This window comes from Prionailurus bengalensis, chromosome B1, assembly GCF_016509475.1.
Source record: "Prionailurus bengalensis isolate Pbe53 chromosome B1, Fcat_Pben_1.1_paternal_pri, whole genome shotgun sequence".
Lineage (NCBI taxonomy): Eukaryota > Metazoa > Chordata > Mammalia > Carnivora > Felidae > Prionailurus > Prionailurus bengalensis.
In genome coordinates this window covers 154,527,126-154,815,483 of record NC_057344.1, presented here as the reverse complement: position 1 = coordinate 154,815,483, position 288,358 = coordinate 154,527,126, and the positions used below count along the sequence as shown (strand labels likewise).

General features: G+C 34.5%; 1 pseudogene; it reads right to left on the bottom strand.

Annotated features, from left to right (window-relative positions):
- Nucleotides 1–211,702: 211,702 nt before the first annotated feature.
- LOC122468294 lies at nt 211,703–212,141 on the bottom strand (annotated as a pseudogene).
- Nucleotides 212,142–288,358: the final 76,217 nt, after the last annotated feature.

Sequence of the window (288,358 nt, the reverse complement as noted above, 5' to 3'; positions counted from 1 at the left end):
TCTATTTCCACAAATGCACCTTTAGGGAAAGGCCCAAATAATTGGATCTTGCATTTTAAAGCAAATTGGTAAATTTATATAAATTTAGTAAGACCTCCCTTTCTCTTGCCATCTTTGAGAAATAGTGTGGGAGTTTAGGAGTATGTGTTTCCTGAATAAAATAACTTTATTTATTTCTGTTAAAAAATCATTTAGTATTGGTCACTTGGGTGGCTCAGTCGATTGGGCGTCTGACTTCGGCTCAGGTCATGATCTCATTCATGGTTCGTGAGTTCAAGCCCTGCGTCGGATCTGTACTTACAGCTCGGAACCTGGAGCCTGCTTCAGATTCTGTGTCTCCTTCTCTCTCTGCCCTTCCGCTGCTCGTGCTTTGTCTCTCTCTCTCTCTTAGAAATAAATAAATATTTAAAAAAGCCAATTAGTACTAATAGATTGAAATGTATCTTGTGATTTCAGTGGAATGTAATTAGCGCACCTGTAATAATGATGGTCCGAGCTAATGAAATAGCACAGGAACTACATGGTGATAGCTGCATGGTGACGAATGTCATGACACTTGGATCTAGGAAATGGGGTCCTACACTGGGCCACATACTTTGGAGGGTTTTACATATATTAGTATGAAACAAAAATATAAATATAAATTTACATAGTCTATAAAATATAAATAATATATTTAATTATTTTTCTTTTCCTTCTCTTAAAGCTTGTTGAAAACTTATGACTAATCAAGTAGATAAAATATGCTAGGGCAGGCCCTTTAGGAGAACTTTGTGGGCCAGGCCAGAAGATGAAGCAAACCAGATCCAGTGAACATGTGAGCAGATGAAAGGGAAGAAAGACCTGAAGTTGCCCAGAGAGTGTGTCTAAACCACCCAGTTTCCCAGATAAATAGTGCTTGGCCTAGTGGTGCTTTGGGAAATGCTAAGTCAGTTGCCCCATGGAGGAGTGGTACTGGCGTATACTGGTTTCTGGGGAGTTTGACCTTGTCAACTCTTTAATAGGGATCTAGTCCTGTCCTAGGAGTCTGGGTCCCAAGACAGCTTTCATGCTGCCGGGCCGCAACACATCTTTACAACCACTCTGGCTGGCCCACAGACAGCAGGTGTGGTCAGGGAAAGAAGAAAAGAAGGTCCTATGAAGAAAATCCCTGGGGACGGGCCAGATGGGTCCCATTACAGGGAAGCAGCTCAGGCCAGGAGTAAAACTGTGTTTATAACTTTTAAGTACTTAGATTTATATATATCAATTCCATTTTTATTCTTGCTCTGGAACCACAAATGTACTGGCTGAATTTCTCTATATTAATGCAGTTGTGGAGAAGCTGGTGAGAAGACCCAGATTCACAGACCCTTCAACAGAGATAACTGATTGATTATATATAACGTGTGAGTTAAGGAGAGTCATCAAGGATGGCCATTTACCAAAATGGAGAATACTGAGAGCTTAGCATGATTTGAGGAAAATGAGATTTTTTTTTCTTATGACATGTTAATTTTGAGGATTTCAGAGGAGAGTCAGATTAAAGATGATATTAAAATCTGCGTAGCTGCCTATGATGACCTAGTACCTGAATATAGATAGCAAAGTCCTAGAGAATGTTAACATTTAGAAATTAATGAGAAACAAATAAAATTTTTTAAAAAGTAGCCAGTGAGAAAAGAGAAAAATAAAAGTTTTTTTTTTTTCAAGGATGAAGATGGATAAATAATGTTTTAAGTACTGCCAAATGGTGAAACAAAGTGAGGACTGAGAAATGACCTTTGAGTTGGTAATAAAGAGGTTATCAATGACAACAACCAAATGATTTTAATGCAGTTGTGGGGATTAACTCATGATCATAAGTGGTTTAGGAGAAAATCGGTGGTTAGGAAAGGTAATTTAATTATCAGAACTTTAATTTATAACATTGAAAGCTGGGAGGCAAACATCTCATTCAAATAAGACCAGCAGCGAATAGGCATGACTCAATATGGGTACTTTTCTCACATTAATCTTAATGGGGATATTTGTCTCCTCTCTCATGCTAATTTCTCTCCTAAAACTGTGCATTTATGGAGAGGACTTGCACTAATGCTAGCTTTGAAGATAATGGATGTATAGGTGAGAACCCGGCTCTGTCTCTCAATTCTAAACCACTATTTTTAAAAAAATGCACTGCTCCATCTGTAATTTTTTGGAAATCTTTAATATGGTTTTAGTTCTAAAAGTGCTATATGAAGCAACTCTACTGAATCTTTTGCTATCAGTCATTAACTTTTTTTTTCTATCCAAATCTATATTCCAGATTATAATAATTTCAGTAGGACATGAGGGATAATATACGTTGCTCAACATGAGTTTTAAAAAGAACAGATGTGACTTGATTAGAAACAGGCATAGACCGAGTCACAATTTCAAAGATTGATTAGTGGGTGTGCACAAATAAAAGACAGAAAACTGGTAGAACAAAAACTGAAACAGAAGTAGTACCTAATAAACGTTATTTATAAACTTATAAACATTTTGTGACAGTCTCTGGAACCTGAGGATAATATTTTGAACTTGATACAGTAGGATCATTCAGGGACACTTAATAAAGTCCCACTGCTAGAAATATTTAAAAGTGACTTGAATAAACAGAAAACAGGGATGGATCGAAAACATAGATTCTACGAATACAAGATTGGGATATTTTAAAATTTGTTCAGCGGTGCAAAAAGAAACATAAAGAGTAAAATGAAATGATAAGGAACTTTGAAGAGGGTTTAATTAATTAATTAGTTAATTAATTTTACAATGGTGTGAAATAAGAAAAAGAGGAAAAAATTATAAAGACTTGTATTTGGGCTTTTCATACTCATTTGATTATAAATCCTTTGCATGATTAGGAAATAAAAGGATATGTGAATGTAAGATACTGACCCTATGATACCCAGGCATTAATCTTAGGGGAAAATGATAGGTACCCTCTGGATGGTGGAGATATTAAAAGCCACTGGCAGGGTTTTGGTCACCCAACACATGAAATATTTGAGCAAAACAAAATGTTAGTCAACAATATTAATAGACACATGGCAATTTGAAATTTTGTCCTTAACCACCCCCACCCATTTTTGGGTCCAGCCAAGAAAATAAACCAGAGCCTTTGGATAAAGTTGTGGTCGTTATTTGTTAAAAACTTGGGAGAGATTATGGAATATCTGTAGTTATTGGTCCATTTTTTAAAAAAATTTGTCTAAATTTGTCCAGAATTTTTAAAATACATGCAGCAAGTGGTACCCTTTACAGCACATACACCTCCTTCCTTGGCCAATAAGGAACCTAAAGCTAAATGGTTATCCCAAACTCTCTGTGCTAAAGAATCATGTAGCTGTTGCGTTAAGGCTAGGCCTTGACATAACAGCCCAATGTGTTCAGCCAAGGTGGCTGACAGGTTCGTATTTGCTTTAATAATTCATTGTTGCATGCCCAGTTAGTGACACCTAGCCTAGTCCCTGTGAGAAATAGCAGTAGACCTACCCCCAATATAATGGGGATGAATACCACACACTTCTGATGTGAGGGGCAGATGGAGAGATACATTGGGGGTCTTCTTCAGTGATTTGTAAAGGTGGTTTTAGGGAGACTAAAGAGCATGGGTATGAACAGACAGTACTTGCTGGGAGTTGGCACAGAGACAAATACATTGGAGGCTGAGGGAAGGAGAAGTGTACATATAGAGAACCATGTGTGATGGCCCCAGGGAATTGGACCTACAGAGGACACCAGCTTGATAAGGGAAGCCAAAATAAGCTGGCGATCCTCCCACACCCCCACCCCAGACAGCTGGGCCTCAAGGCCCAAGACCATGGGAATTGTGCTTCTTGTGGCGAGGTATAGGTCAAATATTCATCCCTGTGGTGTTGATGCCTGGAAAGATATGGAGGCTTAGGAAGGAATGTGAGGGCTCCTGCCACATACCATCTTGCAATACCATTCTGCATCAGAGCAGTCGTGTATCATAGAGAGCAGCTGGACAAGCTGCATGTAGGGTGTTCTCTGTTGAGCATACAGACCAGGGTCAGTAAGTCAGTCAGGTAGGCTACTAACTTGGGAAACAGTCTTTGTTGAGCCTGGCAACATACCCAGCAATTATAGTGGCCCAAAAAAATGAGCTCTGATTTCTGCCAATTGTGTAAAAATACTAAGACTATTGGAAGGCTTGAGTGGGAGGATTATGGAGCCCTGAGTGGTGATCATAGGGGAGGGTCTCACTGGGGTGGTATAAGGAGGTGACCTGGTAATTGTTGTCCTGGAGGGTGTCCTGGTGGATGCAGTGGTGGTGGCTACACCTGCACCTGGGAAGGGGGTCTTCTCAACAGAAATAAATTCACTAATTCCCAGTAGGCCACATAATGTGGATCAACCTAATGGGTGTGGTGAAGGCAAGCAAATAGGCGGAATGTTTACTGGGGTTCCCACAGGGTTGTGAGACTTAATACATACGTTGGCCTTACAAAGCTCAAAGGAGCAACAGAGAGCAGCTTAGCAGTCACAGCACTGCCTGGCACTCGAGCAGCAAATACTTTATAAGCAATATTGCTCTGGGGTAAACACACAGTTAACTCTGCAAAATGCCACTCAGATAGGAAATTTAGATAAACAAGTATTCAGTTCAGCATCCAAGCCCGGGGGAGTGCTTTACCATCACCAGCTACCATGTCTTCCTTGGTGTCACCTCTGCTATACTAGAAGGTTATAGAGGCATCATTCAGGATGAGGGTCATGTCCAGCGACATTGTGGACTGGGGTGTCATCGTCTACAGCATTATTGCAGGTGGAGGGAACCATTCAAAAGGGGTGCCTCTCCCAGGTAGCCACCCGGGATGGGGACTAATGGACCAAGGGGTCTATCAGAGTTGCATAAATTTTTGTTGCTCTGATTAAGGTTAGACTGCACCTTAATTAGCTTTGGGAGTGTTTCCTGGTATCACACAGTCTCATTAAATTTTGTGGGTACTCAGGGGCACTCTGGGCAAATAGTTGGGTGATATTTTCTTCTGAGGCATAGAAAGTCTCCATCCATAAGTAGTAAAGGTTGGAGACAGATGTGTAGCCTTGGTTTAAGTAAAATTTGGTTATATGCTCTTGACAATTTAATATTTCACACTGTACTACCAGAGATGGGTCTGAACTGCATAAGCCTATCGGCCAATTAGGGTTGATATGAAGGCAATGTGATGATTGGTGCCCAGACATCAGGATGACATTGACTGCTTGGGCAGGGCTGCTGGCCTTTAAGCATTTGTGCCATTGGTTCCATTTAACTTAAGGATTGAATTGTCTGACTAGTATCCACACTTGGTGGTGTTTCAGGTGAACCCCCTCTAGGGCTGACTTCTAGCACTTAACCATCACACCCTCTATCCTGGGATGCACTTATGAGTGCTGTGTAGTCCAAGATACTTTCTAGTATTATCTCTCTGGGGTTGAAGAATAAGCCCCATGACTCAGATGGCACAAAAGGCACAGAGTAAGGTCAGCAGCAGTGGGCATCTGCATTTTGTAGTTTTGTGATTGCCTTTATGGGGCCATTCATTGGGTCAGCAGCTTGTTGGTGGCCTCCTACAAAGTGAGGTAAGGACAACTGTTTTAATTGTATTGCCCTGCTGTCATCTTCTAATGTTGCTGGTGTCAACCAACCTGAGTGACTCTTTTCTCCTTTTGGAGATAGACAGTTTCTTAACCCTGATGGATTCCAAGTGCAATTGTTTCCACTTCCTGTGAGGAAGTATGGTTAGGAGAAATGAGCCATCCACTAATACCACTTTACACTGGAATTAGAGCTGGAATTTGCATGTCAAGTGGGTCAGACCAGTAAGACTATTTTTCTAATGGGCCAGGACTATCTATGATGAGGAGGTCAGAGCTAACCACCCGTCCCTGACTGGGGTGCTAAGGAATATTGCAAGGCAAGACAACTGACATTTTAAATCTGTAAGTGGACTCAAAATTGTAATTATAATTATAGTATGGCTCTCCCAGACATGGAATCTTAAACCAGTCAATCAGTGATCACCTGATAAGCATGCTTAGGTAATCTGATAGACTCCTGCCATCCCCTAAAAGAAAGTAACCTTGAAATAACTAGTTCATTTTGTGCCTGGTAGAACTTCTTGCTCCTTCTCCCTTCTACCTATCAGCCTTTCATTTTGTATAGCTCCTCAGAGCCCCTTTCTATTTGCTTGATTGGATACTTCTTGATTCATGAATTGTTGAATAAAGCCTAATAAGATATTTAAAGTTTACTCAGTTGAATTTTGTTTTTTTTTTTAACACTAAACACAAAAACTAACAGTTTATTTGGAAAGAATACAAACAGCATTTTTAAAGCTCCAACAAATATTAATTTTATCATTAGGTATTTTATATTCTACTTTATTTTCCCAACTTATCCATGTGCTAAATATTGTCAGCGTATTTTTTTTTTTAAAGGAACAGGGTTAGACAATTTGACATCACAGAGTCAAATGTGATTTGACATCACAACAATTTGTGCTATCACAGAGATACTAAGTGTAAGAACAGATTTTGGAACCCAGGTCTGAAAGGATTCAAAGGCTTTTTATACTTAAAAAAATGCTATCTGTTTCTTAATTATGATGTTCAGATTTTGGATGTGGGTTGAATCTTGGACATTAACTAACTAGAGGTAGACTCCACAAAGAAACTCAGTTTTCCTTCCTTATTTATCTTCAACTTCCTGATTTTTGTGAGAACCAAAAAGTTAACAATATTTACTGATAATACAGTGCCTGGCACAGAACTGTGCTTGTGTTTAATTAATATTTCTGTGCTACTTTATTAATTGGATGTTCAATGAGTGAAGCTATTTTAGAAAATATTTCATTAACAATTTTTTCTTGGTTTCTGAGGAAATTTATTCTGAATACTTTATCAGGCTGCAAGTCTTTATTCGTTGGCAATGTGTTTGAGTTTTGAAAAAAAATGAAAAGCCATTTAAGCTTCATCTGTTTAATAGATTGGACAGTAAAACTTGCATGCTGAATTTTGGTATTAAAAATAAGATTATGGGGGTGCCAGGGTGACTCAGTCGGTTAAGCATCCAACTCTTGGTTTTAGCTGGAGTTATATATGATCTCACAGTTCATGAATTCAAGCCCCACATTGGTATCTGCGTTGGGCTCTGTACTGACAGGGAGGAGCCTGTTTGGATTTTCACTCCCTCTCTCTCCTTGTGCCCCTCCACTGCTTGTGTTAGCACATGTGTGCAGGCTCTCTCTCTCTCTCTCTCTGAAAATAAATAAATAATAAATAAATAAATAAATAAATAAATAAATAAATAATGTAGACAAATAATATTACAAAAAGATGACATATTCACTTTCACGTTTTGTAATCTTGCTCTGGAGACAATTCTAAAATGAAAGCTCCAAATATTTCAAGAAATCAAAGCATCATTTGAATATATTTATATGTATATTGTAACATGCACACATAAAACATGGAAGAACCACACCATTTCTATGGTATATTATCTGTTACTTTTTTGATAATCTAATCAAGTCTAAAGTCACTATGTTTGTGTTTGGGTGTAACTATCCCTTAATCATATTCTGATAGCCACAAGAATTAGTCTATACCATCACAATTTATCACCCCATTGGGCTTAACAAATAGCATTTTGGCATGCTATTATTTCTTTTTTTTATAAATTTTTTTTTTTTTCCACGTTTATTTTTGGGACAGAGAGAGAGAGCATGAACGGGGGAGGGGCAGAGAGAGAGGGAGACACAGAATCGGAAACAGGCTCCAGGCTCCGAACCATCAGCCCAGAGCCTGACGCGGGGCTCGAACTCACGGACCGCAAGATCGTGACCTGGCTGAAGTCGGACGCTTAACCGACTGCGCCACCCAGGCGCCCCAACATGCTATTATTTCTTAATGAGGACAGTGCCCTATATAATTAAGTCAGCACATTAGGTGATAGACACTAGAGCTAGCAGGGTAACAGTCCTTACCTTAGTTAAGCATTGATAGAAACTGTGCTGAACTTTTTCTTGCTTCAGTTAAGCTTACTAAATTTCAGTTTCCTCTCTGTCCAAATATAACGTGAGACAGGTGGTGGTTATGTCTAGAGTCATATGCAAATGGAATGCTAGCTGATGTGTGTTCCCAAACAATCCTGTTAATGAACCACATCCAGAGCTGACTATATCTCTGTGTAGTAGTAGTACACACTGCCCTACCCCAAAACACTTGGAGAAGGCACATTTGGGATTTTTCAGCTATTTAGAAAGTTTAAATGTACACATGTGAGATATTAGGCAACAGACTCATCATAGTCTTGGGCAGTATCTCATGATTAACCAATATTTCTACAGAAGAAAACATAAAATTGTTCACAGTAATGAATAAAGGTATAAATAGCTGCATGTCAGACTAGGTCAGATTCATTTCCAAATAAACTATGAAACATCTTATATTTTCTTTTTTTCTTTCTCTTTTTTTAATATGAAATTTATTGTCAAATTGGTTTCCATACAACACCCACTGCTCATCCCAACAGGTACCCTCCTCAATGCCCATCACCCACCCTCTCCTCCCTCCTACTCCCCATCAACCCTCAGTTTATTCTCAGTTTTTAAGAGTCTCTTATGGTTTGTCTCTCTCCCTCTCTAACTTTTTTTTTTCACTTCCCCTCCCCCATGATCTTCTGTTAAGTTTCTCAGGATCCACATATATTTTCAAACTTCTTGGATTTTGAAATTATAAAAAATGTACTCTAAATTTACAGAGTTCATTTGCTCACACATTTAAAAAACTTTTTTAATCTTTATTTATTTATTTATTTTGGAGAGTGAGAGAGAGAGAGAGAGAAAGAGAGAGAGAGAGAGAATGAGCAGGGGATGAGCAGGGAGAGAGGGAGGCAGAGAATCCCAAGCAGGCTTCATGACATCAGCACAGAGCCCGATGTAGGGTTTGAACCCATGAACCGTGAGAGCATGAGCTGAGCCAAAATCAAGAGTTGGACGTTCAACTGATTAAGCCACCTAGGCACCCCTTACAAAACTATCCTAACACATACATTTTATTTACTCATAAGAACACACATCTAATGACAGTCTACCTAACTCTGTGACTATGTAATCAATAGCAGGGACTTGTTCTTATTTGCTTATTATAAAATCTTTATTTCCATAATGGTTGTGCATGATTAAAGCTATATAGCTACTACTCTTTCCCTGTTTCTCCATGGCATGCTACCAACTGTATGGAGGTAAGAATAAGAGAAGTCTCCAGAAATCCCAATTTTATCCTATTTATTTATTTATTTATGTATGTATGTATGTATGTATGTAATTATTTATTTATTTATAAATAGAATTTATTGTTAAATTGACTAATATACAGTGTGTAGAGTGTGCTCTTGGTTTTTGGGGTAGATTCCCTTGGTTCATCGCTTCCATACAACACCCAGTGCTCATCTCAACAAGTGCCCTTCTCAATGCCCATCACCCATTTTCTTCTCTCCCCACCCTCTCATCAACCCGCAGTTTGTTCTCTGTGTTTAAGAGTCTCTTATGGTTTGCTGAGAGGCTAAGAGAAAAGTTACCAGGTGTACTCACAACTGCAAAGAAAAATCTTTCCCTTCCCCCACCGTTCCCGAAACCAGCCAGGGCGTGCCCGGTCTGAATGGTTTGAAATAAAGGCGGGGACCAATCAAGTTCTGCTGAGCGTTCAAATTTAAATGTCAGCCTATAACAACTCTGTAACCTCAAAAAAATCCCTAACTTGTTTGTGCCTGTCTATAAAAGAAGCTGTAAGATCCTTGCTCGCGGCCTGTTGCGTCACCGGCGACGAGTGCGCGGAGGACTGGGTTCGAACCTGCAATAAACAACCCTTGCCGCTTGGCTTTGACTCTGGACTCTGGTGGTTTGTTTTCGGGGGGTCTCTCCAATCGGGGCATATCATTGCCTCCCTCCCTCTTTGTTTGTAACTATTTTTTTCCCCTTGCCTTCCCCCATGATCTTCTGTTAAGTTTCTCAGGATCCACATATGAGTGAAAACATATGATATCTGTCTTTCTCTGACTGACTTATTTCACTCAACATAACACCTTCCAGTTCAATCCACGTTGCTGCAAATAGCATGATTTCATCCTTTCTCATTGCTAAGTAGTATTCCATTGTATATATAAACCACATCTTCTTAAATTTTTTTTTCAACGTTTTTTTAATTTATTTTTGGGACAGAGAGAGAGAGAGCATGAACGGGGGAGGGGCAGAGAGAGAGGGAGACACAGAATCGGAAACAGGCTCCAGGCTCTGAGCCATCAGCCCAGAGCCTGACGCAGGGCTCGAACTCATGGACCGCAAGATCGTGACATGGCTGAAGTCGGACACTTAACCAACTGAGCCACCCAGGCGCCCCTAAATCACATCTTCTTTAACCATTCATCAGTTGATGAACATTTAGGCTCTTTCCATAATTTGGCTATTGTTGAAAGTGCTACTATAAACATTGGGGTACAAGTGCCCCTATGCATCAGCAGTCCTGTATCCCTTGGATAAATTCCTAGCAGTGCTATTGCTGGGTCTTAGGGTAGGTCTATTTTTAGTTTTTTGAGGAACTTCCACACTGTTTTCCAGAGCAGCTGCACCAGTTTGCATTCCAACCAACAGTGCAAGAGGATTCTGTTTCTCCCCAATTTTAAATGGCCTCATAGTTCAGGAAGTAGTCTGAGGTTTCTGGTGATGTAATTTTATTGTTTTAACTTCAGTTTAATACAAAAACATTTTGTTATCTTCCCTACAATACCTTTTCAATCGATTTCCCATTCATTCTTTTTCCCCATTGTATTTGTCAAAGTTCAGGCTTTGTTCTTTATATGTAGTATTTTACCAATAGCCTATCCTAGTTCACTTCAGCACATGCTCTCATTAGCTTACAATAGTCCTCATCTCTTTCAGTTGATTTTAAGGAAGCATGACCCTGTTTCTATTAGCAGAGCACTTGCTTCATGATTTTTACCTGGATTCAAATCCAAACCAAACCATGACACTTACTATTGGGTGACCTAAAGTAAATTAAATATCACTGTGCCTCATAGTTCTTATCTGTGAAATAAGGATAATGCTAATGCCTATGCTATGTGATTGGGAAAAGATTAATTTAAACCACTTAAAAAAGTAACACACTTATAAACAGTGCATGGCATAAACTAGGCCCTATGTTAGATGTTAAATCATATCATTTTATTATTTTATCTTTAATTATTGTCAAAAATATCACCGTCAGTATCTTTCATTTATCCTCAAACTGATCTCTTTCTTCTATAAATCTCCCATATGCCACCTTGATTATCTTTACAAAATCATCCCTGGTCATTATCCTCTGATTTCCTAGAGGGTAAACTTTACAGTTTTGGATCAGATGTCTTTTTCCTATTTCAGCCTTCTCTATTTTAACTGAAGAGTATTAGATGTGACTGATGTGGTGTGATTTATATTTAGTGAAAAGCAACAGGACAAAGAAAAGTACATAAAAGTTGGGGACCAATGTCAACCTTCAGGGAATTCTGTATGGAAATAGTATACATTCCCTAACTAGGTGGAGTAAACCATGATGTCAATATTAACATATAATTGGAAGGAAAAGAAACTCAAAAATTTTGAAAATGAAACATGACATAAATGTAACTGAGAATGTCCCCACACTATGCCATTAGGATTCATATAAAGCCCTCAGATGGTAGTTCAGAAGACAAAACAAGTCTAGATTCCTTCTCTCTCTGAGACAGTAATAGAGCTAAGCAAAGTTTCCCTTGTAATAGCAAAGTGAGAAAAAAATCTTGGTAAAATTAATATAACAGAACTATCAAACTAATGGAACAAAAACAATCAATATTCTACTAGAAGACAAATATTTAGCACCAAGAAACAATTTTTCCCAACTGAGAGATCATCCTATATTCCAAGAAAGTCTGATTCAGAGAACTTTAAGTGGAAAAAAAAAAAAAAGGACGTTTATAGTAAGAATAGAAAGATTATTACCAGGGAGTATCTGAATAACATTTAGAGCCAGAGGACAATAACTTTTTTTGTAGCCAAAAATTAGTTAGTATTATATATAACTGAAATTTGTTTTGAAAAACAAACCACAATGACCACAAACTAAATTCTTTTCATTTAGCATGACAAAGATGTCTTAGTTCACTATTTTTGCTTTGGTGAAGGGACATTTTTTGAAGTATAGCAGCTGATTCTTTGATTGTTTTCTGTTGATTTCAATTTATATTCTATTTGATAACATGCACAAGATTGTCCAGTTCTTTATAAAAGTATTTTTAAGCATCAACCTACTCCTCTGTATTTATAAAATAAGCAGATAAAAATATCTGGAAAATAATGTTGTTAAAAAATAATTTATTTTTCATGATAGATACTGGGGTTTGGGATTTTTCACACTTATTTTTATATTTCCTGATGCTCCAGTTCATTATAACAGGTATCCATAATTTTTATAAGCATAAAAGCATGGATTTCTGTAAAATAGATTAAAGTCTCTGCTCATCAGAAAGCTTCCCATAATTATAAAATTATTTCTTTATGTGTCTCTCATTTACAACTGAATAGAATTAATTTGTAACATAATGAACAAAATTTTATCTTTCATGTTCTCTCATGCTTCTTGAACCATGTACACTTTTAAGTCATACTTTGTAATGAAAATAAGACTTTAAAAAATCAAGAACTTAGAGGTATACATTGTGAGTTACAATGAAATAAAGAGTAAGGAATATAGGTAATTATTAAATCATGTGGGGACCTGGGAAGCAAGGTACTCAACATGTTCCCTGATTTTTTCATTTGACAAAGAGAAATTGATAATTGTGATTCTTAGAGAAAAAAAAGGTGCTATGTAATGAGAAAATATAGCAAGTGAAAGCCATTTGAAGTTTTACTCCATAAATAAAGTATGAAAAATTAAAGTATTTGATTTATCTGTTGCATTTAATATTACACCATGACAGTGATATTCATTGTATCTCCTACCAAGATTATAATGACACTCATAAAAAATAATTTTTTGAAAACAAAGAGTTTTTGTTACAACTAATAGAAAATAGGCACAAAACTTAAATACATATGAGCACCAAGACAGATGTTAATTGCTTTTTTGTCATCCAACCATTAAGTATTTGTTATAAGCCTGCCACCACATATGTCAATTAGAAATGAAGGCTGTGGAGAAAATAAAATAGGGTAAGGATAGAGAAAGTGCCAGAAGGAAATGGGTTTACTTTATTTATTTATTTTTAAGGTTAGTCAGGGATGATTGACTAATGAGAAATCTGATTTGACACTGGGAAGAAATGAGAGCAGATGATGCAGGTGTCTGGATGAGAAGGACTATTTACAGGGTAAGAAGAGAGTAAATGCCAAGACCTTGAGATAGGGTGATATTTGGAGCATTCAAGGAATATCAAAGTGGCCAATTTGTCTAGAAAAAAGTAAATGAGTGACAGAGTGAATGAAGGTAACACCAGAGACACACCAGTAGGCTAGATCATAGGTCCTATTGGGGCAAGGAAAGTACTTTGGATTTTACTCTGACTAGAATGAGAAGACACTCTCCTAATTGGAGAATACCAGTTAGGAATTTCTTAACTTACATTTTAAATGGATCATGCTAGCTTCTGTGTTGGGTGAACACTGATGTGCTGAGGTACAAAGAGGGAGATTGGAAGATCAGTGAGAAGAATACACTAGTAATTCAGGTGATAGAATTTGAGAACTTGGACTAGGTAGAGATAGTGAGAGGTGGTCAATTTCAGTATATAATTTAAAGATAGATCCAGCGGGGATTACTGGTGAGTAGCATATGGAGAGTGAAAGAAATAGAAGAGTTGGGGATGATTTCAACAAACTTTTTCAATGAGAAATTAGAGCAAAGAAGTTAATGTTTGGTTATTTGAAGAGGAGTGTGGGAGAAGCAATTCAGGTGTTAAAATACAAAGTTGAAAGTTAGGTACAAAATTAAGCTTGAGATGCTTGTTACACATTCAAGTGGACATGACACTGAAATACTAAAGCCTAGATTTCCAAGGAAAGGTCTGGATTGGAGTTACAGCGTAAGAAGAATTGTATTTAAGAAGAAAAGGATCAAATTAGCTATATGTTGCTAAAGCGACCAAATCAGAAGACAACTGAGATTAACTGTCAGAGTAAATGGCATTGACAATGTTTGTCAGACTCATTTCTTGCTCTTCCTTTCTCCCTCCCAATTAATAAGTCTATATTTAGGAAAGAACACTTATTTCTACAATATTTCTACTTGATGATAATGTATTTAAAAATATTTCTAGATAAACCTTATGGTATATTGTTTGTATTTTGTATTTGCAGTATTCTCTGGGTAAATCTTGAGGTAAAGAATGTCCAAAGGAAATGTAGTCTTGCAATATAAATGCATATTGAAATTGTGTGCTAGATGCAATGTCTACCTGAGAAATTAAGGTTGATAGAGCATCATTGATTTTTTTTACTGAATGTAATTAACATATAACATTATATGAGTGCCAGTTGTGTAGCATAATTATTTGATATTTGTACATATGTGAGATGGTCACTAGAATAAATCTTATTAACATTTATCACCATACATGGTTACAGAATTTTTTTCTTGTGATGAGAACTTTTTTTAATTTTCTTAGCAACTTGCAAATGTGCAATACAGTATCCTTTACTATAGTAGCCATGCTGCATATTGTAGAACTGGAAGTCTGTACCTTTTGATCCTTTCACCCTTTTCACCCACCCTCCAACCCTCATGTCTGGCAATCAGCATTATGTTCTCTGTATCTTATGAGCTTGTTTTTTTCTTGTTTGTTTGCTAGATTCTGAATATAAATGAGATAATGTGGTATTTGTCTTTCTCTGTTTGACTTATTTCATTTAACATAATGCCCTCAAGACCTAACCATCAATTGTTTTGTTAAAAAAGTTATATATATATTATATATATATGTGTGTGTGTGTATATATATATATATATATATATATATATACAGTAGGGCACCTGGAGAGCTGGGTGCTCAGTTGGTTAAGCTTTTGACTTTGGCTCAGGTCATGATCTCACAGTTCATGAGTTTAAGCCCCACATTGGGCTCTGTTCTGACAGTACAGAGCCTGTTTGGGATTCAATCTCTCTCTGTGTCCTTCTCCTACTCACAGTATCTCTCTACCTCAAAATAAATAAAACTTAAAAAAATAATAAAAAATCTTATAAAAGCAAAGAAATGACATAAAACTAAATGTTTCAAACCATGTACAACTATACTGGAACAAAATGAATATTATCTGAGCCATCTTAATTTGTGTGTTTTTCAATGTTTATTTTTAAGAGAAAGTGGGAGAGAGTGTAAGTGGGGAGGCAGAGAGAGAGGGGGACAGAGGATCTGAAGCCTGCTCTGTGCTGACAGCAGTGAGCCTGATGTGGGGCTCAAACACACAAACTGGGAGATCATGACCTGAGCTGAAGTCTGACGCTAAACCAACTGAGCCACCCAGGTCCCCCTATGTTGTGTTTTGAAAAGGAACATTTCAGGGTGCCTGGGTGGCGCAGTTGGTTAAGCATCTGACTTCAACCAGGTCACGATCTTGCGGTCCGTGAGTTCAAGCCCCGCGTCAGGCTCTGGGTTGATGGCTCAGAGCCTGGAGCCTGTTTCCGATTCTGTGTCTGCCCCTCCCCCGTTCATGCTTTGTCTCTCTCTGTCCCAAAAATAAATAAAAACGTTGAAAAAAAAATTAAAAAAAAAAAAAAAGGAACATTTCAAAATGTTTTGTACACAAAATATTTAGGAAGCATTTATTAAACCCTGGCTAGAACCAGAAGTGGTGCTACTTTTGAAGCTTCGGTTCACATTCATAAGACTTCCTCGTTTCAATAAAATGCATAAATATTACAGTACGCATTATCATTTTTATTTTTATGATATATGCCTTTGGGTTAATGTGATATTTGCATTTTCTCAGGAACTCCTTTATCTCTTTAAAGGAATGCATTTTATTCCTTTATTGTATTCCTTTTGTAGTATTAGACGTTAGACCCTTTAGGGAAGACATTACTTATGAATATAGAAATGAGATGAATTGTAATATTCTCAACATCCATCTAAGATTAGAAAATATTTAAGGGAGATGTTTATGAGTTATTGAACTTAAATTCTGTAATATCTGAAATTGTCTTTGTCTCTCATTCCACTTGCATTATTATTGCCCTTGAAAAGAATGAAAACAAATCAAAACAAATTCTCTGCCACTTTATCTCTTAAATCTATTAATTAGTGTTTTTACTATTCTCTTAATGTTTTTCCTAAATATAGAAATATTCAAAATGATTCTTGTATTTATATTGTAATGTATCAAGAATAAGTGCTTTATTAGAAATTAGTATTTAAATTTAATCACATTGGTTGCATACCTCAGTATTTCTAAGCATGAAACTGAAGTTCTTATTCTGGAAAATATATCACAGGATTGTTTTGAATATTTAGGGAATAGTTTCAGTTCAGAACCATATTTAGTATGTACAATACAAAAGAAAACCTGGATATTTCTCTTTTCTTATTATGCAGTCACCATCTTTAATGGTCATGGTGCACTGTGGAGAGGGTTCAGGAGATTATAGACCATATTCATTAAGGATACATTGAGGAGTTCTTCAGAGAGACCCAGCGTCTACCTCATTCATATTCATCTTAGATTTGGGGAAGAGTCTGTGAATCTTCATGACAATAACTCCAGTTAAATTTCTGTCCATCGGGGTTAACTTTTTATTTTTATATGTTAAAAAGATCTTCAACATATGCTCCATTTTGGTTGTTTTGGCTTAATTCTTAGGGACCCTGAAATCAGTTCATACCACTCCAAATGTATCCTGTCCCTACAGCTTATTGTTGTGACTCTATTCTCATTTTCTCTAGCTGTTTCATGCCACCACTCCAGGATCTCATTTCATCCACTCACCCTCATCTCCATCTGTGGTTATTCAAGGACAAGGTGCCCTCACCAAGGCAGTTTTAATGTCTTGGAGAAGATGTCCTCCAACTCTGATGAGGGTATAGTTAAGGTATAGCTGAGCAGGCTAGACATTTTAGAGCTATTTTAACAGTCACAATTTTTTATTCTTACCCCCTTATACACTAGCAAAATTCTGGCATTTCAACCTATGTACCATAAGACATGATGAAGCATAGGCTTCAGTTAGTAAAATTAGTAGACTATAAAACATCACTCCCAGGTGATCAGTGAGAACCACTGAATCCTTAAAACCTTGTCGGTAACATCTGAAAGAGAAACTGAAGGATTGAGAGTTTTTTACTTGGTCTTGGCAACCATGGCTTCCCACCTCCTCTTGCAAAATGACCTTAATCTTGAACTGTCCCTCCTCAACCCCTCCTGGTAAGTCCAACTTGACAAACCACAACTTCTGCCTCTTCTTTCTGAGAAACACTTTTGCTCAACTCTTTCTGAAATGAACTGAAAACGAAGCCTTTTACTAAGATTTTGTAAACTCACTCTCCCTCTTTCAATCTCTCTCAAATTAGAAAAGTTTCTAATGTCTGGCTTTTTTTTAATATGTAAAAACTCCCACAGTTTTTAATCATGTGCAGCATCTTCTTCTGATCACTGTAAGACCACTTCCATGAGGATAAGACATACTCAAAATCTTTTGATATCTGTCCTCAGAATTCCAGTGACTATAAAGCTAAGTCCTGCTTCTGACAAGTGCCATTTCTTATGCTTTGAAGTGCCCCCAGGTTTTTCTTTTCTTTTTTTTTGTTTTGTCCCCTTAATACTGGCTTTTTGATTTGCTTTCAATTACTCACATATCTGACATATAAGGTGGGATAGGACCAAGAACCTCAGTTCCTGATTATTTTCATGGTGTTTGTTTTCTTCATTTGAATATTGTGAATTACTAGACTTTTAATAAATCTCAGGTTATGGTTCCAATAGTCTTACATATTCCAAGTTTTGATAAGATTTTACCAAGAAAAATTTAGAACTTCAGTGTCCACTCTGCAGAATTTAAGATAAACCTATCTGTGTGCATTACAATCAAATATTTTAAAGATTTTAAATATTCAGTGGTCAACATTTTTAGATTGGCATAAAGGGACCACTGAAGGATAGGACACTTCTAAAATTATTTATCCTAGGAGTCATGAATAAAAACAAATGAAAATGTGGAATATCTAATACCCAAACTTAACCACTACTGACTCTATTCTGATCCAACTTTGGACTGGCATCCTATTTTCCATACCTCAATTTCCTCCCCTCTTTACATTTTCTCTTTCTCTTTCATTTTCACCAGATTCTTTTCTCTTTCATGCACTGGCCTTTCCTAAACATACGCCTGACATTGAACATTATCATAATATCTCATACGGTAGCTGGAAATAATGACTTATTCTCATTTTCATTTGAAATCTTGCTTGAGATCATATTAGATCATAACCTTATTGAGGTAAGGAAAGACAAAAGTTCACTGAAGAATTCAGTATTGCTCTATGAACTTTTATTTCAGGATTCTCTGATCTCTATCACTTTATCTCTGTGGATTCTGGACATGTGAAAATTTGATTAGAAAAGTAGGAAGGATTGATATGAAAATGTGACTACGGATGGGTATAAAATGAGTACAAGACTAGGACAAGTATTTCTAGTAGTTATATCTGAGGTCTTTGTTTTTCCAAATCTGATTGATGAAAAATTCAGTCTGCTAAATGGAGGAAAGAAGTATCCACTGAAAAGTCCACTTAGATACCACTTTTGGGAACACACTGCTAAAGATAGGATTGAAGGTATCACTGGTATTGCTGGGTTCTTGAAATATACTTTAACTCAGAAAAAAGAAAAAATCCATACCAATTAATCCAAATGAACCCTTCAAGTAAGTAGCCACTCTTGTCTGACCACAATTTCCCTTAATACGAAAGGAATGTAATAACTAAAATCAATTCTTGGAGGTATCAATGATACTATCTATCATAAGCCCTCCCTTCTTTCATCATTCTTTCCTCAAGATAACAAATAACTCAGTGGTAGGAATCTCAAAAAAATTTTCGATTTGGGCTTATTTGAGCCACTTCCTGTGTCTGTAGTCTCTCATGAGTTAAAACAATTTTTTTGTTTGTTTTGTTTAGTACTTTTGGTGAATCTGTTAGAAAGATGATTTGTAATTGTGGTGCCATTTTAAATTGTGGACCAGTCTCTTTCTAGAAATCCTAGAAGGTGAAAAATCACTGATTTATAATTTGATTATGGGCCACATTGGTTACTCTATTAGTTTCCCATTGCTACTATAGCAAATTTATACAATCTTAGTGTCTTAAAACTAAGATTTTAATAATAAATAATAATAATAAATAATTATATAAATTATAAACAAATAATAAATATAATATATAAATAAATAAAATAAAAATAATATAAATAAATAATAATAAATAAATAATAAAAATAATAAACTTATTATTTTATAGTCCTTTCTGGTTTTATAGTCACACATTTTTTTTTAACTTTTATCCTCTTGACTACCTTCTATAAAACCTTGTGATTACATTGTGTCCAATTAGATAATCCGAGATAATCTATGTATCTCAAGATCATTGATGTAATCACATTTTCAAAGTCTCTTTTGCTATGTAAGCTAAAATATATATTGTAGTTTAAGATGTAGGCTTCTTCAGTGGGTTATTACTCAGCCACAGTTAGCATCTGTAATCATCTTAGAGCTTGAATCTGTTCCTGGTTATCCTTGCCCCAAAGACAGTTCAGATATGGGAAACATAACCCTAAAAGTTATTGACTGATCTGCTTATGGACTTAACAAAGTGTCCTATGGGTGAGGGGTGGAGGTTTGGGAGAATGAGGCCCACTGCAATTGCACACTTCCAGAAAGGACTCATTAATCATTTTATTGGCCATGCAATATCTTTGTTTTTTAATTTAAAAAAAAATTAATGTTTACTTATTTTGAAGGACAGAGAGAGGAACAGACCCTGAGCAGGGGAGGAACAGAGAGAGAAGGAGACACAGAATACAAAGCAGGTTCCAAGATCTGAGCTGTCAACACAGAGCCTGACCCAGGGCTCGAACTCATAGGCTATGAGACTATGACCTGAGCTGAAGTCGGATGCTTAACCAACTGAGCCATCCAGGTACCCTGAAATCTTTGTGTTTTTTTTTTTCTAATCAAAAAGATGAGATTACGATTTTGAGTAAGATATAATAATGGAAAATATTTGACAAGGTTAGATGTTGAAAGGACTCAGAAGAACCCACAGAAAAGTTTTCATTTAAAGTTTTCATTTAAAGGCAAACATAGTGTAGCCAAAGATAGACAGTAGAGGCAATACTGGGGTCTGAGACACTTCCAGGCATAAGCTTTCCACATGCTTATGGACACATGTCCTTACATGCATATGGACACATTCTGTCTCCACTGTAAATTCTTTCCTGTGGGATGAATCTTAACTTTGGGAGAGCCCAAAGCAGAGGTGCCTAACCAGATTTTTGGTTATGTAATTGAGTTAGGCTGTCTAATTGGTTAAGCCTTTGGAAAACCATCAGTGAAGAGATTGACCCTAGAGGATGCCAAGTAAATTTTCTACCTTAAATAGCATCTCATACATTTCACTGTCCTTATCTTGGCCAAGAGTCAAAAACATCCATCTTGGTAATCCCAGAGGTAAGGTAGAGTTTATCAGTTCAGCTATAAATGAATTCTGTCTTATGAAGTCAACCACCTGACACTAGAACAAGTCATTTTAATTATGAATTACTATAATCATTTTTCCATGTATATTTTGCAATATTTATAGAACAAAAAAAAGCAAAAGGACAACTGTCAAATTTTGCAACATCAGATGAGATGTAGGTGAATCAGTGAAATTATTCTTATCAATTACCCCAGTACTATACTAAATACCAGTTATATTATTAAACTATATTTATTACAAAAGAAGTCATTTGGAATTACAATAGAATTTTTTTAGGGATTTCTAACAAAAGCAGTCCTTGTATGTATAATCAATGCTGTCATGGATTGTGATATGACTCAAGAGCCAAATTTTTGTTAATTCTGGATCCCAAATCTCTTGTGGGGGCCATATGACCTATGCCATACTACAAGATTGTACTAACCAGGTTTCATGATGAGCTTTACATTTAAGTAATGCACCCCTCCCACATATACACATATGCTCATACACACACACACAAGTAAATTCTTGATTAAATTGAATAGGTTTCCAATTTCAACTGTTCTATTAGGCACATCTGGTTTGTGTTTCTATGTGGGGCCTTGGCAATTGAAGTCACCTACACAATTACATTCTCCATTTATGAATTCCCACAGACCAAGGGGAGGGATATAATATCCCATAAATCCATTGTTTTTACTTCTTTTGCCCAGTTTCAGGCCATTGTCCTTGAGTTGCCTCTGTTTAATCTGAAGAAGCATACTTAACAGTCCCCCTTGGTTCAGTGTCCGTGCTTTTTCCCCATATTTATTCCTATCATGCTGTTTAACTATTTTTTGAGGTTATTTTATCCATTTTTAAAGTACTATAATCTGTCCAACTGCTTGCATCTTTTCTTTTCTCCTTTCTCCTGAAATAAATTCTCTTTTAAGTGGTCAATAAAGGCCAATAAGACATTTTTCTCAGTATGTCTATCTTTGGAAATATATGTTCAGTTTTCCCAAGGACTCCTAGACTTGTGACAGTTTTCTCCTAGACCTCTTTCAGGTAGGATATTTTGGTCAATGTCAGTTTATCTACCAAATATTTTGTTGCCTTAGATTGCTTGTTTTGTAATTACAAATTGAGTATATATTTTGGACTTGAAAATGTTGAATTCCTTGAGACAATATCATATGGATTGCAGTCACCCAAACTACATTTCAGTTTGAGTATGTTAAAGAGCCTCTTATAGGTGTCCTTGACAACATCTGGCACTATTAGAAGCAAGAATATGTGCCACCATGTCAACCCTATACGAATATTGGTTTTTGTTCTCTCAGTAGTCTCTACCTTAGCAATTTCCCCTCCACCCTCTAAACAAAAACAAAAACAAAAACAAAACCCTGCTCTATATACAGTAAGACACATAATATCTGTTAAATCAGGAATGGAAGGGGTGTTTTGACACAATGGGTATCTTGAATCTTAAGATAATTTTGTATCCCTCCATAGTAGAAGCAATTGCAACAAAAGCCCTGATAACAAGCTAACAATTTCCTTTTAAATAGTATATACTTTGAAATTGCAACAGTAAATTTATCCAAAATCCCAGTGGTCTCTGCTGGGTGGCAGTAATAGGCTTTTGCCTGACTGTCCAGTCATTATGGCCATAAATTTCATACACTTCCAAAATCTTTGAAGCATGGGGTCTGCACATGTTGGGTAAAACCATGTGATGTTTAAAGCCCCTAGAAAACCTGATCTTCAGGAAAAATCACATTTAACCATTTTCCTGGTAACTTTGTGAATAGGTGCTAATAATATCCCCATATATGACATGAGATATCTTCAAAAAACTAAACAACCCAATAAATCAGTATGCCTTTTGATTGATTTTGGAGCTGACAGAGATAATAATTTATTTTTGATTATCTGGGGCAGTTCAAGTGATATCAAGGAATTTTATCATTTGTTCTGAGCTTTACACTTTTATTTGGGTTAATTAGCCACAGTCTGGTGGTCATATGATTAATAAGTGTTTTTAATTCTGTCTTGGCTAAGTCTTCTGATTGGCATACCAACATTCTATGATATACATAATGAATAATAGTACTTTCCAACTAAATCCAATCTATCTCTCTTCTTACCAGGTCATGGCAATCAGCAGGGGAAATTAAATATTCCTGTAGTTACACAGTAAATGTATATTGGAGCCCACTCCAGATGAATGCAAATCAGCTTCAACTTTCTTCTAAATAGAGATGCAAAAGAAGGCAAAAACCAAACCAAACTGTGTCCCTTAGTTTGTGGCAAATCTTGAATTGTTGGTATCATATTAGATATAGCTGGTACTTTTAAAGCCACCACTTTATCCTGTTATCTATGATCTATAGTTAACTTTCACATTCATGAACTTATTACAGGTCATGCTGGACTATTAAACAAGGAGTTTCGGAATACTAATAAACTTGCGTCTAATTGTTCCTTTATTAAACCAAAATACCTCCAACCCTCTAGTATACTGTATGTTTTAAATTTAGCACTCGAGTACAGATTATTCTATAATGTTCCCATGTAGACTACCCAGTTAAACCAGCTTAAAGAGCAGATTTGCATAATATTTCCTTTTTCTATGTTTTGGATAAGAGAGAATTCTCCCATTTAGACATAACATATATTCCAATAATACAGCTTGGCAATGGTGAGCCAATACCCTTACGTACCTTTTGTTCATAAATTCCTACTTTAAGCCATAGTTTTACCTGAAAAAGTATTTTGCATCACCACATCCTGCTAATTTTTATTTTCTTATCACTTTTCATTAAAAGACTTATAAAGAGCAATACGCTGAATACCAGTGTCCAGCAATCCTGATGAATTTTCTTCACCAGCCCCAGGCCATTTGACCTATCTCAAAGCAAATGACCTCGGGTTCCCTCCTGGGGATTGTGCCAAGAGATCCTGGCCCTCCTGTCACTCAGATTCTTTATCCTCACTGTTTTAATTGGCATGGACTCTGAAAAGATTATAGACCCTAATTTTTCATCATCAGATTTTTTATTTTAGTTTATCATGGCAAAGATAAAGTAAGTAAATTTGTCACAGTCCTTTTACAACCTTAGTGGTTGGTGGGGCTGGATGACCTAATCTCTTATAGTGTGATTCATTAAAATTTTAGTAGCTACTCCATCTATTTCCTCCTTTTTTATGTCATTTTTAATTGAGCCTCTGAAGAATTCCACATAGTTTAATTATCTCGAGGTTTTCTCTTACTGTTTTTTTTCTCTTATTGCTCTTTCTTTTGCATAATTCTGAAAAATTTCCCATTATTTAGCTCCATTTGGGGCTCTAAATGCGTAACAGTTTCCCACACAACGACTTTTCTCCTCAACAATAAAGTCACATATAGGGTCCAAACAATTCCTTTTATCACAGCATCAATCATCACTGGTAAACAGTAGAGAGGGAGTGGAAATCTTAAAATCATACAGGAAGTTCAGGTCATAATTTTGCAGTGCTAGCAGCCGTTAGCTACTTACTCTTACCTTCAATTTTACTAGGACATATCAAAAAAAAAAAAAAAGACACCACATTGTTGGCTGATTGAACTGTTTTTTTTTCTTGTTATTGTGTTTTTGTTTTCACTTTATTTTGTAATGCATTTACTATCCACTAGCCCTGGGTCCATGCACTTCAATTTCCTTTATAATTTTCCTCATGTCAGTGGGTGTGGGGCTTGTGAAGCCTAAACCCAGGCATGACAAGGAAGTCCATCTGTCAACAATGATTCCTCCCTCTCAGCTTTATTTCTCCCAAACCGAATCTTAGCCCTTATTACTTAAGTTGTATTGTCAGAGATGGTTTCAGATATCTCATTCTCACTGCCAGCTGGAAAGATTCCATAAATTCAGAATTTAAAAGGCCTTACAAATTGTGCAGAGCACCCTCACGTAAGGCTTTTTTAGAGCCAAAAGGAAAGAATACAGGAAAGCGATGGGGATCCAAGAGGCATCCAGGTGCAAGCTCTCAGGATTTGTTTAGGGACAATTTAAAGGATACTATAGTTGACCTTTGCACAGCATGGGTCTGAACTGTGTGGGTTGAAAGGAGAGTACTATAAATGTGTTTTCTCTTCCTTATGATTTTCTTAATATACTAGAACAATTGTAATTAAACTCTTTGATTGATATTTGTGAGCAAACTATATATTTGCCATAGTTAAACATACCCTACCTATTATTATTCAAATTATAGTTGACCCTTGAACAATGTCGAGGTTAGGGACAATGAACCCCTGTGCAGTTGCCTATACACGTATATCTTTTGACTCACGCAAAACTTAATAGGCTGCTGTTACTAGAAGCCTTACAATAACGTCAACAGTTGATTAACATGTATTTTGTATGTTATATGTATTATACCCTGTATTTGTATAATATAGAATCTAGAGAAGAAAATGTTATGAAGAAAAAATTAACTTTAAACTGTGCCTTATGCAAAAACTTCTGATTTGCCACTGGCCACGTACATGTAAGTCTCTGTTTCATTATATATAGTGTAATTTGTACATGTATATTTATTTGTTTATCATATATATGTATATATTGGTTTTCTTAATGAATGGAATGATAAATTCTTTCATATTATTATATCCACTTATAGTGTGCTTTCCTGATATATTTCAAATAATTACTATTTGCTTTAAAAAAAAAAGCTTTCTTGGGGCGCCTGGGTGGCGCAGTCGGTTAAGCGTCCGACTTCAGCCAGGTCACGATCTCGTGGTCCCTGAGTTCGAGCCCCACGTCAAGCTCTGGGCTGATGGCTCAGAGCCTGGAGCCTGTTTCCGATTCTGTGTCTCCCTCTCTCTCTGCCCCTGCCCCGTTCATGCTCTGTCTCTCTCTGTCCCAAAAGTAAATAAACGTTGAAATAAAAAATTAAAAAAAAAAAAGCTTTCTTTAATGCCAAATATCCAAACTAAATAAATTTGTACCACAACAAAGTTTTCTCAATGGCTCAGTCTATTAGTATGGTAAGATCACAAATACCACTTAAGCACATATTTTATAATATAAAGATATCATCATAAAACTATAGACTTGAAGTCCATCTGTGGAAATATAAGGTTAAAATTAAGGATGTCAGTAGAGAAGATGGGGAAAAAATGCCTTGTGAAAACACAAGTGAAAAAAAGAATTACCCATGTTGTTTCTTGAATATTTGCATGTGAAAATGAAACCACAGACTTCTCCCCCCCATGAATCTCCTGTCACCTCGAAGTTAAATGAAAGTGAAATATACTTTGTGCCTGTGTATATGTATTTGTGATTCAAATTAGATCAATATTATTTTTTGTCAGTTGTGTTTTGTGTCTGTCTGAATGGCTATTGGTGACATCTGCTGAGGGACCAATGAGAATAGGGACCTGGTGAGTCAAGCCTTTTGACTTTCGTTGTGCTGAATGTGTGTGCTTATGATCTGTCATTCCACAAAAAGATGAGTTTCTTTTAAGCAGAACAGACTCTGCCGGGGGAGTTTTGCTGTCTTAGCATATTATTTTTAAAGTCATTTGAGGAAACAATCTGGAGAAAAAAAATAGATACCATGTTGAGTAAAATGAGTGGTTCTTAATGTAACTCTGTTTTGGGTCAGTCTTGAACAAAATAAATTTCTGCAACCTAAAATATTTTCAATATAAAATGAGAGACATCTCTCTCTCTGACTACACAATGGATGTATTATAAAAATTAAATAAGATTTGGAGCACTCTTACTACTATCCCTTGTTAAGCTGTGTTGCTTCTTAAATGTCAAAGCAACAGAAAGAGGAAATTATCTAAAAGAAAACGCTGGGATGAGAAACAATCCATAAATTAAGGAATTGCTCATATATTTAACAAAAGAGCTTAAGGAATCCATTAACTGAATATTCTATTCTTTTTAAAAAAAAATTAAACGTTTATTTATTATTGGGAGACAGAGAGAGACAGAGCATGAGCATGGGAGGAGCAGAGAGAGGGGAAGACACAGAATCTGAAGCAGGCTCCAGGCTCTGAGCTGTCAGCACAGAGCCCAAGGCGGGGCTCAAACTCAAGAACTGTGAGATCATGACCTGAGCCAAAGTCAGTCGCTTAACCGACTCAGCCACCCAGGCACCCCCTGAATTTCTATTCTTTCTTTTGTCCTGTAGTCTGGCAGATTCTGGTACTCTTTCCTTCTGCTCTGTGTCTCCAGATCCAGAGGCACACCCCTGAGTTGTTTGGTCACCAGGTTGTGCTAGTTACAGCTTCATTAGGTAAACTTTCACTTTTAATTTATTCTTGTGTGGATTTACCTGTGCCAGTTCCACACCTCACACTGCCTCCAGAGTTATCTAAACCCTCTAAATTCCTGATCCTGTACAGACTTCTTCAGAATGAACTCTCTTGATTCACAAGATGTCTCATGTGGCCAACATTTAGGGTTCCTCCTGTTCTACTCTTCTAGGAGAGTATAGATTCTTCCTTCCAATTTCACCCTTCACAACTGTTGATATCTCCCATCACCTATTGTCTCTTTCATTCTCTTCATCCTTTAAAGTGAAATTCAAGAGGAAGGGGAAATACAAGTATGTGTTAATTTTCCATGTTTAATAGGAAATCCGTGAATGTTACCAGCACGCAGTAGCCTAAATTAAACACACACAGTACACAATATATGGAAACTTTTAGAGCATGTAAGATAATAAAACATAACAAATTTTAGCCTTTCTATGTTGATGGAAAAAAATATAAGTGAATAAAGAATGAAGATTCTAGCAGTCTTCATTTCTTTAAACACTTAGTTGTCCTACCGAATAGCAATATGAGATCTTCGTTGGCTGAAATTCTGACAGACTGATATTTGCTGGAACTAAAGGCTCTGTAATAGACTTCTCATTTGTAATGGAGAATACAGTGTTTATTTCTCTATTTCCCTTTTATTATAATGAACTCTAAGGCATTCAGTAATATGTTACTGCCTAGGAAAAAATGCTATATTTGGGTCTTAGGTTGAATAAGATTGACATATTTAACCCAGACATTTTAGAACCAATAACATTCATATAGTTCATTTTTTAAGTACATGAAACCTTCCTGATTGCCCTATATTCAAGCACAAAATTATTTATTTCAATTACCTTAAAAGAAATACACTTATGAGTACATATATTCAATACACTTATGGTTATTTATATTCATTTTTATTGAATATACCATTACGACTAACTATACACATTTAAATTATGAATTCAGACGAGTTAAACATCACAATATCTACTAAAATGAACTCCTAAAACTAATCATGTGGGAAGTATTTTAGTTTGCATTTTTCTGAAGATAAACTAATACTACTTCACAGGTAAGGTTTGTCAAAAACCTTTTACTCATTAATTACTGTGATACTCCGTTCCTTAATATAATTGCTCTATTCTGGTACCAAATATCACACACAAAAAAAGAAATTTCTTGTTTGTAATCTGATCACTGATTTGTCATGCAAAATCTGTGAAAACGATAATATCTTAATAAGTGACTGAAGTAATATATTCCCTATTATTCTAAGCATTTTTCCCACCTCTATACAGAATATATGCTGGTGGTGAATGGTTAGCCTTTTCATTGAATACACACACACACACACACACACACACACAGTAGTGATATATATATACACACAGTAGTGAGATATATATACACACACACAGTAGTGATACAATATTGAGAGGAACTAACGTTAATGTAATACACTGAACTTAAATTCAAAAGGTTTGATTTTTATTGAGAGTTTGACTTTCTATAGTGAGGAGATAATGGGAAGATAAAGTAATAATATAGGTGAAATTATTTGTAAATTGTACAACATATTGTACTCTAAATAAAATTCTAGTAATTTTTAAAGAGTTTTAGATTCTTCTCAGACAGCTTGGATTTAAGAAGAGCTCACAAGTACCTAGAATTTAGCTGTGTGAAATTACCATTTAAAGCGTGTCCCTTAGGGACTGAACACATGTTTAAAAGCATTTAATAATGTGCACAAAGTTTTAAACAGTGTATTAAGAATTTGTATTACAAATGTTTACAAATTATATCCTACCAAATGACTATTTTTTTTCATTAAAGATCTTTATTCAAAGTGTGAATGATGCAATGTAATTTGAAAACAGGTTGACTTGAACTTTATTTTCCTGGAATTAGTATAATGTGTCATAAAACTTACATATCTCTCTCTCTCACACACACACCCACACCCCCCCCACACACACATACCTCCTTAGGGCAGGTAAAATGAACACCTCTTATCTCCAGGGCATTGAATAATTTTATTTTTAAAGTTTATTTATTTTTATTTTGAGAGAGAGAAAGAGGAAGGGAGAGGGAGAGAGAAGGGGAGAGAGAGTTTGAGCAAGGTAGAAATAGACAGAGAGGGAGAGAGAGAATTCCAAGCAGACTCTGTATTGTCAGTGCAGAGCCCGATTTGGGGCTTGAACCCACAATGTGGCAAGATCATGACCTGAGCCAAAACCAAGAGCCTGATGCTTAACCGACTGAGCTACCCAGGTGTCCCTGAATATTTTTTTTTAGTTTATTTATTTTTGAGAGAGAGAGAAAGCATGAGTGGGGTAGAGGCAAAGAGAGAGAGAGAGAGAGAGAGAGAGAGAGAGAGAGAGAGAGAATCCCAAGCAGGCTCCATGCTATCAGCACAGAGCCCTACATGGTGCTTGTTCCCATGAACCACAAGATCATGACCTGAGCTGAAATCAAGAGTTAGATGCTCAACCCACTGAGCCACCCAGGCATAGGGCACTCTAAACTGGTGTTACTTTGCTTTGCATTTACTGCAACTGAAGTCAAAGAACAGTGCCTCAAACTGACAAATATTGTGTGAACCACATGTGAAATAATGAGCAAGATTGAACAGATAAGCCAGTTAGTATACTATAAACTTCCAGCCAAGTTATAACCCGTGTCACTGGCAGAAAAACATTTTATTTATTTATTTATTTATTTATTTATTTATTTATTTATTTATGAAATTTATTGACAAATTGGTTTCCATACAACACCCAGTGCTCATCCCAAAAGGTGCCCTCCTCAATACCCATCAGAAAAACATTTTTTTAAGCATCTTATGTCAATGCCCTGTATAAACTCTTACATTTGATTCCCATTCCAAAAGATAAGTGAAATCCAAACTCCTTAAGATGGAAGGAAGAATCCTGTACAGTTTGGCTGTCTGCCATCGCCAACCATTTCAGCCTCATTTGCTATACTATTTCCTCTCCTTTGTATGCTCCAGGCACAAAACTGCTACTTAGTTCATGAAATATACCAAGCACTTCCTAACTGAAAATTTTGACTCTTCCTGTTTTCTCAGTCTAGAACACTTCTTCAATCTCTTCAAACACTTCTTCACTAACTCCTACTTATACTTTGGGATTCCATAGTACTTCAGAGAAGGCTTACTTCTTGCTTCCCCACAAAATCAGTTCTTATTTGTTCTCCACTATATCTGTTCTCAATATTACACTGTTTTTTTCATTCTTTCATAGTACTCTCCAGAGTCTATAATGATATAATTATTAGTGTGATTATTTATGGTTATTTCTACCATTGGAGTGTAAGTTTTCAGAAGGAAGTGATTTTTAGTCATCACTACCTCTCTAGTGAGCTCCTTAGAGTCTGGCACTCAATAAACATTTACTTACATGTGAAATAATAGCAATGATAGTAGTAATAATAATAATAATAATAATAATAACACAAACATATAAATATAACATAGCTGGGATGATAATATTACTGAGTGGTTATTTGTGGGCCAAGCTCATGTGCTAGATTCTGAAGGAACAGGTAAATAATGGAGAGCTGCTCTTCTGCTAAAACTTATAGTCTGATAAAATCAAACAAATAGGACACATTTGTTGTATACAGAATGAAATATTGAGGCTAGTCTTTCTGGTGGTACTATAGCATTTATTAACACATGACCTCCCTCTGAAACAATGGTTCAGTATTTATTAATTACAAATGGATGATGTTGGAAAGAGTATATAACCAGCATTGTCAGAAGCTCCATTAAAAAAGGAGCAAAGGAAATGTGTGCAGTTGAATTTTATCTTATAATTCATAGGAACACACAAAAAATTAAAGCAGAAACTTCATGAGTTTGTGTGTGTGTTAGATACTTCTTTTTTTCAAATTTTTTAATGTTAATTCATTATTGAGAGACAGAGAGAGACAGAGCATGAGCAGGGGAGGGGCAGAGGGAGAGAGAGGGAGACACAGAATCCAGAGCAGGCTCCAGGCTCTGAGCTGTTAGCACAGAGCCCAACGCGGGGCTGGAACTCACAAAACCGCGAGATCATGACCTGAGCCAAAGTCAGACGCTTAACCAACTGAGCCATGCAGGCGCCCCTAGATACTTCTAAGGATAGAATAAAGTCTTCATAAATAGAGGTTGCGACTCATACCAACAACATGAACATCTTCTGGGAGTTCGACAAAATGGAGAATCTCAGACCTTAGCAGAATTATTGAATTGGAATTTGTATTTTAGGAAGATCGCTGGTGATTTTTGTACACTTCTAAAGTTTGAGAAGCAATGCTATTAAGGATGGGCTTGAGGGAAGGAAAGATTGGAATTGAGAACAAATGGATAAGGGGTTATTTCAGAGGTGCAGAAGTTTAATGGTTATTTCAGAGGTGCAGAAGTTTAACCAGAAACAAAACAGGAGCATTTAGTTTTCAAAAGGAGGTCTAAGTTTAAGTTTATGTGAAATGTAATATTTCTAAATTGAAGTCCATGTCTGAGTAGCCCACATTATTCACTGTGGGAGATTAGAATATTCAGCAAGCTTTATACCCTCTTCTCATCTGCCACCCCCATGGAAGGAGGTGCTGATGCCATTAAAAGATATACCTTATCAATCTCAATCCATGCTTATGGTTGCTTAGTTCCCTTCTGGCATTTCCAAGAGAAGAACTGGGGGAGCAGCTGGAATGGAAGAAATGAGAGACACATGGAGGCAACCCAAACTGAATAATTATTTTCAAGTACAGAGTGGGTACTCTTAGACATTTTTATTTGATATACATTTTGGCAGATCCTTTGCCTTGAAAACTGTAACAGCAATGACAAAAACCTGCTGGAATCCTGGATGAATAGCATTAATTTTATTAATTTGGGAATATTGGAATTTTGGGGGGGATAATAGAATTTTTGTATTAAGTTTTCTCATCTAAGAATATCTAATTTTATGTCATTTAAATATTTTATATTTTTGAACATATGCCACATAACATTTTAATACAGGTTATTACACATATTTTATAACATTAATGATAATTTAAATGAAATATTTTGCCCTCCTAGGTAATTTTCAATACAGATAGAAAAAAGCATTTGATATTTAAAGTTTTTCTGTATTCTCCTTGCTAAATTGGTTATGTTTCTCCATAGAACCATGAGTAATACAAAGGGGAAGGGATTGTCTTCCTAAAAATTTTATTCCTCTAGGGGCGCCTGGGTGGCGCAGTCGGTTAAGCGTCCGACTTCAGCCAGGTCACGATCTCGCGGTCCGTGAGTTCGAGTCCCGCGTCAGGCTCTGGGCTGATGGCTCGAGTCCCGCGTCAGGCTCTGGGCTGATGGCTCGGAACCTGGAGCCTGTTTCCGATTCTGTGTCTCCCTCTCTCTCTGGCCCTCCCCCGTTCATGCTCTGTCTCTCTCTGGCCCAAAAATAAAATAAAAAACGTTGAAAAAAAATTAAAAAAAAAATTTTTATTCCTCTAAATATAAAGCATTTCATTTTTATTATCTCTTGTGAGTTCTGTGGTGCATATTTCATATTTATTCATTTATTCATTTTCATATTTATTATTCTGTGGTGCAGGAATTTTGAACATGCTTCCCTCAACCATTCTCCCTCAGGCAGGAGCTGAATAGCAGGTGTCTACCATAGATGGGGGCTGGCCCTGGCTGGTTGTCTCCAAATCGTCATGTAGTTCAGTGATTTTCCATGTTCCACTTGGGGTGCTTACCGAGTACTCAGACTGTGTATATGAAAACTCAGGACACCAGGACAAGTCTGGATCGACAGGGACAGGCAGAAGTTGCCCAGCCATTTGGGACATAGATCTGGAAGGCAGTCGCATCACTTCCACTACACACTATGGTTAATAACCACTCAAGTTAGCAAACTTGCTACTGGTCTAAAGGGATCAATATAATTTATAGATATATAAAGTAATCACTGAGGCTTTGGATTTGTTGGAGAAAGGGCGATCATGTGTTTGTTTGTACACAAAAGTTAAAGCTCATTATGCACATGCATGGTTTCATTATAGTTTAGAAGTCAGAGAGAGGCAGAAGGGAGTTTAGAGACACCAGTAGTGGTGATGGTTTTGCAACTGTTGAACTCTTTTTACACCCTCTCCTGTAGAGCAAGGGAGAAGCTTGAAAATCACGTTCTATAAGATATTTTGCAAGCAGAATTAAAACTGTGATTCAGCCAGTGAAGAGATATTTGTAGATTTTGAAGACAGGGTAGAAGTTGAAAGTATTCTTAAATCAGAGCTGAGGACAATTGCATTGGAACTTGGCAGAGTACTGTTGGCAGTGGCTTCTGGGCAAATATCCCCTAATCAGTTCTGTGTTGCAGTCTGGGAAGAGTCTGCTCTTCTTTCAGATTTCCTAAGCAGTATTTTAGGACCCGAATCCTACCAATAATTGCAAAGGCCTCTAGTGCCCTATAGTCAGTTCCTAATTACCGGAAAAACCAAAAATTTTCAATTTTTCTGATAGAATCTTGCCTGATCAAACACAGAAACAACATACTTCAGAAAATTGTAGCATTTACCACTTATGAGGATCTCCGTGATATTTTCCATTATGATTTCTCAGGCCTGCTTCAAAAGTTTTAGGGAACACACAATTTACACATAACAAAACAACCATACAAAAAAATAAATATAAAAAAATGAACTCATCTTGGGACACCTGAAACATCCAATTCTTGGTTTCAGCTCATGTCATGATCTCATGGTTCCTGAGTTCAAGCCTCATATCAGGCTTTGCGCTGACAGTGTGGGGCCTGCTTGGGATTCCCTGTCTGTCCTTCTCTCTCTGCCCCTCCCCTGATCATGTATGCATGCTCTCTCTCTTTCTCTGTCTCAAAATAAATAAATAAAACTTAAAAAAAAGAATTCTTATGAACCTTTCAACAATTCTCTCCCATCTATCTACCCAATCGATACCACTTTTCTTACCTATATCCCTTTTTTACTACTTTTCCCAAATGCCCTTTTCTTTAAATCTATATGAATATAGGTGTGGATTAATTCCTATTTAAGTAAATTTTAATCCAGTTTTATAGTATTAAGGCATATCCATCCCTATTTATTAGTCTTGAAATATCTACATTTAGGGTTTCCAGAATATGGAAGACATATGAACCTTTTTTTCTGTGAGAACAATCTATGTACCTTTTATAGACACAAAATGTGTAATGGATTATTAAAGGTTCTGAGAGTCTTTTTTGTCAAATATGTCATGATTTTGTTCCAGCAGATGTCCCTGAACTATTTTTGATAAAGAACTCCTGCTAAGCTCTTCATCTTCAAAAAGGCTGACATAGAATATTTGATCAGAGCTGTCAAGTATTCTAAATAATTAACAGAAAAAATTAATTTATTTTCAGTTTTTTTAACTACTTACACTATGTCAACACTACCCAAAGTCATCACATAATCACTGTGCTGTGAGAATACAGTCAAAGGCATTATTAAATGTGTTGATCAGTAAACCTTAGTGTGAAAGGAGAGAAGTCTTATAGGGAAAAAGACCAGCTGCTTGCTCAGAAAGAAACGGAAAAAGCGAGAGCAGGAGAGTAAGCCAGAGAGCAAGAGAGAAAACCAGGTCTGCTTATTGAACACATGGCATTCCCAGGAGGAAACTAAAAACATATCCTAATATGTAAATATTTTAATATGCATAAGTATCCTAATGAAATTAGCATTTACATAGTGCATAAAAATATTAATTTTATTTCAAAGATGATTCCTGAGAACCCAATGAAGTCATTAAAGTATAGAATTTCATAATCATCTTCAGAGCCTCGCATTGTTATAGACCTGCTTCTTAAGTTAACTACCCAAGATTCATTAGCTTACAAGTCTGCTACTCATTTTCATCAATGTTTGAATTCTTGATTGAGAGATGGTATTTCACTCCTGCTACTATATCAATCTGGAATCTTTTCAGAAATAAATTAAATTAAAATTACAAAGCCTTATTGAATAAAATAATTTATGACATATTAATTAGTTTCAAATTAACATTAAACTATTTTTGTTCTTTGAAGATATTAATTATAATTGAAGCTTCTTTGCCCAGGAATTTAAAAATCAAAATTATTCCTGTACTTCAACACCAGAACAGGAAGGAAGAATGTTAACAAGGTGTTACTGTGTGGAATAAAATCTTATCTATGGGAGAAAAATGATGTCAGTGTCCTTTGCTAATCTGACATACCTAACATTAAAATAATTTATTGTGTTTAAATCCAGTGTTTTATCCCATGAAATTATATTCTATATTGATGTCCAAAACTTTTCTCAAATGCTAATCTTACTTGGATACTTTGTCTGACAGAGAAAAAATATTGTGTATTCACCAAGCCATTTCCTTTCCCCTCTGGCTATACAGAAAAACTCCATTGTCTAATTCAGAACTGTCAGTCAGGTCCTTGTGACTGAATTCTGGACATTTGAAAATGGATATGAATTGTATATACCAATTCTGTACCCTAAAATTTCCATGCAATATTCCATGCTTCTTTCAGACAGATGATACCAGAATAGCCTTGAAGTCACGTGCCAATAATGACAGACTAGAGCATTGAAGACACCTCGTTTCCTGATCTAACGCCTGAAGCAGGGTCATCTTTTCCTTTTCTCCACCAAATACAAGGGCTGTGTGGTGAGGGAGTAACATGTTCAGTCTGCAAACAACCTTGAAATGTCTGGTATTATCAGATACAGAAGCTTTCATTAAATACCCTAGTATGATTCCTAATAGATCACATGTAGACAGCGATTTGCTATTACTCTAAATGATAATAGTATAATCAATTGGCAATACTTAAAAAAATAGTAACAGGTTTGTATACAACATTTAATCTTGCTTGAATCTATCAGAAGTTTCCAAACAAACAGGACACGTATTGATTTAATCAATAAGATGAATTTCAGAAAAGATAAAAATTGTCTCAAGGTCACATTTTGCAATATAGCAAAAATGCTACTAGAACATATATAGGGAGCGCATGGGTGGCTCAGTCAGTTAAGTGTCTGACTTCGACTCAGGTCATGATCTCACCATTCGTGAGTTCGAGCCCCGCATCGGGCTCTGTGCTGACAGCTCAGAACCTGGAGCCTGCTTCGGATTCTGTGTCTCCCTCTCTCTCTGCCCCACCCCCTGCTTGCACTCTGTCTCTCTGTCTCTCAAAAATGAATAAATGTTAAAAAAATTTTTTCAAAAAGAATATATAGAAAATATATAGAGAGAGGGAATATATACACACATATGTATACACAGTTTAATGTAGTTTTCCTAAACAAATTATGTTATTTTCAGTTCTTCAGACTTTCAAGGTTTTTGCCTATTTTGTCTCTTCTATCTGCATTCAGTTCCTTGTCAACTTGGTCTGCCAATATTCTAAAAATCATTCAAAGTAAAGATCAATTGTCATTTCTTTCCTGTGAAATTTTCTGTTACTTCTAGTCAAAGGAGACTTGTCCCTTCATGGTTCTGTAGATTTTTTTCTTTATTAAACATCAGATACATATTCCATTGTTTTATAATGATTTCCATATTTAACTCTCTCTTTATAAATGGTGCAAGAAAGAGCTAAAGTATCTTGACATTTCTATTCACTATTTTGGTATTGACCTTTGATACTTTTATTACCAACTGATAACCTTGTGATGTATTGATAAAAGGGAAAATAAATAGATATATTAAGAGGCTAAAACTAAGCATAGGATGACTCAGTTCCTGTTAAAATATAAATGTAAAGTAGAAAAGGTGAAAAATTATTTGGAAACTCATTTACCATTTATTAAAAACAATTTAGGATATGAAGTATTATTTCTCAATCCACGTTATTTAGTGTTATTGTCCTTACAATTTTCCACATTTCATTATTGTAATATTAAATTTAACCCATTACCCTTGACGTTACATTGTTATTATTATTTTCAACTTCGTGGCATCGCTCTATCAAAATGTTTCTGTGATATTAAATGAGCATATACTTATATACTGAATTTCAGTGAAATAGATGTTTATTTTTCCTACTCTAACATTAAATTGAGTTATAGTTCCCTATATATTCCATAAATGTTATTACTATGTTGCCTAAAATGATAGATATAAAATTTATCAGTAGGAGATGAATAGTTTCAGGTATAAAGATATATTAAAATTAACTCCCATTTTCTACTATCCCTAATTTTAATTTTAGTAAACCAAATGAATGAACAAAATAACTCTTCCAAAAGTAAATCTACATTAAAAGGAATTTTGAATAGTTTTTCAAACTTTCTAGGATCAAGAATCAGGAAACTTTTTTTAAGTTTTCTTCTAAACCAACATTGTTATAATATAAAAATAAAGTACTAGAAAATGAAATTAAAAAATAAATTTATATGAGATAAAAACCAAAAGTTTTCATTACTTATCTGCAGACATAAAATTCTATTTCAACAAATATGCATTAAAATACAGAAACATTTAAAATTTTATATTTTTTGAATGTATATTAATTAACAAAGGAAATTATTAATAGGTTCCTAAATGTTGTTCCATAATTGTAACTAAACACGTTTTTAAAAGTTTTTTTTTTTTTTTATTTTGAGAGAGACAGCCTGAACTGGGGAGGGGCAGAGAGAGAGGGAGAGAATCCCAGGCAGGCCCCGCACTGTGTAACACAGAGCCTGACTCAGGGCTCCATCTCATGAACCGTGAAATCACGACCTGAGCCCAAAGAGACGCTTATCCGACGTGAACCACCCAGGCGCCTCAGTAAAGAAGTTTTTTGAGTAAAACAGAGCATGGCACAATAAATTTCTGCATACACTGTACACAGTTTGAATGAAAACATTTTAAGGGTCAAAAATACACTTGATTCTTGCCTGTTGGATTGACGCAAATGCTATTAGAAGGATACTTTATCTATAACCTTTGTTTATTTTTAAACTATTTTAATTGTGTTACAAATTACATGTGTTGGAATTCACCTATTTTAAGATTACAATTCAATGATTTTTAATAAATTTAAGATTTGTGCAACCATCACCACAACCCAGTTTTTGAACAGTTCCATCCTTGGCAAAAAGATTTATTTTGCTCATTTACAATTGATCTATCTTCTTACACTTAGCCTCAGGTAAACACTAATCTATATTCTGTTTCTATATATTTGCCTTTTCTGTGTATTTCCTGTAAATTAATTTCATATCGTGTGGGTTTTCTTTTGTTATTATTGTATTTTTTTAAAAACCCTAAACATCAGATTTTCTAATGTCCTGACTTAAATCAGAATGTTGAGACTTCTTTTTGACCCACCAGTTATTTAGATTTGTAAATAATTGAATTTGAAAATATTTAAGGATATTCTAGATACCAATCTCCTTTTATTCTGTTATAGCATGAGAACATATTTTTGTTAACTGTTAAGTTTTGTTTTATGGATCAAAATATGTTCTATCTTGTTGAAAGTTTTATGTGCATTTGAGAAGAATGTGTATTCGGCTGTTAATTGAGTGTTCTATACACAAATTTAGTGCTATTTAGATCACCTGAATCCTTACCAGTTTTCTGTCTACAGTTGTTTGTTTATTTGTTTGTTTTTTTCCAACTATTGGGTAAGGAGCATTGAAATAAAAAAAATATGTAATTGCAGTTTTATTATTTCTCCTTTGAGATCTATTTTCACTGAGCATGGAATTGATGTTGCTAGTTTTCATGTTTTTCAATACTTTAAAGATGTCACTGCACTGTCTTTTTGTTAGCGTGAGTTCTGATAAGTCTGCTGTAATTCTTATCCTTGTTTGCTCTGGATCTGTTCACGTTTGTCACTAAATTTCTTCAAAATTTCTTCTGCTGCATTCTCTCTCCTTTTTTGTGAGATTCTGACTACGAATACACTAAACTTCTTAGTATTGTTTCGGACCTTTTGGATGATTGGTCTATTTCATTCTCTTTTTCCTTTTGTGTTTCAATTTGAGTAATTCTATGGACTCATCTTCACAGTCACTGATTTCTAAGCCATGTCAAGTCTGTTGCTGAATCTATTGAAAGCATTTGTCATCTTTTTTATTTTGTATAGTTTCCATCTCTCTGCTAAATTGTACACCTGATCTCACATGTAAAATATCTTTCTATCAGAACTTATACTCACCATGGTTATTTTAAATTCCTTGTCTTATTGTTATAGCTTGTGTAACATAGTCTAATTCTGATGATTGCTTTGTTTCTTCTGATCACATTTTTGGGTTCTTTGGAATTTGTTATTATTGTTGTTAAAAGCTGGACATGTATAGCACACTAGATACTGAGTCAAATATTTGGTGTAGCTGGAGATGAGCACACCTTTATTCCTGCTGGGTCTGTTAGTCTGGTAAGGGATTGGTCTGAGTTTGGAACTTGTGTGTGCTATGGTTGGTTGGCCTCCATGTACCTCTCCTCAGAAAGAATCTGTCTCCTGAAGCTCTTCCTATTATATTCTAGTATTATTTTTATTTGATTCTTGTTATTTTGTTGCAGGGTAAGAGAGTTTAGGTGTTCTATGATATTCTGTCTAACCCTCTTTTTTAGGTAGACACTGCAAACCTAAGTCCATTGGTATTAAATGTGCTTACTTATGCCACTGGATTAAAATATATCATGTTGCCAACTGATTTCTATTTATTCTGTCAGTTCTTTTCCTTCCCCCATTTCTTTCTTTTGTCTGGTTAACTTAATTTTTAAAAAAATTAAGTTTTATTTCCACTTTGGGACTATTTAAATTTTAAGGGTTGCCCTATGATTTACATATGAACCTTTAATTAAAAATAAGTCTACCCTGGGGTGCCTGGGTGGCTCAGTCAGTTAAGCATCTGACTTCACGATCTCATGGTTCATGGGTTTGAGTCCTACATTGAAGTCTGTGCTGACAGCTCAGAGCCTAGAGCCTGCTTCAGATTCTGTGTCTTCCTCTCTCTCTGTCCCTCCCCCACTTATATTCTGTCCCAATCTCTCAAACACAAATAAACATTAACAAAATTTATATAAAAAAATAAATAAGTCTATCGTCAGATAACATTTCACCATTTCATGTGTAGTACAAAGACTTTAATCTATTTCCACTTCCTGTCTCCTACCTTTTTTATTATTTTTGTTAATACTATTATTTTTATATCTCTCTTTTTTAAAGTTTATTTATTTTTAAAGAGAGAGAGTGTGCATGCACACACACACACATTAGTGGGGGTGGGCAGAGAGAGAGAGGGAGAGAGAGAGAATCCAAGCAGGCTCCTCCCTGTCAGTGCAGAGCCCCAAGTGGGGCACGAACTCACCAACCGTGAGGTCATGATCTGAACTGAAGTGGGATACTCAACCAACTGAGCCACTTAGGCACCCCTATTTTTATATCTCTTATACACATAATACACTGCTACTATTTTAGCTTTATACAGCAAACTACCAGAGCAATTAAAAATAAGAAACTAGTTTAATTTTTCCCTTCCTAATACTCTTGTCTTTTTAAAAATTTAAGTTTCTGTCTGGTATGATATTTCCCTGCTTGAAAACTTTCTTTAAGATTTCTTAGAAAATAGAACATATGACAATAAACCTTTAATTTTTTTTGTTTGAGAAAGTCTTTATTTCCCCTTCAATTTTGAAATATTCCTTGTAGATCACACTCCACTGTTTTTTGGTTTGCATGGTTTATCATTACTAGCTTTATTTCAATATATTTAAAATGACCACCTTCAAGTTTTTGTCTTTGTTTTCAGAAGATTGAACATTATGTGCCAATACCTTTTTTATTGTTGTTACTTTGTTTGGTTTGGTATTTATCCTGCTTCTTCTCTGAGCTTCTTGGCTTTGTGGATTGGTATCTGTCATTAATTGTGAAAATTTCTCAACAGTGTTTCTTCAACTATATTTTTTTGACTAATTTCATCTCTCTCTTTTCCTCTGGGTTTCCATGATTTGATTTAATGAACTAATGTGTTATTGTTTCTCGTATTTTAGATGCTCTTTTTGTTTCTGTATCTTTTTCTGTCATTCTCCTCTTTGTGTTTCACTTTAGTGATTTCTGTTGGTCTACATTTAAATTTTTTAATGTTTATTTATTTTTGTGAGAGAGAGAAAGAGAGGCAGAGTGTAAGTGAGGGAGGGACAGAGAGAAAGGGAGACAGATTCTGAGCTGTCAGCACAGAGACTGACGCAGGGCTTGAATCCATGAAACATGAGATCATGTCCTGAGCTGAGATCATGATCTGAAGCAAAGTCAGATGCTCAACGGACTGAGCCACTCAGGTGCCCCTTTGTTGATCTATATTTAAATTCACAGATTGTATGGGGCACCTGGGTGGCTCAGTCGGTTGGGCGTCAGACTTCCCCTCAGGTCATTATCTTGTGGTTCTTGAGTTCGAGCCTCTCATCGGGCTCTGCTGACAGCTCAGAGCCTGGATCCTGCTTTGGATTCTGTGTCTCCCTCTCTCCCTGCCCTTCTCCTGCTCACACTGTCTCTCTCTCTCTCTCAAAAATGAATAAATGTAATTTTTTTTTTAATTCGCGGATTATGACTTTAGTTTTGTCAACTTTATTCATTAGCCCATTGAGTATGTTATTGATATATACTATATGTTTGTCATTTCTAGAATTTCCACTTGATTCTTTTTCATTGATTCTGTGTCTCCTCTGCAGTTACCCATCTGAACTTGCATGTTGTCCTACTTTTCTATTAAAGACTTTTTCTTGACTCTCAAGCATGTAATACTGGTATAATTTCCATTTATTTTCTCCAAGTACATCCAATCACTCTTGTAAAACACTATGATTTATGCACGACTATAGTCATGTCACCCGCAAACTGAAATATCTAAATAAATTACTTTCTTATTAATACATTATAAAGACCAGAATAATTAGTTTAGATTTAAGTCATTGTATATATTTCTATCTCCTGATTCAATCTCCTGATATATTTCTATCAAATACAATTCTATGTAAATCTTATAATGCATAAATCTTGTACTTTTATTAAATGGTCTAATAGTTATTCCTCATATGATACATATTGTGTATCTATATGCTTTAATTCCCATAAGATACTCTTCTTGGATTATTTTATTTTCTTCTTTAGGTAATATTTAATATCCATCTATCTTTTTTTTTTAATTTTTTTTCAACGTTTATTTATTTTTGGGACAGAGAGAGACAGAGCATGAACGGGGGAGGGGCAGAGAGAGAGGGAGACACAGAATCGGAAACAGGCTCCAGGCTCTGAGCCATCAGCCCAGAGCCTGACGTGGGGCTCAAACTCACGGGCCGCGAGATCGTGACCTGGCTGAAGTCAGACGCTTAACCGACTGCGCCACCCAGGCGCCCCTATCCATCTATCTTTTACTCCTCTGTGAATTCAATCCCTTTCAACACTCTGGACTGTGCTAAACTTTAAACTTCAGAAGAAATAATTTTCTCTCCAAAGTATGTCATTGAGTCACTTATATCTTGCCTTCATATGCCTTAGAATTCCAGTATCTTTAGTAATTGGGATAATAAGTGCATTTGATGATGAAACTTTTAATGGTACTGATGCAAATGTTTATAGTGGTGGTGTCATGTACCAGTCTGGTGAGACTTGTTCATTCTTATTTATTTTCTTGAAACAGTTGATAAATTTAATGTCACCCAGGCTGTGATGAGTCTTAATTTCACTTAAATTTAGAAATCAGTTTTATTGTTAACACTAAAGACACAAAAGAAAAGAAGAATGCTTAGCATTTCTAGCTTTGCTAGTAGGAAAATAATCTGTGTCCTGACATTTAATTTTAATCTTGTATGATATATACCCACGTCTTCTGTGAAATACTTTGACCTATGTGATTACATTTGTTTCAAATGCCAGTGAAGGTTCCGGTCAATTAAACTGTATATTTGGGGTGTAGAGATCTGTATATTGATTGTTACTGAAAATTATAAAGTTATATGGGCTGAACTAAGAAGTTTCAAGGGCCAATTAAGTAAAATTTTTGAATGCTTTTATGATTGCTGAAGTTTTTTCAAGAAAAAGGAGAAAATGTCAACTTTGTAGGAAATATCCAGAAAGAATTCTAATACCACATAATAAAATTGGAAATAGTATTAGCAACTTCCATTTTCATTACACTAAAAATCATATAAAGCATTTTGCTGTGTATTATTGCATTGAACTTGATTCTTTCAACAACCATTAGATTAAAATTAATATTATTCTTTTTTTTTTTTTACGTTTATTTATTTTTGAGACAGAGAGAGACAGAGCATGAACCGGGGAGGGTCAGAGAGAGAGGGAGACACAGAATCTGAACAGGCTCCGGGCTCTGAGCGGTCAGCACAGAGCCCGACGCGGGGCTCGAACTCACGGACCGCGAGATCATGACCTGAGCCGAAGTCGGCCGCTTAACCGACTGAGCCACCCAGGCGCCCCTAATATTATTCTTTATTGAGCCCATGTGTGTTGATTACTGAGTTTATTACATATATTGTCTCTTGAATACTTCTAAATATATAAGATAGGTACTGTCTTGTCCTTCTTAATTGGTGAGATATGTAGATATTATTAGTGCACTTTTACAGCTGAAAAGCAGATTCAGAAATGCCAACATTTGTCAAAATTTGACAGCAAGCCACTAATTAAGCAAAATTTTGAATCCTTGTCTTTTAAAATAATTCAGTATTCTATTAGTAATTCTTCTAATTTATAAAATTTATACTTTCAATAAAGATTCTTGTGGAAAATAAAGTCAATACTAATTTCAATAATATTGAATTATTTTAAAAGAGCAATTGATAAGTCTAACTTCATTTTATTCTTTTAACACAAACTTAAAAAATACTTGAAAGACTGTGGTGAGGACACATCCTCCCACTGGGCGGATATTTTAACACACGATTTGGTTGCATTGTCAGGGGACTGGAAGGAATGGAGCAATATTTCAAGACCAGACACAGGGAGGTTGGAGGGAGAGGTTATGGAAGGGTATATAGGGGTGGGCATGGAGTTTGAAGATATTTGAATCCCCAATCCCGAACAAGGAGACTCAAACCAACTATTTGATAAGATGGCTCATTGAGTAGTGATTTACCAGCTTCTCTCCTCAGCTTTATCACGTGGTTCCATGAACCAGCAAACCATGAAGGCAGATAGAGGCTGTGCAAAGTCCCAGTAAAGCTGACTTATCTAGTCAATAACAATGGTTAATATTTATTCTACCAGAAGAGGAAAAATTACTGCACCCTCAGTAGGATAGTGTCTCTCAGGGGGACAACTGATCTCTTGGAGGCAAGTTATTTATATCAAACCTATTATCTCTCTGAAGAAGCAGTTATTTTTCCTTAACCAAATGGATACACTTTATCCATAAGGACTGACCTTCCCTGCCAACTCTGCTTTTGACAACATCTGCACCCAGATACTCACAACTATATGGCAATATAGGCCTGACACAACAGCATATAAGATTAAGAAACTGAATTTTGGCAGGGAAGGGAGAAAAATGAGCACATGATCAAGGAACTGACTGATTCATGAATAGCACAACATAGAACATTTTCAAGTGATATAAAATTGAAACATTGGGATCAACTTGGGAATAATAACCTGTAACAGTAAGATAATGCTCTTTAATACACATTATACATATGAAACTGTCATTTTATGGTGCTCTGAGTCCAAGAGCTAGGATCCATCATTCCAAGAATCAAGGGTGGGGGTTTTTCATCATGATTACAGAAACGTACCTGGTGATTAGGGGGGCTTCTCATCCCGGCAATTTTATTCTCAGTGTGGTTCAGTGTTCCAGTCCACAGGCCCATAGTAAAAGTCCTTGTGAGTTACTTATCAAATGAAGGAATTGCTATTCTAGCTATGATCCTCAGTTGTGATTAGAGTTAACACTTGACCAACACAGGTTTGAAATGAACAGGTCCTCTTGTATGTGGGTTGTTTTTGATAAATACAGTACTGTACTCTAAGTATATTTTCCTTATGATTTTCTTAATAACATTTTCTTTTTTCTATCTAATTTTAAGAATACAGTATATATAACTATAACATACAAAATATGTGTTAGTTGACTGTTTATGTTATCTGCAAGACTTTGGTCAACAGAAGACTATTTGTAGTTACGTTTTGGGGGTGTCAAAAGTTATACATGGATTTTTGTCTGAACTGGGATTTGGTGCCCCTAACCCCTGCATTATTCAAGGGTTAACTTTATTTAAAAACCCAGGATAACTGATAACTCATAGGAGCTGTATGGATTATGGTTAGAACTCTATCTATTAGATAATCTCTTGCTGCTTCCACAACTGTTTAACAGTAGTAAATGAACAATAAGAGGCAACTGCACCTTGATGTGGTAAAAATGGGTCAGAGTTTTTGATAACTCAGGGATAAAGTTCTGGGTCACCTCCCTAAGCAAGCCACATATAGTAACAGAATTACTAACCCAAGATAAGAGAAATTTAGAAGGGGTAGGAGAAAGGGTGGCAGTGAATTTTATTTATGACCTCAAGACCAACTATAATAGCAAGCATTATATTTTGTGCTATCAACTATCTTTCAGGAAGTTTTTCATTTTTTTCCCTTGTTTCTTTTAAGGATTGTATCCAACTATCAATTCTAAGACTTAATGACAGTTCAGAAGAGACTTAATCTGGGACACAAGTAGACCTCAATAATATAAGGTGTATTATAATATGCAGTGTTCATATCTCACCCATATCTCTTTGGCCTAACTGGGAGGCCTACAGAGAGTTCTCATATATACTGACACTCTGAAGAATTTTCAGGAAATGAGGGCAAGAGACCAAATATTATAACAAAAGATGTTCCTATTGCTCTTGTCACTCAGAAAATTCCAAAGAGATTTAGGAGCTGGGAGCCAGGAACTGGCTAGATGAAGACCAACTATATATGAGAAATATATTTTGGTCATCTGAATGATCAAAAATATATATTTTTAATAAATCACAATATCATAATGTGTTTGCATTTGTGCATGCATGTGATTAAACCAGGAAAATATGAGACTCTTTGTAGCAAATTCTAGATTTATATTTTACAAACAGTGTGAAGAAGTTAGCTAAACTAATCCATGGTATTGTTGTTTCCACATCCATTCATTTGTCCAAGTGGCCTGTGGGGTTCTTGAATGGACACTAGCCCCCTCTCCTACCCCCACTCCCCATCTCCTCATGTAAGCTCATGCCCTAGACAACAGCCTGCAGAGTAACAAGCAAGGCAAGTCCGGATATGACTTTCAACAATTTTCCCTTCACCTCCCAAGGCATTCCCCTTGGCACTCCTTTTATAAGAACCCTGTGGAGCTTACCAAAATGCCACTCTTCTTAGTTTGATTTGATCAATCTGCCTCCTCTGGGAACTCTAAAGCACTCCACCCATGAACCCTAATAAAGGCATGTGTTCTAGGTTCTAACTACCACTCTCTTTGCACTTTATCTTGACTTCCCTATGTGGCCTCTCAAGAGGTCCCATATACCTCTTCTGGGACCTGTGAGTAATAAACTTTTCTATTTCAATTTCTCTTGTGGTCTGTTGTTGAACCATGCATGGCTTATCATCTAGCACTCTGTGCCAAATAAATGTTAATTTAACAAAGACATAATAGACAGAATTAATTTTGTATCTCATTATACTGCCTCAACCAATAATAGGCAAAAAAATATGCAAAATGATAGTAACTTTAAGGAATATTAATTAATATTTTTGCCTTGAGATTTACCTTTACTAATTTATCTTATTATTACATATGCTGTGATATTTTTCTTGTGCTTTATTGATTATGTATACATTGCCACAACTATTTTGGGAAGTAGGAAAACCTAAATAAATAAATGAATAAAAAACCTTTTTGCCCTCTAAATATGTAATACTTCTTATTTACTCTTCCTGGAATAACTATAGCATAAAGGTAAGACTGAAAATTTAAATGGGCCATTTATGCCAGAATATTATCAATATCTATGGGCTTTTCCCATATGACTACTGCAGAATTAATTTATTGAAATATGATATGAATGCACCTTATAAAATTCATAAATTTATTCAAAACATCATCTTTATTTTAAAACTGAGCTGACTATAAAATTAGTCATTGCAGTTAGCATTCTGTCACAGATAAAATAATATTTTCATTGAAGCTTTTGTTATATTCACTCAAACCATCTTAGAAGTAAATTTAATTCCTGCCAATAGAAAACACAGTGAAATCTGTTAACCATGATTCACAAAGGCTGGAAAAGAGTTTTTGGAAGACATATTTTGCTGATCTCAATTCATTTCATTTTTATCTTCCTCTGAGTCTCTATACCTGTTTGACTTTCCTAAAAAATTTCCAGTATTATACTTTTAATTTTTGTAAAGGAGAAGGAGCAGAAATTCTACATATGTATAGGCAAATTAAGACACAGGCTGATGGGAAATAGAAGATACAGAAAAAAGAGAAGAAAATCAAATAAAGTATCATTTTGCTTTTTAACAAAAGCCACTTCTTTAAGAAGTAGATCTGGTAGGCAACTATAACACTGAAACTTTTTAAATGCAGAAAGCAACCTTATTCTTACTATATCTTCCCCATATCCTTTAATACTTTAAATTCTGAAGACAGAGAATTCCTCTGTGAAAGATAGAGGTTAAAATGAAAAGTCCATTGGGATAAAAATAGAACAACTTTAGGTGTTCTTATGTTCCCTAAAATGGGATTAAAGTTAGTTCCACCACAATTATTTAATATTTATTAAAAAAATAATTTTCTTAAACTTTAAGAGTATTTTATATCCATTCTTTATTTGTCTAGATTTCCTTCCACTTCAAAAGTTGTGAGTTGCAAAACTCTGGCTCCTTCTCTATGCAACCTCTTAATTTTGGAAAACTTCAGGCCTCGGTCCCAAATCTTTTACTCTTCTCTCTTCTCTTTCACTCCCAAGAGTTTAAAACAGTACACACCGCTTTAAAACACACTGCCAAAGATTTCCAAGTTTATATTTCTGGCCCTGGTTTGTAAACTGAACTTCATATCGATATAACCAACAACATACTGGAAATCTCAGCCTGATTTTCTTACTACTGTATCAGACTTAATGTGGAAAAAAAGACAACTTTTTACTTCTCAGTTTCTGTCCAAAGACTTCCTAACATGGATTTCCCTCATCCTAGTAAAGAGCTACATCATTCATGCAACTGTTGAAGCCAAAAACTTATGAGGCATCAATTCTTCACTTTCTTACATGCCTAAAATGGAAGCATTAGTAAGCCCTAATACCTTCACCTAAAATACACCCCAAAGAAATCCTCACAATCTGCATATTTCTATTTCTTTCCACACGTTCTGTGCTGTCATCTTTCACTTCATGTAACTGCAATGGTCTCTTAAATGGTTTTATTATATCAAATTGTGCCTCTCTTCAATCCACTACATTTTTGTTTTTAAAAGCTAATGGCTTTAACACTTTCTTGAAATAAATTCCAAGCTTCTGGCTAGAGCCGGAAAGCTATGCCCATCACCATCTCTACTGCTGCATCTCAGACCATAACACATCTTTGTTCATTCATATCCAGCCACGTTGGTCTTTTTGTTCCCCTTGCCTGCCAAACATGTCGTTGCCTTTGAATCATCTTTCTTTACTGTTACCTCAGTGCAGAAGGACATTTTTTTTTTCTTTTTGGTTTTAATTAAGTGTAAATGTCCAGTATGTAACTGGATTCCTTGCATGGATCTTGTATATGGTTTTATTTTCTGGACTTTCATGATAAAATAACTGGTGAATCCCTCTGGTTGTAGTAAGTGGGAATTCTTCATTTCTTTGAGCTTAATCTCAGAACAAATAGCAAGGCAAAGAGATACCATCTCTTTAGTTTTCAATAGGCTTGTTCACTGCAGGGGGACAGCTACCCAGGGGAAATAACAAGGAGTAAATTTTTAAGATTTCTGTGACATAATTGTCAAAAAATTTTCCTGGGTTTTCTAAAATTCGATACCTCCAAAAAAACCTGATTTTACAGTAGGCCCATGATTAGGTTAGAGTAGATTAGATTAGTAGTACCAAAGGTTGAATGGAATTGGGCATGGCTCCAAATTTTCTGGCAGTTAAAGAAAAAAAGGAAAAAAAAACTCGTTAGAATTGAGCAGACAGCTGACCAGTGGTATTTTCCAAGCTAGAAAGGCAAAACGACCAAATACTGTGAATGGGTGGGGAGTATTGGCTGGGCAGAATAACTTTCTGCAAGGATAAACATGAGAAACACAGTAACAACAGAGGTCCAGAAGTTTGTAACTATTATCCTTACCACAGTTCCCGGAAGGAATTCCTTCTTGCCCTCTAGCAGCATCCCTGTTGATGCCTGTTATTCTCTAATTTTTTTTAATGTTTATTTATTTTTGAGAGAGACAGAGACAGAATGCGAGTGGGTTAGGGGCAGAGAGAGAGGGAGACACAGAATCCGAAGCAGGCTCCGGGCTCTGAGCTGTCACCACAGAGTCCTATGAGGGGCTCGAACTCACGAGCTGTGAGATCACAACCTGAGCCAAAATCAGACGCTCAACTGACTGAGCCACCCAGGCACCCCGATGCCTGTCATTCTCTAAAGCAGGGGTTAACATTTGTTTTCTTCCTGTCAGATAGTAAATATATTAAGCTTTGTGGGCCATTTGGTGTGTCACATACAAGGTAAAATATTTAATGGTTACCTCTTCCTGTAATTCAGACTTTCCTTGATATTTGGTTAAAGGTAGCATTTTTTTTCTTTGCTAATGTATAACCCAGTATAGTTTTCCTTATAGCATTCAGTTGGTATTAGAAAGACTTCTGTTTGTCTGTAAGTTATCAATCTCAATTTCAGTAAGGATTAATCCACTGTCCCTCTCTATAATTGCAGCAGCTGCAAGAGTTTCTGACAGACAGCAAGCACTATAAAATATTTCATGAGTAAAGGAATAAATGAATGAATACCATTTTATCTATTTTTAGTGGCTTATATTCACATGACAAAGTGTTAATTATTAACTGACATATTTTATGTAAAAATTATGCAAATATTTTGTAATATCACAAGATGTGTGATGAGAATCTGAGTCAATCATTCAAGGAGAGAAATGAAGAAAAAATATTTCGCAGATCTTCATTGTACATGTGTAACTTTATTAAAAATTGTGGAAGTAGACAATATGTCTAAAATATTAGGGAATTTAACATCTTAGGTTATTTCAAAGAAATATATCCCATGTTCCATTCATTTAGCTAATCTTGGCTAAGAAATCCAACCTCACCCTCAAGCTATTAAGTTAAAGTAGCTATTCTGTTTCTGAAAAAAAAAAAGTGATTCATAGGATATTTTCTTAGGATGTATTTCAGCATTTCTCACAGAAAGTATTCCCTGGTTAAAATAATGTGGGAAATTTTTTGCTATGCCAAATAGCAAGGTTTTTTGCTATATGCATTCCAATAGCCTTTATAATACTAGACCCACTGTAAGTCTCCAAGGGAAAATGTACCTTCAATGTTTTCCCATGGTACTTTAACCAGGAATTGTTTCTTGCCATGGCACATATCACAATTGGGGGAATTAAGAACATGGTCTCATTTACCCCCAGAATTTAAAATTATACTTCAAATAATATTTTGTCCTCAGTATCTATGAAACACCAGTCCTACAGGGCATATAGGTCTGCTGGGTGTGGTGAACAAATACCAACACGAATTAAAACAAAAACACAAAAACCCATTCTGACACAGGTGACCAAAGTTGTCTAAATGCCATTTCTAAATTACTTCCTAAAACTTTTTCCAAAAAACACTTAAGTGTAGGGTTTGTATTAATATAACAGGATCAAGGTACAGGCAGCATCCCGCTAGGGTCAACCACACTTGGGGACTGAAGGGTGGTGACCCAGGGCTGCTTGTCAACCATGTAAAGTCAGGGAACTGAGGCCCTGGGCCCAGAAGAACAAGTCTGAAGCAGAAGCTGCTGCTGTGCTAAACCTGGCCAGGAAATCTCTTTCCATCGAATTCTAACAAGGTGTGAGCTAGAGACCTGCACTGCTGTGCTCACTGGGGTGGGCACGTTTGCCGAATGTTAGTTAAGCAGAGGTTGTGGGCAGGCATGCATGCACAGACATCTGCTTGTGCAGGTGCAGATGTGGGTGGGGCACATGACACCCTCCAGTGTTTCTAGTCCCGGCGTGCCTGTCCCTCCTACCATTGCCAGTCCCAGTGCAACTTTGAAGGGAAACGGTTGATTTCAGCTTGTTTGTAAGAGGAGTAGGGAGATGGCGGAGACGGATGAGGTGAGTGGGACACGGTGTGTTGTCACCAGGTGCTAAATGACCTGCCTTTCCAGACATCACCTGCCTTTCCACGACACAACTCGTCATCTGTCTGTTTGAACTCGTGGTGTCTGGCATTTCACAGTGATGCCCGCTCTTAAATTTAGTGTTCAAACTCCAGTTTAAATGGTTATTTTTGTATAAACTTGTGGCATGTTAAATTTTTCAAATAAAGTGGACTTGATTTAGAGAAAAAAAAAAAGCTTCCCCCCATCCCACTCTTAAGACTTTTACACATGGGTGAACCTTCACAAATGTCCAAATGAAGTCAAACATGCAAAATTCTAATTATAAAATCAATAAAATTCTGGAGGCTTAATGTACTGCCTGGTGACTATAATTAATAATGCTGAATTATCTATTTGAAAGTTGTGAAGAGAGTAGGTAGATCTTAAAAGATCTCATCCCAAGAAAAAAAAATTTGTTCTGTACTTTACATTTTTTAAACTTAAATTCAAGTTAGTTAACATATAAAAAAAGAAAAAAAACCTTTGTAACTATGTATGGTGGCAGATGTTAACTAGACTTATTTTGGTGGTCATTCAAAATATATACAAATACTGAATCATTATGTTCTATACCTGAAACCAATATAATGTTAATATAGTGCTATATGTCAATTCTATCTAATAAAAAAAGAACTCCACACATCTATTTAATTTCTGCATGCCATTCAATTATTGACATTAACATTATTCTAACCACATAATGAAAATAATGCTCCTCAAAAGAGAAAGGTGAATGTTGATTACCCATAGGACAAAGCTATCTTTCTTTCTTTTTTCTTCATCTTCCTAAGAACATCTTTGGGATCAATAGGCTCTGTCTCTTGTTTTACTCTTTTGGAGCTTGTGCTCCTGGGCCTGGGGAGATGGTGGAGGATCTAGAAGTGTGAATCTCCCTCTTCCAATTACTCCCCAACTTCAGAGAGCACCAAAAGACACAATGAATTGACCAATAACTTCCCAGTTGTGGAAATAAAAAGAGCAGTTGTGAGAAGCAGGCGAGAAGGGCATTAATGTCCCTTTTCCTGTTCTTAAAGTCCTTGTCCTGATGATCCCCCCAGCTGGTCCCTCTCCCTCTGGGAAGTACAACTGCCACATGTGACAGAGTAGAAAACCAGATTCTAGGCAGCTGTGTTCTTTTCACTGCTCTCCACCCATCTCCCAACCACCAACACCATCAATTTGATGATTCCTTCCAATGAACCAGGACCAGAACGCCCAGTCGGTTGTACCTCCTGTTCTTTCATTTAGGTCTCTTCCCACTTAAAGTCTCAACTCCTACTTGATTCTCTACAGAGTTCTGATGACATCCGGCTCACCTCTGAAAGGAACCTTATGATTGGATATCCTTGCAAACATCCAGTGAGTGAGGATTTACTTCCATGATGAATGAGAGGCTGTGGAAGCATCTGTAAGGGCCACGGTGGGTCATGCTCCCTAAAGCATTTTCTTGAAGAACTGCTGGTGCCATCTCGCTGGAATCCTCTGGTGTCAGTGTCACAATCTTCATAGGCTTGGCTATGAAAGTCAGCCAGCAGAAGCCTCCATAAAATTTTGCTTTCCTCTGATCTGCGCAATAAATACTGACTACTGCTGTTGGCATTCCAATTGCTGAATACAATCCTCCTTCATGTCATGGCAATTCTACTTAACTGTCTTCTGTTTTTCCACATTCTCTGCCCCACTCCCAACTTCAAAGTCCTGCAATCTATGGATGCTCCCAGCCCTGCAACATATGTCATATTAAGACTAGCTTTCAAGGGGCGCCTGGGTGGCGCAGTCAGTTAAGCGTCCGACTTCAGCCAGGTCACGATCTCGCGGTCCGTGAGTTCGAGCCCCGCGTTGGGCTCTGGGCTGGTGGCTCAGAGCCTGAAGCCTGTTTCTGATTCTGTGTCTCCCTCTCTCTCTGCCCCTCCCCCGTTCATGCTCTGTCTCTCTCTGTCCCAAAAATAAATAAACGTTGAAAAAAAAGAAAAAAAAAGACTAGCTTTCAATACATTTATAAACCAATGTCCTTTGATATACAGATTCGATTTATTCAAACACTCAGCAATGTCCTTTAAGATTACTGTGAATTCAGAGGCTTATGTCCCTTGGGCTACTAACAGCTCTGATTTCTGTTAATTCTCATTCTCCACTTGGTGCATTGCAGCTGCACTCCAGCACAGCAGCAGCTTATATGTAGGACCAACTCCCTACCTTTTAAACTCCTACCTCTCAATATCAAAAGGCAAATACAGTAGAGTTTTACTGCTGATTCAGGGGGAATAGGAAAATTGGCTTCCATCATGGTGGGATTCAGCAGATAATGGGGTAATGGGTTTACATAATGGTGGGATTCAGCAGATAAATATCAGGCTTCTCTTTCCTTGACTCTCTCCATCATTTCTGCCCAAGGGTGTTCTAGCCTCGCACTTTTCTGCAGAAATATCTGCTTCCTGAGTTGTTCCTTGTCCTCAAATTCTCAACAAAGAATTCTCAAGTTCTGTTGTAGTTTTGTTTTTTCCTTCTGAGCCCCAAATTATCCCTGGGTAAATTAGGGAGGCTCATTCTTAGGACAGATTTTGGTTCCTCAAGAGACACTTTGCCAACAATTTGGCAACAAGTAGGAAATTAATTTTTTCTTCTGTTAGACAAGTGGTTCCTAAAGAATTATCTACTGTAACCAGAGCCTAGTCAAGCGGCCAAGGATGGAAAGAAACAAATGTCATCATTCAGAATTCCTCCTTGATAGTGTCCCTTTTAAGCAGCTTTATTGAGATATATTTCACATGCCATATAATTCGTGTATTTAAAGCACACAATTCAATGGCTTTTAGTATAGTCACAGAGTTGGGCATCCATTAATACAAATTATTTTAGAATATTTTCATCAACTTTGAAAAGAAACTCTGCAAACCTTTAGTTTTTACCCCCAAACCCCATGCCCCTGAAAACATAAGAAAGCACTAATGTATTTTCTGTCTTTATAGATTTTCCTAGTCTGGACTCATATACATGGTATCATGCAATATATGGTTTTGGAGTGGTTTCTTCCACTCGGCATAATGTTTTTGAAGTTTATGCATGTTGTGGCATATATCAACATTTCATTCCTTTTTATGGTTTAACATCATTTCATTTGTATGGTTTACCACATTTTGTTTACCCATATTTCAGTTGATGGACATTTGGATTATTTCAACTTTTTGGGTATTATGAGTAATGGTGCTGTGAACATTTGTGTATTACTTTTTGTGTGAATGTATGTCTTCAATTCTCTGGAGTGAATACTTAGGAATTGAACTGCTGGACATATAGTAACCCTTTCTATGACTTCTTAAGGAATTGCCAAACTGTTTCCCATAGCAGCTATACCATTATACATCCCCAGCAGCAATGTGTAAATGGTTTCCAATTTATCTACATTGGTATTTTCTGTTTTTGTGTTTGGTTGGTTGGTTGGTTTCATTTTTTAATTTTAGCCATCCTAGTGGGGTAAAGTGGTACCTTGTTGTGGTTTTGATTTTCATTTCCTTAATGACTAATGATGTTGAGAGTCTTTTCATGTGCTTATTGGCTACTTGTATATCTTCTTTGGAGAAATGTCTACTATTCAATTTTTTGCCCATTTTTTTTTCCTTTGTCGATTTTTTTAATTGGGTTGCTTATAACTTTGTTGTTGAATTTTTTCATAGATTCTAGATACTAGATCCTTAAACAATATATAATTTCAGGTATTTTCTCCCATACATTGGGTTATCTTTCACTTTATTGATAGTATCCTTTGATGCACAAACATTTTTAATTTTGATGAAAATCAATTTATCATATTTTTTCTTTTGTTGCTTATGATTTTAGTATTATTTTAAGAAACCACTGCCTAATCCATGGCTGTGAAGACTTATACCTATGTTTTCTTCTATGAGTTTTTTAGTTTTAGCTTTACATTTAGATCTTTGATTGATTTTGAGTTAATTTTTGTATATGATTTAAAGGTCCAGCTTCATGCTTTGGCATGTGGATATCCAGTTGTCCCAGCACCATTTGTTGAAAGCCCATTTTTTCCCTCCATATGATGGTTTTAGCATCCTCATTGAAAATTAATTTCTTGTCAAAGTCTGGCATTATTCTGGACTCTCAATTCTATTCCATTGATCTGTGTGTTTAACTTTATGCAGTACCATGTGTTTTGATGACCATAGCTTAGTAATAAGGCTTGAAATTGGTAAGTGTGAGTCCTCTTACTTTGTTCTTTTTCAAAATCGATTGGCTATTTGGGGTTCCCTGAAATTCCATATGAATAAACTTGTGACTTAAGGATCCTCAGTATTTTTAGGAGAGAAGGAAGTTCACCTCAGGGGTATGGAAGGATGGAAGACATAAGCACCTTATGGAGATATAAGACCTTATGTATGCCACTCAGTACATAGGCAGACATAAAGACCCATACACGTTCACACCAAAAACACGGAGAACATCAGTAAGTGATAAAATCACTTCTTCCTAGTTCAGCCAAATTAGGACCCATATTCATTCTTAACATATCATTCTAATTTGAAGATAAAATTCATGTATTAGTTATATAATTTAAACATCTAAAAAAATCATTATTCTGTAGGACTCTTATCAAAAACCCCAAAACAGAGATCACAGTAATCCCCTGTCCAAGTTGTTTAATCCCACTTTCAGTAAATGCTCACTGAGCATATTGCGAGAAAGGCAGTATCTGATAGACATAAGAATTTAAAAATTGCAGGGGGCGCCTGGGTGGCTCAGTCAGTTAGGCGTCCGATTTCAGCTCAGGTTGTGATCTCAAGGTTCACGAATCGGAGCCCTGCATCGGGTTCTGTGCTGACAGCTCAGAGCCTGGAGTTGGCTTTGGATTCTGTGTCTCCCTCTCTCTCTACCCCTCCCCCGTTCATGATCTGTCTCTGTCTCAAAAATAAATAAAAGCATTAAAAAAAATTAAAAATTCCATTCATAAGAAAAGGAATAGAATGGGAAGAATAAAAAACAAAGCTCCTCATAAACACAAGATCAAAAGTCTGTTAAATGGACATACAGAATTCCCGGAAACTTGCAAACATATACGTTGAAACCCTCTGGGGATGTTCCTTGGGACAGTAAAATGGTTGCTCTTCTTCAAGTTGGGCACCAAAAATAATGTATCCATGCTTCTGAATCTTAACCACTCCCACTTAAAAAACTTAATTTTCTTTTCACCCACTCTCCTGCTCCTATCAGATTGTTCACAATGTCTTCAGAACAGCAGGCATTGTTCTGGCAGTTTGGTCTTGATCTCCTCAGGTAAGAGGGACTCTAGCACCAGCAGCTGCAGGATCTGCTCCTTTCCAGTGTCTTAGATGAAAGTCATTTGTAACAGGTCATCCAGAATTGGCATAGAGCATTCCATAGCCCACAGACCTCCAGAGAGATGAACCACCTATGACAACGGTAGGAAGTCTCAAATCTGGGGAAGAGCATCTAATTCTAGATTCTTTCCCTTAATTTTACTATTAGAACACCTATCTGCACTAGGTGAGTCTGTCCCATGCTCTGAGAATAAGCTTTCTCAACACTAACGTGTGTCTCCTGTACGTGGGAAGAAAGAGAGAGCAATCAAGGTGGCAATGCTACCCAACTCAAATTTGGTTGCCTGTTGCTCGAAAAACCATTATTCAAGAGATGAGTTTTTGATTGGAAAGGAATTTGAATTCAAGAAGCCAGCAATCTGAGGAGAAGGCAGACTTTTGTCCACAAGCCAACTCTGAGGTTTCTGACTAGCCCGGGAGTTTTAAGGAGGATTAGAGTAGTAAATCAGAAAAGGGAGTGCAGTGGCCTGCAAAATTTCTTGATCACGTGCAGATTTGATGGTGCCAGCCACGAATATTATCTCAGTGCTCAGGCCTTGTGCAAGGTGGTCTGGTGCTTGTTTCATTATGTGAAGGAGTACCCGGCTCTTTCTGCAGATACACAAAGGGAGGTCAGTAAAATCATTTGTGTGATCTCCAAAAAAAAGAAAAGCATTTTGCTAAAAATTGCTAGGTAAATCAGAAGGCTGAGGTGGCTTCATACTTGATGACTTCTGTGGCTTGGGAAAGTTCTGATCCTTCAATTCTCAAGGACAAAGAAAGTCTGAGAATCTCAAAGAAAGGAAATTCGTTCTCTGACAGATCAAAGGAATTAGGTCAGCAAGTAAAGAGTATGTTAACTTGAAGCAAATTGACCCTTAAACTCTCCCTGTTCAGTTTGCCTCCTAGAATGTTGGTTCTCTAGTTCGCCAACACTTCCAACACTAGGAAAGTTGGTGGGCTTCCCAGGGGCAGTAGAAAATCACACTTTTCTAGGAATTCAAGTAGACCTTAGGGTTGGAGGACCAGGAGGAAGGCTGAATGTAAAACGGGGAACTTCAGGGGAAGCAGGCTTAATGGGCCAGTTGCACAGATCCCCCTAGTCCTCCTGGCCCTCCAGGCCCTAGGGCTGCAGCATGCTCAGAATACCCTCCTTGGCTGCAGTGTACCCAGGACACCAGAGCTTACATGGCCCTGAGGGGCTATCAATTACTGATAGACCTCACCTCTCCAACTTGAAGGACACACCAAGCTTTTTAGTGGCTCCAAGCTTTGCTTCACCAGCTACTATTACAGCAGTGTGGTTGCTGCCCTCCTGTGCCCTTGTGAAACCTGATGGGTCCTCTGGTCCTTTCTAGGCTTCCCCATGACAAAGCTATCTTTAAAAGATAGAGATGTGGGACATAATTTCACACTTTGGTTTATCAGTATATGAGAACACAGTTTATCTATGTATACCTATCTGCACATGGTAGATTTTGGATGAGGAGGTTCAGGAATGTCTCCAGCCATTTTCTTAATCTTTACTCAGTTACTCCTCCCTTGTTGGCCCAGCCATTTACTACAGTGGTGCCTTCACTTTAAATACAGTGCACCAACTGTGGCAAGTCAAGCCCCGTTTATGGATTTCATTCCAGGCATTCTTTTAAATCTCTTACTGCACCACACATGGCCTTGAGTATAGCATGAGCATCACAAGGATCCCACTTGAATGTGGTATCTTCTAAAAAGATGTAAATGTCTATAAGATCTTGGACAACAAAAAGACTCTTGTAAGCAGCCTGGGCCACCTGGAATATATTATTGCCACACACACTTGACAATTTGACTTCGGTAGTCTCATTTTTACTTGTGCTATTTCATTACAAGTACAAGCTGAAAACCAATGGGAGAATTCCCAGCTTTCATAATAAGAACCTTGCAATCTGTTGAAACATATCATAAAATGAAATAAAAAGATTATATAAATTGTTAATATTAATTCTTTAAAGATTACTTTCAACTTCTCTATAAATAAGAAATTACTGGGCTGGGGTGTTGAGTTTTATCTACCAGCTAAACAAAATTATGGAGTACTTGGAGATTCCTTATTTAGCACTGAGTCAAAATAGATCAAATCGATTTTTGTATTTTTTTTGTCAAGTGGGTACAGAATTGATATATGTTGCAAAATGGTGTCAAAATAATTAAAGTCAGTTTACTGGCTTTAAACAAGCTATAAATTGTAAAGGAATGTTCTGAACGTTTATCAGAATTAATATATTTTTTTCTTACCAGTAAACTATTTTTTAACTATGACATTATGAATGTTTATATTAATGTATTAATAACGTGTCAATAATTGTCTAACCAATAGTTTAAAAGGAAAAAAATAATTTTCCTAAACGTAACACTATAAAACACCTAAAGAAATATTTAAATGTTATCAAATTTCTTCATTTGGGATTTCCTTGGGCTATTGTGAATTTAACAATTCGTGTGTTGTTGTTTTTTTTTTCCCTATTTTGTTGGGGATGATCTACTTTACTCGAACGCTATGGAGACTCCTGTTTTATGACATAATACTATGAACTTAGTTTGGGATAGTTCCAATGTCTCTGGTATGTGGTAGATAGAATTATTTTGCAACATTAAGAATAATACCCAAGAGAGAAGAGGGTCCAAGATGGCAGAGAAGCATGGAAGATTTTTTGCCTCTCTCATCCCTGAAATGGAGCTAGATCAACACCAAAACACCTTGTACACCTAGAAAACTGATTTGAGGATTAACACAACAATCTGAAAAAGTTGAACCACAGAACTTGACAGTTACACAGTGTGGAGAGGCAAACTGGGGAAGAGTAGCCGTGGAGGGTAGGGAGCTGTTTTTGCTTGTGCAGAGAGGAGGGAAACAGTGGGGAGAGTACAGGAAAAGCCCACCCCCCCAAAAAAGCAGCTGGAGAAAAATAGAAAGAGTGGAAACACCCACAATGGAATGAACAAGGGATAAAGAAGAAAGGATAAAGGAGAGAATTTAAATACTACTAAGACTAAAACTGTATAAACAAAGGAGTGCAGAGTCTGAAACTCCACAGCTCACTACCTGGTGGATCTCTAGTGGGAGGGGCAAATCCACAGGACCAGACAGTGAGGTCTAAGGGGTCCTTGGGCCACACAGGGAGAGGCAGTTCCTTTGTTGGGAGACCATTTAGTAGAGGTTATGTGGCCTCCCACAGGCAAAGGTACTAGCAGACCCTGAAGAACAGCTATGTTCACTGGTGTTGGAACAAGGACATTAAGGGTGAAGGCTGGCACCAGATGTGTGTTGTGATTTACCATAATCCCTGAAACGCTGCTGCTACATGATTGCACAAACTTTTTCTGGGGTGGACTGGCACCCAGCCACAGTCTTTGGGCATCTGCTGCAGTGTGATCACTCAAATGTTCCTGGGGGTGAGCTGGCACCTGGTCATTGCTAGGAGAGACCTTCCCTCAGAAGGTGTGAGTGGATCAAAGCAACAAGGCCCTCACAAATGAGGGGTTTGGAAACACAGCCCCATCTGCGTTAAAACTTGGGAGGGAGGTACCACCTGGCAGGCTGGCAGGTTGATGGTGGGCAGTATAGAAGTGGGGAGTGGAAGGAAGCTGGAGACAAAGGAAAGGTGATTGATTGCTGGCTGACAAGAACACAGCATTCTGATACTAAAAACTGGGTAGCTGGGCGATGCCATTTTCACCCCTCTTGTGCATGTGCATGTGCTTACATTTGCCACAAGGATCCACCCAGTACACTGAGCAGTGCCATTTAGTGGAGAACAGAGCCATTACACCAAGTCCCATCCAACTAGGCCAACTATGCTCTAAAGAAACACCAAAAGTCTCTCTGCCTGCTTAGTTTACAGACTATAAAGTGTTATATAGTTTGATTTCTATGGGAAATCGGATGTAATTTCAATTTTATTTGATTCTGTTTTCTGACCCATCCATTGACTTTTTTTCCCTTTTCTTTTCTTATTCTTGAATACAGAAAGAGAACAAATTATTTTTATTTTCCATTTTAATAAAAAAGATTTTTCTTTAATTTTTTCTGTTTTTTACTTTTCTTGTAAATTTTTAAAAATTCTGTTTTACTTCCTCATTTCATTTTATTCTATTTTATTGTATTCATTTTTTAAATTTTAAAACATTTTCCTTTTTTTTCTTTTCATTCCCTTTTTTCTCTATTTTATCAAGCTTCTTTCAGCAACCAGACCAAAACACACCTAATATCTAGCATCCTTTATTTGATTTTTTTTGTGTTGTTATTAACTTTTACGTATTTTAAAAATTTTATTAATTCCTATACTTTCTTCAAAATGATAAAATGAAGGAATTCACCCCAAAAGAAAAACCAGGAGGAAATTACAGCCAGGGACTTAACACAGATACAAGCAAGATATCTGAACCAGAATTTAGAATTATGATAATAAGAATACTAGCTGGGGTTGAAAAAAAAAACATAAAATCCCTTTCTGTGGAGATAAAATATGTAAAATATAGTCAGGACAAAATTGAAAATGCTATAACTGAGAAGCAATCTCGAATGAATGGCATAACAGCAAGAGTGGATGACTCAGAGCATCGAATCAGTGATATAGAGGACAAACTTATGGACAAAAATGAAGCAGAAAAAAAGAGGGAAACAAGGCAACAGAGCACAATATAAGAAATAGAGAAGTTAGTGACTCACTAAAAAGGAATAACATCAGAATCATAGAGGTCCCAGAAGATGAAAAGAGAGATAAAGGGGTAGAAGTTTTGTGTGAGCAAACCATAACAGAAAACTTTTATAACCTGGGAAAAGACACAGACATCAAACTCCAGGAAGCACAGAGAACTCCCATTAGATTCAATAAAAATCAACCATCAACAAGGTGTATCATAGTCAAATTCACAAAATATTCAGGCAAGGAAAGAATCATGAAAGCAGCAAGGGAAAAAAAGTCCTTAACCTACAAGGGAAGACAGATCAGGTTCACAGCAGACCTATCCACAGAAACTTGTCAAGCTAGAAAGGAAAGGAGCGGCGGGATATTTTCAATGTGCTAAATCCGAAAAATATGGAGCCAAGAATTTTTTATCCACCAAGGCTGTCATTCAAAATAGAAGGAGAGATAAAAAGCTTTGAAGAAAAAACAAACATTAAAGGAGTTTGTGGGCACTAAACCAGCCCTGCAAGACATGTTAAGGGGAAATCTGAGCAGAGAAAAGATGAAAAAAAAAAAAGGACCAAAAAACAACAAAGACTGGAAAGGATCCAGAGAACACCACTAGAAACTCCAACTATAGAGACAACACACAACACAATGGCAATAAATTCATATCCTTCAGTACTCACTCAAAATGTCAATGGACTAGATGCTCCAATCAAAAAACATAGGGTAGCAGACTGGATAAGAAAACAAGATCCTTCTATATGCTATTTACAAGAGACACATTTTAGACCTAAAGCCACCTTCAGATTGAAAGTAAGGGGTTGGAGAACCATCTATCATGCTAATGGCTTCCAAAAGAAAGCTGGAGTAGCCATACTTATATCAGACAATCTATATTATAAAATAAAGACTGTAACAAGAGATGCAGAAGGGCATTATATCATAATTAAGGGGTCTATCCACCAGGAAGATCTAACAATTGTAAACATTTATGCTCCAAATGTGGAAACACCCAAATATATAAATCAATTAATCACAAACATACAAGAACTCATTGATAATAATACCATAATAGTAGGGGACTTCAACTGCACTTACTACAATGGACAGATTATCTAAAAAGAAAATCAACAAGGAAATAATGGCTATGAATGAAACCCTGGACTAGATGGACTTAACAGATATATTCAGAACATCTCATCCTACAGCAGCAGAATACACATCTTCTCAAGTGCACATGGAGCATCTCCAGATGGATCACATACTAAGACATAAATTAGCCCTCAACAAGTACAAAAAGATTGAGATTGCATCGTGCATATTTTCAGACCACAACACTATGAAACTCGAAATCAACCACAAGAAAATATTTGGAAGGACAACAAATACTTGAAGACTAAAGAACATCCTATTAAAGAATGAATAGTCTAAGCAAGAAGTTAAAGAGGAAATTTAAAAGTATGGAAGTGAATGAAAATGGTAATAACACAGCTCAAAACCTCTAGGATGCAGCAAAGGTGATCATGACAGGGAGGTATATAGCAATCCAGGCCTTCCTAAAGGAAGAAGGAAGGTCTCAGATGCACAACATAACCTTACACCTTAGAATAGCAAATAATACCCCAAAACAGCAGAAGATGGGAAATAAGAAAAATTAGAGCAGAAATCAATGATATCAAAACAAACAAACAAACAAAAGACCAGTAGGACAGATCAATAAAACCAGAAGCTGGTTCTTTGAAAGAATTACAAAATTGGTAAACCACTAGCCAGTTTGATCAAAAGAAAGAAGAAGGAACCCAACTAAATAAAATCAAGAATGAAAGAGGAGAGATCACAACCAATATTGTAGTAATACAAACAATAATAAGAGAATATTATGAGCAATTATTCACCAATAAATTGGACAATCTGGAAGAAATGGACAAATTCCTAGAAACATATAAACTACCAAAACTGAAACAGGAAGAAATAGAAATTTGAACAGGCCCATAACCAGTAAAGAAATTGAATTGGTAATCAAGAATCTTCCAACAAGCAAGTCCAGGGCCATATGACTTTCCAGGGGAATTCGGCCAAACATTTAAAGAAGATTTGACACCTATTCTTTTGAAGCTTCTCCAAATAATAGAAATGTAAGGACAACTTCCAAACTCATTCTATGAAGCCAGCATTACCTTGATTCCAAAACCAGACGAGGAACCCACTATGAAGGAGTACTACAGACCAATTTCCCTGATAAACATGGATGCAAAAATCCTCAACAAGTTAATAGCCAACCCAATCCAACAATACATTAAAATAATTATTCACCACGACCAAGTGGGATTTATACCTGGGATGCAGGGCTGGTTCAATACCCGCAAAACAACCAATGATTTACATCACACCAATAAAAGAAAGGACAAAAACCATATGATCCTCTCAATAGATGCAGAGAAAGCATTTGACAAAATACAGCATTCTTTCTTGATAGAAACCCTCAAGAAAGTAGGGATAGAAGGACCATACCTCAAGATTATAAAAGCCATATATGAAAGATTCATGGCTAATATCATCCTAAATGGGGAAAAACTGAGAGCTTTCCCCCTAAGGTCAGGAACATGACAGGGATTTCTGCTTTCACCACTGTTACTCAATATAGTATTGGAAGTCTTAGCCTCAGTAATCAGACAACACAAAGGAATAAAAGGCATCCAAATCGGCTAGAAGGAGGTCAAACTTTCACTCTTCTCAGATGACATGATTCTTTATATGGAAAACCCAAAAGATTCCACCAAAAAACTGCTAGAACTATTCCATGAATTCAGAAAAGTCACAGGATATAAAATCAATGCACAGAAACTGGTTGCATTCCTATACACCAACAATGAAGCAACAGAAAGAGAAATCAAGGAATCTATCCTATTTACAATTGCACCAAAAACCATAAATTACCTGGGAATAAACACAACCAAAGAGATGAAGAATCTATACACTGAAAACTATGGAAAGCTTATGAAAGAAATTGAAGAAGATACAAAAAAAATAAAAAAAAGAAAAATATTCCACACTCATGGATTGAAAGAACAAATATTGTTAAAATGTCACTATTACCCAAAGCAATCTACATATTCAAGGCAATCCCTATCAAAATAATACCAGCATTCTTCACAGAGCTAGAACAAATAATCCTAAAACTTGTGTGGAACCAGAAAAGACCTGAACAGCCAAAGCAAGCCTGAAAAAGAAAAATGAAGCTGGAGGCATCACAATCCTGGACATCAAGATGTATTACAAAGCTGTAATCATCAAGACAGTATGGGACTGGCACAAAAACAGACACTCAGATCAACGGAACAGAATAGAGAACCCAGAAATGGACCCACAAATGTATGGCTAACTAATCTTTGACAAAGCAGGAAAGAATATCCAATGGAATAAAGACAGTCTCTTCAGCAAATGGTGCTGGGAAAACTGGACTGCACCATGCAGCAAAATGCACTTGGACCACTTTTTTACACTACATGCAAAATAAACTAAAAATGGATGAAAGATCTAAATGTAAGACAGGAAGCCATCAAAATCCTAAGGAGAAAGTAGGCAACCTCTTTGATCGTGGCCGCAGCAACTTCTTACTCAACACGTCACTGGAGGCAATGGAAACCAAAGCAAAAGTGAACCACTGGGCCTCATCAAAATAAAAATCTGCTGCACACAAAGGAAACAATCAGCAAAACTAAAAGGAAACCGATGGAATGGGAGAAGATATTTTCAAATGACATATCAGATAAAGGGTTAGTATCCAAAATCTATAAAGCATTTATCAAACTCAACATCCAAAAATCAAATAATCCAGTGAGGAAATGGACAAAATATAGATACTTCTTCAAATAAGACATTCAGATGACTAACAGACACATGAAAAAATGCTTAACATCACTCATCATGAGAGACATACAAAGACACACAATGAGATACCACCTCACACTTGTCAGAATGGCTAACATTAACAGCTCAGGCAACAACAGATGTTGGTGAGGATGCAGAGAAAGAGGCTCTCTTTTGCACTGCTGGTGGAATGCAAACTGGTGCGGCCACTGTGGAAAACAGTATGGAGGTTCCTCAAAAACTTAAAAATAGAAATACCCTACAACCTAGCAATTGCACTACTAGATATTTATCCAAGGGATATAGGTGTGCTGTTTCAAAGGGGCTCATGCACCCCAATGTTTATTGCAATGCTATCAAACATAGCCAAAGTATGGAAAGAGCCAAAATATTCATTAATGGGTGAATGGATAAAGAAGATGTGGTATATATATACAATGGAGTATTACTCAGTAGTCAAAAAGAATGAAATCTTGCCATTTGCAAGTACATGGATAACACTAGAGGGTATTATGTAAGTGAAGTTAGTAAGTCAGAGAAAGACAAATATCATATGACTTCACTCATATGAATAATTTAAGATACAAAACAGATGAACATAAAGTAAAGGAAGCAAAAATAATATAAAAATAAGGATGGGGACAAAACAGACTCTTAAATACAGAGAACAAACTGAGGGTTGCTTGAGGGACTATGGGTGGGGGGATGGGCTAAATGGGTAAGGGGAATTAAGGAAGACACTTGTTGGGATGAGCACTGGGTGTTATACATAGGGGATGAATCACTGGAATATACTCCTGAAATCAGTGTTGCACTATATGCTAATTTGTATATATATTAAAAAATAAGTAAGTAAATAAATAAAAATTTAAAAATAGTATTAATACCCAAGAGACATTCCAGGTAATTAAATTATTTGGAATATATTTATAATAGTTTAATTTTAGCATTTCATAACAGATACAGAAGTCAAAAAATATTATTTGTCCATTATGTACACTTTGGTCTCAAAATTTTAAGTAAAAGATGCAGGGAATTAATTACCATGATAATCAATTTTGTAACAATTCTCCCATTCCAGTAGAGACAATAATAGTAATAATAAATAAACAGAGATTGAAATTAAAAAATTGAAATTTTTTCATTAAGAGTAAGTAATAATAAAATAATGAAAATATACCTTAATGTGACAAGTGCTAAACATCATCTAGGAAGATTAATTCTAGAGATAAATTGTATATTCTAAATTATGATCAAGAATCTGCTAACTGACTTAGAAATAAATACCAGGAAGTTTCTAAAGAAATAGAAAATATATTTTTAAAAATTGGCATGCCTGGGTGACTCAGTTGGTTAAGCAACTGACTCTTGATTTCGGCTCAGGTCATGTTCTCATGGTTTGTGGGATTGAGCCCTGAATCAGGGTAAACACTGACAATGCAGAGCCTGCTTAGGATTCTCTCTCCCACTTTCTCTGCTTCTTCCCTGTTCGTGATCTCTGTCTTTTTCTCAAAATAAATAAGTAAACATTAAAAAAAAAACCTACCATTGCAACTCATATCTTTTAAATGTATTAAGGAAAACTAGTAAAATTGGAAAAACATGCTGTATGTATAAAATTAAATATTCTAATCTAATTCAGTGTGCTCTGGTAAAGTTACAAATGTTAAATATTTCATTAAGAACTTGAAATCACACTTACTGATACTGTCCAAATCTAAAAAACTTAACTCCCACAAAAGTAGCAGTATATGTCATTTGAAACATTTTATTTTTATTTTTATTTTTTTTATTTATTTTTTCAACGTTTATTTATTTTTGGGACAGAGAGAGACAGAGCATGAACGGGGGAGGGGCAGAGAGAGAGGGAGACACAGAATTGGAAGCAGGCTCCAGGCTCTGAGCCATCAGCCCAGAGCCTGACGCGGGGCTCGAACTCACGGACCGCGAGATCGTGACCTGGCTGAAGTCGGACGCTTAACCGACTGCGCCACCCAGGCGCCCCCTGAAACATTTTAAAAAACATCTTTCCAGTATTCCTAAGTACAGAGTTGATAAGGAAATAAAGCCCAATTAAATAAATCAATTAAATACAATAAATTTGATTTGATGGAATTTAAGTTTAAATTTCAAAGTGAATGCCAAATTTCCTTTGGCATTATATCCCAAAATTTCAGACATTAAAATTGCTATTGAATAAAATTAGCACAACTATACTCAATTCTGATTTCTCTCTAGCTAGGTATCCTAATCAAAAAAATATTTGTACTGTATCAGATTTTAATTTTTATAAAGTTTGGAAACCATATGATCACTAGACATTTGATGAGGGAATATTAACCATTAAATTATTTATTCTCTAAATAAATAAAATTAATATATTATTTTGTCATTATTTGTTTCATTATAAATTCAAAAGACAGCTAAAATATACAACACAGAGGAAAGGAGATAAGAGTATTATGCAAATAATTATAAACCATTTGATTAAGGCATATTATTATAAATTTCATGAATGCATAGTCATTTAGACCCAATAGAAATGGTAAAAGTCATTTTAAATTAAGTGATATCGCATAATAGCCATTAAATGATACTAGGAAATAGTGTTACTGTAATAAAAAGGATCATAAAACAAACTGTGTATGAAGAAATTCAACTTGAGCAAATTATATAAAAAATGCTAGAATGGTAACTCTTTTATTACCATTTTATAGGAAAAATATGAATTGTTAGCGTTATTGATATGTTTGGGAGAATATCAATCTTCCTAGGGCAAAGAAACATGATATGACTCAAAGGACCCTGGAAAATTATATTCTTGAAAGTTAAATTTTGTTTAATAATAAAATACTTTGAATATCATGTATTTGTAAGGCAATAAGGAAACAAAGAATCACGTCAAAGGTGACTCAAAATAATCCATTAAAAACTTGAAAAAATAAATTCTGCATATGGGTGATTCATACATTGAAGCAGTAAGGAAAATGGGCAGATATGTTTTTTAAAAGAATAGAACTTGGGGTGCCTGGGTGGTTTTGTCAGTTAAGTGTCCAACCCTGGTTTCAACTCAGGTCATGATCTTATGGTTTCATGAGGTCGAGCCCCACGTTGGGCTCTGGTCTGGCAGTGCAAAGCCTGCTTGGGATTCTCTCTCTCTCTTTCTCTCTCTCTGCCCCTCCCCCACTTCCACTGTCTCTATATATGTCAAAATAAATAAATAAACTTTAAAAAGTAAAAGAATAAGGCAGTAATGTCAATCTGATGTGGGTGAGGTTAATAAATTCAGGATAATAAAAGCCTACTGGTAAACAGTGCCTGCATTTCTGCCACCAAGTGCCATTTATTAATTCATCAAATACTTAAGTATCTAACTTTGTTCCAGGAAAAGAAGAGAAATAATATTCTGATGGCCATTATGTTGACAATGGGATATGTTTTGGTAAAATACCTATGTATTAGTATTATACTTGAATTGCTTTCTTGTGTAATGATGGTAACTAATAGGAATAAAACACAGAATTTTTGATGATTCACAGGAACCATTTGCAATGTAGGCTTTTCCTAGAAATGTAAATAACTTGGAAACTCTAGTTACTATATCTCCTATAATAGTGATATATTTGTACATCCTAAAAAAATTGCTAACTCTCCAATGGTGCAGGAGTGAGAAGATACGTCAAAAAAAAAGAACAATAACAATAATAATAACTCGATCTATTAAAGTTTATATTAATAGTTAAATCTAAAAAAATATTAATTCACTTAAAATAATAATAAGCCCATTGCATAAATAACATAGTTTATTAAAATGTTTATACTTTCCAAAACAAAAAAAATAGTGAAAAGAATGACATTGTTTTACATTTCAGCAAATCTTTCTTTTTTTTCCCTATTTTTTTAAATGTTTATTTATTCTTGAAACAGGAAGAGAGAGAAACAGAGCATGAATGGAGGAGGGGCAGAGCCGGAGAGGAACACAGAATCTGAAGCAGGCTCCAGGTTCTGAGCTGTTTTGGGGCTTAAACTCACGAACTGCGAGATTATGACCTGAGCCTAAGTCGGACTTTTAACCGACTGAGCCACCCAGGTGCCCCACATTTCAGGAAATTTCTTAATTATTTTTCCTAAATTTCCATCAGGCTTAAAAAGGAAACTGAATTTGTATATCTCTATGCTAATATCACTCATCCCTTAGCCTTTTGAAAAATCCACAGTTCACACATTAGGAAATGTGAGTGAAAAAGAACTTAGATGACGATAGTTTTGATCTCTGTAGTCCCTGAAAGGTTCTCTGGAGTTCGTTTTGAAAGTCATGAGTATATAATATACTATAATAATACTTTGAAAGGGAACATTGACTCTTAGTAGATTGGTTAACTGTTTTGTAGCCTTGATAGAGACAGAAATGATGACTGTATTTAGAACTAGTCAATTATCAGTTGATATCTTTGACTACTTAATGCTATTTGTCACTATAGTCCCAGAATTCCATGCTTAATGTTGACAAATATTTACTTTATTGTCTGAAGTGAGAGCATTATTCATTACCTCTTCCAGGAATCTTCTTTAGGAACCTTCTCTACATTAATGGACATGGTTACATATAATTTTGATCACCATACTACAGACTATTTTCTTATAGAGGTAATTAAAGTTGTAATGACAAGATTTGAGTTTTAGCAAAATGACTAGCTGAACTATAAATCTTCCCCAAATTTCTTCCAGCTCTGAGTTATAGAGTAAGTAAAAATTTTGCAGAAAGTATTCTCTGAGGTATACTCTCCAAAAAACAATTTTGCAGTACAACCCTCACAGGACCATTTTTTAATTAATTAAAGATTAAATTAATCATTCTTAAAGCTTGTGACCCTCATTTTCATGGAATTATTCATAAAAAATTATGCAGCCATATTGGTATGTAATATAGTTACCTATCATTTAGTTATTTTTCAACGATGCTAATTAATTAGCTTTCTTAATAAATTTTGAGTGGATATTATTTCAGCATTATTTGTTTTTATTTTTATATTTATTTTATATGCCTACTAGTTCTACCAGTATAAATTAGCTTTATTAAGTATATCAATTAACTAGGAAAAGATCTATGTGTTGACCAAGACTAAAAGCTCAAGAATAAAGCAAGATTTGGTACTGTACCAATTGTAATAAATTAAAACATTTAGCTGACCAAGTACAATTACTGCATACATTTCGATAAAAGTATTTTGTAATCATATGAATCAGAAGGATATTTGACATCTCTGAACTGGTAGAGGTTGAATATTTGAAACAAATTATTGTTAGAAACAATAATATGAATAAAAACTTCTTAACAATATATGGGGACAATTAAGCCTATTTTAAATAATTTAATAATATAAAATGATTTCTGTTCATTCCTTCCCTACTACATCATTAAATATTATTGAGTTAGGTCCTGACATTTTATTCAGAATTATGTTTCTGGCATTTAAGTATTCAGCTCTAAATGTTAAGGGTGTCAATTATATAAACATCCATCTTTTTCACTATGGTCTCCCATCAAACATTAATAGTAGAAGCTGTTAATTCATTTCAAGTAGTCTCAAATATCTGCCCTGAAGAAGGTTGATACTCTACAAGTGCTCTGACAACCTCTAGTAAGTAATTACTCTTAAAAATATTTCAGTAAATTCAACTCACTCCTAGAGGCATTTTAAATTATATGTCGTTAAAATGTAATGCTTTCTCAAATGACAAGGTCATGCCAAAAAGCAAAGCTACACTCTATTTTTATGAAACATACCCACTCCAATAAAAATGTTACAACTTTTTACTTCAAATCAGGAAAGATAAGCCATGCTACATTGAAAAACATGTAGTAATCAAGGTAAATTGTTATATATACCAACAACAAATCAATACTGTGGTATCACTCTATGTGAGAACATGGTCCATTTGTCTGAAGAATAGGATACTGCACATTTTTATATAATTTGGAACTAAAACGTATTCACAAAACAGGATGTTAATCTGTGGCTACCTAACATTCCCTCCTGACATCTTGACTATTTCCTTCTTTTGGGGTGGATATTTTCAAAGTATGAAAACTGGAAATACATGAAATTTCACATCATGTTTAAATGAGCATAAATACAAAGAATTGCCTTACAAGGCACACTCATAACCTGTTATATACTTTTACCTCTCATGGCAAAAGAATAATAATATAATGATCTGGAAAAAATGTAAATATAAAATCCAAAAGTAGTTAGGAGAAAAATAACCTAATTTATTCTTACCTTATAGGATAGAAACATTTTTCTTAATAAAACTATTTTGGCAATCTGAGAATAATTATATATGAAATATGTTTTCTACATTGTGATAGAGTATTGACAAAATAGAATCTATTTTATCATATCTTTCAATTCAGTCCACTAAGAAAACTAAATGTAATCACATCTATGGAAGATACAACTTATAATAATGATTGAAACACACTAGGCTGAATGATTTACTTCTATAAGAGTATGATTTTGGATTTAAAACATATATATTTATGTATGTATGATACTGAGTTTCTGGTAAAGATATACACAAAATTATTTTTTAATACAGATGACTATTTATTTACTTTTTTATTTTAGACAGAGAGACAGAGAGAGTGCATGAACTAGGGAGAAGGGCAAAAGGAGAGAGACAAGAGAGAGAGAGAATCCCAAGGAGGCTACATACTCAGTGCAGAGCCCAGAACCTGAGGAGGGGCTTGATTCCATGACCCTGGGATCACAACCTGAGCCTAAATCAAGAGCCGAATGCTCAACTGACTGAGCCACATAGGCATCCCAATACAGGTAATTTCTTTTTTAAGTTTATTTACTGTGGGGAATAAGTTTAGGAATTCTTTGAGCTTGCACCAATGGGTTAACAAGGCATAAAGAATTAGGAAGGATGAACACACCCAAGTTTGGGTAAACAAGATTAGGTAAACAGGACAAAGGCCCCCAATATAGGACAAAGGTAGAGGAACAGGAAATCTCAGGATGAAAACATCCAAAATTGGGTAAACAAGATTAGGTATTCAGGGCAGAAGCACCCTCCAATTTAGTACAATAGCAGAATGCTGCTTTCACAGGAAGGAAGGACAAAAACAGGTAAACAGGACTATAGATAACAGCAGGGCAAAGTTGCCTAGATCTGAGCTAATTAGCAAAAGAAAGTTGCCTTTTTAACACTAAGGTAGCATGGTCTGTCTTTCTTGTCCCCTAGGCCAGTTTAAGTAAACAGAGGTGGCACCTCATGTCTGCTGTAAACAACCTTCCACCCAGCACTAGAATTTTGTCTTGTATTGATCCAAACCCCTAACACCGAGTATCTTCAAAACCCCCTTATCTCCATGCCCATGAGTTAATGTTCACAGTTTCATTGTCTCTTTGTGCACTCCCATCATGCTTGTAAGCCTTCTTGTGGTCCTAATAAAAATGGAGCAATGACCCTTACTCTGGGCTTTTGTCTCCTCCCAGACATTAACCTCTCTCCCATTTTAATCTTGTGTCTACTCTCTTTCTGGACAAGAGAGAACACCAGACTCAGAGTCTATGACAATTTATTTATTTTGAGAGAGAGTGCCAGGGGGAGAGGGACTGAGAGAGAGAGAGAGAGAGAGAGAGAGAGAGAGAGAGAGAATCCCCAACATTGTGAAATCATGACCTGAGCTGAAATCAAGAGTCTGACACTCAACCGACTAAGCCACCCAGGTGCCCCAAGATGAGTTTTTAAAACTGTTTATATAAGATCAAGTGTTGCTTGAGTAAACCACTTCTAATATATCTTCTGCAATTAAACATTCTTAATAAATATGAAATAAAGTAACAAACATTTCATGCCAACTCCTCCAGGGGAAAAAAAAATAAAAGGAAAATTTCTGAAGATATTTGAGCAAATGATCTTGATACCAAAGCATAAAAGGGACATCAAAAGAAAGGAAAATTATAGAATAATTTTGTTCATGAACCTAGATAAAAAATTTTAAAAAAAATATTATGAATCAGGGGTGCCTGGGTAGCTCAGTAGGGTAAGTGACCAACTTCTGCTCAGGTCATGATCTCATGGCTCGTGGGCTTGAGCCCCACATCAGGCTCTGTGCTGACAACTCAGAACCTGAATCCTGCTTTGGATTCTGTGTCTCCCTCTCTATCTTCCCTTCTCCCCATTTGCACTCTGTCTCTCTCTCCCTCAAAATAAACATTAAACAGTTTTTACAAAATATTAAAAAAATATGAATCAAATAGAGCAAAATGCAGAACATCAATCACATGGAGAATATTTTAGGAGTTGAAGTTTTATTTTTTCCCTAACATTCAAATTAATCTGTTTTATTACATAATAAGAAATGAAAAAAAAAAGATCATTTTAAGCATACTAGAAAACATTTTATAAAACAATATACCAAGTCGTAATAGCAAAGTATTAAAAAGTAGGCTAGAAACAACATTTCTTATCTTGGAATATTAATAAAAAGCCTAGTTTAGACATCTTACCCATAATGAATTAGTGAAATATTTCTACCTGAAATCAGAACAAGATAAGAAAGGCTACTATAACCACTTCTACCAGGCATTGTATTGGAGACAATAAAAAATAGATAGTGAGAAAATTATAAGAAATAGCTGACATTAGTATTCATAAACAAGAAATCAAGGCATTACAGTCACTGGTAACATGATTGTGAATGTAAAAAATGTAAAATTATCCAGAAAAAAACAGTAACAATCAATAAGTGAATCCAGCAAGATCACAGATATCGAATCAATATAAATATATCTATTTAATTATACATACTGGCAATGAACAATCGAAAAATGAATAAAATATTCTTTACAGGAATTAAAAAAAAACACATCAAATTCCTAAGAATACATATGACAAAAGACCTGCAAAACTTTAATAATGAAAAACACAAAATGTTGCTTAGGAAAATGAAAAATGTTCTAAACAAATATATAAATATAAGATTGGATTTGAAAACCAAATATTGTAAAGAGAGATTTCTGAACCTTAGCTCCATTGATATTTTGGTTCAAATATTTTATGTTTTTGGAAGGTGCCATGTTGTACACTGTAGGATACTGAAGAGTATTCTTGACTTCAATCTTACTGGATGCAGTAGCATCTCCTGGTGGTGATATCTAGATGTCTCTAGACCAAAGATGTCTGTAAACATTGACAAATATCACTTTGCGGTCAATATCCTTCATTGGGGAACTAGGGTGGTTAAGATTTCAATTCTCTTACATTGACTAATAGATTCAATGCAACTTCAATCAAGATCATGTATGTATTTTTGTGTATTTGTAAATTCATAATCCAATTCTAAATTTTGTAAGAAAAGGACAACACTAAAACATGCATTACCAGATATCAATGTGTATTATAAAATTCTAGCAATGAAGGGAGTATAATTTTGTCTAAGGGAAGTAGGTCAACCAAAGGAATAGCATTTGGTGTCCGGGCAGATATCCACATGTGCATGGTCATCTGACTTGTGACAAAGGTGACATAATCTCTGAAGATAAAAAAAGGATGCTGTTTCTTAAAAAATGATTCTGGATAATGCAATATTCATAAGAAAAAAACTGAATGGTAGTATTACAAAAATCACTTTCAGATATTCTATAGATGTAAGTATGAAAGGTATATCAATAAAAACCCCAGGAAAAAATATAAGAGATTATTTTTATGTCCTTAGTTAGGCAAATATTTCTTAAGAAGGACTACAGATGGAAAATAATAAATGTGGCTATACCAAAATTAAGAAATGTGTTTATCAAAAAACATTATGAAAAGGCCAAACTCAAAGCTGGCAAATAGATTTTCAATATGTACATCCAACAAAAATTTATATCTAGAATACAAAAAAGCAAAAGAGGCAATTCAACAAGGAAAAAATAGGCACCTCACCTCACAGAAGTTTAATCAATTGTCCAATAAACGTATGAAAAAGTACTCAGTATAATTGCTCATCAGGAAAATGTAAGTTATAATAAAAATGTAATATTATTATATACTGTGAGAATGACTAATTTTTTTTTTTAAAGACAAAAAGATTCCAGGGTTGTTTAAAATATGGAGCAAAGAAATTCTCATGGCACCTTTGGTGAAAGTGTAATTTTCATAACTAATTTTAAAAACTTCTTGGTAGTATCTATTTAGCTTAACATAAATATGGATATTATGTAACCAACATTTGTATCCCTTGCTACCATACAGAAGTTTTTAAGTCTTTCTTTGCTATGATATATGAATAAAAAAATTATGAATAGCAATTCTCATTGTAGGAAGCACAAACAGGAAATAATTCAACTGTTTATCAAAAGTAGAATGATCAAATACAATATTTATACGATAAACCTTGATTTGATAATGAGAATGAATAAACTGTATACACATGTAACACTATGGATGAAATCCAACATATAATATGAAAAAAAAAATGGGAACTAGATACATAAAATAAGAGCTACACGCTTTTTTTAAATTAAAGTTCGAAAGACAGGTAAAATAAAATTTTGTGTAGGGGCGCCTGGGTGGCGCAGTCGGTTAAGCGTCCGACTTCAGCCAGGTCACGATCTCGCGGTCTGTGAGTTCGAGCCCGGCGTCAGGCTCTGGGCTGATGGCTGATGGCTCACAGCCTGGAGCCTGTTTCTGATTCTGTGTCTCCCTCTCTCTCTGCCCCTCCCCCGTTCATGCTCTGTCTCTCTGTGTCCCAAAAATAAATAAACATTGAAAAAAAAAATCTTTAAAAAAAAATAAAATTTTGTGTTGTCAGTATAGTGACTGCCATTTTGGAATAAGTGGTGACTGGAAGGGGTACCCGGGATGGTGTTATGGTTCTTGATTTGGGTGCTAGTTATACAAAATTATACAGGGATGTACAATTAATTTGTGTTCTTGTGATTTGTCCACTTTTTTATGAAGTCTCTCTAAGCAAGATAATAAAATATGAAATATATATAGTCTGGGAAAGAAAAAAAATTGATAAGTTAATGTACACTCTTTAAATTGGGAAAAGTGATAAAAATGGATCCAGTCAGAAATGAATTTATCTTGTTTGGCAAGTGTTTGAAGGTAGAATTGAACAGCTGTCCAGCAAGAACTATAAAACTGTTCTTCTAGATTGTGTGTAAACAGTGTATTTTATTATTCTTAATTTTAATGTTAGTAAGATTTTTCTAGAGACTAGTAGAGAATCTTGAGAAATGATATTTAGACAGAGGCATGGATCGCCTGGGTGGCTCAGTTGGTTAAGGTGATGATCTCATGGTTGTTGAGTTTGAGCCCCATGTTGAGCTCTGTGCTGACAGCTCACTCTGGAGCCTGCTTCTGATTCTGTGTCTCGCTCTCTCTCTGCCTCTCTCCTCATCACACACTCCCTCTCTCTTTCTCTCTCAAAATTTAATAAAGCATTAAAAAATAAAAAAGAATTTAAAGAGAGGCATGATGACAGATGAATCTGGATGAGAAATTATTATTTATTTACTTTGTCTATCATCTGAGCCAATGCAGAGTGTAAAATGTCTCAAAATAAATTCTAAACTATGCATGCATTTTGCCTCCGAAACAATTATTGCAAATGTGCTGTTGGATGTGATATTACATTGAGCTAATATCTCATACCTAGGAAATCTAACATGTGAGACCCACCAGGAACATTTTGTTTAAGATTATGTTTATTGACTAATTCTCATATTAAGAAATAGAGATGTGTATGTTAATAAGCAGTGTTCATAAAGAACATGATAAGAAATTGTTTCAAAACAATAGGAAAATTGTTGTACAGAACTAGATTAAAGTGTTACAGGTAAGACTCTTGCGTTATTTATTACTAAATATATAGATAATCTTTGTAAAGGTAATGTTAATTGCTATTTTTATTCTTTACCAGTTAATGTTATTATCCTGAAGCTATTGAAAATTATGCCATTATTAGTTTTTATTTTTTATTGCAGTAAAATAAACATAACACCAACTTTGTCATTTTAAGAAGTGAAAGCAAGGACTTAGATATTTGCATGTGTTCAGCAGCATTATTCACAGCAGCCAAAAGATGGAAGCAATCTAAGTAGCCAATGATGACTGAATGAACAGCAAAAATAAAAATAAAAAATAAAAGAGTAGAATATGCATACAATGGAATATGATTCAGTTTCCTTTCAAAGGAAGTTTCCTTTAAAAAGGAAGGAAATCTTGACACTACAACATAGATTAACCTTGAAGACATTATACTATTTTCTGAGACTACAAACAAACTACTTCACAAAAGCACAATCATTGTATGATTCCACTTATATGAGGTTCCTAGAGTAGTCAGATTCATAGAGATAGAAATTAGAATGGTGGTTTCCATGAACTATTTTAAAATTATTTTCAGCTATTTAAAAACTTCTTTTAACTTAAAATAGTAAAAATCGTAAATTTTATAATATGTATGTTTTATTTCAATAAAGAAGAAAAAAATAACTTCAAATCATTTTTAATTGTTCAATTCTGTGACATTAAGTACATTTACTTCGTTGCACAACTACAATCACCACTAATCTGCAAGACTTTTTCATCTTCCAAAGATCAGTCTCTGCAACTATTAAAGAATAACTCCCCTTTCCCCCATCCCCCATATCTATCTATCTATCTATCTATCTATCTATCTATCTATCTATCTATCATCTATCTATATCTATCTATCTATCTATCTATCTATCTATCTATCTATCTACTTACTTATGTATCTATCAACTTCTATCATCTATCTCTCTATCATGTATTTCTATCTACCCAACATCTATTTATCTGTTCAAACCACAAAACATTGTTTATATTTAAACTGTCAATATTTAAATATTTTCTTTCCTTCTCATTCCTTACTTTCTTACTGCATCTTTTCCATTTAAATAATTTTCCTTTGGTCACCAGAAAACCCCTTAGTACACCCTTTGGTGCCGGTGGGCTGGTATCAAATACTCTCCATTTAAATTTTCATTATTCTTTTTACTGGACATATTATTTCGCCTTCATTCCCCAAATATATTTTGTTGGCTATTAAATTTCGTGTAGGTTGTCATTTAATTTTAGCATTATGAAATTGCATTGGCTTCCATTGTTTGTGTTAAAAAGTTAACTGTTAGTGTAGTTAAGAATCCTCAGAGGATAATATATATCTCACTGTTACTTAGATATTTTACTATGATATGTCTAGATGAGAAATTTATTTTTTAAATTTTTTGTCCTTTGTTATATATTTTAATATTCTTGATTTTGCCTGATGTATTCTATTTCTTTAAGCCATTAGTTTCTCAAAGTTCATTCCTCCCCATTCTCTTTATCTTTCTGGAACTCCAGTTGCATATGTAGACCTTCTCCATTCTCTTCACTATTTCCATCTTATATCTTTTCATGTTTTAATACATGTAGTTTCTTCTGGGCTATTTTCTTTTTCATGAATTCACTTTTCAGCTATGTCTTATCTATTAAAACTATATGTTAAGTTATTTAATCAATTATTGTATTTTTCATGTTTATATTTGTTTTGTAACTGACAAATATTTTTATATAGAGTCCTTTGCTAATGATATTAACATGTATTTAATATTCTTAAACACAGTAAACCTACTTACAAAATCTATGTCTGCTAATACCAATATTTGAAGGTCTTATGGATCCATTGTCTTTCTTGTTGGTGGTTATTTTTATATATCTCGCATCCTAACATACCTATTTTTTTTCATACATGAAATATGTTCTATTGTTTGACTGGAAGCTAAGGATAATGCTATCTTCCTTTGTCAAGTTTGGTAAATGTGAAGTCTGGAATCCTGTTAATCCTTTTTCTGGTACTAAGTTGATTCAAAGCTGTACTGAAGTCTCTAGTCAGGGTTCTTTACTTTCATATAACCCTTGTTCCTAGAGTACATCTCTTCAAGATCCCAATCCAAACTCTAAGTCATTGGCCACCTCACATCCTCAACCTCTGGTGTTTCCAAGATTCCAATGTTATGCCCGTTTTCAGCCTCTTTGCTGCCTCATCCACAAATAGCAAATGCTCCCTGAGAAAAGCAGCCTCAGAACAGAATCTCATCTCTGGATGTAATCTCTGGATTCTGCCTTCTCTTGAATCTGGACTCAGTGATTATTTAACAGGCAGTTAAATAATGTCTATATAGTTATCTAATATCTTTAGTGTGTGTGTATGTGTGTATGTGTATGCAGTGTGACAAACACACAGCATCATGTAACATTTTATAACTCTTCCATCAAACTTACATATGATAAATTGGCAAAGATTATTTTATTTTCTTTATTTTATTTTTTAAATGTTTATTTGTGAGAGAGAGAGAGAGCAAAAGCAAGGGAGGGGAAGAGAGAGAGAGAAGGAGATACAGAATCTGAAGTAGGCTCCAGGTCTGAGCTGTCAGCACAGAACCCAATGTGGGGCTCAAAGCCACTAACCGTGAGGTCATGACCTGAGCCAAAATCAGACGCTCAACTGACTGAGCCACCCAGGTGTCCCGACAAAGATTATTTTAAAGAGAAATGTAACAAATATGCCAACATATAACATACAAATGGTAAGTGATCCTATGTGAAAGAATGAAAAAAAATTTCCTTAAGGTAAAAATCAAACTAGAATTCAGGTAAAATATCATTATGACATGAATTATAACAATTTATTGACTAATAAGCCAAATATGCTTTCATGTGTATTTATTCTTGAGAAAGAGAGAAAGTGGCAGAGTGCAAGCAGGTGATGGGCAGAGAGAGAGAGGGAGAACAGAATCTGAAGCAGACTGCAGACTCTGAGCTCTCTGGACAGAGTCTGACGTGGGGCTGGAACTCACGAGTCATGAGATTATGACCTGAGCCGAAATCAGATGCTTAACTGAGTGAGCCACCCAGGTGTCTGAAGCCAACTATGCTTTAAAAGAGGGAAATTCATTTTTTCATGTGTGTCAGATCTGTAACTTAAATAACAGGAATTATACAATGTTGTCCTTTTCAAACATAGAAGTAGAGAAAGTTGAATAAAGAATTCTATTTACTTTAAAATGACTAATTAATGTATAAATAACTTTTGAAAGTATTAATTTTTAACTTATTTATTCACATAATTTTGATAATCACCTTCATAATGAAATTCAAACAGCAATGTCCATATTTATGTCTTATTTTATAATAACCTTTTAAACCAATTTCCTTAGCATGGTTGATCAGATACATACACACATACACACACACACACACACACACACACACACACACACACGTACACATAACTTTACGTATATGTTAATTTTAATTGACTTCATCAATTGGAGCAAGGGCTCATGAAACTAAAATTATGTCAAATCCAAACTCTAATAACTTTTATTCCATACAAATTTAAAAATACTTAGTGTCATTATTGGCAAAAGAATGCAAATAAAACACACTTGCTTATAAGAATCAGTTGCAAATATATATATATATATATATATATATATATATATATACACATGTATATACAAGCGTATATGTACATATATATATATATATACACACACACACTAATATGAGTAAATGCATACATAAAAATATGTATATATTTGCAAATTTGTACCACACATTAAAACAGTATGTGTGTAGGGGCACCTAGGTGGCTCAGTTGGTTGAGTGTCCAACTCTTGATTTTGGCTCAGGTCATGATCCGAGGGTCGTGAGATCGAGCCCCATGTGAGGCTCCACACTGAGAGTGGATCCTGCTTAAGATTTTCTCTACCTCCATGTGCCCCTTTCCCTGGCTTGCATGTGCTCTCTCTTTCTCCCTCTAAAAATTAAAAAAAAATAGTATGTGTGTATAGACTTTTTTAGTGTTTTAAATTTTGACTGGTTTTGTACTTTTGAGATTTTGCCAAAAGAAATATAAACAAGAAAAACAGAATGATCAATAAATCAAGATATAGACCACAAAAAAGTCAATATTGAAAGTATTATCAGAATATTTTACAGAATATATACTGCATTAAAATTCCTACACTTTGTTTTTTGTCTTGAAAAACTAAACATGGATATTCTGCCACAGAAGTCAATAAATTCTTACACATATGTTTTCAGGATTTCCTTTTATATATAAAGCAATTACTTTAAAGTCTGTAGTTAAAATGTGACTGAAGCAGAGACAAATAATTGTCCTAAACTCATTTTTGCTGCCATTTAATCCTCAGGATTAAATAATTGATGAAAGTATGCTTACTGAAGAAGCACTAAGTAGTACTTTGTACAGGCATTTAAATTCCTCTGACTTCTCATTCATCCACATTTCGAAGCAAGATGATTTATGCAGAATGTTTTGAATTATAATAATGCAGACCTAAGAAATCAAGGTAATAGTATATCCTCTAATTACAACACCACTTCAACTATCCAATGCAAATTCTTCCTTCTTTCATTGGGCATGGGTTTACACAATTAGAAATTATCTTTATAACATTAATATAACATCTAAATTATAGCATGTCATGAAATGATAGTGCTAGGAATGAGGCTCTCCAGGAATTAATTTTGGCCTAAAAAAATTACACACAGAATGATAATACATGGATTGAATTTTTGTCATATCTAATTTTAAAAACAATATTTTAGAAAAATAATATAACATATTTTAAAATCTGTGCCAAAATCTTTAAAGGAATACCAATAAATTAAAATGTGTAGTGACTTCAGAGGAAAATTCTTACAATTTCAAACAATTATTATTGTTTAACCCTTAATAACATTTTAACTTGTCTACCCCATAACCATTCATAATTTAATTTTAATTTTAATATTTCTAAAAATAGTCCCTGAAAACCAACAATGATTTATGTTATAGAATTTAACAACATATTAAGCACCTGTTCTTTGTGATGTAGATTTTGAAACCAGAAAGACTTGGTATCAAATGCCGTCTTATAAATGGTGTGCTTAACAGTTTCAGTGTGGTGATTTCATTTCTTTAAGCTTCATGTTCTTCGACTTAAAATGAAAATAATAAATTCCAAATAACATGGCTGCTAAATGAATTTGTTGAGAAATATCTTGATGGTTGGCAGAGAAACAGCATTTGAAAAAAATGATTTATGACCATTATTACAGATGATTATTAGATATGTACTCAGATTATTCTGGAGAGAATACATTTTTAGTAAAATTGTATATTAGTCTAATGATTTGGCTGGACTTTCAGAAAATATACTCAAAGATTTATATTATATAGCTCTGAGCAATCTTTTATCATTCATTTGTTTTCAAAATGATTTAATATTGTGTTAGCTACTAAATATTAGCAATTTTAAGCAGAGCCACATGGCATAACTCATTTCTTCTTTTGTAAGCTAAATAATATTATATTTTCTTGTTATGGAAATAGTGTTAAAATCTGTTAAAACATCTTTAAAAATATGAAGAAAGACATTTTATCTATATCCAAAACACTAATTATTGCCATCCTGTTGTGTGTGTGTGTGTGTGTCTTTTCCTTTCTTTACACATATTCGTTTACAGATCTTTATTTATGCAAAGACACTAGATATGTATATTGTGAAATATTCGAAATAAAGATTGGAGATGAATAAAATCCTCTAAGCCAGATAGAACAAGGTAATGACAAAAAAAGATTGGACATTAGGTGTTCTTGTGGTATCAGACATGTAGCAAATAAGCAGTTCATAACTAGGAAGAATTATTTTGGTTAGTCACGTCATACTCAGTACATTTAACAAAAAATAGACAAAGAAGGGGGCCAGTAATATAGAAATGCAAGCGTCTAGGAAATGGCAACGGTGACCTAAAATCAAAAGCATACTGTGGTAAGGTCCCCTCCCTGAAGAATGAAAACAAAAACAAAACAAAACAAAGCAAAGCACCTCAAGTCAACATGAGACCACTTAATCAGACTACATGTTTGTGTGTTACCATATATGGGAGACAAAGAAGTAGAAAATGTATAAAAAAAAAAAAACACCACCTGTCCTTCTGTGCTCAGTTCTTCAGTAGGAACCCAACTGAGCAGTGAGGACACAAAGTTGCTAAGGGGAAAAAAAAGCCTTTCGTCATGACCCTCTGTGAGAATCCTGTTAACAATACTGTGAGAAAAGAAGTTGTCGCTGGATAAAAACCAAACAAATCAAAAGAAAATAATTTCAAGTGCTCAATTCTACGTGACCAAAAACAATAAAAGATATGAGAAGATATACAGAAAGCTTAATTGAGTCATATGCTATTTATGCTGAAATAGCATAAGGCTAAGTTACAAGGAAGATGATGGGATACTTGGTAGAAAATTAATGTATTTTGGGCAGTATTAAGAATAAATTGGAGGGGCGCCTGGGTGGCGCAGTCGGTTAAGCGTCCGACTTCAGCCAGGTCACGATCTTGCGGTCTGCGAGTTCGAGCCCCGCGTCAGGCTCTGGGCTGATGGCTCAGAGCCTGGAGCCTGTTTCCGATTCTGTGTCTCCCTCTCTCTGCCCCTCTCCCATTCATGCTCTGTCTCTCTCTGTCCCAAAAATAAATAAACGTTGAAAAAAAAATTAAAAAAAAAAAAGAATAAATTGGAGAAGTATAATTTTTTAAATATATAGTGATAATTAGTCTATTACAAAATGAAATTATTAAACCTTCCCTTTCATTACCTATCTCAAAGGTAAATACATAGGTATGCATTTATCACATTAAATAGTTTTACAAATCCAGATTATTAGTTTTTTAATTTTTGATTGCCTTCTAAATGTTATTTTTAAAGAAGTCATGATATCTGAGAACATTCTTGAAAATCACAGGTAGACATAAATCAATATTACGTTTTTCTTTATATTTGTACTAAAAAAAATCTTCCTTATATTCCATGGTCTACCTTTCAATATGTGAAGGAATAAATTTTTTTTAGAAAGGAATTTCATGCAGGTATACCATCATCAATTTACAGAAGACTCCTATTACATCATGAATATTATTTTGAATAGATATTTCAGAAATGTGACAAGAGATCCAAGCTAGAATGATGTCAACTACAAGAAATAATATGTTCAATGTCTACCCCTTGCTTAGCCTAACTGCCCCTCCATTTCTACCTCCATAAACAATGTAGCTTGGCCAGAATTTGAGAGCTTTTCCCTGAGTGAAGTTTGAAAGGGATAAAAATATCATAATGAATGTCTTATAGTTTTACTCTATCATCTATGCTGTTAGTTACTGGTTTGTTGGTTTTGTATTTTACCTGTTATAGACCCCATCTTTACTGGTATGTTTTCATTGAAAAAATACCACCTCCATCTTGATAATAACAAATACAAAGAGAGTCCAATAAGTGAAACCCATGCGTACTCTCATCTTACCAAAAAATCAAAACAAACAGCCACAATAACAAAAATAGTGAACCATACTGAGAAATATAAATCAAGTACAACTTAAATGTTCCATATTTAAAAAAAAATTAACTTTTATTTATTTTTGAGAAGAGAGAGACAGAGCATGAGTGGGGGAGGAGAGAGAAACAGGGAGACACAGAATCTGAAACAGGCTCCAGGCTCTGATCTGTCAGCACAGAGCCCTACGCGGAGCTTGAACTCACAGACCTCGAGATCATGACCTGAGCCGAAGTTGGATGCTTAACCAATTGAGCTACCCTTAATGTTCCATATTTTTAAATGTTCCATATTTTTTTTTTAATTTTTTTTCAACGTTTATTTATTTTTGGGACAGAGAGAGACAGAGCATGAACGGGGGAGGGGCAGAGAGAGAGGGAGACACAGAATCGGAAACAGGCTCCAGGCTCTGAGCCATCAGCCCAGAGCCTGACGCGGGGCTCGAACTCACGGACCGCGAGATCATGACCTGGCTGAAGTCGGACGCTTAACCGACTGCGCCACCCAGGCGCCCCTAAATGTTCCATATTTTTAAAGTTACCTGGACTCAAGGAAATATAGAAGGGACAGACAAGGGCACTGTAATTAACAGGGTGTGGGGAACTATGTTTCTCCAGGCCAGAGAAATAATCTAGATCCATGTCCATAAATGTCATCAACATGTCACCTGCTATAGGACATTTGAAAATTATGTAATCTCTTTGGCTCTTGTTTGTGTCCTGTACATAATTAAAGTAATAATGAAAACTAAAGAATGTTCCAGGGAAGGATTCAATAAGATAATCTAGACAAACCATTTGCACATTATAATAATGAGAAATTTTGTAAGATTTCTGTGTATTGCTTTATATGATGTTTAGTCTGGTAATGGTGTGTAATAGTCCATTATTTATCATTTATTTATTCACCCACTTGTTCATGTCCTACATTTGGATATAATCTTCATGAAGCATGTACCAATCTTGTTCTCTCTTTGATTTCTAGAATCTGGGAACGTGTTTTGCATTAATGAAGTTCAAAGATTGACCGAAGGATAGGAAGATGGTTATTAGATTAAAACAGAAAAATGATGGGAACTGGATGACAGTTGCAGAACTGAAAATGAAAATGGGTTGAAAGACATTATTAACGTTTTGAGATAAGATGATTAAAGCAAAAAAAAAAGTGTGGCCACTGATTTGATATTAATGCTAAACTAGAAGAATGAGACCAAATAATAAAAGCTTCAGTGATGTGAAAAATATTTGAAACATTGACATAAAAAAGGAAGATTAAAGGGAAGCAAATTAGAATGATATGAAATAGAGTGTTAGCTTCGCATTAATTTAGGACACAGTTAAAGAAAAGTTATGTAAAAGTTACTAGAAAATTGAGCTTATGTCAAGATTAAGAACCGAGAGAAGGAAAATGTAGGTGCCAAAAGATAATAAAATGGAAGAATGGTAGGTATGTCTGTAAAGGTAAGCAAAGAACTGACCATTTAAAATCCTGTGGGGTAGTTTAAGCATTTCAGAGTATCTTCTAAGAGCAACATGGATTCCCTGTAGTATTTTAAGTGAAGAAATTTAAGACATGTTTTATATTTTTTGAAAATTAGTCTCGTACAATGATAAAGATAAGTGAGAATTGATATGGGTAGACTGGTAAGAGAATATTTCTTTGGCACAGGCAAAGAAAGATGCAGTCTTGATATGCTGTTAATAGTTAGCAGTAAAAAAAAAAGTGGATGATTCAGGAGGAATTTAGGAGGAAGACTAAATGCGATTATATGTAAAGTGTATGGAAAACAAAGTCATATAGAAGCAATCCTTAGATTTCTGACCAAAAATATTGTACAGTTATGACATTGATTTCTACTGCAAACATTACGAAAACAATGTTAGCACAGGCACTCTTTGGGGCACATTTGCTTGAGGTGTTTATAACACATTCAATTGGAGAATTCAGTTATGAAGTAATTATATAAATTTGAAGTTCAAAAGTGTGGTTTGGCTTGGAAATAATTGCGTGAAGTTTTCAGTATTAGATGGTAATTGAAGAGATCAAAAAGGTGGAAGATTTTGTGTAAAATTTTACCTTTATGCTTATATGGTTAGACAACCTAACAATTTCATATTTTATTTTTTAAAGGTAACTTCAGGTGGCTCAGTCGGTTGAGCCTCCGACTTCGGTTCAGGTCATTATCTCGCTGTCTGTGAGTTCAAGCCCCGTGTCAGGCTCTGTGCTGACAGCTTGGAATCTGGAACCTGTTTCAGATTCTGTGTCTCCCTCTCTCTCTGACCCTCCCCTGCTCATGCTCTGTCTCTCTCTCTCTGTCAAAAATAAACATAAAAAATTAAAAAAAAATAAAGGTAACTTCAGATATTGACAAATTCAATATACAGTAATTCTTCTTATCTGCAGTTGATACATTCCAAGACCAGCAGAAGATGCCTAAAACCACAGATAGTAGTGAGCCTTATATAACCTATGTTTTTTTTCTCTATACGCACATAGCAATAATAAAGCTTAATTTATAGATCAGGCACAATAAAAGATTAACAACCATAACTAACAATAGAATAGAATAATTATAACAATGTACAGTAAAAAAAAAAAGTTATGTGAATGTGGTCTCTTTCTCTTTCCCAAAATATCTTATTGTATTGCACTCCCCCTACTTGTAATGGTATGAAATGATTCACTGACGATGTGATGAGATGAAGCTAGAAGAATGCACGTTAGGCTACTACCTACCTTCTGACTTCCTATCTGAAGGAGGATCATTTGCCTCCAGAGTAACTGAAACCATGGAAAAAGAAACCACAGATACAGTGAAACTACTGTATTAATATCTTCAGAAACAAAATGAAAACTAATATTAGAAGCTTCATTAGTGCCTCTGTTTTTCTTGAGATCATCATATTATAGAAGACAAAAAGATTTTTAACAATCTTTATTTTTTGCAAAGCACTTGAAGAAGTTACATAAGAGCAAATAATATCCCTAAGATGTATGCCCCATATGAAAAAGTAGTTCCATTATGCATAATTGGAGACTTTGTAGAGCAATGACTTTGCACATTACGAATGCTAAGACTGCAACAACTTTTGAATATGAAGATAAATAACCACAACTGTGAGGACATTAATATGCATCAAACATTCCAACAATACATCTCACTGAAACATGATTAATCTTACACATGCTGATGATGTTTAAAGCAGAAGCATTATTGAAATTAATCTTGTTCTGTTGAAGAGTTCAATGAATAGTGTTGTATTTATAATTTCAATTTCTGGATAACATACTGAAGGCTGGGAATTTGTAATTTCACATATTTTGCTAGGTGAAGCACTTTTTTATACTAAAGATTATTCCATTTCTATAGAACTTTATAGAATAAAAATTCATTTAAAATTAAGGAAAATACACTGCTTGAGAAATGAGATACTACCTTATAATAAATGACAACCGTTTAATATCTTTATTTCTTGGTGGAGAAGTGGTAATGAGGAAGCTACCTTGTGGACACAGAGCTGAAAAAACATGCAATACCAAAATTTCTCCTCTCACAGTAAACTGGGTGATGAGTAATGCTTTCTATATAACTGCTTGTTTTTTTAAAAATAGTTTATCATGTAAAATTATTCTCCATGCATAATAAAAAACAAACTCATTAAAGATATGAAAACCGCAACTAAAAGTCCTTTTCTCAGAAGGCTCCAGTTTCCCAGAGGAGAAACTATGAAAAGTTTCCTTTACATTTCATATGTATATGTATATGTGCATTCATTCCTTTGTTTTTAGGAGATTGTGTTTATAAGTATATATTACTTTGATACATGAATTAATGATTCAACAATGTCCTTTGGATATCATTATGCATCATTAAATATAAATTTGTATTTCTGTTGTTCTAATAACTAATAGTTCAACAAATAACAGAAGGTTAATTTGATAGTAATGATGTTAATGTGACAAAAGTTGGCTTAAATAAAATTGGAGAATTATGCAACAAATGGATAGGATTTTAAGGCTTGATAAGACATTTTCATTGAACATACACAACATAAGATATACCATTTTGGAACAAGAACACTTGTTCCAAAAGAACAAGGAAGAAAAAAGATATGAAGAAAAGAATCATATTAGATGTTTATAATGGGTACTTCAGAAGTACTACATTTTCAAGAATTTAGGTATAATTTGTCAATAACAGAAAAATGAAGTAGAGAAGGCATAGGGATTATGGGGCATTGAAAATTTTTTCAAACAATGATATTTAGGGAAGACTGTTCAGAATATGAGATTTGTATACAAGTGGAAGGAGAAAGAATCAAGGCAAGTGCAAATCTGGTAAAACAGCAGAACAGCAGAATGTTCAGTAAAGTTAACGGCCACAAAATATACTGTGCTTCATGCATTTGAAGAAAAGAGTGGCGGCCAAGGTGCCTGGACTGAGGAGAGGAAGGCAAAAGCAACAAGCAATAAAGGCTAGAACGAAGATACCAGATCATGTGCAACCTTGTAGATCATGGCAAGGACTTGGTAAGGGGTGATATTTACCTTATTTTGCAAACACAGCTAACCTGGATAGCACACGCAGCCAGTTTAGAACAAGGTATATTGGGGGAAACAATGTGCTGCTGATAAAGTTTATATGAAAATGCAAATAGACAAAAACAACAACACCTTCTTAAAGGTTGAAAATTTAAAGCTTAGTCTAGTGGATAGCAAAACATACTTAAAATACAGTAATTGCAGCAGGATGGTATTGGCACAGGTTATATGGAATGGAATGGAATGGAATGGGGGAAAAATAGACCAGCACACTTAAGACCATTTGACGTAAGATGAGGACACTATGGGGACACCTGGGTGGCTCAGTCAGTTAAGTGTCCAACTCTTGATTTCAGCTCAGGTCATGATCTCACTGTTTGTGAATTCAAGCCCCATATCAGGCTCCACTCTGACAGTGTGAAGCCTGCTTGGGATTCTCTCCCTCTCTCTCCACCCCTCCCCTGCTTGTGCTGTCTCTCTCTCTCTAACCCTCTCTCAATAAATAAATAAATAAATAAATAAATAAATAAATAAATAAAAACAAACAGCAAACAAACATTAAAAAAAGATGAGAGTACTTTATGCAAAAAGGAAAAGCTACTTTTTTTAATTAATAAAGTTTATTTTTTGAGAGGTGTTGGATTTACAAAAAAATTGAGTTGAATATACAGGATTATTTTTTGTCCCCACCAGCAACAAATGAGAGTTCCTGTTGCCCCGTGTCCTTGGCAGCATTTGGTATGATCAGTTTTTGGGATTTTAGCTCTTCTAATATGTGTGTAGAATCTTATTGTTTTAACTTGCATTTCCCTGATAGTATATGATGTGGAGCATCTTTTCACATGCTTATTTCATATTCATGTATATATGAATATATAGCCACATGTCTGTTGAAATACTTTGTCCACTTTTAAGTTGGGTTCTTTGTTTTTATATTATTGAATTTTAAATAATTCTTTGCATATTTGATAACAGTCCTTTGTCAGATATCTTTTGAAAGTATTTTCTCCGGATCTGTGAATTGCTTTTTTTTCTTTTTATTCTTTTCACAGTATCTTTCTCAGAGCAGAAGTTTTTAGTTTTAACAAAGCCCAAATTGACAATTTTTATTTCATGCATCATGCTTTTGTTATGTACCTCTGAAGTCATGGCTAACTCCAAAGACATCTAGATTTTCTTCTATGTTGTCTTCTAGGAGTTTTATAGTTTTGTGTTTTATATTTAGGCCTATTACCCATTTTGAATTAATTCTTTATGGAGCATATAAATTTTATGTCCAGATTCATTCTTTTCTTGCATGTGGATGTCCAGTTTTTTCAGCACAATTTGCTGAAAAGATCACCCTTTCTTAACTGTATTATTTTTGCTCCTATGTCAAAGATCTGTTGACTATATCTGTGTGGGTTTCAATTCTGTGTCACTAATCTGCTAGTATATATGTCATTAATACCACGGGGTCTTGATTACTGTACTTGCATAGTAAGTATCAAAGTCAGGTAATAGAAGTTCTCAATTTGCTCTACTCGTTAAGTATTGTGTTGGCTATTCTGGATCTTTATTAAGCTAGAAAGATTTTACAACGTGATAATATTGAATCTTTTCATCCATGTAGATGAATTATTTAGCCAAATATTTGGATCTTTGCTAAGTTTCATTGGAGAGTTTGGATTTTTCCTCATATAGATCCTACACATAATTTATGACATTAATATCTAAAAATTTTCATTTGGGGTGCTTATATAAATGGTTTATATGTTTAATTTCCAATTCCAATTGATCATTGCTGGAATGTAAGAATGCCATTGACTTTTTTATAGTAACATTTTATCCTACAACTTTTGCTATCATTGCAGTTTTAAAAGGTAGATTTTTACAATGAGATACCACCTCGCACCTGTCAGAATGGCTGAAATTAACAACTCAGGAAACGACAGATGTTGGCTAGGATGTGGAATCAGGGAAACACTTTTGCACTGTTGTTGGGAATGCAAACGGGTGCCGCCACTCCGCACCAGTTTGGAGTTTTCTCAGGAAGTTAAAAATAGAACTACCCTATGACTCAGCAACTGCACTGCTAGGTATTTATCCAAAGGATACAAAACGTTAATACAAAGGGGGCACATATACTCCAATGTTTATAGCAGTGCTATCAACAATAGCCAAAGTATGGAAAGAGCCAAAATGTCCATCAACTGATGAATGAATAAAGAAGATGTGGTACAGGTACACAATGGAATATTACTTAGTGATCAGAAAGAATGAAATCTTGCCGTTTGCAACAATGTGGATGGAACTAGGGTGTATTATGCTAAGCAAAATAAGTCAGTCAGGGAAAGACAAATATCATATGATTTCACTCATATGTGGAATTTAAGAAACAAAACAGATAACATAGGGGAATGGAAGGAAAATAAAATAATGAAATAAAATAAAATAGAAAAGGAGGCAAAACATAAGAGACTCAACTATAGAAAACAAACTGAGGGTTACTGGAGTGGAGGTGGGTGGCAGGATGTGCTAAATGGGTGATGGGCATTAAGGAAGGCATTTGTTGGGATGAGCACTAGGTGTTGTATGTTAAGTGATGAATCACTGAATTCTCCTCCTGAAACCAAATCTTACTATATGTTAACTAACCTGAATTTAAACAAAAAAAAATAATTTAAAAAATTAAAAAAAATTAAAAGTAATGTCACTTGCCTCTTGCAAATAAAATTACATTAAAACTTAAAAAAATAAAATAAAAGGTAGGGTTTTTGTTACTATTATTTATGTATGATAAGGTCAACAGATAAGGGAAATGACAGCCACTGGAAAGATAACTTGTAGCTCACAGTTTCCAAGAATAAAGGTATACCATACCTCACAAGGCCACATTAGGAAGAACCATGCTCTGTCAAGAAACAGAAGGAGTGAATGGAAAACATGGACAGACAGTTTTACTGTGGTTTCCACAAGAAAGGTGAGACAGAGCAGGGTAGGCAGGTTTAGGATTGGCTAATTAGAATTCAATGGGCTCTAGAGTGTAGGGGCTGTTATTAGTTGTCTGATAAGTGGCACTAGGACAATTAGGGCAGAGAGGAATATTGCCTCCTGTAGTGTAAAAGCCAGATGGAAGTGGTTGGAAGTGTGAGGTCTTGATTAGTTCATTTGCACCATCTCCCCAGTCAGCAAGAACCCAGAACATTAAGAATACAACAAACAAACAAACAAACAGAAAATGTAGTTAATATAACTATGTATTAACTCCAGGAAGTTTTTTTGTTGATTCTTTGCAATTTTCTACATAATAATCATGAAATGTACTAAATAAAAAATCATGCAATTTTATTTATTAAATAAGAATGACAGTTTAATTTTCTCCTTCTCACCATGTATACTTTTATTTTCTTGTCTTACTGTACTAGGAAGAACTTCTAGTATGATCTTAAATATGACTGATGAGAAACGAATATTATTGTTTGATTCCTGATCTTAGCAGGAAAGCATTTAGTTTCTCACCAACAAGTATAATGTTAGGTGCTGGTTTTTGTAAGTGTTCTTTATCGAGTTGAGGATATTCCCATTTATTTCTAGTTGACATATTCTTTTTAATAAAATGTGGTGTATTAATTGAATATCCATGATAAAAATAATTTAGATTCAAAATAAAAATTAAAAAAAAACCACAGGTGTCCATTCCAGATAGATTATAGATCATAACAATGACATTTCCAGAAATAAGGAAGACTATTTTCATGAGCTTGCTGCAGTAATATTTTCTTAAACAGAACATCACTGTAGAGGAAGAGATTGATGACTTGGATTATATTAAATTTAGCAACTTTTGTATATCCAAAGAAATCAAGAGAGGAAATGCAGGTCATGTTCTGAGATACATAGTTTCAACTTATTTATTTGGAAGTAGACTCAGAGATGAAAAATATAAGGGAAATAATTACATAACAACAACAAAAAAACAGACATTCTCTCAAACTCCAAGATTGGTAAACACTTTGAAATTACACTTCACAAGAGAAGACACACAAATGGCCAAAAGTCTATAAAGAATATTCTTACAGGGGCGCCTGGGTGGCGCAGTCGGTTAAGCATCTGACTTCAGCCAGGTCATGATCTCGCGGTCCGTGAGTTCGAGCCCCGCGTCGGGCTCTGGGCTGATGGCTCAGAGCCTGGAGCCTGTTTCCGATTCTGTGTCTCCCTCTCTCTCTGCCCCTCCCCCGTTCATGCTCTGTCTCTCTCTGTCCCAAAAATAAATAAACGTTGAAAAAAAAATTAAAAAAAAAAAAGAATATTCTTACAATCATTTGGCATCAAGGAAATGCAAACTAAAACCACAAGGAAATCCTAAACTTGTAACAGAAGCCCCAAAATAATTAAACAATAACACAAATAACAACGTGACAATATCAGGTATTGGCAAGACATGGTGCAAAAAGAAGTCTCATGACTTAACATTCTGCTCCTAAGTATATCCTTAACAGAGCTGTTGACATTTGAACACCAAAACATACTTCAATTAGAGTCCATATAGTACTAGATACACCTATTGCCTAGTACATGGCTAGATACAATACTCGAAAACAGGAAAGATCAGAAAACACTTTATGTGTCTTCCCAGATTTGCTCTTTCCTAACTTCCTTTGAGATTCAAAATCCTGTTCCATGGAGATAAATGGAGAGCCCCATCATCCTAATCTCACTAGACAGGCTGAGTATCAGAACGATGTAAATGCAAGTGTAGTTAATATCCTATGGGGGAGAAAGTGGGATCAATGAAAACCAGGAGAAAGAATGGTTTACAAATATAACTTCCTTTCCCTTTCTTTTTTTCTCAGTAGACTCTTCTGTCTTGCAATGATTCCACATACCCTCTCTGCACATGTGTGCAAGTACTTGCTGTGTTGTTTGGCAATGCTTTGTCTGATTCAGTAAAACACCACCTACCCCTCCTGTTCTTTTTATTTTCCCCTTTCCTTTTTCTGACCTAATTACAAAGTTCCAGTGAGGCATTGGCATATAATATCTGTTTCATGTTTTGTTTTAGAACACGTCAGAAAATAGATAAGGTATTGATATCAGTAAGTTTTCCAAATTTAAAACATCTCTAACATTAAGTACAAAATGTTTAAAACACACGAAGATTCGAGGGAATAAATAGATTGATATAAATTGGAGAGGAGCAATAACTTAAGAGATGGAGATAAAATAATTTCCCTGAAATGTGACCAATTATGAACTTAGTATAATAATATAATTATTAAAATATAGTTTAATAATATAATTAATACTGCTATTTTTATTTAAATTCAACACACTTAAAGCAAAGTGCAACTCAAGAATAAAAATTTAGGTCAATTTTTCTCCCCTTCTTTTTTTTTAAGTTTATTTATTTACTTTGTGTGAGAGAGAGAGAGAGCAGGGGAAGGGCACAGAGAGGGAGAGAGAGAGTGAGAATCCCAAGCACTGACAGTGTGGAGTCTGATATGGGGCAGGAATTCATGAACCACAAGATCATGACCTGAGGGGAAGTCAAGAGTCAGAGGATTAACAGACTGAGCCACCCAGGTGCCCCAGGAAATTTTTCTTCCTAACAAAGGTAACATTTCTAGAATATTTCTATAAAGTTGTAAAAGAAACATTAGGAAAAACAGGAAAGTTTTAGGTTAGTCATAAAATGAAAGAAGAGAGAATTCATTTTTTCTAAATGTATTCTTCATCTTTTCATTCCTAAAATAGAGTTGAAATAGTTGTTATAGAAGTGATAAAAATGTAAATAACTCCAATAAAGATTAACTTCTCATATCTATAAATTAGGTAAAAAGTTTTCTATTTGCCCATAATTTTACTTTATGTAACCAATCATATTTCATTTTTTTCTATTCTCTTTGCATAACACTTGCATATCAACCACCTGTAAGAATTTTAATCAACTCAATTTAGTCTCAACCCTGTGGAGTAATAATCCAGTGCTCTACTCAAATGACTTCACCACTTTTTATTATTATTTTTTGAATGGTCAGAGCTAACATAACATTTAATTCATTCACACCTTCAGACATCATTCTTATTTTATGCCAATTTGTGTATTGTGTTCATATGAATCTGATGTTATTATTTAATTCACTTATGTTAGCAGGTGCTCATTTGTATAATTAAATTTTTGTTCATTTTGAGAAAAAGATATAAACTGTCAGAAAGAATAGAATTTTGTATCCAAAACCAACAGATCACTCATTAGAAGCAAAGTTTCTCTAATTATAAATGCACTTTCTGTTTCTACCAGTTGAGATAGGGACATGAATGTGCTTGAGAAGATAAATAACAAGGTGTCTGAGAAAAATAAAATGAGGGCTAGGATACTTTGTCAGCTCAAATGATCACACACACACAAAGCTCTATTGCTTCTATAAAATATTATTTTTGAAATCAATATAAAATAAAACAAAGCAGTACAGTTACCATTGCACATCAGACAACAAGTATAGGTCAGTATTTACCTTAACTATTTAAACAGGTTTTACTTTATATAACTCTTATCAGATTAGTTGCCTTAATACTTGAAATGTCCCACTTAAAATAAACAAAGGCCTTGGAATATACATATGCTGAATATTTTCTGACAAGAATATTTAAAGATTTCTTACTTTACCAAGCCCAGTGTTAATAAACTCCTGGCATTTACCAAACTAGACTTTCCACATTTCTGTATAGAATGACAATCTGTCCTCTCAAGCACAAGTGAGGTGAGACAATTAAGTTCCCATTTATTTCCTGTAATAGGTACATTTTTTTCCAGAAAAATGACAAATTATAGTTCAATATACCCTCGCTTTAAAGGTTCATTGCTCAAAGTTCAAATTTGGTCTAACCTTTGGGAGTCAGTGATGGAATAGGCTTTCAGAATTTTCTACAAGTTGAGTTAAATTAATAGTCTTAAAGCTGGCAGGTTATTGAAACATGTTCAAAATTTAAAGACACATTTCATGATCTTTGTTCTCTCTAGTATGTCAGAGATAACAGTAGAGAAAAAAAGTTATTTTTTACTGGAGAAAAAAAATTGCACTAAGGTCAGCATATTTGTTACAGGATAGATGTGTATTCACTTTGGAGCAAATATCCATAAGGCAATGACACAAGCAATTCCATAACATTAAAAGTCAGGTACTAGACAAATGATCATTAAAACGTTATGGGGCCCAATTTTCTTACCTATAATGTAAGTAATTGCACTAGATGATTTCTTATTTTCCTTCTATCTCTATGATTATTATCCCTACAATATAAATAAAAGGTGTAAAACCCTGGAAAACAATCGCTTTCCAAAAAATGAATGTTTTTATTTTTTTAATTCAGAGATTTTGACTTGTCACAAATTTTCCATGATGAAATTATTAATAAGTAGAATCTTGAATTGTCTTAATTTTTTGCTTCCGCATTTATTATCAAACTTGAGCTTCTGAAATAACTAAAAAGAGATTATCAAAAAGAGAGGGAGAGCGAAAGCAGGAAGAGAACGATATTCATAGATGAAGAAGAGAAAATCAATAAGCAAAATAAATAAATAAAACAAAAAATAGGATTGAAAGTGTCATTGGACATTTCACTTTCTAGTTGTATGCTAGAAAACAATAAACCGTGGCTTCAATATTCTGAGCAAAAATAATTTGAAGGTAAAAGAGTGCTCTCTCAGCTAAATTACGATAAAACCTTATAATGGTTTTTCTGTACTCTAATTTCTCTAATTGTAAAACCACTTTAATTCAGTCTTGCTTCAAAGTAATTTTCCCCAAAATGCAAGTGTGATTATGTCACTCTTAACTTAAAACCATTCAATGCCTTTCCATTTCTTTTAGAATAAAAAATATCATTTACTTACTATGTCATTATTGGTATAACTCCTGCTTAGTTCTCTTTTTAAGTCTTGTGCAAGCTAGTGTTAAATTTCTTTTATTTAATTGACAGAACTTTTCCTTTGGTCTTAGCTTTTTCTAATTTATTAGAACTTAAAACTCAACAATAAGAAAATGTACAATGCAATTAAAATATGGCCAAAGGGCATTAACAGACCTCTTACCAAAGATGATATACAGATGGCAGATAATCACATGAAAAATGTTCCACTTCACGTATCATCAGGGACATGCAAGTTAAAACAATGAATAATTATCACACACCTATTAAATGACCAAAATCCAGAACACTGACAACACCAAATGCTGACAAGGACATGGAACAAGTAGAACTTGCACACAAAGCTGGTGGGAATGCAAAATGGCCCTGCTATTTTGCAACAGTTTGGTGGTTTCTTACCAAACACATAATCACATAATCCAGCAATCATGCTCCTTAGTATTTACCCAAGGGAGCTGAAAAATTATGTATACACAAAAACATTCACATGGGTATTTACAGCAGCTTTACTCATAACTGCCAAAACTTCGAAGTGACCAAGATGTTCTTAAATAAGTAAATGGATGAATAAACTGTAGTACATCCAGACAATCTTAAGAGGCCATGTACTGTAGGATTTCAACTATATGACATTCCAGAAAAGACAAAAATATGGAGTCATTAAAAAGATCAGAGCTAGGGGCGCCTGGGTGGCGCAGTCGGTTAAGCATCCACCTTCAGCCAGGTCACGATCTCGCGGTCCGTGAGTTCGAGCCCCGCGTCGGGCTCTGGGCTGATGGCTCAGAGCCTGGAGCCTGTTTCCAATTCTGTGTCTCCCTCTCTCTCTGCCCCTCCCCCGTTCATGCTCTGTCTCTCTCTGTCCCAAAAATAAATAAACGTTGAAAAAAAAAATCAGAGCTGTCCAGGGTTTAGGGTAGGGGGATGGGATCAATAAGCAGAGCAGAGATGTAGTGATTTTTTAGGATAGTGATGCTTTTCTATGATACTGATAGAAATATGTAATTGTACATTTGTCCAAACTCAGAATTTACATAAAGAAGGATACACAGAATGTAAACCATGAACTCTGGGTGATAATGATTTGTCTGTATAGGTTCATCAATTATAATAAATATACCACTTTGGAAGAAGATACTGATTAAGGGGAGCTATGTGTGTGTGAGGGCATTGGGTAATTGGGAAGTCTCTATACCTGACTCTGAAATAGGCTATGAACATAAAGCTTCTCTAAGAAATAACGTCCAATATATATTACACTTTGCATATAATGCTCTATATATCATACACCACCACGACCCATGAGAAAGGCCAAATTTTTTAAAAAGATAAACATATACAAAAAAAGAAAAAAGAAAAAAAAAGATGTGTTGCTACCAGAATTTCATATATCAATGAAGAGAGTAAATTGGTAAAACCAGCTTGGGAGAATATTTGGCACTATCTACTAAAGCTGATCATATGCAAACCCTATGAATCAGAATTTCCATTCCTAGGTATAGAGCCTACAGAACAGGTACATAGATTCTCTAATGACAGGCATATGAATGTTCATATCAGCACAATAGGATGACAACTGTGGGTACATAAATTGCAGTATAATCACTTGCTGTAATGATAATGAATGATCAGCAACTACATGCAACTCTGTGTATGTATCTCACAAACACAAAGGTGAGTTAAAGCAGCCAGATAAAAAGACTGGACTTTACAGGAGTTTATTCATGTAAAGTACAGAACAGTAAATATATTCTGTAAGAAATGGAAATATTGGTTCTCTAGGAGGAACTGGTGGTTGTGACTTAAAGGATTTGAGAAGGTTACTTGTGTACTGGCAATATATCTTTCTTAATCTGTTTCTTGTTTCATGGCTGTTGTTCCATTTGTGAAAATTCATTGAGCTATATACTTAGGTTTTGTTTTCTATAAAGCTTTAAAAAGTTTTCTTAGAGAAATAAATAATACCACCACTAATATGATCCTCTTATATATATAATATATATGCAACATATATTTTTATATATACATATATATGTAACACACATATTTAAATGTCTGTAAGGATATATACAAATATTGTGGTTGACCCAGGGATGTGGAACAAAGATCTATTGTAGAGAAACTTCAATTTTTTACTTAATTTTAAAAAATAAAATGTGCATTTCATTGTAATATAAAAATTTTGAAAGTATAATAGATTGCATTTTAATTTAATATAATATGCATTTATATTGGAGCATACACAAAAATTTCCCCATAGTAGTCATTTTGGCCTGTTCCTTTGACTGTTTCTTCCTTCTTTTTTCTTTTCATTTCTTCCACTCCTTTTTATCCTTTCTTCCCTATTTATACATTTTCCATTTTTTTTATTTTGTATATATTGATATAAATATCTATGTCTTTTTCTAAATATATATTTCCATAATAAATTATTTCATGAGACTATTATGTTAGGAGTACTATGTTAGGAGTAACAAGTCAAATGTATGCACATCTATAGATATTTTGATATACTTTAAGCATTGTGTATTAGATACCAATTTATAACATAAAATTTTATACTCCTCTGAACTAAAGTTTTAGGGTCTTTTCACTATTCGTAGAAAATTAATAACCAAATGATGTTCTTTACAATTTGAGCTTAATCAGTCTTCAAACTTATTATCATTAATATTATTACCATATCCTCTCTTCTCCCTACCCCGCCCCTTCTTATCCACCTTTAGAACCTTATTCTTCAGGCTCCAGTCATATCTTTTCTGGCCAAGTTTTTGTATTTGTATTATACCATTCATTTTCAAATTGTCCCATATTGCTCAAAATATTCCCTCTTCCACATATGAGTGAAATCATATGATATCTGTCTTTCTCTGACTAGCTTATTTTGCTTAACATAATACCCTCTAGTTCCATCCATGTTGTTGCAAATGGGAAGATTTCATTCTTTTTCAACTCAGCAGATGAACATAGGGGAAGGGAAAGAAATACAAGATAAAAACACAGAGAGAGGCAACCCATATGAGACTCTTAACTACAAAGAACAAACTGACGGTTGCTGGAGGGGGTTGGGTGGGAGGTTGGGTTAAATGGGTGATGGGCATTAAGGAGGGCACTTTTGGGAGGAGCACTGTGTGTTTCATGTAAGAGATGAATCACTGGATTCTACTCCTGAAGCCAAGACTACACTGTATGTTAATTTGAATTTAAATAATAAAAAAATTCCCCTCTTTCTGGAATTATTTACTGCAACACCTAAGTTTCATTTTTATCTATTGTGTGAGTATTCTCATTTCCTGCCAGCTAGGATACTTCCATGCTTCTATAATATATTTATATTGCTTTATAATTATTTAAATTAACTGGAATTTATAAGGTCCTTTTCATAGTCTTTGTTAGATAATAAGTTCCCAATGAAGGTAAAGTGATAAAATCAATATATCTTAAGGATATTATCAAAATAATAAATGCAATATTGTCATAAATTATAACATGACATTTCCTTTTCACTAGATATTAAGCTCACATGGAAGTAGAAATAATGCTTTATATATTATTTCATTAATACTTCCATATATCAATATATAAACACCCATAAATGCACAAAAATACACACAATTTTTCAGATATTCTAGAATCTTGGAGATGATGATTTTTATTACATAAAAATGAAATGAAAAAATGTCCTTAACTCCCCTTTCCATCCTTTGGAAACTAATTCATCCTAAAAGCTAAGTTTAAAAGAAAAATCTCTGTGAAGTATTTCTGGAACAACTTCATTATGTTATTTCGCTTTAGGTAATTATTAGTAATCCCAGATCAGAGTTTGTCTATATTATCTTTGATGTCCTCATTCAAGCACAGTGCCCAGTTCATCTGAAGTTCTCATTAAATATAAATTGTCATAAGAAAGGTAAAGTGACGAAAAATGATTTTTGGGGTGCCTCAGCGTCTGACCTTAACTCCGGTTATAGTCTCACGGTACACATCAGGCTCTGTGCTGACAGTGCAGAGCCTGCTTGGGATTCTCACTCCCTCCGGTAACTCTGCCCCTCCCCTGTTTGCACTTTCTGTTTCTCTCAAGTTAAACAGATGAAAGCTTTTAAAAAAATGAAAAAAAATGTGAGTTTTCTTAGGTATTAATTCTATTATACTGTTTAATAATACAACTATGCTGTACAATGTGCATAATGCATATATTTATGTATACTGTATCTTTAATTTCAAATAATTTGGAAATGTGTTAAGGAGCCACATGCGTATGTAATTATCTCAACTATACATTAAGCTTAGAAACATAAACAACATAAGTGTTTATTTTATATCTTATGATTTCACTGTTTCACACTTTCTCATAATGAGAACAGAGTTATCCTTGCTCAGATATATAAATATTTTTTTAAATGCTTCTCTCTTTGTGGATTAAATACTCAGACGGACTTATTTTACATCCAATACAAACTTTTTAAATATGTGTTGTGTCATCTAAGATTATAATCTATCAATAAACTGTACCCAGATGTTTATTTTTCCCATCAAGAATTTAAGAAGATCGAAACTTCTCTATTGATACATAATTTTTAATACATTCTCAAATCTCTATGCTTACTTTATTTAACAAATTACTGAATCTATAATTTATGAAGTAATTTTTCATATCGAAACAATTAAGTTCCTAAGCATCCAATACAGGTATAACTCATTTTACCACTCTTTGCTTTACTGTGCTTTGCAGATACTGTGTTTTCTCTATTTTTTACAAATTGAAAGTGTGTGTCCACCCTGCATTGAGCAAATCTGTCAGCACCATTTTTTTTTTTTACCAGCATTTGCTCACTTTGTGTCTCTGTGTCACATTTTGGCAATTCTCGCAATATTTCAAACTTTTTCATTGTTATTGTATTTGTTATGGTGATCTGTGATCAGTGATTACGACTCCCTGAAAGCGCATATAATGGTTACCATTTTTTAGCAATAAAGTACCTTTTAATTAAGGTATGTACATTTTCTTATACATAATGCTATTGCATACTAAATGGACTACCATATAGTATAGACGTAATTTTTGTGTATACTAAGAAACCAAAAAATTGATTTGATTTGCTTTATTGTGATATTCACTTTATTACAGTGGTCGGGAGCCAAACCTGCAATATTTCCAAGTTATGGCTATAGCTATACAGATTAATTAACTTACAATTTAAATAAACAACTCCCTTGTTAAGTGAGGAAATAGCTATTGAAAGACCAAAGCTACTAAAAACAATGACAATAGTGACAATAACATTATCCATACTGAACACTCCGTTAACTACACAACTGGCAAGCTCTATTACCACCAGGAATTCCAGGATTTTTCTTTTTCTTTTTGTTTTATTTTTGAGAGGGCTTGAATGGGGGAGGGGCAAAGAGAGAGGGAGACAGAGAGAGAATCCCAAGCAGGGACACAGGGCTTCAAGTTATGAACTGTGAGATCATGACCTGAGCTGAAACCAAGTCGGACACTTAGCTGAATGAGCCATCCAGGCACCCCCAGGGTTTTTCTTTCCATATTAGCTAAGAAGAAACTTCGAGAAGAATAAAAGAAAATATATTTGTTCTTTTTTTTTAATTTTTAGTAATTTTTCAATACAGTTAAAACCTTCCAAAATTTAGAAAAGAAAAACAAGGAAAATATATTTATAAATTGTACTTGGCTATCATTAATTTAAATAAGGAGTTGAAAATGTTTGGCACAGATGTCATACATGAGTTAGACACACACAAGAACACACAGATATATCAATACATTAAATAGCAACAAACATTACTTTTGAAAATGAATATTTTGGACTATTATTAAAAATAATTTGAATGTTGGGGCACCTAGGTGTCTCTGTTGGCTGAGTGTCTGACCTCAGCTCAGGTCATGATCACACAGCTCGTGAGTTTGAGACCCGCGTAGGGCTCTGTGCAGACAGTTTGGAGCCTGGATCCTGCTTTGGATTCTGTGTCTCCCTCTCTGTCTGCCCCTCCCCTGATCATGCTCTGTCTGTGTCTCTCTCTCCCAAAAATAAATAAACATTAAAATTTTTTTTAATTTGAATATTTAAATCTAATTAAACATAAACACATTGAATAGGGTACCTCTATGCTTACTAGTCCCAGAGAATTAAGTGCCTCATCAATGTATAAGATTTCAAATAAACCCCATTTAATTATTGGCTTTATAATAACGGCACTTTCCAAGCTTTAATTTACCATAATTTACCATATACTCCAACACTTGTAGTCTTGAGTCTGAAATGCACAGAGTGGCAAGCAGGCTGGAAATCAAGGCAGGATTTCTATGTTCCAGTCTTGAGGTAGAATTCCTCCTACTCTGGGAAATCTGTTTTTCCTCTTAACACCTTTAACTGGAGATGTCCACCCACATTATGGTGGATAATACCCTTTATTTAAAATCAACAAATTATAAATGTTAGTCACATCAACAAAATGCCTTCACAGCAACATTTAGACTAGCGGTTGAGCAAAGAACTGGGCACAAAAGCCTAGCCAAGTTGACATACAAATCAAGTTACATAAGGCAAGTAGGAAAAACCTGTGGATGAATCACATGACATTCACTGTGGTATATTCTCTAGACTTCAGGCCTTGAGGCTTATCTGGAAATTATATAAACCACTGTAAATAGCATAGAAAATAACACTGAAAACTTCATAACTTTACAGTCTTTTGTGGAATTTGCTATCACTATTATTCAAATGGATTGAACATATGTTGAAAATAATCTCCTGGCTTCTATTTGAGAATCACTAGAAGTCAATTTGCACAATAATGAAATGGGCAAGGTCCATAACATATGAGGTGGTTTTTATGTTTACATTAATCTTACATATCATTCTTTCATCTCTAAGGAAATGCATATGTTCATATACCAGTTACTGGTATAGAATTGCCTATTTCCAATAGACTTAAGGTTAACAGCATTAATCTATTTTTCCTTAGCATGTTATGTTTTGCTAGACCACTTCATTGAATTTCATTTTAATTCTCAAAGTATCCTCTGCTGATATTGCCATATGGTAATAAACTATAGAATTGAGAAGCAAAGAATAAATTACACAAAACAGATATTTCAGTTACTTCGGTTAGTTGCTGTTGGTCTAGAAAAGGAAACAAGTAACATTTCTGCAGACAAGAGAAAATGAAAATGACTATGGCTGTAGTGTTGAAAATTTTAATACAAACAGTAGTAGCAATAATAGTCTCTTCTGAATGTGGTTCTCATGGTTAATGATCCAAATTTGCAGGGCAAGGTCTAGTTGTAATTTTTCTTTTGTGAATCTTAATCTCTAAATTTCTAGGTTTATGGTATTTGCCTCTGGATCCTCGTGAATTTCCTAGTTTCAGTTTATCGAATTTTTTTTGTGGGAGAATTGTGAGCAGAACCTTGATCCCCTCCATCGCTGTTCTTTGAGTATAACAGTGCTATTAAAGTGCATTTTCTTTACTCTGTGTCCAATATTTGTGTGTTTTGTGGAGAGCAAGTTTTTAAAGACACTGAGTCCAACTTCATGCCTGAATCTCTGTTAGACTCAGTACTGACAAATCCAAACTTAAATTTAATAAATTACTTAATCACTGCATATAAAATATTTCCCCTTCCAATCACACTTTCGGTCATCTGAACCTCCTATTTTGTTTCAATACCAACTTCCTTTGCAAACATATTTCCTCTTTCTGAATGTCTGCTAAGGTCACCATATTTAGGAAATGGAAATCCAGGACTCCAATCCACTTTGAACTTGTGATAAACAGCAGATACATTTTTAGCGTAAGTATGTCCCAAATATTGTATATGACATTTATACTAAAATAATCTGTTTGTTGTTTATCAGAAATTCCGATTTTATTGGGTGTCCTATATTTTCTCTGACAACCCTACCTTGTCTTCTCAGCTTTCAAATCTAGACCTCCGTTGATCTGTTATATATTACCTGCTCCATAATAAAGTGTCACATGACTTTTCTACCTGACTAGAATTTATGCATCCACGTGGTTTTGTCCCCTAGAATTTTGTTCATGCTTTTATAATGGCATTTAATATCACGATATCTGATATATTTGTGAGCTTCTTACAGACAGAAATAATGTCCTATTCATCTTTGCACCCATAGCATATACAAAATGCCTTCACCTTAAAAAGCAGTTAAACTTTGCTTAGATTAATATTTTGTCTACTTCTCCTTTCGATTTAGGAGCCTTTTTTTTCCTAAGTTTTAAAAATGTTTATTTTTGAGGGAGAGAGAGAGAGACAGAGCACAAGTGGGGGAGGGGTTGCGAGTAGAGGCAAGAGGGAGACACAATCTGAAGCAGGCTCCAGGCTGTGATCCATCAGCACAGAGCCCAACCTCACAGACCATGCACGAGATCATGACCTGAACCAAAGTCAGACACTTAACTGACTGAGCCACCCAGGCACCCCTTGATTTAGGAGCCTTTGAAAGAAAGAGTATAATAGTAACTAAAACTAATATTTCTTGAGTGTTTTGTATATTCCAAGCATTATTCGATATATTATTTCTGCTGTAATGTGACATATGAGTTGTAGCAAAACCTCAGATTCTGCACAATCATGCATTAAATACAAGGTGAAGAGCAGAAACCTCAAATCATGGGCAGTTTTGTAATCAGAGAACCAACAACTGCAATAGCTCTAATAATAATACTAGGGCATATACAAGACAGGTTACATTCCTAGTAAGTAACAAAATAGTACAGTAGATACTTTACATTAAAATGAACAAAATGAGGGAGAGACTTGATATAAAAGGTACAAAGAAGTACTGTGGTTATGTAGTTATGGAGAGATGAGGAAAGTGTTCACATCTGGTGGAAATATGAAATAAGCATGACCAGGAAAGAGTATGGTGCCAAACCATGGAGTGCAGAGCAACAAAAAGAGCATGAGATGATTGGGCATCATGTAATGTATTGCATTGTGTTATGGTTTGCTGTTTCCTATTGTGTATTTCACTTTGAGCTTTTTGTCCGGAAAAACAAAAATGTATTTTGAAATGTTGGGGGAAATGTAATATGGAAAAATTCCTCGTTATAATAACATCGTCCCTTATTTAACAATTGCATGTAAGCTATGTTACTTTACAGAAACCCATTAAGGTGCTGATTTCATAAGTTAGTTTTCCCCAAAAACATATGCACTTAAGAGCTAGTTTTTATTGTATTTTAGGGAAGAAATATCTATGAAAAAAAGCAGAGTTTTGTAACATGCCTATGGGAACACACTAATAAAACTAGAGCCAGGGTTTCAATTTAGACCATTGGAACACATAATTCTCACTCGTATCTATGAAGACACATTTGCATTTTTGAATGGTTGTTTTTCTATTGAAGTTGTAAATATTGTCATTGATGTTTCAAAATTCCATGATTCATAGGGCTAGAAACATAAAAAAAATTCCTTCTTTATGTCTTCCTGCTATATACAGAACACAAGAACATATGAAATTTAACATGTCAATTCCATCTTTGTTTCTAGGGTATCCTTTTTTTAATTACAGTATTTAAGTCTCAAAATGTTAAAACTGGTTTGTAATTTAATAATAGTTATATGATACTCAGACCTCATTTATCAAATTTGATGCCTTCAGATCTATGGGGATAAGCCCTTGACAGGCATGTGTAAACTTTATAAACTTTTCTTCTCTGCCTCGAGCCAATTTGGCCATCGCTGACATTATTCAAGTGGAGCAATCATATTCTTTCTCTGAAATTCAGAATTTTGATCAATGGTTTTCACACATTTTTCATATGAGCAGCATTATATAAATTTAAGAAAAGTGGAACAATCATATCCTATTCAATGAATGAAAAAAGTGAAGAAACCCAATTTGCAACATTTAAGAAGAATAAAGCATATTTGCACAGAGAGGAGAGGACGACAGAAAATGCATCTGTATGTTCTCACTTATTGATAGTATCTTAGATTCTGGTTCCATCCAAGATTTAGCTAATCTTTTGCTCAAAGTTTATAAGAATCATCATATATCATTAAGAAAAGCTCCTTTTTTTGATATAAAAGAGTATAAAAAAGAAGGGATACACAAAAGTCATCTAAATAATATTTTCTTTCAAATGTACATGCTATTTATTTATTAAAAAATAAATGATTTTAATGATAAAACATAATTTTATAATACCTATGTTGATAAATAATAAATACCAATGTCATAAAAGAATATTTGGTGTGAAGATAAATTACATTATATGAATTCAGTAGCTCTTTGGTGACTCAAATTAAAAAACAAATAAGCAAAACTTTATGCTACATTCCCAGATATTTTTATTGAAATTTTACAGAAATTCCTTGTAATAGTTGGTAATAAAAACTGACTCCCCTATGGAAAAGGGACTTATTAACTATGTATTTTCCTATAAAAATTGGCTTCAGAGCCCAAGATGAAACATTTTAAACAGGTCAGAAATAATGACATATCTTGAGAGAAATCTGGCACTGATAGTTTTTGGCAGTGAGAAATATTTTATATTAGAATTTGTTTTGTTGTCTCAAAAACTGTCATGATTGTTATTGATAATTTACATCAAAAATGAAATTGTTAAATGTTCTTTGAAGTTTTATTTTGTCATATCAAGAAGTGTGCAATATGTTATGCTTTATAGTACACTGTCGATTATATTTACTTTAATGTAAATTATATAGTCTTACACAGTAAAATCAAGGTTTGAATGTAATTTTCTTGGATATCAAATTCAAATCTGTTGATTTCTCTTACTATAAGATGAAAGAGACTTGGAGAGCAGTAAGCATGCATGATTTATTCCAGTTCAAAAACAGAACACAAACTCTGCAAAGCTGATGAGGACATTTTTCAAAGTGGTAGATGGTAGGTGTCTGTCAGAAGCACCATTCGAGCAGCCCAATGGCTGCTTCAACACCTCGTTTTCCAAGTGAAACGAATCAGTGAATTCAACTAAGTAGTTGAACCAAATGGTTACCTTCCTCCTCTGTTTTTAACTATCTTCCTATGAGTGGTCTGATTCTCCTCAAGCAGCTCTATAACCTAATAATGTTTATTTATTTTTGAGAGACAGAGAGAGGCAGAGCACAAGTGGGGAAGGAGCAGAGAGAGAGGGAGACAAAAAATACAAAGCAGGTTCCGGGTTCTGAGCTGTCAGCACAGACAGGGATGCGGGGCCTGAACCCAAGAACTGTGAGATCATGACCTGAGCCGAAGTCAGCGCTCAACCAACTGAGCCACCCAGGCGCCCCTTCTATAAGCTAATAAAAGCTTTAAGCAATTTTACAATCTTGTATCAGATTTACAAGCTTGTATCAGATATATTGAGATAGGTAGAACTATTAGAACTATTATGATAATTCCCAAAGGCTACCACTTGTATTTTTGCACTACAGAAAGATTTTCTGTTGCATACAAGTGCAAGCTTTCTTTTTTCCCCATAAAACTTAGGAAAATATCCAAACTTGTGCTTAGAGGTAATATAATTTGCTCTTTGAAATTGTGTGTCCTTATAATGAGTAGGCTTTTATTCTACTTAGTGACGAAGGCCTAAGTTAAATATTAATACTTCATGGATGATCATGTGATTCATATGAAAACCTCTTTTATGCAAATAATGTACAAATTAATTTGAATTCTGAATTTACTGTTGACTTTGTTGCCAAAATATAATGCAATTGCTACAGTTTTGCCAAGAAGAAAAGCAAGGATATATATTTTTAAATAATTTTAAAACCTCAAACACTGGGAGCTAATTTTGAGTAAACAAATCTGCAAACTACCCTGAAGCCTCTCTAGGCTTTTTCATATGGTCTACCCTATTGAATACTTTGTAGGTAGCAATATGTTGCACAATTGTATACTTATCATATCCATATTAATGGATCTTAATTTTGCATTTTGTTGTCAAATAGGAAATTTCAATTGCATGGAATCAAGATTTTTTAAAAATGTGTTTCACTAAATTATTCATTAATAGGTATTCATTTACGACTATTTTGTGCCAGGCACACTTCCAATCCCTAGGAATATAGCATTACACAAAAGAAACAAATATCATCTTACAGAGCTTACATTCTAGTGGGCAAGATAGCAACACAAAAGAAGTAAAATATAAATGATGTTAGATAATGATAAGTGTTCTGGAAAAAATGGATGTGGAAATTTTGATAAGTTTCAAAAGAAACACTGAGGGCTAGAATTATTTAACATTAAATGTGAAGGATAGAAAAGTTTTCACTGAAAAAAATGTAAATTTTGAATAAAAACTAGATGGAGGTGTAGGAGCACATTTTTAGATAACTTATTCTAACATATTCTAACACCCTAGGGGAATAGGACATCTGGTACGTCTAAGGAAACAGCAAAGAGGTGAAGATGGCACGAGAAGGGTGGCTGTGGTCAAGCAACAAGAAATGAGGTCAAACAGGAAAGAAGATGATGGGGAAACATGGGTGAGATTTCATTGGAACTTACATAGAATTTGACTTTTCTCTAAAGGAAATGTGAAGCTTTCCTAGCTTTAGCACAAAAGAGTGTCAGACACTTTGAGAGGATCGCTGAAGTTATGTTGAGACTAGAATGTATGTGGTAATACTAATACTGATGTAAGAAGACCAGCGAGGAGGCCATTAACACAAGGCAGGTGAGAGATGATGGTGACTTGGACCAGATCTATGCGGTGCCAGTGATGGTGGCCAATTATAAATATATTTTGAAGCTAAAGCCCACCAAATTTGCTGAGAAATTGAATTATAAGTGTGTAATAAAGAAAAGTAAAAAAATATTCTGCGGTTTTGGATTGAACTACTGTTACATACTAATTTCTAATAATAACAATAGCTAAAAAAAACTGTGAAAGTAAGATACATCACATGAAAAGAGTTTAATTTTGAACATGTTAGTCTCAGATGATTATTTAACATCAAAATAACGTTTTGACTTAGATGAGAACCCTTTTAAGTCTGAGATAATCAGACTCATGTAGTATTTAACAGCACTGATCACTCTGCTTTGTTAAGAACAAAGTGGAAGGGAGCAGTCCACGCTAATGAAACTGGAAATAAGAAAATGATTGTTATCAACATAAATATCATGCACAATGAACACATCATCCATGTTCCAAATGAACTGCAAGGGGCAAAAATATATTGGTTACTACTGGGATCTGTAAAAACAATGAATAAATAAGTCTTGAGCTAAAGACCTTTTGAATTGAGAACTTTTTATAAAGTCACTTCTTCAGGAAACAAATTGCACTTTAAAAAGACCAACCCCAACTATTACTTATATTATTCATAATCTTGTTTCACATTCCTAATGATGAGTTCCACCAGCACACAGATGATAAAATTAAAGTTTGCTTGGAATTCTGCAAGAGGGTATACAGCTTCCAGGTTATTGGCTGTCTAGGGAGGAATGTTTTAGTCATATCAATTCAGAGGATAGCCTGAAAATAAATACCAGATTATGCTAGCGGAAATGCTTCAAACAGTTCTGCCCTTGGAACTTGGAATAGAACTGCTCTTGACCATTGATTATTCCAGATAAAAGCACATTTTGTAGTTTGTTCACCCATCAACAACACCAAACAATATATCACGTATGAGAATTTTTTAAGTCATGCATAATCTCCTCAATTTTTTATTTTACTGTATTTGTATACAGCTGTAACACTTGCGTGAGTGACTTATGTTGGTCTAGTAATAAATTGTGTAAAGTCAGTCAGAACTTGTATATAAACAGATTTACTATTTCCCACTTAAAAACAATTGATCTCAAAATACACCCTGTAAAAGCCAAGAATACAGACCTGAAAGGAAGTTTATACATTTAGTACGCTTAGAAATCATCCTGGCTAGATTAGTCTCCCAGGCTCCTTAAGGACCACTGATTTACCCCCAGACTTTATAAAAAAAGTTAGGTGTCATACAATTAAAAGGTTGTCCACTGGAGTGTGCGAAAATTTCACTCTTAACTTTTCTCATGATGCTTGCTAGAAGTCTGGCAAAGGATTTCCACTGGATTATTTAAAAAGCAACCAACATAATGTACTTCAAATAAATAAAGTTTTTTTTTTTTAACTTGTAACAGTGCTGTTGTGACCAATATGAAAGAACTAAGACGGCTGCATGTGGGAGGATCATGAATGACACGGACAGAAGGGAAGCTATTTTAGATAATGGCCTCACAATGTGTTATTGATCAAGAACCATTTTCCACACTTCCTGGCATGCTAGGTTATGCAATGCATCTTGCTCCATTTTGTAGCTGTCCCACAGCGCTTCGTATCTTTCCACTGCTTTGCCTCCACGCTGAAGGGTCAGAATCTCCCTAAACAGACCATTATCTGACATGGGAATTCTAGGGGAAAAAACTGTCAAAACTTAGAGCCTCAGACATCTTCCTATCCTTTCCTGTTATCCCATAATCCACAGAGTTGGAGCCTTAACACAAAAGAACAATTTAATCATTAAATATTAAATATTAAATTCACTATATATATATGTATATATATATATATATATATATATATACATATATATATCACTAAGCAATTTCTATGTACTCAATAATTCCCAATTCTTCACTCCTCTTCATGGGAGAGGGCTATATAGAAGGAAGTGCACATGGGGACTAAAGGTATTTAAGAGTACCCATGCAGAAGTGAAAAGGAGCCTAGTGTGATTAGTTGGGCAAATGCTTTTCATAAAATTAAATTAAATTACATTAAATTAAATTAAATGGTAACTTACATTATTTTATTTTATATATATATATAATTTACAGAAACTGATTTTTTAACTTATCAGTGTGTTATACAAATACTTTTAATAATATTACATTTAGCTATTCACAAAAATTGAAAAAAAAAACTTTATTGCTTTTTATTTTAATTCCAAGGTAGTTAACATACAGTGTTACATTAGTTTCAGGTGTACAGTATAGTGATTCAACAATTCTATACATTACTCAGTATTCATCATGATAGGTGTACTCTTTAAGCCTCATCACCTACTTCACCGCTTCCCACACCCACCTCCCCTCTGGTAATCACCAGTTTGTGCTCTGTAGTTAAGAATTTATTTCTTGGTTTGTCTCTCTTTTTTTCCTTTATTTGTTTGTTTCTTAATTCCACATATGAGTAAAATCATATGGTATTTGTCTTTTCCTGAGTGTCTTATTTCACTTAGTGTAGTACTCCCTAGCTTCATCTATATTGTTGTAAATATACATGAGAATTTTAATACTTGACCATGTTTCTATTACACAGGACTTACATCATATGTCAATCTCAGTTTGATCAGAAAAACTAACCACTACATGTGTTAGGGGAATAAAGGGGATAAATGTGAGCGTAAGGACTTACACATATATGGATGGGCCTTAGGGGAGGACGATCTGGAAGACCACAGCTGAGGCATATGAAAAACTGGCATTAGTTCAAGTTCTGAGGAGAATAGCACATATATGGCTATGAAACAAGAACAAGTATAGAGATCTGTGAAATCATTGATATGCCTAAAATATCAAAACACAAACGCAGAGAACTGCTAATCTGCCAACTCTACTCATTGTGATAGAGAGTCAGGAAGTCATGGAGAAGTCTTCAGGGCCATCTTGTCTGACCACAACAACCTCCAAAAATAATAGTTTCCTTGTCCCTTTCCCATCCACCTTCCAAATATCTTATTTTTTAATGTTTATTTAGTTTTGAGAGAGACGGAGCACAAGCAGGAGAGGGGTAAAGAGAGGGAGATACAGAATCCAAAACATCCTCTAGCCTCCAAGCTGTCCGCACAGAGTCTGACGCAGTGCTCAAACCTGTGAACTGTGAGATCGTGGCCTGAGCCAAAATTGGATGCTTAACCATCTGAAACATCCAGGTGCCCCCCTCACCACCTTCCAAATTTCTTGTGAGCTCCTCTTATTGGCTAAGTCTAGTCCAAAACAACAGGTTAAAGAGACTCATAGAAATCTATGCCAGGGCTTCTCTCTGCATTGAATAGATGTAAGCGGAAATGCTACCGAGCTAACCAGGTAATGCTGTGCAGCCCAACCCCTCATAAACTCAAGAGATATAAATATCTCCTTATACTAATTTTATAAGATATATGTTATATTATATGTGATTATATTATATTACTTATATATATTTATATTTATATTAGTTACATATATAATTATATGTAAATATAATATATAATATTCAACTTGTTAATATAAACAGTAACACCAGCATACCACCACCTAACATGATATAATTCTCTCTCATACCACCAAAATCACACTTACCTCTCCCATAAAGTCAGACACAATCCAATATGCCTCTTCATATTTATTGATATCTATTCCTCTTCTAGCTCTTTTATAATCTCAATGAGCTATTCTGTTTATTAAAAATATAATTACATAGTGAAATATTTGGTCAATTACTATATGCACGCTTGTGAAATAGTAAGAAAAGAAAATTAAAGAAAAATAATTGGTAATACATTTTCTATTTAACACACACACAAGAAGACACATATATGTATACACATAAAGTGAAGAAAAAAATTGTTTAGCAATTTTCTAGTGAATAATTTGGGGTCAAATGAGACATACCTATACCTACCGCTTGGTTTTCTGACCCATGTATTTGACTATGGGGAAAATAGTGCCATCTATTTGTTGCTGGTTCAGATACACTACTGCTTGGAAATAAAGCCAAACATTCAGAGTGTTATCCTACTGTCCTTTCAGACCAAATGCTCTATTCAGCTCATAGTAAGATCAATAAAGTCTGTGGCCCAGATGCTATTGCCTTGAATCACAATGAGTTACTTTCAGGAATATGCTTCCTTTTAGAAGCAGTGATGTATGGAATACCAAGACAGCAAGTAGCATTCTATAAATATATAGATTAGGGTTACAGCAGAAACACCATGGGTATGGGAGAAAAAAAATCGAGTATTTTAATACATGACTTCTGGAATGGTGGAGTAAGGATATTGGTGCAACCTTGTCTCAGCAAGGCAAAATTGCTCAATGATACAAAAATATAATCATTGAAAATCTCTGGAAATTGTCTGAAGGGCATATAGTAAATAGAAAAATGTCCGTATATGAAAATCTGCTAAATCTTGATGAGAATAATACCAGTTTGTAGCATTTGTGATACAGTCTGTTATCTTACCACACATCCTTCCTCCGTCACTTCCATGTTATGGAAATTCTATCCTGTGCATGTGTGGCCACGAATACAGGGTTCTCTTATCTTCCAGGCTTCCTGTCTGGGTCTACAGTTTCACCCCAGAGGTTCAGGCTGTTGTTTTTTACTCTCCATGCATGAGCATGAGCCCTTGCATAGGCTCTATTCCCATCCCAACATAAGATGTTCCCAGGAAAGGAGCACATCTCCTTTCCCCCAGCCAAGCTCTTACTTACAGGACAGAGCCCTACTCCAGTCACAGAAGACAGAGAATACTGAGATTCCATACCTCACTTCCTCAACTTGTTTTTTTCCATTAGAAAAATGTTTAAAGGCCAAGTGTTGCTACTCTCTAACCCTTAGTGTTCACTCAAAGAACAAGGGTCTCGCTCAAACAGCAAGAAAGTAAAAACACAAACCACAGAATGGGATAAAATTTTAAAATTACATATCTACTATGGAAATTGGATCTAGATTACAGAACGAAATTTTGACCCAATTTAAAAACGGTTAAAATCCTCTTGCACTGTTGGTGGGAATGCAAATTGGTGCAGCCGCTCTGGAAAGCAGTGTGGAGGTTCCTCAGAAAATTAAAAATAGACCTACCCTATGACCCAGCAATAGCACTGCTAGGAATTTATCCAAGGGATACAGGAGTACTGATGCATAGGGCCACTTGTACCCCAATGTTCATAGCAGCACTCTCAACAATAGCCAAATTATGGAAAGAGCCTAAATATCCATCAACTGATGAATGGATAAAGAAATTGTGGTTTATATACACAATGGAATATTACGTGGCAATGAGAAAAAATGAAATATGGCCTTTTGTAGCAACGTGAATGGAACTGGAGAGTGTGATGCTAAGTGAAATAAGCCATACAGAGAAAGACAGATACCATATGGTTTCACTCTTATGTGGATCCTGAGAAACTTAACAGGAACCCATGGGGGAGGGGAAGGAAAAAAAAAAAAAAAGAGGTTAGAGTGGGAGAGAGCCAAAGCATAAGAGACTGTTAAAAACTGAGAACAAACTGAGGGTTGATGGGGGGTGGGAGGGAGGAGAGGGTGGGTGATGGGTATTGAGGAGGGCACCTTTTGGGATGAGCACTGGGTGTTGTATGGAAACCAATTTGTCAATAAATTTCATAAAAAAAATAAAAATAAAAATAAAAATGTTTTATAAAAAAAATAAAAAAAAAATGAAAACGGTTAAAATATTGGAATAGACATATTTCATAAAAGGATATGCAAATGGCCAGTAAGCACATGGAAAGATATTCATCATTAGTTATTAGGGGAATGCAAATAAAAACCACAATGAAATTACATTTCCCATCCACTGGATGGCTATAATAAAAATATGGACAAGAACAAGTATTGATGGGGATGTTCAGAAATTATAATCACCAAATATTGCTTGGTGGGAATGTAAAATATTCTGAAGTTGTGATCATGGCTGCAAAACCATATGAACATAATGAAAGCATTGAATTTTATACGTACACCTTACATAGATGAATTGTATGGTATGTTTATTACTTCTCGAAACTGATACTAAATATTTATTTAAAAAATTTAAAAAAGGTATGCATCTTCCAATAAAAGTAAAAATGTCATGATGTAAATGGTTCAATTTATCAGCCTGCTTTCATGTGACTTGCTATTTCCCCTCTAGAATGGTGACATATCAGGGACTCACTGAGAGTTTTGCTGTTAGCTATGACCAGCTCAGCCTTGTTGAATGGAAATTATTGTTTTTGTTGAACTCATGCATAATCTCCTCCTTATTGTCATCAAGATACTCTAATGAGTCCATTAAACAAGGAAAAGAGTAGCTGGGGAAGCAGATTACTGACACCCACAGAAAAGATTATCTTGATCATCTTATAAGGGAGAGATTCCTTTGTCTGTGATTTATTTTGATGTGCGCTTCTTTGGGAAACAACCTCAATTTGCTCTTTCCCAGACCTACTTGTCATCAAATTTCCAATCTTGCTCTTTCCAAGTCCTTGACCAATTGTCAAACTGTTAGCCACATTTCATGAATCAACACAGATTTATACTTCTCCTCTCTCCCTCTAGAAAGGCCAGCAATTAGGCATGTAAAGTTTATCCCATTTGGAGGATTTTCGTACAGTTGCTCACTTTCACATGATACCAGCATGCTTATTAGCACAATCTGTAAACTAGATGATTTCATTTTCTTTTCAATTAAGCAATCCTATGGGATGTTCCACCAGCATCTGAGAGATGAGACACTTCCTTATGCAACTTAGTTATGCCTCCAATATCTCCTCTCTTATTCACAATTTTAACTTGACAGTGGAGTGCTGCTAAAGCACTTAGTTTTACGGCTTGATGACTCAGACATTTAGAGTCCAAGATGGATAGCTAGGTCCTAGTAATCTAGAGGTCCATGCTAAACCACTCAGTCTCTACCAAGCACAATATTAATGCAGAGCTATTAAAAAAAAAGATAAATTTCTGCATCAGATGGCTTACACTTGCTCTAAAATCCTTGGAATATGCATGATTTGCCTACTGGCAAATTACAGTGTTCTTCTTTGTCAGAGGCACTTCATCTACCATCCACCATCTGCTATACCCTATGCCCCAGTGTCACAGCACTTTGCCAAGCAGTCTGAATCTGTTGCAAAGCTTTCTTTCCTGCTGAACTCAAAACACATAAACATATGGGTTACACCATAAATGGACTTGTAGAAACAGGCTGAAAAGGAGTGAAAGCTGCTGCTAAAACCTAAGATAGATATTGGAGAGAGGGAGTTAAGTGAGTTAGGTGTCTCTTCCCTCTCACTCCTTCATGCAGGATTGTCCTATTTGCTAAATCATGTGTTCTTTAGTCAAAAGGCACAGCTTCTTCCAGGTGGCCCACTTCACCTAAAAAACTCTAACATCCACACATTCTCTCTTCTGTCATCTAATATATAGATATTCATATATATCCAGCCAGATAATCTCTCTCTCATCTTTCATATTACCTCTTCAAACCTGTGAGTGATAACAACCTTCTGCTGTGCTTCTCCGAAGTATTCCTCTAACCTTGTAAATATCTTTGAGAGCAACCAAATTCAGTGTGCTCTCTCCTTAACAGGACACTGAAGAATTAAGTTGAATATTATCATTGCATTCCAATAGTTTGCAATATTACTAATAAAAATGTTATTTTGCACTTTTTAATTTGCACTTACTTTACTAGATTTTTTTTTACACTTTCTTGATGCTATAATTTCACTTTCTGAATTACACTCTTGTTTTGATTTTTTTGTGTCAGAGGAAATTTAAGTGACTGTTTTAAGACATATAGATAAGAATAATTTAGATTATGGATATTGGTACTTTTTGTCCTTTGCATTTCAATTAATTTTCCTTTTCATGGTATTTGTCTTTTCAGCTCACTATTTTATTTTTCTCCAATAAAATTCTGATTATTAATTTCTTCCCTCTTTGTTTAATATAATTATTTGTTAATGTCTCTTACTTGAAAATTAGATTTCTATGTTGTATATACATATCAATTATCATCATTCATTTAAAAAATTTTTTTAATGTTTATGTTTGAGAGGGGTGGGAAGCATGAGAGGGCGAGGGGCAGAGAGAGACACACACACAGAATCCAAGGTAGGCTTCAGGCTCTGAGCTGTCAGCACAGAGTCCAACATGGGGCTCGAACTCACGAAACTGCGAGATCATGACCTGAGCTGAAGTTGGACACTTAACCAATTGAGCCACCTAGGCGTCCTTCAGCTATCATCATTCATAATTTTCACCTTGTTTTATTTTATATTAAATGTCATGGAACTACTTTTATTTGACCTTTGAAATACACTTTGCACTTTTTCTGGCCTCGAGTTTGTTTTCTGTTGATTTGTTATATAGATTCAATCATGCTACTAAAATTTCAAACTCTACTGGCTTTCCTTAGTGTTATTTGTTATTTCTTCTCAGGATTTTCTTTTGCCTTTTCAATCTGTTCTACATCGTAATGAATTCTTATTTATAGGGACACCATAGGCTATTACTTTGTGGAGAGTAAAAAGCAGGAAACTTTCTTTTGCTTTATTTGGTTTCTGATAGTAATAAAATTCAGAAAAAAAGATTTTCTTTAAAAGCCCTAAAATTAGTGTCCTCTTTTTCTTTTTTTTAAAGTCAATTTATTTATTTAGAGAGAGAGAGGGTATGCAAGCAGGGGAGGGGCAGAGAGAGAGAGAAAGAGAGAGAGAGAATCCCAAGCAGACTCCATGTTCAGCGGGACCCAACTTGGGCCTGGTCTCACCACCACGAGATAGCAACCTGAGCCAATATCAAGAGTCAGTCAGACATTTAAATGACTGAGCAACCCAGGCACCCCTAGTGTGGTCTTCCTAGTTTTAAAATGTTTCATTAATGCAAAAATGGTCTCTGTCTTACTTTTTTTTTTCTTTATGTTTACTTATCCATGAAAGAAGATACATTTATCCAGCATCAGGGATGGTCCTTAATTGCCTTCTGGCCATGCCCTTTCTCTAAGAGAATTCTCCTTTCTTATCTAATAGTGAATCCCATATTTTTGTGTGCAGTCCATAGCAGATATCTAGTAGGAGGAAACTTACTGTGGTTTTAAACCTGGACGTCATGGGAGCATCTCCTGCTCAATTACTCGTTTCTCAGATTTTGAGAGCCACTTGCAATTATTCTTCATAACCTAGACATATGACAGCAGCGTAACTGTCCAAGGGTAAACAGCTTCCAGGAATCTTTCAGTCTCCATTTCTTGGGCTAGTATTCAATCACAGGTTTTGTGGTGTATCTGTTTTCTTCTTAACTTTCTTATTATGCCTTTTTCTCCTTTCTGATACAGGATGCAAAATATGTGCTGATGTCCTTTATTGCTTTGCTTATTCCAGTAACACTGTGTTATGTGACAATTATTCCCATATTGTAGCATGTCAGACTCTTTTTTTCCACTGCTGTGAAAAAAGATATTTGTTTTTGTTTTGGCAAGTTTTCAAGGATGTTTTAATGAGAAGTCAAACAAGAGTTACTAGACTGGAGAATCTTTAGTCCTGAAGTTCGTCTAAGTTTTTGACAATCTAACATTTGTGCTCCTGACAGGTGTTCAGAATTTCAGCATAAGTCCATCTGTCTATTGCCACAAAAGGTGTTGTACAAGGCACCAGTAAAAAAAGCAGACAAATAAAAGCAGATTTATCCAACAGTACTACAAACACTAGGAACCATATGCTCCCTAGAATAAATAGCATTAACTATCCCAGGAGCATTTCAATTTTTACATAGTGAGCCTAATATCATGGAGTAAATGCAATTGTTACCTCCCCCCTGTGGAAGTTGGGTACTTATAAGTTGTGGCTTCCTACAATGTCCAGTTTTTCTGCCTAAATATAAGGCTGTTATTAAACTTCATCACAACTTAGGAAATAAAGCACATCTTTTGACCATAGTAATAAAATCAGTCTATTTAACTTTTTTTTTAATGTTTACTTATTTATTTTGAGAGAGAGAGAGAGAGAGAGAGAGAGAGAGAGAGAGAACACATGAGCAGGGGAAGGACAGAGAGAGAGGGAGAGAGAATCCCAAGCAGACTTTGTGCTGTCAGCGCAGAGCCCAACCTCATGAGATCATGACCTGAGCCGAAATCAAGAGTTGGACGCTTAACCCACTGAGGCACCCCAATTTTGCTTTTTGATAGTGCAGTAAGATTAACTGTCACGACACCAGAGAACTTCATACTGATGCAAGTCTTGGTTATGCTCTTCTTTTGACTGTAACTGGGAAATTAACTTTATCAATATAATTTGCAATTTGCAAAATGAGGATATTCACTTGTGAATTTGTTTCCCAAATTAAAGTAAATCATATATAATATTGAAAAATACTTCATATATCAAAATGTGTATATAAATGTGTAGCAATGTCAGTGGCAGAAATTATTTTGCCAATATTAAGTATATTTATCATAAAATGAGCAATTAATTTACACCTATCCATTTTCTCAAAATATAATTTTATAGTTCTGCATTTTTACTGTAAACATTATAGGCCAACATTTCTATTATTAAATGTAGTTCCTAACATAATTGTAAACTTTTAAATGCAATTATATGAGGGAGACTTTCTGAATATTATTTTTTCCCACTTATTCTAAATCATAGAATGTTTTAAGGAAGCTGTGAAAAATACAGCTTTGGCAAATGATTTTTTTAAATACTAATAAATATTAAATAAGAATAATGTTTTGGGGGCGCCAGGTTGGTTCAGTCAGTTGTCTGAGTCTTGATATTTGCTCAGGTCGCGATCTCGCAATTGTGAGACTGAGCCCCCTGCTGAGCTCCACATTGAGCATGGCGCTTGCTTGGATTCTCTCTTTCCCTCTCTCTCTCTTTCCCTCTCTCTCTCTCTCTCTCTCTCTCTCAAGATAACTAAATAAAAATTTTAAAAAAATAATGCTTTCCATAAACTTAGCTTGTTGTTTATGCCTTTACTAAATAAATGCACTGTAGAAAACATTATAGAAAAGTATAAAAATTCTATGTGGGGATTTTTCTCATCTATATACCTCATATCTACTCACTTAATGTACTGAACTTTTTATTTTGTGTGGGTGTATGGGGTATAACAGGGTTGGAGGTAGTTTGAGTATTTGTTTTTGTTTTTTTTTAATCAGACACAGATCCCTGAAATCACTAGTACTTGACTACTTTCCACTCCTTTTTATTTTTTCTGGATGAAATATATATATGTAAATTGTCTTCATTGTGCATGTTTGCATATATCAAAAGATAAAAATAATTTCTTAGGTGAGAATAATATATACATAAATATGTCCAAATAATTTCCTTCATCATAAAAAATTCAGAATACAATATTTTCATTATTTCTTTTCATTATTTTTGTCTCATTTTGTCTTTAATGTGTACATTTATATCTTAGAAAGGCCATGTATGTAATTGTTAGGATATAACATAATTATAGATAACCTTTATTGGGTGCTAACTATGTTTATATAAACATTATTTAATTTTGTTTAATCTTTACAAATATTCAATGTAGGAGTAAATATCAGCATTAGAATTTCCCACATAATGAAATGAAGAATTAAAATGAAAATCTTACTTGATTAAAATTACATAGTTTGTAATTTGTGGTGTTGAGAGTCAAACTCAGGCAGATAAACTCAGTGAATACACTTCTTAACACCATGCCATTTGCTCTCCCAAGTACGTTTTGATGACAGCTAGAGACTAGAAAGTACATGAAAATAGTGTTTCACTGCCCTAGCATCTTTATGGAAGAAAAAAAAAAAAACTGCCACTCTATAAATGATATATTTATGTCACAAGATCTTTAGAGAACCATTCCTCAATTCCTTTCTTTACAACTATAAAAGTATACTTTCTTTTTAAATTTGTGGAATGAAAAACATATTTCACATCATAGGTTACAAGAAGATTCATCAGATAATTAGTGCAAATATTTTTATATTACTGTAAACCATCTAATTATTTGAAAACTAATATTGGGAAATAATATATTTTATTGTTATCATTATTATTATTATTATTATTACTATTATTTCCTTGAGTTCTTCTTTGCTCCCCATAGTGTCAAGTTCACATTTCTAAGTTGTTCTTATCCAGTTGAGAATATGGTATATCAATAGATTAACTTATTTTTTCTCCTCCTTATCTAGTGTATTATCTACTTAAAATGACTGCTATTATTTAAAAAAAAATAACTTCTAACGGAAAGTGCATACCAGAGTTCCAAAAATATGATTGTTCAATTAATGTCTGCAAAATAAACTCACATGTATACAGAATTGCTAATAATACAAATAATATCTACGTCATTGTTATGTGTCATCTTATTTCCTAATAAGTATATATTTTTTTTGAAAAGTTAAACCTCTCTGGAATATATCATTGAAAAATAGAGAGAACTTAAGTATATTAATCTAGCACACTCTTGGACAAACTATATCTATATCCTGAGTTAGTGGTATATTTCTTTATAAAAGAATATGCATGGTTGAAATAGCATTTTAAAAAAATCAATATTTTAAGAAAATATATACTACTTTAATAAAACTGTGCTCATTATGAGACTAAACCACATTTTAATAAAGCCACACTAAAATAAGACTTGAAGTTTTTTTAAAGATCACTAGAAGAATTAACTATATTATTTATAAAGTACAGTGAGTAACTTGTGGGGTAGTTATAGACCATTTTGAGTAATAGTTAATTTAAGTAACTCAGTCTCCATAAAATTATGATTCAGTAGACAATATAATTCCAATAATGCAACATCAGGTGTCGAAATGAAAATATTCAGCTTTCTTAAAAATATTAAAAAAGGATACATCATAACTTAACCTTTAGGATTTCATGAAGGTTTTTATTAGGAAAAAATCCCTTTAGACAGATGGAAAGTAAATGAGACTTGGAAAGTCATGATATATTTGTGATAGCAGCAATGAAATGAACAGATGAAATATCTTCAAGAAAAAAAATCCTCCAAAAAATAAGATCAAATGAACAAATTCTCAGGTGTGAAACAGAAATAAATTCAGGTGCATCATCCAAAAAGATCAAAGTAAAAGAACTCTCTAAGTAAGCAGAGTGATATTTTTGTTTGGTTGCCATAACTTTCCTGGTAACTTGTCAGTCTTAATAAGAAAGAAAGTGTAGAAATCTCTCTGTATGACACAGAAACATCACTCCTAAACCTGAAGCAAAGTCACATTGAGCAGCAGTTTTCAAAAGAACTCAAGAAAAGATCAGAAGCTTTGGTCATATTGACTCTGCAGATTTAATGAAAAACTTGCCTATAACATAGTGTTCAAAATCTAAGAAAAAAGCTTGAAGCTTGAGGATATTATATTTTTCAGAACATGTATTATTTTGGTCAACTGAAAGTCTCCATAAACTATGAGTTGGGTAATTGCTCCCAGGCATATCTCGGTGCAAACAAATAAAACCCTATTCCAATAATTCAGAAATGCTATGCATTGGATTACATTCTAAGTCCCAAAAAAGTATTTTCTATTATAGAACCAACAAAACTACAAATAAAATTTTAGAAAGAAAACTCTTGCTTATGTATGTTTTACAGTGTGTTTTGCAGAAAGTTGTTGTGTGGATAATAAAGTATTTTGAAAAATTAGCTATTCTTTATTACTCTAATGCATGTGCAAATAATATTTGATTTATAAAAATTCTGAAGTTAGATTGTTATTAATTATAATTATACAGAGTTTCCCAGAGATTCTAATTGGTTGAAGTTTTCTTGAATTATTGTTTTTACCTCTCTTCTGGTCAAAATATTGACTTTGGCATTATCTCCTAGTGAATCTCAAAAACATACGATTATCAAAACTAAACATAGTTTCTCTCCTAGACTAATATATGTATATTATACTTATAAAACTATTTCAGAATACCCTCAAATAAATCTTGACTGAATAGGAACCAGCCTTTTCCATAAAACTATGTACCAATTGAGGGGCGCCTGGGTGGCTTGGTCGGTTAAGCATCCGACTCTGGCTCAGGTCACCATCTCGCAGTCCGTGAGTTTGAGCCCCGCATCGGGCTCTGTGCTGACAGCTCAGAGCCTGGAGCCTGTTTCAGATTCTGTGTCTCCCTCTCTCTCTGCCCCTCCCCTGTTCATGCTCTGTCTCTCTCTGTCTCAAAAATAAATGTTAAAAAAAAATTAAAAAAAAAACTATGTACCAATTGAATTCATTATGTATAAATAAATTGTAGCTACATAAAATCCATCTTCAGCCGTGTAACTGACAAAAATGGAAAACAAAAACAAAAACAAACCTCTGCTAATGGTGATGCAGTAAAAAGGACACTATTAAATAATGCTAGAGAAAATGGAGCTGTATATCCATTCTTCAAATGCAATCTGTCAGTACATCTGTCGGCAATATAAGTTATGATAGGACATAAAAGCTTGTGGCATTCCAATACTACTGCTGGAAACAGTAATAAAGTTGGGTAAAATATTAAAATCCCCTTGTTAAAGATATAAGAGAACTATGTAAACAGTAAGAACTAGAAGGGCAAAGCGTTTGCATAGTGAAGAATCAAAGAAAAGTTAAGCTAAACTTCTATAGCTTTTTCTTTCATGAAAATCGTTGAAATGTAGAAAATGCAAGAGATTAAAAAATGTGTGCTTTGCCTGGTCCTGGACTGCTGCTGAAGGACAGTTCATAAAGGACATAAAACTGACAGAGCTTTTCATGGTTCTGTGGTGTTAGAATAAAGAAATTGATGACTGGATAGGTACTAAACCCATAGTCATTTCCCCTAAAGAAAATCTACCAAATCCTGAAAACAGGAGCAAACAGCTAAGACAAACACCTCTAAAAACAGACTGAATGTTATCAAGCAGCTTATGGGAGTAAGAACACAGAAAATGGAGTTTGGAACTTGATTGCAAAAACCCTCAGAAAATCAGATTTCAGCTGAAATGTGTAATCCCAGACAAAGATAGTGGCATGTGAAGCAGAATTGGAGAGAACGTTACCAAATAGCACAACTCTATCCCTAATTAATTTAAAGGTAACATCTACTTAACAAACAACAGGGTGAATCCTCTCTGAATGAATGTCGCTTAGAGTCTCTACAAGATGTATAGACACATCTGTCAGGCAAACAAAAATGATTAGGCATGCAAAAGGAGAGAAAAAAAATTGAAAAGCAAAAGGGAAAAATATTCTTAAAAATGACTATAGACTAGATTATAAAGGCATTATGTAAGCTCCTGTCATAGCACAATGCTTATAAGAACGGTATGTATATCAAGCGGAAAGACAATAACCCCACCCTCAAGTATATGTGAAATGTGGGCTACATATATAAAATCATAGTGTAAACTATTATAATTTTTATAATGTGTTAATTGCCAATGGATTGAAAAATTGTCCATCAGGAGATACCAAATTACAACAGATCCATCCATTAATGACCAACCCCGGAGTTATGACAAATGTGAAACCTCAGTGTAGAGAAGAGTTGCTTATATTTCAATTATTATTTAATTATTTTTGGATTTTATTTTCAACAAATAGTTAATTTTAAATTCATCTATAAAAAACAATATGCTTTCTTGATGCATAAGAAACAATTTCTGATTGAATATCAAAATATGAATGATAAAAAGTTGTTTCTAAGATGCAAACAGAAAATATTCTTATAACTTTAAGGTAGCTATATATTCTTTCAGAAGGGTCCAAGTAGTGCTAACCAGAGGGACAAAAAATAACTAGGAGAAAATTAGTTTTAAGAATTTCTACTTATTAAAAAAAACACCATTAAATAAATGAAGAATTAATCAAATACTGAACAACTTCTACAAAATTTTAAGAGCATAACAATGAATAAATGAATCATATACTTGACCACATACTTTGAAAAGGATATTCAGTCATTAATTCATAAAAGTGAATCTGTACTGAGACATTCCTATGTAGTTACCATAATGGCTAAAAGGAAAACAAATAGGCAACTGTAAATATTACCAAGGATTTGCATAAATTGAAATTTCCTACAGCACTTTTGAGAGAGTAAATTGGATCATTTAGCTTGGATAACTGTTTGGTAGTATCTACAAAATCAGCTATATGCCTATGTATGGCCAAGGAATTTCCCTTCTTTGGTATACGCTAAATCAAAATTTGTTTATATGTTAACCAAAGGACATGAAAGAAGAAAGTTCATGAAAGTACTCTTATAAATAGCAAAAATTGTAAAGCACTCAAATGTCCATCTACAGTTTATGGATAAATCAATTTTGCCATAGTGATTTATTGGAATAATATACATTAATGAAAATGAACATGATACAAAGGAACATGATACATGATACACAAGAAACATGGTTGAATCTCTCCAACACAAATCAAGCACAAATATCACAGAGTAACCAGACCTAGATGTACATTTACTGCATGAGTTTACTTACATAATTTTTAAAAGCATGCATAGATAAACTGATATTAGATGTCAGGAAATTAATTAACCTTGTGTAATGATTGGAAGAATCCTAAGGATTCTTCAGACTTGCTTACAGTGTTCTTTCTCTTTATCTGTGTGATTACCTGGGAATGTTTATTTTGTGGAAATTTATGAAATTATGTATTTATCTTTTGTTTCCTTTTATTAGTGTCAGCCAAATTTTACTAAAATAATGCAAATGTCATTCAAATCAACAACTCAACTTTTAGGAGTAACTTCCAATTGATTCCATAAAAATCACCTCTGTTTCTCCAACAGACCCACTCTATAAGAAATGTGAAAGGAAATTCTTCAGGCAGAAAGATAGTGATACTGATAGAAATATGTATCTGCGTACAGAAATAAAAGCACTGGAAACAGTAAATACATAGACAACTATATGTGTTTCCCTTCTGGTAATTTAAATCTCTTTAAATATAATTGCTTGTTTAAACAAAACCAATTATTATACAGTGCATATGTGTAAGCAAAATGTGTGATAGAAGTACAGAGGTTGTGGGGTGGGGTGTAGGAATGAATGTATCCTATTGTAAAGTTCTTATCTATGTGACATGGTATAATATAACATTGGTAGACTGAGAAAAGTTAAAGATGTATATCTCCAACTCTAAATCAACAACTACTACAACAAAAGAATATAATGAGTAAGCCTGTGATTGAGATAAAAAGGAATACAAAATATTCAATTTATCCATAAGGAAAAAAATGAAAAAAAATCAAAAGGTGATAAAAATAGAAAATTGATTTAAGAGTAACCATAGCAGTAATCACATTAAAAGTAAGTGATCAAAACATCCCATTTAGAAGTCAGACATTGTCAAACTAGATGAGAAGCAATATTCTAGCTTTACATACCTACCAAAACACACTTTAAGTGTGAAACACAAATAGATTAAAATAAAAGCTTGGTAAAAGACTTACCATGGTAAAACTAACAAAGCTAAAATGGCTAGATTAATACCAGATACGGCAGATTGTAGAGACAAAATATATTACCAGGGATAAAGAAGCTCATTGAATAACGATGGAATCAACTCATTAAAAGGATATAACAATTTTACCATTTACATCCATAGCAACAAAGTTTCAAAATACATGAGGCAAAATCTGATAAAACTCTAAAGAAAAATCAGTAAATCCAAAATCATAGTTGGATATTTCAATAGCCCTCTCTCAATAATACATAGAACAAAAAGCCAAAAAACCAGTAAGATTTAGAAGTCTTGACCAACACTATTAAACAACCTGGCATAATTGACTTTATAGATGATACCAACAAACAGCAAAAAAAAAAGAAAAAAAAATTCCAAGTGCAAGCAGAACACTACCATATTCTGAAACATAAAAAAGAATTCAAATAATAAAATATATGTTCTCTGACCACAGTGTGATTAAATTAAACATAACATTAGAAATTAGAAATAAATCACAGACATATCACTAAAACATTGCCAAGTATATGGAAACTAAATAAAACACTTCTAAACAAGCTAAATAAACACACTTTCATCCATGGGTCAAAAAGAAAACTAAAGGGAAATTAGAAAGAATTTTGAATTGAATGAAAATGAAAACTAACAAATCAAAATCTGCAGTCTACACAAACTGGTAAATTGCACTGCATCAAAAGTAAGACTTCTGGTATCCACCAAGCCCTATTAAGTGAATGAAAAGACAAGACACCGACTGGGAGAAAATATTTGAAAATCATATATGTGATAAAGGTCTTAGGCCCCAAGCACTTAAAACAAATAAACAAACATAAAACTTAAAGTTCAATAATAAGAAAACAACATAATTTTTAAAAATGGAAAAATATTTGGACGGACTTTTCTCCGCTTGCCATACAGATGGCAAATAACCACATGGGAATGTGTTCAACATCAGCAGTTATTAGGGAAATTTAAATTAAAATCAAACCCCTATTAGAAAGCTAAGATTCAAAACACTAACATATCAAGTGTTTCTGAGGCTGTAAAGCAGCTTCAACTCTCATGTGTTGTTAGTGCAAATGTAAAGTGGTACAACCACAGAGGAAAATGATCTGGTAGGTATCTTAAGAACTTAAATAAGCCATTCCATTACTGGGTGTTCATCACTCCCACCACAACAAACATATATGTTCACACACAGATTGGAAATTCAGTATTTTTAGATATATAGCAGCTTTGTTTGTAATAGCTTCAAACTAGTAACAACCAAGCTTTCATCAAATAAATTGTGGTATTTTCATACAGTAAAATACTACTCAGTGATAAAATGAACAATTCATATCCTCAACAATATGGGTGCAACTCAAAATAACTATGTTAGAGATAGAAACTGGTGACAGAAAGCAGGTAATTGGTTGCCTTCAGACAGTGAGAAGGGCAAGCAGGAAGGATTACAAAATAGCAAGAGAAAACTTTTGGAGATGATGGATATTTACTACCTTAATTGCAGTGATGGTCTGATGGATAAATACATATATCAATATCATCAAATTGTACATTTTAAGTACATTTTATTGTATGTAATTATACCTCCTCCTCAAAGTTGTAAAAAAGTAAACCAGCCATCTGCATGTTAGATTTAAGTACAGTAAGATATATTACTTGTTACTTGTTGCAAAAATAAATAAATGATAAATGATAGATAAATGATAGATCGATAGATCGATAGATAGATAGATAAAAGAGAGAGACAGAGAGAATTAATAGATAGGTAAAATTACCTGAGGGGGCCAACAATAAGGAAATATTTTAGTAAACTCTGGTTTAGCTAAATCATTATATCTTATGTTGTCCCTCCATGAATGAACTAGATGTTTTTCTTTTAAATGAGAAAAATCAAGATGCTGATATTGCTATAAAGTGTGACCTTTTTTTAAATGACAAAAATCACTGTGTACATTAATATATTTTTATTTCATTGTAAGAATATGAAGAATGCTATAGAAGTATTTAAAATGGGTTATTAACCATGGCTGCCTTCTGGCTGATGAGAAAGTTGCAGGCCAAGAAAAAAACTCAATAAAAGAATGATCTGCAAAGCAAGTTGAAATGATTGTTGGTTAACTCTCCCTTGCTTCTCACACCTATAATATTTGAGAGTTAACTTATTCATGTTAATTTATTTGTTGTTGCAATTGTGCTTCTGGTTCTCCAAAGAGGATCTAGCCTATAAGTGTTTTACTTACAGTATATAGTCATGTCTTACAAATTTTGGTCCTCAGACTTCTGCCGGGTCTTACCTTGGCAATCTCATGCCATTGACAATCTAGCACATCTTGATTTGGAAAGGAAAGCCACTGTCACAAGTAGCTCCTCATCTTTGGCTGCGTTGAGACGTCAGTGTTTTCCCCATCACCACCTCACTCTTTTCTCTTTACTCATATTCATACATGCAAACTACGTCCACACAGACACTCTTTAGAAAACATATCATCCCTTCAGTCTTGTGATTTCATTACTCTGTAAATGGACACCTTTGATGTTTTTAAGACTTGCTTTAAAAGATTCTTTTCATTTCAAAATAAAATTGTTGCCAACATAAAGATAGACAGAAAATTTTGGAATTTAAACGCAAACATACCTGACACTAATCTTTCAAATAACACTTATAAAATGTCCAACAAATAGAAGTTAGAATCACTTATATTTTCCTTTTCATTTTCTGCCTAGAAATTTTAGTAGAGAATCGTGATGTTTATAATTAAAAAATGGAAGGAACCATTTTACTTTTAGTAACAAAATGTGCAGTTCAAATAAAAATTTCTGGCCCTACTATCTCTTCCTGTTCAATAATACATCTGACTAATTGATGCAATAAAGAGATCCAAATATATAACACCATTAATTACATATATATATATATATATGTGTGTGTGTGTGTGTGTGTGTGTGTGTGTATACATATATATGTATCCATATATAGTGTGTGTGTATGTGTGTACGTATATATATGTTTTTTATGGTATTTTCTTTTTCTTCCACTTCCTCACATTTACTTTTCCCATCAAACCTTTCTTCTCCTTTTTCTTGTCTGTTACCTTTCTACAACTTCTGTACTCTGAAGGAGATTTCAGTATACTTCTCAACCATCTTCATGGAGAAAAAAAAGAAAAAAGAACTTTATATCATTATTTAAGCAAAATTGTTACAAATTTGATATGTTGAATATTCTTTGATTCTGCATTAATTATGGATGATATAAACGTAGGCATTACAGAAGATCCCTATAGAGTCCTCTAAATCTTAGTGTAAGCTATATAAGATCAGACTGGAGGCAGCCCAAGCTTTGAAAAATATTGAGAGGCTTTTAAACTAAAAATTTTTTTAACTATAATTCCTGTCAAAAAGTGGTGCTCCTCTCACATCTCTCTTATCCAATTAAAGGCTTCTATGGTAACACAAAGCAACTAGTAACCAAGTTACCATTACTAAGCACAAATTCATTACAAATCAGAACCTTTAACTAACTTGTACTCACAATTTCCTCATAGTGAAAAAATAAGGAACAGAATTTAGAATCTCACTTACATTTGCATTTCTGAAAATCAGGCACCCTGAAGTGGTACTATGTAATTTTCTAAAAATATTTATAGTGTTCAAATAATTGGTATAGTTTATTGCTCATATTAATTTTCAAAGAATTGTAAACAAAACCCATCATTGTTAATTAATTATGAGTGTTCCAATCATATTCATTTTCTCTTTATTTTCAAGAAAGGTATAGAAGCTAAATTTTACATGCTGTTTCAGATTGGATCAGAGAAATAAAACCATGTCACAGGATGTTGCTTATACGCCTGTCTCATGGAAAAATGCCAGGAAGCTTTGCAGATGAGAGAGAAGTTTTGCAAATAAGGCTTGTAAGTTTCTCAGTATCAAGAATTGTGAGTCTGTTGAAAATGTTCTCCAGCCTCCCCTACGATGATAAATGGCAAAGTGATGGTGCATACAATGGCAGGATGATCAGTAGCCTAAAGAAGCACAGGAATGTAGTAGGTCATCATTTCCATTTTTATTAGAATTCTTTTTTTCCCCAGAGCATCATTCCTTTCAGCATTAGCCAAGTTGCTTTTGAGCTCTAAGTCCTTGAACAGATATAATTTCCATGTCACCCAGCATTCCTTTTGTGAACTTTTACAAAATTTAATCCAGTAATATTTTTAAAGTGCTACCACACATTTATTTTCACTTAATCATATACAAAGACCAGAATATACAGATAATTTTTCTTTAAAATGTATAAGTAATTATGGGTCATATTCAAGTTGATTGAAACAAGGGTCTACTTTAAAATTTTTTTTTAACGTTTATTCATTTTTGAGACAGAGAGAGACAGAGCATGAATGGGGGAAGGTCAGAGAGAGAGGGAGACACAGAATCTGAAACAGGCTCCAGGCTCTGAGCTGTCATCACAGAGCCCGACGCAGGGCTCGAACTCACAGACGGCGAGATCGCGACCTGAGCCGAAGTTGGTCGCCCAACCGACTGAGCCACCCAGGCGCCCCTAAATGTTTATCTATTTTTGAGAGAGAGAGAAGAGAGAAGAGTGAGCGCAAGTGGGGGAAGGGCAGAAAGAGGAGAGAGGATCTGAAGCGGGCTCTGCATTGACAGCAGCGAGCCTGATGTGGGGCTTGAACTCACAACCCACAAGATCATGATCTGAGCCAAAGTGAGGTGCTCAACCAACTGAGCTACCCTGGTGCCCCACAATGCTCTACTTTTAAAAACGTACCAGAGAATGTCATTTCATGAGTCCTACCCTACCCTATCCTATCCTATCCTATTTATTTGTTTTATTTGTTTTATTTATTTTTATAATTTATTTTTTCCTTCATTCACTCATCCATCTATTCATTCACTCATCCATCATTCATTCACTAGCTGTAAGACAACTAACATGAAGTAATTATTTTGGAAATGAGAATGTAAAATCTGAAATGTAATAAATGGCAATAAGGTAAACGGGGAATCTTTCCCCCCAATTTACCTGCTAGAAACCAGTCTCATGCTAGTCTCAATCTTGTCAGGAACTGCCCAGCTTGAGTGAATAAAGACCTGATTTCCAGATTATGATTTTCAGTTCCTCTGTGTTAAATTAGAATACTAGTTCAATGAGATGCTTCTATTATTCTTCCATCAGCCTTCAAATTTGTAAGAATTTATGAACATTTATTAGACGAGGGACTGTTTTCCTAGCATTGGCCCCTGCATATATGTAATCCTAGAGTGAAGGCAGTTCTGTCTTGCTTCATTTCGTCAGTGTGACTGGAAACAAGCATGGAGTTGAAGAGTCATTAGAACTGGGTTTACATATTAACTCCATGACTGTTTAGATAAGTAAAACTGGCAAATTTTGTAGACTTTGTATTTTTTCATCTGTAAAATGTGTATTATAATACCTAATTGCATAAATGTTGAAACCATCAAATGAGATTTTGTATGTAAAGTGCCTAGCATGTTTTGAATTTCTAGGGAATCTATTAAGTGGTTGTTTTCACTCAAAGAGCCTCATCTATAAAACTATACTAAAATTGATTCTCAGGGGTGAGAATTGAATATGAATGTGTATGGATAGATGATATTCATACAAAAAATTGCTATCTGAATGTAGGTAATTGTTATTCCAAGAAATATCAGTGTGGCCTGAATGCTAATATTGTCGACTTCATTTTCACTTTTTATTCATAGAAATTCCTCAAATTTAAAGTAGGACAATGGCCCATATGTGATAGCTTTCTATGTTAATTAGAACAAAAAAATCAATAATAATGTAAATACATGCCATGAATTTGCTATTTATTGCCATTAAATCTAATGTCCAGGCTTATGAGTAATAGACACCAATACCATTAGATTCTAATGATTTTCAAATCATATTTGAGTCATTTTGGATTATTGCTTTTACTATATAACTGAGTTGTCTTACTGTCACTTAAACTTCACATTTTCACTTTTGCTAAAGTAAGTTCTTTTATAATGACATATCTAGCAAAGAACTTTTGGTAGATTTCGTTTTTTCAACATGTACACTCTTTTTAAAATTTATTTTTACTTTTATATTTTTTATATTTTAGTTAGTTATATACAGTGAAATATTGGTTTCAGAAGTAGAATTCAGTGATTTATCACTTCATACAACACCCAGTGCTCATCACAACAAATGCCCTCCTTAGTACCCATCACCCATCTAGCCCGTCTCCCACCCACCTCCCTCCATCAACCCTCAGTTTATTCTCTATTGTTAAGAGTCCTTCCTTTCTTCTCTTCCCCCCTTTCCATTAATATTTTAATCATATGTGCTCTTTTAATACCTTTATCTACTCAGGCATTGTTCTTCACCATCATGTCTATAATAAGGGATAAATAATACCATCCCTTGTGAACACTGTTCTCAGAATGCTTGGCCAGGCACATCCTTTTCAGTGAGTTCAACACATAACAAGATTATTTTGGTAATTATGTGTTTACATTTTTCTCAGAAGATCTGGGATGTACTTGCCTACTTTATATTGACTAATACATGGTTAGGTTCTAATGAAGCTTTCTATTTTACATAGTTTATTAGATAGTTAAAAAATTTGCCCTGCCTTCTTCTCACATCAAAATATTTTAAATAAAGGCTTGAATTAATGACTTGCTTGATTTTCCCTCTTTGGTTTTCAAGATGTTGTTGGTGAGACAAATAGAATTCTAGCAAATAAAAAATGGAAAAATGGAAGATTTTTTTAAACGTTTATTTTTTTTAATTTTTTTTAATTTTTTTTAATTTTTTTTATTTTTTTTTTCAACGTTTATTTTATTTTTGGGACAGAGAGAGACAGAGCATGAACGGGGGAGGGGCAGAGAGAGAGGGAGACACAGAATCGGAAACAGGCTCCAGGCTCTGAGCCATCAGCCCAGAGCCTGACGTGGGGCTCGAACTCACGGACCATGAGATCGTGACCTGGCTGAAGTCGGATGCTTAACCGACTGCGCCACCCAGGCGCCCCTATTTTTTTTTTATTTTTGAGACAGAGAGAGACAGAGCATGAATGGGGGAAGGTCAGAGAGAGAGAGAGACACAGAATCTGAAACAGGCTCCAGGTTCTGAGCAGTCAGCATAGAGCCCGACGCGGGGCTCAAACTCATGGACCGCGAGATCACGACCTGAGCCGAAGTCGGACGCTTAACTGACCGAGCCACCCAGGGGCGCCCCAAGATTTTTTTTCTATATAAATAAATGAGACAAGGCATCAGCCTGAGATATCATGGAAAGCAAACATGAAATTTAAAAAAAAATGGAAGAAAAATATTTTACAAATTAGAATATTAATAATTCCCATAAACCAAAGTATATTGCTAACTAAAGATGAATTATGCATGATCACACTTGAACTAGTGATGTCACTGTCTGAACAAGATATAGTACTTTCTGATTCAGATACATTGACTCTATCTGACCTATATCATTTATTAAACTCAATGTACCTCATAGTGAAATAGCTATATTTCCAGTGAACAAGACATGTAATCTATTCAGTCAACATTACTTTATACTACTTCTAATATATCATAAAGAAAAACATACTCTTTTTGATGACCTTCAATGATAAAATACACATTCTGGATTTCATAACAACACTTAAAAAATTCTGTTCATCATCTGGAATCTAAACACATCACACTCCACTCATTACTATACTTATGATTAAACATATAGACCAATTTTCACAATCAGGTACATTAAGTAAGACAGAAAAAAAATGGATTTTTTCCACATCATATTTACCTAAATATACATATTAATATAGAATAGAATATATATAATAGTAAAAATCTAATTTTTTAAATTTATTTATTTGAGAGAGAGAGAGCACGCACATGTGCACACATTGGGGAGGGGCACAGAGAGGAAGAGAGAGAAAATCCCATGCAGGCTCTGCACTGTCAGCATGGATCCTGATGTGGGGCTGAAACTCATAAAATGTGAGATCATGACCTGAGGTGAAATCCAGAATCAGACGCTTAACCAACTGAGCCACACAGGCGCCAAAAATCTAAAATTTTGTATAATTTTTTATCAAATTTCTCTAGAAACATAGAACTAGTATAATATTTACAATGAGATTTACTTGTAGCAATTGAGACACAATTTTAAGGGCTAGCAAGTTTGAAATCAATAGGACAGGCCCCCAGGCCAGAAATTCTCTAGTAGGAGCTAATTCTGCAGTTCTTTCTTTCTTTTCTTTTTATTTTTTTTCGTGGCAAAATATACCTCATGCATTTTTATACGTAACAAAAATTTATCATCATAACCAATTTCAAGTGTACAGTTCAGTGGCATGATGTACATTCACACTGTTGTGAAGACTTTGATTTCTTATATCAATGTTTCTTAAAATGTAATTTTCAAAGGTATTTTGAAGATTTCAAGAGAATTTTTTTCCTTTAATAAGGGTTTGTGTATTACTCAAGATTAAGAATCATCATTCTAGATAACAAATTCATCTTACGATATGGATTTTTTCCTTGATCAATGAGCATTCTTTCTTTCTTTACTTAATGAGAATGATACAGATCTCTACAGTTTCCCTCTTTTCTCTCTTTTGCCTGGATATGCAGAACAAAAGTCAATATCTAATTGTGGCAGACATTTTCCCCGTTACCAATATAATTGTTTGCCCATATTTCTTTATGTTCCTTTACTTATAAATTGTCCTTTTTTTTTTTTTTTACATGTTTTGTATTGTACCTTACTTCAATCTCTCTTTAGGAAGTAGACTCTATAGGGGTGCCTGGGTGGCTCAGTTGGTAAAATATCCGACTTCAGCTCAGGTCATGATCTCATGGCTTGTGGGTTTGAGCCCCGCATCAGGCTCTGTCCTGACAGCTCAGAATCTGAAGCCTGCTTTGGATTCTGTGTCCCTTTCTCGCTCTGCCCTTCTCCCGGTCATGCTCTGTCTCTCTCTCAAGAATAAATAAAAAAACATTGAAAAAAAGAGAAATAGATACTATATAAGTTTTATTTTATTTTTTTTTTCAACGTTTATTTATTTTGGGGACAGAGAGAGACAGAGCATGAACGGGGGAGGGGCAGAGAGAGAGGGAGACACAGAATCGGAAGCAGGCTCCAGGCTCCGAGCCATCAGCCCAGAGCCTGACGCGGGGCTCGAACTCCCGGACCGCGAGATCGTGACCTGGCTGAAGTCGGACGCTTAACCGACTGAGCCACCCAGGCGCCCCATAAGTTTTAAATGCATGATGAAAATTTTGGCTCAAAGTAATAAACTGGGTGGAGTACTTCGTTGGGTGGGGCAGTGAACTATATAAATTATATATAAATATATATAAATTATGTATAAATTATAGCTATATATACATATATATTATATATAGTTTTTTAAAAACTTATATAAATTATAGCTGGATTGAATGTAAACCATTGGAACTCTCTTGTTCAATTTAACAACTAACATTTTTAAAGTACCTGCATTATGCTAAGTCAACCTACTGTGGATTATCTAGTAATGCAGATACTATGATCACCTCCAACTTACAGAAGTGCAAAGAAATGAAGAATTTTCTCCAGTATCATGGCACAATCCTATTAGGACTCAAGTCTGGCTGAATCCAAACTCAGGCTCTGAACCACAGTTTATATAGCCTCCCAAGCTGCATGTTCTACTTTGTATCATTAATGGTTTTTCTGAGATTCTTTGAGGGAGAATGTTCACCACCCCACCGAATGAAGTGGAACCCTATCTCCTAACAAACTTTTTGCTATTTCACCAGGCCCTCTATCACATATTCTCTATTAGTCTACTCTCTGAGCATGGTCTCCCAAAGAGCCTTGTTCCCTCAGACCCTAAGTCACCTAGCAGAGGCCTCAGAACCTGCTTTTTCCATCTAAGCTGCCTAATAATAATTTGTACACAGCAATACCCCCAACAAAACTTCGCTGCAATTTCTTCTTGCAAAAATGCCATCCTAACCCTTAATTAAGGGCATCTCTCTACCATTCCCCTTTCCAACCTTCTTCCAGAATTGTTACAGCCCCCCGCCCCATCCTATGTTTCTCCTTTCCTGTTCACTCTCCTCAACTTCCTTCCCTATCTTATGGCCTAGTTTCAGTTCTAGGATTACCCCCTCACAACTCACCCAAAGCCCTCTCTCAGCAGAGTTGCCAGACTGCTCCATGCTTTACCTTTCACCAGATACCATCTTGAAGCAGAATTTCTTCTTCCTCTGGAAGCCTCAGTTTTGTCCCTAAGAACTTTCAATTGATTGCATGAGGTTTACCCACATGTCTAGGTAATCTCCTCTACTTAAAGTCAGTTGATTGTAGATGTTAACCAACCACATGTGTTAAAACATCAACTGTGTGTACTATAAAAAATATCTTTGCAGCAACTCCTAGATTAGTGTTTAACTGAATAACTTGGTTGCTATAGCCTGAGCCAAGTTGACATATAAAAGTAATAATCAAAAATACTAAGTAATGAGCTACTGAATAGAGTTATTGATTCATTTTATGTTTACAATAAAAGAAGCATTTTAATTTGAACAAAATAGTTTTAAACCATTCCAAGCTCATGTATTGGAAGAACAAATATTCTTAAAATGTCTGTACTACCCAAAGCAATCTACATATTTAATGCAATCCATATAAAAATAAACCATTCTAAAATTATGTGAAAAAAAAAACTTTTAGGTGGCTCAGACAGACAAGACAAAGTATTAAAAGATATCACTCTCCTAGGGTAGTATTTTTTAATGGAAGGCATAAGTTACTTTTTCTTGATATCCCAACTGTCAGTTTGCCTTCTTACATAAGATATTATTTTAACCATTCTAAAGAAATACTTATAAATTCAAGAGCAAATTGGTGATTTACAAAGGGGAGTAAAGGGACATGTGAAATAGGGGAAGGGGATTCAGAGGTACAAACTTCCAGTTATAAAATAAGTAAGTCACAAGGACGAAAAAGTACAGCACAGGGAATATAGTCAATAATATTGTAATAACTGTGGAATATAGTCAATAATATTGTAATTACTTTGTATGGTGACAGAGAGCAACTATACTTATCACGGTGAGCATTTCATTATGCATACCGTTGTCAAATCACTATTTTGTACATCCGAAACTTATTATGTGAACTATATTTCAATTAAAAATTATATACAGGGGTGCCTAGGTTGCTCAGTTAAGCACCCAACTCTTGGAAAAAAATAAAGAAATGCTTCAAATAAGAGTCAAAAATAAAACAAAATTTGGTCAGTATTAATAACTGAAATTACCTTATTAAGTTTGCTATTATGAATTATAGTAAAACTGTGACAGACTGGTAACTTCCTCCCAGTATACATTTTTACTATCTCCCTGAGTAACAGAATCCTGATTTTCAGCTTGACATCAGTTTTCAAGATTAACACTATATTTTCGAGTCTTCTTTGCAGTTAGGTGTGAGCGTGTCACTAATTTTTGCCGGTAGGATATAAGCAAAAGTGTTCTGTGACAATTTCACAGTCATCTACACCCTCAAAAAACACCCTCCTTCCTTCCTTCTTTTCCTTCCTTCCTTCCTTCCTCCCTCCCTCCCTTCCTTCCTTCCTTCCTTCCTTCCTTCCTCTTGCTCTCCTTTTCTCCCTCTTCTTTCTGCTAGCCTAAATGCTCACATTTCTGGAGGTAGAAAAACTGTGCTATGAATAAAATCCTTGAAAGTCCAGCCGAAAGACAGAACTCTGCATCCCTGAATAGATTATAGATTGGTTATCTCTAAATTTTTAAATCAGAGAGAGATGAAATTCTACCTTTTTTAATCAATTTTACTTTGAGTCTCTTGCACTCACAGTCAAAACTAATACATACTATGCATTGAACTATTCAGTTAACTGAAGCATAGTTTTCAGAAAAATAAATCACCCCATAGGACAATTTTTGAACTAATGTTAAATCTCTTAGTATGAGGATAGTAGAGAAAACAATATATGGCTAAAGAAAATGCCCTTTTCCTGACTTCAGTACAATTCTCCTTCCTTCCTTCTATTTATTTTCTCTTTTTCTCTCACTTTCTATCCCCTTCACAAAGATTAACTTAACACTTATTAAGCACTTATTAAGCACAGGCAGTAGTTTTGGCATTGTTAGTTTTGTATTTACCTCTAGACCCAGCAGAGCTTTGTTATTAACAGCACAATCTTTGGGGCCAAAAATAGTCCAAATCCTAGTTCTACATTGAAAAGATATATGACCTTGAACAACTTTAAAGATTTTGTGTCGGTTCCCTTATACAAAACAGGATTGTGGTAGGGTTTGACAGTTAATTTATGTCAAAATGTTTAGTACTTGACTGGAACGTTATATGTGCTGCACATTTGCAAAAACATTATTTATGTAACACGATGATAATAGGAACACATTAGATTACTGTTTTTTTTTGGGAAATCAAGGATGAGACATGTAATTATAGTTTTGGTAGACCAGAAAAAAAAAAAGACTCCCAAATATCCAAGACGGACAATAAAAAGATAAAACATGATGTGTTTAGAATGTTTTTTTAAGTAGTTTGTTGTGTCTGGAATACCTAGGACCATGAAAATAAGAATATCAATGCAAGATGGAGTTAGAATGACAAAACAAAAAAATAAACAACAAACAAAATCCTAAAGCTTTCATTTTCATTTCATATTGTTTTACATGCTCTGCCATTTATAATTTTTTGCAAAATTATATCTGTCTAAAATTGTTCAGTACAAAGATTTTTATACTGAACAATTTTAGACAGAGATATAATAACTGTTCTTGGGATCTATTTATATCACTCTAGCTACCAAAAATACCTAGGAAATGGTGTAAATTTTAAAAGTTCAGTGCCTTTTGTATGTATGCCAATCACAGCATTTTATTTTTTCTGACCTCTAGCTTATATCCAGGTTTTTCCTTCCAAAATGTCCTGAGCTGTGCTAGTAAAAATATTTTAAATTACAGAAGTAGAAATATATTAAGCTTTCAACAAGGTTAAACTCACTTATACCATAATTCTTTAACTGTTTTTTATTCTTTAATTTTTCATAGTTTAAATTCAATGATATTATAACACTTCATGTGTGCTATAAAAAATAAACAATATACTTCCTTCTCACTCTTCCTGTCCTTTCTTTATACAAGTTCTCATCGTTTTCTATAAGCCACCAAATACATAATTCTTACTTTGGCTTTTAAAAGTCAATTATCTTAAAAGGATTTAAGTAGTAAGATAAATATGTTATATTTATGCCCACACAGTTATCAATCATTCCCATTGCTCTTCTTTTCCTTTTGTATATATAGCTTTGCGTAAAGTGGCCTTTTTTTTTTTTTTTTTTTTTTGATGGGAGCATTTTCTTTAGCATTTGTTATAGTGCAAGTCTTTTGGCAGTTAATTCTTTCATCTTTGCATAATTGAAAAAAATTACTAATATTTTAATTTTAGAGTTCATCTATTTATTTTGAGAGAGAGAGAGAGAGGGGTAGTGCACAAGTGTGTGTGGGAGAGAGAGAGAGAGAGAGAGAGAGAGAGAGAGAGAGAGAGAGAGAGAGAATCCCAAGCGTCATGGGGCTCAAACTCATGAACCGTGAGATCATGACCTGAGCTGAAATCAAAAGTTGGATGTTCAACCAACTAAGCCACCCAGGCACCCTTAAGTTTCATTTTTAAAAGATATTTGTGCCAGGTATTGAACTTTACTTTAAACTTTCTACCCACTCGCGCTTTTATTACTTTAAATATGGTGCTCTACTGCCTTCTGGCTTCTATTTTTTTCTGGCAAGAAATCTGCCATTTTAAATTCTTTGTTCCTTTGTGGATAATGAACTTTTTTTTTTTCTCTGTCTGCTTTAAGATTTTTCATTTATCACTGATTTTAAGTAAATTGATTGTAATGTGCCCGGGTATACTTTTCCTCACGCTTCTTGTGTTTGGGATTTGTTGAGCTTCATAATCTGAAGACTCATATTTTCATCAAATTATTTTTTCTTCAAATATTTCTTATGCCCCTCTTTTGTTTGTAGATTCCCATTCACATATATTAGGCCTTTAGAAGCTGCTTCATAGATCTCTGATGATGTCATTTAAAAGAAAAAAGAAAAATAAGTCTTTTCTCTCCTTGTTTCATTTCAGATTTTTCTGTCTTCAAGATCACTTATCTATTCTTCTATGATATCTAATAAGCTGTTGATGCTATCACTGCATTCTTACCACAGATATTACAGTTTTCATATACAGAATTTCAATTTGGGTCTCTTTTAAATAAATATTCAATATCTTTATTTGCCATGCATAATCTTTCCTTTAGTTTCTTAAAAATCTATATATTGACAATTATTGTCTACTAATTCTGGTAGCTGTAATCTTCTGGGTCTGACTCTATTGATCAAATTTTCTCCTCAGTATATACCCTTTCTTTTTTCTCCTTTGTTTGTGTGGTATATTTGTATTTGATGCCAGACATTGCAAATTTTACCTTGCTGTGCACTGAATTTTATTGTATTCCTATAGACATCTTTGAGCTTGGATCTAGGAGACAGATAACTTGGAAACAGTTTGATTGTGTTGAAATCTTGTGCATATGCTTTATTAGGTAGGACCAGAACAGCATTTAATTTAGGGCTAATTTTATACCACCACAGATACAAAACCATTCTAAACTCTCTATCTAATACTTCTATGAATTATGAGGGGTTTTTTTCACTTTCACTAGCAGAAAAGGAACTATTCCCTTTACTGTACAATTCTGGCGCATTGTTCCTTGTAGTCTTTTTGGATGGCTCCTTTTCCTTTCTCATGTAGTTTCCTCTCTTCCAAATCATATGTAGTTAAAGAATCATGGGGTTTCTTTACAGACCTTCAGATTGCGTGCACTCTCTCTTGTATTCTTGTGTTCTTTCTCCTTCTGTCTCTCTCCTTCAATCCCTTTCTCTTCACTCCCTTTCTCCCTCTCTCCTTCACTCACATTCAGTATTCTGTCCATATTAATTATAGCTTCCTCCTGGCTTTAGACTCCCAGTTGTATTTGTTCACTTCAAAGACAAGTCTGAGCTTCACCTGTGTTCTTCTTCCTATTTAACGGCCTATGAGCCTTCTCCAGGAGGTAAATTGGGATAATTGTACATTTTGTCTCTTTTGTACCCCATCTCTCAGGAATCACTCTTCTCATTAACTGGCATCAAATATCCTAAAAATAGCTGACATATATTTTGTCTGTGTTTTGTTTGTTTGCTTGTTTAGTTCTTTGATGTAGGAAGATAAATCCATTTTCCATTACTCCATTTTGGTTATATGAATTTAATTCTAAGTTTGTAAAGTTTATCATAAAAATAGTCTGTGTAGGGGCACCTGGGTGGCTCAGTTGGTTAAGAGGCTGAATTCAGCTCAGGTCATGACCTCATGCTCTGTGAGTTCGAGCCCCATGTTGGGCTTTGTGCTGACAGCTCAGAGCCTGGAACCTGCTTCAGATTCTATGTCTCTCCCTCTCTCTGCCCCTCCCATGCTCATGCTCTGTCTCTGTCTGTCTCTCAATAATAAATTAAAAAACGTTAAAAAAATAGTCTGTGTTATCATTTTAGAAGCTTCAGTATTATATTTCATTATGACACCTAAAACTAGATTTTGGAATTTATAGGTTTATATGTATGTTTAAAATCCACAAGTGATTTTTATAGGAATCAGTGTTTTTTTAATGTGGACTAAACAAAGTTTTGCTTTCTTATAGAAACGATCATTTTCTAGATAGATGTCCTACTTTTATTTTTTTTATCTTTTTTTTCAATATATGAAATTTATTGTCAAATTGGTTTCCATACAACACCCAGTGCTCATCCCAAAAGGTGTCCTCCTCAATACCCATCACCCACCCTCCCCTCCCTCCCACCCCCCATCAACCCTCAGTTTGTTCTCAGTTTTTAACAGTCTCCTATGCTTTGGCTCTCTCCCACTCTAACCTCTTTTTTTTTTCTTCCCCTCCCCCATGGGTTTCTGTTAAGTTTCTCAGGATCCACATAAGAGTGAAAACATATGGTATCTGTCTTTCTCTGTATGGCTTATTTCACTTAGCATCACACTCTCCAATTACATCCACGTTGCTACAAAAGGCCATATTTCATTTTTTCTCATTGCCACGTAGTATTCCATTGTGTATATAAACCACAATTTCTTTATCCATTCATCAGTTGATGATGTCCTACTTTTAGAATGAGATTATCTTAAATGGTTCAGTTAAGCATTTAAGTTTCACATTATGACATAACTAAAAGTTTAAAATGTTGGACTGTTTTTAATATTCACTCCAAAATGTTCATATGCTACCCTAATCATCTATGTTTACTTTGTGCTGCATTAACAGTACTTGGATTTTATTGAATAAAAACCAGTTGGGTAGTAGTACTCCATATAATTTAGATAACATCCTATAAGTAATAAAGCCATCGTTTGGTGGAAATTCTCATGAATGGTGTTTCATTAAAAGTAAGTAATTTTGTCTTTAGTGGATATAGCACTCTTCAGTATTTATAAAGCTTTCTCTGCTAGATATTAATTCATGGTCCCAAAGTACAGAATATAAATTAATGTTCTTGTTGCATAGAGCATGGAAACATCTGTTGGTTATTAACATAATATTTGAATTTGACAGAGTTTAGTTACAGTTTGTAAAGTTTATTATAAAAATTGTTTGTGTGATCATTTCAGAAGCTTTTGAACTACATTTCATTATTGTGTCTAAAATTATTCTTTCAGAATTTACAGATATTTTTCTTTAGGATTTTCAAAGTAATCTTTTGAATAAATTTAACATTAAAAGTGAATAAAGTTATTATAACCATAAACCACTTATCTTGAAAGCTTATTTTATTCTTATTTAAATTTATTATAAAAACACAATAACACTTCAAGAGCAAGTATTAGAACACTTGGTTCCCAATAAAATATTTGTGTTATTTTATGTGGTTTGAAAAAAGTGATTATACCTTGCACTGCTTGAAGTTAACTTTCTGGTGGAAAATTCTGAACTCTTGCTTACAACTATATGCATGTGTGTGTGTGTGTGTGTGTGTGTATTTATAATTTTTAAAATTATATTTTATACAATAAAATTTAAATGAATATATTTATAAAATTATAAATATAATTTGTTAAAAAGGCATCAACATAATATTCTCAGAATTCTAATTTGTTGGAATTTATTTTTTATTTTTATTTTTATATTTTCTAATGTTTATTCATTTTTGAGAGAGAGAGAGAGAGTGATTGGGGGAGGGGCAGAGTGAGAGAGGGAGACACAGAATCCAAAGCAGGCTCCAGGCTCTGAGCTGTCAGCACAGAGCCTGATGTGGAGCTTGAACCCATGAACCCTGAGATCATGATGTGACCAGAAGTCAGATGTTTAACCAACTGAGCCACCCAGGTGCTCCTATCTTTTCAAATTTTAAGTAGGCTTCATGCCCAGCATGGAGCTCAGCACAGGGCCCAAACCCACAACCCAGAGACCAAGACCTGGGCTGCCATCGAAGCAAATGGTTAACTGACTGAGCCACCTAGGTGCCCTTATTTGTTGGAATTTAGAAATAAATATCATATAATATTGATAAATGCTATGTAAATGTTAGTTATTACTGTATCAGATTTATTCTTAAGAAATAAAGCACCCGTATCTTTTGTTAATGAATTATAAAATGGCTTGTCCTAATTTTGGCTTGTTTGTAAACTTCTCAGCTCCTCCTGAGAAGAGCTTTTCTTTGAGAGGTTTCTTCTTCCATCAGTGGTACCCCTGTTGTACCATATATTACAGAACTGAACAGCTCTATATAGTTCTGACCATCTTATCTCTAGCAGGAATAAAGTGAGGGAAAACATCAACCTCAGTCTCAGTTTCTTAGGAAGTCTTACTATCTTCCTGAAAAGAGTTGACAGCACTGATACATGCTATGATGTCACAAAAGTCAAAGAAAAAAACCTCATAAATATGTCATGGATATTCTATTTTTTTCAATTACTTATCTATTAAATTCTCCTCTAGACATATGACAAAAATACAACCAATACTAGCATTTAATGCTATTATCTTAAGGGGAAGGAAAGAAAATTTGTATTTCCACTAAAGGATTATGTTTGTTTTTGTAACTTTTTTCTTGAGATATTTGCCCTAATGCCCAAGAAAATATATCAATATTATAAAAATGTCAGAAATATTGGGTGTTTAGAATACTTTGAAGAGGTCATACCCATATCTATATGTGGCCTTCTATAAGGTTCTACCTTATAGGTGAAAACATTTATCTATGATAAGTCTTTCTTAAGAACAAAGACAAATACATAATAGCTTTACTATCTAACAATAAGATAAGCATACTTGAGGCTGAAATGTATTAAACTTATTTAAAAAGAAATTTTTCAAAACTTAGATAAGAAATAGCCAAAAGCTGGAAACCCCATAATTGTCCTTCAGTAGGTGAATGGTTAGTCAAACTGTGGTATACTCATATCATTGAATACTACTCAGCAATAAGAAAATAATCAAGCTATTGATATACATACTAACCAGGATGAATCTCCAGAGAATCATGGTGAATGAAAAAAGAAAGCCAACACTGAAAAGTTAAATACTATTTGCTTCAAATTATATAACATTGTTGAAATAACAAAATTATAGATATGGAGAACAGATTAGTGATTAGTAGGGGTTAAGAAAGAAGTGGGGGGGGTAGAGAATTTGGTGTGGCTCACAGGGCATGATGAGATATCTTTGTAGTGATGAAAATGTTCCGTATTTGACCACATCAATGTTAGTATCATGGCTTGTGATAATGTGACAAGATGTTATCATTGGGAAAACTGTGTAAAGAGTCATAAGATCTCTCTGTAAATTTCTCACAACTGCAGATTAATCTCAAATAAATGATTATTTCAAATAAAAGTTTAATTATGGGGCTCCTGGGTGGCTCAGTCGGTTAAGGGTCTGACTTCGGCTCAAGTCATGATCTCACGGTTCGTGAGTTCGAACCCCGCATTGACGACTCTGCTGTCAGCTCAGAGTCTACTTCAGATCCTCTGTCTCCCTCCCTCTCTGCCCTTCCCCTGCTTGCACACTCTCCCTCTCTCAAAAATAAGTAAGCATTTGAAAAAAAATAATTAAAAAATCACACACATAATTGTTCATATCTTAACTTTGATATCTGATTTTCATTCACTTCAGAATATATAGAAAATATTTTTTCTTCCTCTTTTTATTTTTCAAAAGAAATATCCATTTTGGGTTTTTGAAGTACACCTGAAGGAAAATACCTCCTCAGAAGAGTTGCTTATTAATTTAACAGCCACCAAACATAAAATATTGTGCTTAATCCATGCCCTCAGATTTAGTAAAGAAGGATTAGTATTTGTCCCTATTTGACCTCAGAAAGTCTTTCTCTAAATCTCAAACTCTTAACTATCGTGTGCATTCCTTCACTCAATCATTCACATGTGGACAAACTTCCAAAATATGTAGCTACTGTAGAACTGTTTGTTGAGTTTCAGACACATAGAAATGGCCGTGTAATGAATATAAAGGAGCTACCAACATCTTATATGTAAAACTGGACTTATGAGAATAATAGAGTATAGTCTCCAAAATCAATTTGTGTTTATATGCTTGCTCCATATTCTGGGTAACCTGTTTGTATCTCAATTTCCTTATCCGTGAAAGAAGGACAAATTTATTGCTATCATATTGGAATTATGTGGAAATTCAATTACTACATGGTAAGTATTAAGACCAACACCTAGCACATAATGGTCAATGTGAATTATTATCGTTTGTTATAGTGATCATTATTATTATTAGAAGAAGAAAGAGGAGGAGAAGGAGAAGAAGAAGGTGCTATATCATTATTAAACCCTCTCCCTTCTTCTGTACCTGGTCTCCAGATGCTAAGTCCTTAAATATGCACATGTGAACTTCACTCTAGGTGAAGTACATAGCAGCAGATACCAGGTCCTTCAGGCCTGTGAGAACAGGGCCTGCTTTTGCCAACCAGGTCATCGGCTTAGGCCCAGCAGTTCCACACAACATCGCTGATGAGGCTACAAAGATGGTCACAGTCAGACCCCGTATAGCCCTGCTATCTTTAAAGAATGTGCGGCCTGTCTGGCAATCATGGTTCTGGCAATCAGCGGTTTTAATCAGCTGTAGCCCTGATCAGACCTGGACTAGCTTTGGACAACCCACTAGATCTGACTTCAGGGGAAGACGTGTCTCTGTTTCAGAAGGGGCTGGACCTCGACAAAGGGGTATGTTCTCCAAAAGTCCCTGCCAATGGCTCTGTCTCTTCCTACATGTTCCAGACCCCAGGGACCTATTCCAGGAAGCCTGGATACCAGGTGCTCAGACAGGTACATACACAGTTATCTCCAGTGCACCTGCCCTCAGGCATCCAGGCCAAATAGGCCTACGTGGACATGGGCTGTGTCCACCAGGCAGGCCATCTTCCTGGGGCTCTATGTCCCCCACACTATACTCCTGATACAGAGTCTGGAAAGATGCTTACAGCCAGAACCCATATAGACCTCCTGTCCAATCAGGTCTCAAGAATTCTCTAGTAGTCATGCCACCAGATGTATATTTAAAAAAAAAAACAGTTAATATTTCTGATCTCAGTGAATGAAGTGATGTTCCATCTGGTGGCCAAGTAACCTGAGCATTAATCTTTATTATCCTTCTTCACTGTGACATGCAATCAATCTGTCATATATTGTTGATATTTTTATCGTAATACATCTGGAATGTATTGTCTACTCTTTATCTAAATTGTATATTTAGTGATATTTAGTTGTAAACAACAGTAATTAATTTTTGTATATCTGGGAAGGAAACTTACTTGAAGAATACTGCATATATCTCAACTTGGCCAAGGAATCCGAAATCAACCTTGGAAATAGGAGGGAATTAAGGCACCTCTGGGGAGTTGAAAAATAGAAACTTCTCAACAGTCTCCTGGTAAATGGCCTCTAGAATGAATAAATTCCTCCATTGTGTATTGGTTCTAATGTAGATAACTTGTGTCTAGACACCTGGCTGACTTCCCTGAGATATGATATTGGGAGCTGAAATGTAATTGTAATACTGGCAAATTACACAGCAGCCTTGATAAGGGGAAAGTCCATTTTGTTGATACTATCATAATTTCCATTCCTGCCTCTGTGGACATTGTTTATGATCCCATCCGGCAAACTCTACTGTGGCTAAGGAAAGTGTTCAACTGGCATGCCAGTAAGTGCATTACCCTGACCTCCAGACTATGAAGACATTCTCTCTAAAATTTATACTAGGAAGAACTCTCTCTTATTCTAGGTCTGTCATAGAACATTCAAGCCACTATAATAGAATAGCATGGACTGTGTAGTTTATAAACAACAGAAATTTACTTATTTATTTTTAATTTTTATGTTTTTATTTTATTTTTGAAAGTGAATCAGAGTGTGGGTGGGGGAGGGGCAGAGAGAGAGGGAGACACAGAATCCAAAGCAGGCTCCAGGCTCTGAGCTGTCAGCACAGGGCCCGATGAAGGGCTGGAACCCACAGACTGTGAGATCATGACCTGAGGCGAAAGTCGGATGCTTAACAGACTGAGCCACCCATGCTCCCCAACGACAGAAATTTATTCATACTTTTAAAGGCTAGAAAGCCCAAGATCAAGACACCAATAGATTCAGTCTGGTGAGAGCCCACTTCCTGGTTCACAGAAAGCCACCTTCTGGTTGTCTCCTCGCATGGCAGAAGGGGCAAAGGAGTTCTCTGATGCCTCTTTATAAAGGCTTTGTTCTCTTGCACTAATCACCTTCCAAAACCTCCCACATCCAAAAGCCCCATATCCAAAGATATGTTTATCTTTATGTTAAAATATAAGAGATTATATTTTAACATATGAATTTTAGGCAAACTCAATCATTCAGTCTATAGCAGGTCCCTTCTTTCCATGTCATTTTACTTACTACTTCTTAAAAACTCCTTGTCACCCCTATACCAAACATACTTCCTTTCATTCCTTGTCTAGTGCCTAAATGTCTGAATAGTTACTAAGCTTGAATAAACTGGCCCCTTTCAAATGTACCCACTGAGAACCTTTCACTTTCCACTGCCCTTTACGGCTACATTTATTTAAGACTATGAAGCAAACGGTAGTATCTGACTTTCCTAAAAGGGAAAACTCTTTATTAGTGTTGTTATTATTATTATTATTATTATTATTATTATTATTTATTTTTGAGAGAGACAGAGAGTGTGTGTGTGCAAGTGGGGGAGGGGCATAGAGAGAGGGGCACAGAGGATCCAAAGTCAAGTCTGTGCTGAGAACAGGGGCTTGAACTCATGAACCTCAAGATCATGACATGCGCTCATGACCTGAGCCAAAGTTGGACATTTAACAGACTGAGCCTCCCAGGCGCTGCCCCTAAAAGGGGAAATTCTTTTATGAAGATGGTGCAGGGAGACAATGGCTGTCCATGAAAGGAATTTGCATAGTATATATACATACACACCACACATGGAACTTAATTATGCTTTCACAACCAACTTTGACCTTATTTCAAAGACAGCATTTTATTTTAATTATGAGCTGCTGTTTTAAACTTTATATAGCTAGTTTAAAATCCAGTTCACAATAAGAAGCTTTTCTCAGAGAATGTCTTTATGTCCCATAGCAAATCTTTCAGTACTACCAGAGCCTAGCAACAAGTCAGGAATCCTGAAATTAAAATATAAACAAAAAGATAACCCCAAAACAAACAAACAAATGAAAACAAGGAGAAGGAAGAAAAAAGAAGAAATTATTTTCTAAACTAAGGATAATTTGTTTCAGTAACATTTATGAAGCTTATGATTTTCAACACATGAATTGCCTTGGTACAGATATAATACCCTCATTTGCTATAGATCTTTCCTGTGCCTTTGCATCTCTTATATCATAAAGAGGAAGAGCTGTTACCAATGCAGTCAGATGGGGTAGAGTAGCCATCTTCTTTTGGTTCCCTTTAAATTGGCATTCAGTCAGACCAGGAAATAGTCCAAATAACTGTGTTACCTTCAAAATTGAAAGTAAGTGACCAAGATCACTTTAGCATTTTCCTCAGCTTAACTAAACTTTAGATAGGTCATCCCTGACTCTAGACCCTGACCTCACTTTTCTTAGAGAATTTACTTGAGAAAATTTGTAATTGTAAATTATTTATTTTCGCCTTTGAGATTTAATTTTGTTTTAAATTCTTTTTTAAATATTTATTTATTTTGGGGAGACCTCTGAGAAATAGAGTGCAAGCAGGGGAGGAGCAGAGAGAGAGGGAGACACAGAATCTGAAGCAGGCTCTGGGCTCTGAGCTGTCAGCACAGAGACTGATGTGGGGCTCGAACTCACTAACCGCAACATCGTGACCTGAGCCGAAGTTGGCTGCCCAACTGACTGAGCCACCCAGGCGCCCCAAGATTTAAATATTTTTAAAAGATTTCCCCAGTTTTACAATTCAGGAATGTATTTCTCAAGAACTTGAGAGCTATCCCTTTGAAATGTAATTATCTACAAGCTTCTGTGGTAGGAAAGAAGAATACCTTCAGTGGAGGTCAGTTCAAAATACAGATGGCCTAATCACAGAGAATAGCATTTGCAGACTCAGGAATAACTCAATGCGCTCAACACATTCCATTGACCATCCTCCCTGCAGTGACCTCCATACTTTTCCACTAGGTCATCTCGTCTCTTAAAAGTCCTCCTGACTTTTGTTTCAGCAGAGCTGAAATCAGATTGAATTTGACCTCTCATTGCAATCACCCTGAGCAATGTCTTTCTTAACCTTGTCCAATGCTATTGTTACTTTGGCATAAGCCTCTAATAATGGGACTTCTTTCTACATTTTTAGTGTTCTATCAACATATATCCAAGTGGATCATCAGAAATTTAAAAATAAGATGCATATTGATCCTGGGTGCCTGGGTGGCTCAGTTGGTAAAGCATCCAACTTTTGATTTTGGCTCAAGTCATGATCTCATGGTTTGGGGAATGGAGCCCCATATCAGGCTCCAGGCTGACAGCACAAAGACTGCTTGGGATTCTCTCTTTCTTCCTCATTCTCTGCCCCTCCCCCACTCGCACACATCCTCTTTCATTCTCTCTCAAAATATATAAACTAAAACAATATGCATATTGATCCTAGTAATCCCCCATTCTTCATTAAGTTTCTTTCTATGCAAGGCATCCAAGGTAACTGCAGGTTTTATCAAAAGGATTTCCTCAATAAAGTGAATCTGTGTGATGTCCTGTGAGATTGGGAACTTCCCAAAGTTGGTGTTATTAAATTGGAGTGCTGAGCAAGAGGGTTAGTGTTGATATGATATTAATGTTATTTGCATATCAGGGCAATATTATGTTTTCTAGGTAAAAGCACCATTTAAAAATATTTTCTCTGCAAGCAATGGAGCAAAAGCTTCCCCTGATGTGACCGCCATACTGATTTATTCCAACAGGAACCACATCTGCAACAACAGCTGCAGTTTGAAGTATGACTTGATTAAAGTCTTTAAAATTCACTACCAACCTTCAAATTTCATCTCTTTCCTGATGGAGATAATTTTTTAAAATAAATGAGGATATGATAAGTATCACAAAAAATGCATATATCAAGTATTTGATGGTGGCACCAACCTGCACACTGAACCCCAAGGATGTATGATGCTGAAGAATTTGATATGTCTTATTAGCATTCTCTAAGGGGAAATAAGGTAACACGGGTGCCAGGAAATACTGTTGAGAGTGCGAACTCCAGGAACAAAGAGCAGAGTATACAAAACTATACCCCTAGAGCTGAACATCTATAGAAAGACAATAGGCACAGAGGAAAGGAAAGAGAACTGGTGGCTGTTAATCAGAGAAGGGTATGTAGTAGTGCCTGTGATTTGGCAGGAGAAACAGGTAGGTGGCAGAACTTGAAGTACCTCATAGTGCATGTTATTGTGGTTTGTTTTTATCCTAAGTGCAGCAAGGTAGCAAGGTAAGGTGTTAAGTATGGGAAGTTTTTTTTTTTTTTAATTTATTTATGAGAGAGAGAGAGAGAGAGAGAGAGAGAGCGAGCATGGGAGGGGCAGAAAGAGGGAGAGAGGGAGAGAATCCCAAACAGGCTCCACACTGTCAGCATAGAGGTTGACGGGGTGGGGGTGGGGGTGGGGGAGAGATGGAGGCGGCTTGAACTCAGGTACCCTGAGATCATGACCTCAGCTGAAATCAAGAGGGAGCCACCCAGGTCCCTCAAGTATGGAAAAATTTTAAAACTACTATGATTCATTTTAATTTTAAATAATTATATGAACAAAGTCATATGAACATATTGTTCATATCTTAGTTTAAATGCTGCCTTCTTCTGAAAACCTTCTAAAGCCCATGTTAATGCAAATACTCAAAACATGGTTATATGTGTCTACTCTTTACATTAAAAGCGTACTGTAATTAGCGTTTCATAGTATTTGCAAATAGGTGATATACTTTTTTCTTAGTTTTGGTCTCTTCTAGACATAGTTTCCTCGAAAATATAGACTATGTCTTTCACATACGTGTGTATATGTATAGTAAGAACCCAATAGTATAGTATATGTATAGTAAGAACCCAATATATTCTTATCAAATACGTGTTTAAATCCTAAGTACAATATTCATTATAGTCATATATTCCGTGTCATTACTCCAAATTCATATCAGTTATTGTCTTCTGGTAGTGACACCCTGTAACACAAGATAGGCTCTGATATCTCATCTCTGATATTTCTCTAGTAATCTAATGGTAGCAAACTTATGCAATTTTATCACATTCCAACCATGTCATTTGGAGGTAAAAATGAAACAAGAAAAATTAGCTCAAATATAATATCCAATTCTCTGTGTCATGATACAGGAAAAAAGAATCAAACACAGATACTCATATGATACTCTCTGTAACTCAACTTAATTATAATCTAGTCACTATACGTAATTATTTCCAAGTTTATAAGTGTGTTGTGTAAAGTTCTTATTTTGTTTTCTCACCAAAGTTAATAGAAAAAATAAGCCATTAAAAAGTGAGGTCAAGGATTTCATTATACAAGAAAAAATTATTAGAGCCAAGGAGATAAGTGTCATGCTGTGTCTTTGCTTTGTTTTCACTAATTTGTTTTCTGAAATGGGTCATATGTTCCCTTTAGCTATTTGTAAAATAATCACAATTATACTTTCCCTTTGTTCTAAAACTACCATCAAATTAGGCAAATTAAAAGATAGTCTTCATCATTGCTTACTTTGAGTGATTTATCAATCCCTCTTTCATTTTAACTAGTGAATTCCATTTATAAAATAATCAATATTAGATAATTTAAGATAATAGGCATATCAATTTTAATTTGTTTTACTTTTATGTTTATTGTTGCTCAGTGTCACCCCAAAACCAAATCTACATATGACTTATCTATAGTTGAATAACATATCCTTTATACTCTTTATTGGATAACAAGAACTTGAGGATTATATAATTTAAAAATAAGATGCAGCATAGAAAGTCTACTATAAACCAACAGTAAAATCAATAAGCAAACAATTGACTCTACCTGAGCTCCTGGTCAGAGTCAGATAGTTTATGTTATTTTAATATGAATTATATGTACTAGTTTGCCTAATGTGTAGCTTTTCTTCCTGACTGCCAGCTACTCTGACCTATGGAAATATTGGTCTCATATTAGTTGCAGATGAAACTTACATGGATTTTTTCCAACAGCTCCTAAAATTGCTAAAGTTCTAATCCTTACAATAAATCACTCAAGTCATGTCAATATCTACATCAATAAATCACTTTTTCTATCATTCATTTTTTTCATTGCTTTGATCAAACACTAAGTGATAAAGTATGTGACATGATTCTTCAATCAATATGCTTTTATTTCTTTTTATGTAAGATACAAATACATGGGAGCAACATTACAAAAGTGCTCCTTAGAATTTTAACAATAATCTTACCTGGGTCTTGTCAATGGAAGAGTATTGAATGTAGATGCAATTTATAAAATGCTATCATAACCATATTTTGTGTATTAGTTTGTCAATTAAAGTTCAGATGAAAAGTGTTCCTCCAAGTTAAGCCATAAGAAGAGCCAATATAATTTAATTGTAATTAAATTTACAGTAGTAAAAATGGCTATAATTGAGTAATGAACAATAAATATATGGTCTTATCTTATAAAAACATTGTAATTGCAGAGTGATTCATGGATAGCAAATGGTGAACTCTTGGGGTGCCTGTGTGGGCTGTCGGTTAAGCATCCAATTTTAGCTCAGGTCATGATGTCGCAGTTTGTTGAGTTCAAGCCTAACATCACGCTCTGTACTGATAATTCAGAGCCTGGAGCCTGCTTCAGATTCTGTGTCTCCCTCTCTCTCTGCCCCTCCCCAATTCACACTGTGTTTCTCTATTTATCTCAAAAATGAATAATCATTAAAAAAAATTTAATAAAAAATAGTGAACTTCTCAGAGATTCTGATGGTTTACCCTTATTAATCCAGAACCCCCCATACGCATGCAAGAAATAACTTCACTTTGTTTATATGATATAGAAAATTTTAATATTGTAAGAGGAAGATATAGAACTACATGTTCATTACCTGTGGGCAAAGGTCTTAGTAAAAAATTTAAAAGAAAAATAAAATGAAAAGTTAAATGGTGATTTTATTTGAAAATACTAAAATTAATAAAAATAAGGATGCAAAAAAATGCCACCATAAACGAAGTTACAATATTACTGCCAACAAAATAGAGAAGTCAAAATTTAGAACAAAAAGTTTCAAAGGATCATTAAGAAATTTCAAAGAAGGAAGAGATTATCTCTTTGAAAATAATAGTTATAGTAAAAAGACAAAGAAATGATGGTGAATTATCTAATTAACTTACTTTCAAAGACCAGTGTAACCTTAATACAAAAACTTGTCAAAGTTAGCAAAATTAAAATAAATTAAGTAAAATTACATTAAATTAATTAAATTAAAGTTTGAAAATAAATAAAAATTCCTGATATTTGCTAGATATCCTAATTTCCTTGGGAATTTAGAGATATTCAGGTCATTGTGATAATTTTTGGATCAAGCCCTCACCTTGACTATTACTTTTGCTAAGGCAACAATAATTGGCTACGTCCTCCATTTGTCTCCTAATCTAAGATATACATTTTAGCCTTCATTAAATCCAATCCCATGTAATATTTATTGTTTTTCAGGTCAAGTGTTTTCTGTCAGTATTTTGAATCATGTAGGAAATTCTTGATTTTGTCCTTTCCACATGGGATTCAAGGGTTACTTGGAATAGCTCAACATGTCTGACAATTTTCCATTTGAGATGTAACTCTCCAGGTTATGGTGGCAGCAGTCTATATGGTCATTTTCTCCCAGGGGCCTCAGAAAACACAAAGGTAAACCACGGGCCATAGCATTTCCATTAATTTTTCTAACATACTCCCTTTTCTCCAGAATATTGAGGTGTTAGGGATGACACATTTTGTTCCCACTACTCATATCTCTTTCTTCTTCTTCTCCTTTTTTTTAATGTGTATTTATTTTTGAGAGAGAGAGAGACAGGGAGACAGAGAGACAAGAGTGTGAGTGGCAGAGGGACAGGGAGAGAGACAGATACAGAATCCGAAGCAGGCTCCAGGCTCTGAGCTGTCAGCACAGAGCCTGACACAGGGCTCGAACCAAAGAACCGAGAGAGAGATCATGACCTGAGCAGAAATTGGATGCTTAACCAACTGAGCAACCCAGGTGCCCTCTTTCTTCATTTTTAAATCCTATCCTTTCCAGATTAGCTCTCCACAAATCTTTACCAACAAAGCATAAAACCAAGCATGCCCTAACACTGAACTAGTCAGTCAATAAATGAACTGCCTGTTTAAATATTAATATACAGTTTTAAATTTAAAGAGTCCTTTAAACAGAAACATAGATTACAAATTAGGATTTATAATCTACAGTAAAAATCACTATCAGATAGCATTAGAAAATGTCTTCAAAGTTCTGAGAGAAAAAAAATCTAATAATGTAATATTTTATAAGCTAATTTGTTCTCCATGCAACAGTCATATAAAGTAACAGTCATATCTCCTCAAGAATTCCAAAAATTAGGTAATATAGGATCATTTATAATCATAAAATGAATAATCATGTAGAGGAAGAACATGAGCCATCAAAAAGTATACACAGCAGAATTCAAAATACCATGACAGAAACTATGATAAACATACAATTATGGAAATACAGCAGGTAATATAATTTATAATCTCTCCTTATAAAGCACTTAAAAATGTAAGATAATATAGCAAATTGTATTCTTTTAAATTAGCAGTTGAGCTTACAATCAAGTAATAGAAATCCCTGGAGTGTAAAAATATTACAATTTATAAAACTATTAAGTTACATGGTTCCAGTTACATGGCTGATGGTGAGACCATAACCTGACATGGAAAAATGAAGAAAGTGAGTATGGAATAAAATTTGAGATAAATGTAGCTGCAAAGACTATCTTATTAACTACTACTCATAATATCTTCTATTCACTGTAATTATCTATTTTCTGTGTGTGTCCATTATCAATTTATTGTCACAGTACAAATCCTCTGTTCATTTCCCGCTCTGCGATAATGAACATTTCTCCATTGCTAGGAGGATTATATCACAGTTTGTTGATTCAAAGTAGGAAGGGGAATCACTTTTGGCTCCTGTGCGCTGCTGTTTTATTTGTTCTCACTTCTGCTAAACAGCTTTCAGTAGCATATGTGTGAAAACATTCCAGTGATGCTCTGTACCACCAGGCAGGATTGTGCAGTCATTTGAAACATGTGAATGATACATCTGCTGGATCAAAGATAGTGAACTCGTTTGTGTTGTCTGCCTTGTCCTGGCCACCTGGTAATGATCTTCCCAAGGCAACAACCACATGTCCTAGACCTTCACTGTCCTATTGCAGAGTAGCTCCTAAAGCTCCAAGTCCCTGTAAGTACCTGCCCTCTAGACTCAGCCCAACTACAACCTGGAAGGCTGTCTCCTGTGGTAAGCAGGTGCTCAGTGTCCTGGCTCCCTGTGCATTCCTGTTCAATAGCTTTGGCTTCTGTGTACTCCAGACAACTGTGCTTGGCTGACAACAGTGGATCAGCTGCAGCCATGTAGCCTAGAAAAGTTATATGACACCTAAAGGACTTTAACCCCACCTTCTGCAATGAACTGGATCATTGAGAAGGGGGTGCCCTTTTTATCTTCATTCTATCCTTAAGTACTCTTTCTTATCCCTAAGGCATTTTTAAAAGTTTTCTTTCCACATTTATTATCACTCTCCCGTTATGATTAAAAATTCCTCATAGCAATATCCTCTGTCCAAATTACTCTGTGTCTCTGTCTCCTGACTAAACCCCAGATGATACAAACTTTTTAGTCGGCAAACCCTGTAAGCACAGATATAGGAGGCACATCATTTCATTGTACCTAGCAACTAAAAACGGTGCCCAGCACAAAGCATTTTCTTCATGAACGCTTGATTGAATTAAATCCAAAAATAGGTTTGCATTGCTTTATCTCGGATTTCCTCTAAATGACAGCAAATATTCTCTATACTAGTACCAACAGTCACATAAGGTTCCCATCTGTATTTCAACAAAAATAGTGTAAAACACGAAACTTTCATTAGTTAGTAGGTAAGGCAAGAGATTGTTTCAAGAACATTTTCAACTCTGACAAATGCTGTGGAGACTTTGAAGAACCGTGTTTTTTGCTAGTACAGAAATGGTTGTTGATTTCGCAAGAATGATTTCAGTAGAGGCAGAGAAGCAGAAACTGGTCAGATCAGTTCAGAAGCAAAAACAAGATCAGACTGGTTGGGATCTAAAGAGTAGATGAAGACATGAAAACAAGTGTGAGAAATTAAAAATAAATAAATATAGTCCTGTGAAATGAAAGTAACATTGCATTTCTTCTTTCTTTGTTTTCTCTCTTCTTACTCTCATTCTCTTTATCTGTCATTAAAAAGTGTAAAATATCTGTATTCAGAGAGGAAAATCTAGTAGAAAAGATGAGATTAATGACATGTAACAGAAATATTATAGCACAAGAGAATGCCTTTGAGCAGGTGAGAGGGGTTGGAATTGAAAGTAAATATCTAAGAAATGCCCTGTTATACACAGGAACAGACACTTGAGACTTTAAAAAAAAAGTGAAAGAGCAGATATATGCAGGAGGCTATAGAGTTAGCAGTAGAAATATTAGAGATTTCACATGTAATGGCTTCTTGTTTCTTAATAGAAGAGAGAGATCTAAAGAAAAAGAATAGAATATTTATTCCTGGGGAGGGGGATAGTTAAGTGGGAGAATTTCATGTCGATGATAGTGGATATTTATATTTAAGATCTTAAAATTTAAATGAAGCCAGTTTTTTTCTGTTATTTGATTTTTTGCTGATAATATCCAATTGCTCAAGTGCATAAAAAGTAAAGGTAAATGGTCGAATGTATGCAGGTGAATAGGAGAAACAGTGGATGGAAATTAAAAAGTTGTGACTGATGATTAGGTAAATTATTAAAAAATTATATATAATATTATAGTATTATGTATATATAATATATATGTATTCTCTGTGCTGAAACCATGTTATCAATTACTGACATAAAAACATAAAAAACACTGCAGGGAAATAATATAATAAAACACAGGCCTCTATTTTACACCTTACATTGCAATCTAAACCTTGTAAAACCAATCATCCTTCCACTTCTTATGTATTCACCATCAAACTTCATCAATTCTTTTAAATTATATGAATGATACAAGTTGGATCAAGTGTATTGAACAACCTTGTGTCTCCTGCCTCAATAAATCTTTACTTTCCGTGATAACCTCCTAGAATTCCTGCAACAATACAAAGTATGTAGGATGCCACCTTGTTTAATGTCTCATAGATGAGGTACCCAGATCCCCCTCTTCCGGGATTGAGGCACTCATTCCCCAGCGGTTTGGAATATTGATGGCTGATAGTTTTCAATTGAGTCCCTTGATGAGGATTTCCTTTGGTTGAAGAGGCCATCTCCCCTAATTTCATGTGCCCTTCTAGAGATGTCCAATGATTTGTTGATGTGGGTGTCATTGGCATGGCCCCTCACCCAAATTAGAAGGGCTATTGCATCTCCAGAGCTCTCCATCATATAAGCTGAGATCTTTTTGCAACTGCACTGTAGTTCACCTTACTCTGCCAGACTCTATTGTTCTACTCCCTTAATGAATTTGACCCCAAATCTCTCTAGTAAATTTACTGAACAGAAATCTGCATCTCAAAGTTTTCTTCAAGAGAAACCAGGTCTGTAACTATCAGTACAAGGTCAAAAGAAAGCAGTTAGAAAACAGTTTCTAAAATGTGATTTATTGGGGCGCCTGGGTGCTCAGTTGGTTAAGTGTCCAACTTCAGCTCAGGTCATGATCTCGAGGTTCACGAGTTCAAGCCCTAGGTCAGGCTCTGGCTGACAGCTCAGAGCCTGGAGGCTGCTTCAATTCTGTGTCTCCCTGTCTCTCTGCCCCTTCCCCACTCACGCTCTCTCTCTCTCTCTCTCTCAAAAATAAATAAATGTTAAAAAATTAAAATGTGATTTGTAGCTGTTTACCCAATGTCTAACTGGTAGTAAGGTCTTCACCAGTGATGATAGGTAGAACACAAAATCATGGTGTGTTTGTTAAACTTGTACTACAGGTGACCTGGAAAATATACCAGTGGGAAAGAATTTCCCTGAAGGTAAAACATATCAGGCATTTGAAAAATAAGTGAGGTATGATAATTATATGGCATCAGATGCTTAGGAAATCAATACTTTGGGGAAAACATGAAAACTGAAGATAATTGATCATCCATTAAAAGTTAAGTTTGAAAGCCAGAACATATCCTGTAAAATATAGAAAGACTCCAACCTCCTGTATCATAAAGCAGAAAAGATGAGAAGAAGGCAGTGGATTAAATTATAAGAGAAGAAAATAAAGGATGCAGGATTGGCAGTATATCCTAGTATATTCTCCATTTAATTCACCAGTCTGTTCTTGAAAACACCTGATCCTGAAGGACTTCAGCAAACTACAACAAAAACAATTGTTTCCCATTGAAGTTTCTGTGCAGTTGTTCTGTCTTTGCTGACCCACATTACCATGGCCTCAGGTATGTAAGATACATTTATTAATCTGTAAAAGACATTATTATCCATTCTCATCAGGTAAGTGAATCATACAGTTTGCAATGGACACTTGGACAATCGAGTATATTTATAGTCTTGCTCCAGTGCTATGTTAACTTGCCACTGGCTTCTGCTGTAGTATATAATTCAAAGGGAATTGGCATCAGAGACAATCTGTGGCATATCACCTTGTATATCACCTTGTTGCATTATATCAATGTTGTCATCTTAATTAGACGATATAATCACAAAGCAACAATACAATGGAGGCCTTGGTGATGCAAATGCCTTTGAAAGAGTAGAAAGGGCCCACCACATCAGTGGTTTTAGGGGGCCGGTGTTCTCAGGTTAGAGAGACATTACTAAAATATAAAAGATGAATTATTCCATCTGATATTTTTTAGCACTAAGGAGTAATTATAATACCTATTAAGTTTTTTTGGGTTCTGGAGAGATGTTCCACAGTTAAGGATATATATTTGACCCATATGCTAGATGACACAAAAGGCTGCTGGTGGCTCAAATTTAAGTTGCAAGGTGGCCTAGAACCCTATCTCATTCTCCTGCAATTGTATTGGCACCTGTCTGTCAGCCAGCTCAGACCTATGATAATATAAATGTCCTTATGACCAGCATATAGAGATATAGAGAAGGAAAAACATAAACTTTTCTAACAGATAGGTTCACTGAGAATGAGCAAAATTAAAAAAAGAAAAAAGAAAAAAAAAAGGATTGCAACTGCATTACAGCCCCATTTAGAAATGGCCCATTAAGATAACCGTGAAGGAAAACCCCTCTAACAGGGCAGAAAGTTGGATGGTGCATCCTATCACCCACTTGTGGATGGAAAAACAATTCAAAGTCAAGAGTATGTGCAATTCACTTAAAAAAATACAAGAAATGTCAGATGATTTTTCCAATCTCAAGGCAAGTTCTGGAATTTGTGCCTGTGTAAAATAAAATGTCTGTAGTTTTTATGTGGTGGAAATTAGGTTGAAACCGAGTCAAATAGCTGGGGCGTCAGAATTCACGATTTCACAAAGCAAAGCCTTGTCATCTCAGCTTGCATTTCATTCCCATCTCTTCAGAAGTCACTCACGTGAATTCCTTATCTTAATTTCAATATACATAAAACAAGTTCCCCCTCCAAATTTCTATCATTGACCAGGTTGTTAATTTTTCCGCAGAAGTGTTAATATTTTCTAGATGACTAAGATGAAACTCTTGTATAAAATAGCTTCGTTGCAATGTCTCTTAATTTGTAGTATGTATTATATATGCTCTTTTTTTTTCTATCAGTGGTCCCTTAATCTCACTGATTATCAGCAACTCACCTTACTGAAACATGTAAGTTTTGTATAGGGCAATAGATATTTAGGGGTTTTGTTTGTTCATTTCTTTGCCTGAAAATGGGCACAACTTTTCTTTTGCTATGATTTTCATGTAGGGAATTGGATTAGTCAAGTTAGCAGTTGGACTGAATTTGTAACTTGTTGAATCTACATTTATTCTTACTGCCCCTTAGCTTTCACATTCCTATAGAGATTGTCTGTGTCTAGGGTGGAAGGTAATTCACTAGAGCATGCTTCCTTGACTAAGTTATTTAAGTTTTTCTTTGTGCTATTCCTCATAGAGTGCATCTTTGCAAGCTCTTGTCCCCCCCCCCCCCCACCCCGTCCCACTCCCAACACTAGCTATTTGAAGCTTATACCTTGGCTGAGGTGTTTGGTTGGACCAGGGGTGATGCTGGGGTTTGGTCTCCTGGGGTTATGGTTAAGTCTCAGCCTTTGGATAGCACTGATTCCACAGTCTAGACAGTGTAGTCTTCCTTCTTCTCTTGCCCCTTCCCTGCCTTCAGGATGGTTCTCCCTTCTCAGTCTTGTATTTCCTTCCTGACTTGAGTTCAGTCTGCCTTTTCCTGCTGTAATGAGCATTCACCAATATCTTAAGGCCAACAGTGTTGCCAGTTCCCCCACAATTAAAGTTTTTGTTGCATAGTAGAGAAAGAGGGACATTCCTTCACTACAAAACTTCCTGCTAAACAGCATGGGTATAGAGATTCTTGTCAATGTTGCTGGCCCACGTCTGCACCAAAATGGACTCTTATTGAGGCTGCTTGTGATCTCTTATTTGTCTACTTGGTGCATTCATGACAAAGGGTGTTCAGACTCCCTGATTCTGCATCTCCATGGATCTCACACTATCTCAGTGCCCCAGCAGGCTTTTCTAGCTTGTCTGCCTTTGTAGCTGAACTCTTCTTATGGAATCCTGTTGTGGTTACTACCCCAGATAGACATGGGTTCCAGTCTCCTTTCTCCCAGAAGATACTGTGTCTACCTAGATTTTAGATCAGTTTGTTGCTCTCTCCAACCTCAATTCTATGATGATTTCAGGGGGAAAAGCCAGAAATCTGAAATGAACTGTGGATTTCTTGTTGAAAGGAAGAAGAGAAGCTCCTTCCATCTCTCTACATCCCAGAGTGAAAAGTGAACACTGCCTTCACTTTTGAAGGATAATTTTGTTATACATAGAACTCTAGGAATAGCTTTTCTTCTTTTAGCACTTTAAAATGCTACTTCTTTGTTTATTGGCTTTAAATCTTTTATATACTAGGAATACGTGCTTCTACACAATCACAATAAAATTATCACACTCAAGAAATTTAATCATGATAAAACGTTATTGTGTGATAGAGTCTATATTTAAATATCTCCAATTACCTAAGTAATGCATATTTTATAATATCCTTTATAACAAATTTGTTTTTAGTTGAAGATTCAAGCAAGGATCCAATCATTGTTAGTTTGTAATTCTGGAATCATTCCTCTTCATTCATATTTTGACTCTCATGACATTAGTGTCTTACAAAAGGCTCTTAGAAAGTGAAAAATAGCATGACTGAAGGTAGCATGTTGAAATTGAGGTTATCAAAGAGGTATAGAAATTGCAAGGTATAAAACTAAGCTATCCAATATGGTAGTTGGTAGCCACATTTGGCTTATTAAATTTAAATGTAAATTAATTAAAATAATATGAAAATTCAATATCTCAATTGCACTACCCACATCGGAAATGCTCAATAGCTACAGAAGGCTAGTAAATGCCATATTGGACAGCACTGATACAGAACATTTCTTTTACTGCAGAAATTTCTGTGGAATAGCTCTGGTATAGAATAGAACATGGATGGCGGAAGTGAAACAAGTACATAGTACATATATATCTAGTTAGGGTATAGGCTGTAGTCTGTAATGAGATGACTTAAAGAGCACTTAAGATTTTTTTTATTTTGACTTACTGCTCTGATAAATAATTCTGATAAAACCCCTTTACAATGTTAGAAGCGTAATAATTTTTAATGTTATTTCTCTGTCACAGCAGATGGTGGCTTCATCATTCATCTAGATACAAGATGGTTAATGGTTACTCCATTTCTCACCATAGTATTTGTGCCTAAATCCAGATTTAAAGTTGAAAGAAAGTAAGTTTGTCTCCACGTCCTTTAAGTTGAGAAATAAAGGTAACACACACGACTTCCACTCATACTCCTTTGGCAAACATTTGTCCATATGGTGACAGGTATCTCCTAGATATGCTGAGAAATCTATTCTTTAGTTATGCAGACATGTACCCACTCAAAACTCAAGGGGTTCTAAAACTCAAGAGGCAAGATGTTGGTGGAGGACAGTGTCTGCTAAAGTATTAGATTAAGAATAATAATCAGAAAAATATTAACCATCTTTTTTATATTTCCTCAGTATAGTGTTGAGTTTAGGACACTATTAAATTTATATTATTAAGAAATAATTATATGAATTATGATATTAACATAATAGTCTCTTAAAGGATGTCAAAGTAATTGTTTAATACTTTGTTCCTTTTAGACTGTATTCCCACTTAATCTCATGTATTCCTTTGTCAAGAAAAATCAAGGGCATAGGGGTGCTGAGTGACTCCATTGGTTAAATGTCCAACTTCCACTCAGCTCATGATCTCATGGTTTGTGAGTTTGAGACCTGCGTTGGGCTCTGTGCTGACAGCTTAGTGCCTGGAGCCAGCTTTGGATGCTATCTCTCTCTCTCTCTCTCTGCCCCTCCTCCACTCACATGTGCTCACTCTCTTTCAAAAATAAATAAACATTAAATTTCTTTTAAATAAAAAAAGAAAAATCAAGGTCTTAATGTGTTCTGGAAAGAGTTCAAGGTCTTCAGAATATAGCCATGGACAAAATACCCAGTAAGTATGTCACTATGAGCATATAAACATATAAACCACTAGGTAAGATACTTTTAGATACAGGTGTGTCTTCTGTCCATGAAATGCAGCCAGACCAACACTAAACCATCCTACACACCTAGAAAACTGATTGGAGGATTAACACAACAATCTGCACAACCTGAACCAAAGAATTCAGCAGGTACGGGCGCAGAGAAGTCAATTTGGGAAGCGAGAAACCGCTGAGGGTAGGGAACCGCTTTTGCGGGAGGAGAGAGGATGGAGACTGGGGAGCGAGGGAGAATACAGGAAAAGCACCCCTCCCCAAAAGCAGCTGAAGAGAAAGTGGAAAATTGGAAACACCCGCAGGGACTAAACTAAAAACGGAGAAAGGAGAAAGGAGAGGGTTTAAATTCCATTAAGACTGTAAACAAGGGGAGCACAAAGGCTGCAACTCTGCAGCTCCATACCTGGCGGTGCTCTGGTGGGAAGGGCGAATCCCCAGGAACAGAGTAGGTTCGGGAGGTCCTCGGGGCACATGGGGAAAAGCAGTTCCACTGCTGCAAGGACATTTGGTAGAGACTGTTGAGGCCACCTGGTCCCAGCAGACCCCGGAAAACGGCCACATTTGCTGGTGCTGGAACGAGGTCATTAAGAGTGAAGCCTGGTGCCAGATATGTGTTGTGATTTTCCATAATTCCCGAAACGCTGCCACTATACTATCTTGTGAACTTTTTCTGGGGCAGGCCGGCACCTGGCTGCAGTCTCGGGGTACCGGCAGTAGCAGTGTCCAGCAGGCGTTCCTGGGTGCAGCTGACAATCGGCCATTGTTCATTCGGCCATTGCTCTGTAAGACTCTCCTACAGAGGAGCGGAACGGGTCAAAGCCGCAGTCCTTTGGAAGCAAGGGGCCAGGGAAAACAGCCGCATCTGAGACAAAACTTGGGAGAGAGGTACTGCCTGGGCCTGGTCACAGAGAGTGAAAAAGCGGGGAGTGGATGAAACCTGAAGACAGAGAACTGATGTGCCATTGCTGATCTGGGAGAACAGACTGAGTGTTCCGTTTTCACGGATCCCGCACATGCGCATATGCACCTATGAACACTGCAAAAATCCACCCCAGTAGGCTAGCAGAGCCATCTAGTGGAGAGCGGAGCTGTTACAGTGAGCCCCGCCCAACTGGGCCAACTTCACTCTTCAAGAACACGTCTCACCACCAGCTTGGTTTATAGACTATAAAGCACTACATAGACTGACTTCTAGGGGAAAACGAAGTAACTTCAGTCCTACTTCAATCTGCTAGTGGGTTCATCTACTCAATTTCCTTTCCTTTTTTTACTTTTTCTCTTTTACACTTCTTTTCTTTTACTTGAATACAGAAAGAAAAAGTTCATTTTTATTTTCAGTTTTTATTAAAATATTTTTATTTAATTATTGTTATATTTTTACTTTGGTGTAAATTTTTTCAAATTCTATTTTACTTCCATCATTTTATATTAGTCTACTTAGGTGTATTCACCTTTTCAAATTTTCAAACAATTTCCTTTTTATTTTTTTCTTTCTTTTTATTTTTTTCTCTCTTTTGTTTCTCTTCTTTTTCTTGAATGCAGAAAAAATTCATTTTTACTTTCAATTTCTATTAAAAATATTTTTATTTAACTTTTTACTCTATTTTTTGTTTTTATGTAAATGTTTTCAAACTCTATTTTATTTCCATCATTTCATTTAGTCTACTACAGTGTATTCACTTTTTCAAATTTTCAAACGATTTCCTTTTTTCTTTTTTAATCTTTTTTATCTTTTTCATTTCTTTTCTTTTTTCTTGAAAACAGAAAAAGAAAAATTCACATTTATTTTTAATTTTTATTAAAAATATTTTCTTTAAATTTTTTCTACTATTTTCTTTACTTGTGTGTATATTTTTTCAAATTCTATTTTACCCCCATCATCTCATTTTAGTCTACTTCAGTGTATTGATTTTTTTAAATTCTCAAACGATTTCCTCCCCCTCCCTTTTTTTCTCTAATCTGTCAAACCACTATCAACACCCAGACCCAAACACACCTAGGATCTAGCATCATCTATTTGATTTCTGTGTGTGTTTTTAATTTTTAATTTTAATAGTTTTTTTAATTTTAATTTTCCTTTTAATTTCAATTTTTCTACCTCATTAATTCCTTTTCTTCCTTCAAAATCACAAAATGAAGGAATTCACCCCCAAAAGAAAGAGCATGAAGAAATGACAGCCAGGGATTTAACCAACACAAATATAAGCAAGATGTCTGAACCAGAATTTAGAATCACGATATAAGAATACTAGCTGGAGTTGAAAATAGATTAGAATCCCTTTCTGCAGAGAGAAAAGAAGTAAAAAATTGCCAGAACAAAATTAAAAATGCTATAACTGAGCTGCAATCGCGGATGGATGCAGGAGTGGCAAGGATCAATGAGGCAGAACAGAGAATCAGCGATATAGAGGACAAACTTATAGAGAATAACGAAGCAGAAAACAAGAGGGAGATTAAGGCAAAAGAGCATGATTTAAGAATATGAGAAGTCAGTGACTCATTAAAAAGGAACAACATCAGAATCATAGGGGTCCCAGAAGAGGAAAAGAGAGAAATAGGGGTAGAAGGGTTATGTGAGCAAATCATAGCAGAAAACTTTCCTAATCCGGGGAAAGACACAGACACCAAAATCCAGGACCCCCATTAGATTCAACAAAAACCAACCATCAACAAAGCATATCATAGTCAAATTCACAAAATACTCATGCAAGGAGACAATCATGAAAGCAGCAGGGGAAAAATAGTCCCTAACATACAAGGGAAGACAGATCAGGTTTGCAGCAGACTTATCCACAGAAACCTGACAGGCCAGAAAGGAGTGGCAGGATATATTCAGTATGCTGAATCAGAAAAATATGCAGCCAAGAATTTTTTATACAGCAAGGCTGTCATTCAAAATAGAAGGAGAGATAAAAGGTTTCCCAGACAAACAAAAATTAAAAGAGTTTGTGACCACTAAACCAGCCCTGCAAGAAATTATAAGGGGGACTCTCTGAGGGGAGAAAAGATGAAAAAAAATTATATATATATATATATATGTATAAATACCAAAAACAACAAAAATTAGAAAGAACCCGAGAACACCACCAGAAACTCCAACTCTACAAGCATCATAATGGCAATAAATTCATATCTTTCCGTATTCACTGTAAACGTCAATGGACTCAATGCTTCAATCGAAAGACATAGGGTAACAAAATAGATAAGAAAACAAGATCCATCTATATGCTGTTTACAATAGACCCACTTTAGACCTAAAGACACCTTCAGATTGAAAATAAGGGAATGGAGAACCATCTATCATGCTAATGGTCACCAAAAGAAAGCCAGAGTAGCCATACTTATATAAGACAATCTAGACTTTAAAATAAAGACTGTATCAAGAGATGCAGAAGGGCATTATATCATAATCAAGGGGTCTATCCACCAAGAAGACCTAACAATTGTAAACATTTATGTGCCAAATGTGAGAGCACCCCAACATATAGAGCAATTAATCACAAACATAAAGAAACTCATTGACAGTAATACCATAATAGTAGGAGACTTCAACACCCCACTCACAGCAATAGACAGATAATCTAATCAAAAAAATCATCAAGGAAAACAATAGCTTTGAATGACACACTGGACCAGATGGACTTAACATATATATTCAAAACATTTCATCCTAAAGCAGCAGAATATACATTCTTCTCCAGTGCACATGGAGCGTTCTCCAGAATACACCATATACTGGGACACAAATCAGCCCTAAGTAAGTACAAAAAGATCAAGATCACACCATGCATGTTTTCAGACCACAATGCTATGAAACTCAAAATCAACCACAAGAGAAAATTTGGAAAGGTAACAAATACTTGGAGACTGAAGAACATCCTACTAAAGAATGAATGAGTTAACCTAGCAGTTAAAGAGGAAATTAAGGGGCGCCTGGGTGGCGCAGTCGGTTGGGCGTCCGACTTCAGCCAGGTCACGATCTCCCGGTCCGGGAGTTCGAGCCCCGTGTCAGGCTCTGGGCTGATGGCTCAGAGTCTGGAGCCAGTTTCTGATTCTGTGTCTCCCTCTCTCTCTGCCCCTCCCCCGTTCATGCTCTGTCTCTCTCTGTCCCAAAAATAAATAAACGTTGAAAAAAAAAATTTAAAGAGGAAATTAAAAAGCATATGGAAATCAATGAAAATGATAACACCACAACCCAAAATCTCTGGGACACAGCAAAGGAGGTCATAAGAGGAAAGTGAATAGCAATCCAGGCCTTCCTAAAGAAGGAAGAAAGATCTCAAATACACAACCTAGCCTTACATTTTAAGGAGTTGGAAAAAGAACAGCAAATAAAACCCAAAACCAGCAGAAGACCAGAAATAATAAAGATTAGAGCAGAAATTAATGCTATCGAAACCAATAACCAAAAAGAAAACAAAAAAACCCAGTAGAACAGATATGAAACCAGAAGCTGGTTCTTTGAGAGAATTAACAAAATTGATAAACCACTAGCCAGTCTGATCAAAAAGAAAAAGGAAAGGACCCAAATAAATAAAATCAAGAATGAAAGAGGAGAGATCACAACCAACACAACAGAAATAAAAACAATAGGAGAATACAATGAGCAATTATATGCCAATAAAATGGGCACTCTGGAAGAAACGGACAAATTCCTAGAAACATATACACTACAAAAACTGAAACATGAAGAAATATAAAATTTGAACAGACCCATAACCAGTAAGGAAATCGACTTAGTAATCAAAAATCTGCCAAAAAACAAGAGTCCCGGGCCAGATGGACTTCCAGGGGAAAGAGGGGATTCCAGGCTTTCCAGGGGAATTCTACCAAACATTTAAGGAAGAGTTAACACCAATTCTCTTGAAGCTGTTCCAAAAAATAGAAATGGAAGGAAAATTTCCAAACTCTTTCTGTGAAGCCAGTATTACCTTGATTCCAAAACCAGACAGAGACCCCACTAAAAAGGAGAACTATAGACCAATATCCCTGATGAACATGGATACAAAAATCCTCAAAAAGATATTAGCCGGGGCGCCTGGGTGGCGCAGTCGGTTAAGCGACTGACTTCAGCCAGGTCACGATCTCACGGTCCGTGAGTTTGAGCCCCGCATCGGGCTCTGGGCTGATGGCTCAGAGCCTGGAGCCTGTTTCCAATTCTGTGTCTCCCTCTCTCTCTGCCCCTCCCCCGTTCATGCTCTGTCTCTCTCTGTCCCCAAAATAAATAAACGTTGAAAAAAAAAAAGATATTAGCCAACTGGATCCAACAATACGTTAAAGAAATTATTCGCCACAACAGAGTGGGATTTATACCTGGGATGCAGGACTGGTTCAATATGCGCAAAACAATTAATGTGATTTATCACATCAATAAGAGAAAGGACAAGAACCATATGATCCTCCCAATAGATGCAGATAAAGCATTTGACAAAATGACAGCATCCTTTCTTGATAAAAACCCTCAAGAAAGTAGGGATAGAAGGATCATACCTCAAGATTATAAAAGCCATATATGAATGACCCAACACTAATATCATCCTCAATGGGGAAAAACTGAGAGCTTTCCCCCTAAGGTCAGGAACAAGACAGAGATGTCCACTCTCGCCACTGTTATTCCACATAGTATTGGAAGTCTTAGCCTCTGCAATCAGACAACACAAAGAAATAAAAGACATCCAAATCGGTCAGGAGGAGGTCAAACTTTCACTCTTCGCAGATGACATGACACTCTATATGGAAAACCCAAAATATTCCACCCAAAACTGCTAGAATTGATTCATGAAATCATCAAAGTTGCAGGATATAAAATCAATGCACAGAAATCAGTTGCATTCTTATACACCAACAATGAAGTGACAGAAAGAGAAATCAAGGAATCAATCCCATTTACTGTTGAACAAAAAAACGTAAAATACTAGGAATAAATCTAACCAAAGAGGTGAAAAATTATACACTGAAAATGATAGAAAGCTGGTGAAAGAAATTGAAGAAGACACAAAAAAATGGAGAAAGATTCCATGCTCCTGGATAGGAAGAACAAATATTGTTAAAATGTCAATACTACCCAAAGCAATCTACAAATTCAATGCAACCCTATCAAAGTAACACCAGCATTCTTCACAGAGCTAGAACAAATAATCCTAAAATTTGTATGGAACCAGAAAAGACCCCAAATAGCCAAAGAGATCTTGAAAAAGGAAACCAAAGCAGGAGGTATCACCATCCCAGACTTCAAGCTGTACTACAAAGCTGTAATCATCAAGACAGTATGGTACTGGCACAAAAACAGACTCTCAGATCAATGGAACAGAATAGAGAACCCAGAAATGGACTCACAAACGTGTGGCCAACTAATCTTTGACCAAGCAGAAAAGAATATCCAATGGAATACATACAGTGTCTTCAGCAAGTGGTGCTGGGAAAATTGGACAGCGACATGCAGAAGAATGAACCTGGACCACTTTGTTACACCATACACAAAAACAAACTCAAAATGGATGAAAGACCTAAATGTAAGACAGGAAGCCATAAAAATCCTTAAGGAGAAAGCAAAATCTTGGCCACAGTAACTTCTTACTAAACATGTCTCCGGAGGCAAGGGAAACAAAAACAAAAATGAACTACTGGGACCTCATCAAAATAAAAAGCTTCTTCATGTCAAAGGAAACAATCAGCAAAACTAAAAGACAACCGACAGAATGGGGGAAGATATTTGCAAATGATATATCAGATAAGGCTTAGTATCCAAAATCTGTAAAGAACTTATCAAACTCAACACCCAAAAAACAAATAATCCAGTGAAGAAATGGGCAAAATACATGAATAGACACTTCTTGAAAGAAGACATCCAGATGGCCAACTGACCCATGAAAAAATGCTCAACATCATTCATCATTGGGGAAATACAAATCAAAACCACATTGAGATATCACTGCACACCGGCTAACATTAACAACTCAGGCAACAACAGATATTGGTGAGGATGCAGAGAAAGAGGATCTCTTTTGCATTGTTGGTGGGAAAGCAAACTAAAACTAAAAAAAACTAAAAATAGAACTTCAAAAAACTAAAAATAGAACTACCCTACAACCCAGGAATTGCACTACTAGGCATTTATCCAAGGGATACAGGTGTGCTGTTTCAAAGGGACACATGCACCCCCATGTTTATAGTAGTACTATCAACAATAGCCGAAGTATGGAAAGAGCCCAAATGTCCATCAATGGATGGATGGATAAAGAAGAAGTGGTATATAATATACAATGGAGTATTACTCGGCAATCAAAAAGAATGAAATCTTGCCATTTGCAACTACGTGGATGGAACTGGAGGGTCAGAAAACTTTTTATGGTAAGGTTCAGATAGTATTATTTTTAGCTGTGTGAATAAATACTGTCTCAACTCTTTAATTCTGCCATTTTAGTTTTTCTTATAATTTTCTCTTTTTAAAGATTATTTCTGAGAGATAGAGAGAGAGGGAGAGAGAGAGATCAGGAGAGGAGCACAGAGACAGGGAGAGAAAGAACCTCAAGCAGGTCCAGCACTATCAGCATGGAGCCTGATGTGGGGCTTGAACCCACGAATGTGAGATCATGACCTGGGCTGTAATCAAGAATGGGCACTTAATGGACCAAACCACCCAGGTACCCCTCAACCCTGCCATCTTAGTGTGGAAGTGGCCATAGACAAGGTACAAAGAAATGAGTATGGCCAGGTTCTGCACTGAGAAGAAAAAAATAAAAAAGTGTTTGCTGACGTTATCCTAGATAATATGGAAAATTTCCCAAAAAAATGTCATTTGTCAAAAATAAATCTTGTAAAGAAAGGAAGTTTAATTAATTTCCATTAAAGACAGAAAATATTTTATCAACACTTTTAACAATGAAGCAAACCAATATGATTTCACAGATAAAGTTTAACAAAATGTGAAGGCCAGATCATAATGCCGCATGTACTTTGTCTGGAGCATATAAAAATAAGTGTGATCAGGGGCATCTGGGTGGCTCACCACCCAGTCAGTTGAGGTCCGACTTCAGCTCAGGTCATGATTAGACAGCTCGTGAGTTCGAGCCCCAAGTTGGGCTCTGTGCTGACAGCTAGGAGCCTGCAGCCTGCTTCAGATTCTATGCCTCCCTCTCTCTCTGCCCCAACCCACTCTCATTCTCTGTCTCTCTCAAAAATAAATAAACATTAAATTTTTTTTTAAGTAAGTATGATCGAAATACCATTTCAATGGAGCAAGTTGGGCACTGAATTGTTGATTCAAATATTAATGTATTAACAAAAAGAATCTAAAAAGCCATTAAAATGGTGTATATTATAATAAAGTATAGTTTAATTCCAAAATGCCAGAATTATTTAATATAAGGACAGTCAGTAACATGATTCATAATTGAATATAAAGAGAAAAATCATGTGGCAATCTTCAGTATGCTCAACAGGAAGGAATTCCACAAATATTCTTGATTTTGCCACCTCTATCTATATACTTATTATCATCTACTTGTATCTGTTACCTGTCATCCAGCATATTATCCAGCTATTTAGTAAGCCATTTTCTTACTCGATGAAGTAACATTGTCATCTCTGCTAAAATCGAACATAAGGCAAAAGTACTGTCCCGATTCAATGCCATTTAAAAATATATATGAAGAGTCTCTGCATGGCTAAGTCTGTTAAGCATCGACCTCGGCTCAGGTCATGATCTCGCAGTTCATGATTTCGAGCCCCACATTGGGCTCTGTGCTGACAGCTCGGAGTCTGGAACCTGCTTCGGATTCCGTGTCTCCTTCTTTCTGTCCCTCCCCCACTCGCACTCTCTCTCTCAAAAATAAATGAACATTAAAAAATTATTAAATATGTGTATATATATATGTATATATATATATGATATGTCAGCCAGAACAATAGAAAAGCAAAAGATAGAGTCACCAGAAACAAAAGAAGAAATAAAGACATTTTTCTTTTAAAATAACATATTTGAAATATCAAGAAACTTGGTGATATAACTAAAATAAAGAAAAAAGCATTAACTAATCTGGCAAGAGATAAAATTGGCACACAAAAATAGCCTTTCATATATACTTGAAATAATCATTTAAAGGGCATAATTGAAGAAAAAAATAGTCACATTAGCAACAATACAGATAAAGTATTTAGAAACAAACTTGGCAAAAGGTATGAAAATCTATGAGAAAAACATTTCAAAATTATAGAAGTTATTAGTATAGATTTGCATAAAATTAAAAACATCTCTTCTAAGATATGGACATTTAATACAGTGGGGATAGTTGAACAAACAAGAACATGATTTTCTTGTTGCAGAAAAAAGGAGTGTAGATTTTACTGGGAAGTGGAGCAGCATTAGGCAATGCTGATAAGAGACTGTGATTTTGTAGGTGGTGACTGAGATGGGCTGAACTTGGTGATGAGAAATGAATTGCTTAGTAAGTGTGATAACAAGGCTAGGGAAGAGTCATGTGAAGGGACACCAAAGTCACTATGAATGGTATCAGGAATATGAATGAAGAGAAGTGCAGTGAACCAGGAGTGTAAATCATCAGTGCATGAAGAGGAGTATCACAGAAGATCTCTAGATGAGTGTGACCTTGAGAGGGTGACATTATGCATTATAATTTGTGATCAGATTAGTTGCTCTTTTTCCAGTGTTTCCATAGTACTTTATTTATTCCTTTAGTAAAGCATACATTTTGATTACCATTGTTTGCTTTCATATTCTCCTTGTCAAAGGGAGTATGCTAAAACTTGTAGGGACTGATCTTTTTTATTGGTTGGTATTCCCTAAAGAATGAAATTATATATTCAACCCAGAAAAACAATTTCTATAAGGATAGAAAGGAAGCCTTGTATGTAATTCAAAAATTCAAATAAGAAAATGAAAATTAGATGGTTCATCCCTATCCATTTTATAAAAAGATGAAAAGGGGTATTTTGGCTGCTTTTTAACGAAGGAGCTATTATAATTTTAGGCTGCAGGACTACATGGGCCATCAAATCACAGCAGGATTTGTCTTTGAATTATGTACTTCAAATTTTAAGAGGGACATTGACATCGTAAAGTTTATTTTAAGAAGAGCAATGAAAATCTCATCATGAAAAAAATTAAATAGTTGGAAAAGTTCACTTTAAAAAAGGAGAGTAAGAGGACTCCAGATATTTAGCATGATGATCTATAAAATAAGATGTTATGATACCAAATCATTCAACATAAATGGAAAAAGATTAAAATGTTTAACTGTGAAGAATAACTGTTGAAGGGAGAAGTGTCTCATCTTTGGGGATAGTCTTCCTTAGAAAAGAATGAGCTTCTCTTGACTGATGTAAGTGAAGACTCAAACTGAATTTCTTAAGGAACAATATAGATGTTCTCTTTAAGAAAACAAATGTATTAGATGGTTTCTAAGAATTCTTATAACCCTAGTATATATTATTTGAAACATTGAAAGTCATGTTAGTAAAGTACTTGAATTAATAAGTAATTTCCATATACCAACACCTACTCAAAGAAGAATTTAATTATGATCCCATTAGTATATTTAAAACCAATAATTCATTGATTTTCTTGATGCTAGCAAGAGAAAAAAAAGTATGTACTTTGAGTTTACTATCCAGAAATAATTCCAGCTATTCCTATCTAGCCAAAAATAAATAAATAAATAGTTAAATAAATAAATAAATAAATAGGCATTATGTCTTAATGTCAAGGTCTAAAAGTAAATTATTCGATGTGTACAAAAAGAATTTCTTTGTCTTCAACTTCTTTGGGAGAAATAAGTTGGTCTTACTTTATAGGTAAACATTTACAATTAGTGAGTTTGAATTTACATGAAGTTAAATGGAACATTATAAGTAATAACTCTTAAAATAAGATACAGGGAGAGGAAGACATTACTTATACTACATATTTCAAAATCCATAAAATTATGTGATATCGTAAAAGAAGGAAAATAATTATGTGATAATCAGCCATCAAATTCAAGGTCACAATTTCCAAGGAGGGATGGATATTTATTAATATTTACACTTCTTTATAATTTTAAAATGAACTATGTATTATAATAAGCTCACTTATAATAAATAGTTTTAGAAAAAATATAGAATGTCAAATCTGTTTTGAATGAATTAGGAGATCATTTACACGTAGACATAGATGATATATTTTTTAAATAAACCACTACCAATATTACTTTGAGGCATTACTCTACATACTTAAGAAGAATTTCCAAATGAAGTATCAATTTACATTTCTGAAAAGGAAGGATATGCAATAAATTACTTTACAAATGGATTTTAAAACAAAGAACAAAACTATTTACATTGATGTTTTTCAAATGTTTTGTATATCTATATTGCTTTCCAAAAGTAATTCACATTTATTTATGCATTAATTTAGAATGAGGAAAACTAAGGTCATTCTCAGGAAAGATAGCTGAAACTTGAAATGGAATATCTTCACTCTTTGAAAATTAAAAAAAAAAGTATATGGAGTAACTATTTATAGTGAGAGCAGTCTTATGATGAAAATATTATGAATGCAAGTTGTAGTTGGATAATTTCTTAGCAATTTGTGGACTGAGTGTAGGTTTGTAAGTTGCAAATTAGTACTGTTACTTTTTTTTTCTTTAATAAAGTAATTAAATTCTCTGGTTAGATTTAAAAAAGTTTTGTTGTTTTTGGTTTCTTTCACTTTAGATAATCTCTGAGATTGGATGTTGTATTTGATACAACAAGATCTTTTTTTAATTTTGTGTGTTTTAGATAGTTTTTGTTCACCTTATGTAAAGACTTTTACAGTGGTTGTGTTAACATTCACACATTTTGAAAGTAATTCTTTTCACTAGCAAAGAAGCACAAAAAGAATGTGGGAATTAATTTCAAAATTAAGTGAAAGTTACTCTAGTTTATAGCATATTCAGAATATATGTTGTATAAAAATTTTACTTCGTTAATTTAATTCAAAACTTTTAAATTAAATCCTATATGCTTTGAAAAAGCATCCACATAGAGATGTGTAAAAATTTTTTTTGATCAAAAGGGAAGGAAAAATCAGCTAATATCAATTATTAATTCAAATTAAATTGTGTCAAACTTAAATGTTGAATTTTGGTAAACTAAAATCTTTAGCAAAGATTAATATCATTCATGTTCTGAATATTATCAGTAAGTGATTATTTCTATTTATTTTCTAAATGTCATTTCTGTTATATATGTAATGGAAGTGATATGAATTTCTAAATCTATTCTCAGTATCTTATATAGCTAAAATATATATAAATATCTTACAGTAATATGTATATAAATGTATATATATTTATATAAGATATTGAGATTATATATAGAATTTTATATAATAGCCAGTAGAGGTGAATGGGAATCAAATTCACTTTTTTAAATCTTACTGTATTAACTGACTTAAAATGTATAAATTATAAACAAATCATCATCAACCAAATAACCAAATGAACAAACCAGATATCTATGAAGAATCTATCTTAAAATTCAAAGATATATCCATACTTTCTTTTAGAGTATTATATTTTAAGGTGTTATTCTGAGATAATATTTTGTGACCTCACTGTAATGCAAAACCTTTTTATTTTCATTTAAAATCATTTTCATACATATATAGGAAATATTTTAGCTAAGAGTACTCATTGAACTTGGCCTCAAAGTACATTTTGTCTGAGCATTTTTAATGCATTGCCTAAAACAGGTATAAAGTGGATAAGAGATTATATACACTTTAAATTTCAAATTGGAAAACACAGTTATCATATTAATAAAAGAAAGACCGTGTTGGCAAGTGACATTAGCAAAACGGTGGTGGAGGAATTACTACGTGTTAGTCTCCCCACAGAAACAATAGTCTAAACAACTATTTATGCACAAAGATACTTTCATAAGAGCCAAATATTCCAGGCCCCTTTTCACCCAGGGGCTTGTTGACTCTCGTGGCCTTGGGCAACCTCCGTGTCATCAGGGTCTCAAAGGGCTCTCAGGAACCCAAGCCCCCATTACCCCTTTCCAAGTCTGTACAGCTCCGCCCTTAGACATGATCACCTTGGGAGGACAGTACAGTGAGCCCCCAATTTTACTGTAGACCCCAGAGCTTCCCTGCCTCAGCACCAAGTTAAGTTGCATAGCTCTAGGTGGATCCCATTAACCCAGGCCCTCCCCAACATGTTCACCCCAGCACCAGCAACTGAAGTGGCCCTAGGTGACTCCAGTGGCTTCAAGTGACATTCTTGGTTCCATGTTCCTTGTGGGTTCTTGTGAATCCAGACCCTGGTTAATCCCTGTGCCTGCCTGTTAGAGTGACCTTGGGTGACTTTCATGGCAAACCTCCCTGAGGGCTTCTGGGTATTCAGGACCCACCTCAGCCTGGAATCTGCCTACTCCAGTGACCCAAGCAATTCCCACAGGCCTGGGCAACTTCCTTAGCAGAGCTCCCTGCAGCTCTAGGATCCAGGCCCCCTGTTTCATGCCAGCACCTGCCTACACTAGCAGCTCCAAGCATACCCCACAGCTCCAGGCAGCTTGCACAGCAGAAACCCAGGACTCACCCTGATGCCTGCCAGGCCAGACACATCCTGTGACACTAGGCTCTCAGCAGGTCCCAGTAACGCAGGCCCTAGTTGCACTCAGGTGCCTGCCAGCTCCAGCAACCTCAGACAGCTTCCATAGCTGGGGGTGGCTTTATCAGCTTCAGGCTCCCAGAAGGCCCTGCAAACCCAGGTTTCTGACCCATCTGGGGGTCAGTCAGCTCCATAACCCCAGGTAGCCCCAATAGTTCCAGACAGCTTCTTCAGCTCCAGTCTCCCTGAGGATTCCCATTGACTTAGGCCCCCAATCCATTCCAGTGTCTGCCAGCACTGGGCACTACCACAGCCCCAGGCATCTCTGATGACTCCATGCTTTTGTCTTCTCAACCTAGCATTGGCCATCTACCATGGAACCTGTTTCTTGGCGGGTTCCCATGAACCCATGTTCCAGACTCACTCAAAACTCTCCAGCTCCCGTTGGCCTACTTGGCTCCCAGACAGCTCTAGCAAATCCAGGCTCCAGGCACATCACAGCGTCAACTGGTCTTTGCAGTCCTGTGTGACTCTTGTGGCTTCAGGCTCTCAATGAGTGGCCATAAACCATGGCTCCAAAGGAGCATCTCTAAATCCAGGTCTCAGTGGAGCTTAATTTCAGGTTGAGTACCACTGTCCCAGGCTTTTGATCCACTTCAGTACTAGGCCACCAAAGGATTCCAACACATCCACAGACACACAGAGACTGCCTATCCACCAATATCTGGACAGGCTGACTGGTGAGGGGTTGGCCTGCTAAATTCAGTCTGTAAAGATTGGAAGAAGTACCAACATCTTTAAATGTGCAGACACCAACATAAGGCAACAAGAATTATATTTAATCAAGGAAATATGGCACCACCAAAGGAAACTAAAATTATGACTGACATTAAAGAAATGGAGATCTATGAATTGTTTGACAAAGAATTCAGAATGATCCTCTAAAAGAAATTCAGTGAACTATAAGAACAACAAGGTTGGCAAACTGGAGAAAAAGGAATACTTGTGCTATGGGATATGTCAATTCATAAAGCCATGGTGGAAAATATTAAAAATTGAAATTCTATATGACCTAGCAATCTCACTTCTGGGTACATATCTGAAGGAGACGAAAATACTGTCTTGAAGAAATATCTGCACCCCCATGTTCATTATGTGCCTATGAATAGATGAATGGATAAAAAAGATATGGTACACACCACACACACAATTGAATATTATTCAGCCATAAAAAAGAAGGAAATCCTGCCCTTTGCAACAACATGGATGGACTTTGAAGGCCTTATGCTGAGATAAATATGACAGAGAAAGAGAAATACTGTATGTTCTCTCTTATATGTGGTATCTAAAAAAGCCAAACTCATAGAGAGTAGAAAGCTGGTTGCCAGGGACTGGTGGGGATGTGGGTACATGGCAGAAAAGAGAAGCTGTTTGTCATAAAGTACAAACTCCAAGGTATCAAGTAAGTAAGATCTGGGCTATAATGTACTGTATGGTGGTTATTATTAACAATATTATATAGTTGAAAGTTTTAAATCTTAAATTTAAATATTAAATATCACCACCACTAGAGAGAGAGAGAGAGAGAGAGAGAATCCCAAGCAGGCTCTGTGCCGTCCGCAAAGAGCCAGGTGTGGGCTCAACCCATGAACCATGAGATCATGACCTAAGATGGAATCAAGAGTCAGACACTCAACCAAATGAGCCACCCAGACACCCCAAGACCACATTAAATTTAAAAAAAAGCTTAGTCTAATGTAAAATAATATTGTTTTATGACATATTGTTAGCGTATATTATGTATATGTATCAATAATATTAAGAGACTTTAAATCTCTGCATTTCTTTCACTTTAGTATGAAATCCTAATAATGAAGACTATGAAAAGCTAAATTTTATTATATGATTATAGTTAGTAATGTTATAAGGCTTTGCATATATATTAGTTCATTTATTTGTACAACATTCGTATGAATTAGACACTATTATTACTCACATTTTACAAATGAGGAAACTGAGGCACAGAAAGGATTCATAACTTCCCTGTCACATAACTAGTTAGTGACAGAGCCGATGCTTAAAACTAGGCATTCTGTCTCCAAATCATACACTTATAACCCCTGGGGTATATTGTGTCTTTGCTCATAGAAGCTATGCTACTATTTACAGGGATACAATAGTATGTTTTACATGTTAATTTAACATTTTAATTTAATTAAAAAGTTTTTCTTTACTTGTCTTCCAAAAATGGGAGTAGCATATGCAATAAATAGTGCTTAAGTTTTAGCGCATTACTTTAATGAATAAAATTACTTCAGATATTCTATTTTATAGCTGGTATCACCAGGAGCAAAGAAATTTAATTTCATAGTCATCATATTTTGCAAAGTTCCTTTTTATTTTAAGAAAAAGTGAAAGTCAAATTGAATTCAAAGTCATATGATATTACTCATATTAAACTTTAAATATGTGTCAAGATGTATTAAAAGTATACAATGAAATCAAGTATATATAGAGAGAATTTCCATATTAATATTGCAGTGGATGACTTAAATGAGATAAGAATTACTGACAATTAAGAATTAAACACATAATATAAAGGGTAAAGCATAAATAAGTGGTGAGTTAATAACAGGAAATGTATCAAATGTTCTGAGAAAGATGGAGGAGGAAGAAAGTAGCAAATGTAGGATATCATTTATAGAATTAATCAGGTGTCTGATAATCAAATAATTAAAAACCTTTACAGTTGCATAGGTTGTTAGAGGCAATTCAGAGCATGTATATTTTGAATTATATAATTCCTCCAAATCCATAGCATCCAAAATATTCATAACAAGTGGTGATTCCAAAAAAGCTTTTACCAGCTGTGTTTATGGGACATTCAGTGTATTTGAAGGCAGCCTATTTCATCTTTGTTATTTCTAACTGCTAGATATTCTTCCTTAAATTGATGTCTAAATAACTTTTTTTAGTGATCATATGTTTGCCCCAGGGATAAAAGTATTCAATACTAATGCTTCTTTTAAAGGACCCTCTTAAACTGTCATAATAGATGTAGTCAAGAACAACATTGGGTACATTATAAAACATGTCTCCAAATATCCTTGCCAGCTAACATCAAGGAGCAAACAGGGAAAACTAATTTCAACATGAAGCTGTGCACTTAAAGACAGATCATGCCATATTGAAAAATGGCAGTGAATAAAAAGTGAATATTACCAAATTACTGTGTGTGTTATCTTTGGCTTCCACCCCACCTCAGCCCAACTGCAAGGTTTCTAGAAGAGCAAATACAGACAGAAAATCTATAAGAAAGACAGAAGAGAGAGACTAGAGAAAGGCCATGAGAATGATTTGGAAAAACCACCAAGAAGATTATATCCAGCGTAAGCCAAAACCACTGGGAAAGTGTCTAGACAGATTTAGTTCTATGGGGAAAGGATTCAAAAGATCAGAGACTCGAACAGGCACAAGTTAAACCTGTAGGTGATATTTAAAAGTCTCTTTTTTTGGATGTTTATTTTTGAGAGAGAGGGAGCACGAGCAGGGGAGGGGCAGAGAGAGAGGGAGACACAGAATCTGAAGCAGGCTCCAGGCTCTGAGCTGTCAGCACAGAGCCCGATGTGGGGCTTGAACTCACAAACCATTAACTGACCTTCAGCTCATGACCTGAGCTGAAGTTGGACACTCAACCAAATGAGCCACCCAGGCTCTCCTAAAGCTACAGGTGTTTTTTTAAAGAGGCCAGTCAAATTTTAAAGGATTGCATGATTTAAAGGCAGTTATTGCAACACAGGCTCAGTGAGAGAAAAATAAGAAGCAAAAGAAAGAGAAAAGCATCCTTTAGCAACTTGGGGGGAAGGAAAGGGGAAATTTTAAGGTACTGAAAGACAAAAGAAAACCATCAATCTGAAGTTCTCACAACTTCTCACATTCCTGTAACAAACTGAAAAGAAAAAAAAAAGCTAAAATAACTGGACTTTGCTATCCTGACAGAAGAGGGCACCATTCAACTAATAATCTTATGGCATACTTCATTATTAGGAAAATCAGTTAAGAGGAAAGTAAAGCTCTTAAAGAGCTATTGTAGAAAATCTAGAAACAAAAGTCTAAGTATATCCAATAAAGTGCAGTACCTACTGAAAAACAGCAGTGAACCAGAAGATAATGTAATTCAATACTCCAAACGGAATTAAATATATTCAAACAAGCATTCAGTATATAGAAGTATGTGGAATCAAAAATTCAAAAGCTAAAACCAAAAAAGAAATCACAAAAAGGAGTAACTAATGAAGAAAATGGATTGAAATCAGAAAGAAATGTAAGAAAAACACAAAATCTCAGAAATGAAAAATAAATTTTAAAAGTCTCCAAGAGAATTAGAGTCATATGAATATTTAATAAAACACGTTGAAGAAAATAAGAAAAACAACCAAGGGAAGGAATATGACAGAATGAAAAGAAGTAAAGAAAAAAAGTAGTAGAAATGAAAATATTTAGGAAAAAAAATGTTTATATCAGAGTTCCTGAAGATAAAAATTAAACATTGGAGAAATAAATCAAATAACAAATGAAAAGCAAAACTACAATTCAAGAGTCTTTTCAGAAATAGAAATAAAAACAACACAACACAAAACATGAATCTAGCATGCACGAAAATAGCATTTGAAAGTGGCTATTAGATATCTGGAAAAATTAACAAAGAACTATCAGCTCTGAGTCATATCCTAGTAAAAGTATTAGATTTCAAAAACAAACAAAAACTTATGAAGACCTCCAGGAAAAAAGTATCAAATAACTTACAAAGCAACAGTTTCAGGCTTTCATCAGACTTTTCAAAGCACTCATAAAAAAAGGAAGTAATAATATGAACATTAATAATAATAATCATAATCATAAATGAAAGAAAATGGGGCCCTCCGATGTTATATCCAGCTTATTTTCCATTTATATATCAAAACTTTAGAAACAAAAAAAATAGTTTTCAGCAAACAGGAACATAAGGAATTCTTCATCTTCAGACCATCCTAAAGAATTTGCTACAGAATGCATATCATTCAACCAAGTATGACTGGGAAAACTGATGAGTATTTTATAACATATAAAAGTGATGATAATGGAAAAAAAATGGAAAAACTTATTTTTATATAGGAAAAGGTAGGTATTAAGGGATATTCCAATAAACCAATGAACTAAGCAGTTAAAGGTCTGAAGACATTAAAAATCACATAAATAAAAAGGTAAAAGCTAGACAAAATACAAACTTTCTTAAATAAAGCAAATAAATAAGCAAATTGATAAATAGAGGAGACAAGAGTATACATCTTATTGAGAAATAAATGTAGCAAATAAAAATATACAAAGTAATAAATTATTACAGAGTTAGAAAAATCTTGTGAGTCATAACAGCATGAGACAATGGACTTATCTGTTTAAAATAAAACATTTTTCTAATTCTTAATATACCTAAAAGATAACAATTAAATCAATCATTTTAACTATGCGTCAGGTGATTATAACATATGGATAAATGAAGTCAATGATAGTGATAACAAAAGGAATTGGATACTCTCATAGGGCACCTGTACTACAAGTGAAATGGTGTAGTGTTACTTGAAAGCATACTTAGAGTAGATGAATGTATATTGAAAACTCTAAGTAATAGCTAGAAATTTTTAAAAGGAAATATAATCAGTATGCTAAGAATATAGATAAAATTTAATCATGCAAAATGCTCAATTATAACAAGGCAGATAATGGAGGGACAAAAAATAAGTGCTATGAACAGAAAACACCTACAAACATGATACGTAGTAATGTAACAATCGCTTGCAAATAATGTCATTTGTAATAATGTCACTTGTAATAATGTCAATGATCACTTGAAAATCCCACTCAGTTGGAGTATACAATTCTTGCAATACATTATTAAATTCTATTTGCCAAGATTTTGTTAAGGATTCTTGCAGGAATATTCCCCAGAGATATGGTTCTATAGTTTTTCTTCCTTATAATATTTTTATCAGGTTTTATTATTAGGTTAATCCTAGCCTCATAGAATGAGTTCAGATGTGTCCCTTCTGCTTCTATTTTCTGGGCGTGGCTGTGGAGAACTGGTATCATTTTTCCCTTAAATGTTTGGTAGAATTCACCAGTAAAGCCAACTAATTCTGGTCTTTTCTGATTTGGAGGGTATTTATTTATTTGTTTGTTTGTTTGTTTGTTTATTTATTTATTTAATAGATATGGGCCTATTCAGATTATCTATTTCTTCTTTGTGAATTTTTTAGTATGTGTCTTTCAGTTAATTGGTTTACTACATTTAAGTTATCAAATTTGTGGACATAGAGTTGTTCATAGTATTCCTCTGTTAACTTTTTAATGTCCATGGCAATAGTAGTCATAATACCTTTTTGATTTCTAATTTGATAATTTCTGTATTCCTTTTTTGTTTGTTTAGTCTGGCTATGGGTTTATCAATTTTATTGACTTTTTCAAAGAATAAACTTTGGTTTTGTTGTCTGTTTTCCTGTTTTTAATTTCTTTGATTTATGCTCTCATTTTTTTTTTCTAATTACTTTAGGCTTAAGTTGTAAATCGTTCTTTTTGTACTTGCTTCCAACAATGTTAAGACTGTAATGTAGATTTTAGACTTTTATTTTCCATAGAAATATTTAACTCAATAAATCTCTCTCTCCACACTATTATGTATATGCATCTCACAAATTTTGATAAGTTGTATTTCCTATTTTCACTTAGTTCAAAACATTTTAAAATTAGTTCAAAACAGATCATGGACTTAAATGAAAAATACAAACTATCAAACTTCTAGAAGAAAATATAGGAGGAAATCTAGGTGACCCCGGACTTGGTGATGACATTTTAGAGACAACACCAAAAGCAAAATTCATGGGGGGAAAATGATAACCTAAAAATTTGTTACAATTAAAAATTTCTCAACCAAGGACATTAATTATGAAGAGAATGAAAATAGAAGCCACAGACCAGAAAATTTTGCAAAATGTATACCTGATAAAATATTTGTATCCATAATATATAAAGAACTCTTAAAACTTAGCAATAAGAAAACAAACCTAATTAAATGTGACAATATCTGGACAGGCGCTTCACCATAGAAGATAAGAAGATGAGAACTAAGCATATGAAAAGAGGATCAACTTTATTTATCATTAAGGAATTTCAAATTAAAAAAACAATGAGATATTACTATAAAATATAAATCAATCATTAATGGTGGGAGTGAAAAATAGTGCAGACACTTTGGAAGACAGTTAAATGTATTTTCTTTTCACATAATCCAACAATTGGATATCCATATATCTGACCAATTTGATTTAAAGATTAATGTCTGCACAAAAATCTACATGTGAATGTTTATAGCCCCTTCATTAACATTCATCAAAAGCTGAAAGTAAACAAAATGTTGTTCAGTAAATATTAAAGTTAGTATGTTAAAGTTTGAAATATGGTATATGCATAGGTTCAAAGTTTTGTTCCCAAGATATTAATTATTATAAAGATAAGAAAAAAAGTAACATGACAGTGGAGAAATCCAATAGACACAACTGAGTGGTTGAGGCTAACATTATCTGTAATAAATAATAAGATATTTAACATCATGATATCATGCACTGAGAAGGACATAGCACTTCAAAGGTAGTCAGGTAAAAATTATGTAGCTTTATTCTAAACATGAGAAAATATCAGACAATCCCAAATTGAGGGACCTTCTAAAAACACTGACCAGTGATCATCAAAAGTATCAAGGTTATGAAAGATAAGGAAAGAAGGCATAAATATTGTGAGTATAACGTGAAATCTCTGAATCCTGATACAGGAATTAAAAGGTCATTATTGGGAAAATACTAATGAAGGTCAAGGGTGTAGTACAGTATTGTGCCAATGTTAATTTAGGTTTTTGATAATTGCATTGTGGTTATGTACAATGATAACAATAGAGGAGTCTAGGTTAAGGTGTATGGAAACTCTCTGTAATATTTTTGTACCTTTTTGTAAGCCTAACATGAGTTAAAAATTAAAAGTTGAAAAAATACGATAATTCTGTCTCTTGGTTTTTTACTTCCACTAGGCTAAATAAATATCATCCATCTACACAAACATTTCCCATATTATATGGGTTTATATTTCTTTCTTCTCCTGCTCAATATCATATTAAAGTGACCCATTTGTTCCTATTTCTTCCAAACTGTGTTAAGAGAAACATTTAAAAAGACCAGCTAACAGCAAAGGAATATTGTGTCAAAAACATCTCCCAGGGGCGCCTGGGTGGCGCAGTCGGTTAAGCGTCCGACTTCAGCCAGGTCAGGATCTCGCCGTCCGTGAGTTCGAGCTCGGCGTCAGGCTCTGGGCTGATGGCTCAGAGCCTGGAGCCTGCTTCCGATTTGTGTCTCCCTCTCTCTCTGCCCCTCCCCCGTTCATGTTCTGTCTCTCTCTGTCCCAAAAAAAATAAATAAACGTTGAAAAAAAAATTAAAAATAAAAATCTCCCAATTCCCTTTCCTATAGAAATAAAAAGGTCATATAAAGGAGCTTATAAAAACAACATCTGTGTACTAATCAATAAAAGCTAGATAACAAGGTATTCTCATAAGCAACAAACTAGAAGTAGTCATCAAGAGGAACAATATCTATAGAATTAAAACCTGCTTAGAAAGAAGCAAGGGTATAATAAAGAAATATTAAATGATTTTGAAAACCACAGAAACCAGAAATTTCTAACAAATCATTACTAAGTGAGTCTTAATATAGAATGGAAATTAGCTAATGCTATCTGAGAAAAATAGTAAAAAGTTAAAAGAGTTTTGAGTTCTGATTTGTGCTAAGTAAAACATGTTGAGTTGCAGCAAGTAGGAAAATATCTGGGTATTGATGTATATCAGGCCCTAAAAAAAACTCAACCAGCTGGCCAAATATCCTGCCAGAACAAAACTTACTTGGTAAGTAGACATTACTAGGAATATCAATGAATTTGAGTAGAACATGTTCAGTAGGTGGTAAAAACAAGGGAATTTTCAGTTTTCAGACAGTAGTGGGAGAGGGGAATGAGTAAAAACAAAAAAGCAACAACAACAACAACAAAACACTGAGGGTTTGCTCTAAAACAAGCCCACAATCAGATGAGATGTGTAACCCATATAGCAAAACAACTAAAAAATTGAAAATAATAGTAAACAACAAAAGAACAAAATAAATCAGGATTAGCTTAAATGAGAAAAAAATGATTGAACAAACACAAAAATTAAGAAAGAATGATATCTGAACTCAGGAAAAAGAAAATGAAAAGTCACTTCATAAATAAGTCTTAAAATTAAAATTGACACCAATATGCAAATAGATAAATATACTACAGAAAGTGTTGCACAAAAAACAAAATTTATCATAGGGAAGAAAAGAAATTCAATAGAAATGAGGGAGGCATGATGGATTGAGAAGTTTGGCAAAATCACACAGCGAAAGATAACTATAAAATGAGCAAAATTGTGCAAACTAGCCGTTTGGGGAATCTGGAACTTGATCAAAGGAATGCAACAAATGTGAAGCTTCTTTTCTTGAAAAATTATTAAGCTTTGGTTAAGAGGAGTACAAGTCTGTGACACTCCTGCTTGAGGTTTCTTTCATATGCCCTTCTTGGCTTACTTCCAGGAGAAATTCTGTCGGGGTGGAACAGGTCATGAAGATTATCAGCTTCCCTGGCAAAGGAGGCTTATTTCATTTGAAGCAGAAGGCAATAAAAAAAAAATGCCCAATAGCTTCTTAAATTGCCATCGTGGTTGGGATAGCAACTTGTACACTAGTTACAGATTTAACATGTATAACACTTGATAAATGTGATTGTGTTTCTCCGCATCAATACAGAAAATATAATGAATAATGTGTGTTACACTTGAAAAGGTAGACTCAGAGGGTTTGTTTTTAAAGTCTATTTATTTATTTATTTATATGTAATTTATTGTCAAATTGGTTTTCCATACAACACCCAGTGCTCATCCCAACAGGTGTCTTCCTCAATGCCCATCACCCACCTTCCCCTCTCCCCCACCCCCCATCAACCCTCAGTTTGTTTGCAGTATTTGAGAGTCCCTTATGGTTTGCCTCCTTCCCTCTCTGTAACTTTTTTTTTCCCCTTTCCCTCCCCCCTGGTCTTCTGTTAAGTTTCTCAGGATCCACATATGAGTCATACTCAGAGGTCTTAATATCACTCAGTCTCAATACTCCATGGCTGTACCTCAGTCATGTAGCTATCCTGGACTGCTTTGCATTTTGAGATATGTAGGGCAGCAGTATGCTCAGGAATAAAAAGTGCTAGGTAACATCAGCATGCAGCAATTTCTGAGCCATTAAGATTCTAATAATAAGTTGGAATCCCTTTTTGGTGTTGGACTGCATACAACCTTCAAGGCTCACTACTGCCTCCTCCCCTCTGCCCCCCATCTGAGCAAACTAATTAGAGAGCCCAGGTGCTCCCTATTTTTGCATTGGTAGAGACATCAAGCCCTCACCAGAGCAAAACACTCATCCCAGCTCTACCTCTTAATCATCACAAAGTCAAGCAAATGTCCTTTCCCTTTCTTACAAGCCAATCTTGGACCAGCCTGAGACCTTGTCTTGGTCTTCCCCCAAATCCTCATAAAGTGAGCAACAAACTTTTTCACACCCTCTCATTGCACGTATGGCACTATCAGTCTCAACAAACCAAATTTTGGGTGTGTGGGGTACATCCCACCTTTGAGGGGTGACCACACAGATGTGTAACCACCTACTATAGAGAATGTAATGGGAAGTTGAAATTAACTGTGGAAGAGGCAATAAGGGTACATTTGAAGCTTTATAAATAGTCTTATTTTCCATTTAATTACTATTAGGTGTTTGGAACTATTTTTATATCTTCAAATGTACTTTTCCTGGAGGGAAACTTATTAATATAAAGTATATCAATTAAAAACAGTTGAATCTCTGTCAGAGTGATCACTTTCACCTAGCAGATAGTGGGTCAATTATAAGTAATATATGTAAAATATCTTCTTGTGAACTTTTCACACATTATTCTTAAGTATATTCTTAGTATATTTGGGTTTATCATTTGAAAAACAAATTAGCCTCAATTCTCAGCATTTGTAGAAAATATGAGTGCAAAATTTTAAGAAGGAAAGCAGGCATCCAATGATGCAAAGTGAAACGCTAATAAATGTAGCTGATGACATTGTTGAAGGAATCAAATTTTCTGTCCTTCAGTTGTTTATATCTGCTAGCTTAGGTAGAAAAATAGCCAGTGTTGTTGTGCATATTGAAGTAATTACTTCTCTTGAATCAAAAGCTTTTTAAACAATTCTCCTAATCTTCCTTCTTAAGTCACTCCTCAATGTGTTTTGCTTATTTTTACAGCTTCTGAGCACATAATATAATTAATTCAAATGAGCCTCCAAACCAACAAGAATTTTTTTTAATATGAAATTAAAGTCTGGAAATGATTGTTGCTGTGTGAATAATTGAGTTCCAGTTATTTTATGAAAGCAGTATGCAGACTTCAAGGTATATTAAAATATCCTTTCTTTTTTCTTTTATTCCTCGCTTTTTCTATATCTTATTTCTTCTCCAAATATGACTTGGTATTTACCCTGTATTTAAAAACGTGCATAACGTTTTATAATTGGATTTGCTATAGTGTCTTCTAATAATAAAAATGCATGTACTAAGGAAAGTTATAGACCATTACTTTTAATCATTATGTTTATCTTACCAATGGTAGCTGTCTTTCCCAGTTGACTGAAGACAAAGTTATAAATAACTCTGAAAATGGTTTTATGATTAAGAATCATAAAAATAACTATACAAACAAAAATTTATTGAATTAATACTGTATATTAATTATGTGCTAATTACTGAGAGTAGAAAATTTTAGGTTAAAATGTGAAAATTGTCCCAAATCTATATGTATTTGCTTGTATGTCCCAGTATTATGAAAGAAATGAACTGAATTCAAATCCTAGAATGTGTGAAATGCATGAAACATACAAAGACTATAAAGATATAATAAAATATATGTACAGTTCAAGTAGTAATGCAGAGCCAGTAGGTGTCCAGCCCTGTGTTCTTCTCACATAGGATCACGTTCCTCTCTCTTTCTCTCAATTCCTTTGCACCCAGAGGTCACCACTACCTTAAATTAAAAATGTATCATTTCCATGCATGACTTCATATTTTTATTACATATGCACACACAATTACAAACAATGTGGTGATTAATGGCCTAGTTTAAGCTAGACACCTTATACGGCATTATTTTACAGAGCTTAAAATAGTTTTCTCTTGCTTAGAGTAGGCTCCTTTTCAAATATTGATTCAAGGGCACAAATTTCTTTCATCATGTAGTTGTGCTATCATCAGAATGCGGCTTTAAAGATAGCTGTGTTAGCATGAGTCAGGTTAAGGGAAGAGGAGAGATTAAGGGAGAGAGTTCGTACACCCTAAGATTTTATTACACCAAAACAATGGAATATAACCAGAGCTGTTAAAACAGGTAAGATAAGGGGCATCTGGGTGGCTCAGTCGGTTAAGCATCCAACTCTTGGTTCCGGCTCAGGTCAAACTGAAAACAACAACAACAACAAAAACAAGTAAGATGGATCGGTAAGGTGACTTGGATTTTTCAGATACCGTATTATATGAGAAAAGCAAGAACACTGAACATTCAGTATAGTATGTCAACATGTGCAGAAGTGCCGCTTGATACTCAAAACGTGTATGTATACATGCCCAACAGCATATAGAATGCATTGTCTATTTTGAAGTTTATACAAATGGTATCAAAACCATATTTGTTTGACGAAAATTATGTGTATTACATTTATCAATGTAGGTCTTAGAATGACGCGAAATTTCTGCGTGTGTGCATCTTAAACTCTTTTAGATATATTCAAACTACTGTCCATGGTAGATGTATAAATGTTCACATAAGAAGAGCTCACCTACATCACATTGTTAACATTATATCTCATTGAAATTTTAGTTTTTAAAATTTAATTCATTGCTAGTCATTTTGAATAACATTTCATATCTTTATGGTACAACAGGATTTCTGTTCTGTTGACTGGCTTTAGGAGCTTTAACTCTTAATTACAAGGTTTCAGTAGTTGGTAGAAAGAGAAATACTATTTACTAATTTTATGATACATATAATTTAAAGGCCAAATGGAGGAGACTTATGGTACAGTCAGCCATTTGTATTTACTCTTCCAAAAAGCTAGTGGACATTTTTTAAAATTAATGAGATATCTGGTAGTACTAATGTGTTATTTAAAGAAATGGAATTAGCCATCAGAAATGGAAACTTGTGGGTTAAAAGAATTTGCCTCTTGAGAGTAGGACTGGTGATTGGTAAGGGAAGTTTTTTCAATGATTACACATATACATACAAAATATATATGTACATACACACACTAACATACACATTCAATATTTTTCAGTGTTTTTGTAAGAATGCACAAAAGATGGATAATGGCAACCACCATTGGATCTAGAAAGAGGAGAGCTGAGAGAGTGGGTAAGAAAGGTTTATTTTTCACATCATAGCATGTTTTTTCCTTCTCATGTTTTTCCTTGTGAATATATTACCTATTAAAAATAAATAAAATATAATTTTAAAAAGCGGTTGTACCAAGCTGTAATCAAATATGTTTTAAGTATTTCTGGAGGATAGTAGCTGTTAAAAGAGATTTAACAAAATCTTTAGAGCTGAGAGAGAAAAAAGGAAGTAATGCATAATATCTATATTTAATGAGTTATGAATTCCTCTGTATTGAGAATGCACGGAAGTGGTAACTTATCTGTCATAAAGAAAACCCGTACTGATAATAGCTTTACAAAGACTCTCACATTTTCTGGAGAATATTCTTTATATTTGTTGCATTGGCAATAACATCTTAAGGGAAACAGCCCATTTATTAACTTCAAAATCCTATTTTACAGGTTATAAAGTGTGAGGTCAGCGATCTTTCTTAACATAGACTCCCCACTTACCACGTTATAGAACATGGTGACATTGGCAATTGAGGAATTACTACTAGTCTTTTTTATGTGTATTTTACATTTCATATTCATATCAGGAAAATCTAATTGTAGGATTTCATCTCCTTTCTTTCTTCCCTTCTGTCACCCTGTGATTTCCAGCCCTTCCTCAAATTTGCATACATTGACATTTTCAACATTTCAAAAATTAGACAGTTTTATTTTGCTAAGCTGGAATATGAAAGCATCTAGCAATTATGTCTCATTGATATTCAATCCTAGTAAGTGTACTTCTCAAATAAGGGCTAGCATTTGTTATTTTCAGAACTGTCTCCTGGTGTGCTTTGTTGTGATACATCCTTAATTTCCATATCTATATCTAATATCTATATCTTTTACAAAGTTGTGAGGTATTATGATATTGTGGGAACCATTTTTATGGCTTCCACACAATAGATGTAAAACCTAAATTACCAGATTTTTCTGACTTTCATATTGAATTCATTTAAGAAGGAAGGCAATGATACATATGTTTTAAATGCTGTTTAATAATAAACTAAACATATTTGCGTGACTTTTGATATGTGCCTTATTACTTACTGGTTGATGCTTTAAAAACTGTCCAAATGTAGCAGCTTCAAATAACAAATTTCTTAACTCACAGTTTCTGTAGATCAAGTTTCCTATCTCACAGGGCTAAAATCAGATTGTCTGCCACGTGGTCATCTCATCCAGAAACTTCAGTAGAGAAGATTCTGCTTCAAGGCTCACTCAGGATCTTGGAGGAATTAATTTTTTTGAGGTTGTATGAATGAAATCGCCATTTTTATGCTGTCACCTGATGACCTCTCTCAGCCACTAGAAACCATCTATAGGTCCTCACCATATGGCCCTCTCCTCTCAAAATATGGCAGATGGCTGGGTGCCTGGGTGGCTCAGTTGGGTAAGTTTCCAATTCTTGATTTCAACTCAGGTCATGATCTCACTATTGGTGGAGTCGAGCCCTGCATGGGGCTCTATGCTGAGTGTGGAGCCTGTTTGGGATTCTCTCTCTCCCTCTCTCTCTGCCCATCCCCTGCTCACACTTTCTCTGTCTCTCAAATAAATAAACATTTAAAGAACTGTTTAGAAATGTTTAGAAAAATCCATGTAAAGAAATGGCTTTTACAAAGCCATCAACAAATTACATATCATTGGATTAAATATTTTATTTAAACTGAACTGGTTAGTGAAGTGATTTAAAGTGGATTTGTAATGGAATGTTAGACAAGAGCATGGGTTGCACATATTGAAATATTTTCATCACAGTAAAATGACACGTATGTCGTGGATATGGCAATATTTATATTTTAAGCATCCCACTGAGGGAAGGAATCACAAGGTTTAAAAGTTAAATCAAACTTAGATCTGAAAAACCCAGAGAAGGATGCGAACCTCCGCGAAAGATGGGTGGATACCAAGTGCTCACAATTGCCCATTTGTAACCTTTTGCTTTGTGTTGACCAAACTTTACACAGGCTTCTCTCCTTCCTATTGGCTCCTGAACTCCATTTGCCTCCAAGTCTGTGCAAGCACTTGAAAGCACTCCAAGTCCGTCCACTCTACCTGCATTTCTCCACCTGCAAAACCCGGAATCCATTCACTGAAGTGTTTTGTTTTCCCTTCCCTAATGCCTCTGGGCTTCCTTTCCTGGAACCCTCCTCTGATCCTCAGAAGGGGAGGATCTACCCCTGCCCCGGGGAGGGTGTGTGTGTGTCTGGGGGGGGGGGTGCTGGCTTATCCTGAGATTAGGCTGACCATAGGAAGACACTTTTCTTACCAGAACCTGATGATTATTTCAACTAATTTACTCAATTTTCCCTTACTACCTATCCCTTGATAAAAATGAAATGCCCCTTTCTGTTTGATTTTGAGGCATTTTGCTGATTTAACTTTGGATCATTTTCCCTGTTGCAGTAGTCTTTCTAATTAACATCTCCCTGTCTGATTTCAAATTTGTTTTCATTTGGAAGTGGATATTTTATTAAACATGGTCAGGGTAAAATATATTCTGAAAAAGTAGTGATGATAACTCTGTTAAACAATTTTAGACCAAAAGAAAACAGAGGCCATATACTCAACATTTTCCTTTTGGAATCTAAGAATCTCATTGTAGAGAAACCAAGAGTTTAGTTATTTGCTTAAACTGACCAAATTAGATAGGATCAGAACTCAACGAGACTCATAATAATCTGGTGTACCTATTATCAATAGAAGCAAAACTCAAATTTGCCTAGAATTAACATCACTAATTATTAATTTTCTTAGTTATTTCTAAAATAGGGACATTTGTCATTTTATTTTCCTTTGTCCATATTTTCTATGTATTGTATTAATAATTCAAGGATAACTTAAGTGTGAATGGTAAAAGAAGCAAAAAATCTTATGTATGTGTGTGTATCTTAATATGTATGTATGTGTATGTATATGTGTATGCCTACCTGACTATCTATATTGAGAGAGAAGTAGAGACAGACTACAGCCTACATTTAGACCCAAAGTCTCTCACCTAAAAATCTGACAACAAAAGACTTCTGACAAAATATTTGGAATTTATTACTGATTAGTTAGAAAGTCTTATTTGACTTAATGTATTTATATCCGACATATGAATATTCACACACTTCTTGAAGAAACAGTTGATGGAAGGGAGAAATCCTAAATTCTGAAATGGTATCAGACAATGTAAAATACATATAATTATTACTTTAATTCTAAAATCTAAAAACATTCTGAATTACAAATTGCATGTACCCTTAACATTTTAGGATGAGGCTTTGTAGACACACATATATACTGTACAAGCACATATAAAACTGCATTTTTTTAAAGTTTCTTAAAATATTTATTTATTTTTGAGAGACAGAGTGTGAGTGGGGGGAGGGGCAGAGAGAGAGAGGATGACACAGAATCCAAAGCAGGCTCCAGGCTCTGAACTGTCAGCACAGAGCCCGACATGGGGCTTGAACCCACATACTGTGTGATCATGACAGAGCCAAAGTCAGATGCCCAACAGACTGAGCCACCCAGGTGCCCCAAAACAGTATTTATTAAGCTTTTTTTTTAAGGAGATAAAATACAGTGAAAATACCAGTTTATTATGACCATTTATGACATTCCTTCACTAACTAGTAGGAACATTTTGTAGTTTAAAACAATACTTATATTTTTAAAAACTCTTAGAATAAAATACCCTTACAAGAACTGTTTGTGAAAAACTATGGTAGATTTTCATAGTAGTTAAAGTGCTCTCAAAATATGAAGATTAAGTAAAAGAAGCAATTCACCATAAATGTGTTTGAAATTTTCAGTTTTTCCTTTTAATTTATATAAGCATTAAAAATATGTTCATGTTCCACATTTTAGTGTTTTTTTAATTGTTCTTACTTGACTTAATTTTTCTTTTTCTTCTTTTTTTTTTGACTCAATTTGTTCTAAACATTATTCCTTGGTGTTTCCTTTCTCTTGTTTTGAAAAATGGAACATTTCCACAGATACATGTTTCTTAACATTCTTCTTATATTTTATTTACTAATATAATAATACTGATAAAACAATTTCAAAAATGTTCTTCTAGATCTGTTCTCTTGTGACAACTGTGGTCTCATAAAATCTCTAATGCTTCATTCTTTAGTTATATGTACTTACTCATCTAATCACAGACACAGATAAGTGAATAAACACAGGCCTGTCTCTTCAGGAACTTCCTTTCTTCTCCAAGCGTATTAGAGAACAGAATTAAACACAAATTTCCCAGAAAAATGATCCCCAAAACAGAACTTCTTCGTTTCTATTTTGCACCCAACATGGTCTTTTACAATGTAAACTTGGCTTGTAAGTAAGTTTATTCCATCAAGAAGTGCCTATGTCCCTTTCTCTTGAATATGGGCATACTTCTGACTATAGTATAATGAAAGTAACACTTTATGTTTTTCAAGATTAGGAAGCAAAAGACCATGTGGCTTCAACCGGGTTTTCTTTGGACATTCACGCTGGGAAAATCCATGAATCCTGTGACCCTCATCCTGGAAATGCCATGTATTAGTGCTGTAGTCGATGGCATGAGCTGAATTTCCAGCCGACAGAAAGCCATGTGAGCAACCCATTATGATTATCCAGTCTACTTTAGGTTATTGTAGTCCCAGATGACATCTAACTGAAACAGTATCATACATTCCAAGTAGCAGTTGTTCAGCAGTATCCTGTCCAAACTCCCAAACCACAGAGTCCAAGAGCATAATAGAATGGTCTCTGCTTTATACCACTAAATCGGAATAATGCAGTAGTCATAGCAATTTGGAAAAAATATTTTAATACGAACAGTATTTATAGTGATACTAGTTGTTAATAAGATTCATTAAGCTCTTCAAGGAAAATCAGAAATATGCATGTTAATGAAAATATATGTGTGCGGTGTGGTGAGTAACTTATTTTTATGTATCAAAGTTTTCAGTGTATTTAATTTTACAAGATTTATATTTTCAATAGTTAACACTTATTGAAGTATCCCAAGTACTTAATTAATCAGTTTTTATTAATTTTCTTATTTGATATTTGCAAGAAACCTGAAATAAGCATTATTTTACTGATGCAGACATGCATATTTGAGAGGGTAAATATCTTAAAATATAGCACACCTGGCAAAAGACAGATCTAGCAAATCTTCAAAACCTTTAGTTGTCAAACTAGAGTGTATTCAGAGAAGAAAATTATCATAATGGTTTAATGTTGCAGTGGATACACCATACAATATGTTTTACAAAATCACATCGCTTTGCCTTCTAGTGCATCTTTCATTCTTTGTCCTATTTCTCAATAGAGTATATATTTTATGTTTTCTACAAAAAGCATGCTTTCTTTATGTGCTTGTTTATTTTATACAAATGAATGGCATTTGAATTTGTGCTGAACAGGTGGCATTAGCCAATCAGTTATGGTTTGGGATATTAAAGAGGTCCAGCTGTCAGACAGTGGGAGAAGTATGAAAATGTTGCCTGTGGTAAGATTACTTATTTATCTTTACTGCATATTTTGAAACCAAGGGTTATTTAAATAATTTGTGTTCTGTGAACCTTGACAAATGTGGCAATATATTGTGGCTCACATACTGAAGGGTACATTTAAAGACAGTTGCAAAGTGAAATTTATATCTTATTTTAAATACAATTTTCTTAGTATATATAATTTTGAAAAAAAAAAAGAAAGATATCATGGTGACATGAACAGAATAAACATCCCAGACTTACACTGTGTTAAATGCGAAAGGATGGTACTTGTTATAAACATCTTAAAGAACACTTTAGTAAGAATATTTCAATTTTAGATCCATCTGTGTAGTTGCAACCATGTTAATATTGTCTTTGCTGACTAGTTTAAAAAAAAATGAGCGCCTTAGAAAGTGAGTTGATTGTTTTGAAATGTGCCATAGAATCAGTTTTGTTTTGAGGTAGACTGTGATTTTACAATTTTCATTGTACTTGCCTTCTAGACAAAGCAAAAATCAGCATGCTTTATGCTAAAGATTTTCTAAGAACAGGTTCCCTTCTAGACACAATAGTAAAGTGCAATAGGGAACACTTTAATGCATATTCTAAAAAGATGAAAATTTGCAGTCAACAATTGCCCTATCTCCATTTTGTCTGATGTTGCATAAAATTCTGAGAGGCTGATGCATTGACAAACCAAAAGGTGATTTTTAACTGTATTCCATCCACCTATCATTTCTTTTGGTAATAGCTCCTTGATTCCTCATTGCTGCAAAGATCACTTTTTTTAAGAAAACTTTTTTCCCCTTATTTCCATGGTGCTCTTGTCCACATGAGAAAGCATTATGCTATTCCAATGCCACACGAGACTGAGTAAAAATCTGTATCCATCTTATGGTTTATATGGATGTGTCATATACTTACACTGGGGGGTGGTGGTGATATTATTGTTTAGAATTTTATTAGAGGAATAAAGCACACATTTTCATTTGCTTTTTTATTTTTATTTTTTTCTGCTGTCTGTGTCCTCACATGGTGAAAGGGGCAAGCAAGCTCTCTGGAGCCTCTTGTAAAAGGGCACTAATCCATTTCATATGGGCTCTGTTCTGGAAACCTCATCACCATACACAGGCCCTGCTTCCTAATACCGACACACCAATATATGAATTTGGGGGGACACATACATTTAGACGATAGGAATGAAGATAGTCTATGCTCTCATTGGAATGTCTCGCTTGATTTTAAATATCATAAAATGGGAATTTGGTAACCCATCAGTAGACCTCTGATGTCCAAGCTCTCAATCTCCTCAAACTCTACTCAACTCATAAGTCTGGATGCTTTTTTTTTCTATTATTGGTTAAGTTTTCTATATATTATAAATCAGCAATTAGCTATTAGGGTTTTAAATTACACACACAGGGGCACCTGAGTGGCTCAGTAGGAGAGCGTCAGACTTTGGCTCAGGTCATGATCTCATGAGGAAGGAAGGAAGGAAGGGGAGAAAGAAAGAAAGAAAGAAAGAAAGAAAGAAAGAAAGAAAGAAAGAAAGAAAGAAAGGAAAAGAAGGAGGAAGAGAATTCATGGTTCATAAATTCAGGCCCCACATCAGGCTCGCTGATGTCAGTGCTTTGTATCCTCTGTCTCCCTCTTGCTCTGCCCCTCCCCTGTTCATGTTTTCTCTCTAAAAAATCAATAAACTTAAAAAATCAAACATGTAACACTATTTACAGTAGTACTACAAATGAAATTTCTAGGTATAAATCTAACAAAATATATACAGATTCTATGTGTAGAAAAGTATAAAACTCTGACACAAGAAACACAACATCCAAAAATATGAGTAGTTATTCATGATTATGGATTAGAAATCTCAATATTGTGAAAATACAAATTCTTCCCAACTTGATTTGTAGATTAAACACAACCTCAGAGAAAATCCCAGGAAGGTATTTTGTGTTTATTGAAAAACTGATTTAAGTTTTACATTCAAGAGAAAAAATCCAAAGGAATCAATACAACACTAAAGAAGAACACAGAGAATTGACACTACTGAAATTCACCACTTACTAATTAAAAAATCGGCAACATATCTTAACAGATTTCTCACCGAAGAACATAGGCAGGTGGTAAATAAACATTAATGATGCTTATTGTCATTTGTCATCATGGCATTGCAAATTCAAACAACAATGAGGCATCGCTGCACAGTAATTAGAATGGCGAACATGCCAAATGCTGGTGAGAATGTAGAGCAACAGGAACTCTCATTTATTGCTTGTGGGAATGCAAAATGATGTATGCATTTGGAAGACAGTTTGTCAGTCCCTTACAAGCTGAACAGTTCTACTGTTGGATCCATTAGTTGTAGTCTTAGATATTAATCCAACTGATTGAAAACTTGCAGTCACACAGAAACCTGCATGGTATTATTTATAGTAGCTTTATTTATGATCAGCCAAACTAAAAGCCACCACTAAGATATTGCTCAAAAAGCAAATGGATAAACAGACTGTAGTACATCTGTACCATGGAATATTATTCAAAAATAAAAATAAATGAGCTATAAAGCAATAAAAAGGCATGAAGGAAACTTAAATGCATATTTATAAGTGAAAGAAGCCAGTGAAGGGGTGTATACTGCACAATCCCAACTTGTAACATTTCAGACCAGACACAATTATTGAGACACTTAAAATGGTTAGTGGTTGGTAGAATTTGTGGTGAGGGTTGAATAAGTGAAATGCAGGAGTTTTTTAGTGCAGCAAATTTATTTTATAGAATACCGTAATAGTGGATAAAAGACAGTATGCACTTGTCAAAAACCCATAGAAATTTAAACAATGTATCTTAATACATGAAACATACAAAATGTCATCCTGGAATCCCTGAGGCAAGATACAAGAGAATCTAGTAGTATTGTAAATGCATGAAAAAAATCTCACTGAGGGTCACAGAGGGAGAGGTAGGGACCAAAGTAACTTTGGAGATGAGTGGAGTCTGTAAGGAACTGCATATAAGCACTACATACTAGTCGATAAAATAGTTAAGAGAGTATGAATTAACAATGCTTACAGTGCTAAATATTTATATGAAAATGAACCAATTAAGTAAAACGATGGCAGATAGCTGAAGCCTCAGTTGTCACTGTGGGATTAAGAATGTAGAAATAAGCAAGTTGAGGAAATTTAGAATGATCCATGTGGTAATGAATGAGAATTGGAGACACCCATATGAACTCATGTTTAGATTAATAAGGATATAGATGTTTCTGTGCAGGAATATTTATAGATATTTGTACATACATGGTTAGTAAAAACACATATATTTTTTGCTTTCTCAGTAGAGAGGGCCTAAAAGAAATGACACCCCAGAAACAATATACAATAAAGGGAATATATATATATATATATATATATATATATATGTGTGTGTGTGTAATATACATATTATATATACATATATAATACTTTATATTTCCTTTATAGCATTATATATGAAGGTAGTACACTATATATATATAAAAACAATATGCTATATATATAAAGGCAATATACTATAAAGGGAAACAGGGCTCCTTAGGGAAATGGCTGACTGGAGGATTACAGCAGGAAATACAGAAGATGAGCACAGACCACTTTGCAGTATTAAGAAGAAATAAGCTTATAATTTGGGTACCTCAAATTCTAACCAAATTTACTCTGTGAATTCAAAGACAATTGTAACTAAAGTATATTTCTAGAAGTCTTAAGAAAGACAACAACTAATCATATCCACCCATCAGTATCTTTGTACATTCAGATGTTAATGATGATTATTTGTTGCTTTGGCAGGAAAAGAAAGAAAAGAAGAAGGGAAGAACAAAGGCAGGTAGGGAGGAAGGGAGGAAAGAGAGAAAGAAGAAAAGAAAGAGGGAAAGAAAGAAAGAAAGAAAGAAAGAGGAAGGGAAGGAAAGAAAGAAGGAAAGAAAGAAAGAAAGAAAGAAAGAAAGAAAGAAAGAAAGAAAGAAAGAAAGAAGAAAGAAAAAGAAAGAAAGAAAGGAGCCCGAGTGACTCAGTGGATTAAGCATCAAGACTCTTGGTTTCCACTCAGGTCATGATCTCACAGTTTCGTGAGTTCAAGCCCCAGGTTGCTGTTAACTCAGAGTCTTCTTGGGATTCCCTCTCTTTCCCTCTCTCTCACTGACCCTCCCTTGCTCACTTGCTGTCTCTGTCTCTCTCAAAATAAATAAATTTTTAAAAAATGAAAAGAAAGAAAAAAGGAAAGGAAAGAAGGAGGGAAGGAAGGAAGGAAGGAAGGAAGGAAACAAGGAAACAAGGAAACAGAGAAAGGGAGAGAGAGAAAAAAAGAGAGGAAAGAAGAAAGAAAGAAAGAAAGAAAGAAAGAAAGAAAGAAAAGAAAGGAGGGAAGGAAGAAAACAGAGAAAGGGAGAGAGAGAAAAAAAGAGAGGAAAGAAGAAAGAAAGAAAGAAAGAAAGAAAGAAAGAAAGAAAGAAAGAAAGAAAGGAGCCTAAGTGGCTCAGTGGGTTAAGCGTCAATACTCTTGGTTTCCACTCAGGTCATGATCTCACAGCTTTGTGAGTTCAAGGCCCAGGTTGCTGTCAGATCAGCCTGCTTGGGATTTCCTCTCTTTCCCTCTCTCTCACTTCCCCTCCCCTGCTCACTTGCTGTCTCTGTCTCTCTCAAAATAAATAAACCTAAAAAAAATAGAAAGAAAGAAAAAAGGAAAGGAAAGAAAGAAGGAAGGAAAGAAGGAAACAGAGAAAGGGAGAGAGAGAAAAAAGAGAGGAAAGAAGAAAGAAAGAAAAAGAAAGAAAGAAAGAAAGAAAGAAAGAAAGAAAGAAAGAAAGAAACAGAGAAAGGCAGAGAGAAAGAGAAAAAAAGACAAGAAAGAAAGAAAGAAAGAGAAAGAAAGAAAGAAAGAAAGACAAAAAGAGAAAGAAAGAAGCAGAGAGAGAAAGAAAAAAAAAAGAGGAAGGAAGGAAGGGAGGGAGGGAGGGAGGGAGGGAGGGAGGGAGGGAGGAAGAGGTGCCAGATATTTGAGTTAAATATCGTTTCTGGGTATGTCTGTGAGGATATCTCTGGATGAGATTTGCATTTGGATTGGTAGACTGAGGAAAACAGATGGCTTTTCTTACTATGTGTGGGCATCATCCAACCTTAGAGGACCTGAAAAGAACAAGAAGGTGATGAAAGGGAGAAGTTATCTCTGTCTGACTGTTTGAGCTGGATATTGGTCTTCTCCTGAACTTATACCATCATTCTCCTGGTTCTCAGGCCTTTGGACTCAGTCTAGAATTATACCACCAGGCATCCCAATTCCTTATATCTGCTGGTTCTGTTTTTCTGGAGAACTCTAGTACAATGGTTTGTCATCAAAAGTATAACTTCTTGCAGAATGTGATATACTTACATAGCATGTTCAGATCAAAGGGGGAAACAGAAGTGCTGTTTTACAAATCACCTCTTTCGTTCATTTTTTTCTTTTTTGATATTAGACATTTCTAAGGGCTTCATGAGGAGTTAAGTAATGTACTTTCAAGCTCCCTCCAGTGAGTTTTATTTATTTGCTCCTTTTTAAATTTTCACTTACTTAATATCACAGCAATGAGCTAAGAAACATGCAAAGAGGATGTAGTCATTATGATGTACCAGTTTATTCTTATTTGTTCTTTAAAAATATGAGCATCAATATCCATGTTTAGAAAATAAAATATATGGAATGTAATTTAGAACAGGATGTTGACATTTTTATTGAAAATATGTGATCTTTTTGTATCAATAAAATAATTCACATATTTAAAATTTTTTATATTATCCTGTAAAAATCTAAGTGAAATGTGTTATAAAAATAAATAGGACTTATAATATTGTTCTGTCTGGCAGTGTGGAACTTATACCATTTAATTTAGATCAGGAGATTTACCACTAGCCTGAGAGGTTTTGAAATTGGCTTATTCATCAGCTTTATTCTCTGTCAAATTGCAATCATTACCTTTTTTTTTCCCCTGATGGTAACTCCAAAAGAGTATTGACTGTCCTAGCTATTGAGCATGCAGAAAATTTCCCACTCTTTCACTGTCTGAAAGATTTTTAAAGAATATGGATTTCTTGGGAAATATTGTATTACACATAGGACTTTACACAATTTCCTTATACACTCTCAGGCTTTGAGAACTTTTTATTTGTCATTTTATAAGCAGGTGAGTACTTTGCCCATTTTTTCTCACTTATATGGTGGTACTTTGCCCATTTTTTCTCATTTATATTTTTCTCATTTATATATTATTTGGTGCTGTATACCACATTTGTGGGTAAGATGGTCTTAACTAGAAAGCAGAGGGTATTAATATTTACATTTCTTAAAAGAAGCTCTGATACTTGCATATCAGGACTCTAATTTAATCAAAAATGAATATTTGGTAAATTAAACTTGGGGATACCAACTAGACCAGAAGCAAAGAAAAAAAGTTGCAGCCCCAAATTTGATACATAAACAGTCTGGTTAGCATAGGGTAACTATTGCTGTAACACTGAGCATAGTCCCTTTCTGGCACTGAGTCCTAGATACTTAACTATAGCACTTCCAGACTCTGTGACTCCAGGATGTTCAAATACATCACACTGTGACAGAGTCATTTTGCTAATACTTAATGTTACAATTTACAACTATTTACTTAAAAAAAATCTTGACTGGGAAAAAAAGACAATAGGGATAATCCTTGTTCTGGGTCCTATTCAAAGCTTAGCAGGATTTGGAATTACTTTAAAAATGTATAAAAGCAAAATATCTCATTATTGCATATGGTGCTTCTGGAATCCAGAGAGGATTGTTAAAACAAGTGTAAAAACTTAATTGGTAAGACTATATAGGACTTCATGTCATATTTATTTGACATCTAACATTTAATTCAACACACTAAGTGTACTATATGATGAAATGAAAAATAGAGCCAGTGGACGTGGAAAAGGGATTGTATTAAATTGTTCCATTTCCCTTTATTTTGGATACCTTATTGCCATATGAGAATCTATCTAAAGGTAACACAGTGTGATGTTTCTGTGGAGAACCCTGATACACAAAGGTAATATTATCTTTTTTTGTTTTCCTTGGTTACTTTCTTTTGTAGTAGATAGTTTGAAATTTGTTGATAACAAAAATGAGGAATGTGAAATTCTTCAATTCAGAAATATTATTAACTTTTTAAATAAATTTCCAGATCTTACACGTCTGTTATTATAGATATATAATTACGAATTTCTGTGAAATTAAGAATTTCTTCTAACTGATAAAAATATATCCACAATTTTATGGTTGTCTCAATAGAAGCCCCATCTTCCTCGGCCATGATTATTAATTCAAAAACTTCTTCTTGTGGTTCTCTGCTGAAAAAGTTTCATTTTTCTTTAATCTGTTATATCTAGCAACCCCCTTAAGAATGTGCCACTTCCTGGAAGTCAAGGCATATTAATCTAGGACCCTGCAAGTTACGTTATTTTTACACAAGTAAGGGAAGTATGCTGTGATGTTTATGAGCAATTTTTCCAGAGTTAGAGCAAACTCAGTGCTCAGCTTATTACCTACCCATCTTAGGTTTCTGAGAAATTTAATTAAGCTATAACTAAGCATTGATTACCTCAAATGTAACAGTGATAATAAGAGTGTTTACCACCCAGGCTAAATAGGTGCCCTAAGTGCTGGACAGGGTAAATTTCCTGCCAGCTCATGTTGCTAAACTTTTAGATTCATTCACACAATACATTAGTTGGAGGTATCTCGAAATAAATGTCCAAATAAATACTTTCAGAAAATCTTCGAATGCCATCATATGACTCATTTATCTCCCAAATGTGAGAACAGATGAAGCTAAGGAATTGGGGGCACTGAGGTACATTTACAGAACAAGGCTGTTTGCTGGCCATTTCTGAAAAGCTCATCTATTTGCAGTTTATCTGAATAGTCTGTAAACTAAGCTTTAACCTCATCGTAAGGGAGATGGGTAACGAGCCTACAAATAAGCCCCGTGTATTTCATGTGCGTATTAGTTTGTTTTCGTTGTATTTACCATTCTTCATAGACCATGTGATCTCAGTTTATGGACATAAATATGATTCCTGTATTTCGGGGCAAAATCAAAGGCCACAGTTTTCAACTGGATAGAAAAAACAACTCTGAAACTGCTTCAATTATAATGTGCATAAAATGAAGTGGTCGTTGTCCACTTTTGCATTTTCTATCTTCTGCCACCAAAATAATTAAAATTTATGAAAATGCAAAGGGACAAAAATAGTTTTATAAGCCGTTTAACTTAGTAAATGCTAATTATGAGAGAAAAAAATCAAATTATTTGAAGTTATGCTTAAAAACAACAGAAAAACTAACATCTATAAATTGGAATGTGAAAAAGAGTCAATCCTGCTTATCTGGGCTAGTTGCTTAGGGAAATGTTGACATTATTCTCTGTCAGAATCTTTTATTTTAGTTTCTTACATGAACATCTTCCCTCAAAAATAACTTTTGGTAATATCTGGTGATCCCTTGTAATTTGCTTATCTGCCTTGTATCATAAACAAATTTTCAGTTTTCTAGTCAATTACTAAGACAGAGACTTCTTTTTTTGATGGAAATGCAGGGGATCTAGAATACTCAGAGTTCTCTTAAAATAAATATCTTTTAAAAAGCACTTACAATACCTACTATAAAGTTACTGTAATTAAGTAGTGTGGCACTAATCCATGGTTCCATAGCTTAATGGAACGCTCCAGAATAGAGCCACAATTTTACTCTTTTGACTTTTTTTAAGTGTTCCTTTTATATATATATATATATATATATATATATATATATATATTGAGAGAGAGAGAGCATGCACATGAACAGGGAAGGGGCAGAGAGAGAGAGGGAAACAGAGGATCTGAAGCAGGCTGCACACGGTCACCACAGAGCCCGAGATGGAGCTTGAACTCAGGAACCATGAGATCATGACTTGAATCGAAATCAAGAGTCAGACACAACTGACTGAGCCACCCAGGTGACCCACTCATCTACCTTTTTTATTGTGATAACATATAATAAGATCTACCTTTGTAATTAAATCTTAAGTGTACAATATAGAATTGCTAACTATAGGCTCTAGAACTCATTTATCTTACAAAACTGAAACTTTATACCTTTTGAGTAGAAATTCCCCATTTCCTTCTTTCCCCCAATACTCATTGGATTTTTGATAAAGGTGCTAAAAGTAAACCCAATTTGAAAGAGAAGATATTTTAAACAAATACTTTTGGGGCCACTGGTTATCTATCAATGATAAAATGATCCTAGGATCGGGGCGCCTGGGTGGCTCAGTCGGTTAAGTGGCCGACTTCGGCTCGGGTCATGATCTCACGGTCCGTGAGTTTGAGCCCCGCGTCGGACTCTGTGCTGATAGCTCAGGGCCTGGAGCCAGTTTCGGATTCTGTGTCTCCCTTTCTCTGACCCTCCCTGTTCATGCTCTGTCTCTCTCTGTCTCAAAAATCAATAAACGTTAAAAAAATTTTTTTTAAAAATGATCCTAGGATCTTTCTCACATTATACACAGAAGTTAATTTGAGGTGCAGAGACAGCTCCATCCTTATCTCTTAAAAAGATAGCTAAAAATATGAACCTCTTTAGGAGAATGTACTAGGAGAATATCTTTTTGAATTAGTAGTAGACAAGCTTTCTTAGAAATAATGCAGAAATTATAGCTCACTGGCAGTGAAATTTGGGATAGGCAAAGGGTAAGGGAGTTTCCTGCTTCAGGTGGCTTCCAGTCTCCCTGAAACTGAAGGGTTTTTTGGCTTTTTTGTTTATTTGTTTTTTGTTTTCCTTCTAGTCCTTCAGTTGCCTATTGCTTTTTCCTAGGACAGGAATTTTCCTTTTTTCTTGTTTGTCTATAAACTTCTTTCTCTATAGGATATAGCTTCTTTCTCTATCATAGCAATGGATCTTTGCCTCGTCATTGGTGGTGGGAGAGTATGCTGCTTTTCCCACAGTGTCTTGAAGCGTTTATCTCTCTTAAAAGAGGTATATGGGGAGCAGACAGTGCTCTGTGTCCATGTGCCACACTGATCTCTAGACCTACCTGCTATCTTTATCAAGAGTATCCATGGAGGCCTATGGAAGGAAGCTTGTCAGTGACCTCAGATTTTTCCTGTTTGAAGTTCCCATGGAAACTAAACAAATTGACAGTTTACTTTCAGCATCTAAAATATCTTAAATTTTTAAGCTGTCCCTAACTGCTTCTATGATTACCGTGTTCTCCTTCAACAATCTTCCAAAAATGAAAGAAACAGTTCCAGTCCTGTCTCACCTCTGCGGGGACTATCATCCTTTGGAATTCAATTGACTAGGTTAATTTACCAACTCACAACTGACTCACTCAAGGAAAGTTATGCATTTGTAGATTATGGAGGTTTCTCACATTGCTAGGGTTAGGGCAACACTCCTTTGTACATTTTTACATCATAATTGGAATTGAAATTCTATTATATAAAAGCATTATTTTACAAAGGTTTTATTTGATTTTAGTAAGTGACTTTTGAAAATTTCATGGCAGAATATATATTATAAAATTCATGTTTTTCTGTTGGAAAGTTCTGTAAGTTTTAATTATTTTTAGTGTTTATTTATTTTTGAGAGAGAGAGGAGAGAGAGAATCCAAAGCAGGCTCCAGATTCTGAGCTCTCAACACAGAGCCAAACGTGGGGCTCAAACTTATGAACAGTGAGATCATGACCCGAGCTGAAGTCAGATGCTTAATTGACTGGGCCACGTAGGCACCCCAGAAAATTCTGTAAGTTTTAAAAATATATAAAGTTGCACAACTACCTACATGAACAAAATATAGAACAGTTCAATTACCCCTCAAAATCTCCCTCATGCCCATTTGTGACAAATCCTTCCATTTTCTCTCAACCCTTAGCAAGTATTTATCCAACTATTATCTTTAGATTTTTGTTTTTTACAAAATGCTCTATGATGATATCATATAGAATGTGGCCTTTTGAATCCATTTTCACTTAACATAATGCTCTGAAAAGTAATCCATCATATTTCTAGGTGCTAATTAATCATTCATATGAACCTATTGTAAATTGCATCATTTGTCTTCCTACTCATGAAAGGTAAGCATTCTTTATATGATCTGAGATAAGCTCTGTAACAAATGTCGCTAGAAAATATTTAAAAAGTTGAAAATAGAACTACCCTATGACCCAGCTATTGCACTACTAGGTATTTACCCAAAGGAAACAAAACACTGATTTGAAGGGTTACATGCACCACAATGTTTATAGCAGCAGTGTATATACTGAAATATTACTCAACCATAAAAAAGAACAAACACTTGCCATTTGCAATGACATGGATGGAGCTAGACTGTATTATGCCAAGTGAACGAAGTCAGTCAGAGAAATACAAATACCATATGATTTCACTCATGTGGAATTTAAGAAATGAAACAGGCTTCCTACTATTCTTACTTTCTAATCTTATACTATAATAAACTTTTGCCTGTTATTAAAGAAGGAAAGAAAGAAAGAAAGAAAGAAAGAAAGAAAGAAAGAAAGAAAGAAAACAGATAAACATAGGAGAAAAAAAAAAGAAAGAGAGGGAAGCAAACCAAAAAAGACTCTTCACTATAGAAAACAGAAGTTGCTGGAGGGAAGGTGGGTGGGGGATGAGCTTAAGGAAGTCCCTTTTGGTGAGCCCTGGATGTTATATGTAAGTGACGAATCACTAAATTCTACTCCTGAAACCAACATTACACTATATGTTAACTAATTAGAATTTAAATGAAAACTTGAAACAAAAAGAAAAGAAAAAGAAAATATTTTTGCCTCGTCTATGGCTTATCTTTTTATTATTTTAATGATACTTTATAAATTTTTATTATCTTATTACCATTGCAAATGAAATAATTTCTTTAATTTCAAGTTCTGATTGGTTGTTGCTAGTGTATAAAAATACAACTATTATTTGTATGATGGACTTGTGTTTTGTGACTTTGCTAAATTTGTTTATTATGGTAATTTTTGTGTATTCCTTGTATTTCTTACATGCATTATATATTCTGTTAGTAAATACAGTTTTACTTTTTTCTTTCCAAACTACATGCCTTTAAATTATTTTGTTGTTCTGGGGCACGTGGGTGGCTCAGTCGGTTGAGCATCTGACTTCAACTTAGGTCATGATCTCACAGTTTGTGGGTTCAAGCCCCGCCTTGGGCTCTGTGCTGTCAGCTCAGAGCCTGGAGCATGCTTCAGATTCTGTGTCTCCTTCTCTCTCTGCCCCTCCCCTGCTTGTGCTCTGTCTGTCAAAAATGAATAAATGTAAAAAAATTAAAAAACAATTCTTTTGTTGTTCTTATTCTTATTGCCTTAATGTGCTAGCTAGAATAATATGCAGTACAATGTTGAATAGAGATGAAAAAAGTAAACATCCTTGCCTTGTTCATTACATTTGGAGAAAGGCTTCAGTCTTTCACCATTAAGTATGATGTTAGCAGTAGGATTTGCATAGATACACTTTGGCAAGTGGATAAAAATCCCCTTTATTCCTAGCTCATTGACGGTTTCTACAGCAAATAGATGTATTATTTTTCAAATGATTGTTCACCATCTCTTTACCTGATCATGGGGTTATTGTTCTTTATTCTGTTAATATGATATATTCCATTATTTTCAGATGTTAAACCAACTGTTTGAGATGAATCTTAGCTGCTCAGAGTGTATAATACCATTGTCATAAATGTTATTTGCCATAAGTCACATTGTTAGTATAAACTATCTTAAGTAGCTAAGTCTTCAGTCATACAAAGACTTTCATTTCTTTCTTTTTATTTGAGTATAGTTGACACACAATATTAGATTAAATTTGTGTGTACAACATAGTGATTTAACAAGTTTATACTTCATACTGTGCTTACCGTAAGCATAGCTAACACCTTTTGCCATACAACACTATTACAATACCATTGACTATATTCTTTATGCTGTAACTTTATTCCAATGGCTTATTTATTCCATAACTAGAAGCCCATGTTACCCTCTCCCCTTCCTCCATTTTGCCCACCCCTAATCTTCCTTCCTGGCAGCCATCAATATTTATAGATCTGATTCTGCTTTTTGGTTTTTATTCATTTGTTTTTTTTTTATTCTACAATATGTGAAATTGTATGGTATTTGTCTTCCACAAACATATATATATATATGTATATATATATATATATTTATTTACTTATTTATATATATATATATCAGTTACATATATATCACATATATCACATATATATTTATATATCACATTTTCTTTATCCATTTATCTATACATGGATATTTGGGTTGCTTCTATATCTTGGCTATTATAAATAGTATAGCAATAAACATAGGGGTGCATATATCTCTTTGAATAGTGTTTTCATTTTCTTTAGGTAAATAGCCAGCAGTGTGACTATTAGATCATATGGTATTTCTATTTTTAATTTAATTTTTGAGAAACCTCCATCTACTTTCCACTGTGGCTGTACCATAAAAGATATTCTTATCAACCAAGGCATCCCATGGGTTCAGAGATTATCTCTCAGGAGCTGGTCAAAGCCATTCCTGTTCCCGCCTGGGTGGCTCATTTGGTTAAGTGCCCAACTCTTGATTTCGGTTCACATCATGATATTAGGGTCATGAGATTGAGCCTGGCATCAGGCTCCATCCTGAAAGTAGAGCCTGCTTAAGATTCTCTATCTCTCTCTCTCTCTCTCTCTCTGCCCCTTTCTCAACTTGTGCTTTCTCTCTCTAAAAAATAAAAAAATAAATTAAACGAAATTTAAAAAGCCATTCCTACCACTTGGCAATGAGAAAAAAATGAAATCTTGCCAGTTGCAACAACATAGATGGAACTGGAGGGTATTATGCTAAGTGAAATAAGTCAGAGAAAGACAGATATCACATGTTTTCACTCAAGTGTGGAATTTGAGAAACTTAACAGAAGACCATGGGAGAAGTGAAGGGGAAAAAATAGTTTCAGACAGGGAAGAAAACCATAAGAGACTCTTTTTTTTTTCAGTCTTCCATACAATTTTATTTTCTCCCTTTAACCATAATAATATGATATCCAAATTTTGTCTTAACGGGAGGATCTGTAAACACAGGTTTATCCAGCCCACTTACGGGCTAGGCAAATGCTGCTTCTTGAAATGGTCCCACCTTGGTACCTCTGGTCATCCAACCCAAGTCACCCCCTTGCCTGGCTTTATCTCTACTATACTGTGCGGCCACTTCATTGAATCTCATTCCAGACTTCAACTTTTCCATGGCTTGCATGATTTTCCCATGTTTTTCACACAGAATGTGTCTGACCTTTATTGCATTGCCACCACCTTTGGGACCCTGAGCCTTCTTGTCAGAACTGTCACTCCCAGAGGCTGCTCCCCCTTCCCCCCCTTTCCTGGAACTGCTTTTTCCCTTGGGCGGCATCTTCAAATCTTGCAGCTGTACTGTCAAAGGCTTCAGTTGCCTCTAAAAGACTCTTAAATACAGAGAACAAACTGAGGGTTGATGGAAGGGATGGGTGGGAAGGGCGGGCTGGGGAGGGGAAAATGGGTGATGGGTATTGAGGGCACTTGTTGGGATGAGCACTGGGTGTCATATGTAACCAATGAATCATGGGAATCTACTCCCAAAGCCAAGAGCACACTGTATATACTGTATGTTGGCTAACTTGACAATAAATTATATTTAAAAAAAGAATTTAAAAAGCCATTCTTGAAGAAGTTTAGAATGTGCAGGGTTTAGGCAACCCAGAACTACTGATCTAACCCTTTGCTGTACAATTTCCAAGTAGTTCAGTGATAAAGTATTTTTAAATAAAAAGAAGTTACAACTCATGAGATTTAACTTAAAGCTCTGAGGGGATATTAAATCAATTTTTATAGAGCCAGTTTCCTACAAAATGTCAACTGTAGTTGCACCGTAATATAATAAAAGACCTAGTCATAAAAATCACATTTAGTGGTAGGAGAGGATACTCTATAAATGATTTGAGTGATTTTGTTAATATTTGACATACCTAAGCATTTGTTTTTGTATTTATATATGGAATCAGTTCTTATATTCTTCTAAAAAATTCAATTTAGTGCATTATTATCAAGCTTTATCATCATATTATTTTCATTATAAAAAGCAGTAGCAAAAACAAAATTATATTCTTTGAAATTTACATACAATATACTAAATTGACTGGCATATTGTAATTAGGAATGGGATCGAATATACATATAATAAAGTGGTAAAAGAGTAACCATTCTTATGTAAAGTTATAATGATATATTTATGATTTATAGTACATCTAGTTCATAATATTCATAGTATATTAAAGATTCATCACTTTTATCATATATTTCTTATGATTTACACATTTATATGTCTTCTAATGGTAACCAAAAATTGGCATTTTTGCTTATATTGGATACTTAAAGTGAGGTTCACATTTATGTCCTATAATAATTTTTTGGTAAACTTCTCATTTTTATAGTTTGAGGAAATTCATTTATTGAGAAAAATGTTTTTAATTTTATACATTCAAAATAATAAGCACGTTGAAATGCCATGAATTAATAGTATAAGATCAAACACTGTGACAAAGTTATTTTCAGTATATAGTCGTGTGTTTTAGGCTTTGTCCACAATAAAATTATGCATGCTTTCCTTTTAGCTGTTCATGCTACTTTCAATAGCTTTAATGCATAATAATTTATCTGCAATCTAAATGCCATCTACTTCAAAGTAGGATTTAAGCTGACAATATGTAATTATTTAGAGAACTCTATTGAAGTACTAATATGTTTGAAGATTTCTAGGTGTACAGAAAAAATTTGCCTGTTTTATTATGCCAACTTTACTAGCCTTCAATGTTCTAGGATGAGAAAAAAGAAAAATAATCCATTTTTAGGTTACTCTTACCTATTGAAAACTATGTGGATACTCTCAAACACGTTTCATGGTGGTAATTTTATTAACTATCATCTAGGAACGTGGAATGTGACATGCTGATGGGAAAAGTGGAAGAAAATGAGGCAGGAGAGATAAGTAATATATTTATGGAAGTCCTTTAAACTCTGTGATCCACTATGCTCTTTTTCTCCTGAGGGCATTGGGAACTCATAGAATGTTCCGAGTGGCAGATAATATTACTTAGGTATTGGTGGAAAGGGCTAATGTACTTTAAGTTTGGGGGAAACATATTTGAGTTTGATGAAAATGGTGAAAATATAGTATTTGATCTAAAATAAGAGATCTAAAAATAAGAGTGGGTAACTAGAAAATGACTTAATATTTTTTCCAACTATAAAATCATGTAAACCAAACCCATTTGACCCATCACATGCAATGTAAACTCCATGAGAACTGAAATTTCATTTTCTATTGTTAAAGTAATTAAACAAAGAGGCCATTAGACTGAGGTAGATTTAATGCATGCACAGTCTATGCAAGCAAACTGAAACGTAAGCCAGAGTAAACTCCTATAAATGCCTCAAGGCTAAGAAATTAAAACCTAAGAACAACTGGGCACCTGGGTGGCTCAGCAGGTTAAGCATCCCACTTCGGCTCAGGTCATGATCTCACAGCTTGTGAGTTCGAGCCTGGCGTCGGGCTCTATGTTGATGGCTCAGAGCCTGGAGCCTGCTTCAGATTCTGTGTCTCCCTCTCTCTCTGCCCCTCCCCTACTCTCTCTCTGTCTCTCAAAAATAAATAAATGTTAAAAACATTTAAAAAAATGACAAAATCAACTAATCACAGTCAACTAGTCTTTCCCAAATTAAGCAACCACTTGAGCTTTACTTCCATGGCAAATCTACAAGAGTCTTTGCCTTACGTTCTGTTGGCTCCTAACCATTTTCATTTTGGCACTGACAGATTCAAATACATGTTTGTTCAAATATATTCTTCAAACATTTTTTAAAAAAATTTTTAGTGTTTATTTTTGAGAGAGAGACAGAGAGTGGGCGGGGGAGGGCCAGAGAGAGGGAGACACAGAATCGCAAGCAGGCTCCAGGCTCTGAGGTGTCAGCACAGAGCCCAACGGTGAGAACATGACCCAGTGGAAGTCAGACTCCCAACAGACTGAGCCACCAGGCGCCCCTCTTCAAAAATCCCAATGTACAATTTATCTTGTAACACTATCCTCTTTATCATTGATCTCCATGACACCTGGAACATAGGTGCACAATAAAATTTTGAATAAAGTATGAAAATGGTGATTGTTCAAAGCTGCATAATACTGTAATATCTAAGGCTTAGTTCTTAAGGAATAACCAATGAAGGAAAGAGGTTGAAAGGATGGTGGTTGATATTAAAGCACCAATTTGAATGTTAAATACATTTTGAAGAACACAAAGTAGAATATGCCAAATAAAGGAGAATGGTGCTATGAATATAAATATCATTGTATCTTGAATATAGTGATTCTGGTTTGCAAATGAACACATTATAAGTAATTTAGAGCATAAAAAATAAGGCCTGGGAAGCCATAGTCAGGTTGGGTAAATGAATTATGCTCAGAACACTCAAAATAGAGAGTTGAATTTGGTTATGAACATTTTTCAGTTTACAGTTTCTTTTTCCTTTAATGTTTATTTATTAAATAATAATAAATTTATTATTTTCATTTCTATTATTTATTTTATTTATTATTTTTATTTTATTTTTCTTTAATATTTATTTATTAAATAATAATAAATTTATTATTTTTATATTTGAGACAGAGTGCAAATAAGGAAGGGGGGATACAGAATCTGAAGCAGGCTCCAGGTTCTGAGCTGTCAGCACAGAGTGTGACGTGGGGCTCGAACCCACGAGATATGAGATCATGACATGAGCCGAAGTTGGATGCCCAACCTACTGAGCCACCCAGGTGCCCCACTAGTTCACAATTTCTGATATACTTCAGTTAGCACAGAACATCCTCAGGAATCCTTTTATGCATTTGTATCTTCTCTATTTCCATAGTTTATTTTTATTTGTTTTCATTTTCAGTTACTTTTACAGCTAGTGCAGTAAATGTAGCATTTTTAGAAATTTAAAATTATTAGAAAAAACTGAACATTTTGATTTGACCTAGAAAGAGTCACAATTTTAATCTTAACATTTATTTCACACCCTGAAAGAATTATGCTACAGTATATAGAACTTAATTTTTTTCTATACAAATGTTTAAAATATGACAATTAATAAGATACTAATAGAAATTACATTTAAGGGTATTAACATTCAAAAAGAGTAAGACAGGCTATGCTTTTGACACAATTGGGCCATTTGGATGGATAGTATATATCAAAATTGGTCATATCTTTACTGTAAATTTTTTTATTTGTTCTCATTGACAATTTTCCTCCAGATTTAAATCTCATGGCCATGTTTATGTAAACTATTTGTTGATAGGCACATTTTTGTTTGTTTGTTTTCTTTTCAATTATAGGTGTTTTTTTAATTATTTATTTGAGAGAGGGAGAACTCAAGTGTGAGAGAAAGTGAAGGAGGGGCAGAGAGAGGGAGAGAGAGAAGCCCAAGCAGGCTCCATTCCAATAGTGTATAGCCCCAAGCAGGGCTTGATCTCACAAACTATGCAATCATGACCTGAACCGAAATCAAGAGTCGGATGCTTAACAGACTGAGCCACCCAGGTGCCCCAGTGATAATCACATTTCTATGTCCTGGATATGTTTTTTTCCCCAATAAATTCATTTTTTAAAAATTTACATCCCAGTTAGATAGCATACAGTGCAACAATGATTTCAGGAGTAGATTCCTTAATGCCCCTTACCCATTTAGCCCATGCCCCTTCCCACAACCCTCTATGTCCTGGATATCTTTAACTAAAGTTACCATGTGCCAGTTGGTCTAGCACAATCTTGGTTTATGCCTCTCATCTAAAATTAATGATTAACAGTGTCCCACTTTCATTTCCAAATCTCCCAATTTCTATGGTAAGTTTATAAAATATGTTGTCACCCAATTTTCAATCTAATACAAAGAAGTTTCTTAAGATGCTCCAATTTTGAGGTGGTGGTGAGAGAGAGGGAGAAGGGAATATGTAGATGAGGAAATTAATTTAAAATTGAGTAAATCAGTAATGAAACAGTACTTTACTGCAGTTACTGAGTCAGAAATAATATTGCATCACTAAATTATAAATTAAAATACTGAGAGGATCTTCATTAGTGTAGAATCAAGATAATGCTGCATAGTGATTGAGGTCGATCAACAAATCAGATGTATGATGGTGAATCCAATAGTCTGTACACTGTCTCATGAAGGAATCTAAGTTCCATTGCAATTTAGATAATTGAAGATTTGATATATTTTTATTCTATGTTTCTGTACTTATAAATGAGTTCCTGAGCCACATGATTCCCGGTACCCTGATGCACCCTTTAATCGGAAAACACACACATACATACACACACAGAAATTGTAGTATATGCAGTTCATTTTCGTTCGTTATTGCATAAGCTGTTTCTTTAATTCTTTTTCTCTGCCTTATTTATTGATCTTATTTATTACACTTGGTTTAACAAAGAATAAATAATTACTGTTAATTGCTATTTCATGTTCCACTGGATATTTCTTTAGAAATGTATGATATGCCTTGTGTATTATACATGCTTTCATGTCCCCAGCTAGGTTATGACTTTCTGGAATTTGAGGTAATGTGTGTTATTCAGATTTCTATCCTCTGATGCCTATAAAAACATACACTCTTTAATAGGAATGCAAAAAATATCTATTATCTTAGAAGCCATAATCATAGAAATACAATTATTTGATAAAGTCAACTACGTGGAGTTTTTTGTTTAAAAATTCTCTTTGTTCTTTGAAAATTAATTACTTAGGATTTTTACAGCCTTCTTGTCTAATTTGCTTACAGGTGGTTCTAATACCTGTAATGTTTTATTTTTATTTTCCTGTAAAAACAGGGTCAGTTTTTATGAAGAGTTCTATAATTTTGTGTTTAAGGAGAAGGGTGTCTTATTTTGGATATATTAAAATTCAATCACACACAAATATTTTAGCACATCATGTTTTCACATGAGGTGTGAATATTTTAAAACCTGCCACAAAGTAACATGTAACATTTGTAAGTAAGCTGGTATAGATTTAAGCTCTTTCATCTGTCAGATTTTTTATTCTTGTTAATTCTGGCAGAGCTAAAGCAAAATTAATAGGTTTATAATTCAGCCAAATAGAATCTAATGAACCAGATTTTATAATCAATAGCTTTATAAAAGTAATTCAATCAAATTCGTATGTAATAAAAAAGAAATGGTTTAGAGTTAATCAACTGAGTTAAAATGAATTATTTCTACATTTATATTCTTGTTACCTATTTAGACTTAGTGTTGCTTCTTGATTACTTCTGATCCTAATGTATCATGTTATTAGCTATGCTGAAGGTCATTTATATTTTCCCACTGAGAGGAAGAAGTTGGAAAGGAAGGGAAGAAAAGAAAAATTAAATAGGAGAAAAAAAAAGGAGTCTTGAAATTGGTAGTTCTAGTCATCAGTGAGCTGGAAAGAGAAAACAACAAAAGCCTTTGTTGTAATGACTGAAGAGGAGTAAAAGTAACTTAATAAAACCAGTGTGCTTCAAATGCCAGAACTGAGGTATAAATATTAAATGTATACTCTGTACCGCTCAAAGTCAGAGGAAAATCAGTCCTTATTTCTCCTCCTCCTCCTCCTCCTCCTCCTCCTCTTCCTCCACCTCCTTTTTGTAGTTCCTGACACCCAGAAACTATTTGTTACTGAAGTGATCATTTTCATTTCCTTTAATTCCAAAAATAATCTTATAAATTTTAAGTTGCCATCTTTCTATCAAAAATGAAGGAAATGGGGATTAAAGAAAAAAATAATAAAACAACTAACATGTGTGATGTCCACAAACTGAAGAGATAAAGAGCCAGACTATTTGTCTCTAAAACATTGCACTTTTGCTTGGTTTTTCTTTTCAAAGGCTATGCTCCTTTTTTGAGGCAGAAAATTTGGAGTGGTATAGAATCAAAACCCTCCATAGGTCTTCTAGCATTTCCTGTACATCTGATTTGGCCCATATGAAAGGATGAGAGTTTGTGTAAGAGGATATTTCTCAAGGAACACTCATCAGAAAATGTGGATGTTTCAGGACAGCTCTTATTAAACTAGCCCAAAGAGATGCTAACCATGGAAAAACTGTTCTCTCTATGATATATCTTAGTTACTATTCAAAGATTTTTCTATTTGCCTCATGTATCAGAGTGATTTGAGGTTACCTTTAAAAATTTAGATTATTCTAGAGCTATGCTGGAGAAGCAGTTTTTCCAGGGATATTTCAGCAACACCATACGCCACATCCTCATACTAGATAGTTGCCCAAAACAACCCATGACTTGCCTCCCCCTGAAAAGATCCATGAAGTTATCACAGCCTGTGCACTTATTTTTAAGCCATTTTGCATTTAAAATGTGCTTATGCTTGGATTGGTACAGTCCCTTTGCCATTTAGGCTAGTTTTAAATCAATTACATTGCAATTTGCTTTTAGACTCTATTGCTCTGACAATAATTTGTATTATTTTACCTAACTCTTAAGAGTTTTAGCAGTGTCAGTGCGCCTGGGTGGCTCAGTCAGTTGAACGTCCGACTTCGGCTCAGGTCATGATCTCACAGCTCTTGAGTTTGAGCCCCGCGTCAGGCTCTGTGCTGACAGCTAGGAGCCTGTAGCCTGCTTCAGATTCTGTGCCTCCCTCTCTCTCTGCTCCAACTTACTCGCATTCTGTCTCTGCCTCTCTCAAAAATAAATAAACATCAAAAAAATTTTTAGAAAAGTTTTAGCAGTGTCATTTTCTAATTAACCTTCAGTTTTTCCTGACATCACCGGTTTCAAAATATAAATTTCACATTTTTTTTCTGTTTCTCATTAGGGCTTATATAACCAAGCCACAATGTATAATGCCCATTTATTACTATTAATATTATTTTTTAAAATGTCGACGTTAATATAATACTCAAGAAGGGTAAAAGGCTATTTCAAAGAGTTGGAAAATATCGGCAGCATATTTAACAAATAATTACTTCAAATATATAAAAAATGTGGGGCGCCTGCGTGGCTCAGTCGGTTAAGCGTCTGACTACAGCTCAGGTCATGATCTCGCAGTCCATGAGTTTGAGCCCGGCGACGGGCTCTGTGCTGACAGCTCAGAGCCTGGTGTCTGCTTCAGATTCTGTGTCTCCCTCTCTCTGACCCTCCTCCGTTCATGTTCTGTCTCTCTCTGTCTCAAAAATTAAAAAAATATATATATCAAAAAAATTAAAAAAAAAACAAATATATAAAAAATGTGAAAAACCAAAAAAGAAAGACAAATGAATGGCACTATGTATTGAAATGCAAATATACATATAATTTGATCAAGCAAATTTATTTCTAGATTGATATTCTCTAGAAATAATTGGAAGTATACATAGTCATATGCAGGTAAGGGATTAGAGTCTTGTTTGTAACAGCTAAATGTTTGAAAATGACCTAAGAGATTTACAAGCAGTAGGGAATTGCATTTGTGTCTTATAGTATATCTATGCCATAGAATAACATGCAATTTCAAAAAGAATGAAGCAGAGAAAAAGGTAGTGGTAAGGGAAAATTCCCAAGATATTGCTAATTGAAAAATATATTCATATGTGTGTGGATATATGTGTGTGAATGATAAATGATAGATAGATGGATAGTGTGTATGTGAGTGTGTGTGTTTATCATGTAATTAGTGATCGCTAACAGTTTTATACATGGTTATTCAGGGTATTAGAATAAATTTTAATATATTTTTTCCTAATTTGAAACTTTTATAATAAAACATAATGTGTAACCTAAGTATTACAATATTTAAATAATAATGAACAGTAATCTTTAAAATTAGGAAATACAGATGCATATAAAGGCAAAATAATAATCATTCATAACCCCATCATCCAGAGATAAGGCCTTGGAACATTTTGGCATAATTCTTTATAGTATTCACTCGATAGATAGATGATAGATACATATTTGCATTCTGCATATGAATTTTACTATACTGACAGTCCCTGACTTAGGATTGTTCGACCATACAGTGGTGCAAAAAGTGGCAAACATTCAGTAGAAAGCATACTTTGAGTTTTGAATTTTGATCTCTTCCCAGGCTAGCAATATGTAGCAGGATACTCTTGTGATTCTGAACAGCAGTGAGCCAGAGCTCCCAGCAGTCATTTGATCACCTAGCCAACCGCCAACATACTTGCAACCACTCTGTAGCCATATTGCCATTCTGTTTTTCACTTTCAGTACAGTATTCACTAAACTACATGATGTACTCAACACTGTGTTATAAAATAGGTTTTGTATCAGATAATTTTGCCCAGCCGTAGGCTAATATAAGTGTTCTGGGCAAGTGTAAGGTAGGCATAGTTAAACTACGATGTTTGGCATGTTGGATTTTTTTTTCAATATATGAAGTTTATTGTCAAATTGGTTTCCATACAACACCCAGTGCTCATCCCAAAAGGTGCCCTCCTCAATACCCATCACTCACCCTACCCTCCCTCCCACCTCCCATCAACCCTCAGTTTGTTCTCAGTTTTTAAGAGTCTCTTATGTTTTGGCTCCCTCCCTCTCTAACCTTTTTTTTTTTTTAGTTCCTCTCCCCCATGGCCTTCTGTTAAGTTTCTCAGGATCCACGTAAGAGTGAAACCATATGGTATCTGTCTTTCTCTGTATGGCTTATTTCACTTAGCATAGCCAAAGTAATTTTGAAGAAGACCAAAGCAGGAGGCATCACAATCCCAGACTTTAGCCTCTACTACAAAGCTGTCATCATCAAGACAGCATGGTATTGGCACCAAAACAGACACATAGACCAATGGAATAGAATAGAAACCCCAGAACTAGACCCACAAACGTATGGCCAACTCATCTTTGATAAAGCAGGAAAGAACATCCAATGGAAAAAAGACAGTCTCTTTAACAAATGGTGCTGGGAGAACTGGACAGCAACATGCAGAAGGTTGAAACTAGACCACTTTCTCACACCATTCACAAAAATAAACCCAAAATGGATAAAGGACCTGAATGTGAGACAGGAAACCATCAAAACCCTAGAGGAGAAAGCAGGAAAAGACCTCTCTGACCTCAGCCGTAGCAATCTCTTACTCGACACATCCCCAAAGGCAAGGGAATTAAAAGCAAAAATGAACTACTGGGACCTTATGAAGATAAAAAGCTTCTGCACAGCAAAGGAAACAACCAACAAAACTAAAAGGCAACCAACGGAATGGGAAAAGATATTCGCAAATGACATATCGGACAAAGGGCTAGTATCCAAAATCTATAAAGAGCTCACCAAACTCCACACCCGAAAAACAAATAACCCAGTGAAGAAATGGGCAGAAAACATGAATAGACACTTCTCTAAAGAAGACATCCAGATGGCCAACAGGCACATGAAAACATGCTCAACGTCACTCCTCATCAGGGAAATACAAATCAAAACCACACTCAGATGTTGGATGTTTTAAATGAATTTTTTTACATATAATTTTTCAGCTTACAACAGGTTTATCAGATGTAACCTCAGCGTAAGTCAAGGAAGATCTGTATTCAGAGTTTGTTTTGTTGTTAGTTTGAATGCTACATTTTTGTATATTTCTGTATTCACATTTTTTTCCTTAAGAGTGTTGCCAGGATGATAATCTTTTAATATTTATTTTGCAAGTTTGAATTCTAAAATTGTGACCGGATTTCAGACCTGATCTACTGCAGGGTATGGGTGCTCAGTTCAAAGCCTATTTACTAACATTATATGCATTTTAATTTGTTTCAATTTGGTAATTCGGTGAAATTTAGCATGTCATTTTAACTCTGAGTCATGTCTCTGAATAATTGCTTTTCAGGACATAATTTCTCCATCATACTTTCCTCCTAATAACTGGCTTCTTTATTATTGAAATTATTTCTACTCTTATTTGGTTAGTTTTCAACTGTTTTTCAACTGATATTGTTACTCCATGATTTATTTTTATTCTGACAGAAAGGAGGAGAATCAAACTACTCTTAGGAAACATAGTTGTAACTTATAAAGCAAAACCTTGAGTTTGGGTTTTATAAAGTAGTGAAATTCAGAGATAAATAGACATCAGGATTCCTACACTCAAATCTTCAGGATAGAAAGGAGTCCTATGCAAAACTGATGGTTCATGAATAATATTTTTGATAGAAAAAACATTGGGAAATTTTGGTTAAAAATATACTGAAATTGTGCAGAAATACAGGAGATAGAAATGGGAATAAAGAAAGATAAAAATGGTGTCCTTGGTATATTTTAATTCAATGAAAAAGCTTTTTATTTTTCATTTTACCTTTTTTCTCAGGGAAAACTAGAGAATCAGAAGACATGTAGATGGAAGAAATTATTTAGAATACTCTTGAAGTTAAGTGAAACATGCCGAGATCTATCTGTTCATGTTTTTGATCTGTTTAAATTTCATCAGTTGGTTAAAATATTGAAACAACTTTTTGTTGTTTCATTGAATGGATTCTTAAAGGGTGCCATGTAAAGAGAAAAAAATGAAAATAAAATGACACCATTATTTTATTAAAGTGTGTTCTTTACCTCACATTACCTTTCTGAAATTAGCACCTTCTTTAAAAGAAGGTCATGCTTTATTCAGTGATAAAGGGACAATGACTTAATTACTCAAGAATACCAGGTCACTCAGGGTGCTTGGGTGGCTCAGTCAGTTAAGCATCTGACTTCGGCTCAGGTCATGATCTCGCAGTTTGTGAGTTCGAACCCCACATTGGGCTCTGTGCTGACAGCTTGGAGCCTGGAGCCTGCTTCGGATTCTGTGTCTCCTTCTCTCTCTGCCCCTCCCCCACTTGTGTTCTGTCTCTCTGTGTCTATGAAAAATAAATAAACTAAAAAAAAAAAAAAAAAAAGAATACCAGGTCACTCTCTATGGCTTCCGTTGAGCACTAAGCACCTATTTAACAGGGATTTCATTATGGTCCTTATTAGAATATCAGTGCAATTTTACATAGCAAATTTGTTCCCTTTTAAATTACTTGTTAACTGCTGAAACTTGGTTTCCTCTTTGTAGGCTTTATCTTTTTTTCCACTTATTACCCCTGAAAGTGAATTTGAAAAATGCCTTTATACCTATAACCCAACATGTCAATATGTAACAAGGCAATAATTAACAGTACCGAATTTCTAAATTACACATACTCTAAGTTGTATCAAGCCACTCATTTTCAAGGAATAGGTCAGATTCAACGATGTTTCAAAAATACAGAGTTCTTAGCTAAGAAACTTACATCATTAGTCTTAAACAATCTGAAGATTTAAGTCTAAATAAAACAAAATATGTTTCTTCCATTGTCTATTAATATGTGAATTATAATTTTTGTTGTGTGAACCATTATCATAAATTATACATATACATTCAATATTATACATATGGGCAACTATGGCAAAAAAGTTGTGTTCTATTTTAAATAATCCAAATATATATAATATTTATATTAATGTTATGTTTTCTATCATATAGAGTATATTTTCTTTGGATTATTTAAAATAGGACACAACACTTTCTTTCCGTATTTGCCCCAGTAACTCTTTAAATCTTTATTTGAGGGGCGCCTGGGTGGCGCAGTCGGTTAAGCGTCTGACTTCAGCCAGGTCATGATCTCGCGGTCCGTGAGTTCGAGCCCCGCGTCAGGCTCTGGGCTGATGGCTCAGAGCCTGGAGCCTGTTTCCGATTCTGTGTCTCCCTCTCTTTCTGCCCCTCTCCCGTTCATGCTCTCTCTCTGTCCCAAAAATAAATAAACGTTGAAAAAAAAATTTTAAATCTTTATTTGAGAAGCTATAACCTGGCTAGACAAGGGTGACTCACTGTATAGGCAGTGAGAAAACATTAGCTCAGCTGTACCCTGCAATAACATGGGAAATAGAAAGTGCACTTAAAAGATCTTTGGATTTGGTTAAAACAGTTTCAAAACACAATGCTGATTATTGACATTTGTTACTACTAGAAAAAAGAGGAGCTTAAAAAAAATACATATACATATACATATACATATACATATACATATACATATACACACATACATACACATACACACACACAACCAAGAATTTCTAGGCTAGGTAGATTTGGAAAATGAATTTTTTTCTCAAAAATCCAGAGATATGGTTATTAAACCCCCACTTTTAGGCTACAGATAAATCAAGGGTTTATTAAGAGTTAAGAAAGAATTGGGTGACTATCATTAATTCCCTTCATCTAGAGGAAATGCACCTAGAAAAAGACACCAACGTTGTGGTTGTATGGCCACACGATGAGTTCAAAATGGCTGTAATGAAGTCTAGCTATAGGAACATGGGTTGTAAAGCATTATTTCATTATAAATTGGAGATAAAAAGGAACTATATCTTGCATACTGAAGATATGTATTATCTGAATAATAGATGGGCATCAGTATAATTCTTCCTTGTACTTGATTTGTCTTATTTTCTAATGCATGATAGTCATTTCTTTCTTAGATAAACTAAAGGTTCACAAACAGATTCAGGTGTGTAAATTATGCTATTGGGATATTAACATCCCACTTTTAAATCATGGTCTGCATTTCTCATCTCTTTTTATCTCAGATTTTTTAGTTGAACATATTTAGCCTTTTTTCCCAAACATTTTTGTTCATCTTTTCCTCTCTAGGTCCTCCTTGATGCCTATTTACAATGGATTTGGAAAATTCTGGATCTTTTTTTTTTCTTTCTTCCATTCCTCTTCTTTGTTTATTCTATATTATTTGAGAATTACTGAACTGGACTTTCCATTTCACTAATATTGCTTCAGCTTTGGGCAGATTATTATTAGAGACTGCTGTAAGCATTTTATTTTAATAATTTCATCACATTTTCCAAGCCTGTATTTTGTAATATAAATGTGTGTAAATATTGCTCCATAACAAATCACATGTGAACAATAAAATTGAGGATTTAAAACCTGGGAAAAATCATTTAACATATTAATACTTTATTTTATTTTGCACATATAAATTCAAGAATCATTGACACATTTAGTTCTAAGCTAATTATTTGATATTAATAATATTTGCTTCTGATAATTTTAATGACTAACACATTTAAGTAGATCATTCATCTTATTAGTGCTTCATTCAAAAAAGGGACAATTAAGTTTTCCATTTTTGTCAGCCTTCAGCAATTTAAATATCAGATTCATGTTAACTGTTAAACCTCACTAGATTTTTATATAATTTCTTTCTATTATATTGATTATTATTTATAATAGAATTAAAACAACAATGACAACAATAAACAAATACACACAACTTAAGGTATTCAAGAAGTTATTGGTCAAGATTTGGTAGAGCCCCTGGTTCTCAGTTTCTATAAAGCTAAAATGGGAAAGTAGGTATCCTAGAATTTCGTTATAGACAGCCTCTGGGAGTATGTTAGAAAAGTGTATTTTTAGGCCTCAACTCATATTTAGTGTGTCAGAATCAAGAAAGTTTGAGAGGCTTTGTTAGAGAACTTCTAAAAGATTTTTCACCTTTGATCAAAGTGGTCCTGAGATGGACTTGGTATATGGGCATTATTTCTTCTTCAGAAATATATCAGTTTTCTAATGTCACATAGCAAACCACTCCAAAATTCAATGGCTTGAAACATTTATCACCTATAAATTTATATAACTTACACATTTATATTTTATCATTTATAAATAAAGCCTTTATGGTAATTTTATTTAATCCTTATCATTTAATTATCATATAAATTTAAATTTAAGTAATTTATTTAATCATCATCTCACGATGATGGGCAGTTCTGATCTGGCTGGACCCACTCATGCTTTCCAGTTAGCTGGTGGGTTGACTGGACTTGGCTGCTTTGCATAGGCCTTGTCTGATACAGCCAAGATGACTAGGGATTTCTTCATATAGTCTATCATCCACTAGCACACTACCAAGGCTTCTGCACATGTTGATAGTTACAGTGTTCCCAAGTGCAGTAGGAGAGGGAAAGCCTCAATACACAAAAGTTATCCAAGTCTCCACTTGTACCCCATGTACTACTATTCCATTGGCCCAGCTTAGATTCACTGTGGGATGGGATATAGACAGGTATGAATGGGTACAGGGAGGCACAAAAAAACTAGGGCTAGATTCTATAATAATCTACTTCAATAGTATTATTGAAGATAATAAACAGATAAAAATAGAATTCAAATAAGGTAATAATGGGAAGAAAACAGAATTTAGATAAAAACAGAATTCAAATAAGGTAACAGTGGGAAGAAAATGTCTCATAACCAATCCTCCCTTATAATGTCTGTTATTTCCCTTGTAGTCTTTTTGTTTAGAAAATTAAGGGAAAGCTAAGTTACCTCATTATATTTACAAGACCTAAAGCTGCTGTTTATCTCACCTTTATGCTGCAGAATTCATGGGATGCTATGACTCTACAAGTAGAATCCAATACAAGTGTGTGTAATACATTCCCATTAACTTCACACCTATTTACAGTCTGTTAGCAGCAGCCTGTGTTGCTCTCTGAATACAGATTCCATTGTACACACTGGGTCCTATCATAGACTCCGAAGAACTGCTTGTTATCAACCTTAATATGTGAAGAAAATATGAAAATGATACATATCACAGTTTTCTGTTTTGTAAGTTAACCGCATAGCTAGTGGTCAACAAACACAAATGCAGCCCGTGTCTTAATGGGAAGAAATATCAGACACAGCAAGTTCAAAATCTATAGGCACAAAGTGAACCATTGTTACTTATAAATGGCCAAATTCTATGTTTTTACTCTGGTTGTTATGTAATACTTTAGGTTTCTCTCTCTTTCTCTCTCTCTCTCTCTCTCTCTCTCTCTGTCTCACACACACACACACACACACACACACACACACCACTGTTCTCTTATGACCATATCAGCAACCACATCAAAGGCAAAGAAAAGAATAATAGAGAAAAATATAGATCCATTTAGTTCCAGCTTTAAGGTACACACAAGTGGTCCCCTAGGCCTAGCGGGTCATAATTATGTGCTGGCACAATGCCTGCCCTTGCCATCTGCTGTTTTCCAAAGTCAGTGCCTTTATTTACTGCAGAGCATCCCATAAGCAGACTAGACTCAGCATTGTCTCCTTTGCATACAAAAGTCTTCTCAGTCTAGGAACAGGTCAAAGAGACACCCACTAGTAGTCAGCTAAAAGTCACCTGCTATAGAGACAGCTGAGGCACATGATCAAAAAAAGAAAGAGAGAAAGTGAGAAGATAATGACTACTCTCACATTATTAGTGTTTTTCAAGGTCTTTTATGACATCTGATATCATAGCAGTCATTTTGTCATGCTGCTGGTCTGTCTCTCATTTTAAAAGAAGTCATTAAACTTTGGAGCATCAGTTGTAACACTCACTGTCCCTCTATGGAAAAGGAAAAACTACATTTGATAAGATTTTATGATGTTATTAAATTAACACAACAAAACTAACTTATCTAATTGGGATTGTAAAGAAAAACATTGTAATTTTATCAAAGCCTCCATGATTTTTTTCTTTCTTTAATCTTTCTGTACTGCATTAATTGATTTCTGAAATAGAAATTTTTACCTCAATCAATATTTGATTATTTGTATATGCCGTTGTGTATGTTTGTTTTTATTTCCCTTTAACTGTAGGGATTTGGAAAGTAATCTTATGGAAATAGGCTAAAGTAAATCAGAAGTAGCCTATTAAGCTTTGTTTAGTCTTAGTCCAAATGTCCTCTCTCCAAACGCTTAAATATGAAGATGCAAAGTAAATTAGTCAGGACATAATAAAATATCAGCATGTAGACTATATTGTTATTAGTATTTAATTTTATATTCCATTCTTTGAATGTTTAGGTAAGTAGTTCTCAGCTATGAGCGAGATAAAATGGCATGCACTATTGTAGATGTTTGGGATGTCCCAGAGACAAAGTTTTTCCTGTCATGAAGGCTTATGCTAATGAGCCACACAACCATATTCTTAGCCAAAGAGGTAAAACATCTGTATTCTGAAACTATAAAACACTGATGAAAATAAATGAAGGTGACACAAAGAATTGAAAAATATCCCATGTTGATGGATTGGAAAAACAAATATTGTTAATTGTTATGTCTGTATTACCCAAACTATTTACACATTTAATGCAAAATAACACCAGCATTTTTCACAGACCTAGAACAAGCAATCCTAAAATTTGTATGGAACCACAAAAGATCCTGAATAGTCAAAACAATCTTGAAAAAGAAAAGCTAAGCTGGAGGCATCACAATTCCGGACTTCAGGCTATATTACAAAACTGTAGTCATCAAGATAGTAGAGTAGTGGCACAAAAATAGACACAGAGATCAATGGAACAGGATACAAAATCTAGAAATGAACCCACAACTATATGGTCAGTTAATCTTTGACAAAGCAGGAAAGAATAGCCAATTGGAAAAAGGCTCTTCAACAAATGGTGTTTGGGAAAACTGGACAGCAACATGCAAAAGAATGAAATTAGACCACCCCTTCCTTACACCAAACACAAAATAAGTTCAAAGGGGATTAAAGACTAAATGTAAGATAGGAACCATTAAAATCCTAGAGCAGAACACGGGCAGTAACCTCCATGATATTGGTCACAACTTAACTAGATATGTTCCCTGAGGCAAGAGAAACAAAAGCCAAAATAAACTAAAAGAATTCATCAAAATAAAAAGTTTCTGCACAGCAAACAATCAATAAAACTTAAAAGGTAACCCATGGAATGGGAGAAGAATTTGTAAATGACATATCTGATAAAGGGTTAGTACCCAAAAATCTATAAATACTTACCAAACTCAACACTGTAAAAAAAATTAATACAGTTTAAAAATGGGCAGAAGACATAAATAGACATCTTTTCCAAAGAAGACATCAACATGGCCAACAGACACATGAAAAGATGTTCAATACCACTCATCATTAAGGAAATACAAATAAAAACCACAATGAGAAACCACGTCACACCTATTAGAATGGCTAAAATTAACAACACAGGAACCAACAGTTGGTGGTGAGGATGCAGAGAAAGGGGGACCCTCTTATACCTTTGGTGGGAATGAAAACTGGTGAGGTCACTCTGGAAAGCAGTATGGAAGTTCCTCAAAAAGTTAAAATTAGAACTACCCAGTGGCGCCTGGGTGGCTCAGTTGGTTAAGCGTCTGACTTCGGCTCAGGTCATGATCTCATTTGTGGGTTCGAGACCATTGTTAGGCTCTGGGCTGATAGGTTGGAGCCTGGAGCCTACTTCGGATTCTGTGTCTCCTTCTCTCTCTGCCCCTTCCCCTGCTTGTACTCTGTCTCTGTCTCTGTCTCTCTCAGAAATAAAAATAAACACTTAAAAAATTTAAAAAATGTATAGAACTACCCTATGACCCAGCAATTGCATACTAGGTATTTACTCAAAGGACACAAAAGTACTGATTCGAAGGGGCACATACACCCTGATGTTTATAGCAGCATTATCAACAACAGCCAAATATGGAAGCAGCCCAAATGTCCATGGACTGATGAATGGATAAAGAAGTGGTATATTTATAGACTGGAATATTACTAAGTCATAAAAAAGAATGAAATCTTGCCATTTGCAATGATGTGGATGGAGCTAGAATGCATTATGTCAAGAAAAATAATTCAGAGAAAGAAAAATACTCATATGTAGAATTTAAGAAACAAAACAAATGAACATAGAAGAAGTGGGAAAAAAGGGAGTGAAGTAAACCATAAGAGACTCTTTAACTGTAGAGAAAAAACTGAGGGTTGATGGAGGTCCATCGATGGGGAGAGGGGTCAAAAAAGTGATGTGGATTAAGGAGTGCACTTGTTTTTTTGAGCATCAGGCATTGTATGTAAGTATTGAGTCACTAAGTTGTACACCTGGAACTAATATTACACTGTATGTTAACTAACTGGAATTTAAATAAAAACTAAAAAAAACCTTTAAATTTTGGTTAAAAAAACATATTTCTAATTCAGTGGTTTAAGAAAGGCACTATGAGAAATTCACTTTATATAATATTGTTCGTTCAATATCATTAAAGGAAATGGTTTTGTTGAAATTCAGACTATATATAATTACTTAGAATAGAATACTGAGCATAAATTTAATGATAGAAAATGTAGATAGCAAAAAATAGACAAACCACTCATCTCCAAAGATTTTGAAAGAACCAAGTAGTACTGGATAAAGAACAGAGTGTTCCAAAATTAACTAGAAAAAAATTATATTATATTATAGTTTCATCAATCCTTTGCCAGTAAGAGATTTCTTATGGGGATTTTCCTTCTCTGAATCAATTTTTTATTAATATTAATAAAATATAAATTCATCTCTTTTAAATTCAGTATATATCTTTTACTTTTAATCCTATTTAAAGAAAATTTTGACTGCCAATAATCCCACATCATCTAGAGTTATTTTTAGTTAGATGTTGCTTGAAAATTAAAAATAAAAATGGCAAAGGATAATGAAAATTATTTCCTGGGTTTGCTTCTTCCCTTATTCCTTATTGGCATACGACTTTTTAGAAGAACAAAATACCAGTGCTAAATTTAGTTCCTATGACTTTTGAGTTACTGAATAAAGAATGAAGTAGAAAAAATATTAGCATAAAAGAAAATGTATACAACAACATGGTTCAGGTAATTTAATTCTTGTAATTTAATTTTTATTAGATTTGGTTATTTATAACTAATGAAAACTAAATCCTAAATCTGTAACTATTTATACAGGAAAGTCTCTTATTAAAGTAATTTGCTTATTAGGAAACTAGTTTTTAAAACATTGCTTATGTTCATAAGGTCAAGGGAATAATTCTTGTTGAGTTGCATAAACCTCAAGGGAATAAGTCTTGTCTAGTTGAATACAACAAAGATTGTTACTTTTCTTGCAAAAATGAGCATGTCTTAAAAAAAACTAAGGATGATAGGGGAAAAAAAGAAAGAGGAAAACCAAGAAGCCGACCCTTAACTACAGAGAACAAAATAATGGCTACCAGAGTTGGGGGGCGGGAAGGTTGGTGATGGAGATGGGTGGGAGGGGATTTAGATTACGGAGGGCACTTGTTATGATGAGTACCAGGTGTTGTATGTAAGTGTTAAGCCGTTAAATTGTACACCCACCTGAAACTAACATTACACTGTATGTTAACAAACTAAAATTTAAATAAAAACTAAGAAAAAAGGCATAGTGAAAGAAACAAAGAAAAAATGGAAATATAAATAAAACGTTAATAGAATAAAAAAAAAATGAATCTGCCTTGGCACCAGAGACAAGAATGCTTTTATTAACCAAGTTTTCCCTTTTTATTTTATGGCCTCATTTTAAGTGTTCCAATGTTAGGTGGAACACTCGATGTAAGCTTAAGGCAAATTTCAATAAAATGTTAAACTCTTAATTTTGAAGCTGACTTGTAGGAATTATAGAATCTAATGCCAATCACAAAGATCGCAAGAATACGTATTTTTAATTAATTAATTTTTTTGTTTATTAAAAAAATTTTTTTTCATCTTTGTGTTTGAGAGAGACAGAGAGAGAGAGAGAGAGCGCGCAGAGGAGGGGCAGAGGAAGAGGGAGACAAAATCTGAAGCAGGTCCAGACTCTGAGCTGTCAGCACAGAGCCCTACACCTGCTCGAATTCACGAACTGTGAGATCATGACCTGAGAAGTTGGGCACTTAACCGACTGAGCCACTCGGGTGCCCCGTTTTTAATGTTTTAAAAGAATATTCCTGGATATATTTTTCCTGACATTTTATCTTTATTTTTCCTTCTAAATTTAAAGTATACATTTATGCATTCTAGTAACTGACTTTAACCTCTTTTTGTCATTGTTTAACATGTTATTTAATTAGATAAGATGACAATGTAAACATAATAACAACCAAAAAAACAAAAAACAAAAACAAAATGGCAGTTTTTTGAGAAGATAGTGGTTTATATTTCTCTTATACAAACATTCAGGTGGGTTCTCCAGACTGGTTATGTGTCTCCAAGGTTTTAGGAGACCCAACCTCCTCTGTTTAGTTACTGTACCAATTTGCAAAAGTCCTGAGAAATTTTATTTCATTTTAGGAAGGAATGAGCCCAACTAACTGTGGAGTGTTCAAATACTGAGGAAACAGGGTGAGAACTGATAATGTGCAAATCATACTATCTATCCATTTGCCACTTGGCCACTCAAATACCCACATGCACCCTCTTCTCATACTTTTCTTATTTTCAGAGTCTTCTCTAGAAATTAACACTGGGTCACATTCCAGGATATCAGAGTGCTGCTTATTCCTCTCCATCAAGCCTAAATATAGACCTTTATATTCCAGTGTCCCATAAAAATAACAGGACAATTCATATTCTCCCAATACACTCAGTATAGAATGCTGCAATAGAAAATACAATCGGAACAAATAGGACTTATTAGAAAGGAAGATAGGATAACAAAGTAGTCTTCTGGGAAACACTTGTAATGATTTTCTTTACTAGAAAATGCCTCGGTTAACGCATTTGGTTGTCCTCACAAAGAGGTGCACACTGGTCAATTGTCCACTGTGAACATGAGCGCTGTTTTCCTTGTTCTGTATCCTCCTTGGCCACATGTGGAAACTCAATAGGGAAAACTTCTCATCAAGTTGGTACGGCTTTGGTAGCCCACATGTTGCTTGATAAAGCTTTGTAGTCTTAGGAAGTTGCTACAAGGATAGAAAGAATTACAGATATTTGTAGGCCAACACTGTGTTTCTTTGCCAACATCATTCTTTCAAAAACACTTAATAAATTCATGGTCAATTTCCTTCTTGTCAGTCCATGTGCAAGTAAACCAGAAGATTTCATTTCATCATTTTGATCTTTTACTTTTTTGTCCACTATGCCCCACCTATATCTCCTCCTCCAAATTGATAATGAGTTCTTGGGTACTGTGAAAGATAGAACGCTTGAATTGAACAGGGGAGAAAATATCTTATTTCTCAACTTTACCACTGAGTTACTCTGATTACTTCAGGAGAAAGTCACTGCTTCAGTGCTACCCTCATGCCAGTGTCGGGGGGGGGGATACTGAAGCTGTTGATATTTCAATCCAACAATGCACCAAGTCTCTTACCGTTCATCAAATTAGGTCCAACCACAGGCAAACCACGTCCCTGATCAGATATTCTTTCCTTTCCATATCTTCTAAGTCACTGACATATTATAGCATGAGTTCATTTCTTTTATACGATTTTTGTCAAAAGTGGCTAGAAGCAGTCTACAGAAAACAAAACTCTGAATTATGTATAATTTCACCTAATCTATAGTGCTGGATGAACAGTCTTCAAAAGAAAGAAGGGGAGTTTAACCAACTATTATATCACCATATAATAAGGGTCATCAGTTTCCAGCATATAATTTCTATGTGCTAAACAATTACTGTCAATAAGCCAATGCTTCATGTTTAATCTTTTTTCTATATCTCAATTCCAGATATCAAACCCCATATAAATTGTTAGTCTTAAAATTGAGTGACCAGGAGCCATGTTTGCTATTTCCAGAAGTACTTTTATCATTATTTCTTTAGCAATAATCAGATGATTCTCTAAACATTCAGTTTATACCAGTGGTGATAACTGGTGATCATTTTGTTTCCCCAACCCCAGGACTTATTTACCAATGTCTTGAGACAGTTTTGATTGTCATATTTGGGAAGTGCTCCGGGCATCCAGTGGGTAGAGGTCAAGGGGGATGCTAACTATCCTATAGTGAAAGGAGAGCCCCATCTTTTACCTAACAAATAATTATCTGGCCCCAAATATCAATAGTGCTGAAGTTTAAAAATGCTGATATGGAACAATTTTCACATTTTACTCTTTCTAGTAACAATCATTTCTTCTTCTTCTTCTTCGTCTCATGTGACCCCAATTTCCCTCTCTCTTTCCTTTCTCCTTTAACATTTCATTATTAATTAATGTTAATATAGACATCCTGGAAATTACAGCATTTTAAGATGGAACAAAGGTAAATACAGTCAATTAGAAATCCAGAGGTAAATGGAGAATAAGAACAGTAAGCAAAAAAAGAGATTACTAATTGAAAAATTGTATTTTGGGTCTTTTCTAAGTTAGCATATATAAATAGCTTGGAAGCCAGTATGACTGGAACATAGAGGAAAAATAGCAGGACATGAGGTTAGAGATGGCCAGACAAAAGGTTTTATGAGTCTTTGTAGAATATGAGTTCAGTTGTGACATAAATCAGGACCATAATTTACTTATTGATTACAGTTGAGCTGACAATTTTCATAGTCAACTTTATAATTTAAAGTCATTACTCTGGTTATGTAATGATAGCAGACTTAAGGGAAACAAAGGTGGGAGCAGGCACAAGGGAAGTGATGACCTATGAAATGACTAAAGAGATAAGTTTTATCTTGCCATTTCAACGTATGCTGGGAAACACATCAATCCAGATTCCTGTACAGATCACTCACTTAACTTGTTTTCATATTCCCTTCAGTGATATATAACTAATTTATTTCCCCAGAATTTAGAAGTGTTTTGAGCTTTTAAGTAAACATATGTGTTTTTTTCTAAAGGCCATTTATTTGAGGACTTTCAGTGAGTTTAAATCCATTTAAGGGCTTAGTCAAATCTTCCTTAAAATCAACAGCCCTGGCTATATCATTTCAAATCTTAGACAAAGTAATGTATTTTTATTTTTTATTTTTACAATTTAATAACCATTTCAGTATGAGTCCTACTTCATTTATTCAAGAATATGTAATTCACTAAAAATAATGTTTGTAAGGATCGCTTAATTTTAATTATCATAGATAATATTTACTTACTGCATAATTATTATTATCAAATGCCTAAAATCATCAATGACCACATTTTTGGAAAACAATTGAAATTAAGTTCCAACTTGTATTCACATGTGCCTTTTAGGAAATTTCACTCCTACGACCTAAGGAATTAGCATTGTTTACAGTTAGCACACATAGAATTACTAAATGTGAATCACTAACATTACAAAAAGACCAATTATTTAGAATATAAGAAAATACTTTTATCATTGAGGATGACTCTCAGAGTTGTTGTTCACATACATGTGCAAATTACATGTCATATTTACATTTATAAAATCCAGTCTGTTCAGGCGGTTGAGCGTCTGACTTCAGCTCAGGTCATGATCTTGCGTTTAGAGCCCCGCATGGGACTCTGTGCTAACAGTTCAGAGCCTGGAGCCTGCTCTGGATTCTGTGTCTCCCTCTCTCTCTCTGCTTCTCTCCTGCTTGCTTTCTGTCTTTCTCTCTCAAAAAAAAATAAACATTAAAAAACAATCTTTAAAATCCAGTCTCTCTACAGAGAAAATAGTGATTATTTTTTAAAAATTTGAGTACAGATTTCAATATGGTGCAAGTGAGCTAATGGATCTTTAGAAATCACTCATTCAACCTCTTCATTTTACATAAGGGAAAATAAAGCTTCACCCTTGAATATAGATTAAACATGAAAATTTTATTGACTTTACTGACAGCCATTTTACAGAGACCATTTGTGTGGCCTTAGTTCTTTTTCCTTTATACTAAGATATGGTGTTATATGATAGATTCTTTGTCTGCCACCTAATTATTCAACCCTGTTATACAATTAATTTGGGGGGGATGTTACATTTTTTGTTAATACATGCTCAAAGCAACATGCTTTTTAATATGGGTAATGTCATTAAACTTCAAAATAATAAAGTATATGGCAATTAAACATAAAATGAGAAGAAAGGAGGTAATAAAATGAGGGGTAAAGAAACTAGAGGGGTTAACTTAGTTAAGGAGTGGTTTTCCATTTAAATGTTTAACACACACATATAAAAGAACCAGTTGTGAATATCTCTAACATCTCTAAGAGTTTGGGTAGGGGTGTGTGTGTGTGTGCGTGTTGAGTGTGTGTGTGTGTGTGCATGTCTCAGTATAAGTGTGCAATGACACTGTCTTGGTTGAGCTAGGAAGCAGATCTTAACATGAAAAGGAGGATGAATTAATAAAAACCTGATGCATTTCCCTCAGGGAAGAAATTAATTGGGCCAAGAAAATCTATCTCTCAGTTGAACAGAACAGAATCAAAGGGGAAAAATAGATATTAATAAATAAAACAATCTTACAGATAAAAAGAGTAACTTCAAGGTAATCAAAGATTTATTTTTTATTTTTATTTTATTTCTTTGTTTATTTAAATTTAAATCCAAGTAAGTTAACATGTAGTCTAGTAATAATTTCAGGAATAGAATCCAGTGAAACATCACATACATATAGCACCCAGTGCTCATCCCAACAAGTGTCCTCCTTAATGCTCCTCACCCATTTAGCCCATACTCCCATTTAACACAATGCCAGCAACCCTTAGTTTGCTCTCTGTATTTAAGAGTCTCTTACGGTTTCTCTCCCTGTTTTTATATTATTTTTGCTTCCCTTCCCTTATGTTCATCTGTGTTATATCTTAAATTCCACATATGAGTGAAATCATATGATATTTATCTTTCTCTGACTTATTTTGCTTAGCATAATGTATTCTAGTTCCATCCATGTTGTTGCATATGGCACAATTTCATTGTTTTTGATCACTTAGAAATATTCCATTATATATATATATATATATATATATATATATATATGCCATGTCTTCTTCATCCATTCATCAGTTGATGGATATCTGGGCTTTTTCCATACTTTGGCTATTGTTGATAGTGCTGCTATAAACATTGGGATGCAGTTGCCCCTTCGAATCAGCACACCTGTATCTTGGATAAATACCTAGTAGTGCAATTGCTGGGTCATAGGATGGTTCTATTTTTATTTGTTTGAGGAACTTCCATACTGCTTTCCAGATTGGCTGCACTAGTTTGCATTCCTGCCAGCAGTGCAAAAGTGTTCCTCTTTCTCCTCATCCTTGCCAACATCTGTTGTTTTCTGAGTTATTAATTTAACCATTCTGTCAGGTGTGAGGTGGCATCTCAGTGTGTTTTTTTAATTAAAAAATTTAATGTTTATTTATTTTTGAGAGAGAGAGAGAGAGAGAGAGAGAGAGAGAGATGGAGAGAGATAGATAGCAGGGGAGGGGCAGAGAGAGAGGGAGACACAGAATCTGAAGCAGGCTCCAGGCTCTGACCTGTCAGCACAGAACCCAACACAGGGCTCAAACCCACAAGCAGTGAGATCACGACCTAAACCGAAGTTGGACTCTTAATTGACTGAGCCACCTAGGCACCCCTCAGTGTGATTTTGATTTGTGTTTCACTGATGATGAGTGATGTTGAGCATTTTTCATGTGTCTGTTAGCCATCTGGATGTCTTCTTTGTAAGACATTTTAGATATTAACCCTTTATCTGATATGTCATTTGCAAATATATTCTCCCATTCAGTGGTTGACTATTAGTTTTGCTGATTGTTTCCTTTGCTGTGCAGAAGCCTTTTATCTTAATGAGGTCCCATTATTTCATTTTTGCTTTTGTTTCCCTTGCCTCTGAAGACATGTCAAGTGAAGTTGCTATGGCCGAGGTCAACGAGCTTGTTGCCTGTTTTCTCCTCTAGGATTCTGATGGCTCCCTGTCTTATGTTTAAGTATTTCATCCATTTTGCATTTATTTTTGTGTATGGTGTAAGAAAGTGGTCCAGGTTCATTCTTCTGCATGTCACTGTCCAGTTTTCCCAACATCATTTCCTGAAGAGACTGTCTTTTTTCCATTAGATATTCTTTCCTTCGTTGTCAAAGATTAGTTGGTCAATACTGGGTTCTCTATTCTGTTCCATTGATCTATGTGTCTGTTCTTGTGCCAGTACCATATTGTCTTGATGATTACAGCTTTGTAATAAAGCTTGAGGTCCGGAATTTTGATGCCTCTGCTTTGCTTTTCTTTTTCAGGATTTCTTTGCTATTCAGGGTCTTTTCTGGTTCCATACAAATTTTAGGATTATTTTTTCTCACTCTGTGAAGAATGCTAGTGTTATTTTGATAGGGATTTCTCAAAGATTTAATTCAAAGGGAATTTTATAGCAAATATTTCCAAGCAAATATTTCCATGGACTAAGATATACAATTTGTTTTGCCTATGTAATGTTTACATACTGTGTAACACAAATATGTGTTATACACTTGTACATGTAATTTGTGTAAAGCATATAAACATACACATATGCATATGTATATAGAATACATCTTCTGTTTAGTAAAGTTAAAAGGGTAATTTGATAAATTCACAGGAAGTGTATGAAATTTAATCAATTCTTCCTTAAAGGGCTAATAAGACAAACATAAAAATGAGTGAGTTTTGGAAGAGTTGAAGAACACAATGGACAATTTTGAATTTATGGGCATAAAGAAACATAGGAGTTTGTGGGATTTGGGGACTGATCAAGGGAAAAGATATGACCACTAGAAGCGGTAACATGCATAAGTTTTGGTAGGTGGCATTTTGAGGGGTTTCATGAGAGGGGAAATTACTCACAGCATGAGACTGTCCAGAGACTTATAGCATGGGGCCACCATCTGGAAAGGAAGAAGAGTAAGGGAACTGTCAGGAAAGAAGAATGTTTAAGATCAAGATGACATGTCTAGGCAGCATGGGGGGGAGTTTCTGGGTTAGAGAATTTGAGGGGACATATAATTTGGGGGCTTGTAATGACAAGTCTATCTTATCAATGGCTAACAGCTTTGGATATAGTTTTATAGGGTATGCAAAGCAGGTAGGTTCTAATTGGCTAAAACTCTAAGGTCTGCAATCCTAAAATACTCGAAGCCTGTTATATAGGAACTTCACTTCCCACAGTCTCTTGCTAAAAGGGTTCTGATTTAATGAGTATTCCTTTAAAGATTGGGAATTCTGATTTTATTCTCATTTCATTTTATTCTCAGTGAAATGAGAACCCATTGTATAGTTTTAATAAAAGATGATATAATTGAATTTAAATTTAAAAGATATTTCTGGCTATGAAAAAAAGAAAACATTTTGAATTAAGTGTAGAAGTAGGGGGTGGTTACCAGGAAGCCTGTGGTATTACAGGTAAGATATAATGTTGGCTTGGACTACAGCAAAGAAAGTGAATATAGAAACAAAAGAGGGGCTTTTGTATACCTGTCAGGCTAATTCAACTAGTGTGCACCCCATGATATCATTGCCTTTAATACAAGAAACATCTGTTTTTCAAATCACAGTCCAATACATATAAGTGTAAGCTAACATAGTCACTAAGGGACTGATGTTCTGTTTTGAATGGGACTCTAGTCTTTGAAGATCTTGTCCTCTATTTAACAGAACATGAGAAATAAAACATGAAGGATCTCATTGTAAGTTGTCTTTTCTTTTTTTTAATGGATCTTTCAGGGAAGTAGTTTATTTTCATTTATGATTGCTTTCCATTGCTTAGAACTTAGTCACTTTGTCTCATATACTTGCAAAGAAAACTGGAAGATATAATTAATCTGAATTCCCAGGAGTAAATGGAAATTGTTTCATAAACATTATATAATCTCTGCCCTAAAAAGAGAATAAATACATTCAGCTTTGAAAATATTAAATTATTGGTGTCAAGAAAGCCAGTAGTCTGCAGATACATGGCTAGAGAGTCATTTTTAAACCACAGAGAAACTTGAATTAGAATTAGAGTTTGGGAGGTTTAGAAAAGAGTTCATGAGGGAGATAAAAATCAGGGTGGATTTATTTAAAGCTAGGAAGACATTAAAGACATATTTTTGAAGGTCAAGATATTCCACATTATATGAACATTATAAAAAACAAATATAAGATGGCAGGAGAATGTAAGATGTTTTTAAGGAATAATGACATTTTATAATTTGGTTAAACAATAAAATATGAGCTGAGTTTGGAAGGTCAGACTTTAAAAATATGTACATCATATTATAGAGTTCCTTGAATGCCAAATTGAGGTGTATGCACTTTATCTCATCAATAATTGGGATATATCAAAAGCTTTATTAAAGTAGTATGACAAGATGACAGTGATGTTTGGGGTAGGTTACTATGCAAACATATGGTAAAATCATTGAAAAGTCTACTTTCAGGGAGCCATTCAAATATCATGGAAGTAAATAACAATGTATATCTTAAGATAGTTAGGAACACTTAACAAGTAACATGAAGGAAATATTAAGGGAAAAAATGGTGGAAAGAAATGACCCAAAGTAGAACTAGGATTTTTAAAAAAGGAAAAATAAATAAAATAAAATCATATTAATAATAATAATAATTTAATTACCTAAGTAACTGATACCAGTGTCAGATAATGGAAAGTTATAAGGTAAAATAATAGGCACATATCAAAGTTAAAATAATAGTAGATACACAAAATAATTTACTTTCAAAAATTGTAGTAAGCAGAATACACGTGTACAAATATAATTTCCAAATTTACCAGAAATTAGACTGAAAAGTATATATCTTTGGTTATTATAAATAGTATATAAATGTTATGGACCTTATTATGCAAAAATTACCCTCAAGTCTTTCAAAATATCTCCCTAGTTTTTTTTTCTTTTTTAATTTAAAATTGTTTCATGTTTCATTTATTTTTGAGAGAAAGTGAGAGAGACAGCGCGATCAGGGGAGGGGAAGAGAGAGAGACACAGAATCCGAAGACAGGCTCCAGGCTCTGAACTATCAACACACCGCCCTACGCAGGACTCGAACTCTACTAGCAGCGCTCAAACTCACTAACCGCGAGATCAAGAACTGAGCGGAAGTTGGACGCTTAACCAACCGAGACACCCGGGGACCCCTCCCTAGTTTCTTAATGCAGTGTCTGTGTAGGATGTGGTGCACACTTTTCCTCATCATCAGACCTTGCCATTACCACCTCCCAGGTGATGGAGATTTTCCACATTCCATAAAATAATGAATGGGCTTATTTGGCTGAAAAAAAGAGAACAATGGGTAATTTTTTAAAATAATATTTTTTTAGTTTCTTTATTTATTTTGAGAGAGAAAGAGAGTGAATGGGAGAGGAGCAGAGAGAGAGGGAGAGAAAGAATCCTAAGCAGGCTCCACACTGTCAACGCAGAGCCTGACATGGGGCTTGATCTCACTAACCATGAGATCATGACCTGAGCCAAGGTCGAGAGTCAAATGCTTAACTGACTGAGCTACCCAGGTGCCCCACTACTATTTTTTTAAGCTAATCCAACTCTGAATCCAATATCGGAAAAGTAGAAAAAAAGAAATTATTTTCTTTTTGCCAAATATGATAAATGTTAGTTGAAACATTAGTATATTGGTTTCATTTTTTTTAACCATTCCCCCCTGATTCCAGTAGCATTTAAGGTAGGTAAACTGGTAATTGTATTTTATCACATTAATAAATTAAGGCAGAAATTCAGTATGATCACTTCAATAGCTACTTTAAAGTAGCTACTCTAAAGTCATTTGAATAAATTCAACAAATTTTCATAAGTGAATAGAAAGGATTTACTTACCCAATTATTAATAAAACAATATTTCCTTAACAATCTGTATATAACCAAAATGTTGAAACACGATTAAACATAGACATTGAAATTACATTTAGAAATATGACTCCACAAATTTGTCTTCCACAGAGCCTTTTCTATATGTGGAGGCAATCAGGTAAAATGAGTGAGAAGTACAAGAAGATAAAATAATATTTATTGAAACAATGGATCTAAGTGGATCTAACCAAGAAATGCAATAAAAGAAAGTTCATAGAAAATATAGCTATAAAACAGGACTAAGTGAAGTTCAGAAGAGAAGGTATATTTGAAGACTCCCATCATAATGCCCAAGGTATTTTTAAGAGTCTTATCTATTTAAGTGATGGTGTGACTGCCAAGATTGAGTATATCTGATTTGTGTATCTGGTCTGTATTCTTCTTTTATCATTAAAATAAACAAAATTTCAAAATCTGGAAGAAAAAACAAAAAAAGTACACAAAGTTATTTAAGAAAAACATAAGGTCTCAATACAAAACCCAATGAAATGGTGAGTTTTGTATTCAATGCAGCATAGGAAGAAATAAGCAAGCTTACCTGAATGGGAACTAATCCATCAAGTGAACTTTGCATTTTATCATTGGGGATTTTAGTGAAGACACATTATTCAAAGCACTTTCCTTAGTACTTCAGTGAAAAATAATTATGTGGTTTTAATATTATAAATATAACCACTTTCCAAATTTTTTAATCAAATTATAGATAAAATATGAACAATCTAATTAAAATTAGAAGTCAGGTAAATGTATATTTATATTTCATAGATGGTGGAAATGGTAGATTCAGAAAAGGAAAGAGATAAATCTTAGTATCTTCTTCTTAGAGGGATTTATCTCTTAAGAAAAATTGATAAAAATAGGTTTATAAACATTTAAAATACATTGAAAAGTCCAATAATAAAATTAAGATTCATACTAAAATTACCAAATATTTTCAGAAGGGGAAGGATAATTAAAACTGGTGGGGTTGGCTAAATTCTCATTTTTCATAGAAAAGACCCTTAAATATAGTGAAGAGCTGATAAATCAATAAATGGAGACAAGTATATATTGTTTAGCATAATACGATGAACTATTAGAACCCCAAAAGGAAAAGGTTAAAAGAGTCTGTTTTGGAAATGTAATTAAGGGTATATTACACTGGGATTTTTAAATCTTGTACTTGTATTTCATTTACTATACCATGGAATAAATATAAAGTGAACTAAAAGAAAACATTGAAGTATACAATAAGTCAGATTGTGTGTGTGTGTGTATGTGTGCATTCTAATCCATCCCATAATGCCTCCCATAACGACATTCTAATCCATCCCATAAACGTAGTTAATGCATGGGAATTGTTGTTTTTTTTCCCACTGGAGCTCAATAAGTTAAACCAACGTAGAATATTATGTTTACTTATTAGTAATACTTTGAAATAGTTATATAGGGGAAGAAAAATTGTTTTCCCATCACTAGTATGTAAACATGGTCTGAACATGGACTTTTTCTGTGGGTCATACACACACACACACACACACCCAGACACACACATACCAGTTATTTCCACAGGATAAAATTGCTTATCCAGTTATCCAAGATTATCTCTTATATGGCCTAAAAATCCACTATTTTTCTTTTTATTTGAGACAATATATGCCTGAAGTTTTCCTACCACAATGCATTAGTTGTGATTTCCCCTTTGACAGCATTGCCTTTACTGTACTTTCCATATATCAAAATTTTACAAATACTTTAACATATCCTACACAGATACCACCTCACTCATGAAAACTCTCATATCACTTAACTATAAGAAATATTTTTCCACTGACCTTCTTTTATTTCAGTGATTTTGTGAAGTCCGCTTCCTTCTATTTGTACATGTAATGGAGAATGTAATGTGTGCTCATGAACTCTTAATAAAACAGTGACTTCTTTGCCTTGCACACAGTGCTATTCTTCCTGCAGTAGTAGTTGTTGATTGACATTTGTTCAAAATTTGATTGATTGTTTTCTGTATAAATATTTAAAAACCCATAAAATGATAATGGAAAAGTACCTACTGACATATTTCAATAATTGGAATACACTGAATTTTGATTTAGAATAAAAATATTTATTTCTTTTACAAAAAATCTTTAAGTCATTGGACCAAGTAATTGCAAAATAGTTTTTTAAAATATTTTTTGTTTTACTATTTGAAGGAGTATGCAGTGTCTCTAGATAGTCAGCAATATAAGAACATAGCTGCACAAAACATGCTTATCTTCTATTAAAAGTTTATATTAGATTAAAAAAAATTAAAAAAAAAGTTTATATTAGAATAACATATTTTAGTTAGATTAGTTCTATAATGAACTAAAATATATTAAAATTTTATATTTTTTATCAGAGTTGCATTATAAGATACTCTTCAGATCAAATATCTTGATATAAACATCTAGTATTTGACTTTCATAATTTTACTCAGAAAATATTTCTGTAGCATGTTTTATATTTGATTGTCATAGGTGTTTCTCTCAGAAAGAATTTGTAATTTGACTTCACCTTTTTTGGATAAAAGTGGAAAAATTATCCCTGTTATGAACTTAATATTTGTGTTCTTTCAAAATTCATATGTTGAAGCTATAACTCTCAATATAATGATATTCTTAGGGGGTCCTTTGGGAGGTGATTAGGATTAGATGAGGTCATGAGGGTGAAGTTCCCATGATGGGCTTAGTGACATTATAAGAAAGAGAAGAGACACCAGAACTTAATCTTTACACCATATGAGCAAACATGGACAAGACAATCCTCTGCAAGCTAGGGAAAGGGTTCTTTTTTTTAATATAATGTATTGTCAAATTCGTTTTCATACAACACCCAGTGCTCATCTCAACAAGTTCCCTCCTCAATGCCCATCACCCACTTTCCCTTCTCCTCCATCCCCCATCAACCCTCACTTTATTCTTTGTATTTAAGAATCTCTTATGGTTTGCCTCCTTCCTATCTGTAACTTTTTTCCCCCTTCTCTTCCCCCCTCGTCTTCTGTTGAGTTTATCAGGATCCACATATGAGTGAAAACATATGTTATCTGTCTTTCTTTGCCTGACTTATTTAACTTAGCATAACACTCTCCAGTTCCATCTACATTGCTACAAAAAGCCAGATATCATTCTTTCTCATTGCCAAGTAGTAGGAAAAGGGTTCTAACCAGGAACGGAATCAGCTGGCACTCTGATCTTGGACTTCCCAGCCTCCAGAACTCTTAGAAATAACAGGAGACTGAGAAAATGGCATAATTCTGGAGCTTGATTTGCCAAAATTGTCAAAGAATATTTTAAAAATTATGTTTACTTATGTTGGTTCCTTCTTTAAAAAATTCTTCATTGAAGGTTGTCTTTTAGTTTCCTTCTGACTGTTTCCTTCACTGTGCAGAAGATTTTATCTTGATGAAGTCCCAATAGTTCATTTTTGCTTTTGTTTCCCTTGCCTCCTGTATTTGTGTCTAGTAAGAAGTTGCTATGGCCAAGGTCAAAGACATTGCTGCCCATGTTCTCCTCTAGGATTTTGATGGTTTCCTGTCTCTTTCATTTTAGGTCTTTCACTCATTTTGAATTTATTTTTGTGTATGGTGTAAAAAAGTGGTCCAGTTTCATTCTTCTGCATGATGCCGTCCAGTTTTCCTAACACCATTTGTTGAAGAGATGGCCTTTTTATTCCAATTGGATATTCTTTCCTGATTTGTTGCAGATTAGTTGACCATATAGTTGTGGGTCCATTTCTGGCATTTCTATTCTATTCCATTTATCTTTGTGTCTGCTTTTGAGCCAGTTCCGTACTGTCTTGATGACTACAGCTTTGTAATATAACCTGAAGTCCAGAATCATGGACTTTGCTTTCCTTTTCCTTTTCAAGGTGGCTTTGGCTATTCAGGGACATTTGTGTTCCATACAAATTTTAAGATTATTTGTTTTGGCCCTGTGAAAAATGCTGGTGGTGTTTTCATAAGGATTACATTAAATATATAGATTGTTTTGGATAGTATAGACATTTTAACAATATTTTTTTCCAATCAATGTACACAGTTTTCAGTGTACCGATCTTTTATAATTTTTGGTTAGGTTTATTCCTAGGTATCTTTTGGCTTTTAGTGCAGTTGTAAATGGGATAAAATCCTTAATTTCTATTTCTGCTGCTTCATTACTGGTGTATAGAAATGCCACAGATTTCTGTACATTGATTTTGTATCCTGCAACTTTACTGAACCTATGTATCAGTTGTAACAATCTTTGGTATAGTCTTTTGGGTTTTCTATACAGAATATCATGTTGTGTGCGAGTGTGAAAGTTTGACAGCAAATGACATATCTGATAAAGTGTTAGTATCCAAAATATATAAAGAACTTTTCAAACTCAACAGCCCTAGAACAAATAATCCAGTTAAGAAATGGGCAGAAGATATGAATAGACAGTTTTCCAAAGAAGACATACAGATGGCTAACAGACGCATGGAAAGATGCTCAACATCACTCATAATCAGGGAAATACAAATCAAAACTACAATGAGATATCACCTCACATCTCTCAAAATGGCTAAAATTAACAAGGCAGGGAACAACATGTGCTGCTGAGGATGTGGAGAAAGAGGAATTCTCTTACACTGTTGATGGGAATGCAAAGTGGGGCAGCCACTCTGGAAAATAGTATGGAGATTCCTCAAAAGTTAAAAATAGATCCAGCTATTGCACTACTAGATATTTACCCAAAAGATACAAAAATACTGATTCAAATAGATATATGCACTCCAATGTTTATAGCAGTATTATCAATGATAGCCAAATTAAAGGGGCCAAATTTCCATAGACTGATGAATGGATAAAGAAGTGGTATGTATATATATATACATATATATATGTATATATATGTATGTATATATATATATACGTATGAATATATATATACGTATATGTATGTATATATATGTATATATATGTATATATATGTATGTATATATATATACGTATATATGTATACATATGTACGTATGTGTATGTATATATATATACGTATATATGTATATATGTACATATACACATATATACATATATATGTATATATCTACATCTATCTATATTTATACATATGTATACTATTACTCAGCCATAAAAATAATGAAATCTTGCCATTTGCAATGACGTGAATGGAGCTTGAGTGTATTATGCTAAGCAAAATAAGTCGGTCAGAGAAATACAAATACAAAAGATGTCACTGATATGTGGAATTTAAGGACCAAACAGATGTGTATAGATAAAAAAAAGACCCAGGCAAACCAAAAAAACAGACTCTTAACTATGGAGAATGAACTGAGGGTTACTGGAGCGGGGGTGGGCAGGGGGATGGGTTAAATGGGTGATGGGTATTAAGCATTTGTTATGAGCACTGGGTGTTGTATGTAAGTGATGAATCACAAAATTCTACTACTTAAACTAATATTATATTATATGGTAATAACTGTAATTTAAATAAAAACCTTTAAAAAAAGAAAGAGCAACATAATTTCTTCATTGAGAACTTCTTTCACTCCCCAAGTCTTCAGTGAGGTATAACTAAAGAAAATATTGTTTTTATGCTTTTGTTTGCATTTGTTTAGTGTATGAATGTGTGTGCATGTGTAATATTGATGAGGTTTTTTTTAGTTGTTGAGTGTTTAGTTGCTTCAGTGTGAGGAGTGTAAGTGATGTTATGTTACGAACATCAAGACATTCCATAGACCAAACTATCAAAGAGAAGCAGAAATCATCAGCTGGAGGAGACTTAAGAAAATTTCAAGTCATCACTTGCCATCCTTTTTCTTAGAATCTTCAGAAAGATTGGTGTTCACATGCAATTTCCAACACACATGCCAGGAGTAGAAATAAATCCTTAGCAATCTCAAAGGACAGAGTGAATCTAGGTTTCATATTCTATCATACTATCTTATTTAAAATAATAATAAATTATTAAAATTAATAAATAATAATAATAAAATACATATGATAATTTTCTAGTTTCCTTGGTAAGCAATGTAAATTAACAAGTAGGAGTGTCACAAAGTAATGCTAGCTGGGTTGACTTGCTGGTTGCAACTCCATGTTCTGGTACATATATTTTACAAAAATGAAAGTGAGTGATATTAATAGTTATTCTCGGACAATAGGGTTTGCTGGAATTTTCACAAACAACTCAGGACATATTTTGATCCTACCATTATAGGGTGAGTATAAATACCCATTCTTGTTTCTGTCTTGCATTTGATGCAAGGCTAGCTCTATAACCTGAGTTAGCCTTCACTTTAAAAAAAGTTATCAAGACAATTTTTTAAAGTTATCACTTTAAAAAAAGTTATCAAGACAATTTCCAAACAAAAAATTTCCCATTATTATAGATAAGTGGGAGAAATGTGGACTACTAGAATCATTTTTATCATTTCTAATAGAAAAATGCTAGGATGCTTATTGTGCAATCTAAATTTGTATGAAATTGTGTCAATCATATTATGGTTTCTTAAGTGATTACCAATTGATTTTATCTGTCTTAAATATTTCAAATGTTTCCTGTAATCTATTCATATTTAAGTACATGATGATGTAAGACTTAAGTTTAGTTTTGCTTGACATTTACAGACCCATTTTAATATCCAAACTCTTAGATAACTAAACCATTTGTCACTTATCAAAGAGACAAAATTTTTGCCACCAACACCCGTGATTCCTAAGAATTGTTTGTCACCCTTTTAAACTCTTTAAACTGTATTCGTGTTAGGAACATATGGGTTTTATAAAAGTAATTTCTAAATTTTTGTAAAAAATTGCCAATTACTTTGTGATTACAGAATGTTAAAAAGGAATTGCCACAAAGGAATATCCATATGGCTATAAGAAGTAACTAGTGATACATAAGTTTAAAAATTATGGTTCTTCATCTGTTCTTAATGGAAGTGTGACTCCAAATTATTTTCATGATGTAATTTTCTGATTTTCATGCAGAAATACGTTGTGGTACAAATGGGTTACAAATTTTGTTATGCATAAAATGGGACTTTATTTTTCTATAACACAATTTTTACATTTAAATCACAAATTCTCTGCGTGACTGAAAATAAATTTCAATCACTAAGGATTCCTTTTGGTAGTAGAAACTATTAGATGTGCTATAATTAGTCGTCCCTTTCCTTTTTGTATAATATTATAACCTAGTAACATATCTACACAAAGGTAACATTTTCTTTGTGCCTTTTTTACAGTCAGGTGTGGCCACAGAACCCAATTCTGCCAAGTAGATGTAAGAAGCAGTGGTGTGACCAGAATTTGAGAAGGCTTTTATATTTATATAGAGAGACTCCCACATCTCTCTTGCTTTTCTTCTTTTCTATAGTTTTAAGGAAAGACATGAAGACATGATGATTAGATCTAAAGTTGCTGAGATGGACCATTAGATGACTCCAAGACCATGGTCATGGGTGTAGAGTAACAAGAGAAAGGAAGTCTGACATTCCAACACTATGCACCAGAGAATCATATAGTCCTGGTCAACATTTCTTTGGATGCTGTTAACATGAAAGAGATGCATCTTCCATCGTGATGAATCTAACATCATTTGGAGTTGAACTTCACTAGCAGCTAATCAAATCTTAACTAATTAAAGCCTAGCTATTTTATTTTTCCCTGTCCTGGCACTTCCATCATGTCTGTACTTGGAGGTTACAGCAAGTTGTTGCTCATGGCTTCTACACTCAGTCTTCTACTGAAAGTCATTTCTTCTTCTCTGGTCCCCATTTGTTTCAGGAGGTAGGCTGTCAGTTTTGTGTGTGTGTGTGTGTGTGTGTATATATATATATATATATATATATGCATGTATATATTTATATACATATTTATATATAAATATATATATGTATTATGTATGTATGCATATATATGTATATATATACATATGTATGTATATACATATATACATATGTGTGTGTGTATATATATATATATATAAGCTGTTTTCAAAAATTTATATATATATAAAACTTTTCTCAAAGATTGGTTTTTCTCTTTCTTACCAACCAGTGAATAATTATTTTTCTCTAGGGCAGGAAAAAAATATCATTTAAAAAATTCAGGCTTCCAAACCCACGGTCCTACATATTTCAGAGCTTAAGATATTGCAGTCCAAAACCACAGTATTATAAGCCTAAAGGTTTAACTTCTAAATGCAAAATATTTTTTTTTCTGCTATTCTATACCGTAAGAGCCTCCCTCTGAAGGTGAAATGACAATGGCATACAAGGTGTGGAAAGAGGAGAAACAAACTTCCATTTTTATCTCAAAATATTATTCTACCACAAATGTAATGAGTGTTCTGTAAATGTGGTGCTTGTAGGTTGATGCATTTGTATGCTGTCTGTTTCTAAGTACTTTTTATCCTCTCCTCCCTGAAATTCGTTACAAGGATTTCACTTTTTAAGAAAACTCTATAGTTTTACTTTAGCTTTAAAAGATTAGTATTTCAAAAACATTCTTCCATAGCATGCAGGTATTCAGTCTGGATGAGTAGTAGTTTTATTAATTGCTAATCTAATTGAATCTTGTAGAGTGCACATTTTTTGTTAAGTAAAAAGTGTTATAGCTTAGTATATACCACTAATGGTCAATTTAGTTTCTCTACACACTGAAGTCTTGTAAAGAAAGGAGCTTTTGGACTTAGAAAAACTTAATTTAAAATTTTAAATTGCCCATTTCTACATATTAATAGTATGCCCTTGGCAAAACTGTTTAGCTTGTTAGTACCATGTTTTCCTCGTGTATAAAATAAGAACACTTAATATAAAGTAATTATTATGTGAATAAGGTCAAGGCTTTATATAATTTAAATAGAAATGTTGGCATAAATTGGCCTCCCAATAAATGCTATATTATTTCTCTCTTCACTTTTATTATAGTCCCAAAATACCATTATATGGATAAAACTGCATATGACTTATTCAAAACTACTGGGGCTTAATTGAAGATTAAAGGAAAGTATACTTGTCAATGAGGCTTCGTTTGGAATGGGGGAAGCATGTTTTTAATATGATAAGTAAATTCTATTATTTATGGGGAGCTAAGTGTTTAGAAATTAACAAGTTAAAGAAAATGCAGGCATTTAATGCAAGAGTAGAGGTGAGTTAGATGTCTAGTTTTCAGAAATAGATTGTGGATAGCCATAAATTCATGAGGAAAAATAGACACAATATGAGGCGTATTTGATAGGAATCCAGCAGTATTTACTTAGAATTTATCCTTACAGTACAAATGAGATAAATACAGCACGATAATGCCATTAAGAAAATAGTAATCTAATAGGAAATATGGATATGTAAGTAATAATTTAATAAAATATGAAAAGTATAATGGATTTTGTATGGAAAAGATATACATGTTATACAGAGCAAAGAGGTTATGACTGGCTTTGGTTTATCAAAAGGGATGACATAATCTCTAAAAATAAATCAGCAGGATAATGTACAGATTTTAAGACTTACTAGCGAAACATTACATTCAAAAATACTGAGAATAGAAAGAAAATGTGAAGTTAGGGGCACCTGGGTGGTTCTGTCGGTTGAGCATCCAACTTTGGCTCATGATCTAGTGGTCCATGAGTTCGAACCCTGTGTTGGGGCTCTATGCTGTCAGCTCAGACCCTAGAGCCTGCTTCAGATTCTGTGTCTCTCTCTTTCTCTGCCCCACCTTCAGTTGCACTGTCTTTCAAAAATAAATAAACATAAAAAGATACAAAGTGTGAAGTTCACAGAACTAGTATTTCAGTACTATTAAAGAACAAATTTTAAGAATGAGTGACTAGCAAATAAGAATTACTAGATAAATTTTATTAAAGAGTTGTATCATATAAATTGTCTTTTAGGGTTATTTCACTTGATAAAATGGATGTACTTAACAAGTTGTAAAGAAAAAAATACTTGACTATGAGGTTTGTTATACTGCTTCTTTAAATAAGTGATTCAAATGCCAAATTTACAAGCACATTAATTTGAGAATAAAAGTTGAAACTCCAATATCCATCTTGTTTGTTGATTTCTGTGCCATCCACTGTGACTGGGAATTATGAGATTGCTCATTTTCTATTTTGCATATAAGAAAGATTATTATACTACTAATAATTTCTTTATAAGATCTAAGATTGACCTATAAACCAGACATTGTGGGGATTATATGCCTTACTCTCTTTCACATAATTTGGACTCATGTTTTTAATGCAGATGTTGCTGGGCCAACACGATGTGCTCCAGTTACAGTATGAGGAGGGCTAACCCAGAAGTGTAAGGAAGTTGATACTCTGAGATATTGTGATTTATAATTTAAAAAAATCCTGACACAGAGCTCCCAAAACCCTTGGCATTTCCTAAGTGATGTCCTAAGAGCAATGAAGGTATTTTTTTCTTAAGTTAATGAGGTGACTTTAAGAAAGTTTCTAGATTACGGGCTAGTTGCCAGGAAACCAACCAAAATTGTAGGGTCAGAACTTCTATGCTTGAGGAGGAGGGGCACTGGAGGTCAAATCAATTACCAATGGCTAATGGACGTAATCAACCACACCTAAGTAATGGAACATCCATAAACACCCAAAAAGGAGAGGATTCAGAAAGCTTCCAGATTGGTGAACCCATGGAGATTGTGGGAAAGCAGCCCACCCAGAGAGAACAAGGAAGCTACTCATCCTTTCCCAATAACTTGTCCTGTTCATCTTTCCCACCTGGCTGTTCCTGAAGTCTATTCTTTCTAATAACCAGGTAAATAAAGTAAATGTTTCTCTGAGTTCTGCAAGTTGTTTTAGCAAATTAATCAAACCCTACGAAGGGTCCCTGGGAACCTCTGATTTATGGCCAGCTGTTCAGAAACAGAGGTAACAACCTGTACTGTGATTGGCATCTGAAGTAGGGTGGGGGGAATCTCAACCTGTGGGATCTGATACTATTTCCTGGTAGATGGTGTCAGAATTGAGTTAAACTGTGGGGATACCTAATTAGAGTTCAATGAGAAATGGAGAACTCCTTGGTAATCTGGAAAATTAAACATACATTGAACACTTGACAGAGAAACAGAAAATCATGGATTAGTGCACCACTCTTTCATTTCTCAGAAAGACAATTCTAAAACTCACTCCACAAGGCTTGTTGGGGTGGCCTTAGAGAACTAAACCCATAGCTATAGCAAATTCAGTCACACATCTTTAGACTGGCTTTACCATATGCCTTATTTACCCATTCCTTATTTCCACTTCTTTTCCTTTGCTTCACTTCCCATATTGAACTACCTGCACTCAAGCACTTGAGCCAAGCTTTGTGAGGAAACTAGGCTCCCATCCAATGATGGGATCTAAGAGAAGTTAATCTATGGATGAAATTCTGAGACATTGCCACTCTGCAGGCAGAGGCAAAGACCCTCACCCCATCAATGCATGGTGAGAACCTTAGGCATACAGTAGGATCACAGTTAGCCGGGGCCTCATAGGTGGACTGGAATGAGTTTCGGGTGTATGGTGAAGCATTTGCTTATGGCAGCCATGGATTGATTGCAAATGGTAAAACACAATCACTGTTTGTTTTAAAGATTATAGCAATCATTGACTTGTGGCAATGGTTTTAGAAGCCCAGAAAAAAGTAGCAGTCTCAACTTAGCCAACATCAAGTTGAGGCCTATTGTCAAAATAAAAATACTTTCATGACCCTGTGTAAGAGCCCTGTAGCTTCTATAAGCATAGGGAAGACTCTCCTGGAAGTCAGGCACAGGATGTAATCATAAAGATAACAAAAAGATACAAAGGGGCCAGAATACATAGTCGCAAGAGTTCTCTTTAACAAGTTCTCTGATAGGGAAACCTGGAAACTTGGGAGCTAGACTCACCAGTGATATTTAAGTGGCAGAGCTTGAGAATCCTGAACACACACATTACCCTTAACCCTTTGGGCAAGTAAAAACACCTTTACCCTTGAGGGAGGAAATCAGCCACTCTTTTTTTTTTTTTTAATTTTTTTTTTTCCAACGTTTATTTATTTTTGGGACAGAGAGAGACAGAGCATGAACGGGGGAGGGGCAGAGAGACAGGGAGGCACAGAATCGGAAACAGGCTCCAGGCTCTGAGCCATCAGCCCAGAGCCTGATGTGGGGCTCGAACTCACAGACCGCGAGATCGTGACCTGGCTGAAGTCGGACGCTTAACCGACTGCGCCACCCAGGCGCCCCAATCAGCCACTCTTCATGTGGAAAACTTGCAAAGTTCTCGGTTAAAGCAGGTAGGGTAAAATGTAGAGCTTCATTGGGGATAGTTTATTGAAATGAAGGTGTTTACTCATTACTCATGTTTAATATCTCAGGAAAGAACCCTGGAAAAAAATCTTAAAATGCTTCCATGATTAGCTGCATTAAACTTGAAATAAGATGGCTTATAGTTAATGTGGTAGGAAATGCCTGGACTTCCTTAGCAGAGTATGGAGTGAGGGATCAGATAGCTCCTGACTAAGGCTAGAGAATTTATTAGGGACACCACAGAATTTAACATTTGAATGTGTTCCCTAGGAGAACTTATAGGACACCCTTCAATAAAGGAAGAATAAATAAGGGAAAACATTTTCTTCAAAAGAAAACAAAAGGTGATGGGCACTGGCATGTTTGAAAAGCTCAGTGGTGTTTGCCTTTGTAAACCAAAGTTAATAATAGTAGATGTGACTATGGAAATGTGCTCCCTACTCTCACTGAAATTAATAGTATTTTGAAATTTCAGAAGCCCAGGAGTTCCAATTAACTGGAAAAAAAAAACCACCAAAAAAGTAGATTTAACTACCTTATGGGTGACAAGACTAGAATGGCAACTTGGCTGCCTTGACCTACAAGGATTACTAATAAAGTTAAAAGATCATAGTCATTCTGGGGTGAAGATACTTCTGCAGCTAACCAGGCTAGTTCTTGGCTTATCTATGGAGAAATTTAAAAAAATTGAAAGCTGAAAGCAAAATGCTGATATCAACTGATAAAAACATATTCCTTACTAGTTTCCAAATCTAACCCAAATCTTAAACCCAGAGCCATTGAGAAAACATATTATTTTGAGCCAAAACCCTGAAATGGTATAGTAAATATATAAGACAAATATATGACAAGAAATTTTCTAATATTTCCCTAAAGGGATTTATTCCCATTAATCAAAGGAATAGGGGAAAATGAGTACCTACGTCCTCCAGGGATATTACTATTAGGTAGGTTCTGAGCTCAAGATACTACCAGGGGACCCCACACACCATAACAGTCTTCCACATAGAGGAAAAATTTGTGGAATTCAACTCAGAAATGGAACCATGGTCCATGTCCATCTCAGATGGTTTCCAATGGTCTCTAGATCCATCTTCTGTTAATGTCCTCAACCCAACATCTCACTTTAGTTGCAATATATTGTACATACTTCTCACTTTCTTCCCTGAGTCTCTACAGTGGTCACTAAATGATTTTCCTGCAGGAAGTTATTCTGATGCATACCTAAACATGGAAGTTATAGTTATTTGTTATACTGTATTGACTGATTAGTATACAGTCCCAGCATAAACAAAATATTCTCCCCTCATAGTGGAAATTACATATCAAAAGATGTGGATATATTTCTCTATTACATAGTAGTGAATAATTTAGAAAATATCTCATTTGTACCAAATCTTTACTCTTCTTTTAGAATGCCTACTTAACATTTTTATCTGAAATTGTGATTCAAAGTAAATGCCTTTTCTTAAAAGATTATCCTGAGCATTGAATACCATGCTAAAAATATTTTTGTAAGATAAAATTCCTTAAGTTTAAGTATGATGGAAACAAAAAGCTTTGCACAGTGAAGAAAACAATCAACACAATAAAAGGCAAACTATGGAATGAGAGAAGATATTTACAAATGACATAGCTGATAAAGAAATAGTGTCCAAAATATATAAAGAACTTATAAAATGCAACAAGTAAAAAATGAACGATCCAATTAAAAGTGGGCAGAGAACATGAATAGACATTTTTCTAAAGAAGACATCCAGACGGCTAATAGACACATGAAAAGATGTTCATCATCCCTGATCATCAGGGAAATACCAATCACATCTACAATGAGATATTACCTCACACCTGTCAGAATGGATAAAACCAACGACACAAGATAAATTATTTTGATGTATAAAGTGTGTTTTTTCATTAACACCTCTTTTATCTTAGTATTATTTAAATTCAAATCCTACAATATTTCTAATTTTATAAAGAAATACATTAAAATAGATCTCATTGATACATTCATTTAGGATATATAAATGACATGAATGTATGTGCCAAGCTGTAGTGAGGTGATAATATAGGAATAGAATTTATAGAAGCAGAAAGCTTTTTTGTTCTTCAGTGCAGATATTAGGAGTAGTGCAAAGATTATGAAATCCTTTTAACTGCCTGAGTGGACAGAGTTGAACTCCTGAGAGGTGCCCTTGGGTAGAATTATAGATTTTCAGGCTTCATAATGAGCTCTATATTTCGACCTGTGGAGAACTGTATTAATTATCTGTCTAAGGTTCCTTAAACAAATGAAATAATAGTGTTTGGGACTGTTACTCTAACTTACCATGTCATTTTAAAGAGAGTAGATGAGGCAATTAGCCATGAACAGAGAGCAGAGTGATACCAGCCGCAGATGAGTCAATAAGTGTTAGTCTAAGCATGTTAGCCAACGATATGCTAACAACGCTCTGGAAGGCAGCACAGGGTGTGTTTATGTTGACAAGATATGAATTTCATCCTACCTTAAAACTTAATTTAGTATTTAAAGCTTATTTTAGTTTTCTTTGTATTAAAATTTAGGATGAGAATTACTAATTATTTTTATTGTTTTCTTTAAAACAAAAAAAATAAAGAAAAAAATTAGGACAGAAAAAAATAGACTACTTAAAAAAATTTTAATGTCTATTTATTTTTGTGTGAGAGAGAGACAGAGTGTAAGCAGGAAAGGGGCAGAGAGAGAGGGAAACAGAATGTGAAGCAGGCTCCAGGCTCTGAGCTGTCAGCATGCTTAACCTATTCAGCCACCCACGTGCCCCCAAAATAGACTATTTTAAAGATGATGGAAGTAAAGTTAAAATGGTTGTTACTCTTGCAACTATTACTTTTTTTTAAGTGCTATTCCCAGTGGTTTTTTATGGTGGACAAAGCTCAATGGTTGTTGTAATGAATGGTTGATATTATATACTTGGTTAGAGTAGGAGTCGTTAAACTCAGTTCCCTTTGATTTTAAATCCAGTGATCAGTCCACTAAATTGCACTGCATTTCATGAGGCACAGAAAACTGAAAATATCACAAATGAAATATCTACCAAAGGTATCAGTCTCTCTCTCTCTGTTTTGAGTAAATCATTTTTTTCTTTTTACTTATATTTCATGTTCTTGTTAGTGTAAAATGATAGAATTGTGATTGTGTCACAAGGAGTGGAGAGAAATTTATAAGAATGAAGGAGAATAAACCTTGAGATAAAAACTGATTATTTCAATGTTAGATGCTACCAAGTAACATTTAGAAGTATATCATATGAGCCTTTATTCTTAACCTATAAAATAGTAGTATTAATTCTCTTCAATTCTCCTGATAATTTAAACAGGCTGGGAAAACAGTAATTCTCCTCATTGCCACAGTTACATTATGTTAATACTATATATATTTAAAACACACACACACACACACACACACACACAAACACACACACACTCATTTATAGTGCATTCTTTTTTTTTTTTTTTTTTAAATTTTTTTTTTCAACGTTTATTTATTTTTGGGACAGAGAGAGACAGAGCATGAACGGGGGAGGGGCAGAGAGAGAGGGAGACACAGAATCGGAAACAGGCTCCAGACTCTGAGCCATCAGCCCAGAGCCTGACGCGGGGCTCGAACTCCCGGACCGCGAGATCGTGACCTGGCTGAAGTCGGACGCTTAACCGACTGCGCCACCCAGGCTCCCCTAGTGCATTCTTAACATAGAGATTTTATGATGAAAATTACACTATGAAATTGTTACCTGTGATCATATTGCTGCTAAATAATTCACACAATTACAGCAAGGTAGTCTGAGAGAGAAAACGTCCTGTGGCTGTAGAACCAGTAGTTGGTTGTATAAGGAGGGTAGGTGTGTAGGTGTGTGTGTCTGCCTGTATTATAAAGATGTAAATATGCATGTGTTTCATAGTATTTAAGATAAGGGGAATATATTAAGAACATAACCAAATTATTTAGTGAAAAACATAATAAAACCTTGTGGAAATAACTGCAGTTTGGTGACTCTCACTGATGGATCTTCCTTCATTTGGTAGTGTAAACAGCCATAACAGTGAGTTTTTTCCCTCAATTGACTCTTCCTTGTGTCCTATCAATTTTTCTGACCATTATTTTAGAAGACCTGCTTTTTGCTGCCTCGTACATCATTCTCTTTCCTCATTCTAGAACATTTATAGCATGAAGACATAAACCACATTTGATAAGTCTGACTTGACCAATAGTTAAAGGAAAACATGGAGGAAGCACTAGCCCTCTTTCTACCAACGGATGTCTAAATTAAATCTTTGTTGACACAGTGATTATGTTATCAACTTCATTCAGCAAGAAACTAACATGTGATTGGTTTATTTCAGGATGCCATGAATGAATGGAGCGTAAAAATAGTTGCTTAAACTAGGTGCTTGATTAGACCTGATTTATTCTGCTTTCTCTTGTCACTAGTGAGTGATAGGAGGAACATGGGAGGGGTTGTGTATGATGGCAATTCACATTCTAAAGTAAAACTCACTAGAGCTTTATTATTGTTTCTATTCAAAGCAGATTTTCCCTGCCCTCCATCCTCCACACAACTTGACTCTGCTTTTACAGTCTGTTTTGTGTCATAGACATCAGCATTTGAAATAGACTTTTAAGCTTCTTCATTATAGTTTTTCCGTTTTCTTACATATCATCTTAATAGGATATGTGTTATTGGTTATGAATGGTTGGCTTTCGAGATCTAGCTATAAGTTCCAACTCGATAAAAGTGAATTTATTGAAGTTCAAAAAGAGAAACAACGTTAATACTGTCTGTCCTATATATTATCCAGAAACAAAGAAAAATTCATTGTATTTACCCAGTTTAGAAGTCATATTTACTTTTTCTAGTAATAAAAAGCACTTATTGTAAGATGAAACAATAGTTCCCTAAAGTTTTAAATAAGCAATTACATGAAGTTTATTTTAATCAGATTACTCTAGAACAATTTAGTTTATTTTTGTTGAAAAAAATTTAATGTCAAGATAACCTTTATACCTGATTTTATAACCAAACCAGGTAGTGATTGTTAGCATATTCTAAAATTGTAGCCATTATGAAGTGCCCCAGAAGAAGAATGAAAGGAGTGTACTAATTTTGATATTTTTGCAAATTTAACTTTACAAATATTGAATATTATTTCTTTAAAAAAACTTGAGTTTTTCATACACATTTCCTACTTGAATTTGACATTAAATTTCCATAATATTTCTAAAGTATTATGAAAGGCTATTGATGACATAAGCAAGACCTCTGCATCTGAGAACTGTTTAAGATATGTATAGATATAAATATATATGGACCACTTCAGATTTTGGGCGGATGGATGTAATTTTCCTAAATGAAAAATATTTATTAGACACTTTATTGGGTAAAAAAGGATTTATACAAAAGCATTTAAAACTAAACAGACCAATACCCTAAATGTACCAAATAAATTTCTTATAAAAATAAATGTTAGATGGAAACTCAGTGGCATTTTCTTTTGTACAAAAGATCAAACCATGTATATTACACTGACACGACATTTTAGATCCTGACCTGATATGCTTTACTATTTACATAAGTTCAATTCAGTGAAAGTGATTCCTCTTTGTAGCTTTGTCATGAATTATAATGCAGTTGAGTATGTCCTTAGAAGAAGTATTAGACTGATTACCAGAACTGGTTAGAACCATTCATGTATTGGAGACCTTTAGTCTTCTGGATACCTAGGAATTTCTAGTCAAAAAAAAAATATGGTTCTTTCCTTGAAAAACATTTTAAAGTTTTTGGCTCAGAATGGAGGTGAGTAAACCTTTAAATTACCATCTTCATTTACTTCAGTGATCAAAATTTCTAAACTTTCAAAGGTCAGATGCTTTCCAATGTGTGGATTCCATCTAAAACATCCCTGGAATATATTCCTATCATCCAGTGAACAAGCACATGTAAGTAAATATGGTCATATTATGCAAAATATTAACTTTATCTATATACAAAATATTAATGTTGACCATTTAATTCATAAATTGGAAAATATTCAGGAACTGGACAAGCAATCTGTTGATAGGTCTTGAGAAAACAGACCCCGTCTTGCATTTAAAAGACTTGTTTTGCCTTTAGGAGATTAAAATTAATAATATGATACAATACCTGTGGGATACTGAACTTGGCAATATCTGGCATATGCGACTGTATTTATATAATGTATATAAATTGTGTATGTACAATTATATGTATATTGTATATATGTCATAGATTGTGTGTATACATACTATATATGATATAGTGTGTATAATATGCAGATACATAGATATTACAATTACTATTTGACTTATCCATCCCACTTCAGGGAATGTATTATAAATAAAACGACTATTTGCATTGGTAAAAGAGTGGAAACAACTAAATAACTATTAATAGGAAACTGGTTTAATAAACTACAGAATGAAGAACGATACAACTAAAAATAAGAGACATGTTAATTCTATAGTTATGAACTGTTCACTTAGAAATTAGGCTTCAGATTTAAATTATTATTTCCCATGCCCAATAACAAGACCCAAGTCTTCTTGGATAAATTGTCTATTCAAGTTCTGATGTCAGGAAAATACAAGGTAGGGCATACTGTTTCAAGAAGTGCCTTGAGACAGCCTCTTTGCAAAAAGATAGAGAAACTAACAATAAGGGGGGTCTCAGTGGACAAATTTGGAATGTAAGCAACACAAATAAGGATCACAACTGATTATGAAACAATTAATTAAAAAAACTCCTTGAGAAGAATTTTTAAAAATCCTTGAGAAAATTAATAAAACTCTTCTTTACACAATAACATCAAGTAATGAATCAGAAAAAATTAATTAGAAAAGTAATTATTTTGTAATCCCCAATGCAAAAATGATTTACACAAGGAATATCAGTGTGGGATGAAACCACTGAATGGTTGACTTAGAAATTAAGATATTACTGAGGTTTAAAAGCATCTCCCCCCAGGTTATTTAACGACTCACGAAAGGGAAAATAAACCTGTATACTGGAAAGATCTGGCAGCTACCACCTTGATCAACTGTTCCAAGATATTTTTCTTAATGCCAGCATAAAAATCATCATCTGCCTCCTGGTAGAAAGGATTCATAATATGCTATGATTACTCTGAGTCCATTCGTCTTCTGACATTTTTATATAGAATACAGGTAGTATTATAATAAATTAAATGACAGGATGAGGAAACAAAGAGATATTCTGTGGATAAACATTTTGAAAGTCAATGTCAAGAAAAAGAATAATAGGATTATTGTCTCTGATTTTCAATGACCAAAAAAATATCTAACAAATAAATACAACTCAGAAATCTTCATTAAATCTTTCAAAAAGCATTTTAGGCAAGAAGGAGAAGTCTGTATTTGTACAGGAAAGTAGATGATAAGATGTAATGATTGTTAGTTTCTTTAGGTAAATATGATAATAATGTGCATACAGAAGCCAACGTCTTTACTTTTACAAATGTCATTATAATTATTCAAATGTGAAGTGTCATTAATGCCTGAAAATATCTTTCAAGTCACTCATTTTTATATATAAATATGTATATTTAAATAGGAATATATAAATACAAATATATTTAAATATGAATATAAATATTTAAATATATAATTGAGCGAAATATATATAATATATGTATATATATACACATATAATATATATAATATATTATATATATATACACACATATATCAGTAAAATATATAATATATATAATATATGTTTGAAATATATAATATTGTATATATATACGCATATATCAGTGAGAGAGACAGCGAAAGACATTAAGAGATATGCAAAAATGGCAAATATTAAAAAGTAATGAATCTAATAAGAATCAGATAAAGAATTAGGTAAAGAAAGGTAAGCAATTGAAATTACATCTTAAATTAGCATACAATATCTCTCTATTGGACTTTAAAATTATGTTTCACTTATGATCAACATCACATCTTTGGTCAAATAAAGAGATCCATTCTTTTCAATAGAGTTCTCATCTGTGTATACCAGAATCAGTTTTATCTCCTCTATTTTAATCAGTTTGTCATACTATTTAAAGCTTTTTTTCAAGGTAATAAGACTGTTAGTCAATATTATGCTTATATAAATGATGACATATTTTACATAGCATTTCTTTTATCTCATTGAATTTTCTAGGAGTTATTCTATTTCATTATTATAGTTTAGAAAAACTTAAATTGTATAAAATATTTATCTATTTCTCTTTATTTACATGTCTCTTTCCTATATTTTAACTTTTACATTTCTGTTGAATGGTGTAAACTCTTGGTTCAGCTCTGTGGCGTGTGTGTGTGTGTGTGTGTGTGTGTGTATGTGTGTGTGTATGTGTGTGTGTGTTTGACATATATACGTAACAGTTAGAAATATATTAAGTTTATGAATTAATTATTTGCTTTGTTTTTGGTATTTGTAAAACATTCAAAATGAGACACCAGTGTGTATTTGGTTACAGGTTGCTGAGCTAAAATGCCCTTGAATCCTATGCTTGATAGCTAAATTTAAATTTGGATATAGTACCCAATATATATGGCCTCTGCTATCTGATATGTAATTAATGGTAATGCCAACACTATAAACAAAATACATATAAGAATGTCTGACACATACATGTAATCAACAAAAGTATAAGTAATATCATAATTACTTAAGTAATAAGTAATAAGCATAAGTAATATCACTATTACTACTGTCTTCTGGAGCTTAAATGTGAGTGCATTGATTTAAGATTTAATTGATTTAAGATTTGAGAGACAAAAGCATTTGAAGCAGTTAAAATATGTAGTGTTCTCAAGGGGGAACAGCTGGAATGAGAAGAGAGGAGGAAAAAAGGTTAAAAATCAGAATTAACAAAATTATCTAAGGTGTCAACACAATGAATTCAGAAGTATGCAGAGTAAAACAAAATGAATTAAAATAGAAGAAATCAATGATTCAGCATTCTGAAATCATTTAATATAATCAAACATATCAACAGACTGAAGAATAAAAAAGGCCTAAAAAAAAAAAAGGACTGAAAAAAAGTAGGAAAAATGCAGAAAAAGAAAAAAAAAACTTTTAGTAAACTAGTAATAGAGGGGGAGTTTCTCAACCTGATGAAGACTATCTGCAATACTTAATGGGGAAAACTAGTCACTAAGCTGGCATAATATTTAACGGTGAGAACTTTCCTAGTAAGGTCAGGAAGAAGTTACAGATATCTGCTCTCGCTCTTTTTGAACATTGTGCTGAAAATCCAGGCTGATGTAATAAGACAAGGAAAAATTAAAGATATACAGATAGAGGTGAAGAAATGTAACTGTCCTTTGTCCACAGATTAAATGATTATCTATGTAGAAAATACACAAGAATTGGCAAAAGCATAACAAAACAAAATAAACTCCTATAAATAATAAGCAATCATGTTAAAGTTATACGATACAAGGTTGATTTATAAAAGTCAATCAATTTCCTATATATCTACAATAAACAAGTGGAATTTGAAATTAAAAACACAACAAAATTTACATTAGGACCCCAAAAAGCAATGTTTGGGTATAAATCTACGAAAAATGTGTGAAAAATAAACTATATGAGGAAAACAATATTTTGATGAAATAATGCAAAGAAAAATTAAATAGATGGAGAGATATTCTATGCCCATAGATAGGAAGACCAAGTATCATCAAGGCGTTAATTCTTCCCATCTGATTTCTTTTTCTTTTTAATATGAAATTTATTATCAAATTGGTTCCCATACAACACCCAGTGCTCATCCCAACAGGTGCCCTCCTCAAGCCCATCAACCACTTTACCCTCCCCCCCACCCCCATCAACCCTCAGTTTATTCTCAGTATTTAAGAGTCTCTTATGGTTTACCCCCTTCCTGTATGTAACTTTTTTCCCCCCTTCTCTTCCCCCCGGTCTTCTGTTGAATTTATAAGGATCCACATATAAGTGAAAACATATGTTATCTGTCTTTCTTTGCCTGACTTATTTAACTTAGCATAACACTCTCCAGTTCCATCCATCTTGCTACAAAAGGCTAGATTTCATTCTTTCTCATTACCAAGTAGTATTCCACTGTACGTATAAACCACAACTTCTTTATCCATTCATCAGTTGCCCATCTTGATTTCTAGATGCAGCTTCCCTGCTTCAAAATTTACTATAGAGCTACAATAATCAAAAACATGTGGTATTGGAAAAAATAATAGACAAATATATCAATGTAATAGAAAACAGATCTCAGAAATAGACCCACATAAATAAAGTCAACTGATTTTGGACAAAGGATTGAATGCAATACAATGGAGCAAAAATAGTCTTTTTGACAAATGGTGCTGGGATATTGGGACATCCACAGGTACACACACACAAAAATTAAGAAAAGATTTATACCTGTCACAAAAATTATTTCTTATATCTAAATGTAAGACAAAAAAAATATAAAACTTCTAGAAAATAACATAGGAGAAAATTTTGGTGACCATAGTATGTTGATAATTTTTAAAATATAACACTGTATGCACAATTTATGAAAGAAATAATGGATAAGATGGACTTTGTTAAAGTTAGAAACTTATGCTCTGAAAAAAACACTCTCAAGAGAATGGGAAGATAAGCCATAGACTGGGAGAAAATATTTGCAAAGATATGTGATAAAAGACTGTTATCCAAAATATACAAATAACTATTAAAATTCAACAATAAGAAAATGAAAAACTTGATCAAAAATGACTAATGGCCTAGAAAGATAACTTACCAAAGAAGATATACAGATAACAAATAAGCACGTGTAAAGATACTCCATATCATATGTCATCAAGGATATGCAAATTAAAACAACAATGAAATTCCACTACCTATCTATTAGAATGGTCAAAATCTAGAACAATGACAACACCAAATGTTGGCAAGGATATGGAGTAGTGTAAGTCTCATTGCTAGTGGCAATGCAAAATGGTACAGCCACTTTAGGAGACGATTTGTCAGTTTCTTACAAAGCTAAACATACTCAGGGCTGGGTGGCTCAGTCAGTTAAGTGCCCAACTTCTGATTTTGGCTTAGGTCATGATGTCATGGTTTTTGAGCTCAAGCTCCACATCGGGCTCTGCGCTGGCAGTGCGGAGTTTACTTGGTATTCTCCCTCTCTTCCTCTATCTCTGCCCCTCCCCTACTCACTCTCTCTCTAGATAGAGAGAGAAAGAGAGAGAGAGAGATAAATAGCGAAACTAAACAAATTGTTACCACACAATTCAGCAATTGCATTCCTTGATAATTACTTAAATGAACTGAAAACTCATGTACATACAAAACCTTCATATGGATGTTTATAGCAGCTTTATTCATAACTGCCAAAACTGTGAAGCAACCAAGATGTTCTTCAGTAGGTGAATGGATAAATAAACTGGTATATCCAGAAAGTGGAATATTATTCAATTCTTAAAATAAATGAGCTATCAAGGCCTGAAAAAGCGTAGAGAAAACTGAATATCGTTAAGTGAAAAAACCAATCTGAAAAGGGTGTATCCTATGTGATTGCAACTAAAGGTCATATTAGGAAAGGAAAAACAATGGCAACAGTAGAAATATAAAAGGTTTCCAGAATTTAGGGAGAAGAGTGGGATGAATAGGTGAAACACAGAGAGTTTTAGGGCAGTGAGAGTATTCTGCATGATACTATATTGGTGATACATGTCATTACAAGTTTTTCTAATCCCATAGAATGTACAAAATCAAGAGTAAAGCCTAATGTAAACTCTAGACTTTACCTGAGAATGACTTGTCACACAGATTGATCAGTTGTAACAAATAGACCTCTCCAGTGCCAAATGTTACCAATGGGGAAGGCTATATAAGGTCAGGATAGAGGATATATGAGAACTCTATCCTTTTCTTTAACTTTGGTATAACCTAAAAGTGCTCTTAAGAAATGAAAAATATTTAGAAAAAATAAATAAATACAAATAAAGAAGTTATGTTCTAAACATTATGCAAGAAAGAAAATTTTAAAACAGCTAACTTTATTTTTGAGATGCTACATTATAACAGGCTCTGTTTTCAACATTTAATGAATATTGTCTCATTATCCTTTTCATGGTCAAGAGATTCAAAGGACTCTTCAAAAGGACTGCAATTATTTTACATTAATTACTAAGATATTTTCCACCACATGGTGATTTAGCATCTCACTTTCCTCCTATATTTTGATTACAACATACATAGGATCTTGTTATTTTGCAGGTAAGGGAATATGACAAAAAGGCTCATTTATTGTTTAAATGCTTTGGCCAGAAAGTGACATTCTCTACTACTGGTTATAGTTCATTGGCAAGTACTAGTCACATGGCAACACCTAGAATCAAGGGCAATTGAGAAATATAGATTTGGCTTTTTAGTGTTTTCCTAGTCACAACTATATATTAAGTAATGGGACGTACATTTTTGTGGATGGTTACTGTAACTACCTCATAGATTGTGGAAAGCTGTCATTCAACCTATATTGCTTTCTTTGCCAGTATTATTCCATTCTACCCAAATTGTGGAAGGATGGATCCCACTGTGAGTATTCCACAGAATACCTGCTAATAGCTCTTTCAAGAAACTTTTGCAGAGCCTAAATTGGGATGAGTCCTCATTAACCCTGAGAGTATTCATAAAGTCCATACAACTCAGAGGGTTCTTCCTTAAGAAAATAAATATATATATATATATATATATATATACACAAATTAGTCTTTAAAATGTGAACATATATATAAAATAGGGAATTATAATTTAATGTCAATTTAAAAAAAAACAACCACCACAAACACTATTTTAAATAAGTCAGAGAGAGACGAATATCATATGATTTCTCTCATATGTGGAATTTAAGAAACAAAGCAAATGAACCAAAGGAAAAAAAAAAACTGAGACAGAGGCAAACCAAGAAAAAGACTCTTATATATAGAGAACAAACTGATGGATACCAGAGTGGAAGTGGGTGAGGCAATGGGTGAAATGGGTGATGGGGATTAAGGGGGCACTTGTGATGAGCACAGGGTGTTGTATGGAAGTATCGAATCACTTCATCACACACTTGAAACTAATATTACATTGTATGTTAACTAACTGGAATTTAAGTAAAAACTTTAAAAAGAAATATTTAACAATATACAGTGCATAGATATATCAAATCATTACAATGAATAAATAAATAATAGTGTAACATATATTTGTAAGTCTTTCTACCTACACTTGTTGTTTCATTCTTATGGTACATAGGTGGAAATGGAGTGAGAAATAGCTCAAATATAGATGTATTTGGAAGTACAGTTCCTTGATGATAGACTAATTAGAATTGAGAATTACCACTGACAGGGAAGATCAAGGCCAATGGAAAGCACATTGAATTGTCATGCTATTTATGGAGATGGGGAGCCATGGAGAAATACCACAGTTGGTAGTGCTAGTGAAATTAGAATGTAATGAAAATTTTAGTTTGGGAAATTTTAATGTTGAATTGCTTGAAAGATTTCCAGTTGGCACTTAAATATAAGAATCGAGAGCTTTGCAAAGAGGCTAAGGCTAGGGAGAAAATACCACAATTTATTTAAATGTACTCAGTATCCCCATCAACCATTTTTATAAAAAAATGTGCATAGATCCAATATTTGTTTTCAATTTTGAATGATAGTATTTGGAAGATGTCACAGTAACTTATTCTTGTCAAATCAGTTTAGAGTACAATGATGACAATATTGTAATTTTCACCTTTCAGATTCTCAGTCATCTATTATATATACATTCTGGTACCCAAAACCTACATATGCTATAGGATATAATAGAAAGAACTGAAAAATTAACTTTCTTTGCTTTCATTTCCATCATAGAAGAAAAAATACATACTGGAGCGTCTCGAACATCTACTTGGAAAACAGATGGCAATTATCCTGTTTAACACTTCATGGAGGATTTAACAATGTTTACAAGATTTTCTAATGTATATATTGCAGTGGATGATATATTATGGAGGGATACTCTCCATTATTCAAGATTCTTTAAATTCTATTTAAACATATGAACCATAGCCATTTTGTCTTTTTATCAATCCATCCTTCTTAAAATCTTCCTTTCATTACAACAATTATAAACTATAATTAACAGGTTCTCTCTGAGTAAAATTCAGCTGTCCTCTAAAAGATCGGATCATATATTATTTACAATATAAACCACTGGTCATGGAAGCATAATGCATGGTTTTCTATATTCAGGAGATTAGGTAAATATTTGGCATTTCATTAATCAAACCTCTTTATTCCTCTCTCTATTCCTTCATAGAAAAACATAACCTATCCAAATTTGAAATTTCTAAGATATTAAAATTGGATATACTATTTACTTTGCTTCTGCAAATCATTCCCAGATATTAAAACCAAATGAATGCAAGGCATGTATACCATCAATCATGATTAAAATCCTTTTTGAAAGTCACCTAAAAAGCCGCCTATTTTAATTGTGTACGGTGAAAATCTCCAGGGCTAACTTATTTGCTTTGTCACTTCGGTGACCTTGTAAAGTCACAACTTGGCCAATTTAAACTATTTTTTCAAGAATTCCCATTCTTATATGTCTCTGGTTTGGGTGGGTCATGAAAATAGTTATTGTGAAAGACTTGAAAGGTGGTAGTGAAGTTGGAACCATTTAATGGCTCATCCCCATTGTCACTGATCTAGGGGCTCACTGGGTGGGAATCACACATTAGCTATGCCTCTATGGCTCTTCCTTTCATGAGACCATTCTTTGATTTCTCTGACTGTTGGGGCATGTTTGTGTGTGTTTAGTCCCAGAACTAATGACCTTAGCTTCTGAAAGATATCTACACCACAAAGTCCAGAAGCAACAAACACATGCATTTCACTCTGTCCTGTGGCTTGTGTTGGTATTTATGGGTCCCAGCTTGTTCTTGCTCTCCTCAACTTTGCTGCGTACCTTCCCTATTCAGCTCTGGCACCAAATACGAAAACAACAGCCACACAGAACCTACTTAACAATCCCTGTGCATGGTCAAATTCCTGTAACAAATAACTTTATCATCTATAGAAGAGAACATAATTAACAGCTCTGATTTTAATAAAAACTAGACATCATTCCTAAAATTTAACACTGTTTCTAATTAGTGAGATGATAGAAAATATTTCAATTAATCTAAAAAATCAATTAAATAAGATTCACAAGGGCATCTATTTTATAATGAAATGTTAATCAATAAATCTTGATCTAAGGAGAAGGTCCAAACCAATTTACACACACAAGATGGAGGACAACTTATTACTCAATAAGGGGAGAGGGAATGAAGTCAAAACAATGAGGGAGTGAGTGCTACATAAGAATTGGAGCAGAATGTTCTAGGTGAATATAGATGTCATTTCCAGAGCACAGAAAGGAAGGATAATTTCACACGAACCATCCTGTACCACGGAAGAGAATGAGAAAATAGAGTGAAGGGAAATGTAATAATACCTGGAATTCAAAGTCTGATTCATTTTAGCAAAATCCAGGAAATGGATAGGGATGCCAATAAGAAAATAGATCAACTTTGCATCTCATCTCTGAGGTGGTGGGGGAAGAGGGGAAGTAGTATTACTCAGAAATAATGTATTAATGTAAAAAGGTGTAAACATTATTTTTACATACAAAAAATTATAATCAGTAAAACACTATTAGGTCTTCTAAACTACAAGGGGGATAAAATTAATTGAAAATGCAAATATAAAACAATGAATTTAGCATTTGGAAAGTAAGAAATACAAGGAACGATTAATACAAATTTAGATAATTGTAATAAAGCAAAACATACATGTTCAAAATTGAAGCAGGTTGATTGAATTTTTCTAAGAAAAGCAAAAGACAATTCAATTGCAGTTGACAAACAACAAATCCCACCTAGATACATACTGTAAAGAAAATTTACTTCTAAAATTCAGTGTCTATTAAGGTCAAAGATAATAGTATTTTTTTATTTGAGAGACAGAGCATGAAAGGGGGAGAGGTGCAGAGGGATAGAGAGAGAGAATCTTAAGCAGGCTCTATGCTCAATGCAGAGCCTGATGCGGGGCTCCATCCCACATCACTGGGATCATGATCTGAACTGAAATCAACAGATGTTCAACCAGCTGAGCCACCCAAGTATTTGTAAAAACATATGACAAATGCAAGACAAAAAGGAAGTTGTGGCAATATTAATATTAGTTAAAGAACACTTTAGGGTAAAGAGCATTACATGAAACATGATATTTAATCATGATAAAATAATAATCATAGGGAAATAACAAACTTTTAGGCATTTCCTGAGATATGTAGCGGACAAGATAGTTAACTCAGAAAGTACTTTATACCCCATAAATCTGACTAAAATCTCCCACTCTGCTAACAAATGGTTGTTGGTATATTTCTCCTGGGAAGAGCCTATTTAACTCACAACATTCAGCAGCAACAAAGACAGAATGGCAGAGATACAAACGTACAGTAATAGGAGGAGCACATTGTAGAAAGAGAAAAAAATTCAAGAATAAGAGGAAAGGAAGACAAAAGCATATTTAAAAAGTATATTTACAAATGTTTATTCTAATATAATTGCTATACTTGAAAACATACCTCGGGGTACCTGGGTGGCTCAGTCAGTTCAGCTCAGGTCATGATCTTGCAGTTCTTGAGTTCGAGCCTCACATCGGGCTCTGTGCTGATAGCTCAGAACCTGGAGCCTGCTTTGGATTCTGTGTCTCCCTCTCTCTCTGCCCCTCCCCCGCTTGCACTCTGTCTCTCTTTCAAAAATAAACATTAAATATTAAAAAAATAATAAAGCATACATTATTTAAATAATCCAGCACTGTTCATTTTTGGTCCTAAACCTCTATTACATGTCTCAAAATTAGGCCATTTAGTCATTAGAAACATCATAAAGCAGAGTTTGTCTATTTAATACCCAACCTCTTGTTGACAAGAATCATACCATAAACATATGAGGAAATAAAACCAGTGTCAGTCATATTTAAAGTTGGATTTAGGGGTGTTTGAGTGGCCCAGTGGTTTAAGTGTCCAATTCTTGATATCTGCTCAGGTCATGATCTCACGGTTTGTTAGTTTGAGCCCGTATTGGGCTTTGTGTGGACATTGCAGAGTCTGCTTGGGATTCTGTTTCCCTCTCTCTCTCCCCCTTCATTTGCTCTCTATTTCTTTCCCAAAATAAAGAAAAATAAACTTTTAAAAGATTAAAATAAAAAAGTTGGGTTTTAACTTCAACTGATCAGATATGTGCCTTTATATTATATTACATTTTACTGTACTATTTCAGTGCCTTTGTGTTAATATTTTACTTTTTAAAAGTTTTATTTTTTTGTGTCTGATTTTACTACAAGGGTAATAGGTTCTATGTAAGATCTATACTTCTTACATGGTAAACATCTTATTCTTGGAAATCAGTTGTTATGCACTCCACAGATGTTTACTAAAATATTACAACTCTTCTGAATATAATGCATTTTATAGTTATGATAATATTGAACAATGGTATTGGTGGGCCTTATATACATATTTTCCTCAAGCAACTTGAAATTATTGATTTCATATAACTTTCAGTGTACATATGTATCAGTGTGTATAAATTCTTTTATGAAATTTAATATGAATTACTACAGCCAAATGAGGTGCTCAATGAAAAATGGGGAACATAAATTGTGGAGCAGAGAGAGTAAGTTATAAATAGCAACTATGGTCACATGACCATTAAGAAAAACAAGAAATATGGAAACCAAGCACATTTTCTTCTGTACTTTTATGTCCATATTTGTATGGACTAGCCAATTTCCCCCTTCCCTCTTCCTGGATATGTTAAACCTATTATTCAAGATTAATATAATAGTGCATTAAAATGTGATAGGAACTTAGCTAGGGTAACATTAATTATGGCTGACAAATGGATGAAGTTTTATGAGATTTATATACTCTCTTTAAAGGGAGAACATAACTTGTTTTCTATCGTCTAAGAGACAGTTGAACTGTGTGTAGTGGGTGTTCTGTAGTGTTGTTGCTTCAGAGGTTTAGACACAGCATCAAGGGTTTGTACAGACTCGGCATAGACTGGGTTGCATAGTATCACCACTATGCAGTTGCATACATCACAAATGGAAACCTGGCGATTTGCTTAGGAGTCTTTTTCGGGAGACTTGCTCCATTTCTCCAAATGGATTACATTCAAAAACTTCTCAATAGAATTGAAAAAAGAGGAGAAAACTTTTTCCATAGAAGGAAGTTGCATGAGCGAGAGAAATCTTTTGAAATCCACAGCATTGCTATACTAGACAGCTAAAACACAATTCAATCGCTGACATTTACTTTAGATTCTAAGAAACTTGCTGAAAAAATCTCCTGGGTAGCAGCTTCTAATAACATTGCTGAGATTCACCATGGCTTCCAAACGATCTCCTGTGAATCACCCATTTCTGACAACTTTTTATGATTTTAAGTTCTGCTCGACTTGCCAACAGTTTTGTTACCTTTAATTCCTCATGATAAATCTCTTTCTAGGTTATACCAAGAGCATCTTCTGTTTTTCTGACCATATCCTCACCGATTAAATGACTTATCCACATTATATTTTAAAGCATTATCTTTAAATGAATTTAGTTTATTTTTTTGAAATATATATCAAAGAAATACGAATTGAAGCACAACAAGATAGCATTACAGCTTGAGTTTGGCATGACTAAGTGTTGGGGAGTATTCTAAAGAAAGAAAATCTCATAGATTGATTATTAGAGCACAAGCTGATAAAAATACATTGGAAAACTTGTAGTCATTATCTAGGAAATTTGAAAAGATGCATAATTATGACCTAGCAGCTTTATTCCTGATTAACTACACTAGAAAAATGCCTACACCTATTCACTTCAGACATGTGCAAGACAGTTCATAGTAGCATTTTCCATTGTATTGAACAACTACATGCAATCAAAATATCTACCAGAAAAAGGATGATATACAAATAACTGTGGTATAGTAAAACATAAACCATACAATAATGAAAATAATGAACTATAGATACCAGTAAAAAGAAGAGTGAAAAATATATCTAATATTAAGCAAAATATGCAAGACACAAAGAAACACTGACATCATGAATATATTTATATATAAATTTTTATAATACAAAATGAAATGCTCTGCTTTTATAGGGGTCAAATGTGTAAAATACATAAAAGAAATGATAATCATAAACCTTTAATAATAGTTGCTTTCAGGATGGAGGGATAGGGGCACCTGGGGTGCTTAGTCAGTTAAGACTTCGGTTGAGGTAATGATCTCACAGTTCATGGGTTCGAGCCCGTGTCAGGTTCTGTGCTGACAGGTCAGAGCCTGTTTCAGATTCTGTGTCTCCCTCTCTCTCTGTCCCTCCTCTGCTCAAGCTCTGTCTCTCTCCCTCTCTCTCTCTCTTTGTCTCAAAAATAAATAAACATCAAAAAAAATTTTTAAAGAATGGAGGGAGAAAGTTTTAATCAGTAAAGGTAAAAGTAGCTTTTGAGTTTATGTAAATATGCTGTCCCTTGGCATACGTGCAATTACATTGGTTTGTGATTTGTGTGTGTGTTTGTTGTGTTATTTGTGTTACATGTGCATGCATGTATGTTTCTGGCAGTCTTCTGTCCATACAAAACATTATACTATTAAGAAAAATTCCCGGGGCTCCTGGATGGCTCAGTCGGTTAAGCGTCCGACTTTGGCTCAGGTCACGATCTCACTGTCGGTGAGTTTGAGCCCCGCGTCAGGCTCTGTGCTGACAGCTCAGAGCCTGGAGCCTGCTTTACAGTCTGTGTATCTCTCTGTCTCTGACCCTCCCCCGTTCATGCTCTGTCTCTCTCTGCCTCAAAAATAAATAAACGTTAAAAAATAATTAAGAAAAATTCCCTATTAAAACATCAGACATGTACAAGACAGTTCAAAGTACCATTTCCCATTGTATTAAAAAACTACAGGCAATCAAAATATCTACCAGAAAAACTCGGAACAAACAAAGAAATGGACAAAACAAACAATTAAAAAAAATCTGAATGAAAAACTATGTATATAATCACAAAACAGCCGCATCCAAGATTAGCAAAATAGCTCAGCCAGCTGGAGGTTACTTTCTATAACCTTAAAGCCATGATAAGTTTTCACTGATTATGATTCCATGACTCAATTCTCAGAATATATTTATTCTCAAAATGTGATAATGTAAATTTTTTACAAAATGACTTAATCAGATATACAATAATATCACTTGCTATTTTGAAAATTGTTTGTGATTTTTTAAAGCCAAAATTACACTTGTGATTCTTACCATTTTAATATATTTACATATGGAAGGTATAAAAATAATCATATCTAATCTCAGTTTGTGGAATTCTGCATTCAGAGAACATTCATTCTTGTGTAACAAGCTTGCTAGGTTATGTATACACAGGGAGCTACACGATTTGATCAGGTTGAGAAAAATATTTTCTTAAACCATAGAAGCTCATCATACTCAAATTAGGAAAACTTGATTTCAATCTATAGTCATCAAAAGTGTATTTATTTTGTAACTTGCATTGTAATGAAATGCTGCTGTCTTTAGTGAGAATGAGATTTTAATTACAAAGTTACTCTCTCTCCCTCTCTTAATCTTTCTCACTTTCTTCCCAAATATAGTTGGAATGCTGGCTAATAAAACTCTCATAAGATCACTTCAAAAAAAGAAAAAAGAAAATGCAAAGGAACATATCAGTGTCATACCTATACTCTGGTTTGTAATGGAGACTGAATTGCTTTAAGGTTTAAATGTATTGTTTTATCTTAGTGGAATCATCTACAAAAATAATCTTTAATGTTCTTCTGGATTTAAAAAAAAAACAACCTAAGTATAATTGATTTACTTTTGCTCTAAATAAAATCAAAAGTAATTGAAGGCTTTTGAGCAGAGCAGTGACAAAATCTAACTTACGCATTGTGATGTGTTAAAACTGAACACACAAAATCCATATATATTGGGTCTATCTATTCTTAGTTCAACTAAAACTTCACCCTATGGAGGATATAATTAAAAGACAATAGAAATCAATAGCAAGAATTACTCACATTTTCCTATAGAAATGCAAAATTACCAAAATGCAAAATTAACAAAAATATTAGGAAATTGAGCTGGCAGTTTAAAGTAGTTATAACAGAAACATGTTTACCAACCTTCAGCTAGATAACCAACAAAGTAATGAATCAACACTGAATGACAGTATTTGCCAATTTACATTGTGTAAATACTAACATATAGACATCACTCTAACACAGAGTTAGGAAGAAATATGCACATGATTATATAGCCTTTCTACTCTATATGTGCAATAGATACAAATAACCTCAAGGACACAATAAGAGTAAAATTTAGTAAAATAGGAGAGTTTATGTTTTGAGTATTTGCTATCATTACATTTGTTTTAATGTAATGTAAGAGAGAGAACATAAGCAGGGAAGGGGCAGAGAGAAAGGGAGACACAGAATCTGAAGCAGGCTCCAGGCTCTGAGCTGTCAGCACAGAGACCGATGTGGGGCTCCAACTCATGAGCTATAAGATCATGATCTGAGCTGAAGTCAGAGGCTTAACCGACTGAGACACCCAGGCACCCCTCATTACATTTGTTTTTAACATATTTTATATATTTTTATATAATTCAGTTCATATAATTTTACTTCGAAAAACATTTGTATTTAACAGCCAGTACAAAAAATTACTGAGTATGTAACAGTAGGCTCTTGTAAGACTACACAAGTCAGCTCCTGTATACTGCTACGTTCATTCATGTTATCTATGCACACATTTTTCTATCCATTCATGTATGTCTTTGTTCAAGCAAACACCTAACAGCAGGGGAGGCCCTACTTTATACCCAGCCTTTAAAGACATCCCTGTATCTGTTGTAGAGAATCCAAAATTTGTATTGCATCATGCAGGGAAGCATGTTCATGTTATGTGTTTTTTTTTATGGAGTCAGAGAAATTCTTTATAAAACACTGTCTACAAAGAAGTGTTACTATATCATATATTGATGCTTAAAACATACAATTGGAGTTTATATTGTAAATGAGCTTTTAATGTCCCATCATACATTCAACCACCACCCAAAAAATAAAAATATAATAAAAATTACAAAAATAAATATTCCTCTAGAGAAGGAAATGAAATCTTCTTCTAACTTGGCATAAAATACTAATTGGTTGAGAATCTAAAAATAGGTTTCCTTTTTAAAAATTCTTTCATGTTTCTTTATTTTTGAAGGAGACAGATACAGAGCGTGAGCAGAGAGGGACGGACAGAGAGGGAGACACACACACACACACACACACACAGAATCTGAAGCAGGGGGCTGGAACCCATGAATCACGAGATCATGACCTGAGCCAAGTTGGCCACTTAACTGACTGAGCTACCCAGGCACCCCTAAAATTGGGTTTCCTTTTATATTGCTTTGGGTAATTCTTTAAAAAATAACCATTAGGGAAGAATTCATCTCTGAGAAAGTTGGGAGTTCTGCTCTCAAATGGGAGGGAAAAAGTGCATATTTTCACTGACCTCAGAAAGTGAGATAGTACGTTTCTCGCTGTTATTACATGAAGATATTTTTAAGTCAGTATGAATGAGTAAATCCACAAAATAAAACCTGGTTTTCCCAGTATGAATACCACCAACTCCCTCATCTGTTCTGATGTTGTGACGTAAGTTTGAAACAGTTAAAAAGCAATAGAGGAGGGGAGTTCACTTGCATTTACTTTAATAAAATGTGCCCCCTGATTAAGCTAGTCATTTTAGTGTGCCTTCTTTGATAGAAAGTATGACCTCGGGCAATAGAGTCTACATTGGTAGTAGAACAACTATTACAGATAAAGTTTTTAGTTTTTTGCATGATAATAAGAACGTTTTAATGAAAAGACATATGGAACACTGTGTGATTTAGTATTTTAGAAAATATTTTGAGGGTTTTAGAAATTATATATCTTCTTGCCAAGTGTCCTTTATGTTATCATTAAGAGAACTAATTTGTTTTAATAAAACTAAGCTAAGCCTCCTCAGATATGATGGTAGTTTAGCCTCAAGTGTATCTTCCATATTTGATTTGTCAAATTCTTATTACAGTGAGAATAAGACTTATTACTGAAGCTACATTGTTGTTTATAAAAAACTGTGGGGCTGGAATTGGAAAATAAATAACTCAGAATTGCAAGATATTTTATAAGGTACATTGCCACTTAACCTGATATTTATGAAATAAAAAAATAGACTTCTGTAGGAAATATAAAATGTCTATACAATGGTATTTACACGTCCTGCAAAAAGTGTGCCACAGTTTTCAAAACACAGGTCAAACTTCTTAGAATAACAAATAAAATATAAGCCTGTGATACAGTCACCTCAAAGCCTTCTCTCTCATTTTCTCTGTTTTTACTCCTGTTATACTGAATCACTGGAAGAATACTTTATTGAAATCATCAGTTAATTTGTAAACATCGTTCCCAGTTTTTAGAACACTGTTATTCTTCTAAATTTGGCTTCCCAACTCCCAGTGTTACTTCAAGAGCATTTTTAATTCAATTTATCCTGGGGGAATTCACTTATTTATCTTCCCAGGATGAAATTTGTAACAATTTCTGTGCTCCTATAGATCCCTCTGTATAGTGCTACTGGATTACTAACATATTTTACTGTGACAATTATTTTATTGTATCTAATTCTCACTATACTCTTTTTCAGCAGGGACAGGTTTTTTTGTCTGTTTGGTTGTTTTCCCCTGCAGCCCCTCAATGATAGTATGTAGTAAATTTCCTATAAATCTTTATTGGGTGAACAAATATATTTTCTTCCATAATAATAATTCAATAGAAAGAACATAGCATGAATTTTATAACTATTCTTTACCAATTAAGGAAAAATGGGGCACCTGGGTGGCTCAGTCTGTTTTGTGTCCTACTTTGACTTAGGTCATGATCTCACAGTTCGTGAGTTTGAGCACCATGTTGGGTTTGTGCTGACAACCCAGAGACTGGAGCCTACTTCCGATTCTGCGTCTCCCTCTTTCTCTGCCTCTCCCCCGGTCGCTCTCTCTCTCTCTCTCTCTTTCTCTCTCTCTCAAAATTAAACAAACATTAAAAAGAGAAAAAAACTTCACATATTTATCTACTTTTATCCACCTGCCAGTGATATCTCTAGCATTTTAAGTTATAACAGATACTGCAGATATTATTTTAATGTCTCATAGCCATGCCACTCAATATATAACATAATTCTTTATTTTATTTTATTTTTTATTTCTAAAATTTTTTTAAATGTTTATTTATTTTTGAGATAGAGAGAGAGACAGAGTGTGAGCGGGGGACGGGCAGAGAGGGAGGGAGACACAGAGTCCAAAGCAGGCTCCAGGCTCTGAGCTGTCAGCACAGAGCCCTATGTGGGGCTCAGACCCACAGACTATGAGATCATGACCCGAGCCGAAGTCGAATGCTCAACTGACTGAGCCACCCAGGTGCCCCTTTATTTTATTTTTTTGTTTGTTTGTTTATGTGTTTATTTTGAGAGGGAGAGAGAAAGTGTTTATGATCAGGGCAGAGAGAAAGGTAGAGAGAGAATCCCAAGACTGGCAGCATGGAGCCTGAAATGGAGCTCAATCTCACCAACCCTGAGATCATGACCTGAGCTGAAATCAAGAGACATGACATTCAACCAACTGAGTCACTCAGGGGCCCCAATATATGACTTAAGTCTTGACTGACATTTCCAAAAGAAATTTTCTAGTTATTTTTTACAAGTTTCAACTCCATTGTTTTAAGTCACCTAAAAATGAATTAATGCAAGTAACACAGAGTCAAAATAAATTGTCATTTATTTTGTTTCCTTCTTTTATCGTAAAGCATTTTTCTTTTTCATATTAGAAATTAAAAAAAAAGTTGTATATACTCTCATTTAAATTAAAATTTATTTTCCTATTTGAGAATATGTAGTGATAATAGTTAGATATGTACCTAAAGATGAAATAATTGCCTGGAGATGTTCTTGACTTGTTTCTTTGATTATATGAGAGAACCCATGCATATATACATTCCAAGTTCTTTGGAAGCAGATGTAGTCACTTTGGGAGTTAGTTATAATCCTTTGTTTCTCCAGCCCTTTAATTTTGTGAGATTAATCAACAGCTGAGATTATATATATTATCTATACACACACACACACACACACACACACACATATATATATATATATATAAAATCTGTTCTTCTCTTCACATAGACATTCTTTCTATATATATGCATCATTTTGTTTATCATGATAGGAAAACAGGAAATATATATATAACTGCCAAGAAAAGCCCCATTCCTAACAAAGTATCTTATATATGGTAGGCAATCCGGACTTATTTGATGAATGAATATATGAATGAAGCCATGCTCAGTCTTTTCACTTAGTATCACTGACTTTTATTTTTGAAACAACAAATAGAGCATTATGTGTTAAATATGTGCATAGAATATATAATTCCACTAATTTACATAATTGCAGCTGAATAAAGATTTCTTATCGAGCAGTTTACCAATTAAGATGTAATTCCAGGGGCGCCTGGGTGGCGCAGTCGGTTAAGCGTCCGACTTCAGCCAGGTCACGATCTCGCGGTCCGGGAGTTCGAGCCCCGCATCAGGCTCTGGGCTGATGGCTCAGAGCCTGGAGCCTGTTTCCGATTCTGTGTCTCCCTCTCTCTCTGCCCCTCCCCCGTTCATGCTCTGTCTCTCTCTGTCCCAAAAATGAATAAACGTTGAAAAAGAAAAATTAAAAAAAAAAAAGATGTGATTCCATTTCATATTCAGAATATTTGAAGAAAACATTAAGGGTATACGTATGTATTATTTAATATATTTAAATTTTACAATAATATATATTCACCTTTTTAAAAACTATTATTACTAAGTTTAGTAATGACATCAAAGTGTTAATGCACTTTAAAATCCTTCAGAAAATGGGGGTGCCTGGATGGCTCAGTAGGTTAAGCATCTGACTTCAGCTCAGGTCATGATCTCACAATTTGTGGGTTCAAGCCCCGTGTTGGGCTCTGTGATGATAGCTAAGACCCTGGAGCCTGCTTCAGATTCTGTCTCTCCCTCTCTCTGCCCCTTCCTCACTCATGCTCTGTCTCTCTCTATCTCTCAAAAATAAACAAACTTTAAAAATTTAAAAATAAATAAAAAATTTAAAAAATAAATACATAAGATCCTTCAGAAAATGCAAAATTGTTCCAAATGACAAGCTTAATAGATAAGAATGTGAAGAAAATTTTCCCCAAAATTTTCAAATAAGATAAATAAATAAATAAATAAATAAATAAATAAAACAAAAGTGAAATCTTCAAAAGTCCATTAAAATGATAGACATTTTAGAAACAAGATTAGTTAAAATGTAAAAAGTCAAAAATGTATTTTAAAAGGAAAATAGCATCAGTTTGAAAGCACTAGGTAAAGATTTAAAAAAGCAGTGCAAAAATGCAATTCCCACTTTGTCTCTGGATCCTTTTCCTGTGTCTCTTAAAAAAAAGTACTAAATGAATGAACAAATAAATAAGTAAACAGTAGAATGGCTTTTCACATGAATGCAAATCCACAATTTTCATAAATGGAGATCATAGAGGTAGAATGTTGACTAGAGTTTAAATTTCAGGAACTCATAAGAATGTCAACAGTTAGAATTATATTATTATTATTATCCTACCACTTTCATCTAAGGAACAGAATATTTTATGTAATTATTGCATTTGAGTCTTAAGAAATACCTTGCTCCAATCAAGATCCCAAATTAATTTATCTTACCCAATTGATTTCTAAAAATAATATTTTATTTGAAGCATACCAAATTTAAAAAGCTTAATAAACATGTCTATTATTTATGATCTAGCTCTTCTGTTAACACAGGTGATAAAATATGAGTTAAAAGTCTTCAGTTATGGAATGAGTAAGTCACTGGAATAAAAAGCAGGGCATAAGGAATATAGTCAATGATATTGTAATAGTGATATAATGAGACAGATGGTAGCTATGTTTGTGGTGAAGATAACATACTGTATAAAGTTGTCAAACCACTAAGTTGCACACCTGAAATTAATGTAATATTTTGTGTCAATGATAGTCAAATAAATAAATAAATAAATAAATGGTCACAGAGAGGAAATTACATCATAGGGAATGTAGTCAATAATATTTGAATAATGAGGCATGGTAAAAGGTGGTAGCTGTACTTATGGGTCAGCGAGCAACGCATAACACATGGTATTGTCAAATCACTCTGCTGTGTGTCTGAAACTAATATAACTTTGTATGTCAACTATACTTCAATAATAAATTTTAAAAAAAACTGTTTTCTACACTCCAGGCCATTACAGGTCAATTGGGAATAAAGGCATCAAAATGTGGTCTAGATTATGAAATGATAGTGGTATGTGCAAGTTGCTATTGGAACAGAGAAATTGGCTCAAGCAGCATGATATTCATTTCCCTTGTCTCATATAACAAGATGGACTTTTTTCTTTCCATTTTTCTATATTGAATATGTTGAATTTGAAATAGCACAACATAGTAAATGAACTGGAATTTTATAATATCTGCTATTAGAATTTTAATTAATAGGTCATCTGGTCTTAAAAATTTAATAATCCAAACATAACTAAAAAAATAAACCTATCATATATTGCATTTTGTCAGTGTTTATAAACCAACCAATGTGAATAAGCAAAGGTTACACAGTAGGTAATTTCTGACTTGGTTCTTTAATGATAATTTAAGAGGAAAAGGAAGTGATGTGTGAGAAATTAGAAGTTTGAATTTTGGATGGTTAAAAGGTGAGCCTTTAATTGTCCGAAGTGAAGAATGAGAACATAGGCAGAGGCCAGCTATAACAGACTCTTCATAAATCATGTTTAGAAACAGAGGAAGATCACTGGATGCATAGTAAGTTAAATAGCATGCTTAATTTTATAATGAGGAAGATCAATTTGTTCAAAGAGAGAAAGTGGGTTTTAGTGGATAGAAGAAGAAGCAGACATTGAAACCACTTACGGATTATTTTAATAATATGTACAAGCTATGGCAAGAGTCTATTTGTGGTTGATCAGAATGGGCATACACAGGAGGAGTATATGTTAAGGTGTGACTGAGATAGTTACATTTTAAAGCAAAAAATTTACTTCCCCCTTGTATAGTGTAAACTTGTTTGGTTAAATGGTTAGCCATGGGCTACATTTTTTGCAGCTCACTGGACCCATGTAGAACCTGAGAACAGTGAAATGCAAATGGAAGTTATTTTAGCATTTTCCTGGCTGCTAGATGAATAGAGGAGATTTCAGGAGCCAACAGTTTCATAAGAAATCGAGTTGGAGAACGACTGAAGATCTGAATCAGCACATGTTTGGTGTTATTGGTTAAGCAGGTGTTTTTGATTGTACAGTTTTCTTTTTATTTTTACATAAAATAGCCTATTCTAAATAATACAAAGGGTAAAAGCAAGAGAACTTGAGGACTGATTAGATATGAATGGGTGTGTGTGTGAGACAGAGACAGAGACAGAGAGAGAGAGAGAGAGATAAAGGAGGTATTAGGGATTAGGCTAAGTTGGGGGAAAAAATCCTTATTTTTTCTGTGGCCAGGGTTGGTTATTTAAAAATCAATATAGCATGAATAAAGGTATTTTCTTTCATCTGTAAATTTTAGATATAATTCTTTCAAATATAATATTAAGGTTTGTTTAGTTTTATTATATTGCTTGAAGAAAATTTGTATTAAGTCCAAAATTATTACTGTGAAAGATCTTTTATGTTTCCTTTTTTTTTTTTTTTTAATTTGAGAGAGAGAGAGAGCACACATGTGAGCTAGGTAGAGGGAAAGAGGGAGAGGTGTATCTTAAGCAGGTTCCATGTAAAGTGTGGACCCCTATGTGGGGCTCAAATTCCATGACCCTGGAATCATGACCTAGCTGAAAGCAAGAGTCAAACACTCAACCAACTGAGCCATGCAGGCTCCCCTATTCTACCTTTCTTTAGGGGCACCTAGTTGGCTCAGTTGTTAAACATCCAATTCTTGATTTCAGTTCAGGTCATGATCTTACAGTTGGTGGGACTGAGCCCCACATCAGGCTCCACACTAACAGTGCAGAGCCTACTTGGGATTCTCTGTCTCCCTATCTCTCTGTCCCTCCCTTCCTTCCTCCCTCCCTCTTTCTATCTTTCAAATAAATAAATAAAACATTTTTTTAAAAAAGCTAACAAGTTAGTCTGCCCCAGTTTTATGTACATATACTCACAGAAAACACTAGAACCTGAGTCAGAGACACAGATAGTTTACTACTCACAGGAAAGGTAACAGCCAGATAGTACTGGTTCCTTCATTGCCCACCCATCTCCATAGTCAAACATGACAAGGTCAGATGTTTACCTGCACATGCAGTGGGTTTGCATCACAGGAGAAGGACTATAAACTAAGGGGTCCTAAATTTTTTTTTTTTTGAAAACATGGTGTCATGGAAACTGAAGGAGAAGCATATTTTCAACGTTTATTTATTTTTGGGACAGAGAGAGACAGAGCATGAACAGGGGAGGGGCAGAGAGAGAGGGAGACACAGAATCGGAAACAGGCTCCAGGCTCTGAGCCATCAGCCCAGAGCCCGACGCAGGGCTCGAACTCACGGACCGCGAGATCGTGACCTGGCTGAAGTCGGACGCTTAACCGACTGCGCCACCCAGGCGCCCTGAGGGGTCCTAAATTTTTATGAACTGCTGGCTGATTTGCTCCAACCCTGTTCAGGGAAAGCAATTACTTATTACTCTGGAATGTAAGCAGCTGTCTCTAGGACAGGATGGAGAAGGCTTTATCTTTATTAGCCTTGGGATATTTCTGTGGTCTCTCTCTGTTGAAGAACACTTTCTCTAACTGCCAAAGCATGTGTGCTGTTCACACATGTTCTTTTCTCAGAAGGCCCAGATGGTGCATAAACATGAAAAATACAGGGAAATTTGTCTTCAACACATTCCTATATATATAGAATATAGATATAGGTTGATATAAATATATATGAATATAGAAATACATCAACTAGTTGATTCTCACCATTGATGGATACCACATTTGCAAATTCACCTACTCACTAAAATTTATTTGTAACCCCCAAATCAATAATCAATACCAGCTGCACTCCCATTGGCCAAAACTGTGACAACGTAAACATCAATGAAGACAATAGTAATAAAATGTTATAACCTGTTAATAAACTAGCAATTTACGTGTCTCTACTGATATAAATAAGCTAAATTAAGATATGAATAAATGGGGAGGTTAGAGAGGTATTCTGTATGGAATAAGGCCAACTGATCATTTTGAAGGAATGAATGAATTAGAAAATTCCCTTGCCACCATGATACTTTATTTAATTCAGGCAAGAAATAGCAATAGTTGCTAATAATAAAATATAATATTTTGATGAGGAATGATAATTACATAGCCTCAAAGTATAGTTCCATAAAATATTATTAAGGCCAAAAGTAAAAAAGAATAACTCTACAGCGGAAAAATAGAACCTTGTTCAAGTGACCAGTTAATACTACAAGTAGTGGGACAAACATGTCCTGGATACACTTCAGGGGATGCAGTGAGAAGAGCAGAATATTCTTCTGTGATATTCTTGCCAAGACTGCATAACCTGAATCTAACTAATCATATAAAAATATCAGATACACCAAATGGAGGGATAAGTTATAAACTACCTGGCCTGTAATCGTTAAAAGTGTCAAGGACACAGACGTCAAAGAAAGGCTAGGAACATGTTCCATATTGAAGGTGATTTAGATGAACTATGAAATGAAATGAGTAATCTTGGCCTTTTGCTGTTAAGGACACTATTGAGATAGCTGTCACAACCTGAATGGGGACTGAGAATTACATGTATTAATGAATCATTGTTGATTTTCTGATTCTTATTGTTACCTTATGGTAATATGGGAACATGTAGTTATTTGTAGTCAATATATACTACATATAGTATTATTGCTGGGTGTCCATTAAATTAAATAAGTTAGAGTATCTCAAAATATATTAAGTTTTATGTTTAGCATTATACCATTTTGCATAATGATTTCTAAAACTTTAAACAATGGATGCTTTGCAAATTAATATTTCCCTTATCATTTTTATTATTTTGAAATTTCATAGTTAAGGCTGAGACAATTTGCTTTACTACACCACTTTTAATATTTTTAACACAACGATAATATGTATCAATGTACAATTTAGTCAGCTAGAGGAAAATTGCTTTTAAGCAATTCTAAGGAGGTTATAATTTGTCTTGTATGACTGCATTTTCAAAAACAACTACTGTGCAGAGCAAAGAGGCTTTTATATATGATTACTTGTGGGTTCCCAGTGAACCAAGGAAGAGTCACAAAAAGCAGGCACCTGAAGCTGATAATGCTGATTGAACAACTTTGGTGCATTCCCTGGATTTTCTGAAAATCTGTTTCATGTGTGGATTTTGCATTTGAGGCCATTTAAAAGCAATAAATGTGTTTCTTTTTATATTTGGAATCAATTCTGCTAAGCGTCAGTGTTCTATCTATATCCACCTCCTGTACTCCATTTCCTAAATAACCTCCCTATTCATTAGCAATGCTTTGCAAATGCTGAAGCCAATGAAGTGCACTCATATAATTTGTGTTCAAATGGTAAAAATGACCTCAAAGGTACAGAGTTATTTTGTGGTTCTTCCACCTTTGAAGTCATTATTGCTTAATTTTTCACTGCTGCCTGAATGCCACAGAAACATTAGTAGTGGATTCATGAATTACTAATGCGGTGCTTGGAGGTGAGATGTAAAGACCTCATCAAACTCTGAGTATTTGCATATACATTGCAGATAATTAAGTGGCTGATAGGCAATATCCCCCCTCCTTGCTCTTGGGATATTCAAAGATGACAAGATGTTTAATATAATATGTTTCTTAGCATTAACCCTACTTTAAGAATATCCAGGTGCACATATTTCAGGGTGTATGGGACTTCATTTCCAATGCTGTTGCTTTGTGGATTACATTAAAGGTAACATAAAATACTCACATTTTATAGAAGATATATGAGCTGTCAGCATAAATGTAATTCTTAGTTTTGCTTTGCTTTAGTAAGTTTAACAAAAGTCATTTTTGATCTATATGAGTTGATAACATTTGCTTAAGAATTAGCTAGAACACACAGACCATCCACAATATTTATTTTATAAAATAATTAGCAATCTGTGAAAATAAAATATAACAAGCAGGTGGTAACACTATTTTTTTCTAAAACTGGCATGTGTCTTTTCTTAATTAGATAAGTTTGCTTGCTGTAGGTCATTTGCTTTAATCTTTGAAAACAGTAATGTTGAAAATTCATTTTAATGTTTCAAAATTTACAACGTATTTGCAAATGCATTATCTCATTTGATACAACAAATCTGTAAGCTTAATAACTGAAGACTAGATTTTCAGCTACAAAACAAGGTTATTTAGAATCAAATGGGACAAGAAGGATTTATCTTTGTTTCTAATTTCCATATATTAAACATGTTTTATACAATTCTAGCTCAAAAATTAAGTCATGTATGGTATCTGAAATAACAGATAATAATTATTTTCCTATACTTGATCCTACTTTAAATAATTGTATGTCTGTAGATAGCGAAAATACTTCCTTTATGATAAATAAAAAGATGGCAATGGAGATTTGCTCTATAGCTTTTTCATTTTGTAACAATTCCAGTTATTGTTTGTTAAGTCTCTTCTGAAATGTCAGATTTATATTCGACAGATGTTTACAGAGCTGTTATTTAAAATTAGCTGTAGAGAATGCAAACACCGTCTGAAAGTACTTTTTTTTTCTATTTTATTAGAAGGCTCCTTTGGAAAACACAATAACTTAAAGATATGTGAGAAGGAGGGCTTTAGGACCTTATAGAAAACTACATTTTTAAGGCTTGTGGAAGCATAGAATTACATGTATTTTTCATGCTTTTCTACAGCATGCCATGAATCTCATGATCTCAATGAAAATTTTAGGAGGGATTGTGGCAAAAATACTATCCTTGAAAGTTAATAACTAGGGTTGGAATAAGGCTTCATGATGAATAAGACATGATATACAACCTGGACAAAGACAGAAATACGTATTACGTTGCAACATTTCTAGCACAAGTAGAATGAAAGCTATTGTCATAGTACTCAGTAGGGTAGTGTTTCAACACTTACATTTATAACTTGCTGTTTTCCTAACGATAAGGCTGAATTATTCATACTGCAATCTAAACCTATACCCTTTCCCAGTGGATTGAAATCAAAATAGATAAAAGCAAAACCAATCGAATATACATATACCACCATTAACACCACCGGCAATATCAACACCATCTATAAAACATAAAAGTATGCTTCTTTTTTACAGTAATCGTATTTAAAACAGGAACTTTTACTTTGTTTTTTCTGCTGGATTTGAATGCTTTAATTTTTTAACGTTTATTTATTTTGGGGGGGGATGGGCAGAGAGAGAGAGATAGAGAGAGAGAGAGAGAGAGAGAGAGGGAGAATCTGAAGGAGGCTCAAGGCTCTGAGCTGTCAGCACAGGGCCTGATGCG